This window comes from Bradysia coprophila (genome assembly GCF_014529535.1).
Source record: "Bradysia coprophila strain Holo2 chromosome X unlocalized genomic scaffold, BU_Bcop_v1 contig_39, whole genome shotgun sequence".
NCBI classification, from domain to species: Eukaryota; Metazoa; Arthropoda; class Insecta; order Diptera; family Sciaridae; genus Bradysia; species Bradysia coprophila.
This window is the reverse complement of record NW_023503329.1, coordinates 3,026,037-3,261,913: the sequence shown is the minus strand read 5'-3', so window position 1 is coordinate 3,261,913 and position 235,877 is coordinate 3,026,037. Positions and strand designations below refer to the sequence as shown.

At 33.7% G+C, this 235,877-nt stretch overlaps 3 protein-coding genes and 1 long non-coding RNA gene across 7 annotated transcripts; 3 read left to right on the top strand and 1 right to left on the bottom strand.

The window, feature by feature from the left end:
- Positions 1 to 16,053: 16,053 nt before the first annotated feature.
- LOC119069825 (octopamine receptor beta-2R-like) lies at positions 16,054 to 149,490 on the top strand. 2 transcript variants are annotated; one of them, XM_037173988.1, is made up of 11 exons: positions 16,054 to 16,595; positions 31,093 to 31,137; positions 70,803 to 70,831; positions 108,709 to 108,716; positions 132,225 to 132,686; positions 144,611 to 144,709; positions 144,950 to 145,011; positions 145,171 to 145,207; positions 145,300 to 145,667; positions 147,150 to 147,327; positions 147,424 to 149,490. In XM_037173988.1, exons 5-11 carry the CDS (start codon positions 132,409 to 132,411, stop codon positions 147,746 to 147,748), a joined length of 1,347 nt encoding a protein of 448 aa, XP_037029883.1. In that variant the 5' UTR covers positions 16,054 to 16,595; positions 31,093 to 31,137; positions 70,803 to 70,831; positions 108,709 to 108,716; positions 132,225 to 132,408; the 3' UTR covers positions 147,749 to 149,490. The 2 variants fall into 2 exon arrangements, with proteins under 2 accessions (XP_037029883.1, XP_037029882.1); XM_037173987.1 differs by lacking the exon at positions 108,709 to 108,716.
- Positions 94,139 to 95,701, bottom strand: LOC119069826. Its single transcript, XM_037173989.1, has 4 exons — positions 95,575 to 95,701; positions 95,268 to 95,507; positions 94,918 to 95,213; positions 94,139 to 94,854 (listed from the first exon to the last, which is right to left on the bottom strand). The coding sequence occupies exons 1-4, from the start codon at positions 95,653 to 95,655 to the stop codon at positions 94,725 to 94,727; spliced, it is 747 nt and encodes a 248-aa protein (XP_037029884.1). The 5' UTR covers positions 95,656 to 95,701; the 3' UTR covers positions 94,139 to 94,724.
- A 151-nt stretch (positions 149,491 to 149,641) lies between the features above and the next one.
- LOC119069827 lies at positions 149,642 to 156,382 on the top strand. Its single transcript, XR_005086415.1, has 2 exons — positions 149,642 to 154,695; positions 154,726 to 156,382. It is a non-coding gene; the product is annotated as an uncharacterized LOC119069827 (long non-coding RNA).
- A 26,166-nt stretch (positions 156,383 to 182,548) lies between these two features.
- LOC119069795 (octopamine receptor beta-3R-like) lies at positions 182,549 to 232,028 on the top strand. 3 transcript variants are annotated; one of them, XM_037173941.1, is made up of 9 exons: positions 182,549 to 182,729; positions 203,804 to 204,330; positions 205,188 to 205,384; positions 206,716 to 206,794; positions 209,236 to 209,434; positions 213,355 to 215,029; positions 224,698 to 224,979; positions 228,431 to 228,539; positions 231,798 to 232,028. In XM_037173941.1, exons 2-9 carry the CDS (start codon positions 203,891 to 203,893, stop codon positions 232,006 to 232,008), a joined length of 3,192 nt encoding a protein of 1,063 aa, XP_037029836.1. In that variant the 5' UTR covers positions 182,549 to 182,729; positions 203,804 to 203,890; the 3' UTR covers positions 232,009 to 232,028. The 3 variants fall into 3 exon arrangements, with proteins under 3 accessions (XP_037029836.1, XP_037029837.1, XP_037029838.1); XM_037173942.1 differs by lacking the exon at positions 224,698 to 224,979; XM_037173943.1 differs by lacking the exons at positions 224,698 to 224,979; positions 228,431 to 228,539 and having other exon boundaries at positions 231,798 to 231,930.
- Positions 232,029 to 235,877: the final 3,849 nt, after the last annotated feature.

The window sequence follows — 235,877 nt, the reverse complement described above, 5'->3', positions numbered from 1 at the left end:
GTAAAAAGAGTGGGGATAAAATTTCATACAATTTGGCAGCTGTCATTAATAGCACTTTTGCTTGAAGTGCGTTGATACTATTCTTTAAGATTTATTGTGTGATAACGGTTTTGAATGAATTTTTCCTTGACTATACGATTGATCAAATTTAATATGGTGAATGTGAAGTGTGTATATTTTCAAGTAAATATTTGAATTTTAAGTGAACGAGTCCATCAAAAAGTGAACCGAAAAATACATTTCAACGCTTCCTTGTATGAAAATGACGCTGCATTAGAAAGACTTGCGTGAGAAGAATTTTGAATTTCGACCGCACTTACGGCTTGAATTGATGTGTTTTGTCTATTTCAGTTGTCCGATTCGTGCCTCGACAGGAAATGGTCTTTTTCAGCACACGTCCTAAACTGATGCTGAAAAAATCGCCATTTCCTGGTTTTGTACGAAAAATACTATTTTGGATCTAATGCAGTAATATTCTCGGTAGAGCGAACATCGCATTTCAATCCGATTTTTTCTTCTATTTTATAGTGCATGGAATAATAACTTGCGCTAAAAAATGATTTTGCAAATAGCAATTTCCAGAGCAAATCGAAAAATGCAATAAATTAAAAAATTGGTCGTTCTTGCGTTGTTATACAGGTGATACTCACTTTTATGGTATATCCACAGAGAACTCCAATTAGCATAGTTTTTGCGCCTCGTGTGATAATACTCATCGCGTACAATTTTCTAGCACCAGGCCAAGCGGAGCAAATATGGAAAATTTGAGATGTGGGTCATTAATTTCGCAATGTCATTGTAACACTTACTCGTAGATATTCTAATAGTCCGTTGCCAATTCGCAACGTTAAAAATATCGAATGTCCTATTTAATTTCCATACACAAAGCCTAATGTAATATCTATGTTCACGCACCACACATACACTACACTACACATTAAGTCTAGCATGCTACACAACATAAAGGCGTTTGAAGTAAATATCATTTTGTCTGAACCCGTGGCCTTGGCGCTAGAGCTCTCGACTCATAATTGGTTAAGAGTAAAACAAGATGTAATAATTCATCCGAGCCAAATTATCTAATCTAGATATTCAACGTTTGCCTGCTGTGATAAAATACCTCATTAGACCGTAGCTTTTACTTCCTGTGCACTGTTAAATGCTCAAGCGCTCGTAAAAACTGCGGTGAATGGTAATCTACAACGCACTGCTCCTAGCATGAACACTCCTTTGACAAATGTCCAATTTGGAGGCTTTTGTGATGAGAGCAACCGCTTAAGATTGATTGTATTGTGTGTTTTAACTCATACAACGAAAACAAGTCATCTATCTTTACGAAAGAAACGCAGTGCCTACTGTGACTTCATCAGCCTCCAAATATTTCTTATGTTCATGCTAGGAGCAGTGCGTTGTAATCTACTAATAAGCGCGTCGCTCATGTCAAATATGCATTTACATTGTCAAATCACGTGAAGCGTACGCACTCAGGTTCCAAATTTTTATTTTGACGAGTGGGGATGTTATATAATAGCCCCACCTAAAGAGACACAATTAGGCTATTAGATGTTTAATTGTCACATGAAGCCGCATGTCATTTCCGTAATGAATTGAACTAGATTGTGTAGTGCAACACGAACCGTTGAGCACAACTCTGCATGAACTTAAACTCAAAACCATGTTAATAGGCTCTGAATTGAATCAAAATTTCAAATTCACTCGATAAAAATATCTATGACTGCAGCCTTCAGCAGTATGGTAACACTGTACTCATCTATGCATTGCTGGAATGGTGTTGTCTCAGTTTATCCCATCGTACATGTAATTTTATAACTTTATCTTTATATTCCATCCAGGATAGGACTAGCTACCGAAATAACTGTCGGGTACTTGAAAAGAGCCTGAAGAAATTATGAGTATGTGAAAACTGAAAATCGTCTGGAAAAATGTTATATTCACGCGAGTATCCATTTCGGACCTGAATGCATTTAAATCGCATTATACAGTGAACGGTAAAGTCAGCGAAAGGCAGCTCTGTTATATGTAAATGTCTGCTGTATGTAGTTACGCTAATGTTGAGTGGTGTGCACTATGTAAAGTTTTTCCAACGAAAACAAAAATTCAAATCCTCTTTTCCTCTCCGCATTCAATTAACTTTACAAGAGCCGAAAAGTGGTTTTTCTTTATGTGACATGGCATTAAGGCATTCCATAGTTCATATTATATACGGCTTGCAATGATTATAATATTGTTACGGCAGTTTCTTGACCTATGATCATTCTTATAACCTTTTTGTAAATGTGTCTTGGAGTCATGAGTTAATCAAAATATATGGAAAATACAAGGAAAAATATCAGAATTGTGTCATCGAGTCGAGTTGACCAAAATATATTTGGATAAATGTGTTATGGAGTCATAAGTTGACCAAAAATATAAGGAATTGGAAATTTTTAAAAAAATTTACAGAAAATATGCTAAAAATGAGAATTTTAGAAAATTTTCCAGAAAGTGTGAAAAATAGTACATTTCGTACCTAGGACTAAGTCTTTTTTAGCGTGTGAGAAGTTTCCAGACAGGGCCGAAGGCGACTTTTCGGGTCATAGGTATGAAATAGTATATTATGTTACTATGAACAAAAAGGTGTGTTTTTGACCCATCAACAAGAACCTTTTTTCCGTGTTTTTCATTCAGACTGACCAAAAAGTCACATGCCGAACAAAATATAACAGCAAACTTGAATAGATTTGATTGTTCGGTCCCCGCTCCGCATACACGTATGTACATCACTCGCTCGTGAGTGATGAAAGTAATCCAATCAATGTTACGCAAATGTTACTCAATTCTTCATATGTTTGTTTGTGTTTCAATTCTTCATAACAAATGAAATCCGAAATTGTTTCAACATTTGATTTCGAGGGGGACACAACACTAGCAAATGGTAGGACAGGGTTCGGGGGAATAAAGGTAATAATGTACAAATAAAGGGAAATGCAAGCGAATAATGGTGAAAAAATAGGGGAATGGTCGAACGGGGGACATGATTTTTCATTGTTGTTTCCCCCTCGTCTGATTTTCACTTATTACTGTAAAAGTACCGACTAATTTTGGGTACATGCTACCTTCCCGCGATATTATCTCACAATCTATGCTTTCGATTGTATTGTTTCTTCTTACAGGCGTTTTGCTTGTTGCAGCACGTTTGGACCTATTTTTAAGTCAATAATTGTCGAATATTGAGTATTAGATGTTTTCTGAAGGTTTCTAAGATCTAAGATCTAAGACAATTTTTACATCAAATTGTAATCCGAAATGAATGTTTCCCATTTTTGATAATTACTAGCTAGGCAAATAAAAGAGTAAATTTTGAACGAGTGTGATATTTGCGTCCAGAGCGAAGCGAGGTCCGTAATTCACACGAGTTTCATTGATTCAGCGCTCTTTAGTGGACAATATATTTTTTTTCTGCTAAATTACGACTAACCCAGTCATATGAGCCAATGGGTCTTATTCGAAACAGTTGCCTGAATATGTGAATAGATTTTTTTGTGTCACTGGAGTCATAACTTCACCAAAATATATATTATCTATAAACGCAGAAATGAGTTATGGAGAAACAGATTGACCAAAATATTTGGAAAATGACAAAATTCAGTAAAGTAGTCATAAGTTGACCAAAATATACATAGAAAATTGCAGATTGCAAATATTGCAAATTGCAAATATATGGAAAATGGCAGAAATAATTTTTATTTGAAATAGATTTGTTCCTACTAATCCGAAAAAGCTTTAAATCCAGGATTTTTGTTCTTTTATTTACAACCACCACAGTAGAATTCACTTCAACTACTGAAACTACTACAGGGTAAATTAAATTAATTTTTCAATGACTTGATATTAAATAATGAAGATAATTCTCTGCAACATCTATGTGAGAGTACGATTAGCTTGTTGAGCAATTAAACATTATCGCATTTGGTTGAGCTTATAATTAAATAGAAAAACAATGCGAGAGATAAATTTCCGAAAAGTTTTAAAACACCAGCTGACCTTGATTAGGCAGCACACTTAATTTACAACTAATAATGTGCTGGTGACGACTTATAACAACGAGCAAACCTATTAAAATACCAGGATTTATGGATTCATAACGTAATTTGATTCATAATTCCAATAATGCATTTCCACTTTTAATTTCAATTGAAATGCAGCAAGAAAGGAAGAATGGAATTGTTTGAATGGGATTCGAACGAAAACTTACAAAAGAAAGTTTTTGAAAGAAACTAATTTTTCGTTTATAGGTAGTTAGCAACAAAAATCTATTCTCTCTATACAGTCGAGAAGTCTTGGTAGAGCTCTTTTATAAAAACGTAGATATATAGAGATTTTACTTTTTTTTTAAATGTGACTCTTTGAGCAATTCATTGTTAGTTTCTGTTGGAGTTTACAGTTTAACTTGAGAGTATTTTGTGAAGTATAAACTTTGTATATCTGAAACAGCTCGAGATCTGTATTCATCTAAAGATGCAGATCCTCGAACAATTGGTCTTAATGAATCCTTTAACTAAAATCTAATTTAACTGAGGGGCGAAAATTTTTCATTGCAAAGGATTTTTAATGAGTTTTTGACGATTTTATAAAATAAAGAATATTCTTTAGCGTTTTAGCTGTTTTTTTAAGGATTGCTATCGATTGTTGGGGATTTCCAGGATTTTCTGATGAAAGAAGTTTCTAGTTTTCAAAGGATTTTTTTGATTGATTTTCTATTTTATCCACTCTTCGTTTTGAACTTCAAAGTTTGATTTGAAATAAAAATATTAAAAGATGTAAGCACATCCGGTTCTTTTTGTACGTTGGCCCTTCTGAGAAATCAACGTTGCATCATAGTCCTGAAATCAAAGAACAGTTGAAGATACGGTTGTTTCAATTAGGGATGAGCGGGTTGACCCGAAGATTCGGGTAATCCGCAAACCCGACCCGGCCCGTCGGGTTTTGGGCGGGCGGGTTGTGAGTAGTTCGGGTTGGCTCTGAGTCGGGTTTCAAAAAATGAATTTCGGGTTGGGCCGGGTTTGGGCGGGTATTTGAAATCAAAGCCCGAATTAACCCGACTTATTTAAAATGACTATAAAAATGATTCGTTCAGTCATATTAGTTCACTTAGAACTCTCAACAGAGTTTTTCTTAAGTCGACTCGATTGTCGTTCGTTAAATTCTTTGTCATACAGAGTATAAAAGATTAAAAAAAATTAAAAGTGTAAGATACTGACAGAAGTGTCACTGAATGGTATTAGTATATCACGAGTTAAGTAAATTTAAATTTTTCAATCGTAGTTTGCGTGTCGAATCCGTCGAATTTCAGTCTTCAAGCCCAAAAATTAATCAAATTACGTTTATCACTAGTATAAGTCCGATTGAAAAATTAATTCACGCCATAAGTGCGCCTTCCATTTCAAAACATAGTGCATATCGGCAATGAAAGTATACTCTAAGTACATTCATTGCATATCAGGACTTTTTAAAGCACAGTTTTTGACATTAGTTACATGAAGTCAGCAGTATTTTGTCCAACTGTCAGTTGCCAAAATTTAAATTTTTGGAGGACCTATGGCGTGAATTACCTCTCACCGAAGTCCTGAGATCCCGCGCTAAAAATTAGCAGTTTGTTTTCGGTGACAGTCGACAAGTGATTCTTGCTTGTATGGAAAAAAGTTTTCTCGATATTTGGAAATTCCATACCCTACAAAATATTGTGTTGGTAAATGGAACATTTTTCTCTATGGACTACTAAGTTTGTATGGCTTACTATGGGAAAAAAAATTTCCAGACAAACTTGTGAGATTTTTAGTGAACACTAGAAATTTTTAAAAAAAATCGCGTCCATAGAGTAAATGTTCCATTTACCAACACAATATTTCGTAGGGTATGGAATTTCCAAATATCGAGAAATTTTTTTTCTATTCAAGCAAGAATCACACCGGCGGCGGCGGACACATTCGCCAAATTCTTAAAATTTCATTTTTTAGCCTTTTTAGCCTCGAGTATAAAAACTAAACTCGGTTCGGGAATACCCTTATTATCCCATTAGTGCGCTAAAAATGTAAATAATTACAAGTGACGTTTGGACGATCTTACGCTGATGTCTTGTAATAAATGTCAAACACTAAGCGTTAAAAGGACCCGCTATACTGTATGTTTTAAATAGAAGGCGCACTTACGGCGTGAATATTTATTAAAGTTAGGTGTAATCCTGGTGTTTATGATACTCATAAATTTGTCTCTGATCAATTGGCGAAAAACTAACCCCAAAACTGAGTCGTTAATACGTTCAGCGATTTAACTTTATTTAACAATAGTTTGAAATCTGTCAGCGCAGCTAGAATTTTCTATACAGATTTTACTGGGCGGGCCGGTTTTTGGGCGGGTTTCATATATCTTTAACGGGTTGGGCCGGGTTCGGGCGGGTTAAAAATTTGTCGGGTTTCAAAAGTGTCGGGTTTCAGAAACGGATAACGGGCCGGGTCGGGTTAGGGCGGGTTTTGAAAAAACCTCAACCCGCTCATCCCTAGTTTCAATCAACATAAAACACCCTCTATCGACATTGAAAATTAAAAAATATACTGGCATTGCATGTTGTTATTTTTCGTGTCCCTTACCAATACTATTAGGTGATGCATTTTTTCCATATAGGCCAGTAATGCCTCACATTCCACAATTTTTCAAAAATACACATTATGACTGTTTCCATAGAACACTTCCGTTGAATTGGCCGTGAAGAAATTGCTGTTGAGCTGTTGTTAACTCTGTTAAAGTGATTAATAAATATTCCCTTTTTAAAGTAAAAGAAATCCGACGATTAACAAGGCCATCCATAATCATTATTGATTTTGATACTGCCTAAAAACACCTATTATTCTTGCACACTTCTTCAAAAATAGGTGTACAATCAATCTCTGACTGTCTTTTTATACATGTAGACAGGTAATTTACTACAAATTACACTTCGGATGTTACGACCGAGGTTATAACAATACGTAGTTCTATTATGTTTTTTTATCATTAATTTTCAGATGTTTTGTTTGATCATGCTAATTATTATGGTACATGGATGCAAACGATTTCTGATGTGATAACATTACAAACAAAACATGAGCATTAATATTGTTGCCAGATACGTATGTACATTACATACCTCAGTGAACTGCAAAGAGGTTGACGGCGGTCCAAGTGCTTTTAGTATAGCCTCTTTAGGATAACAGTTGACTTTGAATATTTGTGTTGATGATTTTGTGGTCAATGTCGGTTCGTCATTATAATAGTTGACTGTAGTAAACATTATATTATCCTGATGTTTACAATCGATTACACTCTATCGTAATGAACATTGATTTCCAGTGACATGTCGAAACGTATGTATGGGCTGATGGACTCGGTGTTCATGGAGGCGAATAAAACCTGGGAATAATTCTTTTATTGTTCGAGAAATTATGGTTCTGTCTGTGTTCAAATATGCGAGTGTAAGTGCATGCACGGTATGTATTTTAGTACAACCAACAACTGTAAATCAGGCGAAACAAGCGCAAACGATTTTTTTTAAGGTATTCAACCATACAACTAAAGGGAATTGGAAATGGAATTAATTCCAGCATAGATTTAATCATTGAAACGTTGGTTAGTATTGTATATTGAACTTACGTGTCTCGTGCTTTATTTCTTAATTAGAACTTTTAAATTTTCTAAGTTTCTCTAATATTTTTTGTAATGAAGACAGACTTGAAATGTGTTTTAACTAACATTACATAATCAGCGCACTGCTGGTATACTGCTAGTAAACTAGATGCAGGTCAAAAAAATTTATAGAAATTTAATGTTTTTGGACAAACCGGTAAAAATGCAATCAATGAATAGCCACAAAAAAGTCCAAAAATGCTTCATACCCCACTGTTATATAGAAAATAGTTCAAATAGATCGAAATTTGGGTTCCAAGAGTATTAGAACCACGTCGACTACATCGAAAATTTTTTTATTTTAGTTGATCTCACTCTTGTAAGCAATAAATAATGAATAGCCGCACAAAAAACCTCAAAAAAGCGAAAAACAAACTAAAGAAAGGGATAAAATTTCGTCGACTTGGGGTGGACTTTCGCTAAAGTCGCTCCAAACCTTTGCAGTCAAACTTATCCAAAGATGTTTTTATATGTTATGAGGCTACGCTCTCTCACCATACATACAATGTCTCGGACTTATGTCACTGCATGCGGTCAGGGACTTGGGAAAATCACCTATTTTTTCACCTAAAATGATTGATATCACCAACAGGTCAACATGGACCTGGTGGTGTGTATACTCAAAATGAACGTCTCTTCAAGGCCTACAAGGCTAGCTAAAAACGTTTTTTCCCAAAATGGTTTTACTCGGCTAATCGCGAGAAAACGATTTTAATCTCCTTTCGGCAGACCCTTAATTCATGACCCCGAGCGTCGACAACAAAATAGAGTTCACCAAACGTAGTACTACGTTTTACTCGCAAAAGTTCAACGAATCGAATGAGTCAATAATATCCGTAACCCCTTGTCCCAAAGTTGTTCGAAGATTTCGCGATATCACTCTTAAGTCTTTTTTGCAAATTATTCCCAAACGTTTTCCAAAGCAGTCACTTACGCAAATTTTTTTCAAACATTTTCCAAAGTTAAGTCTCTCATGCAAAATATTTGTTGTCACTTTTTAGCCCCGTACCAAGTACAAAGGGGCTTATAGGATTACGATGCCGTGTGTAATTGATGGAATTCGAAGCAGACGGTAAGGGCAAAGTGTTTGCCTATGTTCTGTTCATAGATAACGAATCCGCAATAAAAATTTTGTCTGTCTGTCCGTCTGTCTGTCCGTCACGTCGATATCTTGAGTAAATCAAATCCGATTTCAAAATTTTTTTCCCTGAAAGCTAGTCAAAATAGTGAGGCTAAGTTCGAAGATGGGCATATTTGGGTCGGTCCTTCGTGAGTTAGGGCCGCCTAAGTGCTTTAAGGTCTTTTGGGGATATTTACGGCAAAAAAACGATGGAAATGCAAATGAAACGGCAAAAGATAGGTATTGTCGATACCGATCCAGGAAAAAAAAGTTTATTGAAATCGGGTGAATGGACCGTGAGTTAGGGCCCTAGAAGTGAAAGGCTACTCGGCCCTAAGTGTATTTTGCATATAACTCGAGTAAATTTCATCCTTTTTTTCGTAATTTTTGTTTCATTTGAAAGGTAATCGAAGCCCGAATATAATGTGGCGAAAAACGTTTTAAATTTAGGTCCTTGGACTGAGGCCGCTTCTCGGCCCTAAGTGTATTTTGCGTATAGATCGAGTAAATATCATCCAATTTTGCTATTTTTTGTCTTATATGAAAGGTAATTGAATACCGAATAGAATGTGGTGAGAAAAATGTTTGATATTTGGGTCCTTGGACTGAGGCCGCTCCTCGGCCCTAAGTGTATTTTGCATATAACTCGAGTAAATTTGATCCGATTTTCCTAAATTTTGTTTCATTTGAAAGGTAATCGAACACCGAATAGAATGTTGTTGAAAAAAAAATTAAATTTGGGTCCTTGGATTAAGGCCGCTACTCGGCCCTAAGTGTATTTTGCATATAACTCAAGTAAATTTCATCCCTTTTTCCTAATTTTTGTTTCATTTAAAATGTAATTGAACACAGAATAGAATGTTGTGGAAAAAAATTTAAAATTTGGGTCCTTGGACTAAGGCCGCTCCACGGCCCTAAGTGTGTTTTGCATATAACTCGAGTAAATTTGATCCGATTTTCCTAATTTATTTTTCATTTGAAAGGTAATCGAACACCGAATAGAATGTTGTTGAAAAAATAAATAAATTTGGGTCCTGGGACTAAGGCCGCTAAGTGTATTTTGCATATAACTCGAGTAAATTTCATCCGATTTTCCTAATTTTTGTTTCATTTGGAAGGTAATCGAAGGCCGAATAGAATACTGTTGGAAAAAAAATAAATTTGGGTCGTTGGACTAAGGCTGTAACTTGGCCTTAGGCCTCTCAATAAATTAAAATTTTAGGTCAGCTTGAAATTTGTGTTACATTTGAAAGGAACGTCGTACGGGGCTTCGTAATTGCGCATATGCGCAATTTCTAAGATGTACACATTTCATAATAATTTGACTTCAACTACGTTTCTAGTTATGTCTCTTTATTAAGTTTAAAAAAATATATTTTACGCAAATTTCCGTAGATCAGTTGTTATATGCATTTTGATTAATAAATAATAGAATTGTCATCTTGTTACACTCGTTTCGATTGAAATTATTCCGGACACGGGCAATCGCACGTATAAGTTTAAAAAAAGACGAAAATATACTTCCCGACATGTCATCAAAAAGTTACACATTTTTGTGGTCATTTTCACTATTGTTTCGTACAGCTTAAAACTTTCCGCACAATTCACCGTTGTAAAATGTTCATTTCATTTACAGTTTTACTTTATCATCATATCGTAACAATGTCAAATTTATGCGGTTCGAAGTTGGAAAGTATTATCCTAATGTTTTAATTTTAAATTTGATTATATCTAGTGAAACGGGATGGGACTTATGTTCTTATGAACGCGTGATTCTGGCTTGATCGATAATAATAATTTTGTTTGATATATTCACCGTAGAATAGTTACAAAATTTGTTTGGAATCTTTTTGGAAGACAAGCCACAACTCTACCTCTTTTGCAACTTTTTAGACGTTAACAACTACACTATAGGGCGATTAACTGCCCTAAAATTTGGTCACAAACCATTTTTTCTTCTAACTTTAACAGACACCAACTAATCGAGATATCGTCAGCTTGATAATAGTTGTCTCTTTTCTCAAAACAATTATTTGAATAGGATATTGATGTATGAGATAATGTCGATTCTGACAATCAATCATCGATATAGTTTCCTTCCTTCCATACCCGATGAGTCCTGGTCGAATAGCATAGAATTAGAATACACATCCACTGTTGGTGGTCCCTCTGAACAAATCATTACTCATATCGACCATCGTTTCGCAAAATTTTCGACACTGCATTTGACTGGGAACAATCGCTGGGTCTTTATCATTCACATCATAGTTAGGTAGCAACTCAACGTATATATTAATATTAAACCGAAAATTCGTAAACAACGAAAGTGCAACAACAAATAACATATATAATGTATAATATACATATTGTCTTCGTTCTCCCGTTGAAAATGGTCTCGAATTTTACCAACAAAATTTAAACCATATGCCACGTAACTTTTATAGCAATATATACCAACTGGAGAATGGAATGACAAAAGTTTCAATTGTTATTCAAATATATCGATAGGTAAAAGATATTATTTTTTATCGAAATTTCACTTGGGAAATTGACAGATAATATTTAGAAAACTGTTTTTTTCTCTCCTTCTTTTCTTTATCACTCCAGTGCAAATGGATCCGTCGAATGGTCTAATAAATATGCGACAAAAGTAAAATGGAAAAATTGGAATCGTCAATATGACTTTTTTTATTACATTACGATCAAAAGTTGAGCAGTCATTTTTATAACTGAAATTTCTGCACATGGTTTTACGGGTTTGTCTACCACGTCCAACAAAATTCCACATGGAATTGTTCTTGCGAGTAATCGCATGGGTAACGTCCTAAAGTTCTCGCAGACCTCACTATTTGGATAGTTGCGGTGGGTTTGGTGACTGCAATGATGTACACATTGAATGACTCGTTTGACCTAAATACATTCAATTTGTTTTGATTGATTGTTGTATTGAATTAAATTTGTGTATAATTATGGCTAGCCTACATTTGGGCGAGATATTAGTTATACTCCTAACTTTCCTCAGAAAATATTTGCATACTTTGAGGCATGGTTCAGACGTAATGTTAAGACGAATCTACACATGGCTAAATTGTTGCCTACTTTTCGGGGTAAAATTATTATTATTTTGATGATAATTTTGGACTCGCATTCTTTTTGGAAAAAGTAAAACCATCGTTTGGTGTTAAAACGTGTTAGCTTTCAGTAAAAATGTAAATGTTTGGGGCGATGTAACCTCAGTCTGAGAAAACTCAATATTTCACGAAAATTGACACATATTTTGAGTTTAATCGGAGTTAGGTTACATCGCCACAAGCATTTAAATTTTTCCTGAAAGCTAACACATTTTAACACCAAACGATGATCGTACTTTTTCCAAAAAGAATGCGAGTCCAAAATTATCATCAAAATAATAATAATTTTCCCCCGAAAAGTAGGCAACAATTTAGCCATGTGTAGATTCGTCTTAAGTCGGTGGGCCAGATTAACTTGTTATTGGCCGTGAAATACAATTAGTGAGGTCTTAAAAACAAACAAACATAATGTTAATCTAGGTTCAAGTGGTAAAATAATACTCAAATGAGATATGAAGTAAATGAATTAATTAATCGGGAACTACTTCGTACGCATTTAATGAGGGGAATGAAGGGACATGCCATTTTTACGATCCGTGTTTAATTGTGTAGCGAAATTAATCGTCTAGACCCCCTGAACATACTAAGATTTGATGGCCTGCGAAAGGTCAGTGTGACATTGTCTCTACTGAAACAAATTATAACAACAAAAAAAAACCTTATTTAGAAAATCGGCCCATAACCTGTCAATCTGTCAAAGTCAGCAATTTCTGTTCGAATACTAAGCATTAAGTGGTACATTAATATCTACGAGTAGGTGTTACATAGAAAGCGAATTAAGGAAAAATCATCTTGCCCAGCCGCGGATTTGAACACGGGACCTCTCAATTATGAGTCGAGAGCTCTAGCGCCAGAACAAAACAGATTTAGTGATACATGAAAATACACATGCCGTCTATGACGGACTTAGGATTTATGCATACTTAATGACTTACGGGATTCTTATGTAAGACAGTTACAAGAGGGATAGTTGAGAAAACCAGGAGTTTCACAGGAATATTCAGTGTACGGGTATCTCTATCTGCCCAAACAAAACTTACTGACGTAACTAAATACGGTGAGTGTTTGACTTTTATTGCAAGTAAGAACAAAAGCATTTTCATCCACAATCGTCATCACATTATGCAAACACTTTTCTCCGAGGGAAATAAAAGGTATGGCACAGAGATAGTTTGACAATTTTTGCGTCTATTCAAAGCAACAAAATTGAATTTTTCTTTGTATTACATGCAAGATGACTCGCATTTTATCAATTTGTTGACTCCCCCAAAACAGACTGCAACAATTTGGATACAAATGAAGGATATTGAATTCAGCTTTTTTGCGACTTTACACCTTCAATTAATAATTCGATTATTACCCTGATCTTCAATATAAATTGTTAGATATCTCTTGGTTTGCTAGTTGTGTGACAGCTGTTTTAATGCAGAGGGTATACTTTTTACAGAAGCTTTTTTTAAAACCTTTTTGATAAAATATCGAAATCTGCCGACACACCCTACATCAAATTAACAATAAGTGCTTGTAATTTCGAAATAGTTTTCAGTTAACTCATATTTTAAGGAAAAACGAAAATATTTCTCCTCTTCAAAATTAATTTACGTAAATAGCGTAAAAACGCACTAGACCTACTTTATAGAACTGAAGTATTTACATGCAACCACTTCAAATTTTTGTCTTTGGAGAATGGCGTGGAGGGTTCTTTGAAAATTTTAAGCATAAATTCTATGAAGCGTGTTCCCTATATGTGAATGTAGAGAAAAGGATTTTCGAAAGTTTGTACAACTACACGTATAACGTGAAAATACTCACCCCTCCGAAACTGATAATACTGACATATTTCATCATCAACCACCACCGACGCGAAGCTATTTCTTCCCACAATACTTTGAGAGTACATAAAAAAATTTGTTCGCTGTTTCCCATCTTCTGTTTTAGTTCTTTATGCGTGTTCATTATCATAATTGTATATGAAGACTGATTCGCAAAGATTGTACATGAAAGTAGTCTATCACAGTCTGTGAAGAATAATGAAAATTTTGAAAATGTGAAGAAATTGGTTTTATTCAAAGACGTGAGGTAAAGCTGACTTTACTGTACGGATGCAAAACTTTACCTTTCTTCGCAATGGGTTAAATGATGAAAATGGTACTTATTGTGTGTTTACCGACCTCGGATACGCCTCGATCACACAAGAAGTACCATTTCCATCATTTGTCCCATTGGTAAGTAGTATACTATTACATGACAGCGTGTGGTAAAGTGCTCTTTATTTAACTGCTTATGGAAGTGAAAATATGTTTAACTCCCGCTAGCATGCAGTAGAAGATTGCGTCCTTATTTGGAACTGTTACGGATTTTGCCAAGTGTGAGGATGGGTAAAACATCTGACGGAGTTGTGCTGAGCCAGAACGTACTAACCTTCCACCAAGAATGCCCAGTGAGGAAGATTTCGCATGAGATTTTTCTCCAATGTGTAGCATTAAAGTGACATCCGAAAGCACACTAACTTAAGCTGGGTAGCACACTAACTTAATTTGTGTAGTGCTCAGAAGAATGACATATTTCACGTCATTCATATACTGATGAATTCTGTGTACGTAATCTTTGAGTCTAACTTAAGGCGGAGACATAATTAGTACCAAATATCTGATGTACTTTCTGTTCGTCTTAGGCTCAATCTGTGACCTTCGCACTTGCCCAAACAACGAATTTGCAAGCAGATATAAGAAGCAATAAATTGTGGTGCTGATGACATAGCACTTAATCAATTTATAATGTTGAATCTTAGGTCAGCTCTAAGAGAAAACATAAGATACCTAACAAAACATTACTAAGATGCATCTTTGCACCAAAATTTACTAGCTAACAAAAAGACCACGTATTTCAGAGCCGATTTTTGAGAAATTCAATTTCGGGAATTCTCAGTAAAATCAAGAACTTATTCGTAGACGTATTTTCCGCTCAAAGTGATAAGATCAATCATTAAATCGATACTGGTACAGACGCTGCAAAAACCAGATGAAAAGGAACAATAAACTCGTTCAATATTCATCATCTCCAATCAAATAAACGAATTCATATGTTTGGTGCATATGGTCGAATGAAATATTTATTTATCTGGAAAAAAAATAATCTTCCATCCCAACTGTGTAGCTGTGCTTTTACTACATTCGTCTTCTTTTTGAAGAGGGATTAAGTTCACCTCATATCAATGAATATCATATAGTTATGCCACAATGATAAGCATTTCGAAAAGAACGAAATTTTCTTCTTACACAAACTCTCTCCTATTTTCCTACAATTTGTTTTTCCTTCTTTTTCTTAACGTCTGAATGCATTCGAATCAGAAAATTCACGCTTGGTACATGGAGTACATTTCGTGCATAGCGTATATCTTCATAAACACATTGCCATACACTGAATGTCTACTTGTAGTTTGATCTACAAAAAAAAACCAACCAACAAAATTTGAGAGAAGAAAAAGCTTCAACACAAAACATTGCCCGAGAAATTTTTTTCCGTTTTAATCGAATCGAAAAAAGTTTTCCAAAACAAAATATACTAATATTCTCTTCGGCTTCTCTCCCATATCTAAAATGTGCACACACAAAATGAAAATATACTGGTACTGGTCCCGTCGGTGATGCGTCGCTCTATCACACAACTCTCTCACACGCTCTCACTCTCTATCCACCAATCTCACTCTCGATTTGAATTTAACAGCCGCGCGCTTGAGCTAGATTAAAGTTCTCTGCTTTTCCCAGTTTTAGACGGGATACTGCTGAGCCATGTTGGTTGTTCTTAAATTGAATCGACCAGTCAGAATAGATTGAAGTGTTTGCACAAAAATAATATATATCTCAATAATATATCCATAGTTACAATTATAGTAAAATGATGCATATACTACCACAATATTTATGTAACGAAAATTGATAGTTATTTTAAATGTGTAGCGTGGGGAAATATTTTTTTTTAAATGTGTCGGTCACAATTTTTTAATAGTTTTTTTTAAGTAAAAAATATTTTTAAACTAAAAATTTAAACTAAAAATATTTTTTTTAAATTAAAGTTTTTATTTGTATAGAAAAGTTTGATAGAGAGAGAGTTTTTCTATTTTGATGGGGATAAAAAATAATAAGTTTTCCGGAAAAAAGTAAATAAATTTTAGTATCGATGTTTAATGTATACAATAGAAATAAATAACCGACTCAATGGATAACATCAAAGTGTTGTGTTGTGCTAGTACTGTGTGCAAATTTATCGTTAAAGTTTAAAAGTGAAGCCCCATAATATTCTTTGACTACTAGTTATTTGCATATCCTTTTTCGGTTTCCTTTTCAATCTTATTGAGAAGAAAAGTTTTTTTTTCTTTTTTCATTTCTTTTTAACCTCCAACATCAAAATTTAAGATAAATTTTTCTTGTGTGAAAAACCGTAACGCAATTTTTGTTTTATATTTTTTTAAATAACGAAACAAAAAAGAAAAAGGGAACACAAATCTCCTTAATAACATAAATAAAAAGTTTTTTTTTTGTAAAATATCAGTTTCAAGACGAGAAGAAAAGATTAGTTTCTTTTCGATAACTGGAGGCGATTTTCATACAAAACTTTTGATTCAAGTAAGTACATAAAATAGATTTTTTTTTCGTTTATTTATTTATTATTTGAAATGATTCCTACTTTCTACCAACACATTGCATTGAGATGTGTTACATTCCGACGATACGGAGAACAAAAATCCTTTCGTTTTTGGTGTTATTTCTTTTTGTCGGCAATAAATAACCTCCTTTTTTTATAACCTCACTGGTAATGATGACGACCTGGGAAAACAGTCGTTGTTGAAAACGGCTCTGTAGCAGTCTGATGTTATATTGGGTGTATTAGATGGAAATATATGGCAAGGAAATGGTGAAAGAAACGGCAGAAAACTCTTTTGCTTTTTTCGGTCTTTGGTAAATAGTTGTAATCTGATTTTCGATTTTTCGTTCACTTTATTGATATTTTGTTTCATGATCAAATTATTTCTTATCTCCTTCTTCTGCTGTTTCTTTTCGGATTGTTTATACGCAATTCGGAAGGCAAATAATATTTTTACTCTCGGGGTGTAAGACGGTGGCGCAGTTTACGTTCAAAAAATTTAACGAGTTTTATCGGAATACATAAAAAGAACGCTATTTACGGCGTGTTGACAGTGATGTGAAATGGATTTTCTTTCGTGTGCTGTTTAATCGGTTATGTTTAACACTTTACCAAAAATAAAGATCACAATTTTTCAAGATGAAAATTCATTCAAATAGAATTAAATCCAACGATCGTTAACGAGGGCCCACTCAATGAAAATTATAATTATTTTTGATGTCTGATTCGATTTTTTTTTATTATTATATTACATTATACAATAGTTAGGAAGCCAGGATACATTCACTAGCATATGAAAAAGTGAATGATGCATTTTTGTCAGGGACTATTTTTTGTGAAAATGTTTTCCCTTATTTTCTGGTTTTTCCCCATTTTCCCAAATTTTGGTAATTTTTTTTGTGTCAATTTGGGAACAACCAGAAAATATGGGAAATTCTTTTACCAAAAATAGTCCCTAATTTTTATACAATACCGTGGTCACTCATCAGTATCTCTATACTTAAGATTTTCGTTCAAAATTCAACGAAATTTTATGAAGATGAAGGCTTTTCATTGAGTTTACAATAGGCATGTTAGTCAGAGCCGTTACGTTTGAAAAATGTCGGTTTCCATAACAATTGAAATAGACATTTAAACATCTTATACCGTGGAGTAATGGATTATTATGGAACTACCACAGGCCCTGGGGCCCAGGGTTGTAAAATATCTCATAATTTGTAGTTACTGTGTATTCGGTATGAAAGTCAGTTGTGATTTCTGACCTCGGCTTTTCTCAGATTTACTTTTACCTTAGCAATCGCAACCATTAAATCTGGTACTTCATTTGTACAGACATTTTCTAGGTCTTGATACAAAATCTGTCACTTCAATATTTCTATCATACTTTTCGTTATATATAAGAACACTAGCCAGATCTAATCGCTTATTCAAGTCGTGGTTGTCGACAAGGTAAAGCGTTCTACATAAGTATACTATGAAGATGTTCCACTCGCCTTCAGCGCAGACTTGTCAAAAAGAAAAATGTCCAAACACGGACGTAATCAACTATATTTCTAACAACAAAATATCCAACAACTTTCCCATTCTTCAACAAAATTTATGGAAGCACAAGAGTGCGTTCAAAGTTAGAGAAACATAAGTGAATCTTGGTTGAACCTGTGAAGTTTCTTATAAATAATAGGAAAAGAAAGTTTCCAGCGTGCAGTTCTTCAGCTTGTACTGTATGTGCATTAAATTGCGTCTCCAGACAATTGTGTATAATATTGGCCGATTGTAACATAGTTTTTTCCTTTATTTATTTTCCGGCTAAGAAAATTTCTTCGGTTCATTTGGTGGATGAGTATCAAGTAAAAACAATGCTAAACGAAATTTGTTGTTCCCTCATTTATTAGTCATAGTCATACGCGTTTCTAATTATTGTGCAACTAATAAGATAATACACAAATTTGGTTATCCAATTCATTAGTAAATTTTGAGATAATTTTTTCTTCAGTTCATTTCTAATAGTAATACAAAACGTATTCTCAAACAACATCATTAAGCCTAAACAGAAGTTTCACAAACAGCACTTGTGTTCTACGAAAAAAATAAACATAAAAATGTTTTTAATGACACCTCAAAGGAAATTTATTGTCTCAAATAAAATTTAAATAATTTTTTTTGTCTTCATATATTTCTCATTCTTTCCTTCGGTAACGAGTAAAATTTGTACGCACGAATGTGCGTTCAAACAATATGCTATAAATATATATCCAAAATATATTTATACCATACATACACAGCGTGAGTACTATACCTCTAATACCTACTTTTCATACTTATTTTATCAAAGCCGGAATGTATTTTTCATATAATCAAATAAATTGTGTGCCCTCTATCTGTACCATATGTAAAACCACCGCACCGAGAGGAGCCTCCAATATTTTCGATCGTGCACAGTTCGTTAGCGGTATAATATGAAATTCGATGAGCAACTGACTTGGGTAGAGTATATATGTATGTAGGAGATGCTACCATACATTTCTCGTTACCTGTTATATTCTTTTTTGTACATGGAACATTTTTTTATACTTTTTTTTTAAAGTTTGTTTTTGCGATGATATGCAAATTTTCAAGCATGATGTTTTGATGTTGACAAGTAAAATTCAAAAAGCTAATGGCTTGGGAGGCATGTGATGGGTAGTAATATCTGGGCATTATCGTCAGAAAAAAAAAACAAAATTGATGCTTTGCTAAAGGACATCATTTTGATTTTATTCCGGCGGAAAGTTTAACGAGCTTTCGTTTAGAGGCTTTTTCAAATTGCTAAAAGTGGGCGGTAAAAATGAAATAAATTGTTGAAATGAACTACTCTCTCGTTTAGTCGCTAATATTATGTAGATTAAAGTGTTAAACAGGGGACTACAGTTCTATTATGCATGCCTACAGCCAGTACAAGTTTCTATTCTGTTCAAATTTTGGATCCCATCGTTAAAAACAGACAAATACTAGAAAGTGTCGAGTGACCGAAATGTTCGCAGGTCCCAGGTCCAGGTAATTTTATTTTCTTATCAAAATTGAAGAATCATAAAACTTACTGACATATTTCCGACCAAGACATTCTTTCAATCGATTTTTCACCATGAAGCCATGATGGCTCATTTTTGGTCAAATGGAGAAAAATCTAGATCTGGTTGTGGGTTACATTTTTCTCCATTTGGCCAACAATGCGCGATCATGGCTTCATGGTCAAAATCGATTTAAAGAATGTCTTGGCCAGAAATATGTCAGTAAGTTTTATGATTCCTTCTGTCTGTCCACATTTAGTAAGTAATGGTACGGATGATTGCATGTCTAGCACGCCTGCATGATTTTGACATTATAGTCCGAAAAAGGAGGGTTCGAAGTTTATATGGTCACGTTTTTAATATACTTATTGGCGGTCTGCATTCAGAACCCCTCTGAATAAAAGCAAAAACGTTTAGAAAATTTCGAGTTTTTTCCACTAGGATGTGGTGACTAGGTGATGTGATAGAAAGGAATGGTTCAGTATTAACCTTTTATAAACGGCAGATAAAGGTTTCACAGAATCTGCTACTTCTGTTGCTGTGAAATCCGTAAATATGTCAGCACTTCACTACAGGAAATTTGGACTCTAGTGTGAAAAGGTGAATTTCTCTTTTTTCTATGTGAAAAGTTCGTGAAAAATTCGAGGAAAGTGCTGACGGTATTTATGGATGTCTGCTAATAGTATTATCCGGTGTCAGAATAGCATTTTTCCGAACGCAGGCTAAGAGGCTTTTTTAGCGAACGAGAGGCTTCCAGCACAAGCCACTTAGCGTAAGTTGGGAACAACGTTTTGTTTATAGTGTGACTCATTTCAAATCAGCGACGAAGTCGCGATATTTTGACACCAGATGAACAAACATTATTATTTGTTACTTCATAATATAGATTTTGCTTATTTTTCATAAGAACTTCTTCGGAATTCTCTTGTTGTTCTGTAGAATTCAATTGAATTTTGTAAAATTCTGAGAAGTAACGTACGTGTATAGCTTCTCGAATTAACCATATCACATTTGTCGCTGCTTATTTACGTTGTCGATGACATTTGATCTAACGTTTTTGAATTCTTAATAAAGCTCTTTGTCGCCTTTATCTTTTCGACCACTGACTTGTGTGAAAAAGTGATGCAAATTTACTCAAATAATATTTTCAGTAAATTGCTTTGACTTTTTACCAACAAATGATGCTGTGGCGATGCTGGTTATTTTTTTCAATATCAACTGTTGCTCAAGAGGCAAAAGTTCATTGTATTTTATAATATTTGGTCTATTCGGAATATTTTCGTTAAGAAAGCCACCATAACCATTCAAAAAAGCCTCCTTTTGTGAACCGTATGATTAAATTTGGGATAATATTAAACGTTTATTGTATATCAAGAGACCGTCGCATAATGGGCACATATTTTCGGAGCGTTACGACGAGGACACACACAGTGTATTGTGTACATTTTTATGATTGATATAGATGTAAAGGTTGCTCTACAGCGGATGTTACCTTTTGTACTCGTATAAAATGTATTTCTTTTCTAAGTTCGATTTTTTTTTTCTTATTTTGGCAAAAGAAAAAACTCAGCAGTAAGCGAAATGGTATTCTTGAAATGTAAATGTTCCGTTTCAAGAAGCATCATAAGGAAACAGTAGAGCATCTCAATCATGGAGCTAGCTATTTTGAGAGAATGATAATTTGGTGGAATCTACTGATTAGACTAGCGAAACCATCACAATCTTTAATAGACCGTTCGACCTCAAGCTAATCTGATTTTCTTTTTCGCAAAATGCATGCTAAACTTAACGAAGTAGCAGATTATTGATCTGATGAAACTGATTTTTCGAAATTCTTCGAATTCTGAAGAGGGATTTTTTTGCCCGTATCCTATCCAATGAACCCCCACATATGTATGTCCATAGCCTGTAGCAGCAGTACAGACAGAACACACTTTTTCGACTTTTCGTGTTCACTAGTCAATAAAAGGGAAATCTGGACATGCAAACGAAGCATCGCTAAAAAATAGCTCCGACGGAATCTATTCCACTTTCAAAAAATTCCTCGAAAAGTTTCTAGGTTTTCCAGTAATTTGGGCAAGTTAAAAAGTTTCTCGTGCGAGTATCGAGTATTATTGCACTGGCAGACCACAGTCTAGATCATTTCTACATATGAAAAAGTTGCAATCGAAAAGATGTTATCCGGCATGATTTATTAATACATTTTTTCTCCGCTGTCATTTTACATACGTAAACAGTTAACCCCTTTAGTATTATATTCGAAAACTGGGATGATTTATGACGAAACTATTTTTAATGTTCAATGATTTATTGATTCATATTAAATGAGTTTGGTACAAGCGAGCAGGAAAGGAGGAAAAACAGGAAGAAAAAGAAATGTCTATATAACTAAAACTTTTCTCCATCAACAAGCACTCCTAACAGTGTTCGGATATGATTGTGCGTCCATTCCATATATATACACACCGGCAGTGTGTATGGATGTATTGGCGTCTTTAATAATATGACATAAATAAATTCTATTTTGTTTTCAATTCACTGGCCTTTACGATCACAGTTTTATGAACATTTTGTTTAATTGAGCAAGTTTACGACAATCAAATTTCGAAGGAAAAGGACATATGATTTTTCCACATAAGTGATTTTCTTGAGATGTGCCACCCTTGATGAGCTGAGCACCGCATCTTATATCCTGTGATTTCATATGCTCACTGAACATGCCATATAATGTATGCGAAACAGCTTGCAACGTATATGTTATATGGACAAAAGTTAAAACAACCAGTTCAAAGTCTTATTGCGATCGTATCAGTATTTAGGGTGCATCGTACATTTTTTGGGTCAATTTGGTATGGTAGCAAAATAATTGGTGACAGTTTTTGTAGGAGATTAGAAGGTGAAAATTTAGTTATTAAAGCACATCACTATGTGGTTTTGTCGTCATGAAATATGATGAAGAAAGAGATTCCGCTATCCAAACATTTTAATCTAATGGAAATTTCTCATCGAATAACATTACCGCTTTGAATCAAACACATTCCACAATCGACATGAACCTATACCACCTATGTACGTATCCGTACATAAGGCGTGATATTGGTCAATGTAAGTATGAATAAATAAAATGTATTTTGCGGCGATTGTAGTTCGGCTACGAGTTTGGCCACATAACACGCCGTGTCGAAATGTTTCGGTCGATATGTTCGTGGGTTACTTTGATATCGAAATGGATGACCTGTTCATCCATCAAATTACAAAGAAATCTTTTCACCCACACTTGCTAGCCGTTTGCATTGCCAATTTCACATTTTAATCGAAAATTGAAACCACTACGGTATCCAAAATAGCGATTTTACAAATGAAAAACTACAAGTGACAAAATTTTGGCAACATAAAGTATTTGACATACTTTTCCGCACTAGTATCGAAATGAATGACATTAACGTTGGTTACAGCTTAGCTTTTGTGTTTATCTGTTTCAGTTGTCCTGTGCATAAAACGTTGTATATCAAAATGATGTTTTCAACACAGGTCCTAAAATTCATTACTCGCTCCACTCGTAAGGAAAACTTAGAACTGGTGCTGAAAAAATCGACTTTTCCTGTCTTGGTCCAAAAAATACAATTTAAACAAAAAATTATTGACGTAAAGGCGGCGTACTAGAATGCTGTGCACGTAATCATTTTTATCTTGAATATTTTCAAGCTCGGACCCGGAATGATGAGCATTCTGGCGATGTCCGAATGGCTTTACTTTTTTTTATCAACCTAGGAGCTTTTATCTTCTGAGTATTTTCGAAACTCAGGATTTTTAAGCACATGATGATAGATTACCAATACAAGCCACTTGCAAGCAATACTGGTAAAATAGGTGTCATTTTGACATTACTACCTACAGTACAAACACAAGCTGTAATGCATAGTGTTTGCAAAAAAGACTCGCTCTTCATCGGCATCGGCAAATAAAACCTAAACTTTAAAATTTAAACACAGCCGCAGGAGATTTTTGTCTTAGACCTGTAAGTCTCTGTAGTTTTACAAAACTATTGAGAGAAGATTCCAGTAGGTTCAAATTAGCACTTCGTCTGTAAAAAGAAAAAGTGAAAATCGTTTTACTTGATTTATATGCACACAAAAAATACCTAATTCCGATTTAACTTCCTCACTCCAACGACCCCATCGGCTTACGATTTTTGCTTTATTTTACCCTAATTGGTATCATTATTACCTTAAATTTTTCGTTTCGTCTACACATACAAAATATACATAATATCCTAGACAAGCAGACATACTATTATGTATCGATAAACCCAAAACCATTCAATAGACCAAGTGTTCATTATCACAAGGTAGTCGATTTCATTGTCCCAATTTTTTTTTTTTTTTTTCAAAAATGAAGTGTTTTCTGGAGACAGCCATTCATATTTTTTCCACTGAAATATGCCAGATTTGTTTGGACAACGTCGTAATGCAATAAATTTACGCTGTACAATCACTCTTCAAGCTATCATTAGTTTCAAATCGTACAATATTTACCCCATTGATAAGTGCCTGCCTAATTAACATTTTGGCCATGTTAGTCCAGTCCTTTGTGTCAATCCGCTCGGTTTACATTTTTCGGGCTTTTCAGATTGGGAATGAAACGTTGTGGGACAGATTGTTTTTCTTCGAAAGTCGTCTTTTTCAGAACAGTGATGGCGAATGAAGCTATTTTTTCTAAAAGAAGGGCCTAGACTATGTGTGGTGTGTGTCGCAAAAAACTTCTATCAATTGAATTGATTTTGCCTCTAAGTTCTGTTCCGTCTTCGGAAAAAAGATTTCAATTCCATTTCAACAATTCGAAGTTAACTAAAACTCTGGGTGATTAGCACTATATTTGCAGTCGATTCATCCTAAATAATATTATTATCGCTTTTACAAGCACAAAACATAAATCGTTTATGTAAAGTTTTATCTTAATTTATTATGATATACACAGACAAAACAGACGAGAAAGCCAGCCATAAGGTATATTTCTAGTAGGAATAACGTAGATTATAACTATAAATTAAAATTGAAGAGAATATAATTATGCGACTAAGTTTTAAAGTTTTCAGATAAACTTGAAAACTAATTAAAAGTGTGGCGCCTTATACAAAGTGTTCGGTGTATGTCAATGTAAATTGAGATAATGGTTGACTATGAAGTATGGTCTTGTATCGTTCTATACCATCGGAGTATTTCAGTAAAACATATATTGTAACTGTTTCCGAAAGTTAATGCTTCCAACTCCATTATCCAATAGAGTTCTATTCGTTAAAATGCATCATTATCAGCAGAAGCTTACCCGTTACTTACTGCTTAGATTATATACTTAATCGCTGTTGAACATTATATTTAGTATTGTATTTCAATCGCGTACAACTTGCGCCAATGCACCTTTACCACCGTCGAACCATTAGAACGAGCAGAGAAATTATTTTCTCATAATCATTTCATTATTAAATCACATTAATCCTCGCATACACACTCGAGAAATGTTACGTCGTTGTGCTATGCACACTTTGGAATGGCTTGAACGACACAGACGTTTTATATGGGTTGCAGTAAAATGTTGTTTTTTTTTGGTGGGATGTAAAAGCATCATCAAGAAATTTAGATAAATTCGCTATAATATGCTTGCCGTTCGTAATTGCATTGAAACGGTCACAATTTGCGATATTGTTTCTGGAGAAAATGTAACACTAGAGAAATTATGATTCTTCTCGTACGGTTTTGTAATTCTTGCGAAATTGTGTTCTTCATTTTTGGCTCTCGATGAACTTGTAATTATCGATGTCGATGAATGGGAACGTTAAATATAAACAAATGTATTAGACTTAGTGATAATGTTCGATGAGAACTTAATCTAAGCTGTGGCAACCCTTCCAGAAAAGTTTATATGCCAAAAATAAACACATTGGTTAGCCGAAAAGTCATTTTTCCAAACAAATCCTGTAACTATTTTGCGTTATCACCTTCACTTTGTTGCTGGAGGTGACGCTTTCAGCTTCGATTCGCAAAACTTTTAAATCGACATTAAAATATAACACGTCGTCACAAGTGGAAGATGGTAGTAACCTTCAATTACACTTTGCACAAACCATTGTCTGGTGTTAACTAACCAATTTGAACCAGAGCGTCCCAATTACTCGGGAACGCGGTGATATCTAAGTTATTTAACTATATGACAATTCTCTTAAATTAAGATAATTTCATAAGAAAAAGTTTTACGGATCGAGAGCATCACCTCCAGCAATATCATTTGTTTTGAAAGTGAACCGAGAAGTGAACACAGAACCCAGCGTCTTATTTCCACAAAAGCGGTTTTTTGGCTGATACATGAGAGCTTTCGGTAGCATTGACTGGTATAGTTAGAGTTATAGGTTAAGGTTGTAGTTGCTACTAATTTAATGAAACAAAATTGATGTTAATTGTTGATAGGATTTTACTGAATAACATCTCATCTTACTTTGAATTAGTTGTTGCAGTGTAGGTCAGGGGTTATTTTTAGGAACTTGAATTTTTCAGAATGAATTGGAATTTTCAGAATCTTTAGAATGCAAATTCACAAAAATAATCCCTGGTGTCTTCAGGGACTATTTTTTTCCACTTTTTTTTTCCCAAAAATGTTTTTGCGTAAAATGTAGCAAAATATTTTTTAAAAAATTGAAGAAAATTTTGGAACATGTTTCCCACATTCCACAAACAGTTCCTGAAAATTTCCCTGAGACTTCTTTGCAACTACTTTAGAAGGCGATTTTAAAGATCTTAACCTGTTACAGACGGCAAGCATATGACCAGTATTATTATCTTGTCTATTTTTCCAACGATATTTTTAACCGGTTGGTTACAAATCTCGTACTTCAATTTTTTTAACATGCATTTTCCTATATAAAGTATAATATTACCCAGAGCCTGTCATTAGTTTTCTCGTCGTTATGGATAATTCACCAGTTTTTGACTAGGTTAAACTAGTACTTGGAGGGTATTTTTTATGCTTCGATGTGGTAAAATCACATGCAAAACTACGGCTTTTGTTGTATTCAATTTCTTTCTATTTATGACTGCGACGAAATCATCGCGTTAAGAAAAAAACTAACTTTGTTTATCTTTTGGCTAAATATCGCGACTTCGTCGTCGCCGCTCATTTCCGTCACACTATAAACAAATCGTTATTCCATACTTATGCTAAGAAGCTTTTTTAGCGAACTCGATTCGAACGTCTCGAACCTCTCGTTCGCTAAAAAAGCCTCTTAGCATGCGTTAGGAAAAACACTATCGTTACCCGAAAAAGGACATATAACATTTTTCAAATCGAGTTCAACGATACCTACCGTAATTGCATAGACTGTAATTTGTTCTGCATGCTGTGTTCATTACTATTGAGTGGATTGAGTGTTGTTATTAATTCTTTTCGAATGACAGCAGATTGGATAGAAAACAAAATTCAATCAGACATTGAAAGTAAATAATACAAAAGTGTATCGAACACGAATTGAACAAAGAGGATTTGTCAGAAACGATTTACAATTTAATGGAATAGGATTTTTAACTAGAAACAAAAACTTTCTAAGTTCTTTTTCTTGTTGCGATATATAGATATTTTCAAATTGAAAGTAACCTTTTCAATACTCAGAGACAAAAAAAAATGTGATATCCACATATTTTGCACCGACGACGACGCCGTCATGTATAGAAATCCAGGAGCAATATTACATCAAAGCAATATGCCAACAATTTCTATTAAATTTTAGTTTCTTGGTATATTATAAAGACGACATAATAATTTCGAATAAAGGGATTTCCGTCTCAATGTACTTTGTGGGGCAAGTTTTGCACTCAACATAACGTTGAAGTTCACTTGATAGTAACTTGTGTCGAGTAGTTTAGCATGTCAACCTAAATGAATCGTATTAGATCAAGAGTTGAAACCTTTTTACTTATATAAAACAAAAAAGAAATTCAGAAAAGTCATAGATACTGAATGGGTAGCAGTTTATTGTCCTTAAAGGAATTAGTCAAGCATGTAACAACTTGAACCCGCCCACACATTTCAAAATGTAAAAAAAAATTATTTCCCTAAAAAATGTATTACCAAAACCCAGACCCAACTGCACTAAATCCAGACAGATATTTTGGGGTGAAGTGGGGTAGGGTAGATGAACGGACTTTCATTTGGAAATAGTAATAATCACATTAATAAATGTTACATAATAAGCAGTTATTCTAACCATGGCGGTAATAGACCTTTATGGCAGGTCATATATGGTGAAATCGGACAAGCCCGATTTTTGAGCGAATTTTGAGCCTGCTTCAGGAATCTATATTCAACAGTAAGTAGTAATACCTTCTTTGTTGCGTTTAACAGTCAGCAGGCAGCAGAGTGTAGGTGATTTAGGCCTCGCTTAAAATTTTGTGGATTAACAACCGAAGATGAGACAAATTATCCAAACCATAAAACAATAGTACATTACTATGCAAGGGAAGTAAAGTGATATCTCGTATCCAGATGAGAAAAAGTATCCGAGGGCGGCAGCCCGAGGTACTTTTACTCATCGTGATACGAGATATCACTTTAATTTCCGTGTGTAGTACGACGTTTTACTATGCGAGTGATGTAAAGGTTATTGCCTATACATGTAATAGCCTTATTACATGCACCAGCATAGTAAAAGCTATTGTCTAGACAATGCGGAGAAGAAGAGCTTATGAAAATCGGTTAATTGGATCATGAACTACAGCACTCTTTAATAATAATGTGAAAAATGCGGAAAAACGAATTTAGTTTAAAATTTAACTCTGTTTTAGAACTCTATTCCCATTTTAAGGTTGCAGCTTTATATCGTAAAGCGTGACATATGGATAATTGGTTCCGAAGGGAAAGTCACAAATAGAATACGTGTCAATGACAAAAAATGACCTATTGGTGGAAAAGTGTTTCCATTGTCGGGTTTTGGTTTCGGTATTGTACCGCTTACGTACGTACATGCTATCGTAATTGCACTATGCACAATTTCTACAACGCACATTTTTTTTTAAATACTTGGCTGCATTGCCAAAATGTTTTATTATATACAAACAGATAGACGAGATAGACTCACATCTTTTAATAGCCGTTGTTCCGTCTTTCGGAAAGTCAAGTTTCTTTGCGGTTATGTTTCTTTTGTTGTTGCCACCATCGCATAAAACTATTGGAAAGTTCTCCGAAATTATTTTATTTTTAAAAATGCAACTTATCATTTTACACTTTCGAGGACAAATCACATACAGTTGATGTTTCGTTGCTATTTAATTTCTATTTTATTGACGATTAAAGTAGTTTGGAGTGAATTGATTTTTTATATAAATTGCACCAGACAGAGGATTGCTGTACAATTATTTTTTTTCGTACAGAAACGATTCAGTCACTGTTGTCAATTGATTATTATGCGGATTGTCAATTGGATGGATTGTGAACAAGAGACAAAAAAATGCGTACAAATTTTCGAAAAGTTTTTTCGTTTTCTAACAGCTGTTAGAATCTATGGGTCTGGAAATATCAGATCCTACAAAAAAATGTGGTTATAACTTATTTTTTGTAACTGCAAGCAGATTTTTTTTCTGGAAAACTAGAAAATTCTGTAAATCCAAGAAAATCATCAAAATGAAAATCTTTTAAAGTGCCAGCTATTCTCGAACCACCTGGGTGTTCTCGGCCAGATGGAAAACTTCCAGACGGAATGACTCTAATCCCATGGGCGAGAGGGAGATCCCACTGCTGTGGAATTTTACATGCAGGGGCCCTTTTGCGCCTTCGTATCTGAATGAATCATCCAATCATGTCAGTCATTATTTGGATTTGGCCCATCATTTCATTTTCATTCCTATTGCTACTGAAACATCAGGGGTCATAGCCTCATGTGACTCATAGGAAAGCTTGGAATGGATTTGATAAAAAGTATTGGAAGTAAAATTACTGATGCTACATCGTATTTAATTCAAAGAATCAGCATCGCCATTCAGAAAGGAAATGTAGCTTAAATTTTGGGAAATATCCCACCCGCGAGAAATTTGAGCGAAATATTTTATTTGTAAATTAATTATCATTATACGAAATGAAAATGATTTTTTTTAATGCGCCCCAATTTTTCGTTTTTTTTATGATCGAATTTTTGATGGTCCTTAAACTCCTTAAACAGAGAGTAACCCAATATGCATAATAGGACTACTCTCAACGGCAGTTTGTTTGGTACTTTGGGAATAAATGTTTTCAGACACAACATTTTTGAAGGAATAGATTCAATGATTTTATAGATACAACTTGAAACTGATACAGTTATAAGTACAAATCGCAATCTCTATAATATCATCTCCTTAATTTCTCTCTGTGTATTAGAGTGAAAACATTTTTCGCTTAAAGTTAACAATTTATCTTCCAATAAAATAAAACGAACCGAAATAGAAAAACCGCCTGTACGCACAACATAAAATACAAATTAACAACTCCATCGATTAAAAACTAATTTCACAGTTATTTACTGCTATCGAAAAGGTTCAATGCAGAAAATCAGAAATTTTCCGTTTCTTTTCCATTCTTTTTTTGCGTTCTTTGATAACGAATTTTTGTTTTCTTCAAGCGGACTGGTGTATTTATCTCCGCAAAGTTATAAAAAGAAACTCATAAAATTTAAGTATCTTCGTAAAAAAAATAAATTTACACATGTTTTTCGTTAGTAGGTTTCGGATTTATTCTCAAAAACATAATAAATCAAAAGCAGTGGCTGAAAAATTAAAACATTTTCCTTTCAAAAGGAGCTTCATCAAGCTCTTCCAATTTAATAACCAATTTTTCAAGTCAGAGTAATAATAAAATGAAAGCAACAGAATGAAGAACAGAAGAAGAAAAAATGCCAACAAACAAATGTATAATATTCTTGTTCATACCTTTTCCAATTTAATTTCCCTAAACTTATAACATCAAACCGAAGAAAGATCGTAAAATATTGTGCTCTCATCTCACTTCCCAGGAGATGGGAACATTGAACATAACAGATACAACACAAATACTAACTAATATACATACGTACCTTTCAGTTTTATTATCTTAATGATTTGCCTTTGAGGCGCGCTCTGCTCGCTCCACCAGCATTTCCGTATATATTCCTGGCATTAAATTTCTTTTTGCGGTTCGGCTTTTCTTATTTTCATATTTACAGTTAAATTATACGTACGTATGGTTGCGTATCTTACCATGATTATAATTGGTTATTTTTTTTTGCTGCTGCTGCTTCTTCCTTTTTATATTCACATCGGGTTGCGGTTTTCAAACCATTGGAAATTCAAGGCAAAATTTCTCGAATTGTTCTTAAAATGAATATTTTATTAATAAACCGAGTTATTTAAATTCATTTCGGTTTTCTTTCTTTTTTCAGCTTTCTTTTTTTCGTGTGTTCTTCGAAGGGCCTACGATATCTGGTGTAAGTATACTATAAGGCGCATATAATCATTTTCGTAAATATGTCTTCTAATTGTACATAATAGTATAAAGATGAGCAAAAAAATTTTTTTACTGAAAATTCTTTTTGGTGTGTATTTTATGTAACCCACTTCTGTTGAATCCATAACGTTATGTCCGAGACGATGTTTTATTTATTTGATTACAATTTCATTTCGGTCTCGTTTAACCTTTTGCATTTGAACATTAAAAGCTTTCGAAAGTATTTTACATTTTTTCGTGTGTAAACGATGTCAGTAAAAGTAGCTGCAAGCGCAAAATGATTTTAAGAAATTTAATTGGTGGAAAGCATGTTGGTGAATTGCAGTGAATTAATGACTAATATGGATAGTCCTTAGATATACTTTTTCTCGCTTTTAAGTAGCTCGACTCGACATTAAGTATAAGATACTTTTCTAGACAAAGTCTGATCCAATTAGTCCTATATGAAATATGAGATGCTTGACTTTTGTATTAAGCGATCATGAATCCACATAATTTGTAATCATTATGATGTACCTGAAGTTTCCTTTATCGCACACCTTTAAACGACTATAATCGTGTGACAAGGTCACAAGTCTTACACTGCAAAATAGCAGAATTTATGTTAACAAAATTGAAGTAAAAGATTTTGTAAAAAAAACACTAGATGATGCTAAACAAAAGAAGTAGTAGATTTCATTATTATATGGCGACATGTGATTTTAAGAGTTAAGAGATTAATATACTACCAGAACACTGAGATAATAAAATGAAAAATAGACGGGTACGTTTGTTTACTGGACTGTATTTGGTACAAGAAATAAATTTGTTTAAGAGATGCAATTTAAAAATTCGCCAAATACAGTGAACGACATCTCAAATGTCTCAATGTCATTTTTTTCGGAGAATGTCATTGTGAATTTGCAATGACACAATAAAATTCTCAGAAAAATTTGACAGTGAGACATTTGAGATGTCGTTCACTTTATGTCACGGATATAACACTCATTTCGTGATCATCATGTTTTCTGATTTGTAATTCTCATACTTTATTTGAAATAAATTTATATTTTCTGTAATGGATCGTATAATTTGGCTTAAAGTTTAGTGCTGGTGAAAATTTCGCAAATAAAAGAATTAAGGAAAATTTTAAGAGATCGTTTACACTGAGGACAGATGTTGTTGATCCTACTTAATGATACGTGTAATCAGGCCCGGACTGGCCATAGGGTGAATTCGTGGGATTCCCGATTGGCCTTTTGGATTTTTGTATGAAATTTTAATTTGTGGGCCTTTTTAAATTGAGTTACATGGAGCCCCCGATGGGCTTTTTCGAGCCAGTCCGGTATTGCGTGTAATACACTATTAATAAATATGTTGCTGGTACCTACGAATTACTTTGGGAAAAGAAAAGTACTTTTAAAGGCGCGGAAGAAACAGGGAAATGCTAATTCGAATTGCATCACCACATTAATTGTCTACGAACAATTATTTCGATTGCATAATTGGTTTTCATTTTATTTATTGTTTTGACGGTATCACTGTACGATCGTGTATTGTCTTTCCCGAATTATAATTACAAAAAAAAAATTATAAAGAGTAGAGATGCATTATTATGTTATTATAAAATGAAAAACGAAATTGTACAATGCGATAATGCTGCACGTTTCCAACAAAACAAAATACATTTTCCGTATCACAAACTAACTGTACCACGCGGTTTTTTTTTATTCTATCAATTCCATTCAGTTTCAAATTAATTCCATTAGACTCTTCTCTGTTTTTTTATTATTTTCAAACCAACAAAATTGAGTTATGTCTCACTCCAAACGTAATTGTTTATTTGATCCCATATAGATGTATTTTTCAACATTTTTTTTTTGCATTTTACATCAACGACCGTATGATTGTCATTGATAGGTCTATTTTTTTGTATTTTTTTTTAAATAAAAAGTTTAACATTATTTACTCGAACATTAATTCCAATAGTAGGTTACCTATGCGACCGTGCATATTTCTATAATCGGCATTATTATCACACAAAATAACAAATGTTTTTTTACGTTTTATATACCATACGCTGTATAAAAAAAAATTCAATTTTGTCATACTATTCTCCAGTGTACCATACCTACACTGTATACACAATCATGTACGTATGGTATATACTTATATCATGCATATTATGAAGAAAGAATGAGAACAACAACAAAAAACTATTCCAAATATAATCGGTCGTCAACATGTTTTTTTTTGTTTGTTTATATTCAGTGCAGATTAATGCATCGGGAATGTGTGTAATATATTGGGAAGAATTTTTCAATATCGGGGGATTAGGGTTTACAGTTGGCTTAAAAATGAACCGCAAAGGCAATAATTGCATTACAGGAACTTTACTTCAAAAAGATCAATTGATGGATTTTCTGATTTATCTATCATCGGCACATAGTGTACGATATATTACGTATCTTATCATACTCAATTGATACAGTCAAGTCTGAAAATCTTATCTTAAAACTGCGGAACTGTAGGTGTCGTTACGGTTAAATGCTTTTATCATTTTGTTTTAAATAACAAAAGTTAATGGGAAATGAAAGCGTTTTAAGTGGATGCAGTGAAGGACTTTAGAGGTAAACATTCATGTTTATGATAGATCTGTACCGGTGCTGTGGCAAATATAGCGATTTTAATGTACACTTCAATCACTTTACGTTTTTTTTACCTTAGAAAACTGTATGACTGGTCTACAGATTGTAAGAGAATATTTTTGAGGAATTGATTTGCTTGAATTTATAAATTTTTTGGTTCGATAGATTGATTGAGGAAATTGATTTAAACGTGACGTATTAATACGATTGGACAGTAGCAAGGAACGACACAAGAGGTATTCATTCGTACTTTCGTACATTTGACATCAGATATAGGGACTGTCCATAAAAGACGTCTAGATTTAGGGAGAGAGGTCGACAAAACCGGACAAAACAATGTTAAAGGTTAAGAAAAAAACATAGACTTAGGGAATGGGGACGGTCAAAAACTACCAAAAAAAGTCCGGAAGTCTTTTAACGAGTCAGGTCGAATTGAAATTATTAACAAACTGGGTGGTACTTATCGAGAGCTTATGAATTAAACTATTATAATGTGGTGTGGCGGGTGTGACCGAAACATTAACGCACATTCTATAAAGATGTAACGCGCACGTGTTACCCATAAGTTAAACGAAGTTAAATACACTTCATTCTGGTTCGTTTAGTTTTGTTAAAATCTTTTTCACAATTTTTTTTCCAATAAAACAACTGTGTGTGGACAGAAATTAATCCTCACATAAATTCCATCATGTGCGATGTATTTACCGTACAATTATAGTTGTGTAAATGTATGTAGATGGATATTGACCATAATCACATAGAAGTTTGTGCATTGAAAGGTAAATAACTGCCACAAATCATAGATGTACACTGTATGTACAATGTACACACTAACGTTACCATTTCAGATATATTATGACGATAAATTCGTAATGTCAACGATGATACCATAATTTTCATAAACATCAAACAAATGCATATGAAAGAGAATTATTTTCGTTTTGTGTGTATTTTTAATAGTTATGTCATAGTTTTTGCTGCTGCAAAGATACAAATTTGAAACTTTTATATCGTTCGGTAGTATAGATACCTAGACTGTGTATATTAAATATGCACGATTTGTTTTATCCATATTTATACATTAATAACTCGTTTGCTTATATTAAATTGTTTGTTTGTTTTAATAACATAATGCGTTGCACGTTAGCATAGTCCGGATATAGCTGACTGTTAATTAAATTCTGGGTGAAATCCTTTTTCAGATCAGGAAATTGAACATTCTTTAAGCTTCGTACGAAGATGCGAAAGTTGTCAACCGAGGCGAACTAGAGATTAACAACACATCGTTTGCGCAAAATTCCAGTTTAGGTACAAGTCAGGAACAAGAGTTTATGTATAGGAGGAGGATCCTCAATTTTTGCACGAGATGTTAATTGTCAACCCGAGGAGAGGCCTGTGAATGTTTTTTTTCCACTTCTTTTTCGGTGTAATAAAACGAACTTTCACTCATTTGTATACAAATTTTCACACGTTTTTCCAATTTTTGCATATTTTTCGGGAAAATAGAGAAATGTTCTGGAAAATATAGGAAAAATGAGGAAATAATAGGAAAACATCCATTGAATTAAGATTTATACTAAAATTTACTTCCAAAGCCTAAAGTTCTTATTCACTAACAATTACTGCAGGTTGCTGTAAGCCTAAAATTTGACTTATGAATGTTTACAGACCAAAAAAATATTAAAAAAACAACCAATTGAAGATGCGGCAAATAGCTTTGACATAGTACAAAACGTATATCCACCAATAAAATCTAAGATGACATTTTTCTACCATATCTCTAGATCCGATTCAAATAATTTCAATTATTCCACGTAGAATAAGAAGTCAGCAATAAGACATTATCGCAAAATGTTTTCGATTTAATCACAAATTTGAAAATTTTACGAAAATTGCACCAGTCTAAAGATTAATGCTTAGTTTCCCCTTACCAAAAAAGTACTCCGTGTGAGAGACAAAATTGAATTTTTTCATTTTTTTTCTTTGATTATTTGACAGCTCGCTCTCTCACGGCTCTCTCACGGAGTACACGGAGTACTTTTTGTTGAGTGGAGTAGACCCTTAAATCACAACTTTTATGATTTATCGCATGGCAGAAGTCAATTCAAAAGTTGTCGTTAATTTGAAAATGTCTTTTTTTCGGCGGAAACGCATTTATTTGAATGTGTGTGCACTTCCGCCGAAATAAATTAATTTTTTTATTGCTCAGTAGTGATAAGCTCTGAAACACGGGGCTGCTAATTATAGACCAAATAATAGCCTGAATATGAATAACAGTTCAGTCTAATGTAAGAAGAAAATTTATTAATTAACAGAAGCCGCTGGCGTTATCCATTTAATTTCATAGCGAGAATATATGGATCGAAATAAAACTAATATTTCCTCAGTTGGTGGTGTCATTCATAATTTTCTCAGAAGAATGCGAACATAGAAAAACATACTTAGTACCTCATTCACTCATTCTATTAAACGATTCGAAGCCAAGATACAATGGCGAAAAAAGCTTATGAAAGAAATACATATGTTGAATCGAACTGAACAAAGAAGTTAATTGCAAGAATTTCCAATCGCAAAAAGTTCACCAGTCGAACGATTTTACTTTTTTCTTTCAAAGAGTACTAGCTTCGGAAAGTTCACGTTACGGCTCGCCCTTAATCCGGCTAGTCATCTGAATAGTTTCCAGTTTCCCTTTATAACAGCAAAAATTGCAAACTTTATGTTAAAACAATTGAAGTAAAAGATTTTCAATGAAACATTTTAAATTGTTATATCCTCCCAGATATCTGAACTAATAAAATTGAAGACCGGTACGTTGCAACTGGACTGTATTTAATGCAGGAAATGCATTTGTTTCAGTGATGCAATTTATAAATTCGGCAAATTTGATGAGCTAAAGTGCACATTGTGCTAGAGCATTACTAAATACGAACAATAACATTCAAATCAATCAAATCGCATCGAGATTGAGTTAAATTTTACAACAACACGAAATAATTAAGCAACACATTGTTCTGGCTGGATTTTGTGTTATACTCTCCACCGTAATACAAAATGATTATTGTGTTCGCGTCGTTTATGAAATTATTTTTAGAATCGTTTATAATTTCCACTGTTCTCTGTGCCACCGTATAGCACTTCACATTTTAAACAATTTTCCGCAAATTATCACTTGTATAGATATTTTCTTGTATACGGGTTTTGTCGGTCTGTCGCTGCAATTAAAATAAATTTATATTTCTTGTTAATGTTGTTTCAAAACGGAATAATAATAATAATAATAAAAAGAAGAACACACAGGCGCATACACACCATACACACATCCAAACACACAGACATCGAGCTAATTCTAAATGATTGCGTTTGAAATTCATCAGGAATATATATAACTCTGACAGTGCATATAACTGAAAATTAAGTACATTTACAGCTAGAGGTAAAAAGATCTATCACACAAAGCAATTCTTCTTCAGCTTTGACTTTATTTCAAAAAGGGATTTCACCGTACATAGCGTTGAATCCATTCTGTTTCATTCGCTTTGTTGTCTTTTACTTCATTCGATTTATTATTAAGTAAACGAAACGAAAACTCAAAAGGCTAGTGGAGTTTTAAGTGGGATGTGTTGAGTACACATCACGTACATGTACATGTTAGTAGATATTGGATATTTTATTGGGTGTAATGCACACAAATTGTCTTGATAAGTTAGATGTATACTTTGCTGGGAAATGAGGGTGTTATGTGCGTGCATAAACTTCTTCTTTCTTTCTTTCTATCATTTACACCATTCAATTGTTCAATAAATAAACCATTGAAATGAGTTTAGTTAAGTGGCCATAGATTAAATTAGATAAATGAACAGCCTAACCCATAAAATTCGAATATGTTCTCCGAATTTTTGAGATTTTCCTTGAAAAACTATCGGTTTTATAATGTCTCTGTTCGTTGATTGTCTTTCGCTTGCTGCTATTCTAAAAATATATAACCACACACAACATGCGAGAGATATCAGTTTATCGTTACCTGCCACAAATTCAGAGATTATTTTCGTTTTATTATTCTGAAAAAATATTTTCTTCTGGCGAAAATTGAAAATATTCGGTAGTGAAGGAAAATTCATCGTCATCGGGTGTTGGTTCTGTCGTAGAAATAACACTGCCGACTTATGTATATAAAATATTAAATCTACCATAAATTCAAAAAAGTGCAGCAATAGTAAGCAGGGACGGTTTTTGGAAAGACATTTTACGGTATTTTACCAAATTATTATAAACTAAAAAAAAAAAAATCCAAAAACAATTTTCGGAAAATATAATACAATTTCTCTCTCATTTTCTCAAGCGTTAAGTTAAGTGGTAAACATTTTTCCGTTCTCAGTTGATTGTGAAACCAAAAAGATAAGTTCACTGATATTCTCTGGTCCTTCGCGAATGATGTTCTAATCAAATAAGATTGCGCAAGTAATTTTTCTTATTGGAAGCAAATATACCAATGTTTTTATGAAATTTTCCAACATTTGTGAGAATTTGCCATTAACAATTGAGTAGATCATTAATTGTAACATTAATCAAACAGCGAAACATCTACTCCTGTATGATCTACCCCAAGATCATCTACCCAAGATCCCGAAGATGTTGAGGAAAGGCATCGTCTACACGATAAGATGTAAAATGTGTTCGACGTTCTACATAGGAGAAACGAAGAGATGTTTTTGCACAAGAAAGAGAGAGCATGAATATGATATAAAGACGAAGTTTGTACCAGGCGACAAAACAGCATTGACAAGACACTGCCTTGAAAATGTAACTCATGAACCGGATATTTTTCCGAGAAAGAACTAAAAATTTTAGATCGTCAATCGGATTGGTATAGACGAAAGACTTTAGAAGCATGTTACATTTGGTTATACGGTGAATCGGCACAGAACTACAAATTGCATGCGAACTATTCCAATGTGATGAATTCATTCAAGCAACTTCATACGAGATAAAGTTTTCAACTGTTGCAACGCACTGTCTAGCGACAGTGCTTTGACTGTTGCCATCATCTGACAAGAGGATCATATCATGACGTAGTTTTGTTTTTGTTTTGTTGACAACCGTAGCTGTGATAATCGATTTGTTTACATAAGTCTGAGTCTTATTAGACCATAAGTTTCTATGTGATTTAATCGAAACTGATAAGAAAGGTGACTTGACCAGAATACTCTGTATTTAGCTTATATCCTTGCGATGTTATTTATGTTTATAGCTGAAGATGGATAACAAAATAACATCCGAAATATACTGAAAGGAAACAAGAAATTTTGCTTCTTTCATTCATGATCAACACTGATCCGAGCCGATCCAATCTCACAATCAACTCGAGAAAGTATTATTGTTAATTGTAAAGAATTTTGAGGAAAATTTTGCAAATTTTATCGAGTTATAGAAAAATATTTCCCCAAAAATATGTCCGCATATTGAACTGGAGTAGGAGTGAATTTTTGAATGATTTTCTTTTACAAGAAATTATCTTTGTTTCAATACACCAAAGACTTTCTGGCAGAAAGAATATAAATTTCTAGTATGAACTTTGAGGTTGGTTACTGGCTTCAGATTTTATAGAAACGATTTTCGGGCGTTTTTTTTAGATTAATACAAAAAAGTTCATTTTTTAGGAATTCCTAAACAATTTTATCTTTCTACAATTTCCATCCGCCATGTATATTATTTATGAGAGCAGCTTTGCTGAATGTTTTTTAAAAGATTGAAATCTATTATTTTGTTACAGAACTTAAGCGGCTACGTTTAAGAGCCAAATATCATTTTGACAATGCGCTGAAGTGTATCAACTGCAAAGGACAAATTTCATAAACTCGTTTAATAAATTCACCGGCTACATGAACCATTCTACTGTCTGTTCAGAATGGAAAACCTTTTTCTTGTTTGTGTTTTTGTGACACAGGTAACAGTAATTCAATTGAAAGTTTAACATATGTTCCAAGCCCCCAACTCCTTATCTCTCTCTCTTTCTACGTAAAATAAAAATCCCATAAAACTTTCACAAAAGTAAAATCATTAAGTGCATGTTCCTAATGGTTATAACAAATTGTAAAACATAAAAGAATAATAATAGAAAACACACTTTTATTTCGAGGAAGTTCTTACAATTTTTCTTTCATTTTTTTTTATTCGTGCAGCATATTCACGTCTACTTCAAACAAAACTTTTTCATGTTTCATTTTATTTTTATTTTTATAATACACTCTCATAAAAGCCAGACCAAACAAGTACACTTTGTGTTTTGATATGTCACCATATCTGTCAGATTTGGATGTAAAATGAACATCTGATACTGATGGTATTGCCTCTCTCGCTTTTGCTTTTAATTCAGTCTATTCGAGTTATTCGGCTTGTGTTTCCTGGTTGGAACAATGATTGATGAACCCGACCTCACTTGAAATATGCAAGTGAAATGATTTTCATTCTGTCAACGGTATGGGTTTTGTCGGTGAATATGTATTTAATTCCAATGGAACCTTAACATTCGAAGCTTTGAGCTGTCCACATGAAACCACACTTTTGATGGGATTTAATCATTTTTCTTAACTCTACGATGAAAAGTAAAAATTCCGTTAGCTTTTTGAGAAAAACGTTGCATTAAGCTCCATGATAAAATGTATGGGCCTCGTAATTGATTTACCTACTACACCGATTTTAGTCCTTACGATAAGAGCACTGCAGAGTAAAATAAACCAGGCAGGAGCGGTTCATTTTCGAAACGTCAAATAAGGGACCTAATACACTGGATGAAAATGAACTCAAATGAACACTGACATAAATTGAAAAAATTTATTCGCTACTAGATTATTCAGGTCCCTAGTCAAATCAGCGCTCCTGTCTGGTTAACTTTACTCTGTCGTGATAAGAGATATGACTCGTTTAAGAAGTCCATTTGATCCGAATACCATACTTTCTTCTAAATACTTTAACCGCTAAATTAAATACTGAAACAACCTACCAAGCGCGTTCAATGCTTTGAGAAACGCGTACTCGATGACAGACTGATTTCTCGTCCTTCGTGATTTCTATCACAGCCCTGCTTCTAGCATGAACATATAAAATATTTGGAGGCTGATGAAATCACAGTAGGCACTGCGTTTCTGTTGTACAGATAGATGACTTGCTTTCGTTGTATGAGTTAAAAAATACAATACAAACAATGCAAAGCGGTAGCTCGTATCACTAAAGCCTCCAAATTTGACACTTGTCAATTCAGTGTTCGTGCTAGTAGCAGTGCTGTGTTTCTATTCATTTTTAATGTCCTAGACATTATTTGAAACTGAATTTATCATTTTCCTACGTCCGCTTTCTCGTATTCACCTATTCAGCGAAAATCTCGGCACTCGATACTTCCCTACAAGGGTCAATAATCTACTACTAAAATGGAAAAAAATTGAATGAAGATCTGACATTTCTCTTTGTTTTTTCCATTCTGTGGACTGTTTGCTCGAATGGCTCGAATGTTACTATCACAAGAAAATCTAAATCATTTTCCAAGATAGAAAATAGTAGTTTTTAATGTGTTAATTTAGCGTTTATGATGATTCGGTAATCGTAAAAATTAAATTGATTATTATTATTGTGCCGCACAATCCGACAATAATATTTTTTAACGACTTCGGCTTGTGTATTGTATATACGTTTCTTTGTAACAGCGAGGTATATAAAATTATGAAAAACGAAAATTACTCTGTAAAAGTTGTTCTGAAAATGCTCCCCAAATACAAACACTATTAAAATAATTCTGTTCCATTATCTAGTAACGGTTCACGGAACGATTATTTCGTACACCAATACGTCGTTTTCAGGAAGTCATTAAAAACGAATCGTTATCGAATTCAGGTTTAATTCTAAGAAAACTAAATTTTTATAGATACCAATGACACGCACTATCCAAACTATTTCAAAGGATTATCTGAAGGCAGGCAATATTATTCCGAAGAATTAAAGTTACATGAGTTAGATATGAATGAGTATAAAGTCAGATATGAGTATACAGAGTCATAAAACTGGAAGCACAGCTGATTGAACATTAATCTCACTGTAGATAAACACATTTCTGACTTTACATTGTATATGGAACTATTCGTCTAATATCCGATGTTACTGTTCTTTGAACGATATTACCTGCAGCAGACGAATTCTCAGCTTCAGCATTTTTGAGAATACAATTGTTTGGAGTAGTTTCGGACTGAATACGGTTCCCAACCTACTGCTGGTTAACTCTTTTTGTAAATGCGGGAGTATTCAATCAATACATGTAGCAATTTCCCGGTAAACATTGAAAATATCACCTTTCTGATTCTTCATGAATTTTCTATTTTATCGAAGATTTAACTGTTTTATTATTTAAGCAGAAAGATTAATCGAAAACACCTTTCGACGTATCGATATATACATAATTTAAATCGTCTTAGCGATAAAATGTAATTTAATACTTGGAAAAAATTAATTATTTAAACGAAAATGAAATGAGCTTTTTAATTTGAATTTTAATTATTCACAGTTTTCAAATAAAAAACAAAGACCTTGTTAGTTTAGGAGTTAAAGAACTGTATGTGTGTATACGTGTGGCAGTGAAATGAAATATCCATGCAAGTAGGACCTAAGATTGGCTAAGACGAAACAAGGTCAGCGTACCAGTTTCCGGACATGTATGAGTCTCGGGCCACCTTTTGCTATTTCATTGATTATGTTTATGAATGGAAATAACTCATTGACTGATACACTGACTTCATCATACTCCTTTGCAGCAGCCGAATTTTTTTTTCTCACCAATACATATTCATTTACGCACTAGTGGGTAAAACTGACATTGGTTTAACCAATTTGGTTAATACTTGGTTCCTATTGCCATACACAAAAAATTGTTTTGTATTTAAAATGTCTGTAATTGCACTGCACTGGATTGAAGTAGACTGACAGATTAGAAAATAAATGAATGAAATCGGACTGTATACTCTATCGCAACTCCATACAAATTTTCCCTAATTTTGGAGAGCTTTGAAAAGCTTTCGAAAGCTTTGACCTTTTTTTGGATTCCATTTGAAAAGTGTGATATTTCAATAATTCCATTCAAAGCTCTTTAAAATCAGAGACACGAACGTTTTTTTAAGTAATACGGCAGCAAATAACCCAACATCACTGAAATTTTCTTCCGAATATTATTATTAGCATACTAAGGACCAATGGTATATTTTCAGTTAACGCTAATTTCTCACACAAATAATGTTGTAAATAAGTGTAGTTATCTCCTTGCAAAATACGTTGCAGCTATCCCTTATGTTATGTTCGGATTATAATAATTTTCGTTCCGTTCTTGTTTTTCGTTTCGTTCTTTTTTTTCGTCTTCTTCCACTTCCATACCAATAATATTGTTCAAGGGAGTACAGGCTCCACACGTTTAAAATCGATGACACAATTATTTTTAGTGAGAAAAAAGAAACATTTACCAGGCGAATTTAGTACAAATCCCTTTAAATTTTCCATGAGAATGTATCTGTTCGCGTTCTATATGTTACATAAACCTTTTTCGCGTTTTAAAAACTAGAGTTTATTTTCTTATGCAAAATTTTCCGTTGTTCGTAGTAGAGATATTAATGTTTGTGATACTGTTACTGAGGGAAGGAAATTCCTTCCTTTTATCTGCTGGTAATCGGCACATCGCAGTTATTATTATTATTATTTTCGTTATTATTTAAAGTTTGTTCAGTTAAATTATGATAACTGGGATACCTTCTCTGTCTTAAGTGGAATATACGGAAAAGACCCTCAGGAAATGGGAAAGATAACATTTTACTTAAATACAATGATGAGAATCTAAAACGCTTTATAGCCAACCCTAATATTTAATTTTCGCATTATAAATTGTTGGCTTGTTGGCATTTAAACTTTTTGTTCATTAGATTGTGGATTCAAGGTAAATAAATGAAACCAAATTAATATTGCACGATATTGAGACTTGGAATGTTATGAATTAAATTCTATATCAGATCATTACAAAATTTATATATATGGCATTTGGTCCTAGGGATGGATTCGTATAAACTTACACACAACATTTATATATTCCGTTATATCTACACTCTGATATAATATTCCAAAGTTATGATATTTAGCCAATATAAATCGGCAATAATTATCTCTGGGTGTTTCCGTTTCGTAAAACGACGTAAAGCGGTGTTTAGATTAAAGGAAAATAATATTTCATTTTTGTTTCACGGTTTAAGTGTTTCGCAATCGAGCGTTCGCCAAAATTGTATGACCAACATGAATTATCTTAATCAAGTCAATTTAGCACTTACAGTTCAATTACGTGTTTCATGCCAGTCCTAGGAGGGAAAGTAACACAATTCGCAGATAAACTGTTAATTACAAAACATATAACTTATATAATGAACATTTAAATCGACTTCGCCTCGTAAAGAAATGTCTAATGATTAAGCGGAAGCTCCTATCTTATTTCGTTTGAAAATAGTTTACATACGGTAGGTGGAAAATCTTATTTTTAAATTCGACTTTTCGGTTACGTTCGGGTTTAATTTGAAATGTAGGTCATGGGTGAGATATTCTTTAGTGCATTACATTCCCACAATCGTACTCCCTTTCGTCACGGTATACTAGTTAGGTTAGATGTAATACTGGTTGACGCATGAACTTTGTGTTGTAAAGTAAATTTCTTATCCCAGACACTCATACACCAGTTCGCTACTGGACCCAACAAATCGGAAGCATTTTGCAATAATCATGTTTAAAGTAATTTTTTAAATGGTAGAAACTTGGTTATTACAAAATAGTGTCCAAATGGTCTTATCATAATAACTGGAAAACATACCATAAATTTCCTAAAAATTCTTTAAAAAGTGTCTAACTTTCCAAAAAAAAATTCAAAAACTTAGAAATATGAAGAAAGTTATTAAGAATTTTTAAGAAATGTATGGAATTAAATTCCTTAAAAAATGTCGTAGTGTGAAGCGATACCAGTTCGATACAAGCGCACTATTTACCGTAACAGTTTTATTTACCTGAAAATAAACATGTTCACATCCTGTGAATTTAATTTAATTTTACGTTGCTGTATTTGCTCTTTTATCGATGGGGTTAAATATTTGCTAATTTCATAATTCATACAGCAGTGAGTAATATGAATGCTTCAAGCGAACTGCATTGGGTGAAAGTATGTGTTTGTGTGTAGGGGAGTAACTAGTCGTGCTACGAAACATAGAGTTCCTATACGACTTGAATTTAAGCATTGAATCCTCCAGATTCGTTAGTTTTTTTCTTCGATAAAACTTTTTTCCAACTTTTTTAAGTAAGGTTGTATTGGCTTCTGCGGGTGACGTTCGACATTTTGAAATATCTACCATTTGAACGTGTTCATTATTATTGTTGATTCAAGCTTGTGACAAGCGAATTTGTACCAGAAATTCATGAACATGTCTGTCGACTCCAACGAATCCAACTAATTTTCTATTCGTCGCTTATTTCGTGTTTATTTTAAATTTTAATTTTAATTTTTCATTTCCTCGAGAGAAAAATTCGCTCGAATCATACCTTCATTTCACCGGTGAATGAATTTTCAACATTTATCTGGCCGCAACCCATTGCAATATAAATGATAATTAACAAAACGTAAACTATTAATCAGCAAAATCCTACAACGCATAAAATTGCGTTAGTCTAACCTGAATGCAACTAAAAAACAATTATTCAGCATTCAGTGCAAGCGTAGGAGTAAGTATTAACTGCAATATATTTTTTTCTCTCTCTATGTGCTTAAACCTTTTCCAACATTGTATTGGAGTTCAGAGTTATAAAATTAGAAATGGAAACGCAATGGGTGAATAGATAAGGCTATATTCAATTCAGTGTAGTTTTACACACATAAAACTCCATAATGAATGGACTGGAATATCTCTATATATTATGGAATTGTAGCATGCTTTTCGGATATGAGCTTCAGTCAGTAACACGTAAAATCAATCAGAACCCTTAATGTTATCGTACTATGCACATAATAAATGGTATGAACGAACAAATTTATATATAATGTGGATTGTGTCTAACGGGCATGTGTACACGGAGTAAATTTAAATTCAAAATGTTTGTTATATTAACGTATCAGTGGATCTGAAACCGAATTGTAACTAAATACCAGTGCTGTAGAGCCAGTATTATATTTAATCGATCTCACTGGTTTTGATTTAATTTTATGCGGAGATTTTGAAATGATATACGGAAATGCATGAAACAGTCTAATCGTTACACCCCAATCCAGGGCCTAATTCGTAGAAAATGGTTTCGAACATGTTTCCCAAAACTATGCGGAAAGTCTGAAGTTTTGCTTCCCTTACAGAAATCAACTGAAATGCCAATTTTCAGTAATCATATTCGAGGTACCAAGTGGTATCTTGATTCCATAATCCGAAGAAAAGGCACCACTTGGAATCCATTAAGATATTTTACAGTTGGTATGTGTTCCGATTTCGAGACTTCCAAGGTCATGCCATTTACCGTTCGCAGTATGTACAGTTTTGTATGTGTGAGTGGATCAGCTGAATCGAAATTGCGTCACATATTTCAACGTCGCCGACTGTAGAAAACATTTTCTTTATAAAACAAGCACTGCCCTCACTCTATAACGGTAACGAATAAACACTAATGGAACATAACCGGTACAAACAACATCATTCCACAATATGCGGAACAGTGGAACTATCGCTGCCAATTGCACAATATTGATTCTATTCGAAAATTACCATAAAGGCACTGCTCTGGGATGATAGTGCAAACATTTTTATATCAGAGTTTTTAGAGAGCACGGCAATATATACTACCTATTATATAAAACACCTGGAGCAACTCTAAACCAATGCTACACAGCCATTAAATTTAAGATACTTTCAACGTTAACCTCTTTGAAACGACCAGTCGTCCGTTATCGATGAAAAGATATGATAAAAATAAGTGTTGAGCAGTGGTTAGTGTTCTCTCATTTAGCAGCACAATATATGTTGATTAAGTAAAAGACAGACAATATAAAGACTTAACACGAATCGACACAACGCTAAGTTGTAGCCTAAAGTGCAAGAAAAATAACTTCATAATCGAGTCCTTTCTGGAACAAGGAGGAACAATTTTCATGTCAACAATTGTTGGCTTTGATTAAAAATAATAAATGTTCGCGGTGGTGGTTCTGTACTACGAGAAAACGTAATAGCTTACTAAAATTCTGGCACAAATTCTGTGTTTTCTCATAAAAGGCTACATCATCACAAACATTTATCATTGTAACTGAAAGCCAACACTTCTTGACCCAAAACGATAGTCACACTTTTTCCAGAAAGGTCGCGGATACGAAGATATTAGTCTTAATGATTCTATGACAATAAATGCTTGCCGTTTGTGAAACGTTCCCGTTCTGTACATCTGTACTAAGAGACTCTAACTATTAACTTATCAAACTGAATGTCTAAAAAAATATCATTTCTACACAATGGCAACGAATAGCTCAGCTAAATAACTAGTTCGGAACAATGATATTTCGAACAAAAAAAAAACGAAAATTCGTCCGTATACAATTTCAACTCCGCAGTGAGATTGACATTAAAAGCTAAAATAAAATTTTAATTTCCATGTTAGTTGTGCTGGGTAAAGTTTATTACCTCTAAAGTTTAACAATCTTACCAGCAAAGAACAAACTTTAATCCATAAAATCGAAAGATTACCTTTCTTAGGAACATAAAATGGAGTCGTAAATAGTTTTCCGTGAAATGAAAATTTGATTTGCCGCACCGTTATCCAGGGAAAAATCCGCAATTTACATACACCAAAAAAAAGTTATTTTCCATTTGTAAACATGAATATATATATATATAATATATAATACGTTATGTGGCGCCCTGCCGGTTCTTTTTTGCTGTTATATACCTTGTGGCTATCACGTTAATCAAATAATTTAACAAAAGTTTAATTTTGTTTTTCAATTCGACTTTATCATTTTAAATTTATCTATATATATAGGGTGTCTGTGTGGTATAACATCATCATCACCACCATCATCATCATACACTCTTCGGTTGACTTTGCTAATTTTTCAAATCATTTAGAAATTTTTCCTTCTACTATGCGGATCCCAAAAAAAAAAAAATACAAATTAGGCGTTAGACAGGTTACATTATACACGATGTTTTAAACGCTGTTCAGCAAACCGTGTAAAACTCAATTATATCCTTCCTGACGTAGCCTCAACGAGAGGAGGATTATTATGAAAAAAATAAAAATGAGGAACAAGTTAAATTTCTATACAAATTTGTCGAGGAACATTGAATGGGATAATGTAAAGAACATCATTTTTCTTAGGGATAGTCTGCGTTAGGGCGTCTTTCAAAACCCACACCATTGTATACAAACCATAATTTTTGATTCATAATAATCAGCCAAAATAAAGCGATAAGAGAAGAAAACTATTCAAAAAGAATGGTTCGGTAGGAATATATACGCTGTGCAAACCAAAATATACGTAATTTTGGTTTTTGGAATATTCAAATATCCCCCACTTTAAAGACTTTTTTCTAAGATCATTTAACCGACATTGTATCTTGATTTTCACTACCAGGTATGACATTACATTCGTCATACAATCTACATACCAATAAAACATGATGACTAAAAGTAACCACTTCAACACTACTTACAACTTGCAGTTTTGATTATTAACTGTGTCGTTACCGAAATTATTTTTCGGTTGCGTAACAGAGTCGTTTCAATCATCCTGACGTGTGGAATTAAAGAAATTGGTTAAGACAAGCGCTTCTTATATGCGGGGGAATACGTGTGGAATAAATAAAACGAAAAAAACAAACGAAACACACGAAAAGTGAAAACTTATGATGAGATTTGTTTATGACCTTTTTAGCAACCTTTCCTCGTCGGAATCAGCAGCGACCTCGGCTGCGTCTCTTTTCTGCCAATCTCCCCTTGAATAGACTATAAGTCTTACCACAGTTCTGTTTTTGAGCTTTGATCAACTTCTTTTATCTCTAAAGTCTAAACTATAGCGAAATGTCGTTTAAGCTCCAATATAAAGATCAAATTTGGCTGAAATAGTTTTCTCTGTTAAAATTCTAGTACATTTTGTCATAAAATTACTAATGTCACTGCTACGACATTTTATAGATATTTACCAAAGCGAAGTCTGGTGAAATACCAGAAAATATAGAGTACATAATGAAGTACTGAAAAAAATTGTGGCGCCTCTACAGGCCAACTATAGTTTGCTATATTTTTAACATCCTCTTCAAAAACATAAATCATTTTTCAAAAACGATTAAAAAAGAACCGAAATGTTGAGGACATAATGCGCGAAATGCGTACTGAATCACAGATTGTTAAAAAGTTTAGCCCTCTCTATTGATCTCATCGCTAGATTATTTTAATGAAAACATTTTCATCTGAGTACATTATTATGTTTTACATATTTTTTCTTTCAATTCTTAATCGGTAATGCAGAGCAAGAACCGAAAAAGTCGTTACATTCAACCCGTTTTATAAGTTATCCACCCAATTAATTTTCATTTCGTTTTTTTCTTCTCCTCTCAGAATTTTTTTAATTTAAAAATTTGCATAAGCAATTAACTTATTTGATTTTTTTTTTGCAAAAGATCCGAGATATTTAATGTTTGGTGACCGGCAAAAGTTTTGATATTATAAGAGAAATTTGATGCGATAAAGAAAATTGAGACGAGAAAAAAATAATAAAAATTACGAATCTCCATCCAAGAATTTTCGCTCTATATTTAATACATCCTAATGACATATATGAATAGCACATCTTAGACTTTTTTTTGCAATAATCATTATCAATATTAACCGTCCAGTGACACAAAAATTTAATCATATAATTATAACCATAAACAGGAGAACTAATCATTGTAAGTCTGACTGCCGATATTTTCTTGTTTATAAAAAAAGCTTCTCCAATTCAAACAAAGATTGTTCTTTTCTCTGCACTCTCTGTTCATACTGGCAAAGCTAACACAATGATTTGAATAGAAATGGAGTTATTCTCGTGAACAATATTTTATGATATTTTTGATGTGGGTCGTTTTAACAGCATGCAAGACGGACGGTATATATTTACACAAAAGATATGATTATGAATGAAGTTACAGTGATATTTGTATACGTTTTACAGTTTTAGAGCAATTTCTTTTTTTTTTTGCAATCTACTTATACTCTCCACCAACAATACATCCACAATTTATCATCACTTTTATCACTGTTCGAATTCAAAGAAATTACCATAATTTGAAGGGGTATTATACGTACGTTTGTGGATTATGAATAAAGTGTTTGAATCTGTTTCAATACAGTTGTGTAAATGTACTGTCGTGATATGGGTGCGAATCGAATTTACGAGCATATTTTTATCCTGTGTATTGTTTTCCGAAATCGACATCACTTCATTGTTAGAACACGGAAAAACCTTTTGTGTATGACTCTTTTACGATTGGAATTGATGGGATTTTTTTTCCACAAAATGCTACTTAGTGTCTGTAAGTGAACGATTGGTAGCTAATGAAATTCTTATGGCTGGACAAAAATAATTGAATCTTTGATATTGAGTCTAAAAATAGACGAAAACCGAAAGGAGTGTTAAAGGTGAACGGAATTTTCCTGACACCAAATCTATAACATTATATGGAAACGTACAAATATTTAAAGTGGTGCTTTGATGGTTCATTTTAGGGACGCGAAGTTATTAGTTCCATCACATTATTAACTTCGTTTCCTGTCGGGTCTTGAATCCATTCATTTGGCATAATATTTTTTATCGAGATTCAAGAACCTCTGGGCCATGAAAGTTTCCGATACGGATGTCAGGACCAGTGTAACAGATATTTGATTTTTTTGACAACGAATTTTCGAAAATAAAATTCTTTGAGGATTTAAAAAGTTTTTCTGAGGATTTTTTATGATTTTAAGAGGATTTTTTTGAAGTTTTCCTTTTTTCCATAAATTTTCTGAAATTTTCCAAGGATTGTAAAAATGTAAAAAAAATCATTTAAAAATTTTCTAAGGTTTTTTTTGGTTGGCAAAGGATTTCCCAGTTTATCAGCCTCTAGGCATCCATCAGAATAAGTGTAATTCACAAACCAAATTTTATAATTTGATCTTCTGGTTCGGAGAACAAATTGTTTCAGTTCACGACATATACGTATGATGCTCCTTAGGGAATACTGCCGTTTAAAAATAACGTACCGCATTAGAATCCAGAAATGGAATCCAAAAAAAGCTCAAAGCTTTCGAAAGCTTTCCAAAGCACACATAAAATGGGATGGGTTATTTTGGCTTAACATGACGAATTTTCAAAATTTTCAAAATTAGCAACGTACTTCCGAGCGGAAGCATATCTGATGTGATCGAACAAGATTTATATGTAATCGTACTGACAGAACGCTAAAAATCTTAATTCTTAAACCACAATAAAATCGAGAAAATGCGACATGTTGAGCACTTTAAAAGACAGATAGAAAGTTGTGAACAATTCATATTATTTCTTTTCCTAATCGGGAAGAAATCCATTTCAACAACAATCGAAATGAGCGCACAGAAAATTGGTTGTAAAGAGCTTATAATCTGATTTTCTCATTCAACGAAAATTGAATGAAGTTTAATGATTGTTACAATTCTTTTAACCAATAAGCTTTCGACATTTCAATTGCCATTCTATAATCATTCCTCCGTCTTTAAATTTCTCGTTAGAGAACATTTTCAACAATTGTTAGCAAAACTCGACAATTGTTTTTCTGCTACGGAATAAATTTCCAAGAGTGCACCTTCATTATTACATTTTCAAGTCTGAATAGGCTTACCCCTTTTCTCTCTCTCACTCTCTCTCTCTCCCGCTCCCTCGCCATTGTCAATTTATATTTATTTTGGATGCAGTTCCCATCTTCGAAATTTTATTATGACGGCAATTGAATTTATTCCAACAACTTTCAATGGAATGAAGTACTAGTATGTACCCGTCTATAAAAGCTGCTTAAATTTATGCTTCGTTCGTACGATGAAGTTTGATTGTGCTTTGATATTTATTATATGTATCTTGTTTTCCCTCTTTGAGGGAGAGGAAAAAAACTGTGATCACAGAACCGAAACGAAGCAGTTTAAATTAAAACCTTTTAAATAAAGTTCATTATTCGCTTGAGAACGGTAATATATTCTTTTTGCGTTTTTTTTTCTTCTTTTCCGTTTACGATTTTTTTTCTCTCTTGTTTGTTTGAAAGGTGTTTTATTGGATACAATTTCAACACTTTTTATTTCATTCCTATTTTACATAAATAAAAAGTCAATGCGATCGCTTCATTATTTTGCCAATTGGCTCGAGACATGAAAACCTAGCAATAAAATTTATTTTCGTAACAAATTTCATATTCATGAGAAAAGTGATTAACCATTTCGACAGTGCTGTCTCGGTCGGTTTTCTGTAATAGTGTAAACGCTTTCTGTAAAAAAAAAATTGTTTAAACAAACTGTCTGTCTAACCCAAAATGGGTCAGCATTTCGACAAGTTATAGAAATTCACTCGCATGACTGAAAATTTACGATTTGAGATCAGCGAACAATCGTTAGTAAAAAATTCAGATTGTACAACCCAACCGGCGTCGATTTAAGCCCAGGATAGGAAAGATAAGTAGAGAACACCATATAAAGGTCGGAATCAGGTTCTATAGACATTATAGTGATGCACTTATGGCGAGCATACTACTACAAATTATAGAATTTAATACGTTTAGTATTTATTTTTGCCTTAAAACCACATAAATCAGAGCTCATGGTTTACTTTCAGGTAACAGATTAAATAGCCGCGAATCAAATGTGAAGCTGTACCCATTCCATGCTTGGTCTTTCACAACTGTCACCCAAAGAAACGTGTGCTTTCTTCATAAGAAGCATCTCTCTTTATTCTAAGGAGAATAAGATGACAGCACTTGAAAAATGAGGACAAGAAATGACTGTAGACAAGATCTATAGATTACTTCGCGAGCTGTCAAGTTCTGGTAACTGGACATAATTTTCATCAAGTTGATTTTTTCGTAAAAAAAACCATAAGTGTCCCAGTACCAACGACAGCACTAATCATCATCTAGGAAGAATTCTCACCAGTTTAATTTTATGAAATATTTGTTTTCCGGTTATTGAAATTGTATAATATAACCAGCAGATCTTGTGAGTCATTCATGTTATTTAAGACATTTTGTCATACAACTACTTATGTCATTTGCATGAGATAGTAAAGACGCGGACAGTAGTGGCTGATTTATAGACGGATCTTTAACACACAAACAAGCTTAGATTTTAGGAAGTGATCGCAAATTTTTATAGATGACAATTTATTGCAGTAGTAAGATCGGTCCGAGCCCGAGTTGAATGTAAAGCTTCCACTCGACATGCATTGTGTTCATTCAACTGCTCCCATCTAGGGGATCTTATCCAATTTGAATTTTGAAAAATGAACCTTTACTCTTAACTTTACTCGTTACAGTGACCGATCGAAGAGTAGTTTTTCATGGTTTTGGAATTTAAAATATGAAATGGCACAGCCATCGTTAGACGTTATATTGGACAAGATTTTTTGGACTTACCTGATACTCAAACTGAAACTATATGGCTTTGATAGTACAAAGATAAATAGGAAGAAGAGAAGCTGTGGCATTAGCAATAGTTAGAGGTAGATAGACGGATTCTTTGTGGAGAAAGTTCAAAATATTATTTTCCCATCCACCAACAGTAGAAAGGAACAGAGCAACAGCGAACGCAATTTTAATATTTTAGTCAATGGAGTAAAATTAGCAATTTTCCAAAAATAAAGCGTCAACAATCTAACTCACCACCAAACTCGATATAATTCAACCCAATTCCGGTCTTAATTCCGACACCCTTTAAATCAACATCAACACTTAGTTCTATCCTATCCCCGTTCCGGTAGTTGACTAACTTTGTAATCTTTTTTTAGTACACATTACGGACGAAGGTTCCGCAAAAGAAAAAACAAATGTGTATGGAATTCCTATACATAGCAAAATCATGAATAGAAAATCAGGTTCGCTGAACACAAAACTTTGCGCATATCAATTATAAATATTACAATTTAACACGTACCCAAAGCTAACTTTCAACAATTGATAAAAAAACACACAATTTGTAGCTTGAAGTTGCACAATCATTTACTAATTTCAGAATTTAGTTGTTGTACAATTTATATATTCAAAGTTATAGCTTTCATTATTTTTACGGCAATTTGTAATTCATGGTGTACGGCATTATGAAAGGCATTATTTCATATCAATTTAACGTTTAATATGGTTAGGTGAACCAATTATATCCGAAGATTTTGCAACTTATTTTCATTGAATTGAAAACTTTCATTCGGAGCGAAATGAAATTATTTTATTTGGCTTGTTTTGGGGGAAATGCACCGCACATTTGTATAAACTCTGGTGCTTTTTTTGTTATTAAATGAAGTGCAGCAATTCACTAACTAACTGGAACTAACAGAAACCAAAAAAAAGTAACAACGGGTCACTAACAATTTTTGCAAGTTAGACGGGTAGTTGAGTCCTTGTTTGGACATTTTTAATTTGATAAGCGAGACTTTCGTTGGCGGACTTTATAGCCCAAACAAGTACAATTATGTATACACAATGCACAACGGGGTGTTATGCAACACTATATACCCTAGGGTTGAAAAGTAATTTTGGTTATCCATTGTGAAGTGTGTTAAGATGAATTTGGGATGGAAAATTGAAAAGTCAAGTTTATAGGCAGAAAACCCGTGAATTTCACCATTCACTTTCTCGACATCTTTCAAGTTTTTCCACTTGTACAGCATAAAATGTTTCAAAAAATACTTGAGTGCACGGAGTTTACTACTGGGAAACTGGGAAATGAGTCATAAAAAAGCTCAGTGAGTAGAATAACTGACGTAATTGTTTGGAACTTTAGATTTTACTTTTAGGCTTGGAAAAATAAAAAAAAATCCTGACGAGAACTTGATGTGATATTGTTTGCCACACACCATACTTTTGATAAGAGCACTGAGTCTAACGCAGAGTTAAATCACACCCATTCAAGATATTCTCAACAAGGCAGCGTTGAAACTTATATTTCGGTTCATAAGTTCATTCATTCGTACTATCAAAATTTTAATTCCGTGAATTGAGGTGTAAAGTGTCTTGATATAGAAAGTGTTTTCCACAAAAAGCACTGTTAAATCTTTCACCACCACCAACACACAAAAATATCAAAATTTAAGGATGAGTGCATTGATTTCAAAGCGGATCGTGATCGTGAAATGTTAAATAATCTCTGATACATTTACTGAAAAAAGTATATAAATCCAATGAAAACGGTGATGTAGACGGGTGGATATTTGACCTATGACCTCTATAGGAGTCATCACCCACTGTCGCGCTACCGGTGCGTATAATATAGTTATATACACTGTGTGGTGACTGGCGACTGTATATCATATAATAATTATTTTATGTGATACATTTGCGCGTTCTTTGCGTCCTCTTCAACATTATGCAGCTTTGCATTAACTAAAATTGATTGGATGGACAAGCTCTTCGCTTTCATTCATTTTGATCAAAGCGAATTTATATTGCGCTGTCAAATAAACACCACGTTAATAATTTAATTGAATTTAATTTTATTAATATATTCAGCACACCTATTGGCAATTATGTTGAATTATAGTGTGTCGAGTGTCGAGTGGCACCATGCGTTAAAAGTAAAAGTGTAATTCGCATTGAACAACAGAACAAAAAAAAATATGAAGAAAAGAATACTCTCGATAATACTGAACTGAAGTCATAAAAACCAAACCATTTTATTGTTGTTGTATTTTTCTTTTTTTTATTTATTTATTTGATGGAATATTGCTTTATTTGACGTTTTTATTATCTTCCACTTCTTATATTTCATCAAATGGCTACGTTACTAGGGTGAAACGATTCAAAGAGCTTTTTTTCGTGTTTGCGGACCATGATTTTACGATGAGGAACCGTTTTCGTTCATTATGTAAGTGGTTCGAAAGCAAAAGGACGTACCAAAACGTGAACGTGACTTTAATGCAGAAATATTGTTCCAAATATTTTTTTTTATTTATTTAAAAATAACTTAACCTTTCACGAGTGGAAAATATATCACCAGTATAATTATCGAGTCTCTTCCTTCCTATGTTCTGAGCATTTTGAATAGATTAAGGACTGTCTGCGTTTTCAGAGTAAAATAAACTTATAATATGCCTCTGTTGTATGAATCTCGGTGAAAACTACATTATTAGGCTGACGATGAGTATCAGAGTCTATCTAGAGCCTAATGAAGTACTTTGCATTTGATGCCATAAATAACCATTTTGTCACTATATGTCTGTTGCTTGATTTATTAAAAATGAATATGTAACTCAAAATAAAAATGCTAAAATATGTTGAATGTCTACACATCGGGTAATAAAGCTAACAAAAGTCTTACCTATTGTCATTCGGTTGAAAAACAGCATTCGAGAGGGATACAGCATATAACTTGAGCTATTTGTTAAAGGTTAAATCTGCTTCGCTCGACTTTGTGATGTGTTCATACCAGTAGCCAGGGACTATTTTCGAGAAATAAGTTTCCCATATTTTGTTTGATATTCTCACATTTTCCAAGATTATTCCGAATTTATCTTAATTTTCCCAAAAAAAATATTTTTACATATTGACCATTCAAAGGTTTCGAAGCCAGACTGGATACGAAGCCAGATCCCAAAACTAATTTATTTATTTAACTCCTATTGTTTTCAACAACTGATTCAGAATCGTTCATGTCGATGTTGTACATGTGGTTTTTCGTTTGGAGTATTTTGAATGTACTCGAATCGGAACAAAAAAAAACAGATCAATTGAAATGTTGAACACACTATACGAACGAACATGTTACGTGTTTGTCAGCAGCCACCTGTAAAAATAATTTAAAAACTATCTCACCATATCCTTAGTGTCAAGTATGCTAGATCAATTAAAAACTTCGAAAGTTATCTAAAAATCTCTCACTTGGCGTTTCCGGTTAGGGTGACACATTTAGTAGAAAATCATAAAATGGTAAAACTGTGGTAAAACCTTAACCTATTCAAAGTTTGTTCGCATTAAATATTGCGCGCCTCATTTGCATTCCTTAATCTCGTTCAGTATTCCAGCACAAATATAGAGTCTAAGTCAGTCAAGTTTATAAACAGCATGGTTTGGTTGAAGTCTGAAAAAGTTCTACATTGCAAATGGAAAGTTTTTTTTTCGTTGGCTTTGTTTCGTTTTTTTATTCGCTTTTTTATCGACGCTCTTAATATATTCAATTATTGATGTTATATTTTCTACTCTGTTAATGGACTCTTGCTATCCAAAGGAAAGAAAAAAACATTTCTGATGCCTTCGACCATTAAAAGCATTAATCGATCTTGAGTCCATTAAATAAAAAAAAGCCCGAGATACACGAGTTAAGCAAATTTTTAATTGTGTGTGGAAGTGGAGTGTTCCTCCGACTGTTGTTTAAAATTAATGCCAACGCTCTAGCTGCTCCCTGCGGATTGCGTTACATTATAGAATAGTTGAGATTTTCCTTTTTATATGAAAATTATGCGAAAAGATTTTTTTTTTCCTTTCCGGTGTCAATAGGCTCCACCCTAACCCATGTACGGTAAACATATATATCCATTTTTAATCTCAAGGGTTCTGTAACTGTCAACAACCACATAAAATTTCCTGTACATTTCAATGGAAAATAAAGTCGGTCAAATCTAATAAACAAAAATATAAAAAAAATTTATTTTATCTATAAAATGAAATCAAAGTGTGGTATAACGTACCGTCTGCAGTGTAACAATATTTTTTTTGGTGCCTTTAAAGATTTATATCGCAAAATGTTCTTACACAATAAAAAATAAAGTATCGGAGGAAGATGAAAAAGGTTTTTCACTCATCTACCTTCCCGAAAAAGTTATTATTTATTTTAAAGTTCAGCAAATATGAAAAGAATTTTTTAATAAGTGAATGCTTACGCTGCTTGGCAAACATTGCCGCAACTATATATACCTTTTTTCGGTGAATAATTTCCTGAAAGAGTAAAATTTGCTGTTGACTGCATTCTTTTAATAATTATTTCGGAAACTCCGTTTATTGCTGGGAAGACGAAGAAAATGGAAGAAATAAACAAGGATAAAAAAAACTTTCGTAAACTTTCAAAAATCCATTGAATTCCTTATCCCAGAACCTTTCAAACATTGCGCATACCCTTGCGCATATCTCAACACTTAAAAAAATGTATTAAGAAATTCGATTTCTCTATGGACTTTCGTTCGAACGAAATTTAAAGAAGTCTTGTCATATTGACATTGACAAGACGCTTATTATCAAATGGTAAAAGAAAATTCTGGGATTTTTTTTTTCATTTCTAAATAATTTATTACACGCCTTCGATGTGAGTTGATCTGAAGCATGTAGGTTTCGCTAATAATGGCAATTATTTTAAATGAAAGAAACGAGAGCAGAGAAAGTGTTGGCGTCGCAGGGTTCTAGGGAAAGTAGCGCATCGATAGTATGAGTTTTTTTGAGAATTTGTGAATCTGTCCACGGATGTCTATATCAAGGCAACATTGTGAGTTTTTTTTTCGATACGGCATTATTAGTTCTAAGTCCCGCTTGTCGTCTAACTAAGCCAACTTGTCTGTGTTGCCTGGTTGGGAGGCAAGATTATGCTGTGATACAAAATAGTCGTGGTCGCAGTGTGGCGTAGCAGTTTCAACACTCAATTTGTCCAGTCGCAGAATCTTATGAATCAGAATCAGAATACCGCATTGGTTGACCCCAGATGCAGGATCTGTTATCTGGTGTGTTGTGTTGTGGTGGCGTGGAAAAGCGGTATTTTATAATAAAACGGGGTCAAACAATTGACATATCCACCGTGATCAGAAATGATTCCCCAATCTGATGGAAATATGTAACTGTAACTTTGAGGATCGGTGACCGGTGACAACCTTAATTTGCCCAAATATTTTTGATAAATTTAAGAAAATGAAATGTTTTCTCAAAAATAGTTTTTGCTATCTCCATTAGCCGTTTTGAAAATTTTTTAATAGGTTTTACACATTCAGCAAGAGTGCTTTCACATGAAAGAGTGATATCGCCAAAACTTGAACCAATTATGGAACCTTTTTGCTTCGTGCAACTTCTTGGCTAGCAACACAATTTATCTGAGGTTTTGTTTAAATGGGATGATAGTGAGTGTGTCCAGCTACAACACCCCATAGTCGGTTTCGCGGATAAATTCTGTTGCAGGCCAGCAGTAATGTGCGAAAATTGACCATTCTTTCATTGTTTAGTCCCGAACGTGCAGTGGTACTGACCCGTGCTTATACTCTAATGATAGGTCTTTTAGAGGCGCACACTCGCACAACATTTTAACTTTTAAGAATTCGTCTATCTTGAGTTAATCCTTAAAAAGTGTTTTGCCTACCCTTTGACATGCTATCAGTTTTCTCGTGTTTACCCCAAAAATGTAAAACTAACAGAAAAAACAAAAGATACCTATTTCTTAGAATTGAAAGACGAATCCAACGCGCTGTAGCTCGCCCGGATGGCCGAATCATTGTTTTCCAATTGGTTCAAGTTCTGCCGATATCACTCCTAATGCAACAATTCTTTGAGTCCAGATTAAATTGAGATTTCCAATGTTTATTTTAATAGAAAGCTAATGTAATTGTTGGTTCAACATGACTGCAATTTCATTGAAATTAGCTTAAAATAAATATTCGGAACTTTTTGTTAATAGAAATCTTTGGTATACCCTCGATTTTACTGCTTCTTTCGACTACTAATGCAACTATTGGTAAGCAGTATTACTTGCATCGAATGTCATCAAAGTATTGATTTCCATCGTATGCCTTATGTTAAATAAATGAAAATTGAGAATTGAGTCTAAGTCGCGTTTGCGATGCACTTAGCTGTATATTATCACCTGTCCGCTAGAACGATTATTTTTGAAAATTCCATTAAAAACTTTTATTTTAAATTGTTGATTGACAGTGAACTCGCAATAAATCGTTGTGATATGTCAACTCAAAAATAGATCCGATTTGAAAATTTAATGAGACTAAATCACTTAGAAAGGTTGAAACTGATAAATCTAACCTAATACATAACCTATACCATCCCAGAAATTGTTACTTCACTTTAATATATACCAAGCATAATTCGATAGATGGAAAACCACCCACGCAATGTTAGGTATATCACTCAAAGAAAATTTAAGTGTTTACTCCTTAATAATTCAGTTGGCTCAAGCATTAATTAAATCCATCAACCCTATATCAAAATGCTACACCATAACAGCGCCTTCTAAAATCTATAAACTCCATACATACATAATTAAAACCCTCCCCTTTCAGAAGTTTGATTCGATTTTTTATTTAATGTCTCGAATTTCACCGAACACACACAACAATCTTTCCCAAACCGAACATTTTATAAACACACCGAATGAATATTATATATCGGAATGCGTGAATAGAATATACAAATAGTTTTGTGTACGACATATATCCCGCTTCACATACGATTAATGTTTTACTAACAATTTTAAAGTTTCGACGACGATTCGTATACAACCCAACAGTACCAATTACCTTGTATATATATATGTGTACATCGTCGAACGTTGATTTAATTTTCCTTTAACGGGAAAATGGTACTCAAAAGTAATTTGAACATTAAAATCTGTGCGATGCCATTGCAGAACGTTGTCGCAAAGCCATATACTGTCTCGTCATTCAGTAGTCGTATTGAATTGAAAGTTTATGAGTGTTTCGATTTGTAATTATTGGGGCTTTAAACCATTTCCAATTGTGTCATCTCATCTATACTGTTGCTTAGTGTGAGAAAATGAAATTTATTACTTTTGTGGAACGATAAGGAAGCGCCTAATAAGCACACACGAGAATACTATTTCCTCTGTTGCTCGGCGAATATTGATTTTTCGAAAATACTTCGAAAGGAATTTATAAGAAAAATTTGATTTGCATGCACCGAAAGCAGAAGGTTACGTATGAAGCAATTGTTTCGACGTGTTTTGAGCATATGATATGTGTTAAATTGATCACGTAACGCATAATAATGAAAAATTACATTTTCATTTATTCATTGACCTCGGCTTCGAATCTAACCGACAATATTCAGGAAATATTTTTGGGAAAACTAATTTGCTAGATTTCCAGAATTTTCCGAAATTTGCTAAAATTTACCAAGATTCTTCAAAATTTGTTTTTTTTTTTGTGGGAAAATGTGGAAATTTTTTGCCAAATTTTGGAAATTTTTAGCTGCAAATTAATTTTTCCCGCATTCTTCGATATTTTCCCAAATTCTACCAACAATTGAATTTAGGAAAATTAGGGAAAACACAGGAAAATAATAAAGAATATTATGAGATATTGTTTTCCCACTAAATAGTCCCTGTCCTCACACACAAATTGGACTTTCATCCGTTTATCCCTTGTTGCGTGAATTGCTTCTTTTCAACAAGTCGTTGTCAATTAACATAGAACCTTTGAGTGGAACAAAGGAACATTAAAGGTTGTATTGTGCGTGTACATCTGACTAAGTTAGGGATTTTCGTTTGATATTGATTCATAATGTCTGACAGGCTTTCTTATGTTTGACCTTGGAAATGATAAGACGACGTAATTATATTTATGTTGCACAGTGTTACAGGATTTCTTGTGAAAAATCCAATGTTTACTGGTTGTTGGCTGTAAAGTTAAATGTAGACCTCAATCAAGCTGCGACAGTTAAAAGTGATTGGAAGCTCTTTTTTAACTTTTTTTTTTATTTTTCATTTGGAAAATTTCAATTTTATATGGCATTAATGGTGCTAATTTCCAGCTCAGAATTATCGTTCCGAAAATAAATTTCATTTAAATCGGACACTCGCCTTTTACGGCTCCTCTCAAAGAGTATATTTCTCGCATACAGTAAACCGGGTAATTTAAGAGAATGCCATAATTACCATGGTGTATAAATCCGACCGTTCCACTTAATGTCATACATACCATTATAGTACGCCTTTAATGTGAATCGATAGTATTTTCATTTGCTTAATTTTATTTTTCGGTACATTTAACTAAAACGATTAAGACCTGACATAAACCACTTTATTACACCTTTTTTATTGTATACCTTCTCATAGTTTTCTATTTACTACCGGCCATATTCTCACATAATATACAACGAGGAATTCTTATCCCATGTATGCCAGCCAGTATCGGTGGCCGTGCTATAGAATTTAGTTTTAAACGATAGAATCATAGACACATAACATAATACTTCTATACTACATAAAGTATATGTTCCATCTATACCATCTATACCAGAAATGATTAACTAATAGAATGGCTTTTCTTATAAAAAATGCAACCTCAACAATAATTACATTATTTACTCTCACTCTCTTTCTCTCTCTCGTCCAGGAACATTAATTAATACATTAAATCTGTGCTTAGTGTGGGGTCACAAAATTACATTACATTACATCAGCAACATAACAAAATCCAGCTGAAATTGTTCGGACACATTGTAGCAATATAAATGGTACAGATACGTTTTAGATTGCGAGGAGGAGCGAGCATTATGCGTTATATAGAGGTTCTCGATTTTTTTTTCGGGGTTCAACGTATGTTATATAGCACATTTAAAGGATGACAGCATATCACACCAGAAGATATAACCGAAAGAATTTTTTTAAATTAACAGTGAAAAAAATGGGTGAAGAAGAAGAAGAAAAAAAGGCACACGAGGAGGAAAGTATAATATATAGAGACAGATAACGGACGTACATGTATTGTACAGTCACGGTCGTTTATATATGAGTAGTCATTTATATTTTTGACAATCTAATCTTTAATTGTACGTACACAATGTATAGTATAATATGAATTGAGTATGTCGATTAGCAAAACCCAGTTTATTCCCAGTTCCATTTTATTTTAACGAGAAACAGTTTGTGTGATTACTGTACCCGTTCCACTCTTTTGTCGCTTCTCGAGCCTATAACATGGACAGCAAACAACGTGCCAAATTCTACGTCAGGAGCCGTTTTTGAATGGCCTCCAATGTTTGTATTTTTTGTTTGCATTGATAAAGGACCAACCACAGTTCGTAAAAGGGCAAGAATAACAGTTCGAAAATGTTTATTTTTCAACTGAAACTGGATATTTATTGATCTTCAAGGTTTCTATTTTTACGGATTTGAGGATTCGGTTCGAATAATTCATATTCTTTTCCGTATTGATTCTTTTCCAAGGTTTTCATTGTTTACAAAGAATTTTCCACGATCATCTGCCGCTCAGACGAGACCTTATTGCCTTGATTACTCTCCGAAATCGATAACCGCATTCGAATCAAGTCCTGATTATTAAGCGTCACCCAATTTTCATTCTATTTTCCTCCGAAAAGACGATACATACATTAAATGGAATCAATTTAAATTCAAGCATCAAGAAAAACTTTTGGCAGCAATGAGAGCTATAACTGTTCATATAAAAACCGTCTGTCGCAAAAGAAAAACCCTATTTTACTGCAAAATGATATGTTTATTACAAAAGTACACTCTGCAACTTTTCCACCTCGTTTCGCAATATTTTTGGTGGTTTGTAAAGAAATCAACCATTTGAAGCACCAGTCCACCAATAAAACCCAACTGTCTCACTCCATGGAACTATCCAATTAACAATATAAATTTCAATTTTCTGTTATATTTTCCCATCCAACCCAGTGGCAGTGTAAAATATGAACGGCTCTTAAGTTAGCAAATAAATTTTTGAAAAGAGTGAGAGAGTATTGCTCTGTAATAGCTGTTCGAGAATGAATCGAAATTAATTGAAAATATTGAATTTATTGAAGATTTCATCACTTCATGTTCATTTAGAAAATTTTATTGTTTTTTGCGTTGCGATTTTCCGAGCTATATATAATATAGATCAGTATGGAATGGTTATACACCGTGATGTGCTCGGTGATGTGGTTACAATGGAATGACTGAAACTAAAATATAAATTTTCTAGGTTTTCGATTCCGTTTGAAGGATTTCAATGAATCTTCCAGCAATCAAATAAATTTTGTTGGATATAAATGGTGCTGCGGTATATAAATATTAACTTGACAATCGTTTTTAGCTGAACATATACCTCAACCTACCATTCTGTTGTCAATATATTTCAAAGTTTAAGATTTAATCTCGGGATCAGACAACCGTGCTGTTAGTTGAGTCCATAGTTTTGTATTAACCATGATAAAACGCACTGTTACAACTGCTGATATATACAACAAATTCAGGAATATCGCTGGCTGAGTTAAGTGTTTTTTACTCTTGCTAAATTACCGAAGAAGAACAAAATTGGAGCAAAGTCATCACGACTATATAAACCCGGTGGTTGTCCTTCTTACCAATAACAAGAAAATCGTAATAGTGGACAGTGTCCATCAGGATATCGAAATAAATTTCTCTGCATTTTCTTTCAGCACAGTTTCAGTCATACAACTGACTGGCAATCACTGTTCTTTTTGGCTTAATACTCCTAATCTCGGTTATATTGTTACAGAAAAAATACATTGCATGCTATGCCGTGCATTCGAGGGATTAGTTTCAGTTAATGCTAAAAAATGCGATGTTTGATTTCTGTTGTAATAAATAAATAGCAGCAAGTCCTCGTTCGCATTTTGCTATACATCCCTTTTGCCAGTGACAGCGTTTCGTGAACAATGAAATATTGATGAGAAAAATGGTAATGGAAGCAATGGAAGTCTTATATGTAATATTTATGGTTCGCCATTAACTCTAACGTTCAGCAAAAACGTTTAACTCTTGCTAGCACAAACGAAAACATGCCACTAAAAGAGACAGCTTTGAATATTAAATAATTCTTTGCTCGTGTTGCTGTGTATAGGTACGGTATGTGTGTGCTCACTCTACTAAGCGGTATCTTTTTGTTTTAAGATTAGAACATATCGTATTTGCTGATGGTTTAAGGAAATTCGAGATGAGATGTGCTTACATCATTTTAACGGAGTGGGCAACAAATTTTCTCTTCTAAAAAATACGGTTTTCATTCTACAAATTCGTAGCTGAAAAAATTAATCTTTTGAGCATAAAACCGAAAATAAAACTTCTAAATATAATTAAAATTTTGTTTGGTTTCGTGAGTTGGTTAAACTAGACAGTCGAACGATCGTCTTCCAATATGAATAACATACCGTGAACATTATTCCATAATGAAATCAACATTTTGGACCATTTCCAATTTGTGTACGCAAGACAAACTCTTTTATCTTTCAAACAAAAGTTTATCCAATTTTTATTTACAGAGATATCGTTTCACTCCGATCGAAAAGATTTCAAAAATTAAATCTTCCGAAAGGTTTCAATCGAAGTTTCCATATGACGGTAGTCCATATTTTCCTATATACTGTACATGGTGAAAGAGTCGATCTCGAAGTTGATAAAGTCGTTATCATGAAAATGTAATGTCGTACGCGTTGGTTTGAGATTCAAACGTTTCAGTCAACTATTGTGGTTGGCACATAGACAATAAAAGTTTTGAGATAATTCCCCTACGAAAGCAAAATCCACAGTCTTGATAACGAGGGGTTCTCCATAAGTGATGTTCAAACATTATTCAAATTGATGTCTTCTTTCCTCTCCAATTGCCTATTTCGTATACCTATAGTAATAGTATACAGCGCATGCAGGTTGATCTGATCATTCTCTCTACTTCTTGAGTGAACATAAATAAGTGGACGGCCTCCAAAATATAATAGGATTATGTTATGAGTAGAGCGAGTACCAGTTAATTATAAATTTGCAGTTTTACCAGTTATTATAACTTGACTTGAGGGACTTGGCATTGAATGTCTTCATACAAATTTTTAAACATTCCTCAAAAGGCAAGTTATATTTCCATCCCTCTCATCAAAACAGTCTATTCTGAATATGTTAATATACTAGGAGCTCGTTCAAGAACTAGAACTAAAAATTCTGGATTTAAGTTTCTGAACTAGCTCCAGGGACTCAATGAATGTTCGAATTTCAATTATATAAACAAAGTCTTGTATACACTAAATTTGTGGTTCAAAAGAAACTCTTAAGCTCAGAAGCTCGGAACGACGATAACTTCGAAAACGCCGACAATAAAACCTTGTTAACACAGCACATTCGGTAGTGATTGTTTTTGGAAGGAGAACATTTTCTCCCTTACGGAAACAATAATAATATTCTACGTCACTGTGCGATTTAAGATTTCAATATTATTAATGTGCATAAATAATCGGAAAGATCTTATGCATATCGAAGTATTACGATTGGCGTCATAGTGAACATTTGAAATGAAAATCACACAAATCCCATATAAATACTGCTTTTGATTGAATGTAGAGCTAAAATTGATATATTTGAATATTAAGCTCTTACAGATGTTTGAGCAGCTAGCGTACACAGAATCCCAAATGACTTGTTTTTAAGCATGCAGATGGAGAGAGAGAGAGTGCTATTGTTATCACATAACGAAGAATAATGTATATTCGCCTAAAAGGTTCCTGTCGAAGAATGGATTTTGGAGAAAAACGTGGGGGAGGAGGGGGACACAGATAGGGGAAAGAGAATACAAATCTGGTGTAGTAGATGTATATCTTCTTCGACTGCTACATTCTATCCCATACATATTAATGCATTGATCTATATATAGAAATGCCACCAAAATCTGATTTCATTTGTAACATCCAAAGCGTCAACTTCAGTTTTATTCTTTTGTGTCTCTTGCTCTCTCTTCACTTCTTGGATGTTAGTAAAGTGGAAATGTAAATTTTCAACGCAAAAATAATCTGTACGAAACATCATCATTGATTCCATTTTTTTTCTTCGTCTCCTCTTCTTTTTTTTTTTTGTTGCTTTGATATATATCGACATCATTATCCATTATTTTGTCTTTTGATACCCGCAGCATACACATAAATATAAATATTGATGATAGGGTGACAGTTTTCTTTCTATTTATATTTTGGAAATTCAAATTTGCACAACAAAAAAGCTTGATATTCAACATCGTTTAACTTTATCCATAATATATGTGTGTAAATATACGACAGCGTACTTATATCCCATCCCCCCATTCATATAAATATATTAGACGTCGTCGGGTATATAAATATGTGAAGCTATGGAGAAGAGAGGATCTTCGAACGAACATAAAATAATTTTTTTTTCTTCTGAAGAAGAATCCTGACATTTTCATTTCATTCCCATTTAGGTCAATCGATGACATTCAACGTAATTCCAACCACATTCAAGAAGACGACGACGAAAGAGAAATGAAAAATAAACTACGAAAATATCTTTCCTATGTAGAATATTATAACTAACTCATCGTAGGAAGCTTGAACGTTTTTTATTTCTTTGCTTAGTTTGAATTAGAGCTACTGGTTGTTATATGAAACCCATTGTCATTTCTTTCATACACTGTTTGATGCATATGCGTGCTTATGCACAAATTTGAATAACGAATGAAAAAAGAAAATGTTACCGAGCTACCATTACACATAAAAATTACAACTAGCATGACTATTTGGGGCGTTTAACCTTTGGGATTGCATAATATCAGAAAATCCAGTTATGCGACCATTGGTTCATATAATTCATACATACATAATGAATGAACGAGAAGACCTCCAACATTTCGTTGGGGTTGGAATACGGAGGACGGGAAGAACAGGAAGTATTTTTTTTTTGAATCATCAATTTTAGTTAGTTGATTTGGTGGAGAGTTTTTCGATAATAGCGTTTTAAAGGCGTGTCATCATAAAGTTTTAATAAGACAAAGTAAGCAAATTAAACTGAGAACGTCTAGGATAAACGCTAGGCATCACTTTCTTCACACAACAATTTTAGCCCAATCGAAAGGCAAACACTGCACTTCTAATTCCTCTCCCGTAATTGCAGGTCATGAATCATGAGAACATGATCTGCTATTCACAATTTATAATAAAAAAGTAAATGATTTCCTTCGTACTCGCGCCCGATTAAATTTTAGCGTACGTTATACACCATCCGGATGTACGAGCATTATATAATACAGAGGGAAAAAAATCATTTCCTACATGGTGCAAAAAGTCAGATATGCATAATGTTAAATATATATATATGGATAGATGGAGTATATCATAGCATATAATCATATACCTTTCAACTTAAACTCAATTCTCGGTACCGCTTAATACTTGCTCAAGTCGGGGTATTGTAATAATGACGGTTTTGTTGAAAATTTGCGACATTTTCGTTTATTTCCTGTTTTATGCGTGTACAATATTAAAATGTTTTTATGTTTTGTGTTTATTAAACAAAAATATTTATGTTTTCATGGCATTAGTGATATAATAATAATGCGAGAGAAAGAGTGCTGTTGTGAATGCGGCGGCGGTTAAATTAAATCATTTGTGTGAGCTTTTTTTTAATATCCTTAATAATATGTTTGGTTCACATATCGTATGTACACACACACATCATTACATGACGTGTATACGTTATCGAGAGTGAACTGGTTGTACACATTATCCATTATATACGGTAGTGTTGCTTGTAAATTATTAAATTTGTTTTTCACCGTCAAATTAGTATCAAATTATGAATAATTAACTTTTATTGGTTGTCAGCGCTGATGTTGGATGGCATTATTATTAGGACATAAATTTAAATTTAATTTCGTGTCAGTAAGTAAATGGGGAATTTATTTCATTTAATAAATTATTGCCAGATCAACGTCTTCACGCAGTCTGTTAATTTATTGTTGTGTTGTATACCATTTTGTTATAGTGCAGTTGCAATATTGGGATGATTTTATAGACATTAGAAGTTTTCCAAGTTTTCGTCCTACTTTGGTATGATGGATGATAATTGTAGATCTTTTGGCATTCAAAACAAATCAATTTATGAATCAAACAAATCGGCAATGTATGTGTTAGGTCACTTCTCTTTCCTAAAGAAAGGACGTAATGTTTGACTACCCTCCCAGATAGTTGGTAGCACAAAAGCCATAGAAGAGGGATTCTTTTGAAAAAAAGCTTACCGAAATCGGACGCATTTTCCAGTGGACTTTTTTATATGTGCCTAGAAAGGTATTCGACCCTAGAAGCCAAACCACTTTGTGTGGCTGGTGAAAGGTGATCAAAAACCGAAAACTTGCACTTTTCTTACAAACATTTCTCGAGTTACACGTGCCGTACAGGGTCGTGTGGGGTATCATTAGAAAGGTAATCACACGTACTATTGAGCCGAATAGGGATTTATTGGGTTTAAAATTCATCGTCACTGAAATATGTGCAGTTGAAGTTTTCAACCTAAGACTTACACTGTTCTTACTAAAATTTCTCGAGGAACACAAAACGTACATGGTCGTGTAGGGTGTCATTAGACAGGTAATTTAATGTGCTTTTGGCCCAAATAGGGTCTTATGTGGTTTGGATGCATCTACGATGAAATAGAAGTTGAAATGTTTAGGTGTACATATTTCATCATAGATGGATCCAAACTTCATAAGACCCTATTTGGCCCAAAAGCAAATTGAATTACCTGTCAAATGACACCCTACACGACCATGTACGTTTTGTGTACCTCGAGAAATTTCTGTAAGAAATTGCTACATTGCATCACTCGTCAACCACAAACTTAAGGGACTTGAGTGAACCCGCTGAAACAAATTTACATCTCAATTTCACTGACGTCCGCTGTAACATATTTTGATGTATGATTATATCGGTCTCAATGACTAGCCCAAAGAAGGTCTAGAAGGTAAAGATTTGTGATTTTTCGTTTCTGGGGTAAATAATCGAATTAAAAAAACAACTTCGTCAAATGTTAATTTGATTGACAAAGTGAAGCTTTTTGCGACATCCTCTCGCTGGGCAAACCTAAGCTCGAATATTCTGTTTCGAAAGAACAAATTTAATAGAAATGGGAAGTGGGGATGGTTATCCAGCTTTTGCCAATAGTTGATCTTTTAACAAATGTTTTGAGTTCATTTATCTGAAGAAAAAGTAAAAACAGCACCACAAGCCTTGCTTTTATGCTTAGTCTAATAGTGTTATCAAACTTTTTAACAAGAAACAAACCTTTCAGGAACTAGTTGCATATACATATATATATACTATAATGATTAACCATATCAACCCCTGAATACCAATCAATGATTGTGAGAAACCAGGGCTTTTAAAGACTTTAATGACACGTGTTCAGCTAACTTACCGAACCAGTGTGATCTGATCGTTTAAACAATTGTTTCACTCGTACTGAAAGAACATCTTCTTAAATCGCATCATTATCCATCAATTCGTCTCCAATTGAAGAAACATGTTTCACTCGGATTCCCTTTAAGGCAGCATAATATGTTCTGATTTCATCTCCCATAAAATTGAAATTGATTTCACCTATCAACTGTATCTGTGTATCTGATTACATGATAATCTTATTCACAAAAAAAGAATTGAATTTTAAATACATTAAAGATGAAAGGTTCTTCTGGCATTTCTTCATATTTTTTTTTCTTCAGCGCATTTTTTTAGCATAAATTTCCTTTGATCTTACTAATAAGTTCCATTCTTTATTTCATCGCTGGTAATTTCAAACCCTTCCAAAATAATTTTATTTGCTATAGTAAAAAAAAAAAATTGTATGTAGAGTCAGCTGTATCGCTATATTGTAAATGTTTCTGAAAAATTTTCGTTTGAAACGCTTTTGGTAACAAGTGCTTTGGGCATCTATTTTATTTTCACCTGATGAAAACTTTTCCAATAAAACATTTGAAATTGAAAGAGTACTCCATTAATTCTGTTTCATTTGATTACAGGTCGTCTGTGGAAATTACTACTGCATAAGGTAAGCGAACTTTTTTTTTGTCTCTCCATTCATTGACAACTTTGAGGTAATTAAATTATAAATATCGGGACTTTCAACCATTTGCTTCGTTTTCATTATTCGAAAATGTACAGCTGGTGTCAGTCATTCTTGTATCGGAGTTTCTTCAGCTGAACCATCGAGATGGTCACCGATTCCTATCAGGGCCGGACTCAAGAGTCTGCTTGTCTGTGAATGCTTCCCAGCTCATTTGTGCTGTAACAGAATGTGTAGATTGATGTATAACGTACCAGATGATGCAGACAAACTCGAATTTAATGTATGCTTTTTCACACGTTGGTCGTTCAATCACACCAAATACCATATACTTATTGAGGTGACAAAGCAGTGAGTGAACAAGCTGGCAAAACCACTGAATCAAACTCAGACACAAATTTGGTTAAAATTAACTGTAATTTTTATATAAAGCATTTTCACTGGCGGTTTTGGAATAACGTGAAGCTTGAAAAGCTTTCTTATAGACCCCAAAATCTCACGCGCGTTTTGAGAACAACATCTGTCCATCTGTTAACGACAAAAATATCTGATGACAAGCCTACGTAATCCATACATTCTATGAAAATGGTTTGTTTGAATCTAATGTATAATCGTTTGTTGAATCAACGCATTCAGTTTCGCACGACCTTCTAAAAATTTTACAACGTAAAGTTTCTTCAGTTAACGCATTCGCAACGCACGGAAAATTTTCAAAGCAAACTGAGAAATAACTCGTTACCCCAAGCACGACCATCAGTAATTAATATTCAAAACATTTTTGATGAAATTAGATGATCGCCTTCATGAATTTCCTCTTCAAAAAAAAAAAAAAAAACTTGACTTGGCAACTGAAAAGGAAACGCAAAAGCTAATTAGGTCCTTTCTTAATTCAAATAAACAGCTCTGCGATAGTGGATAATTGTAACGCAACAATAAAAACTGTACACAAACATAGAAAGGAAAAGAGCGAAGGATTTTAACGAGGATGATCTGTTGACATGGTTGGAAAATAGTATCGATGGAAATAAAGAGTTGAACAAAATACAAAAACAAAAGAAAATTTCACAGATTAGCCTCAGGATACATGAATATACCCAACCGTATTACATTTCGAAATAGAGGACGAACGGGCTTCATATTACAAAATGAATTCTCAGAAATTCGTTAATTAGTTTAGAAAATTTTTAAATTCAAGTGTTCCGGCTGTTAATTGTCGCTGATATTTCGGAATGGCTTGTTCGTCGTTTGAGTAATTTGAAAGTTTCTTCCGGTTAGTTGCGATTTTTCGAAGAATGTCAGCCAATTATCGCGACAGAACGTTTATAATCGACAGTTCCGTAATGATTGAGCTTCGATAAAAACAAAATTGAAACTTCGATTGGAAAGAAGTTTTGGCAGATTTGTTTGTTCAGATGTTTGTTTAACAATTTTTTCCCCGAAAGAATCGGTATTTTATCAACATATGAAAGAGTTTTCTCGTTCAGGCACTACGTAAAAGACGCTAGTTTGGAAATATGCCAAAAATTGAATTTTCCAAGTGAGTGCCCTGATTTGCTTCACATTGTGTGTACCAAAAATTCAAGTTGCAAAATATAATATTTATCCAGCGAAAAAAAAGAGAACAATCCATACCACCCGGACCATGAACAATTTATTGTATTTCAATTCAATAATATTCTCGAACATCAAGCCATATATACGGGCTACCTCCTCAATTAAAAAAGTACGATTTTTTATTCCTTCACTTCATAATCATTAATCAAGTCTCTCCAATGCTCAATGTCCCCAATCGAATTTTATAAATTTCGTTCACGCACAAAAATGTTGGAAAACCCAATATTGTGGTCGTTTCGACCCGGGATGGGTATAGAGAGGTGGAGTACAGATGGGAAGAGAGAGAGGCAGGCAAAGAATGAAAGAAGAAATGATATAATTTAACGCAAATTACCAATAACCGCAAAATACCCATAATTTGACAGATTCCAATCATGATTCTTTAATTTTCGAATAAAATTGGAATTAGATTATTGTATTGGATTTTTGGCCATATATACATAAAAGCAAACCACTAGCCCAACATCGTCTGAATGTATATGAAATGCGCAATGTAAATAGAAGGTGGAGTATTGAGGTTCGTTCGTTTATTTTTTTGGTATAGCTACACGAATTTAAATTGAATATTCAAATATTGTGTAAAAAAACAAATTGAAAAAAGAAATAAAAATACAAAAAACAAAATTTAATGTAAAAAATATTTCTTTTCTTCCGAACGAATAAAATGTGTGTGTCTGGATAGCAGACAATTCCACTATAAAAGCTGATCAAACCGACAATTGTTGTGTGTGCGATACATTGAAATTATTAATCAAAAGTGGTTGTGTTTTCGGTATATGTTCAGGTGTCGATCGCATAGAATAGAATATAATATGATGTATGTATATAAGTGAAGACAAAATTCTCCCATCTTATTTTCCGCCGCCGCATAACTGTTATGATAATGTTAGTTATATCACACTGAAATTTAATATACAAATTTAATTCAAGAATTATTACAATTAAGTTCGGTAAAAAGACTTTTCTGAGAGGGTGAAATATTTCGAATAATCTCTTTCTCTCTTCTGTTACGTATTAGTCATTACCATATACGCGAATGAAGCAATTAACATGCGAATGACTGAAAAACTTTCTGCCAACAGATATATATACGGAATGGATATACCCGGTACAAGTATACGTTTATGGAAGAATACCATCTTCGCGTTTATATATGTATATATATTGCCTATGTTTCTCGGTATGGCATTGTTTTATTTACTGTGTCGAAATCACTTTAAAGTGGAATAATAAACGACATTTTCCGAAATGCTTGAATAGGAAAATAGGAAATTTAAAGTCATTATTAAAGCTGTTCTGCTACGGAATAGCCCCGTAATATTTTGCATTGACAATCTATTTCTTTAGTTCGGTGTGGGTATTATATATACGCGTAGAGATACGTATACATACATATCACAGACGTATACAGATATAAGTGACATGAATGGAAATGATATAATGGTTTGATGTTCAAATTAAAGGGGAAGGATATTAGCAATTATGTGTACAAAAATATATATTTTCCATTCTATATATGTAAATATAATATAAGAAGCAAACGAACGACGATGCGATGTTGAGTGTGATCTACATTACGTTTAACCCATACATTCACTCGATTAAATAAATGTCTCGGGGTTGAACGCAAATATCGAATATTACATTTGCAATGCACTTAACTCAACATAAACAGGAAGATTTCGAGATTTAATCGTTGTTTCTCCTAAAATTTCGCACACATTTCACATAATAAACAGTTTGAGCAAGTGACATACAATTTAAAAGTAAACTTTTAAAAGTTTGAAATTATAAGTAACACCTTCCAGATCTTATTGTGTGAAGGTGTGACTTACAACTTCCCACTTATAAGTTGACTTATAAATTATACGTCATTTGCGCAAACTGTCTAATGTATTTCCATGTGTGGACCGTAAAGTCATCATGCAAACTTTCTGTTTGGTTTGACGTAGATATGAAAGAAAGAAAGACTTTCAACGACGTTTAAATAATAGAAGATTTACTCGTCATTAGCATAATAAAGCTATATGTAATGCACCACAATATAATTCGTCTAAAGTGTTCGTCAGATTCGAATAAGTTGAGTGGTCGACGAGTGATGGGTTGAAATAAAACTTTTGTATTCATTTTAAATGGGAAAGCGCACAAGCCGTGAATATATCATATTAAAGAGCGTCTGGAGCACACACATAACATTATAATTCCTCGCTTAACTTTTTTTTTAAAAACATTTTTCATTGTAAAACTTTTTTCGCCTTTGGACGATATTCGAAATCCTACAAAAAACAACGAGAGATTCATATACTGGGAAACAAGTGACTAGTAACAATTCATGGAATGTTACCAGATATAGAAGTCGTGTTTTTTGAAGGAAAATACTCAATGCGAGAGCATTAAATTGGTAATAGATACAGACTGCTGTGGGTTCTTAGAGGGTGTTTCGTTATCGCAACGAAATTATTAAATCTTTTACTTCATTTGTATTTTTGATACAAAATCTATTACTTCAATTTATTTATCATACATTTTTTTAAATGTTTTTTGCTATGTTAATAGTGTAGGGCGTAAGAGGATTTATTCTTTAATTCTGTCATCGTCGTCGATGGCAGATGACTAAGCGCTTCTATAAGGTTAATGATATCGACAACTCTATTTGATGTCGGTCTTTGAAATATAGCTCCTACAGTTAATTACTTACTTAATCCACTTACAAAAATTCAATTTATTACATTGCTTCTATGTTGATTTAGGTTTGAGGTGTCTTAAAATTGGAAATAACGTCCAAGCAGTAAACGTTGATGCATTAAAGTCTTAGCTTTGTACTTTATGAGCATACTTTATTCATATGGTTTTATACGTAGTGACGTAAACTTAAAATATAGCAAAGACCATATAGATAGAATTGTTATCGTTGGTACACAGATTACCCTGTAGTGCGTATTGTAGAATTGCTATTTTTTTCACTATCAAATTAACTCATACTTTTAGAAGATTGCTACACCAATAATGTTCTTGCTTCGACTTGATTTGTAATTTGTTGCAGCAAAATTAGTCGCTTCCTAAAGGGAACGGTTTAAATACATACACAGGAATATAGAGAGCGGAAGGGAATATAAAATTCAGAGACGTAAATCGTGATGAACATCGCTTTATATTAGACTGATGACTTTGTTAATTAATTAAATATTAATTTTCGTCTCATTCCCGGTTGTTGAGCCGAACAAAAGTATAAATAATATTTCGGGAATATAAAATATAAAAGACAATTTGTAAAGATTGCTTTTCTCGTTTATTTAACGGATAAGCACACAGCATTATGTTACCCATTTTCCATGGGAAATATTTTAAATTATATTGTTCCATTTACGCCATCCATATCATAAATAAAGTAATTTAGAAAGGGTGTCGCATTTTATAATTTATAATTTTGGACATTGTGTGCAAATTTTTCTTAAATAAATTATCTCGGTTGTATGATATTGTCATAGGGGGATATCCATTAATTCCGTTCAAGTCTATAAGAGCGCTGTGGCGAAGCTTTCGCCCGAAAAGAGCGTAAAGCGTACCGATGAATGGAATATGGTTCGAGAAATATTGCAGCTTAAAATTTTTGAAATAGGGAGGGTGACGTTTATGGATGTTCCCACATTTCGTGTTCAGTCGCAACAAAACAATTGGAAAATAATGTCAACCCTTCTGTCGCAAAAATTTGCCTAAAACATTTTCTTGTTGTAATTTTTGAAAATATTGTGTAAAATTTGAATTTTTTTTTTCTATTTTTTTCCCCACAAATTTTCAATTGCTTGTATGTATTTGAAGTAAAGAGGTATTTGAGGATACCGGTACGTTTGTATTGCAGCTACAACAAAGACTAAGTCATATACTATACCATAGATTAAGTGCGACATCAGCGATCAATTATAGTTAAGAAACGCTATAGAATTTGGAATGTAGGACTCAGTTCGTATTTGTCTGTCGAAATATAGGGAGGATTTTGTATTTCCAGTTTCATGTAGTTAGTAGCGCCTGTCTTCACGTTTCTTCAATTCCAAACGTATTTGTAAGCGAAACGACTCTCTTTACGCTTCTTTTGTTGGCAAAATGAAGAACGACGTGGAACAATTAAAACTGTAGAATGCAAACCAAGTAAAAACTTTAATTGTATTGAGTTTAAAAGTAATCTCTTTTAATGGACGCCACATTCGAAAGTTTAAAATTACATAGCAGTTTGCCGCTCCACGAAAATGATCCATTAAATCAGGAATATTTTCGGCTCATTTTATGTGAATTTCTTTGTGATATTCAACATTTGCATGGCAATTGTCGGAAAAGACAGTTACCGAAGCTTGTTGTTCAAAATTCACACTTTTAACTTTCTATTAAGATTTCATTCCGTAAGTAGCGCTATTGCAATGTTGGGCTGTGAAAAAAGCACAAGTTTGAGAAAAAGTCGTATCCCTCACTCTGAGAATTGGTAATTTTGTGCAGAAAATGTTTCGATCCACAAGCTTTATTTGATACGACGCCGAATGAGATATGGTAAAGAGATTTTCATACGACACTACATTTATATATGTCCGCTGAGCCGACAAAACACTTTGGCACCACATTAGATGTACTGTATATGTATGCAAAACTGTATGAAAAAGATATTAAATTGAAAAAGAGTTACGTCGGCTGTTGTTGACTTACCAACTATTTTTAGGATGAAAACGGATCGTTTGGTCTAATGTTTTCTGTTCACATTTGCTCACATTTAATACTTTTCCGTGTATTTCTTAAACGTACGTAATACGTATACTAGACCTTGTAGTCAACACTTGCAAGACATTACGGATATTATGAATAATGTTCCATGTTCATCGTTGGTTCAGTAACCGACAGTAGTGTCGACCAGTCAGTCAGTTGTCTCTTTTGTTTTCTTAAATAGTGTACATTGACTAGATTGCCGACTGTCTGCGAAACTCAATAAACCGAGTAGAGCCAAGCCAGCAGAAGAATACATCAATTTAACCTTTCAGCCATGAAATTCGTTGCGTCTTGCATGGAAGTCGATAAATGTAATTTTGATGATATAATAGTCCCTACAGCAGTTACATAGGGAGGTTTGGTTTAAATATAATATTTTGGAAAGTAATATATATACGAGAACCAACTGTGCCCAACATTATTGAAATTTATTGCAATTTGCAATGGAGCTGGTTGGAAAAGTTTGTCTAGGGAAAATGTATTTAATATTAAAAACATTTAATCTGTATATAACACAGCGAATGACTCAAAATTTATGAACTAACTGAAAAAAAAACCGATAGTAACGGTAATTGAGATTTATCGGCCGAGGGCCGATAAACGCTTCGGCCAAAAATCATTAAAATCAAAATTTAGGAAGTTACTTGTAATCCTTCTCACATCTTGGAAGGCTTTAGTTGAGCTAGGAACAGTTTTTGACATACGTAAGTAGGCTAAATTTCAGCAGCAAAGGAAGATAAAGATGCGACTAGATGTTGGGAACGTGAATCTAGAATCATTCTAGAATAATGTGAAATATTGCAAGCCAAAGTCTTTCGAAATTCATTTACAATAATGATTCTCTGTTTTTTGATTGTTTGACCGTTGGTCTTGTGTCAAAAACATTTCCTAAATATCGATCGTTTGGGCGCTAATCTTTATTAAACGTCAGTCAATTGTCCCTCTGCATACATTCTAATTTCTCTGTTTTAACACTTTAAATTATAGATTCATATTCCTAACAGTTTCTTCTGCTCAAAGCTTGTCGCTCGAACATTGAAATGTAGAAAAATAAATTAAAGAATTATCACATTTTCGTTTTCAACAGATTTTACAGAAATTCTAGACCAACAAATTTGACAGTCTTGATATCGAATTGTTTTTTGGTATTTGTCTCAGTAAACTAGTCGTTATACGTGTGCAACGTGTTGTATTCCGTCTGGCAAGCTTGTCGAAATTACAATATTTCTCAAAGCCAAACTTAAAATTGCACCATCATCAGATCTAAACTTTGAAAAGTGAAATTCATACACTTCATATTCATCATCGTATGTCGATTTTTTTTTCGTTCGACACAATCATGCATTCCAAAATACCAGCCAGGCATTATATTTTTTATGCATAAACTTATAGATTCATATATATATATATGTGTCTATGAAATCTTTAAGGGGTCGTTCATAATTTACTTAACGCAGTGAGGGTATAAAGCTGGCGTAAATGTACATTAGCATATTTCTCAAAAGCAGTTGCTTCTCTTACTATCATCAGTCCCTCCTATATCTCACACCAAAGCACATTTTTTGAAACCCTTTTTACCAGTTTTTTTTTTGTTGACAAGGGTGCCAATAAATGAGTTAAACAAGGGGTCTATACTATGTCACAAACTTCTGGCAAGCATATACTGTCCCATTATCCCCAAAGAAAATTTTTGTCGGAGATACAGGAGCGACTGATAAGGGTAAGAGAAGCAATTGCTTTTGAGAAACACCATACGGTACATATTATTCTCAAATATTTTGGTGGAGATGGGAACGACCCCTAATTTCAACTTTCCATTTTGATAGTTTAAAGTTATGCATAGTTAATTCAGTAGATGCCATTTCGAAAACGAAAGATAACAGTGGAAATATCCGTCTGAACAATTTAGTTTCATTACAATTGTGCATCTTCATCTAATGAAAACAGCGAGTGACATAAAATTATGTTTTGATGAAAATTGCATTGCGAGTGCTTATTGGAACTCTCTTCCATTACCATTATTCCGTATTATTTCTTTCACACGATGTGCAATCTGTGCAATAGGGTGGAGCGGGAAAAAATTTCGATTTTTTATCCAATTTCGACATCGTGATCCAGAATCAGTAACTCCCACTGATCATTTTTCCGAAAAAAGAATTTTTTAATTTTATGATTTAGGGGTGCCGCCGATGGTATTTTTGAGTAGAGTGTAAGGGATTTTTCAAACATTTATAGCGTAGAAACCTTTTCCGATGGGTTCAATGATCTTGGTCATAAAATGTCTAGAAAAGTCCAAAATTTATTTAAGTATAACATTAAATTTGAAAACAATCAATTTTGTGGACTTACGGCACTTCAAAGTTAAAGCTCTGTTCCCAACGAAAAATTCATCAATTTTGAAGTGAAATCTCGGTATGAAGTTGCATTATGACATAAATCAAATTAAGCGTTATTTAACTTGTAATTTAATGAGGAATTCAAAACAAAAGAAATATTTGAAAAAAATTACAAATTGTAGATGTTATTGACAAAGGGTGACGTTCATGCAAAACGTTCAAGAACATCTACAATTTGTAATTTTTTTCAAATAGTTCTTTTGTTTTGAATTCCTCATTAAATTACAAGTTAAATAACGCTTAATTTGATTTATGTCATAATGCAACTTCATACCGAGATTTCACTTCAAAGTTGATGAATTTTTCGTTGGGAACAGAGCTTTAACTTTGAAGTGCCGTAAGTCCACAAAATTGATTGTTTTCAAATTTAATGTTATACTTAAATAAATTTTGGACTTTTCTAGACATTTTATGACCAAGATCATTGAACCCATCGGAAAAGGTTTCTACGCTATAAATGTTTGAAAAATCCCTTACACTCTACTCAAAAATACCATCGGCGGCACCCCTAAATCATAAAATTAAAAAATTCTTTTTTCGGAAAAATGATCAGTGGGAGTTACTGATTCTGGATCACGATGTCGAAATTGGATAAAAAATCGAAATTTTTTTCCCGCTCCACCCTACTGTGCAATCTGTGCAATCTGTAACTTTCTACTGAAGTGAAATGTACATCTAGATGAATTGGGAAGTGCATCCGCGAAAATTCTCCCTGCCCATCATACTTTCAACTGTACAAACTAATAAAGCTCGTTCAAAGTGGCCATTAATCTGAAACATTTTTCTGAATTCAGCTAAAAAGTATGATCATCATGACGGAACATTTTGCTCAACGTTACATTACATCCTATCTTAAGGAATTCCATCCGCTTCACCAGCATATATATATAGCTCCATGGCGATAATTTTACACTTAATCAAAGTTTAATTAAATTTTAAGTTTCACTAACACTTTCCCAGCCAAAATTTATAGCGAAATTTCTTCATGCATGCATTGTATAATAACATTTCGCTCTCGTTTATGTAACGATCTAATAAAATTTATAATCAAATTGAAGTAACGATATACTTGTTGACTCTTTTAAATCAATATGTCGTCATAAAATATACTTTACTGGCATGATGCACATAGAGCAAGTGGTATTATGCATTGTATACGTACGTAAGAAAGATGCAATATATTCATGTTCTTAAAATGTAAATGCAGAAATTAATGTGTTTCCTGCTCATTGATAACGTATACATCAAATTATGTACATTTATAAACACCAATTTCTTGACAATGACAGATTTTCAAGCAATTCGGGATAGACTGTGTAATGACTTTGTACTTAGAAATGTGCGCCGCTTAGATCTTTAGCATTTCCGCAAACTGATCCAATGCTGCTATACACTGTCTTGAATACGAAGAAAATCCCACTTTCGTATCCAAGCTCTTCTTCTTGGTTTCTGTCATTTGTTATTTAAAATAACATTGTAAATTGGAGAAATCAGAAAAAACGAACGGCCGTAACAGTTCAGATCACGAACGTTGGATTTTTTAAGTGAGCAAAGCAGTAATGATGTAGACGATTCGGTTTCTTTTGACTGAATCAGAAATTGTTGTGACCAAGGCAATATTTAAGAATGTGGCAGGCGAATTATTATAACTAAAATATCCAAACATCTGAAGCTCGCCAGTTTACATCGCAAGTCTATAGTCTTCTTTGTTTAAACTTTACTTCTGTCATTCTTGTTCTTGTTCTCTTTAATACATGATTTTTTGGAAAATTCAATCTGTTCCTGACAGTTGCAGTAGTAGTAGTAGTAGTTCATGTTGTAATTTTTGTTAGTTAACCTTTAACTAACCGCCAACAACAGATGTAAAAAGCCATTGATGTAATTTGTAAAAAATGACACACGTTCAGAATAAGAGGTGTACCGTGGACACAATTCGAATTGTACATGCCAATCTACTGCCTATCGGTTTCATTAATTGTCCGGTTCAAAGTCGCCAGCGGTGTCGACGCACAGGTCTGCTTCTGTTCATATCGTGTTTAATAACATCTCGCATATATGTGACGAAGGTATGACATTATGGCAAGCATATATTAAGACTAAGTGAAATAAAATTTTATAATCTTCAAAGCAATTTTCACATAAGTTGTTGGATTTTGAATTTTATTTTCGCCTTCAATTCAAAAATAAGATAATCTTTTAGATTAAAATCAAAGTCTTTTTTTTGCGCTCATCTTCTCTAACGACATCATCATTCAAATTGACATATTTTCATTCCTTGAAAATGTCATAATGTTAAATCTAAAAAAAATATTTAATCGACCCAATTAATTTCAGTTGTTGTTCAACGACAACATCAAAGATTTTTAGAAAACTTTTTCATAATATACGAACGTACGTGTAGTATCTACACGATATAGGGTGGGTCGATTACTTGCGAAACTTTCAGATTTTTTGAACGATATTTTTTGTGTCATTGCAAATGCAGTGCTCAATTGAACAGTTCGTATGTCTTCTATTTTAACTTAACCCCTCCAATAACCCTTTTAAAAAGCGGCATTGACCGTTGAACCCAATGTTACTTAACCTTTCACATACGACTAACATATCAACAATATTATATTTTATCAAGTGATTAACTCCTTTTTAGATGTAAGTATTTTTCACTAAGCTTGACATTCATTTTTTATTTAAGACTGTATTATCGAGACTCATTGTTTATTTGTGTCGTCGATGTTAATATGGGATGAAGATGACATAGCAAAACACGTAAAAGTTGACATCATCTAAGTATTGTCTGCCAAAACAACAAAAGAATCAAATGTTATCCAGGCTATACTTTGAATATTGAATTATTTTTTGAATGGAAAGCGGGCCTTCGAGGTTGTGAAATTTTAACAGAAGAGAAACCACCGCACTATCATGCTTTTTGTACAGTGAACTGTTTTTAGTATATAGTAAATAGTGTATAGCGAGTCCTCCGGCTAATGTTTGTAAATGTCGTTGAAAATGAATATTTCCTTTTATCTTCTGAGGAGTGAGGAGAATCTCCTCAAATATTACCCACATGTTATCCTTGAAGTGCTAGATTCAGTTGAGGTTTGCACCCAATTACAAGTTCACATATGATTAGTATAACAACTGGAAATAGCCACGGCCGAGTATTGAAAAATTAAGAAAAAGAAATCAAAACACCTGGAATCAGAGATTAAAACCTACAAATCTACAAAATTGCAGAAATCATTGTGATTCTTTTGCATCCTATAAACAGTGTAGTTCAGTTGAGAATTGGTTGACATAACTGGAAGATATCTTAGTGATGAGTCATCGAATCCACGAACTAATTTGAATGAGGTATCTAGTGTTGTACGATATATCCGTGTTTCAAAAGCTAAATCTGGTGCTACAGAGGAGAGTGGAATTTATTAAAATATAAATATAACGTTTCCAAAGTACAGCTGAATTTTTTAATAAAAATAATTTTGACAGACAGGCTTGTATGGAAATCCAACATAACAACGAAAAAAAAAATTGAATTTTCACACAAAATTCAAATTTTTAACGGTCAAAAATTATTTGTATAAAAAATTCAGCTGTAGTTTGGTAATTGTACCTGATTTAAGTTCCGGTTCCCGCCCGATTCTTTTCGATATGAACGCAACTGTTTCGATCCACTCTAGTCGGTAAATAGACTAAAGTAAATAGAAATAACAGATGAAAACACTAACTAATATAATATATAGGAAACAACAGTTAAACAAAACCAAAAAAAGACACAAAAAAATTGTGAATCATCTCCCGAAACTTACTATGCATTTATTTATACGATATAAATATGGTAGTCGATAAGTCCTAGAGCTGTCTACATAAATTTTCAATATTTTTATTTGAATTTAGATTTTCAATATTCAAAATTAAATATTATAACGGAATATAATACAGCTGATATACATATATATACATACAGTTACTTATGTATGCATAAGCGAAAAAGAGTATGCTGGTTGGAAAATAAATTCGCACACGCTATAGCTCTTCTACAAAATTTTCTCGTTAAATCTAATAAATTATGTTTTAAACATTTTCGCCAATGAAAAACGATTCGATATGTATAATATCTGCGAACTACATCAAATTTAAAATCTACCGCCAAGACACAGTGTTGGTATATATCTTATGTGCACATATATATGAGTAATGTTGAAGTGAAACATCTAATTTATACCTCCAGCTCAACAAAATGTATGTATAGATATATAGAGCTATTTAGACAGCATTATCCTTGTACACAACCAGCGAAAACACCGTCAAAAGGCGAATTTATTGATTATTTATTCAGTACAGGTATATACGTATAGATAAAGGTATCAATTAAAATCAAATGGAATCAGAATTTTGTTGTGTTTTTCTTTTGAGTTTACCGAAAAAAATTTTTTAGATGATTTTTACATTTCCGTCTACGATTTTAAATCCCAACGGAGGTGGTTTATTTTGCAGAGATTTTTCATTCGTACGAAAAAGATTTATTAATGTTATTAAAGAGTAGGTTTTCATTAAAAGAAAATGATGAATAATTCTTATCAGGTGTATACATAGTGGAAATGGTCGATTTTTTGAGTGGGTCTCTGTGTGGGGTATTGCCGTAATAAAAGATTACAACATTGCGATTGTAAATGAGTTATTTACAACACAGAGTGAGGAGATGTTGAAGTAACATTGTCAATAGTTATGAATTCAACCAATTACACATACGATAAGATCGTTACCCGGAATGAATAACATACATCGGATTGAAATCGGTTCGTTCTCATAATTCTCACTCTGTGCAAATATTTTTTTTTCTTAAAAAATTTCAAAAATTTCTTTAGAATCTTCGGTGTAGCGAAGAAATATTTTCCTAAGGCGATCGAATTACAAATTTTGGAAATTTTTGCATTTTAAGGCACCCTCAAAAGGATATTTAGAACAAAAAATCGTTACATCGGTTTATGGTTTCGATCTAGAAATAGTATCTTACATGACAAGCGATAAAAATATGAAAAGTAGAGTTTTCCTGTGGATTTTTTTGATCCGAAACGTAGCCGAGGTCATTAAACACATGAAGACTAGTATTAAATTGTATTTCTAGAGTAAAATACTAATATTATTTTCTTCTTTTATTCCTTGTGACGCTTACAATCGCTAAACCGAACTGGTGTGCATACGTTATATCAGCTGGTCCCATTTGGAATTGTATGTGACCAGCTGGTGCAAAATAACGTATGCATGCACACCAGTTCGGTTTAGCGATTGTATATATTTAAGTTGATATATGGACAAACCATATCCAATGTAATCTACTATTATCATTGACTCAGACGTACCTGATACATACTTTTTCATATCACCTCAAAACTACTCCTGATCACTGATAACTGCACAGTAAAGTGGTTGTTAGCGTTTGTCTGTTAGAAGCATCACATCTCATTAAGTAAATGAGATTTGTTGGATGCGGTAAAATTATTGCTCATGGGAGGTAATTGTCACTTGTACATTGTTATTATAGACTCCGAACCGTTATTGTCGCCCACTGGACATTAATATTGCCCTCAGGCATTCAACTTCATCTGATCGGTGGCCATGTAGTGAGAAATAATTTGAGCTATGAGAATTGTGTATCGAGTTTATGTGTACAGGCCAGTGTGATAAACGACACAATCGTATCACCATTCAAAACAAAACGTATTTAAGTACCACCGCCTACAAAATGAACCCGGCTAACCTAAGCTTTAATTATCAAACAACACGTTTGTTTCCATTGTTTCGTTAAATTATAACGTACAAATTGTATTATATGTATAACTCTTGTGACACAATACGCTCTGATCATTTGTTTGTAAATTTCGAACGGAATTCAATGCAGATTAGTGAGTTAATTAATTTAAATCGACGTTAAGTTGGAAATCGATTTATAAAATAAAAAATGTAAAAGAATTTCTTACCGAGGAGATATAGGTGCTGGGTGTATTAAATTTATACTTTTGAATTTTTAATGTTATTTAATGGCCAATTTGTCTGTTGTAAATGGCACTTCGGATCAGGGAATTTTTTTTTAGCAAACTTTCCCATTCATTTTTAATTTATTGCTTCCATTAATATTTTTATTGCTTTCATTAAATATTGTTTCATTGGCTTTCTTTTGCAATACTTAGCATTATACTTACTGGTAATTACTCTGCGCCATAGACACATTTTTTTGTTCTCGGGTGTATTTATGGTAATATTGGAAACAAAACAACCATCACACATTTTCTTGCGATTAAATGAGGCAATTTCAAAATCATAAGTTCGGTTGTTTTTCTTTCTATGTTTTGCATAATTTCACACGTTCAACTTACACATTAGATTAGACTCATTTTTAATGCCGATAAATTTCGCTTAACGATGACAAATGATGATGCATCTATCTAACGAAGCAGAGAACTGTTAATTGGCGTGACTAATAGGCGTTTAGTTTCATTTATCAATTCTATGAAAAGCGACAAAGGTTGAAAAGTAATATGGTTATTTATTGTACATCTCGTCAACTTGTGTCGAGGTAGCGCAAAAGATCAAAGGGCATCAGTCCGTTGTTCCACCGAGAAGAGAAGAGAAATATTAACTTCAAAGCTCTCCGCACATATAAAATACGTAATTTAATATACAGATGGTTTCGAAGTTTTATTGACGTGGTGTAAAATGCTTGCTTCCGTGTCTAATAGTTATTGACTTTACTAGGGAGGTAATAGGGTCATTCCCTCCCTAGAGAAAACCCTTTACATCACTCGTAAAGTAATAGTATTTTATCTGTCTAGAACGATAATCTCGAGCTTATCCCTCTACGGAGTTTTTGTTTATCTCGATATATCTGTTCTCGACAGATAAAATATGATATGCACCTGTTGCCAGACTGTTATTTTAACGTGTAGGCATTATGACCCACGCCTTCGGCTAGGGCAATAATATCCTACACGTCAAAATACCAATCTTGGCAACAGGTGCATAATATATATTATCGCATACGCGGTGTGATTCCCCGAAAAAATTATTCACCTAGGATATATAAACAAACATTATACTTCTGTAAATTGTCAAAGTGTCATTCGCATATCTTGTTGTCTCGTTTTCGCTTATGCTATAAAAAAGAATATGCACGTATGACAAGCCGTCTCGGCAAGCCTCGACTGCTTTGACATACGTGCATAATATTTATTACATGACTAGGGATAAAAAGATGAAAAGTAGAGTTTTAGTGTGGATTTTGTTGATCCGAGACGAAGCCGAGGTCAATAAACACACGAAAACGAGACTTTTCACTTTTATCCCGAGTTATGTAATGGATTTTACATGCTGAGGGCGTCGAAAGACGTGCTTCAAACATGAAAAGTACGGTTTTCGACGCATGTAGCATGTAAAATAGCATACTGAACACGGGAAATAATTTGATATCTCGTATGAAGATGAGTAAACGTACTTCGGGCTGAAGCTCTCGGATAGTTTTACTCATTTGTATACGAGATATCACAATATTTTTCCCTGGTGTAGTAATCCAGGGATAAAAAGCTGACTTTGAGTTTTCAGTACACAACTTTACACATGAACTACAAAACATTCTTGTAAGTATATATGAGATTATGCTTCGCAAATATGGAATACACATTTACACTGCCTAATCACGTCAAGCTATGCAAATCGGATGCAGTTTCCAGTGGACTTTTTCATATGTAAATAGAAGAGAAAAATATTTTTATCGTCGATGCTTGTGTGACTAGCGAGAGGTGATCGAAAACCGAAAACATGCATGGAAATTTCTCCGGCTACACGAAACATACAAGGACGTGTGAGGGCAAAATCCTCGAAAATAGACAGTTTGCGCCAAGTTGGAAATTATAAGTCACATCTTCATACAAGACGTTGTGGAAATTTCCTTATAATTTGCCATTAACCAAATGATTTCACGATTTTACTCTTAAGTTTTTGGGCTGATTTAGAGGATCTGAAATTGCAGCTAAACTAATATTTTTGATCACATTTTTTCAGTGCATTGCATTTTCCGAGTAGCGGAACTAGACCTTAAATTTACACTTCAAAGCCACATTCATCAACACACTACCAATGCATGTTTGATGTCATTAGAAAGCTAAAGCTTATCCATTAATCTCAAAATTTCAAAACTAAATTATAATCCTTGAGGAACCAGTCGTATTCAAGATTTGATCTATATGGAAGTTATGGGCAGTCATGGCCAAAAATAAACGATGAACAGCTTACACCAATAAGCATCAGACCACTTCCATCGAAACTTTATTCTTTTAAAAAATGCAAATATACGAACCATTGCTCAGTATCCCAGGATCAAAACACAATCAGTCATTTCCAGCCAATAATTATAGCCAAACTGTAAAAACGATCAGACAAACCCATATATTATATTCAGCCTATAAGTAAAATGCAAAGTTAATTCGAACAATCAACTTTTTCGATTTTTCAAATGCATTCGTATAATGGCTGAGCTATACAGAATAATTAAATGGAATCGATACAATATTCAAGCAGTGAATCATACAGCAAAAAAATATTTATTTCACGACGTATCGACTTCATTTGGTTGCAGATTTGTGCTGCAGTAGTGATGTTATATTCAACCACATTCCCATTAAATTTTCTACCATGCTGCAAGAGAAATACATTTACAAATACAATGTAATCTGTCTGAGTAGATTTTTCTTTTATATCAAATGAAAATTAATCTGAATACACATCTGACGCAGACCTATTTATAAAGTCTTATGACTTTTCATCCTTTTTATCATTTTACTTTAATTGACATTCAAGTCTATTTCTGTATCTGTACCGTCGAGCTTGACCTACAAATTAAGGGAAAGTTCATGGCATGTGTACGTTTCGTTGTACAGTGCTTTCAACTTTATCAATTTAACGCTTTTTGATATGAAATATTTGTCGATATGTTGGCTTGAAATGATTTCTTTTACTAATTGTCGTCGAACTCGGTCAGTTAATCGATTGTGGTGACTTGAAGAGCCACACAAAATTCCATTGCTCGTCCAATCAATTTTTTCTTAAAATATGAAAATGAGAACCACCGCGAAAGCTGACAAGAACATGAGTCATAATATTTAACTAAAAATGACGTGAATTTGTGGTTTCTGGCAGCACTTTATAAGTAAACCAAAGCTTTATTAACCAAATTCGTTTAATTCGTGTTGAGCATTTTAAAATTCAAATTTTACATAAAACCAAACACCGTAAACATGATGTCAAGTGTCATGTCTTTCCATCGGAATACCTGAGAACAAATATTTGCACAATTTATTCAAATGATGTATACATGGGAGAGGTATTATTGTTGTAAAATTTTAAGTTACTTACCCATTGCCATACACTTTCGCCTGCTTCTGTACCCTATCTTTAAGTTGTGACAAACTCCTCGTAAGCCCAAAGTTTTTCTTTAAATATTTTATTTGACACACAGTTGATTAACTTTGAGAACTTTTCCGAGATTATGGCATAGTAAAATACTCAGATTTCTATTGTCTGATATATAACTTTCTGGTGTAATCTTCTTTGCTTTTCTTTATTATTTGAAGCTTCGTTTTTTTTGCCTCTTCCTTTAACAAATTCGTTGTTTTAAACTTTTGTGTATGCGGAAATGGATGGAAAGAAAATTCTGTTGTCTTGAAGGACGTCGGTAAAAATATGAATATCGTTGGCTGGGCATAATTTTCTTTTGTTATGATAAAAAGTAATAAAAGAAAAATGGATAAAAAGTCTCGTTCTAACATGCTACACCGATAGAGATACGATTACATAGATCTGGTAGCAGTGGAAAAAGTCAATTAAATCAGGAAATTAAGAGAAAAGTATTGATGTTTCTTTCCCCGAAACTTTTGACATTCTTTAGCGATGATTTTAAAATATTTCCTCCGTTCCTAAATACATTTAACGGATGTGTTCAGTTCACTCAGATTTATCTTTATTATTCACGTCTTTCCATCACAGTAAAGTTCTTGCGATAAATTTTCTGGAAGTTTTGCTAACTTCGTCAATATTTACCGGCATACGTACGGTCGCGTCATGGTGAATACGTGACGGATTCAAAATATGTCGCAACATTGATTGGCTCTATTGAAGCATTTTGGTCGATTTGAATTTCATGTCTGTTCTATCGAATGAGGTTGCGTTAAATTACAGGCTTACGTAGCCTAATTGGGGTAATTCAAGAAACCAATCGATTTTCTTGTGGAATATTCCTTTTTAAGAGATTGTACACAAATGCCGTTACGTCATTGCCATTCTATTAGATATACGCGGGAATATACCCCTTTCGATACAGGGAAAATTCACCAAATTCGAATTTGTATAGCCAGATCAATTTTGAGTATGCTGTGTCGACCGCGTATCATAATCTGCGTGGCATCCCCAAAGGTTACAGCCTTGGCTTATAACCTAGTGAGATTTTTATAATGAAGAGCTAGTTTTGGCCGTATTATGAACTCTACAAAGCTGCAGGGGTCAATTCTCATAAGTATAATTTCTTTGAGACGATTTGTTAAATGTATTTAACTGTCCCACTTTGTGTAGTTACATTGGATACGTATGAGCATAAAATAAAATTTAAACGAACCTGCAAGGTAAAATATTTTTACTTGTCAGTTTTATGTGAGTAAAAAGTTAAATGTTATGTGTGCGAAATGTTACGCTTCAGACTTTATGTTCGGTGTACCGGCTGTACTCTGCGTCTAGTCAGGTGTGGTAAAATTGCTTTTAAGACAAATTGCTAAAATGTTGGGGGCAGAGATGGTAAAGCTTCGGTGGTAAAACACTTCTAAAAAAACCATTTATTGTAATATACGAGTGCATACCCACACACACTCACACGCTTCAGTGTGTCTCCCTTTCGCTCGACGACTTGCTGTTTTTTTTTTTTATTTTTCATTTTTATTTATTTTTCGAACATGCTATTCAATTTTGGTTTTCAATATTATAGAAATACGTACGCGATATAACAATACCCATACATGTAGTACATCTTGAGTGTACAGAATGATCATAAATTTGAAGAAAACAAAATTTTATAAAAGCCTTGATAAATATCGTTCTGGTGAATTAGATTATGTGTTTAGTATGACTGCTTTGTATAATATATACGTAAAGATACATGAATGAATATCACTGCTTCATATCCTCCCGATGCTTAAGAATGTTTTTCGGTGCTTAAAGGTTCTAGGAATATTAATTGACTTTATTTCATTTTTAATGGGACGAAATAAATTGTCTTGTATTCATACGGTAAACGTTGTTTATACACTGAAGTAAAAGGGACCCCGACAGAAATAAGTCTTTGGACACAAAAACACTTTATTTCAAATTTTACTCTATTTATTTCAGCTGAAAAGGCATTTTAGAGCTTTGCGAATCAAGACTGTGTGTGGTGAATTTCGGGGAAATGTTTTGTCCGTTCGCAATTTCTTTACAATTGTTTGGCATAGTTTCACCAACACGTACCCGGCTGGAATAATAGTGTACAACCGAAGAATATTTCATATTTTCGTACTTTAATAATAACGGAAATCTCACATTATTGAACGTAAGTTCGTAAATTGTGAATGGACTCTTTCAAACTTTCGATTCGAAAAGTAGTGAAATCACTTCTAGAGTCGTAAGCATCTTATCAAAACCGATACACAGTCCTAAAAGCACATAAAAGTACCTTTCAAATGATACCCCACACGACCATGTACGTTTTGTGTACCTCGAGAAATTTCAGTAAGAACAGTGTAAGTCTTCGGTTGAAAACTTCACCTGCACATATTTCAGTGTGGATGAATTTTAAAACCATCAAGTCCCTATTCGGCTCATTAGTACATATGATTACCTTTCTAATGACACCCCACACGACTATTAAGAAAATTGCAATTTTTCGGTTTTTGCTCACCTTTTACCAGCCACACAAGCTTCGAAGAATTTTTTTGAACGTGGTTTTGGCTTCTAGGGTCGAAGTCCTTTCTAGGTACATATAAAAAAATCCAATAGAAAATACGTCCGACTCTGACGAGATTGTGACGACAAAGGGGAGTATTTTGTGTACATTATGATCAAAAATAACAATTCTGCGTAACTGATGACCTTTCTTGGCAACATTGACGAGTGGCTTAGGAGATTTCCTTATATTTCAGGTAAAAATCTTTGAAATTCATCAATGCTACTTAATAGTTTCAAACATTTCAAAAGACAATTTCAATTAAAATTTTAACTTGAAATGTCTTTCGTTGTCTCAATTCAATTTACACAGTTTTGTGTACTACGGAAGGTAGATGGAAACCAACTCAATTACTTCATTAAAACAAATAAACTCCATTACGTAAAACCGAACAGATATTAAATTAGAGAAGTAAAAACAAACACACAAAACTCGGGTTACAAACAAGCAAATTAAAAATCATCACCTAAAAACCAAACAATTCATTATGTATGTATGCCTCAAACATAATTAAATCAGTGACAGTGTTCTAGTCAGAGATGTATTATATCGCATTGAATACCCACTACACAACACTGGCTAAAGTTTTTGGGTGTTTCGTTTTCTGGAATGATTTTTGTACATTACCTTGTTTTGCCACACCAAGTCTAATTTACAAAAAGATTTTGTCTTTGGACTGCTTATTTTCCTCGACATTAATTATATTAAAAGTCAGCAAAATCTTCAGCGTAACAACGAAACGTTTAAATGATATATAAGTGACTCAACGGCTTCATATACTTTCTTGTTTTAAGTAGAATTTATTTGGTGATACTTTAGAGAGACCGATTAATAAAACTTTTTTTTTAATTGTCCATTAATGTCCTTATCCACTGTATAGTTACCAGCCGGGGTCTATTTATATTTCTTGATTGAAATAAGTTTTTGTGGTGTGACACCATTCGGGTCCAAATTTAAAGTTTTTTTTGTTTACCTTTGTCAATGTGAAGAAAGTATGGGCCAAAATATGCCGAAAAGACCCGTGCCCCTTGTCATACGAAATTTGTATCGTATTCACTAGAGTAAGTAAATAAAGCTCAGTTCATATTTGGCAAGTAGGATGTGATGGCTCTAAGCAAAAATACCGGATTTTCTACACCCACTACGAGGGATTCTTTTGAAAAACAGCCTACCGAAATCGGACGCATTTTCCAGTGGACTTTTTTATATGTGCCTAGAAAGGACTTCGACCCTAGAACCCAAAACCACTTTCAAAAAAAATCTTCGAAGCTTTTGTGACTGGTGAAAGGGGATCACTTGCACTTTTCTTACCAAAATTTCTCCGGATACACGAGCCGTACAGGGTCGTTTGGGGTGTCATTAGAAAGGTAATCACATGTACTATTGAGCCGAATAGAGACCTATTGGGTTTAAAATTCATCGACACTGAAATATGTGCAGTTGAAGTTTTCAACCGAAAACTTGCACTTTTCTTACCAATATTTCTCCAGTTACACGAACCGTACATGGTGGTGTGGGGTATCATTTGAAAGGTAATTTTATGTGCTTTTGGGCCAAATAGGGTCTTATGGGGTTTGGATGCATATGCGATGAAATATGAGAACTTGAAATGTTTAAGTGCCCATATTTCATCGCATATGCATCCAAACTCCATAAGACCCTATTTGGCCCAAAAGCACATAAAATTACCTTTCAAATGATACCCCACACCACCATGTACGGCTCGTGTAACTAGAGAAATATTGGTAAGAAAAGTGCAAGTTTTCTGTTGAAAACTTCAACTGCACATATTTCAGTGTGGATTAATTTTAAAACCAATGAGTCTCTATTCGGCTCAATAGTACATGTGATCACCTTTCTAATGACACCCCACACGACCATGTACGGCTCGTGTATCCGGAGAAATTTTGGTAAGAAAAATGCAAATTTTCGGCTTTCGATCACCTTTCACCAGCCATAAAAGCTTCGAAGAATTTTTTTGAGAGTGGTTTTGGCTTCTAGGGTCGAAGTCCTTTCTAGTTACCTATAAAAAGTTCCACTAGAAAACACGCCCGATTTCGGTAGGCTGTTTTTCAAAAGAATCCCTCACACGAAAGCTTGTCGATTTTTCGTTTCATGTATTTATAATTGCAAACGTAGCCATTTCAATCAAACAATTTCTTAGAAATAATGGTAAATAAAATACGTTGAACGCGATTTCTTTCCGTGGAACGAAGAAGTTGCATGCTCAATATAAAAGAGACAACTGGAAAAATCAATCAGCTATGATTCATCAAGTTAGCTTAAGGGCTTTCACGCGAACTTTGAACTTTCTTTGATTTATACAGTCGGAGAAAAATAAGACGATACAATCCTATTCTCTTTGTTCATTACACTACACATGCAATAAGAGAAATAGAGACGGTAACGCATTGGAGCTCAGACTGAATTTTGAAAAATGATAGGTTCTAGCTCCACCAGCGCCAAGCCGAAAAGTGTTGCGCCAGCCTAGCCGAAACCATTTCAAAGCAAAATGAATTGAAGCAAAAAATTTTAATTTTTAATCTCGTCCTTTGAGTGTAATTTAACCATAAAATGTAAAAGAAAAACTTGGTAAAACTCTTGAATAACAATAAAATAAGAAATTGTATGAAAGAAGCCAAAAAAAACGTATACATATAAGTCTGTTACAGAATAGATTTCCTAACAATAACACAGAGTTAAAGAAGAAGAAAAAAAGAAAACGAGAAACGTATCATGTAAACGTTTACATTACTTTCGCGTCACTAGACTTCTTTACAAATTTAATTCTTACAAATGGAAAAGGGACTTTCGGGTTAAATGTACCCCAATACGTTATACATTAAAAATGATGTGAATTATGCTTGAAGACTTGTTCTTTTAATTCTAGAGTTTATAACTTCTTTACTTCTTCCTCTTCTTCTTTTTTGATAAGGTGAAGTTACAAAATGAAATCTGAATTCACACAAAAAAATGATTTTTGAATGAAAATAAATTGCCCGTGACTGTTGTGACAGGGGCTAATTTGACAGGTTCAACTGAATAGGTGAAAAAAAAAACTTAGCTTAGCCCGAAAATACTCACACGCGATTTTGATTGCGCGCTAATTCTCGATCGTTTCAGTATGGTCTTGATAATAGTTCAATAGTCGAATCGGATAAAAAGGACCGTCAAAGCTTCGTTTCCGATTCTCCTCCATTATGCACCGCATAATCATCCAAGACGTTTCACAGCTGAAATAATAAAAATTTGTTGTTGTTGTTATCATTTCATTCCCTTTCATTCAAATCAATTACTCATCGTCTTTAGGATCCTTTAAGTTCTTGCAGTTACGCACAGCCTGTACATAGGACCGTATGAGGTCGTAGCAATGGTTACGAAATGGACTCATATTTCTGCACTTAAAATGACGGTAGAGGTCATTAGGTCGCATTTCGTAACTTGTCAAAAGGCTTGCTCGTTTCGATATCGTATCCCATATCTTCTCTTTCTCTTCACTCGATTTTTTCATAATATCGAATGTTGTGTAATTGTACCGAAGTTGCATGATTTGTACAATATATTTTGCCTCGTCAAGGCCGTCATCAGACATCTGAATAGAAAAAAGTTGTTTATTGAAAACCTACAGAGGTTAAACGGTACTTACCACGCCATCTTTGCGCATAGTACAGTCCGCAAGACATTTAGCTGTTCTCTTCACATAGCGTTCGTCACCCACGGGAGGATTTTCAAAAATGTCCATTGATTCATTAAGGGGTAAAGCAAATACTTTTCTGCATTGCATCCATGAACGTACAATTGTGACTATTCGCCTCATGAATTGCTTACGCAACTCATAATCGAAATATGAAGTATACCAAGTGTGGTCTTCACGTGCACGGAATATCTATAATTATTCACCTGTCGTATGACCACTGGATTTTTAATTGGAGTTTAATTTAAGTCTTGCTTACCTCGTCAAGGTCTACATGACCATAAACAGGTAAAATCTGCAGAAATACGCTGACAATAGCAACAACGAAAATGAACTTCATTTTTGTACGCTTAGAATACAGAATGTAACAGTACGGCACTTCATCAGACACTGAAAGCAAAATTTCTTCTCTTTCTTCTCTAATCGTGGTTTTTCAATTAAAACTGTAATGTTGGCAGTGCTTTATATTTAAGAGTAATACGGACCCCACTGAGTCTGTAGACTACATTTCGGCGATAAAACGACTATGCTATGTTCGATGATATTTTTATAGGATTCTTCTACAATTGTTGAAGAGTAAATTGAAGTTCGTTTAAACTCTGTAAATGTGATGAAAAGTCAATGCTACCTAAATTCGGAAAGGGGACTTGTAGAATTGGCGAATTATACGAAAAATGAAATTTCATTGATTTACCTTCATTCCAATTGAACATTTAGTCCTCGTTTTTCAATCTTGCATTTCTTAATTATAGTGAAATTACATTTCTACAGGCACCTACCACACTGAACTAACTAAGTCAAAAGACGATCTGTTTGAAATCCACAATGTACTATGTAATCCAGTAAGAGATTGAAATCTCATCCAAGGTTCACTTCCATCTGCATTCAAAATCAAACAACAATGGCGATAAAAATAGACAATGTACACAAATTTGATTTGTGATGAACATGGAATTTGTGTCTACGAAATTACATGATGTTCAAAGCATTCAATTTGCTACTTTTTATTGTGAACGCCAATACTAAAACCTTTGGTAGATATATCAACATTGCCTCTCCAAAGCTGTGTAATATCATTGGAACCCTTATCCAGAAACCGCTATAATACACATGTAAAAGATACACTTTCCTCTATAGCTGAGATATGTAGGCATGCCATGTCACCAATGTTCTGATATTATCTTTCTTCCTTTTGTTAGTTCATTCATTCTTGAGGTAGATATACATGATTTCTTGTAATACACCTATTAATCATTAAATCAAAAGACAACGCTTTCTTGTCCTTTTGCTTTTGTCATTTTCTCGAATATTATTTAGTATCTACATGGGTACAGCACACTGCGGGGGAGGGATTCACTCCAGCACAAAAGATATACCATGACAGGAAAGCCTTTAATTTCGTTACACAATCTGTTCACCACTTCTAATATGATGAGTACATATTGAATGGAACATGATAGAAGTGTATCCTTTGAGAAAAGGGTTTTACATACAGAGACGATGTGTTTGTGTATAATGCTATCGTTATTATTTAATGCAAAAACAACGTCAATGATTTTCTGAATTAATTTACATTCGAGTGTGTACCCGTATAAACTCCCAAAGGGGTAGGTTGACTTAAATTGATTGATTGCTAAAATCGATTTTTGAGGTAATACGCTGATCCAACCGGCTTTGAACTATTTTATTGCCCGAGTAGTGGGAAATTATCTTTCAACAGCATTATATGAAGCACCAATAAAAGCAAGGAATTGGAAAATGTCGTACCACATAAACGGATACGTGTTGGTAGCTTTTATTGTTGTTATGTAATGAAAATTCTGTCTTGTCAACCACTGCCTTTTGATTCAAGTGAATGCAGATCTTACCAGATCTAGTGACAAATTTTTGGCCTGAGAAAATGCCAACATGCAACATTATGTCGCATCAGATCCTTGACATTCCAGTGAAAAGTATTCTGTGAATGCACGAGTAGATCTCAATACTCACCTCTTACTACTCTCCACTAAAATTGTGGAAATGATATTGTTTTGAATTTGCATATATCACAGCTGGAGTAGAGTATGTTGTTCACCCGGGCGTGAGATTATTTAGCTACTAGCTGTTTCTTTGCTAAAATATGATTTGAGCCATTCCTTCAGCAGTTCTGAAGAATCTCACCTCTTTGATTATAGCAGTGCTTAAGAGTTACGATTCTGATAGAATTATGAGCTCTCAAAAATTTGACCAATCGGTCATAGCTATCGGACTAGATACATTGGGAAAATTAACTTAAAAATTGAGAAAAGCAGAAGAGGATACACAACTTTTAACAGACGACAAGGATATCTGCAGCTTTACTATCGGCTATTTACCTTTGATCGAAGGATTTACAAAAGACTGATTTGAAATCTTCTACTTCATTTGTTTCGAACATGTTTTTTTTGCAGGCATTACCGATAACAGATGGTAGCCGTCCGTAACATGATAAAATCTATTTAGGAAATGGAGAAGACTTATCCATATAACATGTTCCCCGAAATACGACGAACATCCGCATCAAATTTTACACTAAACTAGTTCTTTTTCCGCTTCCTGAACCGACGAAACGATATCTATTTGCGGTACCAGAGTGTCTAAAATTAATTTGACAGTTTAGCAATGTTAATTATTGATACGGGTAATACGAATCCCATCAAACGATTACCCCTCTGTTCGCTCTATATTATTTATTATGCAATATATATAACACAAATATGTAGCATTGTTAGCATCCGACAATATACGTCTATTCAAGCCGTCGAATTTTTTTTCTTCTTTCTTCCTTCTGTTATATTGTTATAAATAACCCATTCAAAAGTGTGCATAATGTGCTAATGGACTGTGAAATTCCTCCTATGATTTTGACACTCTCATTTCATTAAATGTCAATCACTTTCATTGAGTTGAGACACGGGCATATACATATCAGTAATTTTCTCGATTCTGTATATTTGTATGCAAAAAAAAAGTGTGTAAGAAATTGTTCATAAATCCCGTCCTCTTTGTAGACAAAAACAGTTTACAACGAAAGTGGGACATGCGTATTACAAGATGTAAGAAAAGTGTGGACAACGGTGAAGGAGGGGGTGGAAAATTTTTTGTGAAAAGTGAGAACGGTATTTATGAACGGCCCCTAAAACATATTGCTACAACTGATACTATTCAGATTCTTGTAGTGATGAATTATGTAAGTTCGACTCGTTGAATGAAAGTTTGAATGGAAATAGTAACGTATTTGCGTTGTACTATCACTAACATTACCGTGTACGTACATACATATTTAATTTTGCGCACGTATGATTGTAATAGTTAAACGCCGTGTTCAGAGATTTATGCAGAATTATAGTCGGTAATGATGAGTAGCAGCACTTAGCAGGAATGTTATTTTGTATTTTTCAATTAAAAGTAGGACAGATGCATCTGATTTGCTAATTGTTTTTAGCTAAGGACATTTGCTACGTAACACTTTATATTTATTGATAAGCTCAGTTTAGTGATTTCTTATGCATAATGTAGAGTGAAACTTAAGGAAGGGAAATATTTCGTATCTAACACTCAGCGACACATTCAACAAAAGAAGTACTAGATGTAATCTCTTACATTGAGGTAGGATTGTCGTTTATACAAAGTTGGCGGTTACTGAAATATTCTGGTCAAAATCAATCAGTTTGTCCGTTGAACTTTAAAAAAATATTCAAGCCGATTAGTCCAGAACTTTTTTTATTTATTGATTTCGTTACATCACACCGTTCGGATGAATGAAACTTCAACAAAAGCGCAACATTACCCAACTTTTTTTTAATGAAATGATAGTATGGGATGACCGTAGATGATCGGGATTTCAATTGGCATCTATTAGATATTTCTTCATAAATTTTTTTACATTTATTTTGAGTCGTTGGTGTAAATGGTGAGAATAGAAATTCCCGCTAAAACGCTAACTTGTAGGCTCACTTCCATGGCTATATGAACTCTTCTTGCGCTTGTTACATAGAGTTGATTCTACTCTATGCCTATTTATAACTTTTGTTTTGGTTAAATTAAATTACATAAATCTTTAATGTAATATATTTCATGATACAGCAGTTTTATTCTACTCCCTGTGGAATTGCCCGTCACCTATTGGATTGACAGGAAATGGATTTAAATGTCTCACATATATTACAATGATCTTAATGTTACTGTAAATGGTTTTCCAGTGATAGATTTTTTTCAAATGTTTTTTTTTTTAGATTGTAGCCGAAAATAAATACAATATTCAATATTATATTACTAGACGCAAACACAGTGTCCCACTGTGTATTATGCAAAATAACAAAATAGACAGTTTCGGTCTTCCTTCCGTTAGAGTTCATGTGCGAATTTTCCTAGGAACTTGTGGGTATAATAAGGATCCTTGTCAACGTTTATTTTTAAAATAAATTCGCTGCCAGTGTAAGGAAATAAAACCCACAACAAATTCGACGTATTTTTTAAGCTATTTTCACAAGTGTAAGACTCACAGAACAACACAATGCGATCAAGACAACACAATGCGATCAAAATGCGGCCTAAAGAAAGTTAACTTCAGTGTAGATTCTGCGGAGCGCGAAACCGGTCCACAAAAAATTCTATTGGTCCATAGACCCAGAAAAACCACTTTTCAGACTATGATGTGGAACAATTTCTGGTGGCTAAAAATCAAAAATTGTAAAGAACTGGACCATTCTCACCGTCATAAAGAAATCTTTAAGATATGTTCGTACAGTTTTTTGACATTTGTAGTTTTTGCTACAAAATGAAAAAGTTTGGAAAAAGTGAAGGCTTAACATTTGTATGTGACCAAATACGCGTTTGTCGCTTTTTTGAGCAAATTTAAATTTCAATAATTAAAAAAAAATAGTCGAAAGTCACCTAATATTTTGTTGTGATGCACAGCTACCATAAAGTTTTTAGTTTTTGATTTTCCACCTCTTGAAGTTCTTCCAGACTATACTCCGGAATTTTTTTTTTTTGGTCTATGCACCAGTAGAACCAGTAGTCATATACTCATTGCATCCCTGGAAAATGAGCACTTCGAATTGATATGATCATTAAAACACATTTCCCGGGGGCCTATTAAGCAAAATGATTATGAAGTGGTTTATAAGTTAAAATTTTGCGTTATGTGATTGTGAGGGCAAAATTAAAATTTTCGAAAACAAGCACGTAGGACTTGCAAATGTTTGTTTATACTTTTGTGATATTTGCAAAATTAAAATAAGAACGAAATATGTTTACCTTTACTTCGAATTGCATACACATCAACCATACAGTAAATGCAAAAAACAAATAGAAACTTTAGCTGGTTTTTTGTTGTAGAAAATATAAAACGACAATTTTCTCCTCCAAAATATATTCGCTTTGAACACTATTATGTCAGGGTAACGGTCTGAGCGGTTTTTACTAATTAACACAGACTTGCTTCTGGTTGCTTACTCTCTTTATTTTTGCTAATAAATTGCTGTTAAAGGAAAATCAAGGGGCTTCAGTGAATACTTTTCTTTTCTGCAATTTTCAGTACAGGAAAGTATTATCGATCTACACTCGAAAAATAATTGTAACCTTTTCTAGGCTACATCGTACATTTAGTATTATGTTATAGTGTGTGCAGCGCATACTGTGTGCATCCACACAAAGCTAATTTTCAATTAACACATACAATGGTGTTGCTGTAAGGATGTTACGTAGACACTGTATCAAATAATGATGTACTGGAGACACGTATAAAATGCTGATAAAAAACTATTCAATCCCTAAATCTTGAACACTCCGGTTCTTTCGAGATGTAATCCAAACGGAAAAAAAGATGAAGCACAAAATGTGGAGATTTTCTTCAAACTTAAAGATCGCTTTCAATGTTATTGCAAGCGAAGCAATTACCTAATTGCGGTACAAACATTTTTCATATTCATTAAAAACGTGTACATGAAATTCTCACGGACTGGCAATTAGTTATTGCAAGCAGCACAGTTTTTTTTGCTTTCTTCATTATACTCGTATGGTACCATAGGTGAAGGCCAGTGGCGTCTAGGATTTTTAATTTCACATTAAGATTAAATACAGTATTGTGCACGGTTGAAAAACGTTGATCGATTGGTAACAACGATTCAGAAAACGAAATAATTAAATGACTGGTGTTCGTTTCAGAGACTTTACAAAACACTGGCGACAATTTTTAAAAATAAATAAATTTTCGTAAAAATAGAATATCTCGCTTTTGACACATTAATTAGAATTCATTTGCGCAAAACGAGAAAATATAAATAGGCCGTTGGTGTCTCTGTAGATCGGGTCGTGGATAATAAAATGAATTGAACGAGAAATTAAACTAGCAACAAGAAAAACCAAATATCGAAGGAGATGTCACCCTAAGTGCTGCAGAAAGCCTTTTTCTTGAATTCTAAAAGAATTTCAAAGCTCAAAGCCGACAAAAAATTTCTTATTTTGAGTTGACATGGTAGAGAGTACTGGCACGAGTAGACATTTTTTGTTGTTGTTTTGTTGAATTTTCTTTACGCCAATTTAGCAGACAGTTGTCCTTTTGGAAGCGGATCATCTGTTATTGGCTGTACTGACAAAATCAGGCGACGACCTCCGATTAAAGGAGTAACAGAACTTTAGCACTTTATGTTTATAATGTACTTTAAAATGTACTTTGAAACAGTTCAAAGGTAAGCCAGGGACTGATTTTTCCAAAACATTTTCCAAAATTTTCGTAATTTCCGCAAAAAAATATTTTTGGTAAAAGTTAGAAAAACGTAGAAAAATTCTGGAAAACGTGGGAAAATTTAGGAAAATGTTGAAAAATTTAGGAAAGTTTCAAGAATTTTTTTTGTTAATATGATTCCAAAACTCAACAGAACTGTCTGCTTTACGTCTGTTACAGGAGAAAAGATTGTTTTCTTCTCATAAAAGTTGCAGAGAAAGTACATGCACGGAAGCTAAATATACAATTCCCGACTGTGTTTTATTTGGATAGGTGAAGCCAAGCCCAGTAAAAATGTGCACGAAATTTCCAGTGTCTGCCTATCTCATTTTCTAACTTTAACTCCATCAGACATTCGAAATCCTTACTTTGTGAGCTCTGTGACTACTACCCTGCAATAAACAGTTTCGATTCACAAAAGGATGAATGGGAAAACTAGGGAGGGGATGTGTGTGCATTTTATACGGCTGATAACGTCAAATCTAACGGACTATGGAGTTCTTTCGTTTTACATGTTCGGACTGAATGACAGACATTTATGCTTTATTGTGAGTGTGTGTGTGTGTGTAGTATCATTGGCTTTAGAACAGGTAAAACTGAAACAATTTTTAGCGTAGCACAAGACAGTATAAGCATGCCTTACATACGATATGTATATATGGTGGGTGTTAAACAGCATGTCAACTCGGCCTATTTAGGCATTATATATTTATATGGACTTTTCTATGCACTTTATGTGCACAAAAACTTCCGTACTATGTACATTTCATTCAAAATACAACTCCTTTAACTATCGTCGGGGAGAGCACAAGCACATATAGATGTAACCATAAAACGCCACCGTACTTTTCCGTACGATATATTTATATTGCGCGGACATGTTATTTGTGAAAATATTTCGCCGTAAATATCCGTATGAATGTGTGGTTGTATATAATACAAAGTTTTTGTGTTTTATAGAAAAGTTTGAAATTCTATTATTAAATGAAAGCCTAAGACAATCACCGCAATATAAATTACAGAACTATGTAGGTCAGTTTTGGATTATTCAAAAACATGAATAATAAATGGGTCAAGAAAATTTACATTTGGGATTCCGTTCACTGGAGAAAGTGGCGAGAGAAAGCGGTAAAGCGATATAGAGAGAAGAAATGGCAACAACAACAAAAAATAGCAAACAAACAAACCGAGCCACAGTATAATGTGGGTATAAATGTGTGACGGATATCAAAAAAAGCCTTTTGGATTTGATGTCCCGGAAAAAGCCACAAACCTTCACATTAAACGAATATATTTGAAAATTTCTTTGGGGTACATGAAAAAGCCAATAATTTTAAAAATTCTACGTGGTGAATAATTTTGGTTACAATTTATGTAAATCCCTTTGTAAATATGTTAATTTCGGTATATATTCTACGGTCCAGTTACAAGATAAATTACGGTTACGTGAAATCATTTGAAAGCGTACAAACGTACGATAACATTCAATATCTACGTTTTCCATCGGCCTTTGCTGGTGGTATGTATTCTTAACTTTTGATAAATGTATTTCTATCTCTGTGCCCACACCTTTTCCTTATGTAATGTACGGCAAAACGAACGATGAGTATAATCTGCTTCTACCGTCTTATACATCTATATATGATAATGTAAACGTTAGATTGATTTCTGGCCGATCAATTCGTTGTTTCGCTATACATTTTACAGGCAGAATAAACGTGATTAAAGTGCAAGCTACTGCAACTTCCTTCAATTTCCACCAGTTTCCTTGATTCAAAATGAAGGAAACTTATCGGTGGAAATTCAAGGAAATAATTTTCCTCGAAGATAGAGGTGTAGTGGGGCAGCGGCAAAACCATGCTAGTGATCATGAAATCTGATCCAATTTTTAATTTAAATTTTTTTAATTAAACTTAACTGGAGATAAAGTTGTACTTTCGTTCCATATGCATTCCATCCCATAATAGTTTCGTTTCTTTTTTCATTCCTTCCATTCCACACGTAGCGATGTATAGAGAACGATGTAGTTTACTAATAATTCCATAATATTCTGATAATTACACCAAATGAATGTCTAGCAGCGCTTGCGCATTAGTGTAGCGTAGCTGGTATTTATATATGAGTCTAACAGCATCACTAAGTGCGATTCAGTGAGTAGGATGAAACTTGAACCAGTGTCATCAATTCATTAAATTTGAAAATCGTTGACATAATGACAGCACTAAATTGTATTGAAGAATGTGTCAAGTACCCGTTGACAAAATATTTGCAATATGTGACAATTAGAATTGCACAAACGATGCAAACTTAATGTGTAGATCAATTACACTTAGCGTATAACATAATCAACGCAAGTTGATTGATAAGTGTAGTATTGTTGTTCAGATATTCGTTGATTTAATTTTGGAAGTTGGCCCTGATAATGCGATCAGCTTTACCAACGCGCCAGCATTTGCGTATCTGAATTTCAGATACCACAGTGTATCATATGTTCGACATGTTCATACAACTAAGATACTGTTCAAGCCCTCTCCGCATACTTGATACTGGTTGGCTTCACTTCTGCGACTTTTTCTTCTTTCGCCATAAATCACTCGAACTACACAGGTTCAAAGGGTCTATGCAGCTTATACTAATTGTCGCCTTTATAGACAGACCTCTATTCATCCTCTCGTGTAGATAATCATCTACTGCTGTTTTGCTTTGTTTTTCTTTCGTTATGCATGACAGTTTTCGTGTTGTTTGATTGTTCCGTTGAGGTGTGATAAAAATAACAAAAATAGCGAAACATCGTTCGTGTAATACGAGAGTACCTGTTAAATTGTTAGCTCTATACACTATTTGCCTGTTTCGAGTAAATATGACAGCAATAAGCAAAGAAAACAAATAGTGTGGCTAATCAATGTAATAAATTCCTTGTTTACCCAGAATAAACAGAAAATATAGTGTGAGCGTGCTCCTTGGAAAAATATCAAGTGCCACACTCACAAACACATTCTGCTAAACCATCCATGAAAATTTCAGTATACAAAATCAACATTACCCAAGCAACAATATTTTACTTTTAGTGATGAATAATGTCGCTGAATGAAAATTAACTTTCTCTTGTGGGCGATGAATTATGTGTCACACGAAGTGGTGTGTAACATTCGTTAATATGCAACATCAATTAAGTGAATCTGCTCCAAATAAAATCACTTACCGTTTTTGAGACACTCGAAAATAATGACTTCACTTTTAATGGGCACTCTTATGAGACATGACAAATTATACATTTATGCATTGAATTTTAGCGCTTGCACGGGTGGTCTCTGGCTGTATTTCATTGGCAGCGATTAAATTTTACATTCTGTGATTCTTAAAAAAAAAAAAGCATCCTGCCGAAGTCGGATGTGTTTTTTTTCATGAGTGATGTAAACAGCCCATCGATAGCTCTCTGTCCAAAGACGCCGAGAGCTTACATAAGGAAGTTTTTAAAAACCTAAAAATTACCAATTTTTGGACCTAATTTCACTGTCGCTGGATGTCACCAGTCCGGATTCATTTCTATTTGGTAATATTATTGTAAACAAGTTAGCATTTGATTCAAGCAACTGACTGTTCCATTGACTTTACGTACCTTTAAATTGTCAAGAATTTCTTGTAATTATCCAACAACACTCTCAAGTCTAATGGCAACTCTCATGCCATGGCTAGCACTTGACAAGCGTAAAATAATCAGTGCGCCAATATCTCGACCCAAGATCAGCTGTGAAAACGAATGAGCATTGTGCCAATATATGGACAAAGTGTGCATACAGAATGATCGGTATAGTGGAAAATGTAAATTAAATAATGATGCTAAGGCGAAAACCGTACAGTACATAACTGGTTATGCATTAAATTCAAATTTATTTACTATATAAGCATCCGGTAAATCGTCGCAATGCAGGAAAATGAGCATTTTCGAACGAACCGAAAAGAGCATCATGTTTTCGTTTGATGACAATTTACAAGTTGCACGACGATTACATACATTTCTCTATACTTATTATAATATCTATATATACAACAGACGTTATACCGTACCTACAATTTATTTGTGTGGTTTTTAGTTTAAGTGTTCAGACGACAGTATTTACGAAACTTTAATATTCTTGTTACATAACGCCAAAACACTTCAACAACCATTAACATTGAAGAGTAATGCCAGTCGTTCATTTTTTATTCACAGATTCACATTTATATATATTCATCATGATTTTTCTGTGCGGTTTATTGTGCTCTTATTCAAATTGAACAATTTATATACAATAATGTCTATCTTTATATGGCAAACATTTTATGGAGAAGCATATCAGCTGAAAAAAAAGAAAGAAGAACTGAGAACCTGCTATGCCAGGCGTAAAGAACAAAAATATTTATATGAATAGAAATTCCTTTCTTCCATGGGTATTATATTTGCTGACATGCAGTTATTATTTCAATATTTAAGTTGTTATTACTTATTTAATAAATTTTCAGTATACAACAACGTCTGATGTCCATGATATTTATTCATAATTGCATGGAGTATAACGATAAACATGGGAATTTGTAATGAATTACTCAATGGATTGCAAACTGACTGGAACAACTTTGTATTTTACACAGAAGAAAATTTGAGAAATCCTGTGAAGTCTTAGTTAAATTGGAAATGCTAATGTTTGCTGAGTATGCTGACCGGTAGAGGCGCTACAAACTTTATTTTTTTAAAGTATTTTCTAACTTTGATTTTTTTTTGTAAGACTTGGGTTGCCAGACTTGTCATAATGAGTTCGATTTTCTCAATCAGAACTTCTGTGAAGTTGGTTCACTTCTGAATAATTTAATAGAACAAAGAGATACTTTGGCTCATTTAAACGTAACTGACCTGGAGGGCAACGTCAAAATGAGAGAAAAACATAATTTTTTTTAAAAACGCTAGTCATTCCAACGTATTTTTTCTCTCCGTTAAAAGTCCATAGAAAGTTCACGGAGAGCGATTTCTGTCCAGTTCACTGCTGATAAGTCTATATACGGGCTTAATAGTCAGACTTTCGCGTGTGGTAGTGGTAAAACCATTTAAGCACCCACATGAGTAGATTGTATTAGTAAAACAGTTGAATCAAATTTCGATATAAATTTGGTTGACATTTAGTGACAACCAAAGTGTCTAAGTTTGTCACAGCTGTCTTACCAGTTGGCTTTCATACAATCGTACTTCTTATATGGGTTTCATAATCGCGAGTGGTAAGTGGTACAACTGTATGAGCGGATTTCTTGGTGAAAATACTTTACAGACATAATAAACATAACCTCATTTCGAGTAAATTTAAGTTGAATGTTGAGCGGCTTTTAGGTTATATAAAATACATCTATCTGTGTCAAATTTTTGACTTCTTAAACATACTCGTCGAAAATGATCTATTACCGTTCTGAGACGTAATGTATGCAAAATAAAGCAAATGTTGGGCCAGAAACTATGAAATTTGTTCAAAAATTGGGATCAATCATGAAGGCTGTGTCAGGGGAACCACGTTCAACAGACTATTGATTACAGAAAATTTCAATTGCCATTCAAAGAGGGAACGCGGCATGAATTTTGGGAACATTAGGAGCTAATAGAGTAGATGATTTTTATTTATTGTAAAATTTATTTTTTGAAAAGATCGATTTTTTTACTTTAAAAAGAAAAACTACAAAAAAAAGCAAATGTAATCATTATCGCCTGAGTTAATCTTTTGAATATTTTTCTGAATTGACTGCCAGCTGTACATAACTTTTTTTAATTTTTTAATTTTAATTTTAATTTTTTAATTGATTTTTGTGAGAAAGGAAAAAGAAAACATGGTTTAAGTGAAGAAAAAAAAGAAAAAATTGTCTTCGATATTAACGACGATAAACGGCTGAGATTTTGTTTTCGTTTATTTATTTTTCGAAAAATGACCGTATTGAGAATGACTTAAGCAGGTTCACGTGAAATGTGTTAAATAGAAATTGAGCTACCAAACACATCGTCTATTTTATGTTTTACAGACGACAGGTATACTAAATGTATAATTACAGAGTCTATTACTTCAAATTTTCAATATTGTTAACCGAATGGTAAATCACTATCGGCATAACACACATTTTGGTACTTAGGCCAGAGTTCGTCGCGACCAATAAATTTTCGCTTTCACTAGAGAAATGAGTTTCGCTAACAGCCATTAAAAATATGAAGCGTTTTCATCTGATATTTTCGTCTGTGTACAACAACTTTTATATTTAAAAAAATGGATTCAATTTACTAGACAATTATTATAGATTTTCGATATTATAAAATACATTGTATCGTACCCATTGCTCGATATTGAAAGTGCCTTGGTATATGTATGAGATACAAATTGCTTTCAAATACTTCGTTCGAATAAGTCATGTCAGGGAAGTTTTGTAATTAATTATTTTAGGAGTGAGAAAATCAACACTCAGTGCTTTCAAAATGAACTGATAAAAGGGATAGCAGTAAAGTGGTTTTGTGTGAAGAAAGAAAAACTAATGAAAAGCTTTGCTGATGTGAGCACTTACCTATTAAAAATATTAGAGAATATAGTGCACCCTATTAAAATGCGAGTTTTATGAATTTTTCTTTTATTTTCTTTTCAGGTAAGATGGTGAATATCATTCTTGGCCGTCCTGGTACCACAAAACTTTTTGAATATCATTCATGGCCGTTCTGGTATAAAAACACAAAATAATTTTAATGTCAAATTTAAGTCAATACTTTTTGTTTTCTCTGTGCATTTTCTGTTAGATTTTCTTAAACGTAGCTATTTTTATGTCTGAAATCGTTCCAATATACATACCATCTTGTTCATAGCTCCTGTCTAAAGTTTAAAGCCCAATGCACGAGATTAACCAAACTAAATAATCTCCAAATACAAACAACAGCACACTTTCTACTCGGGGTCAAAGTAAAGTAGCCCATAACGAAGGATTACATAATACCAAATATCCAACGGAAAACGTATGTTACGTCTTACGTCACTGTTTGTAAATATTTGTTTTGGCTAGTGTGAGTTTTGTGGAACGAGCCGAAGGCGACACTCGTTCCATAAACTTGCACACTCAGATATATACTTAGGGTGTAGCGGTTTTGACAAAATGTCTTAGTTCTTCTAAGGCTCAGCCGGAAATCCACTTAACTGGTCCAACTGATCATTTTATGACAGAAAAAAAAAATTCAAACTTTAATTTTGTGCTGCCGCCAGATCGATTTTTGAAAATTTCGTCGTTTTCGGTACACGACCCATGTATCGATTTTTTACGGTGGGCTCAGTGTACATAAAAAGTTGAGTCAACATGGTAATCTAATCTCCAGGCTTCACAGATTATTTTATAAAAAAGATCAAGTCTAAAAAATATTTTTTGAGTTCGTGACTGATTGTCAAAGTTCCCCGTAGGTGATTTTGAGACTTAAATCTCGCTACAAAATTTGATGAAAATGTGCAAAAATGTAAATTAAATGTTAAATATGCTAAATGGGCCGCGGTGAGTCAAACACAACCTCTGATTTGAATTGGGATATCTAAATTTATTATTTATCTGACAAAAAGTTGTGATTTTGGTACATGGAATATTGATGGCGAAAGTCGAATAACCTCAAATCAATAATTTTTTAGCTTATAATGTATTCCCAGGTTCTCACAATGCGAAACCTTCAATTTTAAGCGTTTTCTAAGCTAATTTACGTACTGTTGACAAGTTCTAGAGCCAGTGGCTACGTCTCTTTACATTTTCAAATTTTGATGTATTTAATGTTGTAAATTAGCTTAGAAAACGCTTAAAATTGAAGGTTTCGCATTGTCAGAACCTGGGAATACATTATAAGCTAAAAAATTATTGATTTGAGGTTATTCGACTTTCGCCATCAATATTCCATGTACCAAAAACACAACTTTTTGTCAGATAAATATCAAATTTAGGTGTCCCAAATCAAATCATATGTTGTATTTGACTCACCGCGGTCCATTTAGCATATTTAAAGTTTAATTTACATTTTTGCACATTTTCATCAAATTTTGTAGCAAGATTTAAGTCTCAAAATCACCTTCGGGGAACTTTGACAATCAGTCACGAACTCAAAAAATATTTTTTAGACTTGATCTTTTTTATAAAATAATCTGTGAAGTCTGGAGATTAGATTACCATGTGGACCCAACTTTTTATGTACATTGAGCCCACCGTAAAAAATCTATTTATGTGACGTGGACCGAAAACGACGAAATTTTCAAAAATTGATCTGGCGGCAGCACAAAATTAAAGTTTGAATTTTTTTTTTCTGTCATAAAATGATCAGATGGACCAGCTGAGTGGATTTCCAGCTGAGCCATAGAAGAACTAAGACATTTTGTCAAAACCGCTACACCCTAATATACTCTCGCACACATTCCAACTTAATCAATCGTAACTCACTTACTTGACCAAGTATGTAACATACTATTGGCGCGAATATTTTTGAAACAGTTGTTGACTAACATTCTTGCAACAAAAGATTTTTTTTTGTTATATTTCAATGGAATATGTGGTGTTAGACTCCTCCCCGTGGTACTGTTAAGCTTTTGCTGAATTCTCTTATCTCTGGCGTTTTAATACCCTGAGCTTTAATGCATTTAGCAAATACAGTAGTAATATTTACCGCGGTCCCTCCTTCTCTTGTTAGTCAAAACACATGTCAATTCGATATGACGTTATTTTAATTGATTAGCGTGATAGTCGTAAAACACGTTTTAGACAGTAAGGGTTATATGAGTGGACCAGGAGAAGAATTACGGCTGTCATTTTCTACCGGTTCTCTTTCTCAATCGCAGTCAACCGTTAAAATGTCAAACATTTCAGTGCCTTACATAGATAAAAGCCGAGGGGTAACCGACTGGCCAAAATGGTGGCAAATCAATTTCTAATTCCTTTCAATTCCGTTTAATTACCTCATTTACCGGACTAACTCGTCTAATTGCCGGATTCGCTCTATTTCCTTTCAATTCCGTTCAATTCCTTTCAATTCCCTTTCAATTCCCTTTCAATTTCCTTTCGATACCCTTTCAATTTCTAAAGGTACTTCCTGTCAATTCCTTTTAATTGCTCTTAATTCCTTTTATTTCTTTAATCGCTCCTCCGCGCAATAGTCCATCGACTTTATACACAAAACGTTCCTCCGCACAAAAGTCCATGCTTCAAGCTTCATACATACAAAAAAGTAACATTCTCCGCACAAAAGTCCATGCTTCATACACAAAATGTTGCAAAAGCCCATCGTCCATAAAATGTTACATTTCTCTTGAAATTTCCATCGACCATAATATATACACGGAAGAACACGCAATTATTGTGCGTTGTGTTCTTCCGTGTATATATTATGGTCGATGGAAATTTATGGTCGATGGGCTTTTGCAACATTTTGTGTATGAAGCAAGGACTTTTGCGCGGAGAATGTTACTTTTTTGTATGTATGAAGCATGGACTTTTGCGCGGAGGAACGAATTGTTTTTTTTTGTGTATGAAGCAGATGGACTTTTGCGCGGAGGATACAATTGTGTGTGAGAAAAGTCTATATAAGCCGGTTGCAATATGAAAATGAAACATACTTCATTTGACAGTTTCGAAAATTTCGTCATGAAAAATAGGACCAAAACACGTTTTCAATGTCTCGTTTGTTTTGAGCATTAGGCTTTTGAAAAGTTGATGGAATAGATGATATTGTCGGTGATGCATTTTTTTGTAAATTTGGTTTGAAACTGGAGCATTTCGCATCGGCAATGCCCCAGCCTAACATTCCCCCGACGAATATTCACTTGTTTGTTGCGGCTCAAACTCTTCCGTATCTGACTCACAAGAATCCTCTGAAGAAGAATCCTTCAGTGTGCATATTTTGCACATAAAAGGACGTTGGACCTGTTCTAAAATGGAACTGATCAACACTGTACACTGTTATTTATTGTGCGGGAGCTTTTAAAATTAAAACAAAAAGGAAATAATGTGGTTTTGCATTCGCTGGTCCTTCTTTCCGATAATCACACTTATCAGCATTTACTCTCATTTACTTTCAATTCCACATATTTCCAGTCCATATCTATCAATTCCGATCAATTCCTGCCAATTCAGATCAATTCCGGTCAGTTCCATCAATTCCAATTATTTACCGGATACTCCGGCAATTCCTTTGAGGGTGTGTAGTCAATTTCCCGAGTCGGTTACCCCTCGATAAAAGCATTGCAAATGTCCTACTTTTTCCACATTCATAGCGCTTTTCTCTACCAAGGCACTAAAATCTAAAAGTTGAGAAAGAGAGCCGGTGGAGAATGACAGCCGTAATTCTTCTCCAGCTGAAATTTGGTTGGGATTAACTGTGAAAAAATTCTTGCTTTTACTTGGTATATGTACCCTTTGTGAACCTTTGAGAAACGACATGTCGTTCTTTTGTTTTAAGTTCCTTGAGTTTCCGTCAAAATCTTTTACTTCATTTATATTGACATTCACATTACTGTAATAAAACCCATATTAGCCGTAGGATATAGTTCATTTTTGTCGTTTTTAACGATAATAGATCAGATATCCGCTTCCGAAATGTTAAAATTACGAGAGTCAACGAACACGAGCACGATTTTTAAGACAATCACTGCGAATGGAAAGTAGTAACAAACTCAAAGTTATGAAAATTTTCTTAGTTTTCCAATCAACATGCGATGCCAATTAAAACTTAAAAATAAAAAGAAAAATCAAATGAAAAAATTCTAAATTAAAGAACTTTTTTAATTAAATTATAAAACCTTGTTAAAGTAAAATGAAATATTTAAATCTTATTTTTTCTACTTTCTACGGAGAGAGAGTTGCTCAAAAGCGTTGCTGTAAAATCAAAGAATTGTATACATTTTCACTAACATTTCATATCAATTTATATGTTCATTTTATGCATTAAGGAATGTTTTCCCCACATTTTCCATAAACCTTTTACAGTACAGCAGAGCTGTACATAAAGACTTTAAAACGGAGGAATAGTTTTCTTTTTCCGCAAGAATATTTTAAAACCAATTTGAAGAAGTTACGTCCACTTCACCAATCTTGTGGTACACTCGTACGACCATTACAAGTATATATCATAAGTTATCTTCTCAAATCAGATGTACTTAAGACAAACGATAGCGCAGAGAAACACTCTCTCCCTGAATTGTATTTAAAAATTAAGGACTGGCCACTTTGTAAAATTTTTTATTCTTTATTCATCATTCAAATGAAACGACTGTATGCGTTAAATATTATCGTTCACTAAGCTCATGAAGCACTGGACTGGAATGGCTCTTTCGGCCACAAAGCAAATCGAATGAATCGGAAATCGTAGCCTCAACCAATTTTCACTTTTGCACGAGATTCTTCTTTCCTTGTAAATATGTGTGCTCAAGCGTACACATTTTTATAGATAAAACTGGAAAGTTTTTCAAGAAAATTTTTGTACCGAATGTACGGCTAAAAGTTCTAAGTGGAAATACTTATCGTCAAATTCAAATTTAAAAGTAAATATAAAAGGTGAATTGAAGAGAATATATATACAAACCGAGAGGAAAGCGCATATCATGCTGAGGAAGGAGGTATTATATGTACATTTTCGTTTGGTAAACATTATGCAATAGATTTCAATGTATAAAATAGTTTCGGTATATAGATTTTTGATGCATATAAATTCTTTAGACCATCAAAACGAAAGTTAAGTGCGGTATGTATATCTACTGTTGTATATTTTATGGATATTCTACTGTATGCTCTCCAAACATACCGTCCATGGAATTTGCCATATGTGTGTGTACATAAACTTGTACTACTTAACTTTCGACTATAATATGCCAACAATAATGGTTATAACTTTTAGAATTTTGATCATTCAGTGGAATACACACACGTAATTTCAGCAATTCTTTTATTGTACTTTACAATAGCATATTTTCACTCGACGACGATTCTTAATATTTAAGCAATCATCTGCATTGTGTGATGGTAATGATTTGTTGGATGATTGTTCGTCCTTTATTTGGTTCTAAAGTTCGTTCACACACGTTGTACCAACTAGAAATTGGTCGATAAGGTTACATACTAGCAAGGGATTTTGCTTTTTTAATTTAAAAGCTATTTTGTAGAATGTTCTTTATATGGGTTTACCAAAGGTTTACAAAAGATTTTCCTTTGGGTATAATAAAGGATTTTCTATGCTTATCCGCTCCTAAAAATATTTCGTTGCTTTGAGGCCAGAAGAACCGCTTATCAAGCTAATCTGACCGCAAAAAATTATCAAAAAAATAATTGCGTGAGTTGCAACGATGTACAAGATATTTAACTAGGCTTTTAAAATGTGTTAATCTTCTGCACGTTAGTAGAAAGATATTACATCTATTTCATCTGTCATCGGCAGTGACGACAACAACAAACTACCAAAATATCGAAAAATTTATGTCGAAACAAATGAAGTAAAAGTATTAAGTCGTTATAAATACTAAGATCAAAAGAAGTACTAGACTCGATACATGTACGAGTGATTTGTTTGACACGTCTGCAACAGTTTTTTTTTGTACCAAGATGGATTCCTGTCGAAGCACGTAATGCATTTGTTTACTAGAAAACGTACACTTATCATAATCATGGTGCACCATATTAAATTTTAAGGACAAATTTATTCAACGCCTTTCTCGCACAGTAAATCATTAATGATAGTAAATTACCAAGTTGCAACGTTCCAAACAATTACGTTATTTTCCCCATCAATCCCCCGGGATGTTTAGCGCTCGTGTCAATGAAGTAATGACTCATTTTCCGGAGATGCAGTCAACCGGAAAATTAAAGTATGATTCTTGTTGCATCATTTTTGTAGCACACGTCCCTCAAGTGGTAGCTTATACCATGTCAGCTTTTCAATATTTCTTGAAATGGAAGTAAGGTTGTCGGGTTAAGCAGAAAATAAAAAAAGGGAAAATCATTAAAATAAACGACACTGGTCCTTCTTCTTGATTCAAGTTCTTAAGTAATAATTTTCATCTTTACTGACAAACAATTAGGTTTGTAGATCTTCACTCTACTTATCTGTAAGTAATGGTGTCATCCAAATCATTTTGGTTTAAACCGTAACGCGAACTTTATTCGAATCACGGTTTTCTGAAGTATGGACCAAGTATTCGGCCGTGTATAAAACAAAAGCACTGCGTACTCTCAAAATTCTAATTGGAAGAACCTTGCCATTTATCGGTCTACCTAATTTATACCCACGTTTCATACATCAATATACAATTCATATGGAACACCGTTACAATGGAGGAGGATTATTACCTTCTTTTTTTTCGTGGAAAATGTAGGTGCTTGAGTGCAAGGTTGTTAAAGCGTTACAATTAATTTTTATGGTAATACGGTAAGAAAGTGTCATCGATCGGCCGTTCGTGACTAAATAGTTTTCAGTTGACCATCAAACAAATGTCGGGCAACCATGAAATACCTTAAACAAAACTCCATTGAGTGCAAACACAGCAATTAGACTCACACGATATTAAGTAAATGTAAGCGCGATGGAACGGTTTTGAGAAAAGAGGAAAAAAAACGAAAAATGGGAATTTGTCCGAAAGTATTCGATTAAAAGCCTTCATTTATTTTTGGAAGGCCATAGATAGGTGCTAGGTGGAACGTACATGTGAGTATCTAAATGGGTCCATTGCACTTAACTATTGGATTTAGCCGGTCATATTTACGGCTGTGTGAGTTTCCCGTATTTAAAAAGCGCTACTTATTGCCACGGCAATTCGTGTAATACCTACAATATCAATACTGTAATTCCACGTTATACACGAAAACTAACTTTGTGCTTGAGCATAAAAATCACAATTTTTTTAAAAGCTTTGAAAATTAGATTTCAATTGATTTTTTTTCTACTGAATTTTTTAGAATGAAAATTTCATATTTTTGATTGAAAACCGATTTTCATGAAATATTGCGAGAACTTCGTTGTACAAATGAATTTCCTTTCCCACCTTCATGTGTAACATATGTGCAATACGCAAAGGAAGTACACTTAAGATCTCATAGATAAATTAGGCAAACATCGTTTTTCTCGTCTTTTTGTGTTTCGCATAATTAAAGATAATAGACGAATTTCTTCGACTACTTTTCGGGTCGAAATAGCTTTTGAAAGTCGTCGTTTCCTTCGATAATAGACGTTTAGCATTTCGTCCCACTTTTGGCCCAATCATAGGAAAAATCCGTTGCCCTCGAGAGGCGCCACAATTGTTTTCAGTACTTCATTCGTTGCGTTTTATTTTTTTGGTGAAATAACTTAACTGTGGTAAATATCCATGAAATGTCGTAGCAGTGGTTTACAACAAAAATAGAGCGCTGACGTTCTGAAAGAACAGGTTAAGACAGCTCTGAGTTAATCACGAAGGCGGTGACACACAAATTGCGTCAGCGGCTGCGAAGTTTATATGAAAAAGGCAACAAAAACCAAAACCAGAATTTTCTTTAAAAAATAATCATTTTCTTCAGGTTGATTTCACACACAATCTGTACTGTCTTAACCTGTTCTTTCAGAACCTTGGCTGATTGAACAAAAAAAAATCAATCTAGTACTTCAAGGAGTCATATGATAATGCAATACAATCATTGAAACAACCAAAAACCAATGAAATGAGAGAATTGTGTAGTCGATAAAATGTGTATATATACTCGTGCGAGTATCACACAAAGCTGTCCGGGCAACATACATTCATGTACCTACTTTAAAACAATAACTACATATTTAATTTACCAGCCAAACTATAACGTTTTCTCTCTCTTCTGCAATCATTAACAATTGACTTTTTTCTGTTTGGCATAAATCACATTTCAATTCAATTGCTTGTTATTATTTTTATACAATAAATAAAAAAACGCAATTTTTTTTCTCTCTACTACTTGATATGTATACCCAGCAATATATTTTAACGTAACGAGTAACGAGTACTCGAATAATGGATTTATAGCGTGTGGTCAAGTTATTTGAACTATAAATTGATTTATATACAAATATCGAGTGTGTTTATATAAACTTAAGCAGTGTGTTTTCGGTATTTGATATCATAAATTATGTTGTAAAATACATAATACCAAAACGGTAGGACTTTTCGGATTAGCTATGTAATGTCTGAATTTTCTTATCCTTAAGATGAGTTTGCAAACACAGCAGCGAGTTAATTATGTGTGTACAGTTTAACGTATAAATATTTGAATCTGATTAGGTGCGGCGTTTGTTCGGATCTTTATTAATATTTAACTTGAGTTATATGTGATCGATATAGATATTACACTCATATATATTGTGTGTTCTGTTTACCTTGTCAGTGTATCAAATTAATGACATTTCAACATTATTGTCAAACTCATCAAATGTTGTGGTATAAATAACATCATATACTACTCTAGCAGAATAATGAGACGTTTTATCGAAATATATTGGAGCAATGACATCGTTTATGTGATTTTTCGTATTTTTTGGTGGAGAAGGTTCAAAGGAAGTCCTATTGAGATTATCTATTAAGCGGTGAGTTGAAATCTCAATAAAAACGGTGCAGGGCTAATCATAAATTTATACTTAACACTTGAGGGTAATTGTCTAGAGCTTTGCAGAGCGTTCAATGCTATCGGTATTATATAGTATGCGTAATATCTCAATTGAGCAACAATAAGCTATATTCAAAAAAAAAATGTTCACGGCGCTATCATCTGTTATATCGAAAATGACTTCAGAAATAAACGACAAGTTCTGACCAATACGGTCTTATATAGCAACTGAATGTTCAAAAAATGAGGTACAAGGTTTGAAATCAAACAAATGAAGTAATCAAGCGCTAGATTTTACATTTATGAAAATGCAGCGCTAATAGCCAAAGCATAAATATTGTGACTATACGAACAATATGTCCCTATATGTGAAAGCAATTCTATTAGGGTTATAACTTCTATCATTCATATTTCTTAGCATAAGTCAAACGAACAAAGTTTACGTCCAGACACAAGAAGTCAATTAATAATAATTAATATTCAATTATCGACGCTACAGTTTGAACATTATTTGATCAAAGAGAATGCACACTACATACCATGTTTCTGAAAAGAACCGCTAAAGGGATGCAATCAAATAATAATACATCTCTCCGGGGTAGAAATAAAAGAGAATTCATTGCTAATCTCGACTGAGATATCATTCCATATCGTTAATAACAACGTCGAAGTGTCTCTAAAATTCACAGAAATATTATTAGAAATCAATAACGGAAGGAATCTCATTCAAAGGAATTTTAAAAGGAAGAAACCTCTTGACACCTTCTATGAAGTCATATCTTTCTTGAACGGGGCCAATTTTTGGAAATTTTATTAACTAAAATTTACCGAAAAATGTTTTAAGTCAATTTCGGTAAAGTTCGGCAATTTCAATAATTTCAGTGAATAAATTCCCCATAATACACCCTGTTCCCGTCCTCTCATATTTTTATAGCTTTTTTTGTTACAACAAACCCCACATGAAAAAGCACTTTGTGCGAGTCATTGTTCCAAATACTAAACGAGGATAAGACTGACAGGAAAACATTGAATTTGATTAATCTGTCGATAGTATTTACTTCTTCATTAGTTCATTACCCAACGTCTAATCCCCCGAGACATGAGAGTATATTATACGTTCGTACTATATTTGTCACTGGAAACGAGAATAGTATACAATGTGTCATCAATGTGTGACGAGATGTGAACTAACAATGTTTCAGTTTGGATGTATGCATCATTAAAGAATGTGCAGTACAATAAATTGTGTACGAAACGCTGGTCGTAAATGATTTGAATTGTTCGTAGACAAGAAATGGTTAAACAACATTGAATGTGGGTGTGTGTGAGTGTGAGTGGATGGTTTCCATGCAAAATAAATGACCTGATTGTATTATTAACGTTAAGAGACAGCTAATGATAATGCTAAATGGCACACTCTTGAGTCCAACGTAACGTGGGTTGTAATTTACATGTAAGAGGAAAGTTTATTTTCTTTTCTGTTATTAGTTTTCACTTCACTTTCTTCCCCCCTGTGCAGCACAGTATACATGATGCCAAAACAGCTGAGAAAGCTTTAATAAGCACAACTTCTTTGAAAGAAGTCCTTGAGTGGTAAAGTGTTAAATCCAGCACAAAACACACACATACGGTATGCCGAATTCACTGCAAATGCTTGCAAAATGCTGTATCTACTTTCGCAGGTTTGCATAGTTGCTTGTTAAGTTTATTTAGTTTACTTATGTGCTGGCATAACTTCATCTAATTAGAGTTTTCTCAAAAAGTATTTTTGTTGCTGCATGAAACTGTATGCAAATTCAAATTCGTTTATTCTGACCTCATAAATAAGGTTCATATCGTCGCACTTAGCTCAAAGAATTCCGGCCTGGGGAAATTCCCGCAGGCACCTCACATTCCTATTTCTATTCCGTATCCTCTTTTGCATAACTTAAATATCACGGTCAGAATCGAAAGGGTGATGCGTTTCTTAGATTTAAAAAGGAATAAATGAAGTCACCACTCAGTCAGAATCGGAAGATATTCCATTTATCAGGGAAGGACTACGTTGACTACGTTTATCGTTTCCCAAAATTTTGTTTAAAGAATAAATACATACTCATCATGTTATTACACCACATTACTGTAATCACATTACATAGAGTTTACTCATTTAAAACCTTCTTCCCTGTAAATAGGATTACTTGTTTGGCAAAACAACATTTTACTCACAAGAGACTTTTTGACAATATTACATGCATGACAAAATAGTATACAGGGGTCTTATATTATCAAATATAATATCCATGTTGTCTGACAACAAAAAAACCACTTGAATATTCGCCCGCGGCACTCGGTGCCTCTTTAATACAAGAACAGAAGAAAAACGGGAAAAATTTTCTTCTCAATTTTTTTTCTTCTTTTCTTTCTTTTAAAGGATATTTGTTTCACAAACAAAGCCGGAAATTTCGCAACAGAACACTAAAAAAGTGCTCTCTTGATAAATGAATCTTTCATCATCTAAAAATCTGAGTTATTTGATACGATAAATCGATAACAAATTAATAAGCAATATTGTTTCCAACCCAATTCTTTTCAATGAGCATAAATATACTTTAATTGTCGTTCCATTTGGACATTTAGATGGGTTTATAGCCTTCTCCAGCCATAAAAGAACAAGAACAATTTTCTGCAGTTTATACGACGAATAAGAAAAAAAGAATTCCGATACATAAATATAAAAGGGAACTTTCGTCACATTAAATAGAATTTTTCATAAATGTTTTCGTAAATATTTTGTTTTTCTTTATTCGCTTTTTTTCTCTCCACTTCTATTTCACTCTGTTTTTGTCGGGAAAATTGGATGGTAGCACCCGATATTCCCGATATAATATAAAATACGGAAAGAAAAACCAAACAAATTACATTTTTGATGTGTAATTTAAGACGATCAATAGAAAATGGAAGACGAGAAAATCGAAGAAAATTATTCAAATTAAATCATTTCTACGGAATTCGGTAAATATCTAAGTGCACACATAAGCTTTATAAAGCTGATTAACAGTTTAATGAAGACCTAAAGTGGATACCATTAACAGAAAACCTCTTACACTGTAGGTTTCTTGTTGTATACGCTCCGTCGTACAGTTTATTTAAGTAACATCCACCGCAAGAGAAAAGGTTTTGTTTTGTTACTTATTTGATGATTTTCAACAAACACGTGGAAAGTAAACCGTCGTCACATTCGGTGATGTATCTACGAAAAGTAATTGAACGGTCTATTTGTTCCAGCATAAAGATTTGCGGGTCTATATTTACATTATAAGCTCTTGACAATGCCTTTATGGTGAATTAATTGAAAACGAACATTTTCGGCGTTCAACTACGCGTCGATATTGTTTGATAACTCAGTCCAAATTTTCGTTGATTTTTGGTTCAATGTGACTCTCTCCCACGTAGTGTTGGTGAAGCCTCTCTCCTTGGGAAAACCGTCCATTTGAAAGCATGACAAAAAAAAAATATCCTAAGTGAAATCATACATTTATGAAATCGATTTCCATTGTTCATAAAACTGTAGATACACAAAGCAACGCGAGTTTGGCATTCTTCAGTTTTCGGGGACTTTTCCAATTGTAAGTTACGCAATTTAGTCGATCAAAACATCAAAATTGCGTAGCTTTCGCAAGTTTGAACTTTCAAAACAATTGGAAAATTCCTGTCAAACTCGCGTTGCTATGTGTACCTCCAGTAAATTCTGAAAAACACTTCATACTTACTATATGCGTCAAAAGAGAAAACTTTAAAAAAATTAGTGAAATAAAAGAAAAAATTGGGAAATTTAGAAAACAAAATTTCCCAAAATAGACCCTGAGACACTCAGTTTTAACAGTATACGACAACTGAAATCGAGTTTAGTCTCAATTAATAAATACAACAGGGAAGATGAATCACACAAAGTTCACCACTGATCTCCGTGACCTCTTTCTTTACTTTATCGTGACATTATAGAAGATCTAACACAACGAATTTCTAAAATTAAGCCAATTGCGTTTTCAATCTTAGCGTCTACTTTAAAATGTTACTCAGGAGGATAACGGAAAATCGAAATTCCATAAAGCTTTGAAAGTCGATCGGATGAACAGATTAAGTTTTCGATGTTTGTTCGGTCGAGTTTGAAAAGCAAACGATATCACAATCTGGAATCAACTTGACAATTCTTTGGTGATTTCTGCGTATTTTTTCTTCTTTTTTTTTCATTTGTTTGCATCAGCGAACGATGTCTTCATCTGTGTATGTTGCAATTCGTCTGTTCATTCAACCATGATATTCTGTTATAATAATGGTATCGAATTTGAATTTATAAAATTTACCCTGCACTTTCATCAGAAATGATTATAAAGATAGAGAGCAGGTACGCTTTTGATTCGGAATATAATGAAATTTTTTGGTAGCATGCTATAATGCCCTTAGTTGCGTCTTTGTGAATATTTTATTTTGCTTGTTAGAGATACCACAGCAGAGGTAGTATCGGAAAAGATGTTACGAGAAAAAGTACTCATGGAAAATTGAATATTTTTGAGAATTTTTGTTTTCTCTTGAAGATTTATTTTTCATAGCTTTTTCATAATCAATTTTATGGACGTACGAGACGGATTTTAACACTTAGATACACCTCCTAAAACATAAGCAGACATTTATTTTGCGTAAAAATCACGCCGTGTAACACAACCACAAAGAGGTGAGAGTATGAGAGAGAGAGAGGACGATAATGCGTATATTTCATAATAATAAAATAAAAATAATAATAATCATCATCATCATGAGATAAAAACGAAATATAATCCCAGCGCATCACGCTATTCACCTATTATTACCGTATCTTACATAAATCTTTCAAAAATTATGATGAGAACAGATGAGCGTCTTCTCTGTGAACGTATAATGAAGCCTAAGGAAACGGAAATAACTCATAATTCCCGAAACGAACATTTTTTTTCCTTCTTCTTCTTTATCTTTTCTTTTAGATTTTGTGTGTTTTCAAATGCGAAACATAGTCTCCCATCAAGGAGCTTTGAAGTGGCTTTGTTTCAAGATTACGGTCGTATTAACGATATATCGGTTGCTGGTGTTCGGTTGGTTTCAGTTTCAGACGTCTAACGTACCGGATGGATACTTGAATAAGTGGTTGTATATGAGACAATCGTTTCCAATACTTTTCATGGGTGAAACAGGTTTTAACTCCTTATATAGTGCAGAAGTTTCCAAGTTGAAAAGAGCATACCTGTCGCCAGATACGAATCTCGATAAATTGTTCTGAAGACTGGTCCACTGAAATTTCACTAGCAATGAATTTGAAACAAGTAACACAAAGTATTTGTTGAAGTGAAGTTATCTTTGAAAATTTGTTAAGATGTTAGATGGTAGTAATAGTGTATCGAGTATGTTCACTCTATGACTTTGCTGGAATGACTGAATCATTTCATGCTTATTCACCGCTGATGTCCTGTTTTCAGAGTAGTTACGGAGTATATTTTACAGGTTCGATTTACTCAATTGTCAATTATCAACAGTAGCTATTTTTGGAAAAACAATTTCCCAATTTTTCCACTGTAATTTTCACACAAAAAATCCATGATTATCAATCATACCAGGTCGAAAACACTCGCAAGACGCGTTCACCTTTCTTCAATTCAGTTGAAACTAATTTAGTTTTGCGTTTCCCAATAGGAAAACATTTCTGTTCCATGGAACTAACTAGAGAGTTGTTGTGAAAGAAATCTATTCTTAATCAAAATCTGATTATTTTATTTAAATTCGGTCGTCGGTTAACCAACTGTGCCAATTAAAACTTGCTATCTGATGTTTTTTTTTAGTTAGCACAAAAATAAATTATGAATTTATGAGGCGGATGTTCAAGCGAATTTTTATTTATAATTCAGTAGCCAACACCTGGAGTTTTTTCCCTTATACACAGGTGTTTAATTTGTATAAAGCGGAACTTAGGGTGAGTGTATTTAGAACATTGAGAGGATACGGAATGGAACTGACGAGAAACGTTTGTCAGCAGTATAAGACTAAGACATAACCCACACTCACTTACAAATAATCATAAAATAACGCACAAAATAGTTTATTGTTGACAGAGGGAAAAAATTGGAAAGTTGGCGTAGCGACGGCCACAAGTCCCCCGAGAAAATCAAATTTTTCCTATTTTTTCACACAACGTTTTTCACAGCAAAGGTTAGGTTCCAGCTGAGGTGGGAAAAGAACTTTTTTCTCGCCTGCCTGTGCTGTGAAAAAATTATTTAAACTACAGATCCTGACATCTGATGAGAATTTTTGTTGTTGAACCTGTACTTCTTTCGTTTTAACTTGTTTCTAGACGTTTGTACAGCTCTTTTTCCATCTACGAAATCGAGGAAAGAAGTTATCATCTCGAAGTTCTAATGGTATGTTCTCGGGTTACCTGGGCTCCGATTCATTAACAGGTAGAAAAGAAACAAGAACCAGTCAAAAATGTCATCTAAGTTGAGGTCTGTAGTTAAATTTTCGCTAGAAAATAAAGCAAAATATTAATTTGTTATCTTACACGTTGTGGGACAGGATGTATCAACGCATCCATATTCCACAATTCAAAACTGAACCAAACTGAAATACCATCCGATATAACAATTAATTTCAAACGAAATGGAGCAAATTTTTATGTATTTTCATGTAGAATTCCAACATCCTACTACCACAAAAAAATATAAATATTTCGGCTCCGAGAACGATAAACCATTTTTAGAGTCATACCATAAACCATGAGATTGCATAACAAATCCCAGCCGAAGTGAACCTCTTCGTTCGCTCGTACAATATGTAGCTGCTATTACGCTATTATACCATACATATATGCTAAAACGATTTATTGTTGGTCATATATTCACAAATCAAAAAAAGAGATAAAAATTAGAGCTTAAAAATGTAGATTGCCTTTGTTCATTAATCAATCGAAATTTATCATTTTCAGATACACATTTTGTGTGTTTAGTATTGCCTTTTTCTCTCTCTGTGTGTGTGTGTCTGTGTTCGTTCCTTTACCATTTTCATATCCCATCGCATCTATTTATTTTGCACAAAGTGTTGAGAAAAAACAACATATAAACCAGAGAAAATAAAGACATAAAAAATAAATTGGTAAAGGAGAATAAAAATTCCCTTCGCTGATAACATAACACATTTTCCGATACGATATATATACGTGTATAGGGTAGGTGTTTTATACCATACCGTATAAATATAGTGAATGTATAATAGCCACAGGAGACCATTTACAGTACATATGTAATGTGTAGTGGAGTTTTCAGGTTTTGTACTAATCTGTACCGGATATGCGAAATAATAGAATTTGTGGTGTTTAGATGGATGATGTAACATTGTTATGGAAAATATGAGTTGATTTGCGTTTTTTCCTACTTCTCCAAATGAGCAATATCAATATAATTATCCAAATGGGTGATTTCAAGGCTCAAAATAATTCAGAGTTGATTCTCAAAAAAAACTCATTACAATTACCTCACATTCTGTGAATCTTTGGGGATTTCGCTCTCAAATACTACGCCATCAGCTGGATTAATAAATGGACCACTAGGACTCAGTACAACCAGTGTCTATTTTTGGAAAATTGATTTGCTAAAATTTTCCAAACATTTTTGCTTTGGCAAATTTTTGGAAATTCTGGATTTTTAACAAAATTTTGCAAATTTAGTAGATCAATTTTCCAAAAAAAATAGTCACTGGTATCACCACAACGAGGGCCTATCAAAGAATTCTGAAAAATTTCGACATGACCGCACGTGATTTAATCCGTTTTGAAATGCTGTTAATTCTTAATGGGGCGAGAAAGTCTTAGGTAGTGAATTTTATGAATTTAAGTCGATAGTTTGTTAGCTTGTATAGTTTCTGTCTCCTTTTGATAAATTCCATGAAAGTCTATAAAACAATTTTCTTTAAAGTCAATTGCGAAAGCATTCCATCCGACTACTTACTTTCAAGACTATACACGGGATACATTCAATTGAATACTTTACAAGACTATACACGGGATCCATTGAATAACAGTGTGAACGCGATAAATAATTCACCTCATAACTCAATGAACGAAAGGTGTCACTGGCGAGATGTTGAACATAACAGCCGCTGCTCTATAATTAATGTAACTTGTGACGCTATGCAATTTGTTATATATATGCACAATTTCCACACACCCATACACACAAAAGAGATTAAACTCTCCAATTTCAGTCGTCAAACTTTTGGAAATATAATGAAATTCCTGGCATCTAACTACCGTTTAACAGTTCCATCCAGTTATTTGACTTATAATATCATTTCGAAGAAAGTTCGTATATTTTCACAAAATTGGAAACTTTCGATACAGCACAAAAAAGCGTTCGGTAATTATTATTGTCTCCCTTTTTATGTTCCAAATTAAGATTTTTAATGGTGAAATTTTCGTCGATCAAAAATATCCATTAAAACCAATAATTATAATTGAGTGAAATATAAATTCATGAAACGACGACGGTAGGGATGAGCGAAGTAACGGAGTAACTTAGTCAAAAAGAAAAGTTTTCTAATTTGTTAAAGTTAGATTTCATTAAAGCTTGGACTGTAAACAAAGCAAAGTTCTGAGCCCTCTGCTGGGTTTATTATCGCTAAATCCAATCTCCATTTATGTTATACAAGCTGATTATAACCTTATATAAATTTCAAAAGACAATAAAAACAATGATTCAGAGGTGGAGTACATAAAATACGTTTAATACTTCGTCAAAAAATACATCTCTTCTTGTGCCAAAAGCAACAAAACTCAACACTCAACGAATGAGATATAATGTAATAAAAAAGTTTCTTTTTACATCTTTTCTCATGCAAAAATAACTTGGCTTATTAATAGAGCTGCGATGTCTTCCATTCTTTTTTTTCGGATTTTTTTCTTCTTTTTTATAAAAAAAAACATTTCATTGCTTAATGTTTGCCAATAAAGTGACTATTAAGCACATTAATTAGGTGCACTTCGGATTAATTATCAAGCAGTAAAAGATTGTGTGTTACACCGTGCTTAAACGGAATATTTTGTTTTTGTTTTTATGATATTTTTAGATATGTAATAACTGAATGCACGCGTATGCAAATAGAAATTGAGATGAAAAAAAAAATCGGATTAAAATAGTAAACATCTCTATCTCTCTTTCACAATACTTATATATAGAGTAGTAGTACACAATTTATTAATAAATCTCAATAATAGTTTTGAGAATATGTTTTTATATCATCAACATAACTCACAGAATTTTATTGTAAAATATTTATTTACATAAGTAGGATGGAAAGGTTGAATGAGAGAGGCAATTAAAAACAAATCTAGGAATTGATTATATTTTCCAGTACGTTCTGAGCACTTTTTCTTTCCGCTAATGAAGAAATATCGCCCCTGAATTATGCATGAAAATACCTATGACGACAATCTATATGCAAATCTATTCAATCTTCGAAAGCGATTGTTAACAATGGTACTTTTTAATCTCAGATAGGATGTGATAGGCTGAACAAATACTTTTCCACCGAGTTACTAAACCGAGAGCATATGTGCCACGAGATGAAACCTACGTCAAATTAGTAAGGTTTTTAAGGGCTTCGCTACAAATTCATGAAAATATTTCTTTATTTAGAAGTGTTTTCTTAAAATTTATGTTTAACAAATGAAAATCTAGATTTTTGATGGACACTCACACGTGACTTGTAATGAATTGGTAAGATTCGGAATCTACATTTTCATTTGTTAGAAGAATTTTATGTCGAAACAATTACCAACATCTACCAAATCAGAATGTATGTCCATTTTACCTTTCTGCTAGAACATTTGAATTGCTTTGAGCAATTTATTTTATTACTCTCGAAAATTAGACTTGAATAATCTTTTAGCTTTCTTATGTTTGATTTGGACTTCATGTATCTTTTTAATCAAAACATCAAAACCTATCCAGAAGCATTAAAACCCCTCTTTCCCTTTCCACTTTTCGATTCCACATGGTCAACTGACACTAATATTTTTCACGATCATAATTTTCGTTCAACTAACATAAAACTGTCAATCGCAATCTCTACCACACACAACATTAAAATTCGATTATTTTTATATTCGTTTTTATCGAAGTAAACGTCGCATTAAAGGAATTTATATTTTTCGTGTGTAATGAGTTAATGCATAGCACTCCTTCTAGCATTGACATTCGTATGTCAGATGTCAAAAACCATCCAAATTTTAATTCATGTATGTGTTACACTTGCATGGGTTGTGCATTTTTAACTCACACGAAGAAGTCATAGCTATTGGCTTAATCACCTATTCTGATACCACCAGCCTGCAAATATTTTCTATCTTAATGCTAGGAGCAGTGCTATGTCTAATGGTAAAGTTGTCGAAAGAACTTCAGTAATGGGTTTACATGAAATCATGTCCAGAGTTGAGACTGACGTCAGTGTGCCAGCTGTTCACCTCACTTGTTGTAATCTTTACCACCCAGGACACTTGTAGTAACTTTATGTTACCATTTTGATAGCCATCTGAAAATCGCTAATTGGCCGAAAATAGTATACCACTGAACTGACAATCGACCTTTTTGTTTTTATAAATTTTAATTTTTCTTCTTTGCCCGTTTGGAAATGACTTGACTAAAAAATTTCGATAAAAATATCTTTTTGTCACAAAACTATTTTTCTGTAATCACTTAATTTCACCCATAAAGTCAAATAAAATCAAAATAATTTAAAAAAATAAAAATATTAACAACACTCTAACGTCTAAATTTAGATAATGGATAATTTATTAGAAAAGGAAAATGTCGGAGTTAAGATTGATACAGTCAACAGAAATATGTTGGAAACTTTTTTTTTCTCTTTTCTTCACTCAATATATTCGTTAACCCATATACCCATATATACCATCCAATTAATATATGGATTGGAAATGACGTAGTAAAATTATGATTTAATTTCGTTTGAAGCAATTGGAAATTCTTTTATTAGTTCAATAGTTAAGTTGAACTTACAGCTGGGTCATCATTCTTTCGAACAATTTTCAGTTATTATTGATGTGTCGCAATTTCGTATGCCAATGACGTCGAAACACAGTTGATAAGAGTTTTTTGAGTGAAAGAATAGTTAATAGATCAACTATGTATGCACGAGCTATACAAAACTCTATTACACTTAAGAACTTAAGTACTTGACTTGCAAACAGCAAAAAAATAAAGTCCATAAGCTAACGTACTCTTTTTCTCTGCTACAGGGAAATTCCGTTTGAAAACTAAAGCTAAAGGTAATAGATGTTTGCGCTACAAGGTCGTGTTTGGCAAATTATTGTGGCTTGACACTGTTTTCAGCATATAATTGTTTAGCTCAGATTATGAAGAACGAACTAATACCCCAGCACTATTTTTTTGTGAACCTCACTGCTATGACATTACTTGGATATTTATTTACCATAGTGAAGTTGTTTCAAAAGAAATTCGAGTGCAAAGACTGAAATACTTTTTAAAAAAATGTACCGTCTCTGCAGGCCAACGGAGGTTTTCTTCATAGTAAATTATTTTTGTATCATTTGTATCAAAACTGTACAAACGCACAACGAACAGTACTGCAGTGTACTGATTGATTTATAAAATTGATTCTTTGAGTACAATATTTAAGTTAATTTAAATGATTTATGCGTTGTGCACTTAGGTCGTCCCTGTTGGGCCAATTGCGCATTATTTGTGATTTGATCAATGTATTTTGTTGCAGTTGCGATTTATTTGCTTACTAATTGATGATGCGCACAGTCGTTATAGAATTGTTCCAGCTTTTGGTCTGTAATTTAATGAATCAGAAATTAAAAAATTTGTAAGAAAAAGGTTCTGTCGTCATTTTTAGACAGGCAGTTTGCTCGTTGTATCGTTAGAACAATGCGTTGAGCTAAGTATCTTGAAGCTCACACTTGAATTTTTCGTATCAATTTTCTGAAACATGTTTCACATCTGAATAATCGGACACGGAAACAAGTACTACTATAAATCGTCGTTATTATTTTCATTCAATACCACTTTTTCCGTATAACACCTCTCTCTAAAAACTCTTTCGCTTGACGACAATATATTCCAGAAACGTTCAGATAGAAACATGGAAAATTATTGGCAAATTTATTTACCGAATTTTATTGAAATTTATCAAAATTCACCGATATTTACCGAGTGTATGTTTCGATAAATTCAGTATATATTAGGTAAATTTTGGAAAATTTCTGTAAATTTTGGAAAATTTCTGTAAATTTTGGAAAATTTCGGTAAATTTTGAAAAATTTCGGTAAATTTTATAGGCCCTGGGTAGACATAGCGAAATTCCTAACAGAGTTCATGTTTAATGATGAAATCTCGAATGATCATAACAATTCACGCCGTAAGTATGCCTAAAATTTGAATTTTAAGTGAACGATTCGATGAAAAAGTGAACCGAAAAATACATTTCAACGCTTCATTGTATGAAAATGACGCTACGTTAGAAAGACCTCCGCACTTTCCATTTTGAGTTTCGACCGCACTTACGGCGTGAATTGCGGCCATATATCCTCTTCAAGTTACAGTACATTCAGACGTAACCTCACTTAAGTTTCGTTAAATGTTTCGTTCATTCATTCATTTGTATTTATATTCTATTGTACTCTACCGCAATGTATGAATCATATCATTAGGGTCATATTGCACAATGATCATTCGATTTTAATTGCTGAGAGTTCGTCAATTTATTCGTCTGACAAAATATTATTTCTGTTTCAATTTTCGTTTACAATAATATTATCTCTACGCGATCATTTTTTACTTTTTAAAAATAAACAAATTGTAGGAATGCCGAACATAAACAGAATGATCGGCATATTTCTCGCTATAATTAAATTTATAATAAAAAAATAGTCGATTGAGAGAGACATTAGTGGCGTTGTTTTTAGTCACCTTAATTGTTAAATTTTTATCGCTTCTCCAACGATGATTATATAAAGCGAGCCGCGACGTTAATTAACAATTATTTTTTTTGCGTTCTTCAAACAAACATATTTTTCCTTTGTCAAATGAAAATTTTATAAAATGTCGCTTGGCGAAAGCAGAAAGCAGAAAAAGAAAAAAAAAACACTTTGAGAATTAATATGGAAACATATAAATAAATTTTGCAGCACCGAGCTAGAACGCCTGTCTCTAATTCATTATTAAACGCCCACGGTTAATGGAATATGACCACTATTTTTAAACTTTTCGTTGTCACGTTCACATAAAAAAATTTCATAAAATCATTTTTTTTCCGTTTCAATAATCTAATCTTAGATTAAAAAGTGATCGCAACGTGTCGCCTGTATTATAAATGTTTACATTATGAATATTCATGCTAACTATTCGGTCAACTATAATAGTATAACTTTCTGGCGACGATTACGGGTACGCTCTAGATTGCTTTTAATTGTGAGTTTGTAAACAATTTTACAAACGAATCCGCAGATTTAGTGTATAATATGTAGTGTAATATTTACGTGACCAAACTTTTATTCGAATTTAATTTGAAAGTGGGTTTGCCGATCGAAAACAAACATAAAGTTTTTGTCTATTTGCGGTCTTTAAATTACAGCTGCAAAATTACATTGTTCCGAAGTGAATATAAAACAAATAGAAGCATGAAAATGATTGTGCAATGTCAAACACTGTAAGGAAAATATAACGAAACCAGTACAAGCTTTCAACGGAGCCCTGAATAAATGGGACCCTACATTGTTTCGACTTAGTTTAACATTTCCTTAAGCATTGTACTTAGAATGCAATAGAATCAAAAGAGTGTGCTGAATAAACTAGATGCCGCGAAAATGGTAGTGAGTTCAATCAAAATACTTTTGGTATCTACGTCCCCCTCTGTAGCCTTGATATTCTTCACGTGAATTCTATTTTAGAAATCAAAACAGACAGATTGAATTGGGAGGCTATGGTAAATTACATTGGATGCTGCGAAAGCAATCCATCACATGAAGAAACAATTTGGTGATAGCAAACTCACAAGTGTGTTTTTGGAGCAACAGGCTTCGGTAACTGTCTTTTCGACAAGTGTAGAGTTTGTGTAGCGGAAATGACTGGGTAGTAAAAGAAAAATTCTAGTTCACGTCCAAAAGAAGCTTAAAGCTTTCGAAAGTTCTCCAAAACACACATACAATTTGACATGTTATTAAATAGTAAGCAATCAAAGTAAGGTGTTAAGTATCTCGACTGTACGCCCACCGAGTACCTGTTAGGAGGGAGATAGTCGTTTTTAAGTCTTTAGTTTTTTTTTTGGTTAATGACTACTCACAATCCTGTTGTAACTAAGAAACAAACTAAAATTAACTACGAAGTCTATCGACAATTGAATTGACAAGCAAAGCCCAATATCGAAATGGCAACGCATTTTTTTTTATCTCGTACACATTCAATTCCAAATGTTTTCGAATGCAAAATTCAATTTTACTGAACTTTTTCCCAATTTAATTTCAGATAATAAAATGGCCCATAAAAAGACATCAATTCTATTACCGCAAGCATTAGATGAACGACAGCGAATACGTTGTACATCTGTCTCTGGAACGTCGACCATAAGCAACTGTAGCATAATCCAGTAGGACCAAATATTGTAACACAAGTGTGGTGTAGCCAAAGTGTTCAAATCAACGACAAAACGATGTACATCCATTATTATATGCTGTTTTTGCTGCTGTTCTCATCGAATATGTCAAAAATATATGGGTCATCGTTACCAACACCATATGCTACAAATGAAGAACTACCTGCAATCAGCGCAACCACAATACACCCAGAAAATTCGCAACTCAACGAGAATGAATGGTTCGATGTGACGATATTGGTGCTAAAAGCATCAATTATGATACTGATTATTGTGGCTGCTATATTCGGCAATTTACTTGTTATTGTGTCAGTGATGCGAGTTAGAAAATTACGGTAATTCAACATTTTGCAATATTTGTATCATAAAAACTTTTAATGACAATGCAATGGTGTGGTAAAGACTGCTACTCTAATTTAACATGATCGAAAGGAAACGATGTCCGTGTCACAAGAAAATAAATCGGAAAGGTCAACTGTCGGGAAAATTGAATTATGACTGCGGTGCTTGAAGAGACCGAATCTATTTCATAAAAACTTAGAATCGTAATACATACAAAGAGACGTGTAGGTGGAACTAATTGATTTTTGACAGCTTTAACGAGCTTTTACGAGAATTGCTAAGTTTCCTTTGAAATTATATGTAAACTGGAACCATTCTGAGCTTAAGATCACAGCTTGGAAAAACTTTTCTACGCTCACATACGTTAATTAAATCAAAGTCTAAAATATGGTTAAACATCTAACGACCAGTAATTATGTCTTACTACCCGTAGCCCTAAAATTCTTTTGTTCAGAAGGCTCGGAATTGGTGGAAAATTATTTTTTATGGTAATGACCCCCATTAAACACCTCGCACTAAATGTCTCGAATGTCTTGAAGTACTGGGCACTAAGCATAATGCTTCAAAAAAGAAGATCTTAGAATGTTCTGTAAGAGAATTCTTTCGACCAAAATTTCGATTTCACTATTCACAGTTCGTTTCAAATAAAGTCTGGAGTTAGTAATTGGAAAACCTGAATTTAACCAAGTTCCGGACTTTTTTTGTTTAACAAACTAGAGCCTGATCTAAACTTGAAAAATTTAGTTCAAACACAGGACTTATTCGGAATTTCATTTCTCAAATATCTCAAAAATCCTATGAATTCTTAAAATATTTCCCGTCAACCAGGACATGTTATTCGGAATTTCAATTCTTAAAAATTTTTAAATCTTAAAAATTCTTAAATTCAAGAATTTTAGGAATTTTCAAGAAATAATTTTCAAAAATAGTTCTTAAATTTACGAATTTTAACAGCTTAATTCCAACAGATCCTTAAAAATTGAAATTTTTAAGAATTCCCACCTGACCTGTTTTAAAAATTATTTGTATTGAAACAAACATGGCTATTGGACAACGGCAGTCACAGAGAACGGACGTGTTTATGCGTTGCTCTCTAAAAGTGTTTCTTTTGTGTGGCTGTGTGTGAATTCATTTTCGATTTTGTCTAATTTCTGTGCCAACTTTTACGGCTTTGGTGTTTTTATTTTGCTGTAATGTTTAAATGGTGAAATTATTTTAAAGGTTTTATTAACGAAGTCAAAGTGTTGTTCTCGTAGGTCATTTTCTCTTTGATCAATAAAGTCGTTCTCGCCTCATTGTGCGATATCAACAATTGTGTTATTTCCTTTGTTATTTAACATGTGCTTCGTGGCGTCGGTTTACGGATTAACAATCGACTCTACCAGAAGCTAATGCTAAATTACGTGCTCGATTAATGTACGAAAATGACACATTGCCGTATGGCATCTGGCAGTCAATTTTAGTGCAGGTAAGGTACAAACGCTTCGGGTTCTCATTTGACACCCCAAAACCACATAGCAAATTTTTACAAATTTGCTGTGGTACAATCCCAAGATACAGAAACTATCTTGTACTCCAAAATGACCGCGAGGTTTAACAGATCTATTGATTGATACGTTGTATGGATGTCAAGGGATATGACGAAATACGAATCATTCAGACGCTACAACCTGCAACGCCAGAACGAGTTCAGTCACATGGTGGCATGGCGATTTATACGAAGAGGCAACTCATGGCCTATGGTGATTAGACACTTGCTATTACCTAAAACTAATAGCCGTAACCGTAACAAAGTCGGAAATATCAAAAAACCCAACATTCGCTTTCTCCATAAAAGAAACCATATCGACATAATGTCAATAGTAGAAAGAGCTACAACATGACAATGTTGATAGCGCCATCTTTGGGAAAATGTACAGGTCAATTAGTGATGGTTGTGGTATTCGCATACCACCCACGGCTTGGAGAATTCACAACGTATGGGACGTTAACACACGGTCGATTTGTGAACAATCTAAGTCGGGAGAGATATGATGTAAAATCACAGTCCATATGATCAAGAGACTTGTACAATAGCACAACAGGCCCATCTGAGGCTTAGGTGCTGGGCTTACACCCTCCCATCTAATCTAATCTAATCTAATCTAACATGGCTATTGTGGAATAGCTTCTGTGTTGTTCGTATTAAAAATTTCTTTGTGCGAAAGGGAAGAACACAATGACAAATATGTGAATTTCGACACAATCAAAACGTTCAAAGTTTTTCCGACTTTTTTTTAAGCTGAAATATATTCCATGAGAATCAATCAGTCAATTCTGAAAACAGTTTTCGACGACCTCCTAATCCGAATACATTGTCGATTTTATTTCTCTTTTTCACTTCAAACCGTCTTTACTGTTGTGGTTGAGGTTCGCGTGTTTGACTCTGTTCTTGCCAAACATTTTATTTTTCCTTCGTCTTTATTCAATATAAAATGGTGAAACTAAACAATTTACAAAATGTTTTCCCAGTAATTTTCGCTAAATATACAAAATCGATAATACGTTTTTCACAGCCCCACGGTAATTACATGAAATTTCGTCCACCAAGACTGCTTGCGTTAAGTACCCAAACAAATAAATACCAGAAGAACAAAAACGTAACGTACGCTCAATTCCACCACGCGAACTGACTTAAATAAATAAACAGTCAGTCTAGTATTCATGACTATGTGGGCTAAAATACATTTTTTTTTGTAAGATCGAAACCAGAGTCAACAAGTGAATAATCGGTTTAAGACTTTCTTTACACACAGCAATTTGAATTTAATGTACGATACATGAACATTATTGTCTATGACCGACCACACACACCGACATAAAGGATGTACCATCATCTATGGTAAAACGAGGATGAAGGAAGATACTTTAAATGCTTGCAGAATGTGTGAAATAATCGTGCTAAATTATACCAGACGAGTTTGATGTAATTTATCATGAATACAGTATCCAACAGGCATTCATCACATTTTGCACATCTTATGTGAGTTGCACCGTTTTGATTGGAATAGTTATGGTCGGTGATGTGAGTTAATTGATCATGATGCACTTCTTTGAATAAAACTGAAAAGTGCGTCTGTGTGGAACGTTGGAAGTTCTTGGATTAAGATGCAATGGTTCAGTGAATAAGGAATTGCATTAGGTGAATCTTCGTGTAGGGTTTTCGAAAAGTCTTTACATCATAGGAAAATTTGGGATCAATTTATTTCAGATGTTAGTAGTCATCACGGAAATCGATTTAAAAATATCCATTACCAAGGTTCCGAAAGAATGTGTTGCGTTACTCACGAAGGTGGCTGACACACGAATTATGTGCCGTAAAGTTCAATAGCATTTTTGTAATGTAAACAAAGTCGTAAACAACCTAACAAACGCGAATGTTCACTGGATTTTAATCTAACGAACACGAATTTTGTCATGTAACCGCCTTTTTTAATCATGACCAACTCATTACCTGTTCACAACCTTAGATGTTACTAGAGGTCATATCGATAAGATTTCGTCATCAGGGCTTATACAAGTTTGTATTTCAACATAAAGGATTGAATGAATTGACTAAAATTTCAAAGTTAGCTGCTTAGGTGTACCTACACCGTCACATGAAAGCTCGTTGAAACTACACGAAAACAAATAGAGGAGAGCACTACAAAATATTCCACGAACAAAGTTATTGTTATATCCTTTTCCGCTCGTCCTTTCTTATGCGCTGCCGCTACCATGAATGCAGATTTTGCCAGTTTCAATGTTCGAAATAAATTCACCTTCTCGCGGTAAATAATTTACCTTTGCAGCCAAAAATCAATCAAACGAAAAAACCTTCTATAAATGGATTACAATCCAATCCGTGCACGTTATATAATCCTCAATTAGACAGAAATTGTTTACCAACAAAATAAGGTTCGACTCCTTTTGTCGCATCAGAGATATTTTAAAACTATATCTCTAAAGCCAAAACAGAATAAAATCCACTTCCATGAAAACACGCTCAAGTATGCAACAAACTAATTGTGGCACGTCGTAGAGCTATGTTTCTGTAATGAATCGGAAAAACACAGAATGAAGAATATGGTTAAGATGTTTACATTCAAAATGCTTGAGAAACAGATAAAGTTTTAACAGAAATTGGAAGCAGCTAGGTAACGTCAGATAGAGTTAACTATGTATGCAATAATTGGGAATGAAAAATTGATTGTTTGCAACGGTAATATTGGATCTTTCTTTATCGAAAACGAAGAAATGAGAACAGATTTTGAGATGTCGCGCGGTCGATTTCGGTTGGGAGGAGTAGATTTTGAATTTGATTTTAAAAAGTGTGGTAAAATAAAAACTGTGTGGAAACGTTATCAAAACAGTTCATGATGGAAGCGGAAAACAGATGTCGCAGTAGTTTGTCGAGCGCAACTTAAGCTAATGGTGAATAATCAACATTGCGAACCAATTTTCCAATAATTAACATAACTCAATTTTTCTTACTCAATGTTTAGATCCGTGTATGACGTCGGTACATATTTCCTCTTTGAATTTTAATCAGGGAAAAAACATAAATTTACGGATACGCTGCAAAGAGCTGAAATTAAACCTCGAGTTGCTTGATATATCAAGCGTCAAATCATGTGTCTAGGAGCATAAATAACTATTACGTCTGGATGGATTCGAACGAATGGTTCATGTGATACGTATGTTATATATGGGTAATTCCAGCTAATTTGAGACTTTTCGAAATATTTTCACCAAATGAGAACCGATTTCAGTAAACTTTTTTTTCCTTGAAAACTGTTGACCAAACGCGTCGTTTAAGCCACATATTAGGTCGGTGAAAATTCTATTTTATTTCACGAAACCTGAACCGATTTCAGTAAACTTTTTTTTGCTGGAAGCTATTGACAAGACGCGTAGTTTGACACCAATATGAGGTCATTGGCATATCGTCTCGGGGCCAAAATATGACCAAAAAGTGTTTGTTTGTATTCGACTTTCCAAGATATTCTCAATAAATCTCAAATGATTTCTGTAGACTTGTTTCCCTATAATCTTTTCTCGCTATAATTCCACAATTGCACCAAATGACACCAAATTAAATTTTTATAAGATTTTTGGTTCATTCTGCTTCGAAGTAAGGTGAAATCACCTCGACCCAAACGTTGCCAAAAATACATTTCTTCATATAAAAACTGAAGATCGGTGTCATTCGAAAGCTGCAGCATATGACTTCATGAGAAAAATAACTTTGCCTCGATCAGGTTAGTTGGGTGAATGAAGTAGGTGAAATCAGCTCAGCATCTCAGGGGTGATAAGTGTCATCCTCGAATTTTGACTCGTCGAGGTTATCTCGAAAAATTTTGTAACCATTTTTTTAAACGGTTTTGAGCCAAATCAACATTTTCTGTTAGGCAACGACCACCAATTTCGGAAAAAAATATTTTTGGCTATTAATGACCACCGAAAAATATCACTTTTATAGACATATCTCCCACATTTTGTTAGGCTACTAACCTCATATTGGGCTTACTGCGCGTCTTGACCATAGCTTTCAGGGAAAAAAAAGTTTACAGAAATCAGTTTACATTTGGTAAAAATATTACGAAAAGGCACAAACATGTAACGCAACTAACCGTCGACTTCTACGATCACACAGGTCACACTTCGCAGGCTAAAAATTCCAATTCTTGTTGGCATGAAAGCACTGGGTCTCCTGAGTATTAGAAAATTTTATAGACTGATTTGTTACCGCAAAACATAGCCAACACCGGTCACTTTATGCTTCAGAAATGACGACATTTGTGACGCAACTAACCCTGGAGTTACCCATATATACGTATCACATGAACCATGTACACAAGAAAAAAAAACGTTTAACTGAGAGTACGTTTCAATGCAACATCTTATCTTTCAGAGGATGTTATACATAAAACGTATAGATCCACATTTTCGTATTTTTAAATTATAGAAATTGTACTAGTACTTTTACGATATTATGTACCTAACCAATTCGTGTAAATCTGTCCAAGCGTATTACGTTTTTTGTTGTCATATAATATACGTTGCATTATTGTTGTTGCCAACTTGTCTATTGTAATGTGGAATAAAAAAAAATCCGTGGCGGAATTGTGGAACACGTAATATGTGGAATTCAAAAATAGGTACAGAATGCGTGTTTCGATCGGAAATAGCAGCTTTATTTTTATTTAAAAAAAAAAACAAACAAACAAACACACAGCGTGAGTGTGTTAAAAAAACCGTTTTACGAATTAAACTCACACACAAAAAATAAATAATTATTTATTATTGCGTATACTATATCCTTGGATTAACACACTGGATTATCAAATTAAATGTTAAATTTTTTTTAAATAAAATTATAAGAGCGACGAACGAACCAACGAAAAAAAACTCTTTGTTTTTAATAAAGTTGAAAATATAAATAACAACCGCCCCACATAATAAGAAAACGTGCAAAAAGCCTTGCTCTCTTGTTCAGCATATTAAAGCAATTCAACGTTCCGTAATATAGTTTATTATGTTCATTCATTATTATAAATATCATTTCCTCACGTAGGAGAAAGCTTTAATATTTTCATCTTTCTTCAGTTTTTTTTTTTTTTTTTTGTTTTTTCCGCTATTTCTTTAAACGACTAAGAAAAGGACGGCACCAAACTCACAGATTTTTGTAATCCGATTTAAGCGTTTGGGTCATTACAACAATTTCTCTTGTATAATACCTCCATACGACACTCTCTTCTGCCACCTAGACCGTATAAATGGTATCCGTACTAAATCGCATACACATATGTGCTATGACACACAAGATATTGGATATTGGATTATGAAACTGGTTTCGTTGAAGAACAGAGAAACGTAAAAACTTATACACACATTCTACCATTGTTACCATTCATAGAGGATGTAGAGGATATTACAAGCGAACAAAAAAAAAATTGTCCAGGAATTTTAGCAGAACACGCAAGTCCTTATTTTCAAATATGTATAGCCGGCATTCACACAGACAAAAATATCGGATTAAATTCGGAATCAATATCCGGCAGATCATTATCTAAATTTTTGCGGAAATTTCGTTTTAGTTCAAAATGATTTTGGAAATGTAATTTGTCAAAAGGTTTCGGTTGAATTAAAGAATCTGGATCCTCTAAAAGGTGGAATCGATGTTGGTACTGTCTCATCAAGATGAGTATGTGCGAATACCTTAGTTACGAGACATACTTGACTGAATCACCCCACGGTCGAAAACACAGTTCTGACATTAATTTCGTACGACGTCCAGCTCTGAGTCAACTAATATTGTAATTTCGTTCATTCGTTAATTTTCGTTAATTAGATCCGACTGACTTAAATTATCTGGCGCTACCTATCTATCAGGTCAACCTGAAGCGCACAATCGTCTCGAATTTGATTTTATATTCCTCCGGAGAAATAAAATACCTTCATCCCTTTATCTCATATATTAACTTAAATTAAAATTTCTGCCTGAAAATAAAATGTTTTCCAATTTTTGCTTACATTTTCCCACATTTTTCTAAATTTTCTCAAAAAATATTTTTGTGAAAATTTAACATTTTTTATGAAAATTCGATAAAATGTGGGAAATTCAAGAAAATATGCGAAAATGTTTTCCGAGAAATAGTCGCTGAATACCATCCCATAGAAACGGTCACTTATTTTATTATCGACAACTACAAGAAAAATTTACGATGAGCTCTGACTAACATCTTCTTCAAAAATAACGAAGAAAAAGATTTTTTATATCAAACACTATGGACAAGACGGTACTTTAAATGAAAGAGGTCACAGAATTAATTATTACATCGCGATGCGCTGTTTGTATAAAAGTTCAAAAAAAAAAGTTTTCCATAAAGCACACAAATATTTGTGAAGGGGTTTCGCTGATTAGGTAATTATTACTTTAACAAAAATTATTGAGTTGGGTTGTTTGGCGTGATTTATTAAGTAAAATAACCTTCGTCATAAAAAGACACCTTTGATTTTCATTTGGCCGTTACGAAGGATGTTTTTCAAGCATTATTCCCACTTAAAGCGGCATGCATACTTTCAAGTCCTTTTTCTAACATTTCATACGAACGCATTTTAGTAGCCAGTCTGGCCCTGATGATTTCTGAAGTCTAATAATCAGTTGATAAATTGATCTATTGGACTTTTTACGGGTTGTGCGGTGAATTTTGAACACACAATTGTGCTGCAAAAGAAGGTGAAAAAATACCTTTGAAAACCTAAATGCTTTATAATAATTATAATTATTATCGTCCTTTATTGCTTGTTTGTTGTGACTCGTGCGATTACCACACTTGCCTTCTGCTCGTTCTTCAAATCGACTACTAATGAAAACGTTGTTAAATAGATTAAATCCAAATAATTGTTCTGATCGAAGGTTAAACAGTTAAGGTCATAAGACAATATTTGATCCTACAATGCAATACACCACACAGTTAAATCTAAAAATTTTCTCGGTGCACCGGTTCAGCAGTAACATCCTTTACCGAAAAAGAAAAGGAGGGCAAAAAAAACACAGAACACACAACATAAACCTACTATTTCTCGAATACTCGTATGGAACGTTATTTTATATATTTCGTTCCCGATGCACGTAAAACTTTCTTGAAGTGAAAAAAAAATTGTTCGCAAACTTTTTTTGGGCTGTTTTCTATTACATTTTTGTTGTATATAAATGTGTGGTTTTGACAGTTTGTAGTCATGATGATAAAGTGTAGTTATAATAAACCACTTTAAACCATATATATAATCAAAGACATAAAATTGATGACAAAATGCGCGACAGCTCAGTGTATCCTATATCCTATATACACACACCGAAGTCAACCGAAAGAAGAAGATGAAGGAAAAAAACCCATAATACACCACAAGCATCGCATCTATAAAAATAGTTTTACCAAGTCTCTCGCTCAGCGCTTCAACATTATTATATTTTCCCATAACAATTTTCTGTAGTTCACAATATTGAAACATCAAAATGTAGAAAAGCTCCCGCTATATTTACCGCGTACACAATATATAAATATGATGGTATGCCATGATGTCGCGTTTAAATATTCCAGTCAACGCTGAAAATATTCGACGGCAAGCCAAAAGTCAAATGATTATTCAGCTAACGTATTTGATTAAAATCAGGTATAACCTCCCCATAATATACATTTGAAAACGTAGGATGTGTTTAGTAAATCGTTAATAATTCGTTTAAGACATTTTGATATGTGACATAATATCAATACATCAATGTGTATTCTCCACCGATGTTGATTGAATATGCGAAACTTGCTCTTTTTATTTGAACTAAACAGCGAGTAATTCTCCTTTGGAAAGGATATTCAGCTCGGTGTTTTCAAAGTGGAATTTGAGATGCTATACGTAGTACTTTGACGTGGTATAATATGCAGAAGAGTTTTTATTCCATAAATGGAGGTATCGCGCCAAGTCTGCATAAATTAATTATCAGAAAATACTAATATGAGAAACAGGCCGAAAACACACGATCAATTTTGCATTGCTGAGTTCAACAATTATGCTGCGGTTTCCGTGGTACCTTCGATTTGTATCATTCGTCAAACTATGTAAATCGCCTAATTGTCGATATCAGCAATGCATTGCGTTCTACGTTTATTAGATCGATCCTCTGTTTTCCCTGATTACAGCGGAAAACGCAGCAAAATCTTCAATTCCATCAACGCTAAATTGCTAGTGTGTTTACGACCACAAAGAATCCAAGATTTTTGAAATATCTATCGCAAATAGGAGTGTCTTACTGCGTCTGGGTACAGCGCACAGTCCTGTTTAGATAGTATGATGCCATTTGATACCCGTAATATTACCATTTCTAGGAAACGTTTTCCGTATTCGGTGTTACAGCGTGTTACAGATGAGTGTGTAATATGCATTCAGATTAGATTTAAAAGATCAAATGACATTAACAACCCATAAAATCATGAGCCTATATTATTGCATAAATGCAGTAGGTACGAAATGACCCTATTTTAGACCTCCAATTATTGCAGCAAAATGTTCATCTATCTCAAACAGAGCTAATTCCAATAACAAATGTCGAAAATTTTCATTGCACAATACATTTTCGATTACATTACCATTTCAGAAAATAATTCCGCTCTGCATCCTGTATGTATCATTGAATTTAATAAATCAATGGGAAACTTTCACCAATATATTCCATTGTATGCCACGCTGGTATGAAATTTTATTTTTATATTTTTTTTTGTCCCGATTTTATCTCCCATTCATGGTAAAGCATATAACCCACAGTAAAGCAGTCCATTTAGTTAACTATGGATTTGTTTATATCCGAAAGCACATCGAAAAAGCCACATAATTTTAGCGAGAAAATAATATGAAAAGAGCGCGCGCGTTCATAAATTGATGCTATGAAAATTTAATTAGTAATTTTATATTGGGTACATTTTTGCTAAAACGTTTTTTTATGCGCTTGTAACTAGCACATGATTAGGTATTTCAACAACGAGAATTTATTTTTTTAAGAGCGCTTATAATGCCAGTGAAATTAAGTACAATGTTCCGTATTACATTTCATTATGGTGCTGGCAAAAATTGTTGATACTTAAATCAGTTTTTTTTATATGTTTTTCATATAAACCAACATCAAAATAAAAAGTTGAAATGGCTTTTAGCAATATCGGCCTGTAAATTGAATTATTTTATTGTGTATGGACAGCACAAAAAAAAACTCGACACACAGGAATGATTGATTGACTTTTGGGGTTGGATCCAGGTGGATTATATTGGCTTTTTTCAAATTTCGAATTCAATTTCGTGGATTACTTCATTTTTTATGCTATAACAATTTTCCGTCAATGAGATTTCCATGGACCACTATGGATAAGTCCGAGCGATAGGATGATTCAAATATAAATGTTCCTTAACTTATTACAACTAATGTGTCCAGCTGTCAGAGATGATCTAAATAACTTTTTACTTTTAAATTTTCACCGTCTCATTTATGTAAATTACGTAACTTGGAATTTAATGAAACGTAACGTTTTCATTAATCTCGGCTTCGCCTCGGATCAATAAATATCACACACACTAACACCGTTTAAGATAGTGACAATAATTTGTGCCAGCACAAAAACTGTCAACACAAAAATTTGTCACGATCTTAAACGGGTTACACACTAACGGGTCATTTCAAAATGGTATCCGCAGTCCTATTCAAGGATGATCGAACGCCAATTATATTGACACCAATTCATATCAACCAATTTAATTATGTTGTTGTTCAATAATTTCAATCACTGATTTCGTCATTCGATTAATTGAACACCGTACAACCGCCACTGCGATTTTATAATCCGATTATAATTTTATGATCGAATGATTTTTTATTGATATGTTAAATATTGTAACGGTCTCTAAATGGATGGAATATAGAATCAAAATATTCACCAACTCGATTAATAGTATCATCGACATCGACATTGTCATCGACACAAAAGAATATGTGGTTATCATAAACACCTTAAAGTTCCACCGTCTTATCAATCTCAAATATGTCCTATTTGTTCCACATATTCAAAGATATAAATGGGTAAATAAGGAAATAAAGAAATTTCTGGAAATGTACATAATTTTCAGGAATTTATTTTCTTGAAAATAGGCCCTGTAATCAGACGTATTGTCCTATTGAATTAAAATTCGTGTAATTCTTGACCCAAAGAATGTATGGACATCACCATCACCTTCTCCCCTACTTGCTATACGTTACGTAATGAGTCACTACTAGTGACAACTTCTACAATAATCTTAATTGCTAAGTCTCCCAATTATCGAAAATATTTTAAAATTGCAAATTTCCTACTTTCAGAGTTATCACCAATTATTTCGTCATATCCTTAGCAATGGCCGACATTATGGTAGCTATGATGGCAATGACATTCAACTTCAGTTTTCAAGTAACTGGGAGGTAATTTTTGAGTACATTTCTCGTCCAATTCGGAGCAAAGCAAAACAATGGAAACACAAGATTTTTTTTTGTTTGCTTACGAATGGTCTTTGCGGAGCTTTAAGCTTTGGTATTTCATTGAAAATAAATTGAAAAGTGCAAAGCAAACAAAAAAAAATGACGTACGATGTTTTGACTTGTAGTGGCGGTGCTTAAGAACTGTATTTGAAAATTTAATTTCCTTTTTTCCCTTAACAAAAGGTGGATCTTTAGCCAATTTCTTTGCGATCTTTGGAACAGTCTGGACGTTTATTTTTCAACAGGTAAGATAATGTACACATCACGGAAAGCTCACACAAATCCGATGTTACACATAGCTTTTCATGTCGTCTTTCAACCTCATTTTCCCGTACAGCAGACGTTTATTTTCAAATAATTAAAAAATTTATTTCTTTTTCCGGACAAAACCTTCGCTATTCCAGCCAGTATTCTCCATTTGTGCTGCATTTCTGTCGATAGGTAATTCCAATTTACATCACATGAGTTGTTGATAGAATTCACAACAACCGAAATGCGAGTAAATGCAAACGAAAAATCAATTTCTCTTACAGATATTATGCCATAGTAAAACCTCTTAAATATCCAATGACCATCACCAAAAAGGTGGTTGCGGTTATGATTCTCAACACCTGGATCTCGCCAGCTTTACTGTCGTTTATACCAATATTTGCTGGTTGGTACACGACCGACGAACATAAATTATTCATTGCTAAAAATCCGGAAAACTGCACTTTCGAAGTGAATAAAGTGTATGCAGTCGTTTCCAGTTCGATATCATTCTGGATACCCTGCACCATAATGATTTTCACATATTTGGCAATATTCAGAGAAGCAAATCGACAAGAAAAACAATTGGCATTGCGACAGGGCAATGCAATGTTAATGCACCGACATTCATCGAGCGGAGGTGGTAACAATGGTGAGATATTTTGGTGTTGTTTTCCTGTTTGTTGTTGTTGTTGTGAGTGTTCTGTTTGAAATCGAACATATTGACTGCATCCGTATGGTGTAAAAGGCATTTCAAGGAGGCGTTTCACCAACAGGACGAATCGATTCTTAAAAATTTGAATTTTTTTTCATACGTTTTCCGATATATTAGGTGTATTCCCGTCAAAGTTTGTAGTCACTTTTTCAATAAACTTCGATCTACTACTTTCGCATACAACCATGGACGTTATATTTCCACAACTGCAGTGATCTACTGCTTTCCAAACACATAAAGTTATCCATTTTCATTTGGGGTAGGGTAATCTCGCACACCACACAAATTCATGGTGTGCGAGATTCACATCTAAGTGGTGAATCTCGCACAGTCATGACTTTTCGTTACATGTCGTAAAAGGACGCATACTATGATCGCGTGTGCGAGATTCCCCGACACCTTTCATTTTAACTTCGTTTATAACAAATAAAAGAAGAGTAATCAGAGAAACGAAGAAGAGCCAACGAAACTGCTTAATTATATGTTTGCGGAAAAGAAGGTGTAATCATGTCAGAGTTTATCGAGCGAGAGTGATCGCTAATCTTTTCAATAAACTTCGATTCACAGCAGGTCAATTCCCATCACAGTTTACCTGAAACTGATTAATGTCATTGAAACATTTGTCTCAAAGAACCTCGATGCAATTTTCTATTGCCAGGTTAGTGGAGAGTTAAATTTACCAGGTCTGATGGGAATGTACCACAATACATATTGTATATTCTTTTTACTAGACTTTCTGCAGATCATACAATAATCATGGCCTGAAATGCAGTTCGATTGAAGCGACGTCTTCTCGGACGTCCACAGGACTTATTTTTTGGGAATTTTAATTCTGAAAACTCAGAACAATTCTGAAAAATTATTTTCGCTTTTTTTCGGAATTAAATTTCCCAAAAAATAAGCCCTGCTGTGCCAAGGTATCACACAATTTCGTCAATTCCGCAGATAAGTCCAATTTTATTCTTGCCAATCAAACCCATTCTACCATTACAACAATATCACATCAAGATCAAGATTCCGACAAACGTTTAGATATCCGTTGATTTCAGTTTCTTGTAAATTTGTGTCGAATCACCAACTAACTTACCGTCACAATGTTACCGTTACGCTGACCCAATTGTGAAAATTGAGTCAGTTGTGTCGTGCCAATTTCTATAATCTGAGTTCTCTATTGTCAAGGGTATGGTGCTGCTTTGTGCTGTATGTGCAATAATAAATACAGAGGAACTTTGAAGTACAGAAGGAAGATATGAAAGCAAAAGCATATACAAGAAATGAGTGCAAAAGTGTTGCTACTTTTACTGACATGTACTTGGTGCAATGCAATATATACATACCATTCCCAAGTTGCCCTTGTACATTTTTCTCAATTTGAAAAATAATTCCATTCGAAATCCAAATAAACATTTTATTTTTAAGGAGAAGCATTAAGTGGCTCTGGTTCATCAAAAACACTGACATTACATGAAGTGGATCAAGAACATACACCAACTAAAGATAGACATCTAATTAAGATGAAAAGAGAACATAAGGCTGCCCGAACATTGGGTATTATAATGGGTGTTTTCCTTCTGTGCTGGCTGCCATTCTTTCTGTGGTGAGTGACAGACGTTACATGCATTCAAACCGCATTCCTTTCGTTTAACAAATGTTTAGCAAATAAATTTTTATTTTTCTCTCAATTATTGTTCAGGTATCTCATAACAACATTATGTGGCGAAGCTTGTCCCTATCCCAAAGTTTTGGTGACTGTTTTATTTTGGATTGGTTATTTCAATTCCACCCTGAATCCACTCATTTATGCTTATTTCAATCGTGACTTTCGCGAAGCATTCAAGAGCACATTAGAATGTTTATTTTGCAACTGGTGGAAACGTGGCCGCTTTCCCATGGAGCTGGACGTGCGGCGATCGAGTTTACGATACGATAGTCGTGCGAAAAGTGTTTATTCCGAAAGTTATTTGAAATCTCATCACCAACAAAGACGGACTAGTGACCTGTTGACGGAAAGTTTATAGTAAAGAAATTGATGGAAAATTTTGCAAATCGTGCGTGATGAACACGACATTTGGTTTGTCAGTTTTGTTGGGAAATTTATTTTCTTTTCTTTTTTCTGTTTTCATAACGAATAATATATTATTCCTTTGCGATAAATCCAGTAGGAAAAAAATATTGGATGGTTAAGGTGAAGTGTGTGTTAAGGGTTTTAGCCAGAATTTATTTGTTTTTCTGAAATATGTGTGCTCTGGGCTTTTTCGAATATGTATATCGTCCAGTGAGATGTCGTGTGATTAATGAATCAATAAGTCGACACACGGTGAAAGTCCAATGAGGTCTGATACTGAGCGATACGAAAGCAATAAGAGCTTCCGCTGTTTCTCTGAAATTGTCGAATCAATGACTTCCATTGAAAACACTACCAAACGCTACAATGAATCCATGATTCACATTTCGAATTGTAGTTATACTGTCATTCGCAGTCTTTGTTTATTGGAATAATTGTTACATTTTCCATACTTGTGAGAGTATTTTAGCAACAATAAGAGAGATGAGAATAAGAAGAGACAAGATCCGATTCAAATTTTTGCAGTAGAAACTTAGAGTTAAATTCAACCAACGCACTTCAAGCAAAAGTGGTACTCTAAATAGGATACTGAAACTTGGCAGTGCTTTATACAAAATTTTACACTGTAAAAAGAGTGGGGATAAAATTTCATACAAAAAGTACTCTATTTGGCAGCTGTCATTAATAGCACTTTTGCTGGAAGTGCGTTGATTCAACTAAATTTGTATCTTAGTTTGCTTCAGGTGCTTTAACAGTTGGTCTACACACAGACACACTAATTTTATGCGTCCTTGACCACGAACGGCATGTCGTTATGGATATCAATGGGTAACCCTTCAAAAGATGTATAATCAGTGTGTTTGTATGAATAGAACAGCTGAAGCAAATTTAGACATCAATTTGGTTGACTTTAACTGTATTTTACAGTGGTCGTAGTTGTATATAGAATATAGAGAATGAGAAGCAGTGGAACCTCTGTCATTATCGGTTGCGTCCGAACGAGAAAATGAAACATTGTCGATTGTCAGCACACAAAAATTTTGTGACAGCATACAGTTGGCGCTGTCTCCGAGCCGATCTTTTTCACACATTTTCGTTTTTTTTTGTGTAAAATGTAATAAACACCAACACAATCATATGAAGCTTTTACGGAGCGACTCGGAGACAGCATTACACTAACATCTTGCTGAGTAACTTTTCCATTAAATTCAATTAAAATATTTTTCTGGTTACCAATCATCAAAATATAGAGCTGCATTGAATCTACTTATACTTCAATTGTTGTTAAGCAATCGAGAAAAAAAATTGTAACAATCAAAAACATTTTATCTTAGATATATATCTGGAAAGAGACGATCCAGGGGTGGATTCCTAAAAAAAATATCAAAAAATAGAAGTGGGAAAGAGAAAAGAAAACAATATTTTACATTAATTACTACAACGATCTACTCTCTTGGATAAATAGTGAGATGATGAATTTTAACAAAAAGAAATAAGCAGAAAAAATGTCACAGAAATAAAAGTTAATAATAAAATAATTTAAAAAAAATTAAAAGAAATTTGAAAAGCATTGATTGTCTTCCGTTGCACTATTTAAGTTAAACAAAACAAAACAAAACAAAAAAAAGATAAAACTACACACACGATTTTTAGGAATATAACAAAGTGAAAAATCTTATAAAATTAAAACTAAAACAAAATGTGAAGAAAAGTGAAGAAAAATTAATTGTAAAAAATAATTATCTTGTAAGTGTCAAAAGGGAACTTTTTTTTGAAATCGAATATTTAGTAGCCTAAAAAAATTAAAAAAAGGAAAAAATATAAATAAAAAAATGATGTCTGTCCATCTCGAATATAATAATAATACTAATAATTTAGCTTTCTTTTTGTTTGTTATTAAGAAAGAAAAAAAACAAGGAAATCGAATACAAAGTCTTTCAAAAAAAAAAGAAGAAAAACCGAAACGAGATGATAATCTTACGTCTTTTTTTCTGTCTAAAAATAAATAACGAAATGATAAATTTAGCATTTTTCAATAGGTACTAACGGGCATTATAGATGGCCGCAGTATGTTAGATTGGATGTATTTCATATATGTTTCTGTTCCGAAAATAGAAACAAAAATTAATTAAGAGGATGCGCTACGTTGGTGATAGGTTTACATTTATTTATATGTTACGTTTTCTTCGTCTTCGCCTCTTCCATCATTTTTATTAGCCAATCTATTATGGGGCGACGATATCTTCAAGCTTATTAAAGTCTATTTTCGAGACAATCCCCCCATGTAGTTTCGAAACTACTGTGTTTCCATGACGAAACACGGCATCTTTTTAAGAGTCCCACATATCGTTACACATTTTATGTTTTTTGCACCACCACCACCACCGTTAACACAGACGGAACGACATCAACATCTCAAGAAAACTTTCAGATTAATTTTTTTCGCTTTGACTTTTGTCCACATTTCACATCGACTCGACTCATTTAATTACGATTCTTTATGAGATATGAATGGTTTGTTCGATGGTGATAGCTGGATGTAGGGAGGACGATTCTTTTTTTCTTTCTTTTCAAATTGCGCACAATGTGTGAAAGTTACATTCGGTAAATCAAGGTCTCGCGCTTAGAGAAAGTTTTTTTTTTGTTTTGTTTGTCTCACTATGTGGTGTGGACACCCTCCAATTTTCTTAGAATTAATCTATTTACGCATAGGTAGATATAATCTTGTCATAATGAATGATCAGCTTTATCATATATAATACCAATTGCAAGTAGAACACGTCGATGAATCAAAATATAGAACCTCCGGAACCCTTCTAACTTTTGAAGTCGAATCTATCATTTAACAGGGCCGAACTGGGTCACAAAGTCTTCGGGCGTTGTATGAAGATAATTAGTAAAAAGCCCGTCGTTGCTCTTCATTCATACAAAAATCAAAAGCACTTGCAGCAGCCCATATAGCCAGTCCGAGTCTGTTATTTAATAAGTGCAGAATTTCCGGTTCTTTCAAGTATAAGAATTTTGTTAATGCAAATATCTATCAGTAAATCAGGTGTTAGCACAAATTTTATCGATAAATAATAATTTAAATTCACAACACGCCCCTACCCAGCTGAAGCGAAAATCCAGTCTAACCAACCTTTCTTTAACACATAAATTTTGATAAAATAATTTAAAAAAAAGAAAAACAAACCGAAAAAACAACAAATCCAAATAATTTCCAGGAAGTTCCCTCAAATCAAATAACTCGAAAATCAAACGAATCATCGCCATTACAGTGAAAAATCAACTCAACAGAAAACCACACACCAATAACACAGTCCAAAGTGTGTTTTTGGGGAAAATTTGTATTTTAAACGGAGGGAAAAAAAACTCTTTAATCGAATTCGGTTCAACTGATATGATATGCGACTTTTCGATGGGATTATTATTCCGAATTAAAATTCTCTAAAAATTTTTGGAAAATTCAATCGCAAAATAGAAAATCTGAATCATAAAATTCTTTAAAGAAAATTACAAAATTCCTTTAAAAAAATTGTTTTGTCGATTTTCCCAGCCCTTTAATTCTGAATAATAAGCCCTGAAGCACGCAAGAATTAGTTGAATACATAACAGTGGTAACGATAAATGGATTATGTTATTGTGTCGACATATTTTGCATTTTATTAAACTTGTACAAGTCATCTAGTCTCACGCATATAACATTAATAACCACATCCTAATTCCATCAATTACAAATAAATTTCGATTAAAAACACGAGTCGATCCCGAACGTAGCGCATCCCCTTAATATAATAAATAAATTAAATCCGATTTAAACTGGAAAACATGGCTTTAGTGGAAAGGGTGTTACCAAAATATTACACACACACACACACATGAAAATTTACGATATTTGTTTTCTTTGTTATAATTAAAATCGAAGCTTTAATTATTGCCAAATAATGTGAAACAAAATGTTAATTTTATTTTAAATAAATGAAAAAAGATTAAAAAAAATTGCACCAAAGAGCATATTGTTGTTGATGATGAATTTTAATTGTATTCAGTCGAATTTTATATTTAAATAAAATCTCGATTTTGTTCTATACATCAAAAAAGAGGAAAATTTTATTTTTTATTTTTGTTGTAAAAAAAAGATGGGAAAACAGAGAGAGATAGATAATTATTAATTGCTTATTTACCATTTCCATGTCAATAGTAGTCATAACATAAAAACATAACAACAAAACAAACAAAAATATTTAAAATAAATATTAATTCCCCAAAGAGCATTTATATTTAAAAAAAAGGAAAAAAATAAAAACAAAACCAATGAAAGATAGAGAAAAACGAAAAGGAAGCAAAGGAGAAGAAAAATGTGAGCGGTAGATAAATTTAAATAAAATGGTAAATAAAAATTGAAAGATTAAAAAAATTTGCAAAGCACAAAAACGAACTATAAAAAATTATTTATAAATTAGTAAAAATAAAAGTAAAGAAAAAATGAGAGAAAAAAAATTGTAAATAAATTAACATTTAGAATAATGTAATACGATCTGACCATAAAAAAACTTATAATAATAATAAATTAACAAAAGAAAATAAAGTCAAATTAAAAATCTATATTTTCTTGCATCATAGCAGTACATACACTCATTAATATGGAGAAAACTTTATAGTTGTAACATATAAAACAACCAAAAAAATGAAAGAAAATGAAAGAATTTGTCTACAAGAAAACTTTCTAAAGTTGAAGTAAAAAAGTTTAATTTCCAATTTCAAGTGTTGCTTTTGACAATTTTATCAAATGAGCACAAGTAACTTCAGAATAATTAGCGAAAGACTCATCATGTAGATATGGATCATTGTCAAATAGCGGCTCACGCCTGAAATTGCATGGAATATTTCGTAATGGCGTCTCACCTACCAGATGAGTTTCTATAATGTGTTGAGCATATTTGACATCTCAAATGATATTGACAGTGACAGTGATCTATTAAAGCCAGAAAAATTATAACAGATGGCGTTGCTGCAACCTCACAGGATAGAATGCGTATGACAGCATTAAAACCCATGAGTGTCAAGAAAATGTGGTTATCTCATAATGAATGTACCATATTATCAAAAATAATTATTAGTCTTCTACTCGACGGATTCGAGCCAAAAAAGTGGAATTCTTTTTTTCCAAGGTTCTGCAAGAACAGGTTCCACTCATTAAAAATTGTGTATAAATTCAACTTGAACAAAATAATTTTTTTTAATTTTTGTTGAGTTGAAATCGTCATATAAATTTTCATCAACCTAGATGGCGCCACAGAGAAATAATGGTCTAACGCCTTCGTGATCAACTCAGAAGTGTCTTAACCTGTTCTTTCAGAAGCTTGTTTTTTTCTACATGTCAAAGTAAAGAAATTTGAAATTTTGCGACGCTTTTTAAACATCGATATCTTTTATAATATTTATCCAATCTGGAAAAAAATTGCATGTTGGTATTTGTGAGCAACCAATGTCCATAAAACTCAAAGTAAATTTGACATTACACCACTCCTACACACTTCGACAAAAAATATACGAAAAGTGCCGTGATACGCATTCTATCCGGCTGGGGCCGGCGCAGCGTCATCTCTTATCATTTCTCTGGTTAAAGCTAATTGTAGATATATATAGATCTGTGAAAGAAACATAATTCAAAATTTTGTTTTGTTATGCTGTCACACTTGACAGCAGAACGGAAGAAAAATCTAAATTGTGTTTCTATCGCGTCGCTATGTGTAACTCTCGCTTCGCTCGTGATAGATATTCGTGTACTTAGCCTAAGTAAATAAAACTGAACAATCTGCCAATGGTAAATTACAAAGAAAAGCTATTTTGTAGCTACACATATTAACGGGAAAGAGACCTAATTAAAATTTTTATTTTGACTAGTACTTTGACAAAAGAAGAAACGAAATTTTTGAATTAGGTCTCTTTTACGTTGCTATGTGTCGCCTCAGTTACTCCATCCGATGTTTTCGGTATGTAAGCCATGGCGAGCTGCCGCAATTTGGGACATTTGTAATATTTAACACAATACCATACAAACAATACTATTGAACGAGTATAAAGGATATAAACAAACAAAATATTATCAAAATTACCTAACCAGACACAATAGCAATCACGTCATGTTATTTTTGAACAGTTTGTCAGGTGGTAAAATGACTCCAAATTTTATCCATCCATGCATACAAAATTGCATGTGGTGTGTGTTATAACTCACACAAAGAAAACATACCCCCTGTGCGAAGAAAAGCAGAGTCTTATATGATTTTTCATTAGACTCCAAATGCCTATGTTAGTGCTTGCATAGGGAAATGTTGTATGGAAATTAAAGCTCCAATGTAATAGATTTTCGTAAATTTCTATTATACATTTCAAGTACATTTCGTCATAAAATTACTAGTGTCAGCGATCTATTTTTTTTTATAGAACCAACTTCACTGCTGTGATATCTCATGGATATTTATCAGAGTGAAGTTTAGTTCATCTGAAAATAGAGCGCAAAGAATGAAGTACTGAAAAATAAATTGTGGCGCCTCTACAGGCCAACCGAGGCTTCCTCATAGAGTTCATAGAGAACTAACCAGTGCGTTAAGACTTTAGTGTAAATGTTTCATTCATTGTATTACTGTGTGTGTAAACTTACTGGGTTTTTGTAGATTTCTTAGAAAAGGCTGTACAAAGAAAAACTGGATGGTAAGTGATTGACAAGTACTGGAAGACCACTCAATCACGGTCTTGCACCAGAAACTGAAAATTCACTTCGTCATTCAGTTCATAACTTATCGGCAGGTACTGAGGTCTCTCGTTCACAATAAATGTTAGTCGAATAAGTCAAAACATCAGCGCAAATAATTATTTATTAAAAGGAACTCAACAGTTTTAATGGGCAAGTGATCTACTTGCTAGACTAAGCTAATTTGTAGTGAAACAATTTTGTTCATTTATGAGTATTTGGTTTCTGATATTGTGGCGCATTTGCTTTTCGTATTAACGAATAGATGGTCACATATCCGTGCTCGCATGACTTATCTTCAATTTGTTCAACAACTTTAACAACAAAATATTTGGCAGCCCGCTTCCAAAAACGATTTTCTACTCGTTTCCGTTTCTCGGCCGCAATGAATATTTTAGTGCTACCCGATTCGGTCAATTCCACCAGTGTTTGGATGAGAATGTCGAAGAGTTCCTCATAGTAAATCACATCCGAAGCCAGAATGAAATTTTGATGCAATAAATCCGCGTTCATAATTTTCTCTCCCCACACCAATGGTGCGGCTGTGATGTTGTCGATTCCGTTCTGATTGACCTCGATATTTTTCATCATATTCGGTACCACTTCGGCGACATCGGTAACAGTAACTTGAACGTGGCGGCCAAATAACTTAGATGCGGCGATTCCAACGATACCTGTCCCGGAACCAATGTCCAGTATTTTTACCGGTCTGTCCATTTCTATCGATAGAAATTCACTTTGATTGCATTCCAAATACCTCGATAGATACAGAGCTGATGTCCAACATCGATATCTTAGTCCTAGACTGGGAAAGGTGTAGATGAGCACCGGTGCTATTGATTCGTCGGTGAATTTGACTGTTTGAATAATTGCATCTGAAAACCATGAAAAATTGAAGTACAATGAGGATTTATTACAGCAATGCCGGCTAACCCACCCACAGAACTTAATTTTCTTTCTTCAGGCTGCAGATGACTCAACTTTTCAAATAGAAACTCGAGATTTTCTTCGTGGTCTATAGAAGGTTCCGCGGTTTCCTGTGATTCAAGCATTCTCTAAATGTCTGTTCCCACCTAAGTGAAAAATCGTTTTTAACAACAGATTAAATCCGTGAATTTTAACAGACAATTTGTTTGTCACTTACTGATTTGTCGAAAGATTTTTCCAGTTTCGTTTCGCATGTACGAGTCTCCCAATTTGTTCGTTGTTAATTCGCACGCGTGTTGCTGTTTTGACAAGCCGAATCGAACTTCAGCAAAAACTTGAAAAGTCACACGATTGCTTCACAACACTATATTTAAACAGTGACTCATTGACGACTCTTTTTCTTTAAAATACACTTTATTATCACTACTTCCGAGATAAAACAATAAGATCACCGACACCGTTTCAGTTTCGTTGCACGAACGATGTGATTGTAATATTATGTTGTCGCATAATATTCGCTGTTTTTATCGAATAAAACGAAATGCCGCTTGCGTCTGTTCCATATCTAAACAAACTCATATTCGCGTGTATATTTTCGTGTGTATGTTAGACGAGTTACGATGGTTACGATACATAAACAGTTTCATAGTAATGACCGTCACATTATGTTGGCGCTGGTAGTAATTCTACGACACACCGTTTTGAATGGGCTTTGTATGGATAGATTTGAGTGCGGTTATTGTTGATGCTTGCTGGAAAAGATATTGGACTTTCGGTCTCGGACAATTTTTTTGTTTCGTATGAGGATGTAACGTGATTGCGTGTGTTCGTTTGAGATTTTATGTTTGGTTATTTGATTAATGTGGACATTTTTCAACGATAAACTTTTCGGTCATGAGCGCTGAAAAGTGAGTTCGTGTTTATGGGTTTTTTGTCAAAGGTTGGAACCGATGTCTGATATAGTCTTAATATTGTGTTTTGTTTTATTATCACTCCTCAGTCATGGTTTGTGGCGTGTGGAGTACATCATAAAATCTTGTAAAATTAGAATTAATTTTTTACAATGCACCGTGCATAGCGCTCTAGATCCAAGCATTAACACTAAAAGGTGAAACGCATACATGCACATCATATGGCATTTTTATGTGGTTTTACGTGTTACGGCATGTTTCATTTTCATTTACATTGCTTAATCACGTAAAGCATTGTACTTACGAGGTTCCAAGTCTGTTATTTGACAAGTAAGGAATACTGCCCTCCCCTTCGGGTCGCGCTGTAACACTCCACTTATCAAATACACAACTTGGAACCTCGGAAGTAATATACTATTACAAAGAAAGTATATCGCCTGTCTGAACGAGAGAAACACTGGGTCTACTATGGGCTACAGTGCAATGGTTAGAGCACACTAGTGATATGTAGCCTTACGACTCTTTCGGGATGATGCCACTCAGGGTGATTCGACAGCAATTGAAGTAATTTGATATCTCGTATCCAGATGAGTAAAAGTATCCGAGGGCTTCAGCCCGAGGTACTTTTACTCATCGTGATACGAGATATCAAATTATTTCACGTGTAAAGTATGGCATTTTACTTTACGAGCGAGGGAAAGGGTCTTCACTAGTGAGGTAAAGGCCACATTACCTCACTAGTAAAGTAAAGATTTATTGCTTATTGTAGTACCTTTCCTTCAACGAAACATGTTTTTTGGGGTTCTTAGTCGTTTTCCTGTCACTAGTAGTTTTTAAAAGCAGTTTTTATAACAAAATTTTGAATAAGGTACAACACATAATTGTGATTTATTCAAATCACAAATTATCGAACTTCTTTGAATTCCATTTTTTCGCTTCCAAATCCACTTGTAATCTATGCCATATGCATTTCTCAGTTTTAGTACTCTGTTACGGATCTCTAATGGCTTATCCTGTAGTGAAACTATAAAGCATTTAAACTTTAGTCCATTTCTCGGACCGGACAAAGCGAAAGAACAAAGAAAGTTAATTCAAATTTGTATTTTATTATGCCGTCAAGTTTGACAAGAGAAAAATTTGAATTGGATCTTTTTCGATTAGCTATGTGCAGTTAATAGCTGCAGCTAGAGAGACACTGTAACTGCTGCACAATGCGAAAGAGACCTAATTAAAACTTTTTATTTTGTTGAAAAATTTGAATTTGGTCTCTTTCGAATGGCTGTAGTAACACTTATTATGGTCTTACACGTAAATTCGTAAATTATTTTGAGGTTACTTTACTTGCTCTTAGTAAAATAAAAACCATTTGTAATGAAAAGACGATGGAGTAAAAATTTAGTGAAAAAGAAAACGAACTTTGTGGTGAAGAAAAAACAAAACGAAACCACTAAACTAACCAAAAATAAATTGAATATATTTTCAATACAATAAAACAAATTTAAAAAATTTTTATAAAAAGAAAAGCAAAAATATTTTATTAGAAGAAGTAAAATTGTATATTTAACTTATAAAAAAAAACCAAAAATAAAAACAGAAAGAAAATATTTCGAAATTATTTGAACGAATTGGTGCTTGGGGGTTGATTTTTTGAACATAAATTATTATTCGAGAGCGTAAATAGTTTTTCATTTTCATTGTTTCGTTTTGTTATAATATTTTAGTTTTAAATTAGTTAAAATATAAAGAAATTTTGTACATAAAAAATGAATTAATTTGATAGTTAAAACGAGGAAGAACATGAGGATGAAGAGAGATAGAAAGATAAAAATCTATATAATTGTGTTAATTTAATGCGGTTTGCTTTTGTTTTAGAGAGCTTTATTAATTCTTATGTTACCACACACCAGAACATATATTACACATTTTATTATTATAATCAAGCAAATTTATTTTATGAAATACACTTTAGAACTAAATTTATAATTTATTTTCCCAACTCTAAGGTATAAATCACATTCTGTCAGGATGGGCATTCGATATCCGGTGGATTTTTTTTCGTTTCTTTGTTTATTTCTTCGTTTTTCCATATCAGTTACTTTTACGGATCTTTCAGACACCTGCTAATGCGGCACCTCGCTTGGGTGCCCAGAGAAGTGCCGCATTAGCATTACTTTGGTCTCATCGGTTTTTTATTTTCGGTTTTATTGGAAAAAAATTGTAGATTTGAAGTTTTATCCAAACAGTTACCAGATTCAGACGAATGAATGCAAAAGGCTACTGCCACTCTGCTGAAATTTCTGCTATCTTTGAATAACATTCGATAAGTTTGAAGAATTTGAATGAGTAAGAAATTCCGTCGTTTTTCATACAATTTGTTACTGCTACTGTACACTTCTCCACCAGTACTTGTAACATTAAGTAATTAAAGATAAGTTCATTTCTTAAACCCTGTTACGCTGTCGCTGTGTTTGATCTAGTCACATTTTGTCATTTATGGAAAGGAAGTTCAAAGGATCTTCATACTTTACTCGCTTCCCTCTTTGAACTTTGCTGATGTATAACTCACATATCGCATTCTTGAGGAAGTAGGGGAGCACTTTTTGCCTGCGTCAAGGATTTACTTACATGTATGTCTAAGGTTATCGTGTATCGCAAACATCACCCACTCATTAATATAATTGACTGACAAAACATGAAGTTAAAGTTAAAGTACAAAATGCACCCTACATTTTGTAAGTCCCTCATATTATGGTAACTGACTCGGTAACTGATGGAATCATAAGTAAAAGAAAGTCCTCACAAATGTCTAAATCTGTCGAAATCAGATATCTCAAGTCTCATTGAGTCTAGAAGAACAATAGATATTGAGACTTGAGATATCTGATTTCGACAGATTTAGACTTTGAGATATCTCACTTCAAAATTTTTTTCACTCGGGATAGTTAACAGAATTTTCAAAATCTGTCGGAGTTATGATTCAACTATTTCTAATAAATTTGTTTAATATCAGTGTTATAGGCAAAAGCTGGTTACGACAGACGAGTTACTATTACCAAACGCTAAAAATATTATTTTTGATTAAATCTAAAGAACGTTGGAAAGGAAGCACATGATGGAAACAACATTTCCGTTATGGTTAGATTTGATATGTTAGTTGTGTGAGAACTAATCTAGCTACACATAGGAACGCGAAAGAGACATAATTACAATTTTTTCTTTTGTACTACTGTCAACTTTGACAGCAAAACAAAAAAAAATGAATTAGGTCTCCTTCGCGTTGCTATTTGTGTAGCTAGGGTTATCACCTTACTTTTGCTTCACGTTTCGGTCAACGCAGTTCCTGTATATAAATGTTAGAACATATTTGAAATAATCATACAAGGATTCTCCTTTAGTACAGAGTTCTTTTAGACGCCAAACAACGATCTTGCATAATTCTCGCTTTCTTTTATCCAATACACTTACCGCTTTTTTAAGTATTTTATCGACATTTTGCACGACGTAATGGTGTCGAAAGTAAACATCATAAAATCAGAATTGGAAATTTTCCATCAAAAATTAAAAATGCGAACAAGATACCAACATTTTCTGAACTAAAACATGGTAGGTATAAATGTGCGCGGTTGAAAAGTGAGTACAAACACATAAATCGTTGGCAAAATAATGTACAAACAAACTTAAATCAGGTAGAAATAAAAAAAATAAAAAAAAATGTTTTCAAATATTTTCCTCGGTATTAGAAACAAGGAGAAAAGCAAATCAACCGAAATCCTTTTATGCATGTATAATACAAAATGTGTGTGACTGTTATTCTCTTTCTCTCGACAGAACAAAAAGCGTATACCCGAAAAAATATTCAGTGCTTTTTATGTAAACCCATTGATTCGATAATAGGACTCACCACCATTAAATATTTACGAATAAATATCAAGACACCCTTTTTTCCGGTAATTCCGCTCTCGGGATGTTATATTTGCCAATCCATTTTCACATAAACATCGCAGATCGATGAACTTTCCCTGAAAATCGTTTATCAACAAAACGACCTGGAGTGTGTAAATTTACGCCTCCAAACATCTAAATACATTTTATCTTTTTCGCTTCCCTCACATTACATACTATACGACACACTCGTAAAAAAACTCTCGACTCACACAAAAAACGAAATCGAATTTGAATATCAAAATCTAAATGCTTCATCAAATCGAATTACAAGACAGGTTTGCCGTTGGATGTTCTAGTCTGTTTTCCGTTAAGAATACCTCGCCAAAATTTTTAAGACTCAAGGTCGTACCGTCAAGTCAGATTGATATAGAAGCAGCTAAAGTAATTTCATTTTTAACTTTAAGCTGCATCCTCAGCAAAATCTTGTTTATCGTTCACGTGACTGTTATGTAGGCAAATGTTTACAGACTGTACAAACAGAAATCCGGGCCTAAATTAAAATCTTTTTGGGATTAAATAAAGGAATCGATTTAGTTCAACGATATGTGGGACATGAGGGAATTTTAACTTTTAGGACCTAACTAGTATTAGGAGAAATATTAAATTATATTAATGAAGAGAATTGTTTAGTGCCTTCAATCGGTCAATTTATTTGAAATTTACCGGTAAACGTTACATTAACCGGTAAATTTCATACGTTTAATAAGATCTCGAAAACGTCAATGATTGAAGTAGGTCCCGGTCCCACCCATAAACATATAATTTTAACCCCATATTTCAATCTGTGTAGTACAAGGGTAGGATACTGATTTTTCATCGTCACTTTGGGGCACAGAATTTTGTTTTCGGTACTCTGCTGGGAAAATACAGACAAAACTTTTAATTACCTTTAGAACTCGGGTGTTCAGGGTGTTCGTACCTCACAACACCAGCTGATCTTCCTAAACACTGGATAATGCTTACTTAAGAAGCAAAACGAATGGAAAAAGTAAAGATGCAAAAGATGTCCCATTGAACTCCAGACGATATTTTAAACAAAAGAAATAACAGATTTAATCGTAATGAGGCAACACGTTAAAGAAAGATTAAAACATTCGCACGACACGTTAAATTCAAACAGATTCTTGCACTTCGTTGTGGACTCATTCTATGTTTATCGTCACATGGTATGTCGACGTGCTGTTACTACAATTTCGCAGTGGATAATTAAATTCCATCCGCTTTATTTATCGACAGCTTTGCTCTGTAACGCGAAAAGATTTAAACAAAATATTAAAATTGATTTTTCGCAATTAAACAACCGATTATTCCGTTGTCATTGCGGCCATCAGCCAAACACGTTGAACTCACACATTGTTCAAATTGGGAAAATAAATTGCAACATCAGAATCAGTGTTTCGCGGCTGATTAAAAAAAACATATTTTGCTTAAAATGATATTTAATTAAATACGATGAGTGGCTGTGCGGCCCTTAAATTCATTTTTGTATATAAATGAACGTATGTGGCTTGTCGGCAGATTTTTTGTTTTCTGTGTATTCGCTGGGGATCGAAAATGTTTTGATGCTTGTAATATGCCATGGGATTGGGGCATTATACGAAGCAATATCAATCATATGCTTTGTGTGGGATTAGTTTAAAATAAAATTCATGTTCATTGCTTTGGCAATGTAATTGTTGAGTTAAAACGTATGAGTCTGTTTCGTTCAGTGACACAAATTACAGAATACCTTGCTATTAGAAGAGAAGAATAAGTATCAGTATCAGATTCCGGTAGACGTTGCTTATTATGAATAGATATAAATCGGTACGACCTCCTACAGTTTTTAGCATTGCCTTGATTCAATCGAAAGTAAGATTGTGGTATCAACATTGAATTTTCAAAGTGTAGTTTATTTCAAGAGTAGTGACACACTGAAACGTTGGTGCTGAAACAATCATTTTTTGATCATTTCTTTCTGCACTCTGTATGCAATAGTCGGTATAGATGCAGAGTGTTGACAAGACAAGACCTTAGATCTACAAACATTTTGATCTGATTTATATACTTACCAGAGAAAATTAACCAAAAACGCACATACCATCCTTAGGAATGGCTTTTCCCGACAGATTTACTACCGTATACTATAAAAATATTTTTTTATTTTTTTCAACATAATACGAAATATTAAAATGAAAGCAAAATAAAACGATCGAATCTGGTTTTTGAAAATTGAATTTCAATTGTCAAAAACCAGACTCGATCATTTTCTTTTGCTTTTACATTAAGATCGAAGTGGCGTATAAATTTACGATGCATTAGTTCATGTGACGACGTATGATCATAATCTGCTGATAGTAATAAATCACTTGAATCCGATTAAGAGCGCTCACCACTTGGCAAATTTTTAGCCTACATTTGTGCCCAAAAATATTCGTTTTTGATGATTTCTCTAAACCAAAATCTTTTTTTGAAAAAGTAAAACCATTAAAGTATGCAAAAATGTGTTACATTTAAAGGAAAATTTGGTTTGTGAGTCAAAACTTTACCTACTGGGAGGCTGAAAATTTGCCAAGTGGTTAGCGCTCTTAAATGTTGAATGAACTTAATTATCTATAAAACCAAATTAATTAAAGGAAAACAAAAGAGAAAACGATAAATCGTCTAAATAAAAATCTATAAAATTCATCGCCATATGTGGAAAATTAAAGAAATCTAGGAATTTCAACCCTTCTTTCATCATAGATTTCCGCCTATTTTCTACAGACAAAAGTATGAAGCCGAACATTATAAACTGTTAAAAACAATGGACCAGCATTCGAAAAATACCGCTCACTCTCATCGAAACAAAAATAAGAAGCAATAGCGGGATTTATCAAAGGTAAAAAATAAAAACTAAGAAAAGCGTGTTCATTTCGAGAAGTACTGCAGGTTCACTGTAGAACCACACTCAACACTCCCATTATAATAGTCACTCTAATAGGAGAAATGATAACTGTTGCCTTCCGATCGGGGTTACTAGTGAGGTTTCTTATTTCACTAAAACTACTATATATGACGAATATGCAACAGGAGGGACATTTTTTTTGTAAAAACATTTTCTCATATTTTTCTAAATTTTCCTTCAATTTTCCGAAAATATTTTGTGGGAAAATTAAGGAACACGTGGAAAAAACCAGGAAAATATTGAAAAATTCAAGAAAATATGAGAAAATTATTGTCGCCAAAGATAGTGCCATATTCACAGTCATATACGTGCACTTCTAACAACATCACAGATGTTCAGTGATAGTTGATCAGTACAGACAACTTTCCTGTTTTTATTTTTTTTTTAATTCTTCCTTTATTGTATAACAAAGACACGAAACACTCAAATATAACGGAAGATACAATGCTCTCTCTAGCACCGAATCTACGAAAGAGCATTGGAAAAGCTGACAGAAAGTTCGATAAAGTGAATCTATTTAAAGCGTGACGGTTCTAATTCTGTTTTATTAAAGCTCTTAAAATTGTTTTTTTTTTTTTCATTTCCTCTGTCCATAGGAACCGATCCAATTAATTGATTAAGATGATAAATCAGTGAGGATATGAATAGAGTTAACAAAAAAATCATCACACCGAACAACTTTCAATGTTTTCTTTTTCATTTTGTATCAAAAATAAATATTGTACATAAAGTAGAAAGCTGAATGCAAAATTGAATGGTTTTTAAGTTTAAAACTTTTTTAAATAAAATAAAAACAACAAGACAAAAGTTTAGTAAAGTATGATAAGTATATTTATGTGTGATGTTTTTAAAACTATATAGCGAAAAACAAATGATGGTTAACAAAATATTAAATCTCAAAAAATATTAATAATAGATTATGACAACAAATTTTCTTTGATTATATCTAATAAAATAGCTATTATCGGTACGAGTATATTGCAATGGTGTTGTTTTATACACTGAATTGCTAACACAACTCATACACACATTGTCGGGGAAATTGTGCATTTGTACTTAATCTGCCTAGATCAATAATTTCTCACTTATCCCTCGAGAGCATTTTTGTTTATCTCGGTTTATCCTCTTTCCAAAATTGTTATCTGGACGTGTGGCAATTACGGTTACCGCCTTCGGCTCGACCAGCAATGCTCACACGTCTCGCTACCAATTTTGGAAAGAGGTGCAAAATCTTATATTAGTTCTCGTGTAACGTTATGTGCATAACTTGTGTCAAAATTGAAAATTTAATGTGTAATTGTTGACCCTCGGGCCTTAGACCAACAAAATTCACCCCAGCCCGACTTTTTAACTATAACATCCCTACGTATGTTGTTTTAGAACTAAAGTACGAAAAATTATAATTTATAAATTAATTCACTGCCTGCTGTACATTGTCCACTGCTGTACACTGTTTTGTACCTTGATAACTCTATTTTTGAATAGGAAAAACAAATTAATAGATTATGTCCGTTGGTCTAAATTTTTATTTTGACGAGTGGATTGCGGTATTCTCACTTGTCAAAATAAAAATTTGGACTCACGTACGTACTGTGCTTTACGTGAATAGACAATGCAAATGCATATTTCATATGAGCGAAGTACCGTATTCATTTCCGTATCACGTAAAAACAATTACTGCACCAAAGAATTAAGAATACAAGAAATTTTGGGTGATTGTTCGCTTTACTTATCTGTGTAACTTCGATCCAACCTAATTCCATCTTTTCATTGTCCAATATAATTAGTTTTGCAGATGTTCGCACTAATATATTTATCTAAACATATTTAATCTGTGGTTTAATTTAAAACCGCAAAATTTTCTTACAGTCAGTGCCTCCACCAGTTCGTTGGCGCTCTTGACATCAACATTTTTGGTCTCTTTTAGACTTTACTGGAAACCCTTTTCATTCAAAAATTTCGTGCTTCTTAATAAAAAGCTTTTGCTTATGTAAATGGCTTCGTCCTAGATAAATGCATCCAATGCCCGTGTGAAGTAGCGGCACTGGCGAGAGTTACAATATAACTCAGACAAAAATAAATGAGTTTGAAAGTGAAATGTATAGGAAGCCGTGCAACTGATATCAATTAAACGGTTGTTCGGTTACATCGGTTATATGCACAATTTCAACATTCAGCGTATTGGCGTGTGTAGGTTAATGATGCTTGTTAAGACTATAACGCCAGAACAAATTAGTGATAATCAAAATCTAATTTTTATTATTGCACTTGGGCAATTATGTGGAGACAATTTACGTGGGATTTTTTAACTCACATAAGAAGAGAGGAAAATACTCTTGAATTATTGAGAACGATTACAAATCGAGATAAAATATTTCGTTTACGATTTTCGAAATTAGGTCTAGAGATTTGCAAGCGCCTTTGTATTTTTTGGACACCGGTATTTCAAAATCTTCATTCACATCGATAATATCCCCCTTGTACATGCACTGTTAATAAATTTACTTTCAAACGTAACTAAAGTGGGGGCCAAATAACTTGGAAATTACTGTATCCAAGACCCATGGTTAATACATTTCTAAACTAAAATTTATATCGAAAATATCCGTTTCTGATGAAAATAAATTAATGTTTCCAGATATATATACGGACCAAAACGGAAAACTGTAATCAATTACCAAACGAAATAAATAAATTACATAAAATCATCAATAAAACAAAATCAAATGATTCTATGAACAACCTATACGGAGCAACAATATTTAAAAATATAAGACGAAGAAATTGGATGATTTGGTTCACTGATTTTTACTCTACACGTACCAATAGATGATTTCATAATTGACACCATTTTCAAGAACTTTGCGATAATTTTTCGTAATTTGGTGACAATAATAGTACTTGTCTGGTTTAATTCTAGTACTGAATCAGTGTACATTTCGACACTAGTACTAGTCGCTATTAGTAATGTATACTAGAAGTTCGATTCCAAAACCTTTCATTCGATAGAAAATTCCTTTAGCATCAGCTAGACACATGTCTTGTTCGATACATGTAACGAAAATGCCCATTTTTTATTTTGTATGGATGCAAAAACAGATGCTTATGGTCGACGCATTCCTAATGTCAACATGACATATTCCACATTTTGACGTTTTGAGGAGTGGAAGGTATGGGTCGAAGGAATGCGCTATATACTACTTAAAACAACAAATTTCCGAGCAATACTCCTTCATGAACAATAACGCTTTTACATGTTGCAAGTCTGTAAAATATTACATTTTTTATGTTTTATGATGGAAGCTAAGTTAGATTCAATAGTAAAAATGAAAAAGCTAGAAAATCACAAAGAAAACATTGAGTGATAAAATTACAGTGAATTTCAACATTAAGGTTACACATTTTGGTTTCGGCTTCAGTGCGCCTTTTCATCTGTTTTCATACTAACTTTTACATAGAGACAAAAACATCGAAACGACCACGATCAGCTAAATGTGTAATGTCACTATAAATGGCAGTTGAAGCATTTTTCTTTAAATATTTAAACACCAAGTAAAAAACAATCAAAATATTTAAATAATAAATAAGATTTTCTATAAATGGATGTAAAAATGTAGATGAAAAAAAAGCAATCAATTCATCAATGGAGCTTCAAGTCCATAAGACATCATTCCACCGTTGGCTCTATTTCTTTTTTTCAGTGTCTATCCAGGTCCTATAAATTCATATGATTTCTTTCAAGTAGACAAGCATCTTTCGAAATAGACCGTTCATATGGACCGCTTAATTTTCTCCTAGAAATCGTTCGATAAAGTCGCATTAATTATGAATTTTTCACTCACCAAAATTTTATGCTAACAAAAAAGCAATTTGATTGATTCAGTCTACCAAGACTTATTGGCTGCGTACTTTTGAAAATTGAAAGAAAACATGGTCCTCTTGAATGAACATACCAGTGAATATAAATTAGAAAATTAATATCGAATCAACGCATTCATTATCGAGCGTCTAAACTACCGTCTAATTGTTAAAATACCTGAAAGTTTCGCTGAAAACATATACGCGCCGAAATTCAGTATGAACGACACCAACGTCTACCAAATAAATACTTCCGTTGCCGCAGAGTACTTCATTGAAGTCGATAAGCCAACTTCTAAAACATGTTGGAACTTTTACCGTGAAGCAAATGTTTTAACAAAGAAGGAGCTATTCAGTTGATTTCCTTCATAAATATCACAACTTCTGTTACATAATACACAAGATCGATATATTCATTCTCGAATGTGATACAAAATTCATACAAAATGAGGATTTAAGCCGAATTGTTTCCATAAATTTGCACACAAATTTTGATACATAAAACCACTTTTGTGCACCGAAAATCAATCAAAATTTTATTGTAATCAAATGCGGATATTCGCGGTTCGGTAATACATTTTGCGGTTACCGTACGTAGAAATTTCTGTTGAAAATTTAATCAGGACAGATTTAATAATGTTTTGCTTTCAATATGCTTAGTGTAGTCACATACACAGGTTGACGAGCCAAATGGCTTAGATCATTAAACTACAATGTATTGTAAATTTCTGAAATTAATTTAGAACATTGACTTTACGATACCATCATACAGCACAGCCCAAACAATTCACATTTTAATTCCCTCAGAGATTTTTAGACTCGTAATACGATATCAGCATGAAATTGTGGCTATTTATGAATGTCTTTCGAATATCTTTGCAGCGGAATGTTCAAATCGTAAAAGCTTAACGCTGATCCAATATAAGTTACTTAGAACGATAGGTTACGTATTAAAATTTTCAATAAAAATGAAACAATTGTCCATGTTCCCGGAAAACGGAAAAGTGTGCACCGAAGCGAGGGCGATACAAACTCTATCATTTTAAACATTCGTCTTTCTTAGCAATTGTGTTGCAATAAATTATTTGAACGAATGACATAATCTACTACTTCGTAAATAACTTCATTTTTAACTATGAATGTATTGACGGAGAAAAAAAAAATCCCAATTCTATGTTCGTATTTTCCCACTCTGCACGTGTATTTGCGATTGCTTTCCTTTACCCTGGCATTCGGTCACGCTGCTGACCATGGCCATAGCTACAAATAAACGTACAAATCACAACAGGTATTTTCACCATGATAATCGGCTTATGTATCTGCATAATCTCAAAAAACAATCAGTGAATTTCATTTACGGATTATTTTCAATGTTTTCGCGATCTGAAATTATATTTCGTTTAAGTCAAAGTGTCTCAGACTTTTTTTTAATACTTTCTTTCAAGAGATAATAGGGTAATTAACACGAGTTTTTAGCTATAAATTGACGGAGCCATAGCCTATTTTCGGAAAAAAATTCTCAAAAATTACTGAAATAAAATTTGGAAATTTTAACGAATTTTCTGGAGTCTGTGAGAATTAATTCCAAAAATAAGCTGTGGAACGTAGGAAATTACAGCTGTGGAAAAATGAATCAGTAGTGAAACGGTAGATATAGACTTTGATAGACATCATAGTAAAACTTATCGATATCAGTACTTCATTTATTTTCTTCTTTCGCTAATTTAACTCTAGAAGTGCGTTACTATAGGGACATTTCGACTTTTACTTAAATTTCTCTATTATTTCTGCATATTTATAATATAATCACTGTTCCGTAGTATCACCAACAAAAGCAGGCACCAACTAAAATCTTGTTCGATATAATCAACACACTTCTTTAAGGGCGTTCTCTATATTTCGATAGATAACGCAATAACCTGCCCTTAAGGTTTGATCGTTTTGAGCAGTTAAATTAAATTGAAAAATTAGCAAAAAAAAGTACTGTTCCGAACTATCCTGTATAATTACGAAAATAGAAGACATTTAACTGGACATAAACACAACAAGTGAGAACAGTAAATCTAAATGAACTATGTGGTGGGACTACTAAAGAAACTAACAAACTATTCCACGGTTCTCTCCACGGATTAAAGTTGTATACTGTACAGTGACTAACATTCTAAAACCAGCCAATAGGAATCATAAAACTTGCTGACATATTTCGGGTCAAAACATTCTTTAAATCGATTTTTCACCATGAAGCCATGATGGCTCTTTTTTGCCCAAAAGGAGAAAAATCTAGATCTGGTTGTCTCCATTTGACCATTCTCCATTTGACCAAAAATGACCCATCATGGCTTCATGGTGAAAAATCGATTTTAAGAATGACTTGGCCAGAAATATGTCAGTAAGTTTTATGTGTCGGGGCCGAAGACTGTGGTTTTGCAAAAAAAAGTTCTCGGGTTATCGGTACATTTTCGAGATACAGAACAATTATTTTGCTCAGTACATCAAACTACTAAAATATTCACGGTTATTTCTACAAAAAAAATATCGGAAACTGAAATTTTTTTATTTAAAATTTTACGAATTTCACAAGGATATTTCATGGAATTCTGACAAGGCATTGCATAAATAAAAAATTATTTGAATTATTTATGATTGCAATCAGAATAAAAATAATTATTTTTCGTTTGGATGCATTTTTAAAGTTGATTCGAAAGTACAAATAAATGACGTCATACGCTGTCAAACAAAAGTAATTTGATATAAATTTGACATCATATCAAATCAATTTTGTGTTTTTTTTCAAAATTGATTTACATATACCCAACGCTGCAATATTTTAATTAGGTTATGTTTGCGAAAAGTATTTGTTTATGTACCTACTTTATATGGTACGAGCCGTTAGTTTTATCTCTTTCAAGCACACAGTGTGAATCGATTTTCTCTATCTTGTAATTGACAGGGGGCTCGTAACTGACTGGTTTTCCCTAAATACAATACTCTTTGATGAAATTCTAAATTTCCAAATTCTCGTTTAATTTGAATCCAATCATTCGCTACAGATCATAAACGAAAGTATCGATAATAGGAGAAACCGAACATCATTTAAAACTTTTCAAAAAATGAATTTTATAAAACATGAATCATGAAACTTACTGACATATTTATGGCCAAGATATTCTTTAAATCGATTTTTTACTACGAAGTCATGATAGCTCTTTTTTGGTCAAATGGAGAAAAATGTAGCCCACAACCAGATCTACATTTCTCTCCATTTGACCAAAAAGGAGCCAGCATGGCTTCATGGTGAAAAATCGATTTAAAGAATGTCTTGGCCAGAAATATGTCAGTAAGTTTTATGATTCTTTCCGAAAATATATGTAGACTATAGACTATATGACTGAAATAAGTTTTTTTTTCTGCAATACTAATTAATAACTGAAAGAAGGAAACACCACTCTTACGGATATCATTGCTAAAATGGAATCCGGTAATGGCACAACTCACTGGAACAAATGAAAACTGACCATCATTGAATGTAAAACAAAATAACAAAATTCTTTTATAATATATTTTTTGACAAGAAATAATTAAATGTAAATTGTAAAATTAAATTATGGTACAACTATACCATACACCGTACTGATAAGGACGAACAATATTTTCGAAATATCATCTACTCAATTTAAAAATAAAGAAAATAAAAAATATTGAAAAAAGGGATGAACTTAAATAAAGGTATTACCCCACTGTAAATAAGATTTAATTGGATTACTCATTATATGGCAAAACGTATATTAACATCGTATTGTTTACACAATTCATCTTCAAGTATTATAATTAAAAAAAGAGAGACGAAGACGAAGAAGAAATTTTCGACAAAAAATCCTTTTTTGTCTCCGATTGAACTTTCAGTGGAAAAGAAAAAAACTCTGGGTTATTGAAATCAATTTAAATTCTCTCGCTTTAAACATTTTTCCGCTGACCTTTTTTTTCTGTTGAATGGCATCATTACAATGATATTAAATGTAAAATTCGATGAAAAGACACTTTTTTCTTCTCTCAGTCGTATGTCGTAGTATATACGTTTTCGTATTCATTGAAAATTAATACCTTCGGTCCCTATGAACCCGCATCTTTAATGGGTGTGGGTACCAAGTCGAATCTTTAGAGAAATCGTACAAAAAAAAATTGTCGACGGCAAATTAAACATTTTTACCTTTTTTCTGAAAAAAAAGAAGAAAATTGAAAGAATAAGTATAACGACAGGAAACTTGCAAAGCACAAGCTGCGGAAGATGACATTAAAATATAATTGAATTCTGTCGTATAGTTGATTTTTTTTTCATTTGCATTTTTTTATTGAAATATATTCCAAGTAATCTAATTAAATCCTACCAAAAAAAACAACAACAACAAACAACAACAAGTGAGCGCTATATTGTATGCAATAATTATTTTTAAACATTTATTTAACTTTAATAATAAGCATTTAAATGAAAATATGTTGTAATAGAAAGCAATATATAAAATAAATATAAAAAAATGTATTTGTTAGATGTTTCAAACCTGTAAAAATAAAAAGACGAAAAAGAAAATCCATTGCAGTTTCAATTTGTAACTTTTTAACCGAAAAAAAAGAGTTCGGCCTGATGAGAACAGTAAAGAACAGTCTACGTAAAAATCGAAGACATCACGATTTTTTCTGGATGTTTGCACTCCCTGTGGTCTATAGTCCGGTAGCCATGGCAGTGACCGTGTCCATGAAAGGTGCACGGGATGTATTGGGTGATTTGGATACCCCTTGATACCCTGAAATAGAAAAGTTCGGGTGTTAAGCTGAATTGCTGTCAGTTTTCGTTAAAACAGAGAGGGAAGTTCTGCTTGCATTATTTCAGTTTTTGATCCTTTTGGAACACTTTCAACAAAATATTTCAATATATTATTGATGATATCGATAGAGAATTAAATTTCTTACAGCAAAGAAAAATTTTTTTCGAATTTTTTGGAAACCATAGGGTGGTCCAAAAATCTAGTCAAAGTGAGTAGATATTTTGAAATACCTTTTTTTTATTGTACAATGTTCCATTAAATAAATCGGGAATCCCGAGCCGGGATAAAAAGGAAAAGTCTCGTCTTCAGATGTTTATTGACACGAAAAGTCTACTTTTCATCTTTTCATCGTGTCTGTACAGAAACAATGATAGCTATTTTTAACCAAACTTGTGACAGAAATTTATTTGGAGGTATTCCTCGACTCCCTTAACATTTTTCAGTGTGTCTGTGCCTGCTCGAGCATTATCCCCTACGTGTTAATTAGTAATAGGGCGACACCGCATGAAAATTTTCACTGTCCTGTGGTATCATCTCCTAATTTTTGCCTTTTATTGTATTGTTTCATTGTTGTGAACTCATCAACAGGTATAATGTAGAAATTTTCCGGTTCACAGGGGTTGAGATACCGTTTGGATGTTTGAGAGGTTGAAAAGTACAGATTTTTTTTCTTAATGTTTGCCACTTCCTTTGACATCAGCAGCACGGAATCTATGCCTTCGATTGTATTGTTTTCTTCTGCAGTTGTTGTTGAAGTCGAAATTCAAAGTCGTCCGTTTTCAAGACGTTTTGCCTCCGCTTTCCAGCTGTTTACTTACAGCCGTGGGAATTGAAACAATGCAAAAGTCATATAAACAATATAAACGTAAACGTAGAGCTAAATGGAGGCAAAAAGGACGATTGTCATATAATCTAAACTCATTCTAGCACGTTTGGTCTTAAGTATTCACGCCGTAAGTGTTTGAATTTGAATTTTTAGTGAACGATTCGATCAAAAAGTGAATCGAAAAGTACATTTCAACGCTTCATTGTATGAAAATACCGCCACGTTAGAAAGACCTCAGCACTTTCCATTTTGAATTTCGACCGCACTTACGGCGTGAATTAATCTCAGTGTATGTTTTTACGTCATGTGTGGATGTTTCATCATCTTATTCATATAATACAGATACGTACTACAAGCCAACAACATTTTGATATTTAACTTAGTGTGTTGTAAGTAAACTCAACGGCCACTTCATTAGTGAGTTTATCAATACACTTACGTTTACACATTTCTTCCGCTTCCGGAAATGTTTTACATCAGCTCCGTTTCGCTGTTATTTTGTTTCTTTTATAGCAGGGCTCATCTGGGATCTCATTTTATCTCTCAATTTTAGCATCATCATCATTTCACATTGTTTACCTCTCGCAGTAAATGTAGCGAATTTACAACTGAATAATGTTCGCGTTCGGTGGGTGTAAAGGTGAATCCCGTGTATGTCAAGTAGAGTAGAAAACAATTTTTATTAAAAATCGCTTTCAATCATGAGAACCGGTTTTAGATTGCTTGTTAGAAAACGAAGTAGCTTTACCAACGGAAGTTTTTTTTGTGGATAATATTTCAATTTGTGCAAAGTGTAACGCAGTGAAATAAGATATATGTATAAGCATTAGGCAATTCAATTGCAGATATGAAGTCTTTTACAGTCATCCATCGTTGAACGTGCTTGTCTATTTATCCGAAAAAATAGAGATATTGAATTTACTTAAAACTCTTAATGGGAACAAAGAAATTGTTGTCAGTTTCTAGCTGCGAATGTTTCACAATCCCTTTCCCATAACGCAGTAAAACAAACTGTTTAATATTTGCACATAGATGATATTTATGTGATCGTCAAAACCATAATATTAGTTGAGAGTATCGCTTTTGGACGTTTGATTTTAGGCACATATTATTTTACTTGCAGCACCCTGCGTGTAAAGTTGTAACAGACACGTTGAAACGATTGATTTTGAGCAATTTCGTTTCTACAAAAAGATAAATTGGCTAAAATCAACCGAAACAGATAGGAAATATGCAAAGCTAAACATTATAAGAAAAATGAAATTTCGTTAGATTTGAATGGTCATTGCAATAGTCGGTCTCGGCAATTTTCATATCATTTCTGTGTACTAAAATATTGTTTCGCTATACGTATACTGCTAGAATAATGTAAAGTGACATGAATGCAGATATTGGAATTGCTAGTGTGTCAATTTCAATTGACTACGTTTCCTTTGTTTGCACACAATTTTATTTTATTACATACAATTTGAAAGTCTTGTGACTGAAAAGATTTCTATGAAAGGAAAATGGAGAAATAAACGGAAAATTCCATACGGTGGAAGAAATATAAGAAGTTACATTTTCACCAATTACAATCCAATCGATTTACAGGTTATAGTACATATTCATACGTAAATGTCGTACCGTTGACAATGCATGTGGAATGAATAGCGTTGATTGGATGGTAATTGTTACTTCTTAAAATTCCGAGACTGTAATTTCCTCCGTGAGCAAATGAAAATTTCTTCAATTACAAGATAAATGTGATTTCGTTTGAAATTGCACACAGCATGACACGCCATACATAACCTTCCGTTTCTATTATCTATTAAAGATAAATCGACCTGACTTTCGAAACACTTACAACTTTTTTTTTTATCTCTTCGAAGCATCAGCACATCTTCCATATTATGTTCTTGAGTACAAAATCTTCTACCCACTTTTCTTACTTCCTTTCTGGTGTACCTTTGACAATATCATATAATGAAAAATGTATATTTTCATTCACATACACACGATGTGCAAGCATAAAAATATACGCTCACCATGTGATCTCAATGATAATTAGCTTTTTTGTGTATAATGATAATTGTGCTTTACATACCTTGCACTCATTCATCATTCATGGGTTTCAGTTCAGTACCTTGAATTTGTACTATGACAATTATTATAGTCTTTTAATCGGTCATCATACCGCTACAATATCAAATGCACATACAGTGTGTGTACGAACATGAGTATAACAAGCAAAAATTACTTACGAATAGACGGTCTCAGTTTTCCATGTCAATTTATACACTAAGAGCGTAACCTAACGTACTACAGAAAAAAAAACGAACGTGTATACACAATGGAGCAACATGAGTTTGAGTAATGACGGCTTAATTATGTAGTGAGTGCTCCGTTTCCAAACGGAAGTAACAGATTATTTAACTTGAAAATATTTTTGCTTTTTAAGTGACAATGGTTAATGAGCGAAAATACACAAAATAAAATGATATCGAGCTTTGGGTATAAGGAAATTATAAATGGAATTGTTTGAGTAGCGAAATTTATTTAATTAATGACACTGGTTGCTTTTTGTGATTTCATTTGTGTAATATAATGATGAGATTGCTAAATTTTCTCTCTTTGCATTTTATAGCGAAAAATGTCAAACAAAAATCTACCTAATTACTTCCAGAGGATCATTTAATGGATGTTGATTGTATCTAATTCAATGACTCGTGTGCAATGTATACAAACTTCTCAATCGATTAAGAAAATACAAGTTTCACCTATTTATCAATTTCTCCAACAATTGCACTTAATGGTGTGAATATTATCGTGGAATTTTGAGTAAAGAAAACCAATTTGTAGTTCCTAAAAATAACAAGTCGGGATAGTGGTCGAGGTCAATGATGATGGTTCAATGGTGATTTGTTTTCACTTTTTTCGGCAATGTTAGAAATTTGAAGGTCGATTGAGGCACAAGAAATCGAACACCATATTTCACGATGACTAGAGTAATGAGTGAAATTTTCAAATTATATGGACAGGTTTACGACTCGAAAATTATGTACCCAATGAAGAATGATACAGCGTTAGGAGCTGACTTAAAAAATTTAAAAAAAAATCCAATAAACGAAGAAAAAATCGGTTAAAAACTCGTAAAATCCACAGATTCTGGACGTAGGAAGATTATAGAACATCAGGAAGGGGTGTTACACTAATGGATCGCAAATTGTGTCATTTTTTGACATTGAAAATCGAATTATAAGAATTTTGCGATCATAATGATATATCATACAAATTTTGCTGTTAATGGGCATCCAAAATATCCCGAGCTGTTTTTGTGAACTGGATTCTTTTCTATAGTAGGCACTGAAACTGGCCGGTCGAAGAAAATGTTGGTCTCTTCAAAAATTTAAAAAAAAAATAGAAAACTTAAATTAATTAGTGATTGAATGGCGCAAAGTTATGAAGAAGACAAAGTAAAGATGATGATCGTGAAAGACACAAAGAACTCCAGGTCAAATTCACCGTATATGATGGAAATCCATGACGAACTGAATCATGCTGAGCGAAACAAAAACGAACTAGTCGAAGGATAACTGGAACAACAATTTGGATTAGACAGATAAACCCTAAAGACGAGGAGCATTAATTCAGTTTGTATGTATCGCATTGTTAATTATACATTTACAATTCAGCAATAATCATCGAAAATACTGTTATGATGTTGGTGAATCTCTTAGGAGATCGGATGACCTATAAGGCTCTGGTGAATCTCTCAGGAGATCGGATATCTTATAATGTATAGGTGAATTTCTCAGGGGATCTTTTGAACCTAAATGATAAATGTACTCTGAACCTAAATGTTGTAGTTAGTCGGACTGTACGCCAATTAGGGGCCAGCTCCTTGTGTGATTGTCCTTTACAACTTACTTGGTTGGCCTAGCGTAATCTAGGAAGCATAGTGATGGAAATACACCCCTTGCTGGGTATAGTGAAACGGAAGTAGGATCATTCTTTTCTAAAATATTTATGGCACATTATACTACAAACTTAATCGAAAAATAGTGATACATTGTCACTATCATCCGTGGGAAACCTTTGGTTTAACAGATTTTCATGCGAGGCGATAGGATTTTAAGACTCATCACACATCAACCTCATCCAAGCTATGAAGGTCCATCAAAAAAATGCAGATGTTGATCGGGCTAAGTCTATTGACTAGGTTTTTTTTATGTAATGTCTTGATTCCGACAAACAACAGGATATCATCATTATTTGCTTAGCCCATACGTAACACCTTGAATTTGGTATTTATCAAAAAATCTTCTCAGATTCTCTGGATCAACATTGCAGGCCATTCACAAAATTCTCAAGTATAAATTACGAAGTTCAGAACTCCTTCAACATAAGCGGTAATTTTAGGAAAGGGACCATCATGAGACGATATTCTTTCGGTCGATATCGAATTCCAGTTAAAGCTGTGATGATGATTTAACGTATGGCACTCGAAAAGCCTATTGTTCGCGTACGAGTTCCATCCATTAAATATTTACGTAGATACTCTTAAGCGGAAAAACATATTCAAAGTTTAACCGCACTATAGAAGGGTCCATTAGTTTCAGTAAAACGTATTCATTTTATTAGGCATCGTACATTATATCCGAACAATTTATTACTGAAGAAACGTAGGATTATTCCGGCCCATGTACCATAGTGAATGGAACATCACTCCATTTTGATTATTGGGTTCTGGAATAGCACCGAAATAGGTGTCTGGGTATTACAGGAAGCATGTAAAGCACCACGCAACAAGAGACATAAATATACATTCAGGCAGTTTTACGATAACGGATGCACTGAGAGACGTGTATAGGGTGTTTGTTAACATAAATTCTATATTATACCCTGTATACACTGTATGTGTGTGTGAGAGATAGAGAGAGTAATGTGGTACATTGATGGAGAAAATGTTACATTTCACAAATAGGAAAAAATAGGAAAGTTGATGTGATGCTTTTCTCAATGTATGAATGCCTTTCTTTTGTGAAAAATATTAATTAAAACGAAATCGCTCAAACGAATTACTAATACGTGAACACAGAAACACAAATATTTCATAGAGGAGCAAACGAGCGCAAACAAGAGAAATTTTTATTTGAAAAATAAATCCGACAAGAAAACACATTGGATAAATCGCATTAATTCCAGATGCAAACATACGATAATGATTGTAATGAAAATTGTAAATAAATTTAACGAAACGAAAATCATTTCATTTGATTCAATCATAACAATAATACGAGGTTGAATGAAAAAAGAATAAAGAATCAGACGGCAACTCCAAGACCCGTACGAGTGAGTCTCATATTCATCAGGATTTGAAACTTTAACGTCCAAGTGGTTATTCGCTTACTAATAGTAAATATTTCAACATTGCACCCAACACACGTATCGCTATAACATTGTGTCTTGAGACTATATTGCATCGGAATCGTCGTAGCCTCGGACTTCTTTTGATTAACGTATTTTCGGAAGATTAATTCAAAATCTATTACTTCATTAGTTTTGTCATATATTTTACTATACGTAATGTCATATCATCTAAGACACACATCACTTATTTTGAATGTCGTAATCGGTAACAGGAGACAGCCGTGCAACCGGGCCTATTTTAGGAAAATAAATTCACGGAAATTCCAAAAATTCCCTAAAATTCTTGAATTGTGGTTTCTCTTGAATGCCATCCGAATCTAATCGATTTAGCTTAAAAAGATCAAAAAAATTCGATACATTGTTATTTTAGAGAAACATATGACACGTGAAACAATTAGGGACTCGATTCAAAGAATCAGACTCTGACCCGAGAAAACACATCGCTTCAGAATAATTTTGGAACAATTTCGAGCATAGGTTCCAATTTACTATTATTTTTGGTAAATATAGGGCATTGTCAGTCGCACGTCCTATGAATACTACATGGATACAAAATTTGAGCAAATGAAAAAATCTTTAACGACTAGAAATAGAATCAAAATCAGAAGGAAGATGATGATAATGATGATGACGAAGATTGTGTATGAGAGGAGAGACAGATTTACAATTAAAGCTCAGGCGACTGCATACTTTAGGGCTGTCGTCGAGTACATTACAATGATGAATATGCTTAAACGACTTCTCTAATCAGATTGAAAAATGTAAAACAATTTTCAATGAAATTAACTCCCCATTTCAAAGTTTGTCTGCGTCCCAAAAGTCCATTATGTATTTTAGGCTCCTTCAACACTGCTATCAACGTCAGCGTCAAAGTCAATGCGATTAGCTCTGTTATAGCAAAATGTTTGTTAAAATGAATTGGGTAGAAGTTGCATCAATTTGATTAAAATATTTAATGGCAAGAATCAACAAATCGATAACTATATTGGTACCTTGGCGTCAGTGGAAGGTCTACACTAATAACTGGTGAATTAGGTTAACATCGTTGTTAAGATGCATGGACACCCATTGTTCTTCCATTCATTTATCAATGAAAGAACAATCGGTGTTCGACTACTGGTTGATGTCCGGAGGCTGGTTTCCAACTTGTGTCTTTCTTAAAGATACATTTGTTCAGGATAGAAGGCTTGTAAACTGTTGCTCAAAAAGGAGGAAATCGAATGAGCACTCTGCTTTGCAGGAATCGATGGGACAAATCTTTCGTTTTTTGAAAAGATTTGTGATGCACAGTGTACAAAATAAATGGCCACACGGAGTGCTCGCAGTATTCTGGTCAGAAATTTCTCTTTGGCAGATTCCGCATAAAAATTTGATGAACTTGCTTTGCGTTTGTATTATACTTGATGGACGCTTCGTGGCTTCGTTGATTAGCTCATTCCACGAAATTATCTGTGAAATGACCACTGCCCACATTTGGCCTTCGAATGTTTTCTTGAACATTTGGGAAGATGTTTTTTTAATTGGAGTGATGATGTTGTTACATGAGATCAACTTAAGCGTTATTTTTATCGCAAACACTTCGTTTGAATTGAGGTGAAAGGGGTCGAATTCTGCACGCATACCAAGCTCATTTGATTCTTTGTATACCGTCAAACACCATTTCACATCTCGTAGCTTGAATAGAGGAGATCGAACTGCCAATATATTCTCGATGTTGCTCAACACGAAACGATTATAATTTTGCAAAATTGTCGCAAGTTTTCTGACTTTATAATGCTTTTTTTGGCCTCATTAGAACCAGCTTCGATACTTATTTGTAAGGTGATCGCATATTTTCATTTCATTTATTTCATCTTAAAAAAAGTTCTGTTTGACATGACCTGCGTAACTCTAGTTTGCATTAAACAATTCAAAAGAGCTACACTGGTTTCAGGTGAATTGCCTACCGGGACGTGCCTAGTGTACTGGTAGTGCTGGACCTCCTCTACCACCTCATACCACAAGCTAAACATAATCATTTGGAGGAAATATAATTCAAAAATCAGAAGGTCAAATTTTCGATGTTAGGTAATCTTGGCAGTGACACCTTTTCGCTAGAACACTGTTTTCGAAAATACTCACAACTTTCCGAGTTATGACCATCGGAAACTTAAAGTCGTTCGGGTGGACTTCTTCCGGGCTCAATCGGATCCATCAATCACATGCCCGGACAGAGTTTTCGATGATCTACGTTTTCCACACACAGGCTGCCGCGGACCTTATAATTTACAAAATTCGATACGCCCTATTAATCGTCCAGTCAAACGTGAGTGGTGATGAAAATGAAACGATGCTGGACTCTGTCATGATGGTCAACGTCAATCCAATTAATTTGATGTTTTGTATTGAGAAATTTAAAGAAATACAATCGCTAAATCAAACTGATGTGCATACGTTATTTTGCACCAGCTGGTCCCATTTGTAATTGTATGTGACCAGCTGGTGCACACCAGTTCGTTAAAGCGATTGTATTTCTCAAAAAATTTCTCAAAAATAGTCCCTGACTCCTGCCGAATTCTCTCTTTTTACACAATTTTTTTTGTGACATTAATAGATCGATGTTTTAATACTAACTTTGGTATACGAGACAGGTTGATTCACGACTGGCGTCGGCGATAAATTTGTCTGTGATCAAAATTTTCCTGTAGCGCCAACTAGGTTTGGAAAATTTTATATGACGATTTCAACTTAACAAAAAAAAATTGTTTTCAAGTAGACTTTTCAAACAATATACATGTCTGAATTGTAAAGATTTGTGTTTCACCCGCCTTAACCTATTCTTTCAGAACCTTGGTTTATTGGATGTCGGAGGAGCAGTAAAATCTGTCGACATTCTTTCGCTTCTGCCACAACTGATACACAGATAAAAATCCGGAATTAAAATTGTAATCCCTAGATGAATTACTTCCAGTAAGTATTTTGGAATTAAATTGTGATCCTCCGCTGTGCATTAAGGAAATGAATTAAAGTGATAATAGTGGCAAACTTCACGTCTGCATTTTTTAACGTTACCGATTTCTCAATTTCATTCATTTCATGGATTGACCTATTATTTCACTAGAAAGTGTAACACAACACAATACTATCTCACAAATATTTGAATTTTGAACTAAGTTCTCGAAGGATTAAAATGTAATCCATATGGGGGCTAATTAAATTGTAATTCCAGAAACGATTTTTTTGAACGGCTCGGGGTGAACTCAGATATTCTTCTAATGGACTTCTTAGACTTCTAATGGTTATTTGTGGAGAATTGAAGAATTGACCTACGTTTCTAATAAAAGTATCTTCGGGTCGAAAGGTTGTTACTGTGAGTCAGGGTAAATAACGAATATGCACAAACTATTTGAGTTTCTAACAATGATGTACATTTTGCACATATTCACCCTCTGTTTTAGTGATTCTTTCCTCACGAGTACATTGTGGGAAATTGAAAATACAAGAAGTTTTAGGGGAACACTTTCAGTCACAAAGAGAGCCAAAGTAATTTAAGTCTTACCTAAGGCTCGGAACGGGTTCGTGTTGACCTGATCAGTTCAGGTTTTGACCCGAACCGGTCTTAGACCCGAACCGGAACTAAGACTTCGGGTTCAACCCGAACTTGACCCAAACCAGAATTTTCGATTTCGGGTTAAAACCGAACCCGTCCCGAACCCGAAGTTATTCAACCCGTACTTGACCCGAACCCGAATTTCCATTTCGGGTTTGACCCGAACCTGATCTGAACCCAAAATTTTCAAATAGATCAGGTCCGGTTCGGGTGACCCGAAAATTTTACACTAAAAAATGCCAAAAATTTCGGGTTAACCCGAACCGGACCTGATTTATTTGAAGATCTCGGGTTCAGGTCAGGTTCGGGTCAAACCCGAAATGGAAATTCGGGTTCGGGTCAAGTACGGGTTGAATAACTTCGGGTTCGGGTCGGGTTCGGTTGGAACCCGAAATCGAAAATTTAGGTTCGGGTCAAGTTCGGGTTGAACCCGAAGTCTTAGTTCCGGTTCGGGTCAAGATCAGGTTCGGGTTCCGGTCTGACCGAACCCGACCCGTTCCGAGCCTTAGTCTTACCGGATACCAATGTCAAAAGTCATCAAATCGAACAGTCGAAACATCGGACGGGTCTCCGAAAATACATAGTCGCTATCAGTAGAACATTTTTCTGCTGTCTACACAGTGTACTAGAAGAGAAAATCCTTTAATGAGTGAGCGCTGATTGCGCACGCTTCGAAAACATGTATATTTTCAGGACAATGATATTTCCCTTGTATATTAAAATGCAGGAAAGGAAGGAAACTCTCTGCCATAACGAATATTGCATTAGTAGTCAAAGGTAATTCGGTGTATGTAGACGCGTCCGTGGAATAAAATTAAGTTTTTATTCATTTTTGTGTTTTTCCCCATAAAAAAGTGCTTTTTCTACCAATACAAAAACACAGAAAATGTGTAATTTTTCTATGAAAAGTGTAATGTTAAGTGATTTGGTGAATGAACATTAACATTGAACTGGATTTTTTATGTAAATCATTTCGTGTTCCAGTTATAAATATTACTACAACCGAAAAGTTTCTCTCCTCTTCTTCTTCTTCTTTTTTGATTAAAACCAGTGAAATGAACACCAAATGTGTTACTATGTTTTATCATATCGTTCTGTTCATGATCGACAAGGATTCGACCTGTTTCGATATATAGTTTCATAGAAATATAAAAAAAAGGTTTACTATCCAAAGCAGCGAGACATGAGAGTGATCTGAGTGCAAAAATCGGGAAGCATTTCCGATGAAAATGAAGCTCTACCTCAAGATAGATTCAACATTTTCGAATACAAAAAAAAAATATTTGAAAGATTGGATCTTCTTCTTTTCATTTTTTTTATTATTTTTTGGAAAAGAAATTTTATCCTTCTTATATTGCTAATCGATTTTTGTGTATAGAACATCCATTTCATGTGAAAATTTTATATTGGTTATGTATAGAACGTTTAAGCTTTTGAAAATACACATAGACTCCAATCGGGGTAATATTATAAGGAATGAGGCGCCATTCAATAACATTGAATTTAGAGAAGTAATCAAATCAGATTTTATGATTCCTTTTCTTCTTCTTCTTCTTTTTCCCTTCTCTCATCATTCCTTTTAACAAACAAATATTGGACCTTCGCGAAAAATTAATTGAAACGAAAATGTATTGATACAGAAGAGGGTAACTATGTGCCATCATAAAATTCAGCCTATACACTCTCACATTCACACACAAACATTCCGACAAAATAAAAAAAAAATTAAATAAAAAAAAGCGAAAGAAGAAGTCTGCTACAATATTTATAAATCATCACAAACGACGACGACGACGGAATGTTATACATTTATATATACAACCCCAAATATGTTTCCCATCTCTTACCTTGTTTTGAATTGACATAGACTCTCAGGGTCGTGTGTAATGCTATGTGTATACGACGACGGAACACAATGAGTTGTATAACCATACGTACAGCATATCTGCATACCATACTGGATATTATTATATATTTTATGAAAGCCCACAAACAAAAACCAAAAAAAAAAACGAGCCGAGACTGTATGGTATGAGATTTGTGCTTGAAAACGTCATCGATTTCGTTATGAGTTATCCAATAGGAAATTTATGCTATCGATTGTTTGAATGTTTTGTTTATAATACCCGAGTGTTTCCTTGATTTTCCTTTGGATATGTGCCAACATACATATATATGCATATGCATACACACAGCTTTTATATATATATATATATATATATATATATATATATAATACGCTCGTTCCGTGTAACCATGAAATGAAGTCCATGACCATTCATGACAATTACTTGATTATATTTTTTATTGGGATTTTTCAAGTTAAAGGTTGAGATTTCATTGCAATATTATTGTCCTGTTGGCTGTGGTTGATTTATTTACGTTTGTTTGTGTGTTTTTTTTTCGTTCTTTCTTTCTTTTCTCAGAAGATAAATTTCCTTTTTCTCGATAAAAATTGGAAGAAACAACATTGAAACATGGATAATTAGCCTTGAGGTGGTTATAGACAGAACCAACAGACAGTATATTATATATAAATCGGCGACAGTGTGAATATACAACAAAAAGGATATCGAAGGATACCTCTCTCTGTAGAGGTTGTTATTCGACTTCAATTGTTTAAACGGAAGCGTTGCAAATCCTCGTTTCAGGCTTATGAAAGTAAATATTTGTTAATGAATTTAGGTCTGCCGTGCTGTTCGCCTTGGTAACAGACGGTTAGAATGGTCTGACAGTTAATTTAGTATATTAGTTTAGAGTTTCAAAAGTAAGTAGTTAAACGCGACGTATCACATTGGCGAATTTTGAGGAAAAGGAAATTGAATTTATTTATCTCCGTTTAATGCTTAGTTTCCTCTTAACAAAAAAGTACTCCGTGTGAGAGACAAAATTGAATTTTTTCAATTTTTTCTTTGCTTGTTTGACAGCTTGCTATCTAACGGCTCTCTCACGCAGTACTTTTTGTTAAGTGGAATGTACACTTAAGCATTGCCTTGTTTAAGCCTCCGCTTAAACCAATAAAAACATCGTAAGCGTATTCGAAATGGAGCTAAGAGAATGGAATTTCATTTTTCTTATAAGTCGCTAATGCGACATAACCAGTTTCTAGTTTCTGCATTTAACTTTTCATGTTTGCTTCTACTATTAACATCATAGAGGTAGTCTACCAAGGAATTATGACCCGAGATTCATTGAAAAATTATTTCACACACGCCACTAACACAAAAACGTCAACTTTGCTTCTTTTGACGTTACAAATCCCTTAACTTTTGACATTAAGAGTCCCTTTTTACTGTCTGTACACGAAGCTGTCAGACGCACATTTAAATATACGATTTTTCATTTTAATTTGTCAGTTTGTTCTATTGAGAGACCCCTTGATTGATATCACACTGCGTCTGTCGCTGGGAACACTTATCAAGACTTACATCAGTTTAGTCCAACCGCTCGAGGGACCATTGTCTCAAGATGCTCGCTTGAAGCATGAAGCGCATAAATTTACCATTTTCAGTGTGAGTATCACATTCGTTCAGAGCACATCTCATAAGTCAGTCAATTTCTAGAGTAACCGTCAAAATCCGTAATGTTATTGTTCAAGCTATTTCTGTGTTTTGGCCAATAAACCAGCATTTACATTGCACACAATGGCATGAGAAGTGTCTCAGTTGTATGAATTTGTTTTTATAAGTGTTGGTCCAATGTACATTTAGACCACATTTAGCTCATCACAATGGACGTCGCTATCTGCAGTCCACGAGCCCCTCAGTCACCTTCAAAATAAAAATTGTATAGACAGTCACGCAAGGCCGGACTGCCTCCCATTCGGACCGTGACACACATAATAAATGACTCCTTCTATGACAATAAATGATTGATCAGTTATTATCCCCTTAATTTACCTTCAAACATTACAATCAAACATTTGGTTCGATAGAAAGTTGTGAAGAAATTATACTTGCGCCATGTCAGAAAACGGTTTTTTTCTTCAGCTTTTTCATATAAAGAGAAAGAATTTCCATCAAATAAATTTCCAGTCACAACAAATTATCGGAACTCCATGATCATCATTTTGTTGCGGTAATTTTATTTAATATTCCCAAGTGCCTAGAATTATCTATTGTCATAAAATGTAGTGTCATATTACAAATTGTTGGTTTCAATCTGTGTATGCTGTCCTGTGTCTATACACGTAACGTACCATAAAATATAATCCATATTCTAAAGGAATGTGTCTGGTGTACCTATACGGCAAATTTATTATGAATGTAGATTTGAATGGAAATAATGTCACAAACAATCACAAGACCTCTGACCGTATTTTTTTTTGTATAACTATGTACAGAGATTAAATATTTAGATTCGGTTGAACAAACTTCTCAGTTAAAATGTACACCAACATTGATTTCGGTATTCGGTTTTATTTCGATGTTTTGATGTTGTTTTCAGATGTATCAACAGCCATGAACTCTTAAAAGTCTCTAGCACCTTTGAGAGAAAGCGATTTACGCTGCTCTAGCAGTCGAAGCTCTCGACGAATTATACGCACAGTCAATTTAGAGACGCGTCTGTAAAAACGATAATTCAAAAACTTTTGCTTCAACTTCGATTAACTTTTTTATTTTGGTGCTTTGGGCGCAAACAAATATGTACGGTTTTTTGGGTTCACTCAAAATTTGGAGTATGTGGTAACGGAGCAGAGCATATAAATTAAAATTTTGCGTATTTTGGCAACATTCCAAGAACAGTATGTTCAAGGATTTTCCGATTTGAAAACGAAGTTCATGTTGAATGTTACGCTTACGAATGGAAACAATAACATTTTCGAATCGAAAAAAAAACAAGGATAAAGCGTACTCAGACAAAAAGAAAATTGTGTGCTCTTGCCAGGAAACATTTAACAAAAAGCTGAGCTATGTACCCGTTCTTCGGGAATTCTGCTTTCGACAGTTTATCCTTTCACATTCCAAACCAATGTTATGTGGAAAGTTTCTTGCTTTGTTGGTTCAGTACAGTTTAGTCGTGAAACAAACGTTTTTCACATTATTATAGTTATGTACATAAACTAATGAGAGTTTAGATGCAGCAGGTTTTCAAATGAAGCCAGGAAACTGTATTCTCTGTAGTCATTTCAAGTTTTCTCACAATGGTTTCATGCGTTCTATTCCGGCCCACATTGACCACTCTACAGCGTGTAGTACGTCATTTATGAACTTCCGACTGTTGGTTCAGCACTCGAGATAAAATCGTTATTTAAAGAAACTAAAAAATCGGATATTTTCAATGTGTTGCTCAGGGGTAGAATCTGGTTCAGATTAATCTGTCGGTTTTTCAAAGCTCTTCCCTGTGACCTACTTCAACATAATATTTTTCACTAGATCTAACCTAGTTGCACATGTATAATATACATTGTATATTATAGTGAATGTCAGAGTTGAGAACAAAATTAGGTCCCGTGAATTGAGCTTAAAAAAATTGACTTAAGAACAGAACTAGTTTTGCTGAAATGCAGACTACATTTGGACGTTGATTGGAATTGTTCTTAAAGTTGGTGAAAATATCTGTAGAATAGTCGTCCTACTTATAATAAACCAATTTATTATAACAAGTTGCTGGTAATGCAACTGACATATTTTAAAAGAGAAGTATTGTTTTGTGTTGCTCTCAAACAATGAATTCTTTCGTAAAACATCAAATTTTCTGAAACAATGCAAATTCCATACTTCATTCTTTGTGTGTAACATTCGCATTCGTTCAATTAACAGTATTGTCCCAGATACAGTAACAAAATATTATAACAACATGTTTGTCATAACAATTTGTTTATGAAACAAATATGAAACAGTTGTACTCTCATCAATAAATAGGTAAAAGCTAGCCTTGAAGCTACAATAAATTTATCGAGGTGTAAAACTATGAAACGTAATCGCCAATACAGAGTGGAATACTTCCATGTTACAATATCGATTGTCAATTCGTGTGAAAAAATGCATCGCTTGATACAGTTAGATGCAGTGAAATTTTAGGATGTATTTGTTTCAGTTGATCCTCGAGCTGATCCCCAAAACAATCAAAACTGTTTCTACGCCTTTATACCTAATGATTGCCTAATCACGTAAATCATGTTACTTACGAGGTTCCAAGATGTTATTTGACAAGTGGGAAAAACATCTTGGAGCCTTGGAAGTTATATACTATTACTACTACCACACATAAACAAGTAGAAACAGTTTTACTTTATCGTTGTATTGCTGGTTGAGAAGGATTCAATTGCTGGACTTTGTGTTGCCTGTTTTTTCAACCGAAATAAACAGTTTTGATTGTATGTGTGGATCTGGATCAGCTGAAAAACAGCTGAAGCAAATTCATGCTGAAATATCAATGCCTCTGACTGTAGGCGATAATTTTTTTTATCGCGCGAAAAAAATCAATTGAAAATAAAAATGTAAAATAACACGACAGTGTCGTTGGTAACGCAATTGTCAGTTTAGAAGAGTAATCAAAAAGCTGTCAGGCTATCTAGACATAAACTGTTCTATTGTTCAAATGTGACTATGGGTACCTTTCTGTTAACGGTTGATAATTTAAATATCATTGCCGCTAAACTATGACATTACGGGAATGGGGGATTGAAGTTTTTATAAGTTATTTTTAATCGGCGTAAAACATTATTTTAAACAAAAAATTGTTCAACGGTGTGTCTCTAAAATGAACTGATCTTTTTATAACTTCGTCTAAGCTTCGAAACGTACAGCCGCCCGTAAGAAAATTACAAAATGGCGGCCCTATATTTTTGATTTTACACTGTTGCTTTAGAAATTCTTTTGATCAGAATTGTCGACACCTATGTAGTTCTTGCTGCAGAACACCTTACACATACTTATTTTCATCGAGACTGGAAACAGCCTCAGGCACATTTTAGGCGGCTGAGAAAATTGCGTCGAATTGATCAAAACTTCAATCAAGATAAATTAGAAATGTTAGTTCTACAAAGCGCCTTACTAAAAAGCGAATATCAGGTAGAATTTTGTACCTAAAATGCTGATACCAGTTAATTTGCAATTGCCAGAATGGCTGTGTATCATACATAATTCACGCCGTAAGTGTGCCAAAAATTCGAATTTTAAGTGAACGATTCGATGAAAAAGTGAACCGAAAAATACATTTCAACGCTTCATTGTATGAAAATGACGCTACGTCAGAAAGACCTCCGCACTTTCCATTTTGAATTTCGACCGCACTTACGGCTTGAATTACAACCAAAAATCAAGCAAAATAAAATTTTCTGCAATTGCCGGTAACAATAAAAATGATAAGTTTCCACTTACGTTTATTCAGTACCCCGCACACTCTGATTGATCGTATTTAGTTTCAATTCATCTATTTATTTATTTTTCTCCGCCTCCGTTCCGGCTATTTACTTGTGCATGAAATGAGCAAATTTAATCTCCCACCCACACTCACATATTATTTACCGACAAAAGTTATGTTTTTTATGTTCCCTTTTTTTATGTACTCGGCACAATATAAGTAATATCTTGTTTATTATGGAATTCAATCGTGCACATAATATATTCGCATACATAAAATCGAATTTTTAATTTTCGTCAATTTGCTATTCGATTGAATCGGCATGTGAATTTGAAAAAAAAGATGAAAAACCATTCCAACGAGTGTGTTCCAATTGGTTTTTTTTATCGACAAAAAAACTTTTGTTATAAAACATTTTAATTGAATTTTTTTTCCCCTACATCCAACACCCTTCATCAGTTCTATTTTATTGGATAAGACCAACGACGATACATGTATCCACTTTCACATGAATATATATGTCATAATATCCGTGTGTATAATGTAATCAGAATAATCCACTTTATCATTTTGGAAAGCTGATGGATTCGCTAGATTGGCGAAGTCGGACGGATACATCAAATTGTTCGACTTGCATAAAATGTAATCAAAAATGTCTGAACGAACATCTATAATACTAGCATCGAGATGCACCGAATATATCGCTTCCCAATAACTCAATAAAACGAGATTTGAATTTTGAAATATCGTTTTGAGATTGGGCCAATTTTTCTGTCATTATCACGCCATGCCAATGCGTGTGAGCTTTGAAGATAGGAATAGGATACTATTGATTTAGGGTTTTAATTTTGGCAGTGATTTCTGAGGGTTTACAATCATTTACAATGATATGCTACCCACATAGCGCTTCCGAACTAAGCCTTTAGAATAGGTATTGCTGAAATCTATTTAATGTGAATGAGTAAATTTTCAACATTCTGAATTTGACCAATTTGGAAAGCTTTTTTGAAACTAGGGTTAGATAAAATAGTAGAAAATCCTTTGCCAATTGAAAAGACGCTTTCAAAATTTAAAAGTCATGTGATCAGAAAATGTTGAAACTCGAAGAAAATCCTTACAAAACGTCACCTTTTATTTATTTAAACAAGCGAAAAAAAAGACTGCTCACAAAGGCGCAGTCAGTAAAAAAACGATCTTTTCATCAACAAATAAATATTACAATAAATAAAAATCATCTACTCTACTTCTCCCTAATGTTCCTAGAATGCATGCCGCATTTCCTCTTTGAATAGCGATTGAAATTTTCTGTAATAAGTAATCGGTGGAGCGCGGTTCTCCTGAAGCTGCTTTCATTAATGACCCCAATTTGTAGACAAATTTTTTCGTTTCTGGGCCCATGCAACCTAGCGATTCGAAAGCAATAGGAGTGAATAAATAATTTTAGATCTATATAATGGTTATGCTTCAATCTTTCTGCCTTTTCTGCGATTGACCCTGATTTCTTAGAAGATTCATTTATGTATGAAGGAGCCAACGTATCACGTATTGTCACATCCCATAAAAGAGACTTTCCATGACTCCACGGAATTATGGTCATACCGTCAACTCTTTTACCGTCACTTCTAGAAATACCTGGTGGTTGCAATATAGTTGGTACCCCTGCAGAAGAAAATGCATGAGAAAATATTCCATTAACATCGTCATGTCTAGGCGTTATTGCTCCAGTCATATTACAAGACAAACCGTGCAAACCGTCCTTTTTTACCATTTTACCACAGATACATTTATACTCTTCGCATAATTGGGAACCTATACGAAGACCAACAGCAATTCTCGCGGCGTTGTTATCTAATAGCAAACCTAATTTACTCGATGGGACCACCTGCAGCCACTTTGAAGATTCTTTAGTAGATGACGCAAGTAATCTGGCACGTGTAATAGGTTCACTAGATTCAAACATCTCGCAAAACTTACTCCTAATCATCGGGGTATCCCAATTTTTTTGCACCTTTTTACTTTCATCATTCTCTGGAATAAAATCTCTAGGAACCTGTTCAATTAATCCTAAAATGTTATCGTTAATTATATGAATATTAAAATTCTTTAAAAGTTCATTTACAAAACTAAAATAAGTCCATGGAAATCTATAGGAAAAATCCTAAAAAAAAATCCCTAAAGTCCTTGAAAATCTTTGAAAATCCAGGAAAAACGGCTAAGAAAGTCCCTTAAAAATAATCTAAAATCGTCAGAAGCTCATTGAAACACAGCATAAAATCCAACACACATGATCAACCCTTAACCGCAGACGTTTTTCTTGAATGTACCCTCAAAATGTCTATACCAATTTTCGACACACATCTGTAAAAACAAATACGTTATTCACATTGTTCCTCCTCGTTTATTGCCACGTCGAAATAAATTTCGAATTGCTGAAAATATACCTGGAATTTTCCGATAATAGAAGAGAGCTATTTAGCATAACACATTAACCTTTTATCAAAAATCAATGATCATAAATATTGTGTCAACGAAAAATAAATTGAAAAGTAAATCAGTTTGCCTTTTTCTCTTTTATATTGACATCCCCCGTACAAAACCATGTATTCCACACCGAACAAAATGCCGTATTTATTTGCTATCATGAGCATGTCGGAATAGAAATTCAACAGAAATACAATTACCAACTTTTGTTTTGAATGCTTTAACAGCGATACTCGATCAAATCATCAACATTTCCATAAAACTATTTCACTCCGAAGAAAATTTATTCCAGCGCAGAGCCAAGTCAAGCGGGGTACCGTTTCAGGGATATTATGCGCAGAAATATGACGAGCAAATTGTAATGGTAGAGTTAGGGAAAAAAAGCAGGAATATAGATGGGGGATGGATACTGTCAACAGTTCCTTTCAAGTTATGTAGTCCATCCGATAAATTGAAAACCAAGAGAACAACTATATGGCAAACTAGCTATTTGTGGAACAATTGGCTAATGAGGTTAATTAATAAAATATCAAATGTGTTCCATACAAAGAGTTTTCTGCTAACAAACTTCAAAGAATTCCTTTGCTTTAAGCAATAAGCAAAGCGATGTCGAATAAGAAGAGACATAAGAACCGTTGAAAAGATTGCGGCGCTATTCAAAAGTTGGTATGTAGCGCTATACGGTAGGTTAGCAGCATGTATTAGCTTATTAAAATCATAAAAACAGAAATTGTTTTTTTCCATACTTCTGATTTACCTCATAATTTCCTGTCGATTTCTAGCCGACTTGATATGAAAATCTTATCGACTGACGGTTCGTCTGGAACAAATAGATTTAAAATCTACGTTTATCTTTCAAAACTCATGACTGAACTGAATACTTGAATTAGTACAAGATGAGTAGTGTTTTAAGCATCAAATTCAATGGCTCAACACTCTTATCCGCCAGTTCCCATAAATTGATTGAAGTGTCGAATCTGTTGAATATTGGTATTCGCCAAGATGTCATAAAGTCATTTAGAAAAGAATACTTAGGTAAATTGGGTAACATTAAAAATCTGACGAAGCTAGTTCTAGTAGAGCAGTACAGTGTGTACCTAATGATTTTTCTTTCGACAGTCATTCGAATTGTTTGAAATTAATTTCACACTTTGAACTATTTCCAGTTCAATTTTGAAAAAAGTCGGGATAAGTTCATCAAAAGTTTCAATCTAAAGGATCTTGCTTGTTCACCAAAGTCTTACAAAAAAAAAGTTTTGTTTAAGTTTGAATGGTGAAACTCTGATCCACTTTGTGTGTAAATACAAAGAAGAAAAAAAACTTTAAAACTTCGTTCATCCATGAAATTAATTGATTTATAATTTAAAGTAGTAGATTAATTCCAATCCTTGGAAGTTTTTTTTTAACGAAATTAAGGAAATTTAAAGAGAATATTGAAATTAGTTCAGTGTGATAGCATCAATTAGGCGCTGGTGTCTACATTACGAAATAACAAATACATTTTGATATGAAATTTAATATCAAATATCCATTCGGTACACATACTTTAGCCAATAACTCAGATTATAGCTGGGAATATTTAAAGGGAAAAAAGCAATCCGTTGTTTGTTGTTTGAACAAGTACGTAGATCTAGACATAGATATATACATATAACATGCAGGTACAAATACAGGTAACGTATAGCTTACGTTTACCGCAAACAACACAGAAAAAACATGTTTGAAAAAAAAAATGGTATACCGGATATTTACGATCGAGACAGAGAGAGAACGAGAGAATAGGTTGATTCAGAATTAATGAGTTTTTCCTCAGCATACTCACAATCCCAAGAGCTTTTTTCTTCATCCTTTCGGTAAAATTTTGTACACCCTCATGCGAAATCGATCCCAAGAGTTCCGCAGCCGAACTAATGGACGAGAATATATTTATTCTTATACTTTATCCAACATGCATTAATCAATGGAACAAAGGAGAATGTATTTTAAATTTTTATTTGATTTTCTTTCGTTATTTTTTTCCGTCTTTCGTTCTTGTTTTACCAGATTTTCATGTTAACCTGTTATACGATTCGGACTATAAGCGGTATATTCTAAGAAGATTGGACCATCAATAAATGCTTAGGTTTTTTTTACTTCTTAAATCTTTATAAGTACAAATTCGGACGGGATAAGAAGTAATATTCCTAATTATTGCCTAGCAACAAAAATTAGGTTAATTTTGTGTCATGCTTAGATATACAAATCACGGTCTGTGCTCTGAAAAATTACTGTCTGACGCAGGTCCCCAGGGCTGTAGCTAAAACATATTGATCCCAATGTACCATTTTATATGTACAGCGATGATGTATTCTTGGCTAAAAAGTAACTTTATAAAAGCAGGGGCGCTTGGAAGCTTAGAAAGTTATAAGATAAGACATCCACTAGTCGTTGCAATTTTTTGCACCGTTTACAACAGGTGAGTCGGTGCTTTTTCGTCATAAACGTTTTTTTTAACTTCCTTCAGAAGTCTTACCTCACTGCTATAAATATGGGTTCATATATTCCAGCTACGGTCCTGAATATTGTGGTATGGTAACGTAGCTAAAATCTACTAATTTGTACTGATGAAAAACATGCAATGTCATATCATTCTCGATTTGGGACAATATTCATCTTGTCTTTTATTAAATCAGCTTTCATTATTATAAGTCTCTCAACTAACCTTAAAACGCTGTGATTCATAAGAAAAACTTTATGTTATTCGACTTTGTAAACACCTAAGTACACAATATGTTACGTAAGAAACACTTTGCATGCTTGAAATGCTTAAAAAGTTCTAGTTGACTCTGAGGAAAATATTCCAAAGTTTTGACATATTTTTCATTTAAACTAAATTATTGAAACACAGGAAACTTATTAAGCCATAAAATTTTACCTATGTGACGGTGTCATTATCGCGAAATTTGTTTTAATGAAATAGACCAAAAGTTTTCTTTTAGTTCTTGCATGAATGGCTCTTACTACGCGAACATCTTTTTTAATTTATCTAACAGATTTTGCTGTTTTTTTTTTTTCAAATAGGAATAGGAATTTCAATTTAAAAATAAATTGGCTCATCAGATAGCTCGCATAAAATTGGAAATGGTTCAGAATTTCTCGTGCGTTTTGAGTTTAATATTTGCTGTAAAAATTACTTTTTATTTACACAAACTTTCAGTGGAATATATTTTTATAAAATAATTTTCTCAAAATAAACAACACCCGCGCTGCGCTCAAAACATGATCGAAGTCCAGTAACTGCACCCCTGGAATTAGTATGTTTTCCAGGTAAAATAAAGTTTTGTATCATTGGTCGATTACAAAGGTGGCAGAACTTTTATTGTAAATTTTCAAATTACTAGTTCAATCAGAAAATTTAGATCACGCTAACCTCTGGCCGCCACTGTATCCGGAGGTCGAAACAGCATTTTGTCTCCACTTTCGCTCACGCGATCCATGGGAAAGGGAAGAGTAATTATGCTCTGTTTGTTTGTTTTGGTGTTTGTTCTGCATGTTAGATAACGCCACCACTGGAACTAATATGTTTTCCAGGTAAAATAAACTTTTGTATCATTGGTCGATTCCACAAACCACAAAACCACAAAACAGTAAATATATTCTAGTAATTCAACACATTTTCCTAGATTCTCCTAATTTTCCAAAAAAAAATATTTTTGAGAAAATTCGGAAGGATATAGAAAAAATTGGGGAAATGTTGAAAAATTTGGGGAAATGTTGGAAAATTTAAGAAAACATGGGAAAATATTTGCACAGCCCGCTAAAGCAAATCAAAAATGTGCAGAAAAACTTTATTTTAATCCTAATAGTACTCCAAGGACCACTTCAAGTAACTTGGCTCACGTTAACATTCACGTCCTTTTACCATGAATATTATACATGTAATAGGCGCTTTTGTGATGTCAGAGACTTTTGAAATAAGTTGGGAGTATCGTCACCACAGTCTGAGCTCGTTCCACCGAATTTTCATGAAGTCTGATTTAACCTAAAGAAATTTAGGTAAACGAATTCTTGAAAATTTAATGTTAATTTTAAAACTACACGACAGAATACCGAACGACATATTGTAAAGTATCTTTGTAAAACTCCGAAAATGTCTTTCTCTCGTCATTATTATTTTGGATTAAAACATAATTACCGTGTTAAAGTATCATAAAGTAAAGCCAAAAGACGATGAGCTCATACCCACTTAATATCATTATTTATACTATGTGATGGTGTTTTTTTTCCTGTCTTTATAAATAAATGTGTATATAGACGAACTGCCACCAAACATTACGTGGCTTAATGAATATTCTGCGTGATAAAAAATACCTCGTAACTATCTTAACCAAAACCAAAATGCTTAATAAAAGAACCTTAAAACCTAATACAACTTACATTGTACTATGCAATGAAGATAGCTCACGTATATTCTATATATCCATTTGAATACATATAATTTCGTCGATATATATATACGTATGCTCGCCGAATCGTATATGTACTTGAAAATTTATTAACCTTAGATGCTAAGGTATAGATAAATTAGATACCGTCGAACAAGAGAAGCACTAGCCGCACGCACATTTTATTATTAGCGGCTCCATATAACCCCATATTGTATATATACAACGAGTATAAATGTCTACTTACATTATGTATAATATACCTAGAAAGCAAGAGTTATGCCCCAACCTTCTGAAATTATAATGAAATATAATTTGATATAACATTGTTGGGTTTGCTATCGATAAAGGTTAAATGAGTATATGATAAAAGCATTGAATTATTGGCTGTGTATCAGATCTTGACAATATGGTTTAGATGAATGTGAGATACCATTCCCTATGGTAATTAGAAAGTAGTTCGGTTTATTTATAGACATATGGGTTGCGTTATATATGTGTATTGCACAGGTATGTCTTTAAGTTTCAAATACCTTACGGAATCTGTTAAACAGAAATTCGATATAATAAGTTTCGCGTCAAACGTTTATCGTATACAAAACACACAACAGAGGGATTAGTATACATTCACGAATCAAATGGTAATGCATTACTTATTAGATTTAATTAAACCGATTTTCGATAATAACATTATTGATAATGAGTTACGGTGTCAAAGCGATGATGTTCAGTGTAATGATGTTCAGGTGATACAGTTTTCGGGAAACAATCATATCGTTAATGGTATCGTATCGTTGGTATGAAAATAAATGAAAAGGTGATACCTTGCTGGATGGGAAATCGAAATTGTCAATTGCTCTCCAATTCTAACTACAAAGCAGCTCGCTTATATTTATATTTTATCGCAGCTGCAAACAGCCTCAGGTAAATCTTAGGCGGCTGTCAAATTAGACCAATTAGGGCAAAGCACCTGGCATAATAACAGAATATTTGTTGCGTCAAAACACAACTCTATCTATTAATGGTATCGTGACTAATACCGTTAGTCATACTGATGGCATTAATGGCATTGAATAGATTAGTATTTTGACAAACCAAATACTTTATTTTTTATGGTTGGTGCGTTGATTAGGGTCATACCGGGTCGTCCTTTATAAAGAAAATTATTTTCTAAGAAAATTGAGTGTATCTTGGAGGTGGAATGTTTTGAAATGATCAGTACAGCTATTGGCCATACTTGAGTCACCAGCAACGACTAATCTTAGTGCATCGCGGTTCCTCTGCTATAAATTTGTTGGTTAGACTTATCGGTACCACCAATCTACCACCATCATTTCCTTTGATGTATTGGCACTTGAGGTGCACTGAAGAAGCCGTCCACTTTTCTATAAAAAAGAGAGCATTAGCAAAGACCACCAGTTGTCATCTCATTTTTCCATATATTCTTGACGTATCGTGATCTTTGCCTGTAAAGCAAATACTATCATCTGATTGGTTGAAACTCTCTCATATAAGCCAATTAACATTGTTCGATTGGCTTGGTATATTATATTTTGTTGTCTGCACTTGCCCTACATAGACTACAGAAATTTCAAAGAAATAGCAGCAACAAGTAGCCTAATGTGTTCTTACATCTTGTATGCAAAACACCCATTAAGGAACGAGTTTGTTCCTTTTTTTGTTGTGAAGCACTTTTCATCTAATGTTCATTGCTGCGATAGTCGAACTGTAGACTATTAACTGCATCTAACAGAAGTTGAATGTGAAACCACGTTGACTGTTTACTTTCTAAAGTGAATTTTTTTTTAACCAAAAACCGCTATCTCTACTCCAGAGCAGCCACTGTGATATAGCTGACAAATGCGATACAAAAATTTTCGCCTGGAGCGTGCACTTCCTTCACCTCAATTTGGTGATTTGACGAAGTGACTATTGGCACGCAGCACATACGTGCCGAAGGTACCTATTGTTTATGAGCGACTGTTGCCGGAATGTGTCGATGAATATAAAGCAAAAAATAAAATTGTTCAAAATTCAATTATAAAATTTTAGCACAGCTTCATGTATGGTTCTGCATTTATTTTTGCTAAAATCGAGACTAAAATTCTAACTGGAAAAGACGTAATCACATCAAAATAAATCTGTAGATATTTGGTTGGTGTGGTGTATATATAATGTTCGGTTCAATACACCCTTTATGATATCAGAGTATTAATCCCAGTTCAATGTTTGTCGGTTTAAAACTCGGTTTTGGAATTTATGTTAATCCGGGATTTTTTTAACTTTTTTATGTGCGCTAGTCGGAAGGTTATACTTTATCGAGAGAGAGATAGAAAAAAAATAAACAAAAATTTATATTTTGTGCTGTATGAGTGGATGAAAGGTTAATTCTAGATTAAAGGGATTTAGCTGAACTAATGAACATTTCATTGATGCTTCGAATCTAACATGTCAGTGAAATGTCTTAGATTTATAGTACACTTTTATGAAATGATGAAAAAAATCGAAATTCAACTGGGAGTAGATGCAGAAATCAGAATATAATCATATCACGAAAGTAGTGACTAATAGTAGTTTAAAACATAGAGTGAGTCCGGTTACAGGATTTATGTGGACTAAAGTCTTTGAGAAACAGCCAAACTGCAGACTTTGTCTAGAAAATTTTTCTTTTAGACTGAAGTAGTGACCAAAGAAAAGATCAATCCTCAATCGCGTCACTAAATGACTACAGTCTAATGTTCAGTTCACTGTCACTTAAGTTACTTCTTTGTTTCATTATAGATTATGCTACTGCTTTTATATAGGGACTATTCAAAGTAAGCCTTTTTCCACATTTTCCAAAAAAAAAAACGATTTTTGTTGGAAAAAATAGTTTATGTCTTCAGTTGTCCTACTGTTCAAAAATATTTCTTTATGTTGTCCCAAAGAATTCTGCGGCGACTACTTGAGTCTTTACATGAGCATGAGCACTTATTGCCTTAAAGAATTTAAATTCTTCATATACGGTAAAAATTTTCGTTTTAGTCTACATAGACATTCTACATTACTGACTAAAACCGTACGTCTTGGGAACAATACAATTTCAGAGTATATACAACGAAAATAAATAATTAAATTTTATGAAAAGAAAAAAAAGAGGAAAATTCTACTTTAACTGGATGCTGTTTCCCTGCCGGCAATAAAAGCAATTGAGATAACTGGCCTGAACACTGCCCCTCATTTAATCTTATCTCATTTTAGGTGTCGTATGTCCAGAGTAATGAACAAATAACCTGAAAAAGGGTCACAAAAAATGATATGATGTGCAAAATTCAACGACCAATCCGCAAGCACAATAACGTACTGGGACGGACTGGCTCGGAAAGGCCCTTCGGGCGTTATATGATAAAAACTTGAAAAAGCCCTTCATTGCACTTGATCCATTCAAAAAATGAAAAGACCTTCTGGCATCGCCAGTTCGGACCTGAATTCGTAAAATAACACATTATTTATCAGAGATGCTAAATGTTATTATGAACACATACACGTGTATCGCACAGCAAATTTAGAGCTTTTTTGAAAGCTTAACAGAAGTATTTGTGTGCTATCCCACGGGATGGATTTTCTTCAGTTAAGTGTGTTTGTTGTTTTTATTTTTTTGTGGGATGCGGCTAGTTTGGAGGTAACGGTTAATTAGCCTGTGTTTAAGTTAATTTGTACGCTTGCTAAAAAGTGATATTTGGCCAATACATCAGCGTCAAAAATAACACTTTTCGACAAACAAAAAGCAATATAACTTTTTTCTTCACTTTTATCTTGTTTGTAAGTTTTCGGCTAAGTTGCTGTTGTGGATGTTGCGTTCTTTATTTATTTATTTCCATGTAAGTGAAGGATCATAATTTAACACTCGTGAATAATTTATGGAAAATGAAAGAAAAACAAAAGGCAAACTTTGAATGGGATGTGTATACAAGAAATTTTTTTTTGTTCCCGTTGCGAAACTTGCGAAAAGTTCATCAAACAACAACGGGAAAAAAATCTCACTTGCTAAGAAGTTATCAAATTAGTATTCGAGAATAACATCGAATGAACGAATTATGAATGAATGAATTATTAAGGCATAGAAATAGATTGGCGTTATAAATAACCAAAAAAGAGAGAAAGACCGCTAGAACAACAACGCAAACAAAAAATATTCCCCGATTAAATTTGTATTTTTCTCACAGAAAGTTGACATCTTAAGTACAATTAATGCGCGGAAAATATATAATTTCTTTCTGACAAGTTGTTGCTTTTGCATATTAAAAAAAACGCCAAATTGTGCTGGTCATATTTTGTGGAAATTTTCTATTTAAATAAAAGGAATTTATGTCAGAGGTTTACGTACGAACACAAGGTTTGGGGTTACGCAGGGTGACAAATACGAGTTCGATCCGTGATTTTTTCTGTGGTTGGAAAAACATTTTTGCCATTTTTCCAACTCTGAGAGATTTTTCTCCCCTAGTTTCATGGAAACTGAGGAGTTTGCACATTTTGAGATTAAGTTCCGTTGTTGTGGTTAATGGATTTTTTGATTTCTAACAACGCTAAAATAACTCATCACCCACTGCAGTTTATAGGAAACTTCCATTGAACTATACCAGGTGCCGCAAATATTTTTTTAAAGTTCTTCTCTGTTGCCGGTCTATTTTCCGAAATAACTTCACTCTGATAAATTTCCGTCAACTGACATAGCAGTGAAGTTGGTTCACAAAAAATAGAGCGCTGACATTGGTAATTTTATGACAAAATGTACTAGAGCCAGGGACTATTTTTGTGACAAATTTTAACCTACATTTTCCTTAAAAAAAATCTATTACATTTGAGCTTTAGTTTCGCATTCGCACTCGATGTGCAATTATTTAAAAAAAAAATCTCGTAGAAACAACGGTAAGTGGTAAACACTTTGTCGACTTTCGATTAATTCGAATGTAAATATTTTATTAATTACCTTTGCGTTAAATCGATAGTTTTATAAACTCTAAACGAACTTAAACAGTCAAGTAAACGAATGAATTGTTTTCTGAACGGAGAAATTTCGTTTAGTTTTCCGCAAACAGCATCGTCATATCATCGTAAATATTTACCGATCTATTACTTGATTTGTTCTACAAATGTGTTCGATAGCTTGAACTTGAAACAAAATCATTCACGTCATTTGTTTTAGCATTTATTTGACTATATTACTCGATAGGTAGAGTCGATCATTTATTTTGAACAGACGAATAGATGATAAAGGGCTGATCTATCTAAAACTATGACAAAAACTTCGAAATGTAAAATGTTTCTTAGTATTAAGGATATTCACTTAAAACAACTCGGCAACTACAGACTTCCCGCAATTCATCACTCATAAGCAGTAATTCGTTTTTCTAAGAACCAACGTTCCGATTTTTTGACATTCAAATTTTGTTCATGTTAGTACTTAATATAGACGAAGCCTCTCAACGATATCAATGTATATATTGATGAACGCGTTGGCTTTTACCATCGTGATAAATCTATGTAGTCACAACACGTCGATTTCTTTACAGTTCTAATTTGATTGAAAATTAGAATTTTTCGCAGTACCTACCCAAAAAATGTGACTCTCTCGCTCACATGAATAAATAAACTAACTGAACCGACAATAAAATATTCAAAGAAAATATTACATTGGTTAATCGTGATCCATAATATGTATAGTATATGTACATACTCAATTCATATTCGTCTGGTGTAGTGTCTACCCAACTCATCTCCTATACATTTTCTCATCGTAACATTACCTTTTGCGTGTTTTTCACTTTATTTAAAAAAAAAACCGAACAAGTTTGTATGTTGCCATTGTATGTTGCCATTCTTACATTACTCGACATCCATAATTTAAACCAATCATCCATAAAGACTATACTTCTAACTCAATTCCAATGAATAATAGAAAGGCTCGTTGAGTTTTCTATTTAAGTATTTCATTGGTTTTCCAAATGGAAAGCTCGTAAAATCACGTATTCATTCGTATACACACCATCAGCCACAAAACACATATAAATCCATAAATGTTTCCCATGAAACGATGCCATTTATCGGTTCGAGCATAATAAATTTCAATAAACTAATAATGGCTAATATCTTTTATACATTTTTATTATATACACACACTTTTTCCTAAGCAATAAAAAAACATGTATGTTTTGTTCTATCCGTTTTCCATGTGGAATATATACCTTCAGGGATCATTCAAATAGTGCGCAAGCTAAAAAAAAAGATGTTTAATGACCCCACATATATGTTACGCTTTTTCAAAACTCACTCTTCCACTAATAGTGGGCATGGGCACGGAATCATCAGTCATAAAACTATCAATCAAATGAATTTCGATTGTAATAGTAGATTATTGCAACAATAAAGTATTGGTATTTTAGAGACGTACACATGGAAGAGCCCTTTCATTGAGTAACCAAAAATATACAAAAGAACGAATCGAAAGTACATTTTATCTGATAAGGTAAAGAAAATGAAAGGCCAACGACTTTTGAAAGGTGTAGATGTTAATAAGATTGTAGAGCATTTCTCAGTGAAGAATCTTTCGCTACACATTTGTGTGACGTACGACATACCGTTATATTTTTATTAAACCTATTTCCCTTACAGAGTACGTATACTACTTGAATGGAGCCGTATTATAGATGATGTTAAAAAGAATGCTTTTCAATCGTGTGCATGATATCTTCGTTATTATTTTATTGCCTGTCCCCTGCGAAAGTTGACTATTACTGCCAACATTACTCATTACATGATATTTTCGGTTCATTTTATGTCAATTCCTTGTGATAATCAACTTTCACATAAGGCGGGCAATAAACCAGAATAGGCTGTATTGGGCTACGTAATTCATAAATTCAGAAGTAACATTGTGCGTCCCGCAAACTCACTCGTGTGTTTCTGATCGACCTGCTTCAGACAAGTGTAGGTTGCATTCCAAGCTTTCGACACTGGTCGAAAAAACAGTTAGCGAAGCTTGTTGTTCAAAAATACACTTTTGAGTTTGCCTTTTATCACCCCAAGTTGTTACCTCGTGTAATGAACCACTTTCGCAGCATCCAATATAATCTACGATATATTGACCTGGAACGCATTCTATAACTTTACATTCAAATGACGTTTTCAGGACATAATTCGCATAAATTCTTGTTTCATCTGATATTATGTAGTGTAAGGGTCAAAGTTCTAGGTGCATTTTCCTCTACAAAATCTACTTCCACGAGGAAAACTGCCATGAATTCCTAAGGAAATTTTCTTACGTAAATTTTTTTTATCTCGACGAAAACTGGAATTAATCGATGAAACGGAAATACCATTTGCTAGCAACGACGAAAGGCCAAATTAATCTTCAGATATATTGAATGTCGCCTACGAATACGATCTTGTAATAGAAATTCTATTTGACGACGAAGCATAAAATCTTTATATTCATTTGGCTATTCGCTAGCGAATTTATTGAAAATTGTATCAATGGGGAGGGAATCTGAAATAACAGAAAAGAGTCAACGTCATTTAAGATTATGCCTCGAAAATTATTTTTGTTTTTATACGTTATGAGTTGATCCTACATTTTCTCTTAATATTACGCTTAGAAGCAGGAAAATGCACTTCCGCCGCTTAAACTATCTGTCTACTAAACAACAATGGAAAGTGGGAGGATTTGTCATTGTTTGACAGTTAACAGAGAAGCAAACGGCGTAAGCGTGTTTATATCATAAGCGTATTAGGAAGTTTTTCGCTCTCCAAGCCATCCTTTCACGTATTTCTTTTTCTACAAAACAGTTGTAAACGCAATGACACGAAAATCTAGAAAAATCGAAAGTTACATGACTAAAATCAATTGTAAAGAGAGGAAATCAACCCATTGATATGACTGGAGAGATGTCATTGTTGATGACAGTGACCGATATTGTGCCAGTTACAACGACAAATGACAACATCACCAATGGATCATCACTAATTGTAAATGGTATTAAAGACGAAGGCCAAAGCGGTTGGGCCGATGTAACGGTGTTATGTGTGAAAAGTATCATTTTCGGAACAATAATCATTGGTGCGGTGCTCGGCAATGCATTGGTTATAATATCGGTGCAGCGTAATCGAAAATTGCGTGTGATTACCAATTATTTTGTTGTTTCGCTGGCAATGGCTGATATGCTAGTGGCATTGTGTGCGATGACTTTTAACGCATCGGTTGAACTGTCGGGACGATGGATGTTCGGACCGTTTATGTGCAACGTTTATAATAGTTTAGATGTTTATTTTTCAACCGCTAGCATACTTCATCTTTGCTGTATATCTGTCGATAGGTAAGTTTGTCCCAAGTAAAAATTTATTTATTTTTTCAAGTGGTTCGATCACGGCGGAGTAAAACCAGGCAGCAGCAGTTAATTTTTCGAATGTCAAATAAGAGACCTTATACACTGTATGAAAATGAACTGAAATGCACACTAACAGAAATCTAATTAATTTTATTCGGAAAATATGGGGCTGCTAGATAACTCAGGTCCCAAGACAAATCAATCGCTCCTACCTGGCTTTGTTTTGCCATGATTCGATCCAGTCATCTTACACTACTTTCAAAGCCTATATTTCAAAGTATCCCGAACCATCGCGTACAGAAATTTTAAACAAAAAATTCAGATCGGTAATGCAAGTAAAATACGTGTTTGCTAAATGACAAATATGTTTACAACCTGAGAAGTCATGTCAGTTTGAACAAAAGTTTGCATAAGAAAAAAATGCAGCTCATACTTGTTCCGAATGCGGTTACCAACAAATGTGGACTAAAAGCAAAAATGTTTTTTTTTTAGAAATTAGCCGGTCCGACGACTTTGCATAACAATGTGTATGTCACAAAAAACCCCCAACACAAATCCAATTACTCTGTTGAGTAATTACTGTTTTAAAGCTGACCGTGACTGAACACCATCATTTCAAATTTATTTGATCCGAGTCCACTCTCTACTTTAATTAAAATGTCGTTACAATAGTCCGATTTCAAAAATAGTTTTTTTTTCGATTTTCCAAAGTGCACCCTTGCATCAATTATCGGATTTTATATACACACGTTACAAGCAATGATAATATAGAGAACAACGATTCACATTCCCATTATGTCTAATTCAATTTAACTAATCAAACAAATAATTCTGTTGATTTGAAGATATTTCGCAATTGTCCGTCCACTGGAGTATCCACTATATATGACGAATCGAACTGTTGGCTTTATGTTAACTAATGTATGGATGCTGCCAGCGCTAATATCGTTTACTCCAATTTTCCTCGGATGGTATACAACAGCTGAGTATTTGGAGTTGCAGAGCCAAAACCCCACCGAATGTCTATTCAAAGCAAACAAAGGTAAATGATGATTTGTGAAATAATTTTCAGTTGATTGTTAATAGCTATACCAACACTGAGCTCCAACACCCAGTACTTCATAATTATTTGATTCGATTCGATTAATCCTTTAGGAATGGTTAGTGTATCCCAACAAAATCGTTAAATCTGTACACACGTCACATAAATCGTGTGTGTGTCAAGTGTCTCCTGATACATGTATGGTACACGGTCTGTCACTTCAATAGTTTTGTCATGCATTTCGATAAAAGGACTCTAGCCAGAACTAATCGTTGTTGGTCGTCTAATCACTTCATAACTTCAATTGTAACTTCCAACAATTCCACTCAATTGGATAATTCTATGAATTTACTACCACTTGAAACTTTAACCATCGACACCAACTTGTTAGTGGCTTATTGCTATCGACTTGTACCATCGATCTATCGAGCTGTCAACCAGTTTAGCGTCGTATGTCATCTTGACCACCTTTGTCATCTTGACCACCTTTGTCATCTTGACCGCCTTTGTCATCTTGACCGCCTTTGTCATCTTGACCGCCTTTGTCATCTTGACCGCCTTTGTCATCTTGACCGCCTTTGTCATCTTGACCGCCTTTGTCATCTTGACCGCCTTTGTCATCTTGACCGCCTTTGTCATCTTGACCGCCTTTGTCATCTTGACCGCCTTCGTCATCTTGACCACGTTTGTTATCTTGACCATTGCGAGCCATCTTGATCCAATGAGTCTACCGGCGACCCCACCTCAGACGAGACAATGCACTACTTGGAGTTTCCACGCCATAGCACCAACCAGCACCACAAATTTCCGCAGAACACACAACAACAACAATTTAACCATAAAGCGGATGCCACAGTTCAATGTATCTGGGCCCATAGCCTGTTGGAATTATAGTTCTATTCCAGTCCGGAATCTACAATGAAACGAACAGTTTGCCGTCTCAGAATAGACTAATCTTACACATAAAATACATAAAATGCGTGTATTGTTGTATTTGGCGAAAGAAACTCAAATTTGTAGAATTCACAAGAAAATTCAAGGAATTTGCCATCATTTGCACCACATTCCAGTTTTTTTTTACAATTTATTATTATTATTCCATATAAAACGACAGAAAAAGCTTAATTTTATATTACACTCGTTCAACATAAATTATATTTTATGCACATAACAACAACCACAAACTTCAAAATAACAAGCAATTCGATATCCATTCCCTTCCAGTCATGTATAGCTCACTATTCATAAAACTTACAAGAATTCGCCTTTTTTCTCCCTCTCCTATAATATTAAATAAACAAATGATGAAAGCGTTTGTATTTCTCTTTCAGCGTATGCAATTATTTCGAGCTCGGTGAGTTTCTGGATCCCTGGATTTGTTATGATAACAATGTACTGCAGAATATACAGGTACAATAATAATAATAATGACGTTGATGATTCATAATAAAAATATTTTTTCACTTCCATTGTAAAATTGATGTTTTCATGTTCGTTCAGTTATGAAATGGGTCTGTTTCGCGGGGTAAATGTGATATTATGACATGAGCCGAGGGCGAGCTTTGAAAGACAGATTATGAGCAAAACATCAATTTCATAACGTAAGATGAACGAGGTTACTCTAATGTCAAAATCAACATCAAAAATGAAATAACTTGATTGTGTATAATTTTCTCACGAATTTCACATTTATTACAAATTTTAGGATTCTTGAAACTAAAACTTTTCGGTTCTCAAACGAGAAACTATGGAAATTTTATCGAGCTTTTTCGTATGTACATTAGCCACTATCAAAGTTTCCTGTGTATTAATAAACCTCGAAATGAACAGCCATCGAAATTCCCATCAGAGATGAGTGGGCATACCTTATTTCTTTGCGCACAGCTAAGGGGACACCCGATTTTTTTTTGCCAATGACATTCCATACCCAGTATCGTCAATGTTTCAAATGTATAAACTAAAAAATTTCTTTGCCGGCAAACTTCAAAAGTCTTAATACGATTGCTAGTACTACCGTTCAAGAAATGACGCTTATTTTAATATGGCCTGAGACCTCGAGTGACAATGACACATCTAGTGCTTTTCTAGAGCACCTATCACCGAGTAGAATAAAAAAAGCTTTTATTTACAAGGACAGCGAAACTTTTACATTTCGACACTAAGTTGAGAAAATAACAATTTCCCAACTCTGTGTGTTTAGTGACAAAACGTATAGTAGGTTTTTTGCCTTTATTGTAAAAAACTTTGTACCAAACTCAGAATAATTGGTTTTTCTCTCAACTCAGGAATTGTAGTCGGTTCAATTGTCTCCGGTGCACATATCGGTGCAAGTATCGGTGCTAGTGACGTTAATTTGAATTTAATTTAATTTAAGAAACGTTAATTTGTTAATTCTCTAAATAGACCAACTTCAACCTGTTAGATGGAACCTGTTAAAAGTTTTAACCTTAAGTACGTTCCCTGTTTTAATATCGACATGTGAAATGTCTAATACCAACATGTGCAACAGGAAACCACTTCAAATTGAACTAGCAGTTCACAGAAATTTTTGTGTGGTAAAATTCTATTTCCCTTTGTTCCGGTTAAGCGCGCTATTTCGGTATTTCATTTAATATTTATATGGCGATGAATGGCACGACAACTCTGAAATTAACTTAAAGATGTCGTTTAAATTCGGCCATTAATGGCTTAACAATAATTTAAATGGAATATTTCTAAATGACTAATTTGTACTGTGTCCATATTTACAAACTGTAACAAACCGAAACGACACACCCAAATTATAAGACTCATATTTACGCAAAGATTTACATCGTTACAGCAAAAAAAGGTCCAATGAATTAATAAAAACCCCAAAAAATACGGCGTCCGTTTCCGCTATAACAATTATTTCGTCTGTAATTGCTGAAAGCTTCAATCTTCAAATAAGTTAACCAAACAAATTTAGACATGAAATTGATATATACTGAAGCGTTCGTTCAGAGTAATGTATAGTTACATGTTCACATGTCTCGAGCAATGATATCTCTGTTCTTTAGCAAAATTTGTCCATCATCTTCGTTCGAGACTAATTAATTGCTGAATGGGAAGAATTGTTTCAGCGCTTCCACTACTGCCTCTGGTGAAAAAGCGAAGTCTCGAAAGTTCGAAAAGCGACTAAACTCGATGCAAAAGACTTTCGAACTTTTGAGGGCATTCTGGTTAATGGAAACATTGTATTGTGAAGTTGGTAACGCTTTAATCTGTAAGCTGCTCCATCTCGCTCTTTTTATCTGTTAACTTTCATTTTTGAACTTTTCGTCGGTCATGCTACCGAGCTACACTGATCACGACGTCTTAAGGAGCCATTCACAGATTACGCATGCATTTAGTTCCATTTCCGTAAAGAGTACCCTTCGTTAGCGGAGTTATCAAGAGATATCTTAGGAGTTTAGAGCGTCATGTGAAACTATCTTTATTGAATTAAGACAAGGAAAACTAGTATCACCTGTCACCTTGAAGATTGGTACAGTAAAACAGATTGATCGTATCGCCCTTCTATTACTTAAATGAGTTCTTTCATTCATATAAATATGTGCCCAAATTTTGTTCTAACAAAATGTTCTACCTTCCAACCCGTTGAACGAAGAGTTTCTGATGCCAGTGGAACCTCTGTACGTACATTCCATTGACCGTATAGAACATTATTCATTTTCCTTACATTTTAATTGATTATTATTGCATAAGCATTCTTACACCCTCATCAGAAATTCCAATTTACTATCTGCACTCGATCATATATATTATAACATTGTGCAAATTATCGATGATAATGAAATTTTAATTGAACGATGGAAATTATCTATTAACAGGGAAGCAGTGCGTCAACGGAAGGCATTGAGTCGTACCAGTTCCAATATTCTACTGAATAGCGTTCACATGGCGCATACAACACATCAAATGCATCATTCACATCATATGAACTACTTGCATCCGAGCGATTGTGATTTAAACTTAACTCTTAAGCAGCTGAGACGAGATAGCACTTATAGTTCAACTAGCAATATCGAGGTAATTACAGTCACTTCCTTTCTGTCATAACATTATGTGGTAATTAGAATTTAAAAAAAAGGAAAATGAAAGAAAAAATATGAAAAATTCAAGATGTGGCAAAAAAATGTAATTTAAGAAATTTATTTACTAAATCGTTTGGTGTTTCTTTTTGTTAAAAGAAAATTCTCTGATTACTTCTGGCTAATTTATAGACTCGTTTAAAATTGATATCTTTTATATCTACACATAAACGCGAACGCTTTCTATGCCTGCCGCAAAGAAATATACTGCGAAAGCTATTAGTCCGTTTCTGTTTGAATAGAAAACTCATAGCGTAATTTATGTGCTCCATATTATTTGAGTTTCAGCTCTTTTTTTCCGCTTCTTGTTTATACAAAGATCTTTAGCTGTTTGAATGGTGCTAATGTCCGCTTCGTTTAACTTTTCAGATTTTTGTTCTTTGATAAGATTTTTTTCCTTCCCTTTTCAGTTGGTTAAAGTGGAATTACAATTTTTCTTCTTCAGTCTGCGAATGGATGTTAGGCAAAATGGGAATTTTACACATCGTCTGTCTCTATCGTTCGTCCACTCTCTTTAAAAAAAAATCGTTTAATATTATGTTTTCCGATAGTATTAAACGGTATATACAATGTGCAATCCCCAATCGATCAAGGAATATTCCACGTACAGAAAATTTTAAATCCGCAAACATCCCACAGTCATAGTAAAACGCCAGCTGAAGAGAGTTTAAAGTGATACTTTCAACAGAATGATGGAAGGATTTCATGGTACTTTTCGTAGAAATGACCTATTTAGAGACTCGTATTGAATTTTTACTTCTTCCTTCAAGTCAATAGCTTACATCGATTCACTGATTCACTGAGTAAAAATTGGACATTAAAAGTTTCATTGAATTGCATCGATGGGAACAAAACTTTTGTAGCCATGACTATACACCAGATTTGTTTTTTCATTGTGTTTTAAAGAACTTGGATCTTCGTGAAATTTTGCAACTTAAACTACTTCTGAATGTAGACGAACTGTTGGATTGAAGGCAATGCCTTCAAGGCATACGGTTGATGAATATGAATCTACACATTTCTGTAATGAAGTGTCTATTCAATGATCAGCAAAAGCTATCCAGCATGTCGCTGTCCTTTGTCTTTTCTACATTTCTATCTTGGGAAGAAATGCATTCTTAGACTTTTAGACTTCTGAAAATGGCATGTGAACGCTTCTCCTACAAAAACATCACAAGATGAAATTTCTTCTTTCTTTGTTTGTTTTCTGTTCTACTGAACAATTTGTGAAATGACAAAATGTGAAAATAATTTTATTTTGCATTCAAAAGTTTTCTGTGTGCTGCTAGGAATATTTTACGTGCAATGAAATAGAATGTAAAATAAGATCGAAGAATCTCTGTTCAACCTTTTCAATGGATTTATTGACTAAAGTTGAATGAACGTTGATTTCTGAGATAACAATATTCGCACAACTTTCTTCTTGACTCAAATAAGATTTTGCTTTTACTTTATGATTCTTAATAAATCAGTCTGACGAAATAAGCAGGGCTCCCACGTTAAGGCTGAGTTCTATTCCGCCTACGTTTACATTACCAGACGACAGGTAAATAATCCTAATGTTGCAAATGAGTATATAGAAAAGAAACGGGCAAGGTAGGTTTAGTCCCAAACACACCGAGATGGCGTGAGTACGTCATATAGATTGCTCAATTTTAGCTTGAATCTCGATGTCAGATACCCCAATGAAAGTACAGATGAGGTATGGTGTAGTCTGGGTCCTGGTGGACATAAACGCACTTATTTTGAAATTATTTTGTCGTAAATTGTAAATCGTATCAGGGTGAATCGGAAAATTGACAAAGGCCACACCGGTTATATACCGAATTGAAAATCCTTTCAAGATAAAGTTTTCGAAGTTTAATTCGAATTTTTCTGACACATGATCAATTTTGACTCTTGGACCAACTCTTCGGTGGTACATTAAAATGATCCATCCAGAGCGCAATGTCATTTCGTAAAGCGCTCCGGCTGTCTATTGATTGAAACGATCGTGTGAAGTATCAACGAAAAAACAGCGTGATGATTAATTATTTAACCGTGATTTGTGGGTTTAATGACTTGTTGTAGACTTTTGGAAAACATTGACTGTTTAAGCAGCAGGAAAATTTCGAGGTGTGGAAGATCTGGCTACATATAATATGAGTATATTGTATTTGATGGATTACGACAGCAAATGGAATAATAAAGTTTATTATATCAAAGTTGTGCACAGCATTCCTGTTTTCGTGTGATTCAAATACAGAAAGATAATTTTGTGCCACCGCTCACACCCTCTTTTTTCTCTCTCTTTCTGTCACACTGTGCTTTACTCCGTACATGTACCATTGTACCATGTAAATAAAATGGTTATTCTTTCAATATTAGGTATAGTTTTCCGGAGTGTATACAATCATATTTCGTTTCATTTCGTTCGAAATTTTACTATCACAACAGAGTCTCCACCCCACCCAGTCCGAATAAATAAATTCCTTTTGGGATTAGAAAAGATATCTCTTTATACAAATTATGCAGGGATTACTTCGAGCAAAAAACTTTTCTCATATGGCGAAAGCCCTTTGATAATTTGGGATTTTGTGTGTGTGTGTAGTATGCTTATAAATGAAAATGAAGTTAATTTAAAGCTTTCTTTTTTTCGGAAATATTGGTTCGAATATTTTCAATGTCTATTCCATCCAGCCCGGATATTGTGCGTTAACTTGAATGACTTTTCGTACAGAGTTCGATCGGTATATACCCGTCTCGTAACAAAAAAAAATCCAAAAAAAAAAAAAAAAAACGAAATATGAAACTTTTTGCCTGTGAATTTACTCGATATACCATCCATTTTCCGTACTTTTTTTACCAAATACCTTTGCCCCGAAAAAAAATCGGTCTCGCAAAAGCATGAGAGATTTAACAGCGTTAGTGTCTAGTTCAACTATTCATCCATGCGTTGTTTTTTAGTGCTGCTATCAGTGTATCACGTTGTAGTTACGCTCGTAAATCGTTCTAAATGTCTGTTCTGGTTTCTGTGTTTTTAAAGTGTCATTGCAAAGCACCAATAAAATGTTTTATTTTCATGCTTGACAATGAGATTGGCAATAAGACCTTCAGGCTCATTAAACTTGACAACTACACGAAAGTTAAAAATTTGAAAAAAGGCTCCTTTAAACTCCTTTAGTCAGCTGTCAACACCAACAAAAATATTGGATGAGCTCTCGGCTGACTAGCTTTCTATTTATAGCAAATTCAAAGTTACAAAACTCTCGTACAGCAAATGTAACATCACCTAGTGGTTCTATCAATCTTTGATAATGTAGACACATGACAGTCATTAGACGAGTCCAGAGAAGTTTATGAAATCTAATTAGGTTCACTGAATTGAATGAGTCTGTTATTGTGACCTCAATTTTAAGTTCACCTGGAAAAGACTTTTTTATATGAAAACTTCATCTTGTTTGTGTCCTTGGTTACTGAGCGGGCTGAATGGATTGAATTTTTGCAGAAGATGGCAAAAATAAGCAATGAACATAACAATTGGTACGTTTTGAAATTTACCACGCAACTTGGAAGTGGAAGGATAGGTAACAGTTTAGTATGAACGGTTGTGTGAATGAATGAATTTCTGGTTGAATGAATCAATGAATTTGTGAATGAATGATTGAATAAATGAATGGTAAGGTGGGTGATGAATGAATGATATGATTGAACAGATTCAGAATTTCTTTTAAATTTCGACCTTTACGTGATTTAATAGACCACAGACGAAACTGCAGTGTCACTTTCTAATGACACAGGCTCATCGAAACTTTTAAAAACATAATCTAGCTGCAACTTACCCACAAATTGATATTATTATCCAATCTGTTCTTTCAGATACAACGTGTTCAAACCGTTAAAGAAGATGCTGATGAATTAAGACTACCCTCGCCGCCACAACGACGCCTAAGCCGTAGCAGTATAGATTTGCGTGACCTTGAACAACAACAATACGAAAAAGTGACGCACACTGACAGCGCGCCGTCAATAATTGCAACCGAAAATTTCAATTACGAAATAAAGAAGAATAAATCGGGCAACTTTCTGCAGCCACTATTTTCGAAAACGAATTTTCTCAAACAGCCACTGGAATGCTTTCACACCAGCTTCAATAATAATACGCTGAAAACTAGCCCCAAAGAATTGGACGTTGTGCCGATCGAACACGATGACGATGAATTGGCACGGTTTATCGAGGACAATTTTCATTACTTCAAGAAGCAGAGTGGCACCGTCAATAACGAATGTATCGATGGTAACGGCAGCAAGAAGCAAATATCGGCGTTGAGCGATTCCGATTTCATTATGTTCAAAAATAATTGGGCACTTGATGAAAAGAAACCGAAAGAGGTCAAGCACAAGATATCGGCTTGCAGTGATTCGGATTTCATTTTATCATACGGCACGAAAATGAGCAAAATATCGCTGAAGGCAAAGCTTCCATTTACGAAAACGATATTAAGTACGCGAATTAAGAATACGAATAAGGAAAATGCGAATCAAATGCCGAACAACAACGATGGAAATCGTCATTGCAATGAGAACAAGGGCGGTCTGTTTTTTAAACGTGGCGAAAAGGCGAGCAAACTATCTAAGTCGTGCAACGGATGCTGTTACCATAAGCCACAAGACGAAAGTGTCGTTAGAAGTTTGCAACGGGTGTTCAGTGAGGGCAACAATCAGTCTACTGACGATTTCACCGTCACAAATGCTGTTACATCGAAACCATTTAGTGCTGTGGATATGTTCTTAAAGCTGTTGGATTTTGAAAAAAACGATCCACTTTACATTGACGACCACTTCAACAATTGCAATTACGACTTGATATTCAACAATCGAAACGAGGATACATTAAATTGTGATCTTATCAAGATAAAGCCGGACAACTGTAGTGTAGTGAATAGTTTTTCCGATGCCTTGACTAGCGCACAAGGAACCGGCCGTATCGCTTCGAACAGCTTAGATAAAATATTTTCGAAGAGCAGTGAACACTTAATTTTAATCAATAAATGTGCATTGGACGATGGTAATTCAATTTTAGTGTTAAACAAAAAACAACCAATCGAAAGTCTTAGCTCGGACAATGTATTCGTAAATAAGTTCGTCGTTACATCGCCGCCACTATCACCACGCAAAACTAAAATCAGTTCATCATCATCACCACCACCTCCTACCACCCAAAATTTGATGATGTTCACCGAATCAACAATGGAATCATCTGACATAATCGATCCGATTGGACGGCCGACCGGTATGATGCCGTTGAACGGCCACACCATCACATTTTCCAACGAGCCAGACATCATAAAAGATTCGCAAAATTCCATCAAATTGCTGAACGAAAATTGTAAAAATGGCAATCGTCCGGACAAGCGGGACGGTGTCCATCGACAGCCTGCATTCGTTACGTATGATATTAATGTAATAAATAATTCGGAAGACATAAGTCCGGATGGTGGTTATACGACGAAAAACTGTGCTCCGAATGCTAGACGATCGACCAGTTCCACAAGTAAGATCAATTCCATTTCAATTTTATATTTTTTTTTTAAGATTTAACAGAAGAAAGAAATGGAAATAGTTCGAAAACAATTAGTCCGAGAGTTGTGAGCGTCTCTGCAATAAATCATTTTTTGATATTATCATCGCCATTTACCGCACTTACTATTTACCATAAATGCCCCTGACTATTACTCTCTCATGCGAACATTAGGGAAATAGTTCTTTGAACAAAAACAAAGAAAAAACTAAAAATTGAAATTCAATTTTTCGTGTGTATATTCCAACCTCTTTCACAAACGAAAATTTTCATTCTCTTCCCGAGCTAAACTTTACCGACAACCTTCAGCATAATGGCAAAAGAGAAAACGAAAAGTCGTGTTCTCGGGTGATTAAACAAACTTCACAAGAAAACTTGACTTTTCTGAGCTTTTTATTCATAGAAATGCAAATAAAACTATTAAAGTTTCTGAAAGCTCTGAAGTCACTTTATACGAAGTCGAAAGTATTTACTTTAAATCGTAGGGAAAGACAATTGAAATACGATGGCTTGTGGCTGGGTTCATTCACCAGCACTAAATAAAGTACTAAAGAATGAATTGCTAGGCTAAGAGCCTATGTACATTAGGTAGAGTCAAATACAAAAATTTATCGACTTTTCTAAGGTGCTCAATGAGCACTGCTCATCCATTTTTAAATGTCTATATGTAAATAAAAAGGAATGCCGTGTAGAACTTAAGCAGCGTACTATGGGAAAAAAAAAACTTTGATCCAGTTTGAAATTGAAACGATGACAATTCCTGGACTTTATCTGATAGTCCTAGCCTTCCCCTTTACAACAATACCCCACACAATGGCTGAGATATACGCTAGGTTCTCCTAGCGCTCAAAAATAATGGTCGTACATCAAATGGCTTTCGTATCCGTGTAGTATAATAAAATGGAAAAGGTTGCAAAAGATACCCCGGAAATGCATACAGGCTCTCGGTTTATTCCAATTTCGTAAGGAAATGACGTGCGGCTTAAAATTACAACAGGCCTTACATGGACGCAGTTCCTGGGGCATCACAACTCTCGGACTGAATTGTTTCTTTTTGATTTGTTAATAATTTAGTTTGTGAATTATAATTTAAGTTAATTTGTTTTCAATGACAAAAAAAATGGTGAATGATTGTTGTTGCATGATTTTTAGACTCAGAATAAATTGTGAACAAAAAAACATCCAAGGAAAGAAATTGACATTCTATTTTGTGGTTATTTTATGTAAATCTTTTAATGGATACATGTTTTGTGTATGGTAACAATGTTTCTGTGGTTAAGCAATATACATAAAGTGTGCGTGTAAATAATTTCTATTTTTTTTTCTCCATAATATTAGTCAGAGCAAAGAGTATACACTTTCAAGGGTAGCATATAAAATTGAGCTTTTTGTTCAGACAAATTTTGTGAATATTTCATATACTTGTATATAGGGTGGCTTCACTTAAACGGCTGCGACAAAAACCATTGAGCTTTAAGTTGTAAGGAAAATGAAAGGTCGACGAAGGTGTCGAGAAAATTGACTTTGATAAACCGCTTCCGGTTAACCACAACTAATATTTAATTGACGGTGGCAGATTAGTTCCTAATCTTTTCGAGTTGCGTTCGACAATCGTCCGTTGGCCGCAGTTCAGCCTGAACTGTAGGTCGTGGTCGGCGGTTATGATTTATGGTTTTCGAATTATATGCAAATCCTTCACTTATGTCAATTTTTACAGCAGACACACCACGTACAGTCGGCGACTTGAAATAAGCATTTTGAATTTTGTTTCAGATGATCCACATTGTTAAATGTGGTTTCATCACATCATTACTGAAAATGTGTTATGAAAACAGGTCTCATTTAGCAATCATGATTGTCACTGTCACGGTTGCAATAATTTTTTTGTTGTCTAAAATTACCTTTTCCAGTTTTCGTACGTTTCGTGCGTCCAAGCTTCCAATTAGTATCAATCTCTTTCTTCTCACTGCTTTCGCATATATACCATGTACCTACAACATGACGTGTGATTTGATAGAGACCCACCCACTACATGTGGACATCATAATAGCACGACCCCTAATCAGAATGTTAGACAGAAATAAAATTTTATCAAATATTGGTTTCCTTGAAATTTTATCAAATATTGGTTTCCTTGACCGTGGTTTCTTTGTTGGACGTGTTATGATATAATTGAGTTTGTCGGTCCAAAATAAAAACAAAATATTCGACTTTCGTTTACGACAGTGTAATAGGATTCCTATCACAGACAGTAAGTCCGTTTGTGGCAAACATCAAAAATAAAATTGTGTCAATGACATAATACCGAAGAAAAAAAAATGAAAATAGAATCACTTTCACACTCTTACTCCAGTATATGTCGTATTGCATATAATATCTATGCACATCTCAACTCAATGAACGTTCAAAGTGTGCTGAAAAATTCATTGTGTTGGAAGAGATAACGTCATGATATCAGGAACTGATGGTGCACCATGGTATGTGAAAATGCTATTCTAGTAAAACTTAGGGTCATTCTATTGGAACTATATTAAAATCCAGTCTATATTTTATATTGTACACAGTGATGTTATTGTACACAACGGATATATAATTGGTTTCAGTGCAAATACATTTTACCTTCTCTTATTTATCCACTTATTGTGATTAGGTTGGATGATTTTTACATAAATCATAAAATATTTTACCGTTCGGCCTGTGCGAAAGTTAACTATTGCACAGCAATTTGCCCACTGCGAAAATGATTCTTTACATGAAGAATATTTTCGGTTCATTTTTGTATGGCCGGGCAATAAACCGGAATACATTCAATGCTGCAACGTAATTCATTATTTAGGAAACAAATTTTATGATGCTCGGAATCTCGAATGTCGAAAAGACAGTGTATGGAAGCTTGTTGCTCAAAAAACACACTTGTGACTTAACTTTTGTCGAAAGATTGTTACCTGATGTAAAAATAAATTACTTTCGCAGCATGTAATGTAATTTACTAGGACCGAGGGGAAAACCACTCTTTTGTGATTAACATGGTTAATCAGTTAATCTGTTAATCAGCAACATGATTTTGTGAATACGCACGGTTAATCATGATTAACCACCATATTTCACGATTAATTATAGTTTTGCAACGATTCCCCTGTTTAAATGCTGGCTAATCACTGATTCGTCATCATGTTAATCACTAATTAATCATGTTAATCATGTCAATACAAAAGAGTGGTTTCCCCCTCGACTAGGACGTAACTCCGGTCGAAAAATTAAGATCGCTTTTCCACGTTAGTATTGATATCGGTATTCGCCTCCGATCTACAAAATTCACGCGAAAACTTGACCTTTCAACGTTTCCGTCCTAGTTACGTAAACATGTATTCTTTCCGTCCAGCCAGTAACGTAACGATACGTACGTTTAATACGTATTGGCCACGATTAAATCGAAGGAAATTCTTTAAATTTTCCGTAAAATTTGTGGATATAATTTATGATAAATTCACTTGAACCCGATTTAACTTTTAATGGTAAAACAGTCCACATGGAATCTTACAGAACTTTTTCGGTGTCACTTCACTTCACAATGCAGATGTTCTATTGATTGCTATTTCTTGCTATAAGTTTCAAACCGTGACCTTATGATAGACTTATGTTAGGTCTTTGAGTTATGCTATTTTCTATTTATACACAATAAGCATTTGTTCAAACCTCTCCACTTCTTTTGTGTAAATATACTAAATCATAACGACAATATTTGTATCCGAATCATTGCTCTTCATTTTATTATTATTTATTATTCCATAACGGTTTTAAGGTGACATTTTAACTGAAGCATGTGAATCAATAAAATTATGATTACGCTATAGTAACTTTAAAAGGCGTTAACAACATGCAAGATTAAAAATTAATGGATTCGAGGCTGTAAAAAGCGCCATGAGATTTACATACATAAAATGTATTTAATCTCAAAGTAAACTTAAATTTGATGGAATAAAATGTGTCGGTGTCGTTGGAATGGGGTGTGTACATTTCACAGCATCAGATCTGAATTAGGGTGGTCCGAAGAAAAAGGGGAAAACTTAATCGCAGAAAACGACTTGAAAGGCAAACATTATATTTCGCACTGAAGATGAAGAGTGATTTTCGTCTTCGAAATAGACCGCATTCAGTCTGCTAAACATTCTACTTGAAAGGTCTTGCCTTTTCAATCATTTTACTTTATTTGATCACATTATGCTGCCTAGTGGTCCCAATATCAACTATGATGCCGATGATACACTATTCACGTTGCTTAAGTTGTAAGTTACGTTAAAAATTTAAAATGGAACGTGAGAAGGTCTTTTTAATGCATCTGTTCAGCCCGAAGGAGTGGTAGCAACTGTTTTGATAATCGAGTCTTTTACTTGCCAGCCCTAGAGATGTACAAAATATGTGTCTATCAAAAATGATTTCTGACCCGTTATGCAGATCTAAGGATGTTGGTAACATCCTTGGACCCTTACCGCGCAGGTCACTTCAGTCATGATACGCTATTTGAGAGAAAACAGTTAAAAAAATCAGATTTTTTTAAATCAACAAAATTTACAAAAATTAGTTGTTGTCCGCTCGGTTCGGCCACTAGTTTACTAAAAATTCAAATTCTTGAATTTTACTAAGAAAATATGTTTCGGGACCACTTCTGCTGTTGGAATTGACTTTTTTTTCTGAATATTTCTCTATGCGCCGTCTAGATGAATTTCAATTTGATTATACTCCCAAAAAACATTCTATCAGGGGTACCAATTTAGTACCATTATCCTTCCAGGCATAAGATCATTCAAGAGCATTGTTTTCTCATGGAAATTCCGACCGCCCTAATGCGTATGTATACATAAAATATTCTTACTTATGTAGATTTTGCTTTTTCAATTCAACAACGCGAATTTTGTCACGTTAACTTGCTAAAGTAAATTCAGAGGGTTAGAGGGGTTAGAAGCTATAACACAAGAGTCGCGATAAATAAGTCATATGAGAGCATTTGTCTTGTCTTTTGTAATTATGAAGAAGATCATTTTGTCGCAACAGCTTTTGTAAAATTATAAATTTTAAAACAAACAATGACAAAAAGAAACTGGGATTATATCCACAATCCACATGCGAAGCGTTGTTACATGTGTATCGTAGTATGGATGTATATATGGTAACGCGCTCACATAATAACCGTATACTTGTAACGGGGGACAGCTTATGTTATTTATGCTAACAGATTTTCCTAGAATGGAAACTTTTATATTGACAATTTACGAATTCACTTTCGTTAAAGTAGATCGGTGGATAAATTACGAAAATAAAATCGGAAACTTAAAGAGACCGTGTGCTCTTTGCATCAAAACTTTTTCTCCAATTTCAGTCAACCTGTGAATAATTGATATTATGCCCGAATTATTCACTCATATCCTTTCCTTATGCAAACAAGGAAAAGAGCAAGTGGATTTGCTACAATAGTAGTTTCGTGTGCTCCAAAAATAAACTGTAGCCATTTCCTCTCAAATATTTTAAATTATAAATCGAAGTCGCTTCAGTAACAGATGTTTTTAAAATTTATGCAGGCATTTTCCCGGGGGGTCGATGAAAAAGCCGAAAAAATGTTAGCATTTCTCCGTTTGAATTGGGCTTGATGACGCGGTGATATTTAGCTTATCCACACCGGATACATGAGATAAATTTCAGTATAGGAATCTGTGCGCATTCTACACAATGGCATTCTGCATTTGTTTTACTTTAAACGGTGCTGCCTATCAGTTTATAAATTCATCAAAAATTTTAAATGTTTTAGAATGTTCGATGAGCGGACAGGAATGTTGCACGTAAACAGATTTAAACCTTGCGGGGACAGTCACATCGCATAACAAACATATGGAATGCCCACATTTTTTGAATATGATATACGGTATTCGATTCAGAACAATCCAGGATATTCATATTCTGTGGGAACAGGGAAAATAATTTAAAAGAGAATCCTTGCACTTTCGTATCTCAGCTGTTGTTTCTCTATGTTTCTCTGATGATTCTCATTTCGTATGCTATGACAAATGAGAGAAAGCAGAGAAACCAAAACGAACAGATTATAAAGTGGGATTGTTTTACGCGTGCAAAACTGTATGACGACCAAAACAGATATTTCCACGGAATTTTTGTTGCTGTCTAATTCAAAGGACCATCTTAAAAATTCATAAAGTGGTCGCATATAATTACTCTACATCCATTTATGATTGAACATGGTTCGCAAAACAATATAAAACAGTTCTACTATTCATTTTGCACCGCAAATGCATTCATTTAGCTCGGAATTGTTCAGTAAAGTTTCTAATTACTTCATTTGTAATTATGCTATTTATAGTTGAATTTTAATCCAAGTTTGCGGTCGATGTATATACTGGAAATGGCAATCTGAGCATTGCCATAAAGTAGACAGAAAACTAAACAAATGAATATCGTTTAACCTGTTACGAACGGCAAACGTACAATAATAGCGGTGTAATCATTAAATCTGTTAGTTCTTTTTGTTTTTAGTATGGTTTTGCTTCATTTGAATTTACGCAACTCAGCATCATAATTTTTGAAAACTGCAAACTCGGGCAAATTACTTTATTACTCACCTATTACGCAAAAAGGATTCTCATCAAAAGATACCATCAGAAATGAAATACGGGACACACAAACGTAGGCTACAATTTCAGCTAAGCATCGATGCCTCTTAACAGTCTTGGCAACACGAGTCTTTCGATGGAGCAATTCGAAAGGAATTTCTAGGCAAATGAAACCGCAAATGAACTATTCATGGTCATTAGTCATCTGTACAGCGAATTTGTGTACTGCATGTATTTCAGGCAGTAAAACGTTTTCCCGCATTTTCTTGAATTTTCTCACATTTTCCTAGATTTTTCCATATTTTCCTTAATTTTCCCCATAATTTTGGAAAATATGGGAGATATCAGTAAAACATGCAATAATGTTCTTCTTACAATAGTCACTAGTGTTGGGTGAACTTTGGCTTCTTAACCCGCAGGGGGCAAAGAAAGATGTATTTAAATTTCGGTCTGTTAATAATATTGTAATAGCTCCGGCAATCTCGTATCTGGACCCATAGGACCAAGCGTTTCAAATGCAAGAGACGTAAAATGATAGTCCTTTTTTTAATTCAATTTAATGATTGTGTTTACGTCTCTCTGCTTCTTCGGCAACTGTTCCATAGGTTCAAGATGAATTATGCAAATATGGAATCAAAGACCGACCTTTTACCGTCATCGATAGACCAGGTGGATCCGGAATGTTCGGAACTCTAGCAGACATGTTTACAAGCACACTACATACCATAACAGCGTAACATTAAAAATGTCCTATTATTTAGTTGGTAAAAGTGCCAACTGAAACATAACTTTCAAAAATATTGCCCTTAGTGGAAAGCATAGCAATCAATGTTTCGTTGATTAACTTTCTTCATCTCTACCTCGTTTTACCTCCGAAGCAAATAAAATATTTACTCATTCGAAATCACACTGTGCACAGAAGACTTCTTTTTTGCGAAAATCTAAATAGCCCGTTTTATACATTTCCCATAACCATTTTCAATTACTGGTTTCAATTTTATTTCCAATGCGAATTTCTATTGCGCTAAAAAAAAGCTCACATTTTAACCAAAAACAGAAGTTACAATTTTCAATTATAAACCAATCTTGCGAATTACTAATCAATAATTTATGTGCAAAAATCTCTACCGTCTGTATAAATCTAAATTCATTGTATAATGCATTGTGTATTTAAAAGGTATTACGGTCGTCCATAGGGAGTAATTAGAGAAGGTACATCCGACGTATCTTTTTTTTATTTTATTTTTTAAATAATAAGCCACAAGAAAAAGTCCTTGCTGAAACAGATTACTTTGAAATTGTTTGGTTGGATTATTATGTCGACCTTATCGACAATTCAGGAAAGTTAATCTCATTTTTTACGGAATGGAAAATCCACACTGGTTCCATTATTAAGGGTTTGAAGTTAAGGGATAAAATGTAAGGTTGTTTCCATCTAGAACAATTATGTAATAGAATAATGGAAGTGTGCCGTGTGGGATGTATATACATGTGTAGGCGGAAAAGGATGCGGAATTTTAATGTGGCAGAAAATCTTTATCATTTCCTGTAATCGCCGAAATTTTTATCTTATTTTCAGTCAAGTATTTAGTTGATCAAATGAAAGCAAAATGTTCTGATTGCTCTTCTATGTACGTGCGTAAGAGACGCACGAGCTCTATGTTCAATATTCGGAAAATAAAGATTAAGAAAACAATTGGAATTCTGTTGACTTAAGTTAGCGTAGGTAGGTGATTTATTGTGAGCTTTTAAGCAGGACAAGGTGTTACAGACGAAATAAGTATTCACAAAACCTGTTAAATTGTATGTACAAGCCTCACACTGCGAACACCGCGAACACCACGAACACATCGTCGACGACACAACTCAACCGAATTAATATTCATCGAAATATCAGATTCTATTTGTGATGAAAGTTTAAAAATTCAAGTTTTTACTTACTTCAATACGACGTTCGTTCCAAAATTGAACAGTCAACATTGTGTCTGCGTATTTGCATTTGACGCTGATAAAATGAGTTCATTTTAGGATTCGACATAGCTGTAATTGGAATATAAATATTGAGATGAAATGCGTGAATTTAAATATCTTCAGCAGATTATAGGTCGTACCAATCAGAGAGCATTGGTCGTAGTAGTAGACAGAGGGAAAATAAGAGTAGAAAACGGGTGAATGTCCGGCCATTTTTTTTTTTCTTCAAGAAAACGATTGTATTACGTTTATTATACAAATTTTGTAATTCACATGTTTCCCAGAAATTTGCTATATTTTCCCAAATTTTCCCTAAAAAAATTTGTAGGAAAATTATGTGAAAACGTGGGAAAGTTCAAGAAATTTAAGGAAAACATTTTCCAAAAAATCCGGTTTCATTACTTATCCAATTATGAAAAATTTAGCTAGGGTTCTCAAGCAACTAAATTATGTTAATCACTCGAAAACTATTCGGTCGTACTTATCCCCAGAGCAATTCCTTCGTCTAAAGCTTTCGAATATCGAATGAAAGTTTTGTTATGTTGTTTTTACGTACATAATTAATATATACGACGAATAGCTGAGCATGTTTTTCTTAAAAGTAATTTCAGAATCATTAGGGGCGTCGAACTTTAAATGGTCTCAATTTTTAACCAACAAACCGGCTTGTTTACCTTATTTGTCCATGTTCGGCATCTCAGTACCAATGGCTATAATCTATTTATAGTATAATAGAGCAATTCTTTGACTTTCATCGGCTGATTTTGGTCACTGTTTGGTCGAGACAATTGACAAACATGCGAAGTATAGGAAAATGCGAGTCTATTTTGAGTTCGATAATTTTAGAATCAAAAATGAAATATTCGAAATGATGAAAAAATAATTAAAATTTAGATTTTATTGTAAAGTGCATGTGCATGACCATTATTCCGTTCATGAATATATTTTTTTTAATTGAATTTTTACCGATATTTAAGATTAAGAAATTTTAAAATATTAAAAGAAAGAAAAACAAATTTTTTTAAAAACCAAATCCAAACAAACACTCATTAGGTCTAAATGTAAAGCCACTAAGTTCTATCCGAAGACGCGGTGCCATTTGCATAACCATAAATGATTTTGAACAAGACGATCGTTACTCAAACAATAATGTTTGGACGAATAGTACTGGTGATATTGATAAAGCCTACAACAAATCAATGAAAGATCGACGCGCGTCGGTCACATTTCGTGGATCAACGACGACCCATTGGTGGCAACGAATTTTATGTTGTGATTGTGTGCGACCGAAAAAACGAAAACTTGGACGAAATTTTGATAAGACTGGGGAAGGAGGTTAGTTGAGAGGTTTTAATCACGAAAAAAAAACTAAGAAAACCAAAAACCAATTTGCTTGTTTTATTGATTTGATATTAGTGAAACGATTTTGTTTAAAGTTTAAAATATCGAAATTGGCTAAAGCAAAAAAAAAAAAATGAAAAAATTAACTGGACCGATAAAATATTGCAACGAAGGTCGTATGACATAGATATCATATTTAGTTTTTAATATTATTAGCAGTAGATAATAGTTGGTGAATCATAAGTAAAAATAAAACGCATAACATAGAAGCTAACGAACAGAACACAAAATAAAAATTTAATTTAATTTGAAAAAAAATAAAAAAAAGAAGAAAAAATTGATAATAGAAAACTAGTTTCTGATTGGTGCCCCCCCATAGAATGAATTCAAGTGGAAAAAAAGCATGCAACAAATCCAACTACCAGCAAAACATTTTACGTGTAGGATAACACAATTTACGTCTTGAAACATTTTACTTATTTATTTATTGCAAATAGAAAATGCACAATATTGCTTTGTACATTTAGCTTTTCGTTACAAGGAGCTTTTGTTGAATAACTGCATTTTGAATCGTTCATTTTATGCATTGTGCACAGTGTAGTAGAAAACTTTTTTTTTACATTATAATATGGTTATGCCATCTTTTCTTATATACAATATATTGTAAACGTATCCGTGTTGGTACATACGTGTATGTACAGCGAAATGATTTAAATTTAATAGAACTCGAACGGTACACACCGAAATAAGCTGAGATATGTCAACATGAACTCAGTTCATTTCTTCGCAGTTAATAGTCTGGGATCCCGCAGAGGGTGTTTATCTCGTTGGATTTTAAATGTGTAATTTCGTGTTCAATTCTACTGTCTGGGCAAGCAATTATACCGGTTTTATGTTTAAAAAAAATTGAATTGAATCGTTTTCAATTCTCATGTGACAACTTAGATGTACACTGCGGTTAACGTAACAATCAACTGCATAAAAAGGAAGGACATGACTGTAACTGTTTACTTTCCTGATTGAACAACGTCACGTGCACGTCTCCTCAAGAGCTACTATTCATCTTATAACGAACCTTCTGTTCATTTAAAAATTTATTTTCTACCTTAAGCAGAAATGCTAAATGTTTGTCAAGTGGCCACAATGGTTAAAGTTTTCTGATCAAAAATTAAAACGTCGTAAAGTCAATTCGTTTGTAAACTTTGGGAAGGTCACGCAGGTTATGACACCACTTCACATACTAAAAATTCACTACATAGACAGATTCGATTTCGCCGATTTTTTTTTTATGGAAAGTCTGTTCGTACCTGATAAAATTGCCATCTGTGTGACCTCCTGAAAGTATAAGTGCGTACCATGTTGCACAAAGTCAATTTTCATTCTTTGAGCTCTAGAAGTATGTCGTGTAACGAAACGATGCTGCACAAAAGTTTTACGCAGACACAGTTTCTCTGATATAAGCGCCTGGACTATTAACGGAAGCAAGACATGCAGGTTTGATTGAAGAATACAAAAAAATGGTTTAAATCAGAATGGTTCGAGAAATTACATTTACACAAAACACAATCTGTAAAATAGCTAGCCACAATATATAAATTGTCTCGTAACAACGTGCAGAACAGGTAGTTTAAAATAGGTTTTCAACTATACCGATTCTTGCATTAGGAGAGTATATATAAATTATGGCTTTATTCACAGCGCCATCGTTGTGTTTTACGTTTCTCTCCCATGTCACCGCCAATTAATTTCCATTAAAGAATCGCAACAAAATTTGTAGTTTGTCTTTTGAAAGAAAGTTTTATATCCATGATGTCGATGACCGTCTGTATTGTTAATGGCAAATGTAATATCATTTTATTTAACGTCTTTTATCGGGTATAGGTTCAAATGCATTTTACCGCATGGTGGAAATTGAATTGGGTCAATATAAGGCATTTCACTTGATGTGTTTTTCAATTTACTTTCAATGACCCTCATCCACCTTAGAATCGTTATAATCGAAGCAGAACGGCTTGCTAATTGTTGTATCACACTAATTCAACATAATATGTCTGCTGCTGACGGGTCTGCTGTGGAGACAGGCGATTGAAATTTCTTTATGTGAAGATGTTAAATTCTTCGACATTTCTAAATGATTGATGTGTGAACTCACTTGCACTGTATACTCCATCAAAGAATACGACATTGATGGTGGGAAGATATTAGACATTAGATTATTGCAATAGTATAACAGTGATGGCTGTAGGCACTGGCTGCAATTATGTAAAGAAATGTTAGAAAAAAGTAGATTTTTGTGGGACATAAAAATTGACCTAATTCCAAACAGAGCGGGTGAATCTAACAACATTTTGAGACGTTTTCCAACTCCACTATTTTAGTAAGTAGCTAGTATTGTACTAGTTCTGTAAAGAAATCTACTTTATACAAAATGATTAGTTGTGTAACAATGACATCCCATTATTCTGACTCAACTCGGTCCTTTGTTCAATATTATTAAATAGAAACTTTTTAAGTTTTGCGTTTATTTGTCGATACATAGGCTGTAAAGGGCATTTACGTAAAATATTTTGAACGGGACGAGTCGCGACAGAGCTTAAAGTAATCTAGACCACCGTTTCACTATTGTTTTAAATGTGAAACGAATTTGAAATTCAAATATTTAAAGTCGACGATGAAAGGGTATTTTCTTCAAATATATCTATGGGAGGCGAGGCCGATGTAGACGGTTCATCGTATGCGCAAAATATCCGTTTTAGGTGTAAATCATGGAAAAATTTCTTGTTCCGAATTTACTACTATTGATGAATATTGCAGTACATAAATGATGTTATCTGATTGGCCCCGATATTGGTTGTTGTTATGGAGATCCACAGCCACTATTGAAAAATGATAAATTATACCTCTGTGTCTCTTTTTGAGGGTTATTAGCTGAATATAATTTTGAAATGCTGCGAACTCAATTAATGTAGGTAATCGATCGGAACATTTAATATGTGACAATTTGTTCATTTACGTGTAATAAAATCATCTACAGCATTGAATTTATATCAAAAAGTAAATAATAATATGTGTACCACCCGTAGCTTTTGTGTGTTCCAATTAAAAGTGTAGTCAGCAAAATAGTAACCCCACGTAATACATATATGGCATCCCCCCAGCTTGTACTAATGGTATGGTGTATATATGTAGTTCAGCCAGCATGGTTCGGTGTATGACAATTTGTTTTCTTTTTTTTTTGCAAATAGAATGCGAAAATCAAAGTGCGTGCACTAAAACATTTAGCCACAAATCATAATGCGAAACACGGAAATCAAATACAAACCATTTTTGAATGGAAAAATGAAAAGCATTTCATTCACGACAAAATTTCAAATGAAAAACTTACACCATTTTCAACTAATACAAGAAATAATTTCCCCATTTTTTTCGGAATTTTCTGCTATAGGCGGATCGGTTCGTCCGGCGAAAGGATGGCGGGCCGAACACAAAGCTGCAAGAACGTTGGGAATCATAATGGGTGTATTCCTGCTGTGTTGGTTACCATTTTTTCTATGGTAAGTAATCGCTGGTAACCCGCCGATATTCATCAGCGATATAATTGAGAGAAGAGAAAATTCCACCTTTGTCTAATAAAATGAGGTTTCGTGCTGTGGTTTTTCTAATTTTCCTCCATTTTCATTCATTCATCATTTATTTTCCCATTATGCAAGCGTTTTAAAAATTAAATCGATAACTTGTGCCCGTGCTAAGCGAAATCAGGTAGATGTAACATAGTGGATGGGAGAAACCCAGTTAAAGCAATGAAAGTAGAGAACAGGTATGGTCGATCGCCGAATTCGTCTTCAACGCACTCACAATTTTATGTCAAAATAATATGAAAATGAGTGCGTTTAAGTACGAAAATCAAATTTTTATGTCCTCCGGGCGGACAATAGACCATACCTGTTTTACACTTTCATTGAGTTAAAGTCCCAGCCGCAATATTTTCTACCTGAACATAATGTGATGAAGATAGGCTCTCGCTTTTGCTAATATTATCACTGTGATTTCAGGTTTGGTGAGAATTTTCCTTTACAATATTTGTACAGCTTATGTAACCAAAGTGCCTGACCTTATTTCACCTGGGTTACAAACACACTGGCTATACTGTCTTTATACTGCTATACTGTCTATGTAACCTTAGTCGCATGTGTTTGTATGAGTGGAACCGCTGGTAAAGCAGCTGAAGCAAACTGAGAAATAAATTCGTTTGACATTAATTGAACAAAAAAGGAACTTCTGATTTGTGCATGGCACGTAAATTTGTAAATTCCGTTTTTTACGACCGCCGTTAGCAGATACGTCATCAATAATGCTTAAGAAGCACGATTGAAGACCATTAACTTTTACTGAACTTTTTTGTTCCCTCCATTCAGACTACGGAACGTTTATTATCTAAATTTGCATTTTAGACCAAGCGCAAAAGTATTCATTGGTCCTAGTGGCTACATTGAATCGCTGATCAAGAGTTCATACTTGTTGTGTGTATATTACATTTCCTTTTCCTCTTGTGCATAAATTAGCCCGTGTAGTTCGTATAATAAAACACAAACACACAACCGATAAATAAATCCCATACTCAGCCGATGGTATGTAAAGGACATTAAATATATAACGAATGGATCGCATTTGCCATAAAAAAAAGATTCAAAACTTTTCAGAATTTGAAATTTTAATATTATTTATTGTCGCATATTTTATTGGTCGCCGGTAGTTTCTTCCATTTTCAAAAAGCATTTTTGTGTTCTCCCTTTGTTTGATAAGCAAAACCGTATAAATATACCGTTGGTTTTGCTTTTTATGTTGTTATAGCGCCCTAAATCATTTCCGCATAACACGCGTTGTATATCAGCTGAAACTGAAATAAAGAGACGCATTTTCTCTTTTATGCAGTGAAAACCCTCTCTTTATTATTAAATCTGGTGACAGCTACAACTCAGAAATACGCTTTGAAGTTGTAGGACTTTAGTGAACGTATATATACATATTCGCGGGTGGGTGGTCCACTCGTTTGGTTCCAATATATTTTTTTCATGGTTCATGGGCCAAATTATTATTCATTTTGAGAAAGCATTTTTTTTGTTAAATGTGTCGTCTCTAGAACATAAACAACAGGTTGATGGTAAATTTCGTAGCTGGCGATGATGTCACCTTTGTCATTTTGGGACATTTTCAGGAATTTTTCTCAAGACTTTTATTAAGGAGACTTCATTTTCTCAACTATATGATGTACTTCTCACAGAGGAATGCTTTGGTGATAGACTTTACCATAATTTTCTCAGTTCATTTAATGATTCTTTTCTCTGTATTTTCCTAATATTCTTTTAATGAATCTGCCTTCGTCGTAAGCATAATTCTTTTTTTGTGTGTAGCGGTGGGTAGGTACAGCGATGAATATGTCTGACGTTCTCTTAACTTGTGTAATTAACAACACTTCTCTTGTTTTTTTTTTCTCGCAATCAATGCATGAAAGGCCTTTTTGAAATGTCATTGAACTGATGTCTGTTCTAAATGAATGGCATCAAGCGTGTTGGTGGGCTGATAACGTTGGATGGATCTCGCTAATTCTATCTTTTTTGTCCATCCCTTATCCTTAATCTGTTTCGGATGTATCGAAAGAGAATGCCCGTATTCGGTAATTTTAATACTTTTTTTCGAAGCAGAACCACAACCAATATTCGTGTCATGATTAAAGTTTGTGGTTTTTCAAACATTTTTGCAGCGTCTTTTCCTTCTTTTACGAGTATTTTAGGTCGATATGAACAGAAAAACTTTTGTTGCGAAAGTTGACTATTACATAGCAGTTTACCCCCTGCGAAAATGATCCATTATATGCATATGCCGAATAGCGTGAAGTTATAGGTAACGAAAAAGCAGATGAACTGGCCAAACAAGGGGCACAAACTGCTATCGAACCTATCCCTGAACCATTAATAGGAATTCCGCCATCAATTATTAAGCGCGAAATAAACAGATACAAATACATGAAATCTACTAAGTACTGGCATGAACAAGAAGGATGCAAACAATCGAAGAATAATGTTACACTGCGTAAGAACCACTCCAAGTTTCTTCTTAACCTTAGCAGAACTAGGCTGAAAGTTTATGTAGGAGTCATGACGGGTCACTTTGATTTTAACAAGCATCTTACGAATATAGGAAAACGACTGGACTCAGGATGTGATCTATGTGGAGCACACATTGATTCAGCCGACCACTACCTATGCCAATGCCCAGCATTTATCCAGTCTTGGCAATTTTACACTTAGAATCGGTACTATTAAATCACTACACCCCAAGGATGTCCTAAGCTACATATGTAGTTCGGGAAGATTCCGGGAAAAGTACGGAGTGTAGTATTCTGGCATAATGACGATACATGGGTGGCACAATGGGTCCACAAGAGGCCTACGTGCATATCTGTTTAAGAAATTGAACAGATGCCCTGTTTAATAAATAAAAATAAAAATATAGACGTTCACACATTTATAGCGTTTTTGACAGTATTTTTAGCCTTTTGACTTAGACTTCTGACTTAGACTTTTAGCATCATTTACGCCTAATCAATTTTAACTTACGAAATCTATCAGATATTTGTCGAGACCTATTGTTTTAGATTACTTCGCGTCAAAGATTATCGACTGTAATAAAGTCGGCTCTCAGTGATAAACGTATTGCAGCGTCGAGACTAGTTGTTTGAAAACTCAAATTTATTTGCCTCCGGTTAAAATGTGCACTGAATCAAATTTAAAGACTTTTTTCCCCTATTGTAGGTACGTAATAACATCACTGTGTGGCGACGCATGTCCGTGTCCCGATGTTTTAGTAGCTGTTCTGTTCTGGATTGGATATTTCAATTCGACACTGAATCCATTAATCTATGCTTATTTCAACCGTGATTTTCGGGAAGCTTTTAAGAATACATTGGAGTGTGTGTTTCTTTGCTGGAATAAGAAGACACCATATAGCGCTTATTATGTATAGTAACTAAAAACGGTTAACATTTAAGCTATTTGTTTTTCACTAAGCAACTAATGAAAAATTTATTTTTTTAATTTTTTAAGTAAATGAAAGTGAAACTATTTGTTCCGTTAAGTGCGCTTCCAATTCAAAGTGAAACGACAGTCTGATCTTTCTACAGAATTCTATGAGGATGTTCAGTATCAAAGCCACTTAATTTATCACCTCAATGTACTGTAAATGATATGGTAAGATTAGCACTGTTATAAATTATAAATTTATATTTGGAATTGGAAGTGCACTTATGGTCCGAATTGCTTGTTCTATTTTTCGCATTGACTCTTTCATTTGCAGATTAATTTTTTTTTAAATAAATAAAAGACAAACGATCACACTTTGAGTAGAATCTTTAAGTCTCTTCTTGTGATATTATTGATCATATGGCTTATTATCCGAAATATATTTATAAAATCGTATTTCGCAAATAAAATAAAAAAGAAAATTTAGATAAAATATATAAGACTTACAAAGAGAACAAAATAATAAAAAAATGAAGATAAAAAAACACTTTATAACTAAACTGTAATGATCGTCAACGGCTAATTGTTAAAAAATATATTGTCTAGCGTAAATAAGCGTCAATAAATTTAGTAAATCATTAATTTGTATGCATCATCGGTTAATTGTGCATGTTGACATAGAACAAAGAGAAAGAGAGAAAGACAGAAAAAAAGGTCGATGAAAGGGATAAACACTTTATATATCTCTCTCTTTCCCTCTTAGAACTGCTTCGTTCACTTACAATTTTAGTTTAATTCATTCACTCAATATTTCTAGACATCAGTATTAAAACTTCTTGTACTGCCGTATTCAACTATGAAAATAGGCTTGGAACTTTTGCAAACCTCAACATAGGACTGTTATTGCAGGTTCAAGTCCACATTTCAGGGCTTATCATTCGGATTTTTTTTAGGAATACTTCGAAAATTTTAGAGTTCAAGAATTTAATTCTTTCATTTTTTAAAAATCCTAAAATTTTAAAAAATCTTGAAGTTTCTTAAATTCCTTAAAATTTCAGAATTTTACATTAACTTTAAGAATTAAATTCCAAATAATAAGCCTTGCCCCATTGGCGAGTGTAAAATGTAAGTACATCGAACCACTCAGTGGGGGAAAAGTGAAACTTTTGTTGAGAATATAAATCTCATCAGCCGAATTTTCGGTGAACTTTAGAGAAATACTTTTTTAACCCAAATCCATTCATTCTCACATCGAAAACTTCTGAAAATGAAGTTAACACTATAATTTAATGCCTAAAAGGTCATGTAAACGATACTTCGCAGTCACATTTCTATATGTACCCTTTACTACCTAATTAAATGGCGATCCGAACGACCTCCTGAAGTTTATAGTATGTTATTAATACCACCCCACCTCGCTTCCAAATGAAAATTTTCGATTTCATCTATTGGACGGCAGCAGTATACATGCTCTTTGTTTCAGTCATCAGCGTTCCAGTTTCATTGATCTGTTAACAATAAGTATATCGTGAAAGTATTACCATTTGTACAACATCCACATGATTCATAATGTTAAGTGTGTAATTTCGAAATAAAAATGCGGGAAAGTTTTTTTGGCGCAATATTTAAACGTGATTATTAAGACGTATACCGATTGGAACGAATAAATTCGTAGTTTGTTAATCGCCTCTTTAATAGTTTGTTTCTAGTTTCGTTTTTAAACTCAATAGATGTGGTATGTGATCACGTATTTTACGACCAGATGTGTTGGATTCGGAGCCCCAGAGCACTATATCAATCTGATGCCTTGGTCTTAAAATGTGTGACCTGAAGCCCGAATATTTTCAGTAAAAATAAAATGAAATTAGTAGTCGCATAGGTTTTGATTTCGTTTGATTTTGATTTTTTGTTTTACTTACACCAAAGAATTATTCTTAGGATAAACTGTTAAATAGTTACGTATTTATCTCATAATTAAAATGTAATGCAAATGGATGACCTGTAAAACTCATAATCATTAATTTGGTTGTAGGATTTATTCTATTGAAAACAGTTTTTTTAAAAGAAAAGTGCTGCGGTCGTAGAGCATGCTTTCAAATGTAACGTATATCGTTCTCGTAAAGAATTTTTCTTTTGTAAAATTTCTTAAATTTAATTTCATGAGCACTTATAAAATGGTTTCCATCCGTTAGAAGTTTAAAGTTCGTAAAAGCTTTCTAAAGCTTACAAATAAAACCATACGTTGTTTTCCCTTTAAAGCTTAAAGTGACGTAAGTAAAGAATTTTCTGACAGATGGTGTAGCTCTGAAAGTTTTCAAACCCAATATGAAAATTATTCTTATCAACGCGTAATTTCCATGTTGTGCTGTTTTCGTTGAACATGGCTTCACTTTTTCCCTTACAGGCAAGCATTCATCTAATGGGTTGATAATTTTTTTTTTGTTGTTGCTTTACTGTTTTTAAAGAAATTCGCTTTGGTTGAACAAAAAGAGTTTTCTTCACAAAAGGGTAACACATTCGCACTTTGTAAAAATCAAAAGAAATACCGACACTGCCAGTTGCAATAATACAATAAAAATCGATTCGTTACTACAGAAATCCGCAATAATTTTTCTTAATTGATGAAAAGCTAAATCCGTATAATATTACGTCATTCAAAGCGATGATACTAGGGCACCCTGTGATCATCTCTCTGATTACGTTACAAAAATATATACTTTTGAAGTATTCGATTTCGTGAGTGATTAATAATACTGTTTTCTGCTGAAAATGTTTTTACGAAAGTGTTGAAAGTGTCTTAAGGGCCGGCCTGGCTACTCAAATGCCCATTAAGCGTTGAATGACGAAAATTTTGTAAAAAAATATTTCGTTAATAGAGTCCAGAACTGGTAAACCCTGGCAATCGTTCCAGAATAAAAAAAAATGAAAAAAGATTATACATTTTAAGACATGCTATGTGGCCGATTGCACTAGTTTTTTTTTTTGGATTGTGTTTTCGTTAGTAAGAAAGTCTATGAAAAATACGAAAAATCTTACAACCTCATTAACAAGTTCAGAAATACGTACAGAACAACAAAATATTTTGAAGTCTTAGTAATTGTGTATACTATTTTTGTAATGAAGAAAACATTTTTCTATAATAATAAGTCCTATTTTTACTTAGACGATACGAGAGTTGTGGTAAAAATTATTAAAAATAAAAAAAATGAAAAATTGAACGTACACCTATATAGAGAGAAATAAGAAAATATAAAGAAAAACATTAGGGGTAAACTGAAAGCTTACGTGAACTGCGTAAAAAACCGTCACTTTCTGTTCATAATTGCAAGAACATGTTTGCGTTTGACATTTATTTAAAGGCTACATGCTATCTCGTACTAAATTTAAATACAAAAAGTATAAAACACAAATCAGCCTAAATATGATCTGACTTAAGTTGAGCATGAATTTTGCTATTTAAAGGTTATTCAAAAGAAACTGTACGATGAACAATTATTTTTACGATACTTCTATTCTGCGGTGCAACGCCTAAAAGTTTCGAAGTTTTTCATCGTCTCTGAGGTTTTTTGCAGATCTTAAAAAATAGACAAAAAAAAAATTCTGAGACTGTTTAACCTTGTCCGGAAATATTGAGATTCTTTCTTTCCAAACACACAACGACATTCGTTGCCAAAGACAAACAACAAAATGAGTTTGTAAATTGCTTTTTCCAGGTTGAGAATGAAAAGAATGGGCAATTTCAATTAATACAATGCAATTCCATTCATTCCACATGTGGTCCCAACATTACGAAACTTACGTATATACACACTTAACTCAATCTATTTCTTAATCTGTATCAAAAGTCCAGAAGACGAGCTCTTCTAGGAAGAA

Excerpts from the sequence above, each read along its gene's own strand:
- LOC119069826 (XM_037173989.1), bottom strand. The coding sequence starts at position 95,655 with ATGAAGTTCATTTTCGTTGTTGCTATTGTCAGCGTATTTCTGCAGATT. Across the intron at positions 95,214-95,267 it reads CTATGCGCAAAGATGGCGTG|ATGTCTGATGACGGCCTTGA; the intron begins GTAAGTACCGTT and ends TTTTCTATTCAG. Across the intron at positions 94,855-94,917 it reads AAGGATCCTAAAGACGATGA|CTGTGAAACGTCTTGGATGA; the intron begins GTAATTGATTTG and ends TTATTATTTCAG.
- LOC119069825 (XM_037173987.1), top strand. The coding sequence starts at position 132,409 with ATGTACATCCATTATTATATGCTGTTTTTGCTGCTGTTCTCATCGAAT. Across the intron at positions 132,687-144,610 it reads ATGCGAGTTAGAAAATTACG|AGTTATCACCAATTATTTCG; the intron begins GTAATTCAACAT and ends TCCTACTTTCAG. Across the intron at positions 147,328-147,423 it reads TGGCTGCCATTCTTTCTGTG|GTATCTCATAACAACATTAT; the intron begins GTGAGTGACAGA and ends ATTATTGTTCAG.
- LOC119069795 (XM_037173941.1), top strand. The coding sequence starts at position 203,891 with ATGACTGGAGAGATGTCATTGTTGATGACAGTGACCGATATTGTGCCA. Across the intron at positions 204,331-205,187 it reads TGCTGTATATCTGTCGATAG|ATATTTCGCAATTGTCCGTC; the intron begins GTAAGTTTGTCC and ends GTTGATTTGAAG. Across the intron at positions 228,540-231,797 it reads TGGTTACCATTTTTTCTATG|GTACGTAATAACATCACTGT; the intron begins GTAAGTAATCGC and ends CCCCTATTGTAG.